This window comes from Hippopotamus amphibius, chromosome 7 (genome assembly GCF_030028045.1).
Source record: "Hippopotamus amphibius kiboko isolate mHipAmp2 chromosome 7, mHipAmp2.hap2, whole genome shotgun sequence".
Taxonomy (NCBI): Eukaryota; Metazoa; Chordata; class Mammalia; order Artiodactyla; family Hippopotamidae; genus Hippopotamus; species Hippopotamus amphibius.
The window spans coordinates 147,086,038-147,366,102 of NC_080192.1; the positions used below are offsets into that span (position 1 = coordinate 147,086,038).

Genomic DNA, 280,065 nt, shown 5'->3' on the forward strand with positions numbered 1-280,065 from the left:
ACACCCCGCCCCCACCCGCCGCTTTGCTTCCTTTAGTGACAGTGGGCCTTCCACTGACAGAGTTTCACCCCCACGCCGCATTTTTCCTATCTTCTTACCAAGACCACAAAGTAAGAAGAGGCCTTTCCCTATTTTTTCCCCCTAGCTTTATGTAAATCTGTCTGTTCTCTTATTTGGCATATAGATTTTCCAAAATTGTAAATAAAATAGAACAGCTGTGAAAGTTTGGGGCGCTGCTCTGCTTGTCCCCCGGGGAACGCGTTTCCCATCAAAATCCAGCTATGCACACCCAGCGGCTTCCAAACTTTACCTTTTAACTTCACAACTACCGCCTAACCTCAGCTAACAGCCCGGCGGGGGCAGGAGGGGCCGCCTGTGACTCTGCGTGTAATGCAGCTTTGGAGGCAGGGGGACCCCACCCTGTATAAGCGGACCCCACCCTGTATAAGGGGACCCTGGTTGCCCTTGGACGCTGCGCTCTCCAGCGCCGCCTGCCACCCCACACCTGGGCTCCCACCGCTGCGCGCACTGCGGCTGTTCTCACCGCGGCCCCACCTTCCCGCTGGCCGGGGTGGGATTCTGCCGCCCCTCATACACGCGCTGGGAATCAGGAAACATTGCTTCAACCCCTCTGAGTCTATTTAAACCCGGCAGGGTTTCCCTCAGTCTCCTAGTAACTGGTAGATCTAAGTTCTTCTCCTTGGTCGCCTCCAGAAGTTTCCACCGTGAGCTGCGTTATCAACCAAGCCTCGGAATTCTGGCGCCTGATCCCCACCTGCGCCTCGTGGGGAGCCTCGCCTTTCTGCCCCGCGCCTCCCGCGGGCTCCGCACCTGCGTCCCAAACACCTGTGTCCCAAACACCTGTGTCCCATCCACCCTCCCCCTTCCCCCCTCCCCCCAACTCCCGCCTACTCCCAAGGCCGCAGGGCCACAGAGCATCCCTACCTGAGGCGCGCGCAGGGTGAGGGGCGTCCTGACCACGGCCGCAGGGACTCTGCGTCCAGGGCCCCCTCGAGGCTGCTCCTTACAGGCCTGGCTGTCCGCCCCCCGGCAGACCAGGCTGCGCTGCGGTGTTATCTACAACCCGCTTCCTGCCTGGAATGCATCGGCCGGAGAAGGGAGTGTGGGAACCCGGAAACAGGGGAGATGTCGGGGTCGCAGGGCCCGTCCTGGAGGCGCCCCGAACTCTTCACCCCAGACCCCCCAGTCAGTCCCTCTTTAGCCATCTTTTCTGTTCCTCTCTTTCCGTTCTTTTTTTTTTTTTAAGCATGTGTATTGTGGAAATTTAGGAAAGTAGAAAGGAGAGCGACATTATCACCTGGTATCGCACAGACAGGAATCAACACAGCTGACATCTTGCGATTTTTCCATATGGGTTTCACTCAAAAGCATAGAGTACTCGTCTGCTGCTTGTTGAGACCTAACTCACGGTGAGACCCCCAACTCCCTCCACTCACTGGAGTTTCTTTTAAGGCAACTCATGCCAAATCCACGTCTTTGAAGGGGGCTGGGCAGATGCAGGTTCTGTGCGGCCTCTTATACAAGAACGGGGGAGGGGCTTTATGACCATAAAAAGTTAGGTTCAAAGGTGAACATTGATTAAGACTAACAAGAGAAGTCATAACAAATTACAAATGTAGGAACTGACAAATGCCACAGACATCACCAAATCCATGAAAAAGAATGGATTCTTTATTAAAACCACCTGATAGCATAAGTAAATTTGACAACTTTGATGAAAACGGACCACTTCCTGAAAACACAAACTACCACAGTGGACCCAATATGAAACAGAGAATTTAATAGCCCTATAGCAATTAAGGGGATTGCATTTGTAATTTTGAAACTCCCCAAAAGGAAATATCTAGGCCAGATGGTTTCACAGGAGAATTCTACCAAACGTTTAAGAAAAAATTATCACCAATTCTACACACTTCTTCCGGAAAATAGAAGATGAGGGAACACTTACCAATTCATTTTATGAAGTTAGTGTTACCCTGACACCAAAACCAGACAAAGACAGTACCAAAAAGAAAACTATAGACCAATAACCCAAAGGATATAGATGCAAAAATCTTTAACAAAATATTAGCAAACAGAAGTGAGCAGTATATGAAAAGATTTATAAACTACAACCAAGTGGGGTATTTCAGGGATGCAACGTTGGGTCAATACTCAAAAATCAACCAAAGTAATCCCCCACACTAACAAGCCAACAAAGGAAGCCCACACGAGCATATCAGTCGAGGCAGAAAAAGCACTTGACAAAATCTCTCGTGATAAAACCTCTCAGAAAAATAGGACTAGACGCAGAACTTCCTCACCTTGACAAAGAGCATCCTTTTTTTTTTGATGACAGATTTTTTTTTTGAAATATATTTGACGTACAACGTGCAAGTCCAGGGTACACAGCATGCTGATTGATACGTCTGTACCTGGTGATACGGGTGTGATGATAGCATGAGTTAGCACTCCATTACATTATACAGTTGTCATTGCTTTTCTGTGGTAGGAATAATAAAGATCTAGTCTCTCAAGAATTTTGATGATTTTAATAAAAGATTGTTGTCTAGGGACTTCCCTGGTGCTGCAGCGGTTAACAATCTGCCTGCAAATGCAGAGGACAGGGGTTCGAGCCCTGGTCCGGGAAGACCCCACAAGCCGCAGAGCAACTAAGCCCTCATGCCACAACTACTGAGCCTGTGTGCTGCAACTACTGAAGCCTACACACCTAAAGCCCACGCTCCCCAACAAGAGAAGCCACTGTACTGAGAAAACCATGCACTGCAACAAAGAGTAGCCCCTGCTCGCCACAACTAGAGAAAGCCCGCCTGCAATGCAGCCAAAAAAAAAAAAAAAAAAGGAATATATAAAGAACTCTCAAAACTCAACAGTAAAATAACAAAGAATCTAGTTAGAAAAATGGGCAAAAACACGAAGAGATATTTCAACCACGAGGACATGGGGGTGGCCAACAAGCACGTGAAGACACGTTCAACACCACGTGCCGTCAGGGAAACACCAGGTGAAACCCACGGTGAGACGCACGCACAGCGGCCTGTCAGAATGGCTGCGACGGAAAGCGGTGAGGAGCCCAGGTGCCGGCGAGGACGACAAGCTGGGGGCTCCATCGTGGTTGGTGCAGCTGCCCTGGGAACAGTCTGGTGCTTTCTTAAAACACTAAACGTGCAACTGCCCTACAACCCAGCGATGGCACTCCTGGGCATTTACCCCAGGAACCAAGACTTACGTTCACACAAGAACCTGAAGGTCCACGGAGGTTTACAGCAGCTGAATCCCTAACAGCCCCAGGCTGAGAACAATTCGGATGCCCTTCAACGGCCGCAGGTTAAAGAAACTCTGGTCAACACCAAGGAGCACCACGCGGCAGTAAACGAACCCACCATGGACACAGCACCAAGTGGGAGGGGCTCCAGAGAATTTTGAGTGAAAAGAGCCAATCCCACAAAGGTTCCCCACTGTCTGGTTCCGTTTATAGAACGGTACTGAAATGACGAAACTGCAGAATGAACGGACCAGTGGTGGCCAGGGCTGGGGAGGTGGGCATGGTGTCAGAGAGGGACAGAGGGACATCCTGACCTGCCTGTGATGTGGGCTTTGCTCCCGCAAGACCTGTTACCACAGTGGTACACGGGGTCCTGCAGTTTACTTCTTACAGCTGCATGTGAAAGTACAATTATCTCACAATAAAACATTTCACTTTAAAAAAGGTGTCTGGGGCTTCCTAGGTGGCACAGTGGTTGAGAATCCGCCTGCCAATGCAGGGGACACGGGTTCGATCCCTGCTCCAGGAAGATCCCACATGCCACGGAACAACTAAGCCCATGCGCCACAACTATTGAGCCTGCGCTGTAGAGCCCGTGAGCAACAACTGTTGAGCCCATGTGCTGCAACGACTGAAGCCCACGCACCTAGAGCCTGTGCTCCGCAACAAGAGAAGCCACAGCAATGAGGCGTCCACGAACCACAACGAAGAGTAGCCCCCGCTCACCACAACTAAAGAAAGCCCGCGCACAGCAACAAAGATCCAACACAGCCAATAAAATAAATAAATTTAAAAACAATAAAAATAAAATAAAATAAAATAAAAAAGCTGCCTGACAGTCCCTTTCGTTTCTTTTGTTCTGTGTTATTTGGCTGCATATTCTGTCCTTGCCTTCTCCCATGACAATGCTTTTCTATAGAAAGAACAGAAGAAGAGAACCCAGGGGACTTGCCTGGCAGTCCAGTGGTGAAGACTCTGCACTTTCACTGCCGAGAGCCCGGGGAACTCAGTATTTACCCTAACATGGTTACTTGAATTTTTTAAATTATTGGTAGCTTTTTTTAAAATTAATTAATTTATTTATTTATTGGCTGTGTTGGGTCTTCACTGCTGCATGCAGGCTTTCTCTAGTAGCAGCGAGCAGGGGCTACTCTTCGTTGCAGTGTGTGGGCTTCTCATTGCCGTGGCTTCTTGTTGCAGAGCACGGGCTCCAAGCACTCGAGCTTCAGTAGTTGTGGTATGCAGGCTCAATACTGTGGCTCGCAGGCTCAGGGCACAGGCTCAGTAGTTGTGGTGCACAGGCTTAGTTGTTCCGTGGCATGTGGGATCTTCCCGGACCAGGGATAGAACCCATGTCCCCTACACTGGCAGGCGGATTCTTATTACTGGTAGCTTTTTATTTACTTTTTTTACCTCTCTGTGCAGCTTGTGAGATCTCAGTTCCCTGACCAGGGACTGAACCCGGGCCACGGCAGTGAAAGCCTGGAACCCTAACCACTAGGCAACCAGGGAACTCTGCCGTTGGTAGGTTTGAAAACGTCAACTTCCTAAGCCATTATTGGTATGTCACGTACATCTTTGGTTGGTAGCCAAATTTGGAAGAACTTGTATCAGATCTCTTTCGTACGAGGTGTTGGATTTCAGGCATGAGTTTGTTCTGTGCAGAGGCTAACTTGACTTTTTGAATTGACTGCACCATTGTCCAGGCTGTAACTGACGAGCTCTTTGTACATGGAAATCACTGAGAACCACTTAAATTCAAAACAATGCCATCCCAGCTCAACTGCAGCCTTGCCCCCACCAGGGGACACCTGGCAGTGTCCTGGGGACATTCTTAGTGGTCACACTGGGGAGAAGACGAGGGGCTGGTTTCCGGGAGGCTGCTAAACATCCTACAACTCACTGGAAAATTTCTACCACGAGGAATGACTAAGCCCAAGTGCCAAGAGTGCTGAGGTGGGAACCCCGGGCCTGATCCCAAAGACGCCCATGGCCACTGGGACACCCGCGACAAGAGGGCTGGGATGGAGGTGACTGCACACCCACGTCACTGAGACACATTCGCTGGGCTGTACTTAACGCAAATGGGATGAAGGCTTAGCTCCCAGGCGCCTGGCAAGGACCACTGTGACCACTAATTTAGTCCTCACAACCAGCCCTCGAGCTATGAGCTACGGGGACAACAGAGAGCACACAGTCATCCCAAGGCCACCCTCCCTCCTCCCAGCCCCCTTTGTCTCACAGCTGATGGAGGGGGGATACTTAACTTTTGCTTCAGAGTCCTGAAATGTTGAGCACTTTTTATAAAAAGTGCCAATAACTTGAGAATTAGTTACAAAAATAAGTGATATTATATTAACTTGTCTATTTCAAGTACATTGCAAATTAGAACCATTCTTAGATTGTAAATCATGTACACCTGCCTTGCAAACAGGTACCAAAAAGCCACCAGAATCACTAGGTGCTTCTCAGTCTTCCACTCTTCCCTTCGTTCTCCCCCTCAGCTCTCCCCCACCAGTACTGACCTCCAAACAGCCAGGACACTTTCAGGGGATCGGGACAAGAATCTGGCCTGCCTCCCAGTTACTATTTACATTTCTCAGATCACAAGAGCCAGATCAAGCCTGTGGGCTGGCTGGGAATTTTCCCCAGGGGTTGCACTGCTGTGCAGCCCTATCTCTGGGATGCTTCGTCCACGAGGACATTAACCTCAGCTTGCTCCTGCCTGAAGGCTTCACATCTCCAGAACCCCGGAGGAACGCCAGCCCCCGCCCTCAACTGTGCGGACCCACCCAACCCTCCGCTCAGCCTGCTTGCTTATGGACACAGAACCCACGTGGTCCAGGGGCCCGGCCAGCATGGCCGAGGACTCAAATCTGGAGCACACAGACCCCACGGTGATGAGGTGAGTTCTGGCTTCACCCCTCAGATATCACAACACATGACAACACAGGATGTTTGAGATCACTGGGGAACCTAACACAGGAGAATGCTCAGAACTGGCTGCAGGACTTTGAAAGCCACGATGGCAGCCCGCCCCAGAGCTTAGGATTCAGGAGGCTGGGGCGGGCCCAGGTGTCTTCATTCTAACCCGCCCCCGAGCTGGCTGCCGCTGGCGCAGGGCCCCCACTCACCGGGCCCAGGAGTGAGGATGCTGACTGCAGCTGACCCGCGTCCTGCCCCCCTTGTTGCCCAGCCCCCGCTCCTGCCCCTGGACCGCACGTCCTGCTCCAGACTCCAACACTAACCTGACTGAAGGCAGAGACCTGCAGGGTGTGGCAAGGTCACGGGATCTGTCCACAGGCCCACGGCGAGGGGCCCGCGAGGATCCTCAGGCCGAGGGAAGAAAGGATGCGGAGGAACAGCAAGGGCAGCCGTGAAGGCGGTAAATCGGACGGGCTCCCAGGACAGGGCGGTCCTCGCCCTTCATGGTCCCCAAGACTAGCTGCGCAATTTAAAAATTGGCTCTAATATATAAATTGATAACCAACAGGGACCTACTGTACAGCACAGAACTATACTCAATATTTTATAATAACCTAAAGGAAATGAGTCTGAAAAAAGGACATATTGTATATATATGCATATAACTGAACCACTGTGCTGTAACCTGAAACACTGTCGCAAACAACAGGCGCCTCTGTTCAGGGTCATCCAGCCTGTGTAGGAAGCCACTCGATAACGCGGACAGTTGTGCATCCACGTCTCTGAACTACTGAAAAGCAGGCCCCAAACAGAATATTGTGAATAATATTTTATTTAGTCATTTTTGTTTACAACTGAAACTCTGGGAATTCAAAATTAACATCCTTGCCCGTAAGCTTCTTATAGACACCAGAAAATGTTTCAACCTACGAGAAAAGAACAAGAAAAGAAATAACTCACCACAAAGCTTTTCAATACACACTCGTCTTAAAGCCCAAGGACTGTGTGAAATTGCACCCCCTGTGGTTTCTCTTCTCAGCACCAGGCAGAGAAGATACGCACACGCCTCTGCACTGCCTAGGTCAGGACTCAGCCCTGCACCCGACGGCTGGCTCCTCTGGGCCACTCGGAGACCCTGGCGGAGCCAGGGGTCATGCTTCGCCAGGAATGAAGGAAGCAAAGTGACCGTTCTCCCCAGACTCTAACACGACCACCACCCCGCCCATAACTACAGCCTTACTAAAGGCACACCATGGGGTTGGCCAAAAAGTTTATTCGGGCTTTACTGTAGCATCTCATGAGAAAACCCAAAAGAGCTTTCTTTACTTCCATTTCTCCTAATAACTTAAAAGGTAGAGAATTCTAATTTTTAAAGCATCCCCCAATTTAAAGCCTGACATACAATCCAAGGGGACACGGGCCCTGAGTTCACAAAGACTGGTCCTGGTGCCGCCTGGGGACAGCTGAGGCTGCCTCCTGCCCCGCCTGGGTCTGTACCCTCCACAGGGAAGTCGGCCCCTCACCTTGTGTTCCACGTTGTTCTGCTGCGCTTTATCCAAGTGAACCTTTATGAGCCGGCTGCCGTCCAGCTTCACGCGGATCCTCTTGCCCACGATCTCACTTGGGAAAACCAAGTCCTCCAGGATGGCGTCGTGCACGGCCGTCAGTGTGCGGCTTGAAGGGGACAGCGAGGACAGACGTGAGAGCCCTGGCAAGGCCTGCCCGCCTGGGAGCCCCCAGGGCACCTCTTGAAGTCAAACACATAGATGGCAAACTCCAGGTTCCTAAAGCCAGATCAACACCAGCTTCCACGTAAACGACTTACCTTGATACATCACACCAGAGCCGCTGCCAAACCAGAAGAGGTGAACACACACCCCGTTTTTGTTGGCTGCATCACACGGCTTGTGGGATTTTAGTTCCCTGGGCCCTCGGCAGTGAGTGCAGAGTCCTAACCACTGGACAGCCAGGGAATCCCCGACACCCTATCATTTTATCCCAAAGCTTAGTGTATTTAAACATGATACCTTGTAAACTGCACAGACACAGCTATTATGAGCGATTTTCTCCAGGGAATGGAGATGAACGATGACTTTTATTTTTATCCAGTACCTTTAGGTTTATTGTCACTGGTATGATTTCTTGACTAAAATCACTGCAGTAACCGCTTTCCTCTCTCCAAAGCCATCCCCTCCACTGCCGTCAAAATCACTGCTGATGTCACCACACACTTTCTACCAAAGATCCTCTGAGGGCTCCCCTTGGCCTCCAAAACGCACCAAAGCCCCTCCGTGTTCTCTGCGATGGAGTGAGGTGACATCCCACCCCCCACCAGACACTGCTCTGTCACCAGCTCTAGGATCGTGGCCCCTCCTAGGAGGGTCCCCAGTTTTCAACCTATCCCATCACACACACTGCCAAGGGAACCTCGCTCCTCTCCAGAGTATCATTTCAAGTTCACAACCCAGCTGGCTGCCTGACAACGAGAAGATTCAATTAATTCCAAAGTGTCAGGGTCTCAGCTTTGTGCCACAGGACACATCCGGAATGAGCAAGGGAGGAGACTGTGCGCACTCTCAGGGTTCACGGAGCTACCCTGTACTGCAGACCGTGTCGAGGTCTTACTCACCCCTCAGTGACCAGACACTACGTCCTACTCATTTCCATTTCCTACTCACTTCTGGCAGCTCCCACGCACACAGGAGGGGCTCCTAAGCGACTACAGAGGCCTCGCCGCCCCAGAGTGGACCCACTTTCCAAAGCCTTCTCAAAAAGCAAAGGAGACTGATGGCCCAACCGGTCAACGGCTGCTAACCACTCTCTCACTCTCACAGGCGAGGAAGGCACACATTTGGAAATTTCTTAATTACTTCCTTCAAAACATAAATTAGAATGGAATCCAAAATACTCCCAGACTCAAATTCCAACCCTGTCTAAAGTCATTTTAAGGGGAGCCATGGCAATGCAACTTTAATAATCACAAAGCATAGAAACTAACCTGTGTCAGGAAAACAGTACCTGAAACCCTGCTACAGATCAGCAGCCAAAGAAAAGAGACATCTCGGCGTTTAATCTGTGCAGGAGAAAGGTAAGGACTGACAAGGAAAAGGAATCCGAAGGCAGGAAAGGTGACTGGGAAGGGGTGGGATCCCTCTGGCCTCCTAACGAGACCTTAGCGTAGGGGATCGAAGACTCTCCTGTTTAGACCAGGTCTCTAGGGACAGGGTGAAGTCACTGGCTGAGAAAATATGGAAACAGGCTTGGGATGAGGAAGAAGCAGCCTCGAGATCTGGGAGTCTGTGCCTTAAGCTGGGTGCAAAGCAAAGGATCTGTCTTTATACTCAAGTACTAACTCAACAGAACTGAGATAATAAAACCACTTTTTAAGTATCATGATTAACAAACTAAGTGTTCTTCACTACCCCCTATATTTGATCTCTTGCAAGTTATCTGGAATACCAAAAAAAAAAAAAACCCAAAACAAAGCAAAACAACAGAAACCTAAATTCTTATGCTACTCCAACTGCCCTTAAAACAAGCTCAAAGTCCTGACCAACAATCCAAGTTCCAGAAAACCTGTGCACCTGCCTTCCAGCCTCACGCTACCCCCCTCCCTCCTCCACACGTGGTACAGTAACATCCGCCCACAGCACTAGAGACCCATCACTCCTTATTTTCTAGGAATTTCAGCAACAAGACTGAGTTTAAATTCCAGCCTCACTAATACCAGCTGTAACGAGCAGAGACTGAGTGAGTCTCCGCATCCCTTACGCAGGGAAGCTGCTACTACAGGCTATATGCTTCACAGGGCTGCAACCCAGCCAGTAGTTAGAGGGATATTTTTTTCTCAAACTGGTCCAAGGGCAGGTTCTGCAGCGATCCAATAATCCACAAAATACCAGAGGCCCAGACCAAAGAGCCAACTTCCAATATCTAAGACTGTATCAGATGACCTGCGAGCCAATCAAGCGCATAAAGCATCGTCCATCGGCATCTACAACTGCAGCGACACCGGTGATGCAAGCAACAGAAACGTCTAATTTTTGAGCCTTAATCCACAGCAACAGTAAAAAGTGACGATACATCGCCGCCCACCTCCACCCCTGGTGTGCTTTACCCCACAGCACTCAACCAAGACTCCTCCTACCCTCTGCCCAAAGAACTGGAGGAAACAGTCTCACCTTTTGTGACAGCAGTAACCTATCCTGTCACCTACGTGAGTACATGTAATTCTTACTTCCAGAATTAATTTTAAAACACTTCACGTACAACGTGCTTGATAAACATCCTTGTGTGAATGGATTTCCTAAACTATCAATACTTAATTTTAAAAACCTACTGCAGCTCTTGCTATAAACAACCCACACCCATCAAGGACTGTTAACAAGAGCGGTACACACATTCTTCACACTGATAAAACTTACCTTCTGGGACGCTTCTGCTTATTTTTTGTACGGCTTTTTCGAGTTGGCTTAGGGAGAATTCTCCTCTGTAAAAATTATCATGCAACAAAATTGGGAGGAAAAAAAAGTTAAGCTGCAGAAAACTAAGCACTGTCAAACTGCTTTAAAAACCAGAGGACTTAGTGGGTTAGCAGCTGAATAAATTCAAAGCTCCAGAAAGGCAAACCACCTAGACCCAACCAGTTACTGGGAAATCCTCTGAAGTGCTTCCTGATTTCTCAGCAATCCTTTCAGAATTCACGGCTCGTGTTAAAACGGAACTGGGAAACACCGGCTGCTTCATAACGGGAGTGATGCCGCAGACGTCACACACCTTTCCTTCCACGCTGCCTCCGGCCCACTGCAGGTGCTGAGCCGGAATGCCATCCCTCCTCCCTCCTCCGCCTGGCACTGAAGCACTTAACTCCTACAGACTTCTGCTCGCGGGAAGGCCAGCTCTAACTCAGGACCTTTCTGGACCGCTGCCCCTTTCCCCACACGCCGTGTCTCTGCATCCCTTCGGCTCCCCAAGTCCACTTCTGACTCGCCAGAGCGGCGAGCCTGGCTCACAGCACGCACCCGGCTCTGAGCCCCGCACACGCCGCGGCCTCCCTCCCGGCGCCGCAGACCCAGGCCGCCCCCTCCCAGGCTCGCTACCTGCGCGATGAAGACGACGTGCTTCCCGCTGAACTTCTTCTCCAGCTCGCGCACCAGCCGCACCTGGATCTTCTGGAAGGACTTCAGCTGGGGGACGGGCACGAAGATGATGATGGCTTTCCGGCCGCCGCCGACCTCGATCTCCTGGGGACGGAAGGGAGGGCGGCGCGCCGCGTCTGAGGCCCGCGCCCCCGGAGCCCGCGCCCCACGCCCCCGGGGCCCCGCCTCACCTTGGCGGCCGTGATGTTCAGCTCGCGCAGCTGCGCCTTGAGGTCCGAGTTCATCTCCAGCTCCAGGAGGGCCTGCAGGGAGGCGGGAGACGGCCTGAGCGCGCGCCCCGGCCCCGGCCCCGGCCCCGCAGACCCCCGCCCGCCGCGGCCCCGCCGCCCCTCACCTGGGAGATGCCCGACTCGAACTCGTCCGGCTTCTCGCCATTGGGCTTCACGATCTTCGCGCTGGAGCTGAACATGCCTGGGCCTGCGGGCACAGCGCGCTCAGGCCCGCGACCCGGCCCCGGCTCCGGCCCGCCCCGCTCAAGCCATCGGGGCCCGCGGGCCCCACAATCCGCCGCATCCCCACCCGGGGGACCCCCGCGTGCGCCCCTCGAGGCCAGCGAGCCGCCGCGGCCGCAGCCCACCACATACCTTGCCGATGCGGGCAGCGCTCGCTGCCGCCGCCGCGCCTCGCAGGCTTAGGAAGAGGCCCAGCCCTCGCGAGAACACGTTAAATCCCGGCGGCCGAGGGGAAGAGGCGGGAATAGCGAGGGCAGAGACACCGGAAGAACCACCGAGACACGGTGCGGGCCTAGAGAGTCCCAGGAAGAGGCTCCGGGGGGGCCGGGGCGCTGGTAACGCTTTCCGGCCGTGGGAGCGTCTCGCTCCGGGGGCTTCGCGGGCGTGGCCGTGCCGCCCTCCGGGGCTCCAGGCGGGGGCGGGGAGACCGGCCCGGGGAAAGCACCCTGGGCCACAGCGCGAGGCTAGGCGGTGTGGAAAAGGCTGCCCGCACGCGGGGAAGCGCCCGCCCCCGCCGAAGCGCCGGGATGGGGCGGGGGAACCAGGGGGAGGACGGCGGGGAACGCGCTGTGGGACCAAGCGCTTCACGACTGAGCGCGACGTCCAAGCCGCGCGCCGCGCTGGCGCCCACGGCGTGGTGCGGCCCACGGCGCCCAGGCCTCGCGCGCGGCGGCGACCGGGGGCCGGCGGGGCGCCTGGGGCGGGGCCGGGCCCGAGCTGGGAGCCGGGCGCGGTCGCGGGGCGCCCGGGGGCTCAGGGCGGCGGCCTGCTTCCGCGTGGGCCGGGCGCCGCACCCAAGCGGAGGTTCGCCGGGAAAGCGCCCGCCGTCCTGCTGCGCGGAACTCCCGCGTGGGGCCCGCCCGCGGGGGATGATGACACCCCGCCGCGGCCGGGCGGCTCGAGGTGCGGGGGCGCGGGGAGGGGGCGGGGAGGGCCGCGCCGCCGGATCGGCTGCGGGGGGGCCGCGGCCTGCCTGCGCTGCCGCCGCCTCGCCCGTCGGGCTCGACGGCGACGGTCCACGCGCCCGGCGGGGCGGCGCGAGGTGCCGTCGAGAGCGCCCGCAGCCTTCGCTAAGCCAGGGCCAGGTCCGCCTCGGCCTGTCGCGCTGGCGGCGCTTCTCTAGTGCCGTGAAAAGGAGAAGGCAGCGGACGGCCTCGCGGGGAGACGAGGAGTCCGCCAGGAGCTTGTCCACGAGAGAAGGCGCGGCTGCGCCCGGCATCCCGCCTGGCGGCCGCCGGGCGCCCCTCCCCCTTCCCCTCCCCCCCCCCCCCCCCAATCCCCGCGCCGCTCCGGGAGCGCCTTCCATAGCGTCCTTTCGGGATCCCGGGGAGAGGGCGAGGCATTCCGCCTTCCCTCAGGGAGCGCGTGACGTCGGCGCTGGGCTTTCGCCGGTGGTCCTTGCTCACGGAGGCGGTCCGCTCCCGCCGCTGTTCTCTAGGGTTTTCCTTATCGCAGACGGGATTCTGTCCAGGCATCTCATGCCTCGATTAGCGTAAGCACGTGAGGTTCTTAGCCTGCTGACACTGTAGATGACATCGGCTGAGATTCAAATGTTGAACCCACCTCGGATGTCTGCAGTAAACCCCAGTTGGTAATGGAATATAATTCTTTTTACTGGGTCCCATTAACTGGTATTTTTATGAGGATTTTCTATGTCTGTGTTCACAAGGGAAGTTGATCTGCGGTTTTCTTTTTTGTACTGTTTTTGTCAGGTTTTGGTATTAGGCTGATACCAGCATCGTAAAATAAGTTCGGAGGTGCCCCCTTGTCTTTTGTTTTCTGAAAAAAGTTGTGTAGAATTGGTGTTAATTCTTCAAGCATTTGGCTGAATCTTACCTTGAATTCATCAGGGCCTGGAGATTTTTTTTTCCAGGGCTTTTTAGCATTATGAATTCAATTTCTTTTAACAGTTACAAGGTTATTCGACATAATCTCTTTCGTATTGGATGAGATTTGGCAGTTTGTGCTTTTAGAGGAATTGGTCCATTTCATTTAAATTGTTGAATTTATGCGAGTAGAATTGTTCATGATGTTCGCGTATTTTCCTTCTTATGTTCATAACATTAAAAGATATATTTTTAAGTAGATTTCCACCTTCAAGTCAATACATTATTTTCAGTTCCTGTAAGAATGAAAGTACCACCTGGAAAGAGAGCATGTATCCCCAGGGTTAGTTTAGCAAAACAGCAGGGTCCTGATAAATGAGGTATGGGAACATCTGGGCAGTGATCAGGAGAGCGGAGCTTGTTAGGGAGGAAGCCAGGCATCCCTTCTTTAGGAAGATTCGACCTTGCAGAGGTCAGAGGAAGGTCACTCAGTACCTGGAAAGCAGAGGTTTTTCAACAGAAGAAAATAAGTATAATAGAAAGGATGGATTGCAGACACTAGAGTCAGATTTGCTTAGGCCTCTGCCTGACTGAAATACACTTCTTTTTTCTTTGTTCGGGAGAGGTATCACTGTGAACACAGAGTCCTTGCCGGACTGGAATACAGCAACTCCTTCATTAGCTAATTGAGCAAAAATAACCCACCATCACCTTACAGTTGGTTATTAAATTGGCATCACTGTCAGTGTATCAACTTCTAACAACTACCTCAGTCTGATGTCTTGTAAGCCCTTTACAAAAGTAACCAAAGGGTGACCCAGGGAGATGTGGTCATCTCCGCTTGCTACATTGATGTTAGATGTCATGGTACTAGGTTGTTCATCCAGGCATGAAGTTAACTCCATGCCCACCCTGAAGAGCACAGTATGTGCACGGGCTTAATCACGGCTGTGTTCCTGCACACGTAGGGCCCTGCTCGATTTCACGGATGCAACATAAAGATGCCGTTCTTCCCTCCTAGCCTCGGGCTGTGTCAGCTCTCGTGCAGGGGAAGCCTCGGCTGAGGGGCGAATAGGCACGTTACGACTGACTAAAACATGCCTGCTGACCGGGAAGTTCAGGAAAGCCTTTAAGTGGCGCAAGTAGGTGAAGCACGCAGTGAAAAATGGCTGTGTTAGGAAATCCATCTGCAAACCCAAGTGTTAAAAATGTATTTTGTCACCTCTCCCTATCGCCAAGAGTGCTACTGAGTGGGCATCTGGACAAGGGCATGAGGGAGAACTGAGGGGCCCCAGGACACCGACCTCTTTTTCCAGTTAGTAATAAGCGGGGACACCGAGGGGTCTGTCACCAGGATGGCCTTTGCTTGCCCCTGCTCGGTTCAGTTCCCCCTTTTCTCTGGCTCTCCTCCTCCTGAGGGGAGCTGGATGTGGGACAAGAAAGAGAATAAAGTTTTGAATAAAGAGGCTAATCATAAACTCAACAGAGGAACTCAGTTTTGGGGGGACTTAGTTTCACAATTGCTTAATAAAACTCAAAAATTTTCTAGTAGGATTTGCAGTTTGCTTTGTTCCAAATTATGTCTCACCCTGGTGCGTACCGAGATTTCTCTGATGGTTTGGGTCAATCGTTTATGTTTTCACTTTGAGGATCTTTTTTAAAAATTATTTGTTTGTTTGTTTTGGCTGTGCAGGGTCTTCGTTGTGGCATGCAGGATCTTCATTGCAGCATGTGGGATCTTTAGTTGCAGCATGCATCTGGGATTGAGTTCCCTGACCAGGAATCGAGCCTGGGCCCCCTGCATTGGGAGCGTGGAGTCTTACCCACTGGACCACCGGGGAAGTCCCAACTTTGGGGATCTTGACATCCTAACAGCTAATAGTTCTAAGGTCGTTGAACAAGGTAGTTTTCAGCTAGACAGGAGAGACAAGGGTCTGTTTTACCTTGAGGTAATGGAAAGCACTTCAACAACTCAGTCTCCAAAATTCTTTAAATGGGTTCTTTTAGCTATCAGCTATCGTTCTGTCAGTGTACCAATGGCTAAATACATGTACAGTGGTGAGGGGTGGGAATTTTTTTTTTTTTTTTTTGGCTGCATCACACAGCATGCAGGATCTTAGTTCCCTGACCAGGGATGGAACCTGTGCCCCTGCAGCAGAAGTGCAGAGCCTTAGCCACTGCACCACCAGGGAAGTCCCAGCAATGGGAACTGTAGAGTCTCTGCTAGGACTGGGTTATTACTTACTCCCAACCAGAACTTTACTTTTTTATCAAACCAATAATTGTTGAATTTCCTATCTTGTTTTTCCTTTCCTGAGGCCAATTGTTGGGCCTCTCTAGCCAGTTTTTCTAACTTATCATTTGGGGAAATATCGCTTTGGACTATGAGAGAAGTTTGGCTGCTGTTGGTCCCTTTAAGGGCAGCATTCCTTGCAGAAATACCAGCAAGGTGATTTTCCCTAGTTTCCAGAGAGTTGGGTTTATATATACCACATATTCTTTAATCATTCATTTACCAATGGATGATTAAGTTGCTGCTTTTACTGAAGTGAACTTGGGTCTTGAGGCTGTCTTTTCTACATTGTATATTCTCGCCTCATTTGCCGTACAGTCAGTGACTATATAAGTGTGGGTTTATTTCTGGGCTCTTTGTTCTGTTCCGTTGATCTACGTGTCTGAATTTGTGCCAGTAGCAGCCTATTTTGATTACTGTATCTTTGTAGTATAGTTTGAAATCAGGGAGCGTGATACCTTGAGTTTTGTTCTTTCTTAAGATTGTTTTGGCTATTCAAGGTCTTTGTATTTCCGTACAAATTTTAGAATTGTTTCTTCTAGTTCTGTGAGAAACACCATTGGTATTTTGATAGGGATTGCAATGGGTAGTGTGGACACTTTAACAATATTAATTCTTTCAAGCTATGAGCACAGTGTATCTTTCTGTTTGTTTGTGTCATCTTCAGTTTCCTTCATCAATGTCTTATAGTTTTCCAAGTACAGATATTTTACTTTCTTAGTTAGATTTACTCCTAGGTATTGTATACTTTTTGATGAGATTGTAAAATAAGATTGTTTTCTTAATTTTACTTAGTAGTTTGTTATTGTATAGAAACACAACAAATTTCTGTGTATTAACATTGTATCCTGCAACTTTACTGAATTCACTGATGAGTTCTAATGGTTTTTCGGCGGTGTCCTTAGGGTTTTCTACATATAATATCATGTCCTCTGCAAACAGTGACAGTTACTTCTTCCTTTCCAATTTAAATCCCCTTTATTTATTTTTCTTCTCTGATGGCTATGGCTAGGACTTCTGATACTATGTTGAATAAAAGTGGTGGGGGCATCCTTGTCTTATTCCTGATCTTAGAGGAAATGCTTTCAGCTTTTCACTCTTGAGTACGATGTTAGCTGTGAGCTTATCATATGTGGCCTCTATTATGTTAAGGTATGTTCCCTCTCTACCTACTTTGTTGAGAATTTTTATCATAAATGAATGTGAATTTTGTCAAAAGCTTTTCATGCATCTATTGAGATAACCATATGATTTTTATTTGATTTGTTAATGTAGCATATCACATTGATTAATTTGCAGATATCGAACCATCCTTGCATCCCTGGGATAAATCCTACTTAATTATGCTATATGATCATTTTAATGAGGCTTCTATTTATTGAATTTGGTTTGCTAATATTTTGTGAGGGCTTTTTTAAAATCAATGTTCATCAGTGATACTGACCTATAATTTTCTCTTTTTTTGTGGTGTCTTGCTGTGGTTTTGTTATCAGACTGAGACTGGCCTCATAGAATGAGTTTGGAAGCCTTCCCTCTTCAATTTTTTTGAATAGTTTTAAGAAGACAGGTGTTAACTCTTCTTTAACTGTTTGGTATAATTCATCTATGAAGCCCTCTTGTCCTGGTCTTATGTTTGTTGGGAGCTTTTGTAATTACTGATTCAACTTCATTACTAGTCATTGTTCTGTTCATATTTTCTGTTTCTTCTGATTCAGTCTTTGGAGATTATATGTTTCTAGGATTTTGTCAGCTTCTTCTAGGTTGGCGTGTAATTGTTCACAGTAACCTCATGATCCTTTGTATTTCTGTGGTGTTGGCTGTAACCTCTTCTCTCTCATTTCTGATTTTATTTCAGGGGCCTCTCTTTATTTCTTGATGAGTCTGTGCAAAGATTTATCAATTTTGTTTATATCTCCAAGGAACCACCTCTTAGCTTCATTAACCTCTTCTGTTCTTTTTTTAGTCTCTATTTCATTTATTTCTGCTCTGACCTTTATTATTTCTTCCCTTCTGCTAACTTTGGGTTTTGCTTATTCTTCCTTTTCCATTTCCTTTACCTGTAAGGTTTGGTTGTTTATTTGAGATTTTTCTAGTTTCCTGAGGTAGGCTTGTATGATCATAAACTTCCCTCTTAGAACTGCTTTTGCTGCTTCCCATAGATTTTGGGTTGTTGGGTTCGCCTTTTCATTTATATACTCAGTTTTTTTTTTTTAATTTCCACATTTATTTCTTCAGTGACAGTTGGTTCTTAATAGCATATTGTGTAGGCTCTATGTGTTTGTGTGTTTTTCCATGTTTTCCTTGTGGTTAATTTCTAGTTTCATACCATTTTGGTCAGAAAAGACACTTGATGTGATTTCAGTCCTCTTAACTTTACCAAGACTTGTTTTGTGGCCTAACACATGCTCTATCCTGGAGAATGTTCCATGTGCACTTGAAAAGAATGTGTCATGCTCTTTCAGATGAAATTCTACATGTTTATGTTCACCTGGTCTGATGTGTTGCTTCTAGCCAGTGTTTCCCTATTGATTTTCTGTCTGGATAACTTGTTCATTTACGTAAGTGGCATTAAAGTACCCTACTACAATTGTGTTACTGTAACTTCCCCGTTTACGTTTGTTACTATCTCCCTTATGTGTGTGGATGCCTCTGTGTTGGGTGCGTAGATCTTTACATTGGTTATATTCCCATGTTGGATTCATCCTTTTGCTATTAGGTAATGTCCTTCTTTGACTCTTATTACAGTCTTTGTTTTAACGTGTGTTTTTTCTGGTGTAAGTGTTGCTTCTCCTGATTTCTTTTTGTTTCCAGTTGCATGGAGTACCTTTTTCCATCCCTTCACTTTTTAGTCTGTATGTGTCTTTAAATATGAAGTGAGTCTCTTGCAGGCAGCGTATAAATGAGTCTTGTCTTTTAATCCATTCAGCCACTCTGTCTTTTTTGATTGGAGCATATAATCCATTTACATGTAAAGCAGTTATTAATAGGTATGTACTTATTGCCATTTTGTTTATTGTTTTTTTGCTTTGTAGTTATTTTTTGTTTCCTCTTCTTTTGCTCCCTTTGTGATTTAATAACTATCCTTAGTGTTATGTTTGGATTCTTTTCTCTTTTTTTTGCACGTGTATCTATTGTAGATCTTTGGTTTCTTGTTCCCAGTAGGTTTATATATAGTCGTATATATTGAAGTCCCTTTAACATTTCTTGTGAAGCCAATCTGGTGTTAAGCTAAACTCTTGTAGCTTTTTCTTGTCTGTAAGACTCTTCTCTTCAAATCTGAATGGTAGCATTGCCTGGTATTCTTGTTTTTTTCTTTTTATTGCTTTAAGTATATCCTACCACTGCCTTCTTGCCTGCAAAGTTTTTTCTGAAGAGTCAGCTGATGGTCTTGTGAGAGTTTCCTTGTACATAACTAGTTGCTTTTCCCTTTCTGCATTTAAGATTCTCTCTTTATCTTTACTTTTTGCCATTTTAATCACAGTGTATCTTGATGTGGTCCTCTTTGGGTTGATCCTGTTTGGAACTTTGCGCTTCCTGGACCTGGATGTCTATTTCTTTTCCCAGGTTAGGGAAGTTTTCAAATAAGCTCTCTGCCCCCTTTTCTGGGACACCTGTAATGGGAATGCTACGTGCTTGATGTTGTCCCAGAGGTCTCTTAAACTGTCCTCATTTTCTAAAATTCTTTTTTTTTCTCTTCAGTTGGTTTGTTTCCACTACTCTGTCTTCCAGTTTGCTGAGCTGTTTTTCTGTATCATCTCATCTACTGTTGATTCCTTCTAGTGTACTTTTTAAAATTTATTTATTGGCTGTGTTGGGTCTTCATTGCTATGTGTGGGCTTTCTCTAGTTGCGGTGAGTGGGGGCTACTCTTCGTTGCAGTGTGCAGGCTTCTCATTGCAGTGGCTTCTCTTGTTGTGGAGCATGGGCTCTAGGCACACAGGCTTCAGTATTTGTGGCATGAAGGCTCCGTAGTTGTGGCTCACGGGCTTAGTTGCTCAGTGGCATGTGGGATCTTCCTGGACCAGGTATCAAACCCATGACCCCTACACTGGCAGGCGGATTCTTAACCACTGCACCACCAGGGAAACCCCTTCTAGTGTATTTTTTATTTTAGATATTGCATTCTTCAGCGCTGTTTCATTCTGCTTTTTAACTCTTTGTTAAACTTCTCACCACGTTCATCCATTCTTCTCCTGAGTTCTTTGAGGATCTTTATGGCCATTACCTTGAACGCTTTATCAGGTAGGTTGGTTATCTCCACTTCATTTAGTTTTTCTTCTGGGGTTTGATCCTGCTCCTTTGTTTGGGTCATATTCTTCTGTCACCTCATTTTGCCTCATTCTGTATTTTTATTTCTGTGTAGTAGGTAGGTCCATTATATTCCCCAGTCTTGGAGAAGTGGCCTTGTGTAGGAGACGTCCTATAGGGACCCTTCCTATGGGACACTCCCCTCTGTTGACTAGAGCTGTATGCTCTAGGGGTGCCTCCTCTGTGGGCTGTGTGGGCCCCTGTGTTGTAGCAGGGCTACCACTGTTGGCACACTGGGAGGTAAGGCTACCCCTGCCCCATAGCCTGCCTCATGCAGAAGCTGCGGGTCTGCTGGTGGGCGGGGCCTGGTCCTGGCACAGCTGACTTTGGGGATCGGGGGTCCTCAGGCTGATGCCTTCCCACTGGTGGGTGGGGCCAGCTCCTGGGGTGCCGGCTTGGAGGGCTCGGAGGGTCCCAGCACTGGGGCCGGCCTGCTGGTGGGTGGGCAAGCCTCTGTGCTAATAGGCTAGAGGAAGGACTCCAAAGTGGTGCTCGTCAGCACTAGTGTCTTCCTGCTGCAACGAGCTCCCCAAAATGGCTGCTGCCAGCATCTTTGTCCCCAAGGGGAGTCTCGGTTGCCTCCTGCCTCTCTGGGAGGCTCTCCAAGATCAGCAGCAAGTGGCTTTGACCCAGACTCCTCTGAAACTACCGCCTCTGTTCTGGGACTCGAAGTGTGTGAGATTTTGTGTGCACCCTTTAAGACTGGAGTCTCTGTGTCGTATAGCCTTACGGGTTTCCCATTCACAAGCCCCGCTAGCCTTCAAAACCAGCTGTTCTGGGTCCTGGTGCAGGGCCCCAGGCTGGGCAGGCTGACACCAGGCTCTGTGGCCCCCTTGCTCCGTGGAGAGAACCTCTGTGACTGTGGTCACCCTCCTTGTTGTGGGCTGCCCACCCAGGGGCATGGGTCTTGACTGTACCACACCTCGGCCCCCCCACCACTTCACACTGGTTCCTTCTTTAGGTCTTTGATCGTGGGAAATCTTTTGTGCTCGTTCTTCAGGTCATTCTCATTGGTAGCTGCTCTGTGAAGAGTTGTGATTTTGGCGTTCCTGGGGGAGAAGGTGAGCTCAGGGCCTTCCTGCCCAGGCATCTTGGCCGCACAGCTAGGTCCTCCCCGTCCTTTTCATGTACAGAAAGGAAAGGGGGGAATCTGATAACTGGGATGTCCAAGGGCAGGTGGGTTCAGCAGACTTTCCTTCACAGTCTTGAAGACCATGTTGTCTGTTTCTTCCCATCAAGTTGGGTCAGGGTTGTTACTCAGTAAAACATATAGAGGTCTGGCCATAAGAGAGAAATTTGGAATCCAGTTTCAGCTGTAACCACTGGCCCAAGAACACCTCGCAGCTGGTTAACTTATGACACCATGAAGCCTGTCTGAATCTAGGTGTAGCCCTTGTTCTGATATGAGACGCCCTAAGCGTCGAGCCTGAGTTTGGGAAAGCTGCGCTTTTTCTTTGTCAGCCTCATGTCCCTTTATGGCTAGAAGCCTTAGCAAGTAGATGCTTCTTCCCATGAGGAGGCTTGAGGAGAGCAAAGAAGCAAATCTTCTACATATTGCAACAAAGTAGAACCTCTAGGGAACTTTATCTTATATCATCCAGACCAGCCTTCAGGATTTGTGATAAATAAAGACTATCAGTAAAACTCTGAGGCATTACTGTCCTGGTGAATTGTTTTTCTTCCAACTCAAGGGGAAAAGGTATTGGCCTGCCTCATTGACTGGAATACTAGGGAATGCACTTGAGAAATAAAATATTGCTTGGCGTGTCAGTAAACAAAGGATGTCACAGTCATCAGTGGTTGCAGCCACCTCTGATGGTGATACAGTGAGCCCTGGGGGAACTCAGGAAGGAAAAGAACACCTGCCGTCTAGCAGCCATCAGACTGCAGCCAGTCCCCACGGTGAGCCCTGAGGACACTCAGGATGTGAAAACACTGGATACAGGCTCCAGGTAGCCTAGGTGCAGATCAAAGGAATGAGCTCAGGGAGCCCAGACTCTTGCATCTTCCCATACATAGAAAAGCACTAAATTCCTGAAACTGAGATTTCTGGTTTTCTTTTATTAAGAGTAATCTTTTGTTCCTACTACCTGCCCTTTGTTTCAAAACGCCTATATACCCTAGCTCCCCCCTTGCCTCCTGGGAGCAGTTCTCTCCGGGTTACTTGAGATGCTGCCTCCTGGGCTTGAAGTCCTCAATATATCGCCAAATAAAATGTAACTCTCAACTTTTAGGTTGTGCGGTGTTTTAGTGGATACACTGCGTAAATGAATTACAGTAGAGAATTTACGTCTGGTAGGAATGGGTGTGTGAGGGCCAGGAGCTAGTGGACGTGGAGGGATAACAGTGCTGTTTACTGCCCGGAGGTCCTGCACAGACCTCCACCCTGAGGCCTTAGGGCATGTTCCAGGGACCAGTACAAAGGGTACTGAGGTCTGGAGCCTCGTAACCTACTTTGGGCTTTATGCCTTGAAGGGCTTCTTTACTTAGAATATTGGTGAATTCTGTGAAGAGTTTTTTGAGGGATCTTGTTTGATGACAGATTTGCTCTGAGTTCTGCCAGCATCAGTGGGAGATTTTGCCCATAGGAGTCAGTAGCTGATTCAATAGACAAATGGCCGGTGTTTCCAGAATCAGCTCTAGTATCGTCTGAGAGGAACAAGATGTCAAAGGGTTAATTAATTCTCCTGATTGGTTACTTTAATGACTACTGTCAAATTCTAGAATTATTTCCACCTTTTGGGAGAAAGAAGTTCTGGCATGATGCTTCTCTAAGAGGTCTCCACCTAATAGATGGAGGGGGCGGAGGAACTAAGGTTGAAAGGGTGTGTGTTTCTCAAAGGGTCCAGACAAAAGGGAATAGATTCAGACACAGGAACTCTTGAGGTTCCTTCGAGATCCCACTACTTGAAGTGTTGTAGCACTCCGAGGCAGGGGCTGTTTAAATAGGTTCAGCACTGAGCGTGTGGGTCCCGTGTCAGTTAGGACTGGAAGTAATTCATCCCAAATATGCAGAATTGTTTCTCCATGCCAGTCAAGAGGGAGAGCCTCTGCAATTCCTTGGAGCCCCACCATGAGCACTGGGAGGATGTCAGAAAGACTGGAGGCACATAAAATGCTTAAATTTGTAATAGTCTTCTTTCTGATGTCCTGGATCTTTGCAATAATAGCAGAAACTAGGAGTATTTGGTTTTGTTTAGGAGCCTTCACTTACTGAAGTTGAAGATTAAGAATATTGACAGTCTTGGACTTCCTAGGTGGCACAGTGGTAAAGAATCCACCTGCCAATGCAGGGGACACCAGTTCGAGCCCTGCCTTGGGAGGATTCCACATGCCGCGGAGCAACTAAGCCCGTGCACCGCAGCTATTGAGCCTGCGCTCTAGAGCCTGTGAGCCACAACTACTGAGCCCATGTGCTGCAACTACTGAAGCCCACGCGCCTGGGGCCCGTGCTCCACAACAAGAGAGGCCACTACAATGAGGAGCCCGCACAGCACAATGAAGAGTAGCCCCCGCTCGCAGCAACTAGAGAAAGCCCGTGTGCAGCAACGAGGACCCAACACAGCCAATAAATAAATTAAATAAATAAACAAATAAAAAAAAAATATTGGCAGTCTTGCTTGGATGTGACTCATCTAGAGTGTGAGAGAGCTGGTTTGCCAGATTAACTAAAACCCAAGTGGACGTAGTTCCCCATCCCATCTCGGTCCTTTTTACTACAAGGGAAAGACCCCAGTTCAGCCCATTATTCAACATACAGTTAAAAGCTACCCAGGTGGAATCACAATCTGAAGGAAAACCAGAATTTCTGGGGGTGGGGGGGATAGGTAAGAAGTGGATTCATTTAGAAACACTGTCCACAGACACAGTGTGGGCCACCTCAGAAGGTGAGAAAGGCTAAACCAGAATTTTTTTTTAAAAAGCTGAAGTTGATTGTAATATTCATGAATAGATTTATCACGTTTGTGTGCAAGCCTGAATTTTGTTCCAAGTAATAGGCTTTGGAAAAGCCCTAGGAATTGCTCAATGATGTCGCCTAGCAATTGCTCAAGCCTGATGATAGAAGTTAGTGGCTGGTCTCTCGGTTGTAATTCTGAGACCTGTCAGGATTTTCCCAACTCGCGGTTTTCCTGCAGTGCGGGGCTGGCCTTCAGCAGCACGCTTGTGAAGTGGCTGATGTGAGTCAGGGAGACAGGTGGTAAGTGTGAACGACTATATTAAATTCCTCAGCAAATCAGTGAGGATCTTCATTTACTTGGAAACTTTGTGGCTTGCAGTTCAGCCTTAGTCCAGGGAATATAAGAAATTAAGGGTTTAGCTTCTGGCTCCTCAGAAGGCTCCATTTCAAAGGGACATGTTCTGACAAGTTCCGGAGGAAAGGGGTGGGGAGAGTTTCAAAGCAAAAGAAAAGTTCCATGAGAGAATTAGTGCTGGGGTGGGGGGACAGGGACTGGGGGTGGGGAGCAGGGGTGGGTGGCACAGGAGGGAGGGAGGTGGCCCCAGAGGGCAGCCAGAGGCTTCCTGGACATTGTCTCTTCCTTCATCACTTGTCTCAATCCATCATAAACTCTTTATTTTACAGAGAGAGAGTTTTAGACTCATGAAAATGTTGGGAAGCCTCAAAATACCAATTAAAATAAGCATTCCACTCAGTTTTGGAAAACGTTGAGCTATTTTAGTCCAACTTGGCTGTAAGGAAATTAGGTTTGGGATTTCAAAAGTTTCCCATAGTGGCCATCGACGTTCTAGATTGCCTTTGATCAGGTCAGTCCATTTAGTTAGAAATGCACGTGAGGAAAGAGTGCGGGTTTTAAACTTAAAACCGGTTGGGGTCTCTGTACAGGGGTGCCTCAAAATACTTAAGAGGACTGGAATTCCATTTCCTAGAAGTTTTCTCTGGAGTAAAGAAAAATTCTCAAATGGCTTAATGGTTCACAGCACAAACGGCCCAATTCAAACAGTTTGCAGTCCAGTCCCAGCCAGTCGTAAGGAGACAGTGCCGTCCTGGAGGAGCCAGGCTGAAGGCTGTTTTTCAGCCCGTCTCCAGGGCAGCCCTTCTGAAGGAACAGGCCAAAGGCTGAAAAACCCAGCACTGCTTCACTGAAGCAGCCCCTTCCCAAAGGAATTGGGCCAATGGCATTTTCTGCCAAGTTGGCTGAAACAGTCTGATCTCATTGAGATTAGACTGAAGTGCCAAATGAAAACTCACAGAGCAGGGCCTTAACTGGAAAGATGGAACCCTTAAATAGATCCTGAATAAAGTCTGGAGAGCTTCAAACACAAAGGAGGCATGAGCTGGGATCCAGAGAAAGATGTACCTTCACACTCCAGGGTCAGCAAGAAAAGCAGCGAGCCCAGTGGGGCAATGTGGGTACCATCCCTGTTTGTTCAGCTGGAGGTGTTGGGAGTCTTCTCTGTAAAGGCAAGAAAACGGATGGCCTGAAACAAATAGACTGCCTGGTATTTCTCCAGTGAAGATGGGCTTATTCAGGATCAGCAGAGCAGTGCAGTTCAGGGTCTGCCACCAGGGAGAGCCATGTGGAAGCCCTGCGCGGTGAGGGAAAGAGCACTTTAAAGGAGAATAAGAGGGCGGCAGGAGGGCTGTGGCTTTTCATTGGCTGAGTCCTTGCCAGAAAAAGAAGGGGAGTCCTTCTTCCTGTCGGGCTCTGCCATTGTCGCAGGGCACGAGAGCTCCCCATTCTGGTCTCCCAACTCTACTTAATTAAGGTTTCTGCTAATTAATTTTCTACACTGGGTCGTTCTGGTCCAGGGTACAATACTGCCAGGTCAGGGGGCGCAGTTAAACAAGCAAGAGCTGTTCTCCTTTAAAAGTTACCTCTTTATTTTATAAAAGTCCCCATGAAAAAGGATGCTGTGCTGGGAATGCTTTATCTCAGCTCTGTGAGGCAGGAAGCCTAGAGGTGGGTGCGTGACAGAGCCTGGACTTCAAAGTCGTTCTTTCCCTCCAGACCACAGCTCCCAACGTTAAGGATAAAGTGACAGAAGAAGAGTCACCGACAGGCCCTTGGATGTAAAATGAATTTATGGACCTGCCTGTCTGATCAAGAATTAATGGATTGAATTTAACAGAAGCTTTTTCTCTCCCCTCCACTTATAGCCGGCAGGGTTTTTACTATTATTATCTATCAGTGAGTGTAAGAAGCATGTGAGTGAAACAGATGTGCAAGCCCGAGATGAATATCGAGATCTTATGCATTTAACTGCAGCAAGGCAAGAACGGGCACGAACGGGCACGTCTCAGGTCACTCTTCCTCTATAAAAATACACGACCTGTAGACATCGGTGACTACCAGTAATTGCTCAGATATTAATATTTAAATTATAGACATGTTTACACTTGATTTTTTCATAAACAGATGATTTGCCTATCTTTAATATATTTCATCAAAAGCAACACCATCTTCCCATTAATCTTCATGAAACACGCACAGGATGAAAAGAATTGGTGTGCCAGTGAGGATGTGGGTGTAGAGACCGCATCAGGAGAGCACAGTCAGTCAGTGGGTATTCACAGCCACGTGCACAGTGGCATCATCTCCATTTCTCAAAGCACAGAACAGACTTTAAGCAGCTCACCAAATTTATACAGCTGGAGGTTGTGGAACTGGGATTTTAAGTCAATATATGTGAACTTCGTAGCTCAGGGACAGGAGAGCAGCAGAATTGGGGGACCGAGTCACGCCTAAACTTCATTACTTCTGCCACTCAGCGCCCCACCCCACCCCCAGTGCATTGACATCAGGCGCTGGCCACACAAGACCCCCATGGTTCCACACTCAGGCACTCTGACCCCGACTTGCCCAGAGGCTCAGGTCTAGAAAGCTGCTTGGTGAAGCCTTGCTGAAACACTCCTCCGGTGTCACGTTTTGCCAGGTCTCCAGGACCCAGTTAGGTGGACGCTGGTGACCACCTTTAGGGGCATCATGTCAGTGGTCTCCATGAATAACAAAAGCCCATCGTCTCAGGAAGATTGCAGCTAAGAAGCCATCAGCTCAGTACTTGATCTAGTTTTCTGGGCAACAGAGGTGGGGGGGTGCATTTTGTACTGCTATTCAGGCTGAGGGGACAGACTGGGAAGACCACCCACCACTATTAGAAACCTGGGAGTGAGGTGGGCGGGGCCCTCCCAAGTGCATTTGATGCCCAGAGTGGATGATTATTTTAACACCCTTCTCTAGTCAATGAAAGAATTTTCAATTATAATCATGTGATAATCAGTAGTAATCATTAGTTTCTTAATTCACTCTTTTAAAACTAATGGCTAACACTTAAAAAGAATAAATTTCAATTTTAATGACATTTATCAAATTTAGTAAAGTATTTAATGTACAAACAAAAAAATATTTCACCTTGTAGTTCTCAATGCCCTCTTTCATTGTTTTAAATTTGAAACACAAGTGATGACGTAGAATGACAAGTGAAGTAATGGAAGTTCAAGCCCTGCTTCTTTATGTTTGCAATCATGGTTTATAATCATTTTAGTTCCAATGTACTGTTTTAATGCAGGAGGACACTGTGCCCCGGGGGTTGGAGCACACTAAGCTTGAAGCAGGCGCTACGCTTCGAACCAAGGGAACTGGTTACAGCTGAGTGCACTTGTGTTGGAACCGTGTAACTGGGAGGTCTTGGAATTAACTTCCATGAAATTATAATGTTTGTTAAAAGTGTTGACCTAAAACAATAAGCAGCCAGTTATTTTACCAGCAAAATGGGTTTATTGGGAACAGTAAAGAATTGCAATTCAAAATATGCAACTATGGGGAACCAGAGGCAAGTCCAAGGAAGAAAGGGGGACGTCCTTTTATAGAGGAGCAGGGGGAACTGGGAGGTGCTCTTGTAAACTAACAGCCCATTGGAGGAAACTGGGAGTTTAAAGTGTGGTGGCTTTTCATTGGCTGGGCTGTTTCCAGGCAAGGAGGCATTCTTCCTTCCTTCTGCTGGGTAGTAAAGTCACAACCTTCTTCCTGCTGGAGCTGCAAGGCAATACTCTTCCTGTTGGGGCTGCAGTTGCTTTAAATGAGGTTCCTGTTTATTAATTTTTATAAAAAATTAGTAGTGAAAATGAGAAACTATACCATTTTTAGACCAACAAGAGAGGTTTTCTTCTGGGAGGAGTATCTGTCATTGACAGTGTTTGGATACTTTTGGTTGGGGTTGTTTTTGTTTTGTTTTTTTAACTTTTATTTTATTTATTTATTGGCTGCGTTGAGGTCTTCACTGCTGCACGTGGGCTTTCTTTAGTTGTGGTGTGCGGGCTTCTCACTGTGGTGGCTTCCCTTGCCCTGGAGCACAGGCTCTAGCCTCGCAGGCTTCAGTAGTTATAGCACGCAGGCTCAATAGTTGTGGCTCACAGGCCCTAGAGCACAGGCTCAGTAGTTGTGGCACATGGGCTTAGTTGCTCTACAGCATGTGGGGTCTTCCCGAACGAGGGCTTGAACCCGTGTCCCCTGCATTGGCACTGTGCCACCAGGGAAGTCCTTGGTTGGGTTTTATTATCATTTTAAAACCCTCTGCAGAACAGGGGACTAGGTGCTGCCTACAGCAGGACAACGCTCCCACCCCCCAGGTGTTGGTGTCATGGTTGGCTGTGGGATAACCGGGGGAATGTGACAGTTGAAATCAGAAAGTGATACGTGTGGCAAACCACATCTGCATCCAGATTTTGTATGTGTTTAACTCCTGTGGGTGACGACCGTAACCCAAGGTCTCAGGGTGTGAGCAGTAAGCTCCTGAATGCATTGGAGATGCTGCACGTGGTGAACGGCTTCTAGGAGACGAGATGGAGCCCCGGGGGCTGCCCTCACAGTGAGCGTTTGGCTATGACGGGCCAGACCCCTGGAGGGGAACCTGTGCTCTGTTCTCTCCCCCTTGACTAAAAACAGAAAAGTGAGGTCTCTGGCTACTGCTCTGATCTTACGGTCTCCAGATTCCCCGTCCGTGCTACTCATGGCTTCAGATTAAGAGCCAGAAGATTTGGGATCGACTTCCAAAATTACGGAGATGACTTTGGGCAAGTTGTTAAAACTCCTTGAGCCTCCGTTTCTTCATCTAATAAACCTAAGATCTGCCTGTTGACCTCGCAGGGTGAGCGAGAAGCTAACAGAGTCGTGGAAATGGAGAGTCGTGGCCGGTGGGGAGGGGCGCATGCAGCAGTGGCCTCCAACCTGTGCGCGCAGCAGGCACCGGGCGCTTGTGAGACGGAGTGCTGGGCTCCACCCCCCAGGTCTCATGCTGCACACGTGGTGCAGGTGCATCCATCCCGACACGCTCCCAGGTGACGCTGTTGCCGGTGGTCCCAGGACCATGCTCAGGGTTCCCAGGATGGGTGATGGACTGGGACCTGAGCCCTGGCTGCACCTCTCTGTCTGCATGGCTGTGGCCAAGGTACTTAATCGCTTGAAATCTCAGCTTCCGTATCTATAAACGGGTTAATGTTCGTGTTGGGACTGGCCACGGCTGTGTGTCCAGTACTTGTACAGGCTTCCTGAATGTCAGTTCCGATGACGTGAACGTGATTCTGTGGCATCTGTACACGGCTGGGTGCCGATAAACAAATACGACATTTCTGAGGCAAGAAATGGCTTCAGATCATTATCTATCCAAAAATCAAGCATTTGGGGAAATCCTAACATGTGTTACAGAAACATGATATAGACTGGTAGAAAATTTTATTCAAAAAATATAATTTGCAGGAAAATGTAGATTGGCGTTACAAGCACACGGTTTGAATATGCTATTTTACGTGTGCTCCCGTGTTGATCTATAACTTTTGCCGGGTCAGCAGTTCTTAAGCGTCTGGCCTCGGGACTCTGCACTTTTAAAAATGACTGAAGACCTTGAGGGCTTCCTAGGGGGCGCCGTGGTTAAGAATCCGCCTGCCAATGCAGCAGACACGGGTTTGATCCCTGCTCCAGGAAGATCCCACATGCCACGAAACAACGAAGCCCGTGTGCCACAACCATGCAGCCTGCGCTTTAGAGCCTGTGAGCCACAACGATTGAGCCCGTGTGCTGCAATCACTGAAGCCCACGCGCCTAGAGCCCGTGCTCCGCAACAAGAGAAGCCACGGCCATGAGGAGCCCGCGCACCACAATGAAGAGGAGCCCCCACTCACCACAACTAAAAGAAAGCCCGCGCACAGCAAAAAAGACCCAACACAGCCGATAAAATAAATAAATAAATAAATTTAAAAAACTGACTGAAGACCTTGAGGAATTTTTATTTATGTGGGTTATGTCTATTGATATGTACCATATAAAAAATAAAACACAGAACTTCCATGCCCTCTGTGGGCACACCACCGTCCCAAGCACCTCCGTGTGCTCACCAACCTGACAGCACTCAGAACTCCATCCTTTAGGTATTTTACGGAGGCTTCCTCAGGTGGGCGTTATTATGACCTCAATCTCCAGCCTCCTCCCCTCCCAGAGGACAGAGGAGAGAGGTGAAAGTTCCAACCCTCTGACCACAGCTTGGTCTCTCTGGTGATCAGCCCCTATCCAGAAGCCATCTAGGAACCCACCAAGAGTTGTCTCTTAGAACAAAAGAGTCTCCTGTCACCCAGAAAATTCCAAGGGATTTAGGAGCTCTGTGTCAGGAACCAGGGGAAGATACCAAATACATGTTTCTCATTATGTCCGAACCTGGGAGTAGGATGGTGCGATAATAAAGTATAAACATGTTTTAACTTTCAGAGGTAATGTCAGGGATGTAGAGGTCAAAAACAGAATTGTCAAACTTTTAGTCAAACATATACAGGGGGATCTTTTTTATGGGCAGTGGTTCTCAAGGAGTGGGCCCTGGCCAACAGCCGCAGCAGCAGCTGGCGGTTTATTGAGCAGGCACGTCACAAAAAGAACGCAGGTGAGGAAACGCTTTTGATGAGATGTCAGTTGTCACTGGTGGTCAGTGTGTGTGAAGACCACAATGAGACACCGTTGACACCCATCGTCATAAATGTAAAATCTGAGAAACTCAGCTGTGGGAAGAATAGGGTTCGTGGGCTCTCTGAGAACTTCCTGCTGAAAGTAAAAATTGTTGCAGCTGCTTTGCAAAAGTGTGTCATAACCTTTTAAAGTCCCTTCTGATTACATCAAGAATTGATACCTTTTAAGAGCTTAAGAGCTTGTTCCTGGTTGACTGCTTCAGGAAGAGGGCTCCGTACCATGTTATGACTGATGTCAGCAAAGCAAGATGACACCACCTCCTGCGATGACTGGTAGACAAAATCCCACTACTCACATCACACTTACTCTCCTCCACATCGTCTCTGACCCTCATACGCCTCTTTCCTATCACCCAGCTTATTTCTTTTTTATCCCTGACAACAGTGGTCAAGTACCTGTTTCCATCTTATGTGTCTAGTACTTCACTTCCCTCCCTAGAGCACAAGCTCCGTGTCATCTCACCTGTGTCTAGAACAGTGCCATTCAAGAATTTGAGTCACAAGAACAATTTAAACTTTTCTTGCTGTCACATTTAAAAAGTGCAAAAAAAGTAAAATGAAATAAAACATAATTTTAAATATATTTGTGTAACCCAAGATAGTCAAAATATTACCAGCTCAACCAGCAATCAATATGAAAAATTAATGAGGGCTTCCCTGGTGGCACAGTGGTTAAGAATCCACCTGCCAATGCAGGGGACATGAGTTTGATCCCTGGGCTGGGACGATCCCACATGCTGCAGAGCAACTAAGCCCATGTGCCACAACTACTGAGCCTGTGCTCTAGAGCCTGTGAGCCACAACTATTGAGCCCATGTGCCACAACTACTGAGCCTGTGCTCTAGAGCCTGTGAGCCACAACTATTGAGCCCATGTGCCACAGCTACTGAAGCCCACTTGCCTAGAGACCATGCTCCACAACAAGAGAAGCCACCACAATGAGAAGCCCGTGCACGGCAACAAAGAGTAGCCCCTGCTTGCCACAACTAGGAAAAGCCCGTGTGCAGTGATGAAGACCCAACACAGCCAAAATAAATAATAAAATCTTAAAAAAAAATTAATGAGCTTTTACCTTCTTTTTATTTTTCACACTCAGTCTTCAAAATCCAGTGGAATTTGGATTAGTCCTCTTTCACGTGCTCAGTAGCCACATGTGGCCAAGTCTAGAACAGGGCCTGGTATATTGCTGGCACTCAATAAATGCCTATGGAATTTTTCAGTGGACCCTGAAGAAGAGCAGACCGTTCTGTTACCCCACGTGTACAGATTACAGTGGACAATGACAACAGCTATTTCTATTTGAGTATGTTACACGCCAGGTAGTAAACTATCCACTTTGCATAATTTATTATTTCATTTAATATCTCAATTTAAAAAAAAAACACAACTTTTTGCAGTGGGAATTTTCATTCTCATTTTTCAGTTGATGGAATTAAGTCTCCAAAGGCTAAGAATTTGACTGAGGGCATATATCCCCTGGTGGGTATCTCCTGACTCTGGTCCAGTGCTCAGTACCTTATTGAGAATGGGCTGGTTTTTACCCAGGGTAAGTAAAGTCACACGCTTTGAGCCAGAGATTAAGATAAAAAATATTTTCAGATAATCAGTCAATGAAATGCCAGAAGAAGCAGTTTTGTAATTGCAGAAAGCCACATGGATGATTTTCTGAACATACTCATGTAATTCCAAGCTACAACTTTGTAGGGATGGTGATAAAAGACCCTGACCAGCTAATTTACATGACAAAGCAAGTCCTAAGTAGGTCTGACCCCAAGGTCAAGCCAGTGGGAGGGGGTAGCAGTCAGGCAGCACTTTTCCACGCGTCCAGCCTCTCTCCTCCCCCAGGGACCACTGCAGTCCACAGCTGTGTCTATACCCTGCACAGCTGTCTTCGTTTCATATCTGGCTGACATCCCAGTTCTTTCAGAGCTTTGGAGTGAAGACGTTTGCTTTTGGCCCACTTTCGGCTGACTGACTTCCACTTCAGCTCCCCGTAATGGGGAAAAGCCAAGTGTGACTACATGTTGGGTCTGTTTCATTTACTTTAAGCTTTGCTTCCCGTTGCTTTCGTTCCGTGAAAGGATACTGTCTGTACATAATGGCCTGCCTCGGGGAGCCCTGCCGCTCTGCCTGAATGTTAAACCAAAGTGCCTCTGTTCAGGGAAGCATCCTGCCCCTGGCCACCGGAGGATGGCTGCAAGAAGGACGAATGAACACATCCCCTCCCTGAAGCTGGCCATTCCAGCGGATGTTTGCAAATCTTACGCCTTTTTACTTTACTTCCTCACCTCCTCCCCCCTCTGTGTTATAAAAGAAACTGGCATGCAGAGCCCAATAAGATGGTTACTTAGAGACATTAGTCTGCCATCTTCTCAGTCTGCTGGCTTTCCAAATAAAGTTGTATTCCTTGCCTCAACACCTCATCTCCTGATTTATTGGCCTTCATGCGGCAAGCAGAGTGAGCTTGGACTTGGTAACATTCCTAATCAGAAATCCGTTCTTCCAGGTGCCCCGTGTCCATAACTTAACCTGTGTCACCAGGAGGAGATGAGCTAGTGATGCTTCTAAAGAAAGCAAGCCTAGAAATAAATTTTCCAACGCCTGGCCTGTGCTCATCAGGATGCTACAGGAGCTCCAGAGGCCCCAGGCAGAGGGGGGTTGATGACCTTAATGAAAGTGGCTGCGGTCCTCCTGAGAGCGGTCACTGGGGCATCCCTGGCTTTCATCATACATCTACAGGAGAGGCGATGCACCAGTCAATCGTTAATTGTTTTTTTAAATTTTACGTATGTATGTATGTGTGCGTTGGGTCTTCATTGCTGCACACAGGCTTTCTCTAGTTGCAGTGAGCAGGAGCTACTCTTCACTGAGGTGTGCGGGCTTCTCATTGTGGTAGCTTCTCTTGTTGCAGAGCACGGGCTCTAGGTACACAAGCTTCAGTAGTTGCGCCCTGTGGGCTCAACAGTTGTGGCGCATGGGCTTCATTGCTCCGCGGCATGTGGGATCTTCCTGGACCAGAGCTTGAACCTGTGTCGCCTGCATTGGGCAGGAGGATTCCTAAGCACTGCACCACCATGGAAGTCCCCATCATTGACTGAATTTTAAGGCCAACTTTTTTGAAAGACGCTACCTTGAAGTGCAATAAAGAGAGGGATGAGGACTGGACTAGGGCCAATCTAAGTGAAGTTAGGAAAGCTGGATGTTCGCTGAGTGCACAGGCAAGAGCACGCGGACCACCCCAGTGCTGCTCCTCCTTCCGGGAACAGCCTGCTTGCTTCTCTCCGCCCAACTCGCCTGGGGGAACTCTCCTTGCACCCCTGGAAGCCCCGCGCGGGCCCCGTGGTGCTCCGGCCCCCCGCCCGGCACACGGCCCGCGCGGCTGGCCTGGCGACGCCCTCGCCGTGCCCACAGGCCTGCCGCGGGGTCCCCGGGCTCGGGCAGCGCACAGCGGCTGTCGGGTACCGCGGGCTGCGCGGAAGACGTCAGGAACACGAAGGAGTTTAATGTGAAAAGCCAGGCCGGTCCACGCAGAGGACTCTGAGAAGGAGTCCATCTGCGCGCCCAACAGCACCTCAGCGGCCGGGCAGACGCCTGAGAAGCTGCCCTTCTGCCCAAACCTCCCCGTGGGTCCCAGCGCCTACGCGCCGGCCTTCCCGCGGGCGACGCCGCGCCCGGGCGGGGCGGGCAGAGGGCCGGCCCCGGAGCGGGGCGCCGAGGCGGCGGCGGCGGCACCCGGCCCTCCTTCCCCTTTGAGAACCCCGACGGCGCTCCGGCCACGGCGACGGCGGGCGGGCGAGCGCGCCCCGCCCCCGGGGCCCGCCCCCGCCCCGGGCCCCGCCCTCCCCTGGACTCCGCCTGGCCGCCCCATCCCCGCCTCTGCCCCTCTTTAGGCCCCGCCCCTGCGGCCTCCGCGCGGACCGCCGGGTAAAGGTCGAGTCAGCGCAGAGCGCGGCTCTAGGCCCCGCCCCCGAGTGTGTCATCTCCCTGCGCCGCCGCCGGAAGCTCGGCCTGGGTGATGGCGGCTCGCGGCGGGGAGGCGGCGTGCTCGCGGTCGAGCAGGAGCGAGCCATGACCGCGCTCCTGGGCGTAGCGCACAGAGTGGCTCTGGCCGCCGTGCGCGGCCGCGGCTGTCGCGGGCTCGCCATGTTCTATGCCGTGAAGAGGGGCCGCAAGGCCGGGGTCTTCCCGACCTGGTGAGGGAGCCGCGCCTCCGCGGGAGGATTCAGGGCGGCCGCGGGCAGCTGCGCGGGTCGAGGCGCCGTCGCCCCCGGGGCCCCGACGTGGGAGGCCGCCACTGCGCCCCGTCTCTGCCGGGAACGCCTCCTCCGGGCGGGCGCGGCCAGAGGCGTCTGCTGCTCCCGCTCCCCCTCCGTGCCAGGCAGAGTCTCCAGACGGCCGCACGTAGCGCGTCTCTCGGTGCTTCTAGAAAAAGAAAGCCTTGTGAACTAACGCTTGTGTCCCTATAGCGCGCCTTCGCGGTGGGCTTACTCCCATGTTCGGGTGTCGTGGCCGTGGTCAAGGAGTTCGTGGGGCCAGTAGGTGACAGGGGCAGGACCCCGGACTCCTCCCGCTGTGTGGTATCGGGGCTTAGCATCAGGCTGTGCGCGCGTGCGCAGTGTTTCCTTGCGCAGCTGTGCTGCGGGCTGACCTTTCTGTTGCAACGAGATGCTGAGTGACCCCACCGTTCTGGTATGCGTTGAGGAAAGCCTTACGGTGCACGTGTACTGGCTGGCTGGCGTACAGCGTGACCCAGGGTGAAGGGCTGGACACGCAAGATAAAACCGCAGACAGTAAGGCATGGCCTTTGCTCCCCGGGTTCTGACAGCCCCAGCCCTTTGCCCACTATTCCCAGCCTAAGCAAAGAATCCCTTTAAAAATAGTGTAAGTAACAGAGGGAGGAAGGAAGGAACACTGCACTTTGTTTCAGGGATGAATGCAGAGCACAGGTGGACCGGTTTCCTGCGGCCAGATATAAGAAGTTTGCCACAGAAGAGGAAGCCTGGGCCTTTGTCAGAAGCTCTGCAAGCCCCAGCGGTTCTGAAGGTAGTCAGGACTCACATCATTGTGACATTTTAACCTGTGCAGAACCTTTTATATCCCAAGTCTCACTTGATCTGTGTAGCTACCTTCTAAGCAGATAGAGGAGATACTGTGATCGTTTCCATTTTACAAATTAGGGAACAGGCTAAAAGCAGTTTAGCGTAGTGACTCCTGTTAGTAACAGTATTGGAGACAAGCCAGGACTCAGATCTCCTATTCCATTCAGTGTCCTCACTATATTGAATTCCATCTTTTAAAAACACTTATTCTTGGTATTGGATTGAATGGGCTGTAGTTGTAAAATGATGTGAGGTTCTTTTCACAGCATGCACCTGTATGCTGTTTCATTTCTACGTATGTTTCTCAGTCATTTCATGTTGTATTCATTGTTTCTGGCTTTTGAGTGGACTCTGTTTTTCAGGGCAGAAAAATAAACATGTACAGGAATCACAAGTGAAAGCAAACAAGCGACTTCGTGAGCCCGTGGATGAGGGTGAAGCTGAGAACACAGAGCCCTGCGCAAAGCACGTGAAACAGAACACAGAACCGCTGCCTTCAGTTAGCAAAAACACGTTTTCTTATATGGGTATGTCTTCCTTGGATTTTAAAATTTTTAATAGAGTAATCATATAAATGTATTTGTGTGTAAAAACTTTTCCCACTCTCTTAATGAGGGAAATTGGAACTGATGCATACCATTCTTATCTGAAAACGTTATTTAAAAATCTCTAAGGTCACTATTTCATAATCTGATGGAGCAGAATTATTAGAATTTTGGACATTCATAGGAAAATCATCATATAGGCTATACAGGAAAAACTCTTTGATCTTTGTAAATAGCAGTGTTCCCTGTGCACACAGTATTTCTGGTCACTGAGAAAATGCAAAGTCTTCAGCTCTTCAGATGAGAAAGGCCCTGCACGGAGCTCCTTTATGTAGTTGATGGGCACCAGCATCTTAGCCTTTTACATGTAATCTTTGCAAAACAATTTTTGCAGATATGTGAAAAACAAAACCAAACGTTCTTGATCTGGTTATTTACTGATAATAATTGAAGCAGATACTTTTGAGGTGACTGGGAGATGCACGGTTTCCAGTGTACCAACTGTTGACTGAAGCACGGGGGCACCTGGCGGGCAGTGGGAGTCACACGGAGTTGGGGACCGGGGAGGCAGTCGTGTTGCGCATCACGTTCCGTTGAGTGGAGGATCCCTGCCCGGCACCCGTGTTCTCAGACTCCCAGCCCCAGTCCGGTTAGGAACGTGCTCCTCATCCTCTAGCATCTCACCTCCTCCCTCCTGTGCCTCTGCCTGTTCAGTTTACCCTGCGTTTAACACGTACCTCACGGAGCACGGCCTCCGTTTGCTCCACACCCCTGCTCTCTGACACCTGGCAACCCGGCTTCTCCTCCACCCTGTTGAGTGCCCTGCTGCTCATCAGCGGCCTGAGACTGGCCTCGTGTCACTCCTTCTCTGCCTTGTTCTATATGGCACCAGTGTGTTGATCAAACTCTCAGTTGTGATGGAAAGAAGCAAAGACAGGACCACTGTTCACTAGTGGCAAAAGGACCAGGGAAAAAAAATTAGGCCAACATTTGTTAGAGGATTTGACCTTCTGGCAGGCAGGTTGTCATCAAGGCACTGTTGTCTGCAAGGGCAGCTCCTGGGGGTGGACTTGGCCTTCCCACCCCCTGCCACCCTGGTGAAGAGCGGGGCAGTGGCTTTGTTTGTGGGCCTCTGGAGCAGGGGATGTCAGCAGCAGCAGGGGCTGGGCTCACAGAGCGATTGCTTTCACCTTTAATTCCCCCCGGCAGGCAGAACCGAAATATGCGTGGATTCCAAGCAAAAAGTGCCCAGTGCCCCCATATAAGGCATTGGTAATGTTTTCCTGCACAGAATGCTTCCAGCGCATAAATGCTCTCTTAGTTTAAAATGCTGATTCACCCATAGTAAGTTTGCAGCTGAGTCTCAGTTCTTGTGATGCTCTTCCAGTGGCGCTCACTCAGCTTCCGCTTACAGGGGACTCTGTCGTCGTCTACACAGATGGCTGCTGCTCCAGTAACGGGCGCAGGAGGGCTCGAGCAGGAATCGGTGTTTACTGGGGGCCAGGCCATCCTTTGTAAGTAAACCAGAGAAGCTGGCTTTTAGTAAATAAGCTTCACCTTTAACCGAGTCATGTTCCCAAACTTGGGAAAGACTGAGGCAGGCGGGTCACCAGACTGGGAACCCTGCGAGCCCGCAGGACTCTTAAAGGTGAGTGAGCTTAAAGGTGACCCGTGTTTTCAAAAGGCACAAAGTCAAGGTGATATGAAGTGAGATCATTCAGATACACCTGGCCCCAAATATGCAAGAACTTGAGTAGTGACTGACAGCCCCCAAATTCAGTGTGAAAGAGGGGTTGGACCCCTGTGAAGTAGCCACTCACCGGTGTCCAGGTGCCCAAGCAGCCCTGGGTGTGAGTAAGGTCAGCTGTGCAACAGTGGCCTTCAGTCTTCACTTTGATGTTTCATTTAACCTTGAACCCTCTAAGGGTGGTGAGCTTCGGTGGCGAGAGTGTCCACGGGTTTAATGCCTGCCCAAGACAACACACCTAGTGTATTTCAAGTCCAGAAAGTAAACTTGGCTTTTACCTTCTGGCCCAGAGTTCTCCTACGAGACCACACCCTGGCACTTTTCATTAAATGTTAGAATTGTTGGTTTGGTTTTTGTATGATGCTTTCATATTTCAAAGAAAAATGTGTACAAGCCTGTCATCCATTAAGAGACTTAAGGAATCACTTTGAGAATTTGCTTATAATTTTATTTCCCTTTGTACTGTTTTGAAACCAGAAATGTAGGAATTAGACTTCCTGGGAGACAGACAAACCAAAGAGCAGAGATTCATGTAAGTTACCAGATGTGTTAAGTTTATCATTCTTTACCATTGACTAGAACGTATCGATGTACTTTCTCTCTCTATGTGTGTAAGATACTCAGAGTCTAGAAGAAACTTGGTTGGGGGCTAGTAACAGTTCTGCAGAACAGGAGTTTTCTAGAAAAATTATAAAACTTGTTTCAAATAGATTCTAAACAAGAGAATTGTATGTGTAGCATTATTTCACGTAGACAATATTATCATTTATGGTTAGTATAGGAAAAGGAATTTATTTTATTTTTTTAAAATTTAATTTTTTAATTCTTTTTTGGCTGCATTGGGTCTTTGTTGCTGCACGGGCTCTCTCTAGTTGTGGGAGCTATTCTTCCTTGTGGTGCGAGGGCGTCTCAGTGTGGTGGCTTCTGTTGCAGAGCACAGGCTCTGGGCATGCAGGCTTCAGTAGTTGTGGCACATGGGCTCAGTAGTTGTGGTGCACGGGCTTAGTTGCTCCGCGGCATGTGGGATCTTCCCGGACCAGGGATCGACCCCTCGTCCCCTGCATTGGCAGGCGGATTCTTAACCATCGTGCCACCAGGGAAGTCCCAGGAAAAAGGAATCTAAATTTTAAGTTTTTTGGTAATTTTGAACATCAGTGTTGAAAGTTGAACAGTTTCCACAGCATTTGTTGTGGTGATTTGTTTCTTCAAGGCAGCCTGCAAAGCCATCGAACAGGCGAAGACTCAGAACATCAATAAGTTGGTTCTCTACACAGACAGTATGTTTACTATTAATGGTAAGCATTTACATTTGACTGCTTCTAGTGTTTTTTGAGTAAATATGAAGGGAAATAGGTATTTCCTTGCCCCGGAGGAGGTGTTGCATCGGGGCAGGACCTAGGTGGTAAAGGGGAAGACATCGGGGTGTCTGATGTAAAGGAAGCTCGTGCTGCTCCAGTATTTGCCACAGAGGCACTGTTGTGCCAGGCACCAAGGCCGGGCAGTGATGTAGAAGGTGTGTGCGTCCTCTGGGGAGTACCGTGGGTAGGACTGAGTGGGCTGGGGGTGCGGACAGATGCTGTTGAGGCTGGAGGAAGCAGTGCCTTAGCCCGGGAGCCCCAGGTCGGGCACAGGTGCGGGTGAAGGGACAGGAAGAGCCAGAGCGTGGTCCCAGTAAGGAAAGGAAAAGTCTGGAAAGCTACTCGAAGACCAGAATGTTCGAGAATGAGGATCTGTGTGTGCGTTTCTTCTAGGCATCACTAACTGGGTGCGAGGCTGGAAGAAGAACGGGTGGAAGACGAGCACAGGGAAGGAGGTGATCAACAAAGAGGACTTCGTGGAGCTGGAGCGGCTCGTCCAGGGCATGGACATCAAGTGGGTGAGTGTCGTCTTAGGTGGCCACCGCTGGTGGCCGTTATGACCAAGTGGTGTCTGAGTGGATGACTTCACTTAAATAGCAGTGTTGTGGAATTGCTGTCACAGCGTGTGTTAGAGCTCATCGGAGTCTTCTGACCATCGCGGGCCCTGGCAGGCGGCTCCTGTGTGCAGCGCCCTGGGTCTCAGCGCCGAGACGGAGGCGCTCTGGGCTCTTCCTGTCGTCCTCGCCGCTGTGATCGCAGCCGTGATGTCAGTTCAAACCAGTTTATAATGTATCTTGTGGAAAATATGGTTGTGTGATTAGACCTTAGAAGCGTGATTTTTTTCCAAAAATGGGGGTATTTTTCTTATCCTAGGTCACTTTTATTAAAGGTACCTTTTTGAACGACACAGAGCAAGTGAAAGTGCAACCATTTTCTTTAACCCTACCCTGCTCTCCCAATGCAGGACCCCTCATGACCGTTTGGGGACCTTGCATTTGGACTTGCCTTTTAGGGAATTCCCCGGTGGTCCAGTGGTTAGGACGAGTTCGATCCCTGGTTGGGGAACTAAGATCCCACAAGCTGTGCGGCACAGCCAAAAACAAAACAAAACAAAAACCCTTGCCTTTCATCGTCGCAAGTGGAAGCGGTGATGAAATCGCACGAGGGCGCCCCTTCTTTGTAGCAGCACTGAGGGAGGATAAGGTGTGTGCGTTGCATACGCACCCATCCACGCGTCTGCTCCGCCTGGAGAGCTTGCCAGGTCCCACCGTTAGGTGGGGAAAGGCATACGACAGTCAAATCCAATTTGTGGAGAGCAAAATGGGCTTTCTGTCGGTGTGTCCAGTGTACGAGTGCATCGTGCTGTCAGGACTGAGCTGAGGGGGAGGCACTCACGCTTGCCGTCTCTGAACGGTTGACATATTTTACAGTCAGGATGTAGTCACGCATTGCTTGTGTAAAACAGTAAAAATAAAAGGAAACGTTTTATTTAACAGATGCACGTTCCTGGCCATTCGGGATTTATAGGCAATGAAGAAGCTGACAGATTAGCAAGAGAAGGCGCGAAGCAACCGGAAGACTGACCAGGTCCTTTAATTCCTGGAAAAACTTGAACCAGTGGCGGTTTGTCACCTTTACTTGTGTGAAAAATAAAACTCCAGGCCAGACCACTGCAGTTGATGGGCAGACACAGTTTTCAGCCTAAATCGGAACGGCGGAGGGGTGGTCCCTGCTGTGTGCCGTGAAGGTGGTGAGGTGTGCCGTGAATTGAACATCCTTTGAGATTGGAGAATTATTTGAGGTTTCATTAGCATTATGCTTTGTTGGGCTGGATACTGTTCTCATTAGTTTTATTGCAGTCTGGACAAAACGCCAGGGCTTTGAACTAGTAGGAGTGAGTAAGACACCGGGTAAGAAATGCAGGCCAGGAGCCGAGAAGCATCCTAAGAGAGTTCACTTTCCTTCCAGTGGGCAGGATTGAGTCACGATTTTCAGGCGGGCTTGTGTCTGTGTTCAGACTGGAGGGAGGCCGCACTCCCTTGCTGGGTGCAGCCCTGCCAGGGCCCACGCCTCGGCAGAGAGCACGTGGGCTGGTCATACCTGGCGGGGCGCTGTGATGGGGCCGCTGGCACATGGGCCACCCTGGCTGCCGGACCGTTAGATTGCAACAGTCACAACTTCTGAAGACCACGATTGTAAATAAGTGTTTTAAAATATGGGGGTATTATGTTTGTTGAAAGCGCTATGCAAGTTAAAAAAAAGTTTGACGCAACTATTTTTTTATTACTTTTTTTCATAAAAACATGCAGAAAATGATATAAAACAAATATATAGCTGATTGAATTATTATAAGGTGAATAGCCTTGTAACTACCACCGAGGTTAAGAACTGGATCTTTGCTAAACGCCCAGAAGGCTCTCCACATGCTCCTCCAGGCAGAGCCCCTCGCTCCCTCCTTCCCGCCAGAACCAATCCTGGCTTTTACAGAAATGACTTCCTTGTGTTTCTTTGTGGCAGTTTAGTCTACTTTTTTTAACTTGATATTTCTTAGGTCTCTTTAATTTACAGGTTCCGCCTGCATCCCCTAGTCTCCTTACAGTTTATTGAAGAACCTGAGGCGGTTGCCCCATCGTTTCCCACGTCCGTTGTGCTGCTCGCGACCCAGCGTTGTCTTCTGCCCTCTGTGTTTCCTGCAGGTTGGCGGCTGGATCCAGAGGCTGGGTCAGGATCAGCCTCCGCCCCTTGGGCACGTGTGTTGTGTGCTTTCGTCAGAAAGCAGAGCGGTCTTCATGCTTTTGATGTGGGCACCTGCCGGTGTTCGGGGCCTGGATCCATTACTTAGGTTGCAGATGCTGACGTCCTGTTGTTTTGCTTGCGTTTATTGGCTGGAACGGTGTTAGAAGACGCTTCCTTGGTTCCTGGTGGTAGAGTTCATGTACGGAAGGCAGGATAAATGCTAAGACTGGCTCCCGTCATCCTTAGAAGACAGCCAATTGGGGGTTTTATTATATATTTGTATAACATGTAAATGTGTACATATTTCACAAACTCACATTCTTAAGCCTGTTTGGTGGGTTTCAGTCCATTGCAGTTTTCTTCTTTCTTGAACCCAGGTGGCAGCTGCTTTGGCCTGCAGGAGGGAGACTCTTCAGGCTCGCTCTTGATATTTGATAGTCACATATGTGCACATACACGCACACACAGAGACTCACGCACCAACCGTGCACGGCCACAGGGTCATAGAGAGCTTTCTTGCAGCCTGTGTCAGGGTGTTCTAGACCCAGCTTGTACCCTTCCTGCTCTAGACCCAGAATTGGCTTTCTCTCTAAGAATCTGGTTTCTTTTAATGGCAAAAAAAGGTATTTCAGATCCTTGGTGCTCGTTGCTAAGGGTTGGTCGTTGTTTCTAGGCCTAAAAAATACGCGCATGTGCACACACACGTTTAAAGAGGAAGTGTTTTCTGAGCTCATGTTGATGGTCACAAAGCAAGCTCAGGATTCCAGGGCATTCAGCCTCTTCCATGTCACACGTGTGTCTCCTACGCTGAGATCCTGGTTCTCAGGACATGGGACAGCGGGACAGAATATTCCTAAATTACATGCTTGCTTGTTCCTCTTTAGCGTGTACTACATGGATACTAATCCTGATATACTGTTAGTTACAGTGAAACAGCCCTGGATTCGCACTGCCAGCTGTTAGGTAGTAAAATCCCCCAGCCCTCACTTAGTCGTGTTTCCACATCCTTAACGCTCCGAACCAGGGTTTAGGTCGGTGTCAGCTTGGGAGCCGTGCTCCCTGGGCTTCTGTATGTTGAGTGCAGCTTGTGTCCTTTATGCTTGAAGATCAGTATTGCAGAACATGAAATCCTTGGCTATGTTTTTTTTCCCTTGAGTGTCTAAAATATAGTTTCCTTTTTCTTAATAAATTTATTTATTTATTTATTGGTTGTGTTGGGTCTCTGTTGCTGCACACATTCTTTCCCCAGTTGTGGTGAGTGGGGGCTACTCTTCATTGCAGTGCACGGGCTTCTCATTGCAGTGGCTTCTCTTGTTGCAGAGCACGGGCTCTTAGGCGCGAGGACTTCAGTAGTTGTGGCACATGGGCTCAGTATTTGTGGCTTACGGGCTCTAGAGCATAGGCTCAATAGTTGTGGTGCACAGGGTCAGTTGCTCCGCGGCATGTGGGGATCTTCCTGGAGCAGGGATTGAACCCATGTCCCCTGCATTGGCAGGTGGATTCTTAACCACTGTATCCAGATATTCTGTTTTCTACCACCATAAAGTGATGCATGAAAAACCTGATGAATCTTACTTTCTTTCCAAGTCATGTCTTCTTCTTGCTTAGATTTCCGAAGGGTTTGTTCCTCTTTCTCAAGTCAACAGTTTTATTAGAGTGTGTCGTGTTGGTGGCCCTGGATCAGTGTGTGCAGGTATATGCTGTGCTTTTTCTGTATGTATTTTCAAATCTGCTGTTTCAAGAAGGTTTCCTTGAATTGTGGCCTAGTGCTCTGTTTTATTTTTTGCTTTGGTTTTTTTTTGAGGGGGACACCTGTTATCTGTATGTTGAAATCTGATTTACCCATCTTCAGTATTTGCTACTTTATCTTGAATCTTTCATCTGACTTGGGTTGCTTCCATATCTTGGCTACTATAAATAATGCTGCTGTGAATGCTGGGGTGCATGTATCTGTAGAGGTCTGTTTTCAAAGAGGGCAGGTCAGGGGAAGGGGTGTGCAGACCTACAGAACCCCCCACACCTCGGCAGAGTCCCTGGGTCCAGGAGGGTCCTTGCTCAGCTGAGGCTTTTGAACCCCACGCTCTGTGCTCTCAGCTCATGTCCTCTGTGGCCAGACACAGACCTTCTGCAAGACCATGGTGTCCTCCGTACCCGGGGCTCACATGACAAGCAGGAGGCCCCGTTCAGGTTTGCGATTTTAGACCCGGGTCAGCTGTTCCGGCCTGAACGTTCATGTCCCCAGCTTGCTGTGCTGAAGCCCTGACCCCCAGCGTGGCTGTATTTGGAGATGAGTGTGTTTGTCTCTTTATGTTATGAGTGCTTGTCTCATATTTTGTTCTTGTGTGTTCATTAAAGTCCTGTATTGAGATTATTGGGTAGCAACAGGGTGAAATGTAAAAAGAAGCTGGATTCACAAGACAGCATGGGAAGGTTGTCTGGTTCCTTTCCCCGTCATACCCCAGGGAAGCAGCACCCTTTATGGTTTTCTTAAAAGGCTCTGGAAATCTTGTATTGTTCAGTTACAGCCCCTTGGCCACCGTGTTACCGTGACAGTGTGACATGTCTTTTCACAAGGCCGTAAGCTTTGCCCAGCGAGAGGGCGGGTGCTCAGGGCTCGTCGTCAGCAGCAGTGAGTTCGCCGGGCCTCCCCCGGGACCTCCCCGAGGACCACGTGGTGAAGTAGCTCGAGGCTGGGAGCGCGGGGCTGTCCCTCTCCCTGCTAGCCCCCTCGCGTTCCCCCAGGCCCCACAGACACACGCAAGCCAAGGGCAGGGGCGGGAGAGCCTTCCTTCTGCAGCGTCCGCCAGCTACGCTGAGGCCCACCCTGAGGGTTGGCGAAGAGGCGGGGTGGGGCTGGACGTCTTTTCACAGACGTGTCAGCAATTTGCCTGGATGGTTTCCTATCTAAGGGTGATGTCCCACTGTTTATCCAAGCCTCCTTCCGGGTACTTCAGAAGAAGCGGATGCACGGCCTGGGGACTCCAGTTAGCAGTACCGTATGGCGGACTTGCATAAGTCAGTAAATCTCTCGTACACACACACACACACACACACACACACACACACAGGGAACTGAGGTGATCGCTACGTGAGTTACCTTGATTGTGGTGATCGTTTTACAGTGTAGACATATGTCAAATCCTCACGTTGGCCCCAAAACAGAACCCTGTAAATACAGTCATGCGATCTTTGACAAAGGAGCAGAGGAAATAGAGTGGGAGCGCCGATGGTGTCTTCACCTGGTGCTGGAACCACTGGACGTCCACACGCAGAAAGGTGAATCTGCGCTTTTCACAAAGATTAACTCAATATTTCACACACCTGAGTGTAAAACTCAAAACTATAAAACTAGAAGATAATGCAGGAGAAAATCTAGATGACCTTAGGTGGGTGATGACTTTTTAGATGAAAAATCAAGGCGCGATGCATGAAAGAGATCATTGGTAAACAGGCCTCACAAAGATGTGCAAGTGCTGCTCTGCAAAGACAAGGTCACGGCAATGAGAAGACAGCCACAGACTGGGAGAGCACACGTGCAGAATACACATCTGATAAAGGACTGTGACCCAAAATGGGGGAAGAACTCAAAGTTCCACAGTAAGAAAACCGTACAGCCCGATTGAGAAATGGGCCAAAGACCTTCACAGACACCTCACTAAAGGAGACACGCAGATGGCATGTAAGCACATGAAAAGCTGCTCCACATCGTGTGTCACCAGGGAAGCTAAAGTGACAGTGAGGGGCCAGCGCACACCTGTCAGGATGGCCGGAGTCCCGACACCACCAAGTGCTGGGAGGATGTGGAGCACCAGGGACGCTGGTTCACTTAATGGGGGTGCAGAGTGCGACAGCCGCTCTGGAAGACGAGCCCCTACAGAGTGAACACACGCTTCCCTTACAATCCAGTAGTTGTGCTCCTTCGTATTTACCCTAAGGAGTTGGAAACTTTGTCCACACAGAATGTGCGCATGGATGTTTATAGCAGCTTTATGCCAAAACTTGGAAGCAACCAAGATGTCCTTCAGTAGGTGAATGAATAAACCACAGCATGGGCCATCCAGGCAGTGGGATATTATTCAGAGCTAAAAAGAAATGACCTATTAAGCCATGAAAAGACGGAGGAACCTTAAGTGTTTATGACTGAGAGAAACCAATCTGAGAAGGCAACATACTGTGTGGTTCCAGCTCTGTGACGTCCTGGGAAAGGCACAGCTGTGGAGACAGTGAAAAGATCAGCGGCTCCAGGGGCGGGCTTGGAGGGTCGTGCAGTAGGCAGAGCTCAGAGGCTCTGGGGCCATGAAAACCCTCTGTGTGAAACCATAGTGATGTGACATATCGGTATCCCTTTGTCCAGGCCCACAGACCGCACGACACCACAGTGAGCCCTGAGGTGAGCTGTGGACTCGGTGGTTCCCCGGGCGAGCGCAGGTCCTGCTCCGGGGCGGGGGGCGATGGGAACTCTGTACTTTCTCTTTGCTGTGAACCTGAAACTGCTCTGAAACAGGCTTGTACACCTGAACTATATACAGCATAGTTGTCAACTCTACCTGTGGAGGGGAGCTGCAAAAAAGTGCAGACGGTGGTGAATGAAGGGAAAGGAAGAAGCAGGACTCCCACAGCAGCTTCACAACAGCTGTGACGTTTACTCCGGGTTCATCTGCTTTTCCATCCAGTCATCAAGACTGATGATCATTTCTGTATAAAAAAGCCACTGTCTTTTGTAACATCAGTAACTCCAGCTCACTGGGCTCTTCCCGGCGTCACTCCCTGCAGGCTCGTGTCTGATTGCCTCGCCCGGCTCTTCCTGTTTCCCGTTCCAGTGAGAAGCGGCGGGGAGGAGGGCGTCAGAGCAACACATGTTCCGTTACGTGTGCTTCTCAACCTGCTGGCGTGTGTGGTGTGTCTCGTGCTCGTCTTGGGTGCATCCCACCATCCAAAAGCACACCGTCGCGTTCATTTCCTGTAGTTGATGTGTACAAGGACGGTCCCTGGACTCCGTGGCCCTCGCCTCTGTCCCCTTCCCCTCCCCCGCCTCTGCCTCTCACGTGCCCTTGGTCCCATGAGGGCCAGCCTGCCCCCTGCTCCTTGCCTTTTCAAATGCTGCTGTGGCCCCTGCTTCTGCAGCCCTTTCTCACTCTTACTCATCCGGGAGGATCCCTCCCCCGAGCCCCCCAGAGGCGTGCACCGCGGCGGCCCTGGCTGAGCGGCTGTGCTTCCCAGTCTGCGCGAGGCACCCCCAGTGTGCTGCAGGAGCTCACCGGGGCGCTTCAGGTTTCGGGGAAACACGGCCAGACTCCAGCCTCGGGAAAGTCACGCTCAGTGTCAGGCCACGCCTTCTGGTGACATGCGCCCCCCCCCCACCCCGCCTTGGGAAGCGGGTGTTGGGGTGGCTGCTGTGATGAGAAGACGGTCCTTGCCAGGACCACCCTGGGAAGGGTGCACCGGGCCACGTCCAGCCGTCCACAGTCTGTTTACTAAAGAGTGAAATAAAAATTTATTGTGATGTATGTGGATCCTCTTTTCTAATGGCTAAGTTGCTGGGCCAGTATTAAGTTGTTTAGAGCTAACTACTCATCTGGGAACTGTCAGGTATTTGTGTTGGCCGGAGGGGGCTGTGAAGACGTACTGAGACATGAAGGATGCAGTGATGGAGAGTTCCAGAAGCTCTGGGCTCTCCTGCTAGTTTTCTTCCTGTTCCATTTGTGTCTTCTGTTGGAAAGTGAGTTTCCTGTTGAGGGAGATTTTACATTTTTGTGCCTGTAACAAGGGCCTCAGTGGCACCTCTGTTCCCTCTGGGGTTTAGACGTGTCCTGTCACATGCCAGTGCCGTGCGGGTCCTGCCAGCGTGGCCTGGTTGAGGGTCGTGGAGGTCGAGAGCCCCCTGGGAGGGCAGCCCCAGCGCTGCGGTTCAGCAGCTTAGAGATGCTCGCTGTTTTAGGTTTCAGCATCTCTGAATTCAGGGTGTCTTGCAGTCAGGGATGTGTCGCTCTTTAGCCATCTTTTACTCCTGAAGGCCTGTGGAAGAACTGCGTTATCATGGTTGGGGCTCTTAACAGCTGTTGGAATAGGCGACTCGATCCACAGACAGTGTCTCAGGTTTGGGGCATTGAGGTCCTGCCGCACCCCACCTGCCCTGAGGGTGGAGGAGCTTCTAGCAGAAAACAGACCTGGCTGCTGCACACCTCCTGGAGGGAAGACCTGCCCCTGCCTGGGGAGAAGGCAAGACGGGGTGCAGCGGCTCAGCCGGGGGCAGACAGCACTTCTTAGAGGAGGCCGTGGAGCGGCACGTGTGCCCGGATGCTGCCAGGGGCTGAATCGTGCCCCCAAGTCGTATGCTGGCGGCCTGGTCCCGCACAGGATGCGGCTGTGTGTGGAGACAGCCTTTATTGAGGTGGCTGTGTTACAGTGAAGCTGCGTGGGTGGCCTCATCTGCACCGGACCCGAGGGGCTCCTGCGGGGGAGGACCACGTGCGGACAGGCCAAGGCGAGGCCTCCGAGAAACCAGCTCTGCCCACACCTTGGTCTTGGGGCCCCGGCCTCCGGGACTAAGAGGAAGGAAGCCTCTTTGTCTAGGCCCCGAGGCCATGGTGTTTTGCTGTGGCCGCCTGAGCCGACGGGCACAGATTCGTACATGAAAGTTGGGAAGAATGCATTCCAAACTAGAAATGGAATGATCCCCATGGGTGGTAGGGTGGTGGTGACCTCCAGTTACTCTTTCAGGATTGTGACCCAGTTACTGTGTCTCATTTTCCTCACTAACTTGTATTACATGTTCAGTATTATGTGTTTGATACAAACACGTACACATTGAACATACACACTGCCGAGGAATCACCTCACCCCTGTCAGAATGGCTCTCATCAAAAAGAACACATAGGTGGGACTTCCCTGGTGGCGCAGTGGTTAAGACTCCACGCTCCCAATGCAGGCGGCCTGGGTTCGATCCCTGGTCAGGGAACTAGATCCCACATGCATGCCAGTTCACATGCCACAGCTAAGGAGCACACCTGCTGCAGCTAAGACCCAGAGCAGCCAAATAAATAAACTAAATTAAAAAGAAGAAGAAGAACACATCGGGCCGTCCCTGGTGGTCTAGTAGTTAGGTGCGCAGCTTTCATCCCTGGTCAGGGGAGCTAAGATCAAGCACACAAACCCCACAAATAACACATGTTGGCGAGGATGTGGAGAAAAGGGACCCCCCGTCCACGGGTGGTGGGAATGGACGTGGTGCAGCCCCTGGAACACAGGATGGAGCTTCCTCAAAAAACGGCGACTAGCGCCCCGCCTGCAGAGCCGGCATCCGGCTCGCACGGCAGCTGGGGGCTCGCGCTGTGCCTGGGGGGGCTTCGGGGTGAGCCGAGCGGGGCCCGCAGGGAGCCAGGCCCCAGGGAGCCGGCGGCCCCCGGGGGCTGCAGCGTCCGTGAGGCCCGACCGGCGCGCCCCCCAGGCGCCGGCCGGGCCCTTCCCTTCCCTGAGCGCCGGCCCTCGGGCGCGGGGCAGGCCTGCGCGGGGGGCGGGTGCGCAGCGGGCCCATCCCCCCCGGTCCCCCGCAGGCCGCGCTCAGCCCGCAGCGCGCGGCGCCGCCCCTCCGCCGGCCCCCCGCCCCCGGTGCCCGACCCTCCCCCGGGCCCTGCTCTCTCCGCGGCCTCGCCGCGCGCACGTCCCCTCCATGTGACGTCCAGCGGGCCCCCCCCCACGCCTGCTCAGAGGGTCCTCTAGCCCCCGGCTTCCCGGCCACGCCTCGGTCAAGGGCAGCTCTGCTCCCCTGTCCCCCTCTCCGTCACTGTCTCTCTCTCACTCACACACACACACACGCACACGCGGTGGGCGCGGGGCTGGCCCTCTCCTCCGTTCCACCTGCACCCTGCTCCCGCCTGGCGCTTGCCGCCGTCCGGCCCTCGGGCTGCTGCTTGTCTGTCTGTCTCCTCCATTCCAACGGAAACTCTGAGAAGACGGGCATTTTCCCCGCCTGCTCACTGTGGCCTCTCAGGGCCGAGGACGCTGTCTGGCACGGAGCGGGTGGCAGAGCGGACCCCAGGGGCAGGCTCCCGGCCAGGGGCAGGGGGTGCGGAGGGTGGGCGGAGGGGTGGGAGGGGATGCCGGGGGAGGGGGGAGGGGGGAGGGGGTGGGAGGGGATGCCGGGGGTGGGGGGAGGGGGTGGGAGGGGATGCCGGGGGTGGGGGGAGGGGATACCGGGGGGGATGCCGGGGGTGGGAGGGGATGCCGGGGGTGGGGGGGCTCTGAGAGGAGACCAGCTCCCCGCTGCCGCCGCCGCCGCCGCCGCCGCCTCCGCCTCCTCCTCCTCCTCCTCCTCCTCCTCCTCCTCCTCCTCCCCCTCCCCCTCCCCTCCCCCTCCCCCTCCCCCTCCGGCGGGTGGCCTTGGACGCAGGGACCCCCTGTGGAGGCATCAGCTGTTCAAGGGCCCGGATGTGCTGAGTCACTGCACGCTTGACCTGTGGGAATCTCTCACTTTGGCAAAAGTTTACTTTGCGTCAGAGTGAGATTTGTTTCTGAAAGACTATCCTTATCGTTCAGATTTCAGTATCTATTATTTATACATTCTTGTGGTTTTTATTACTAAGAAGATTTCCTCCAGACACTCACCTTGCTCAGTTGGCCTTCTAGTGTTTCTGCTTCCTGCCCCCAGCATGGGTGGGGTTAAAATAAACAACAAACAGACCAGCCTTGAAATTCCCCTGAGCAGACAGCACCCCTTCGGTTACACAAACAGAGCTTCATTTACCTTATTTTGCAAGACCCGCTTGACCTGGGTCATTTCGTGAAGAGGCCTCTGCAAATCACGGGCAAAGCTCAAACAGTTTCCCCCAGATTGGTTTTGAGGAAACTACTGACCCTGTCTTTTAAGAAAATTCTCGTATTATAGCCAATCACTTTGACGAGTCAGCAGTCACGGCCTCTGCACCACACCTGCTGCTTTGTAACAATACACCCCAGCCTCCTTCTGTGTGTCTACCTGTTTTTAAATTTTTATTGGAGTCGAGTTGATTTACAATGTTGTGTTAGTTTCAGGTGCACAGCAAAGTGAATCTGTTATACATATACAAATATCCACTCTTCTTTTTCTTTTTCTTAAGATTTATTATTTTATTTATTTTTTGGCTGCGTTGGGCCTTTGTTGCTGCACAGGCTTTCTCTAGTTGCGGCGAGCAGGGGCTACTCTTCCTTGCGGTGCTCGGGCTTCTCAGTGCAGGGGCTTCTCTGGTTGCAGAGCACAGGCTCTAGGTGTGTGGGCTTCAGTAGCTGTGGCTCATGGGCTCAGTAGTTGTGGTGCATGGGCTTAGTTGCTCCTCCTCAGCATGTGGGATCTTCCTAGACCAGGGCTCAAATCCGTGTCCCCTGCATTGGCAGGTGGATTCTTAACCACTGCGCCACCAGGGAAGCCCCTCCTTTTTAGATTCTATTCCCGTATAGTCATTATAGAGTAGTGAGTAGAGTTCCGTGTGCTGTACGGTAGGTCCTTGTTGGTTATCTGTTTTATGTTTAGTAGTGTGTGTGTATGTCAATCCCAATTTTCCAATTTATCCCTCCCCCCCCCCTTCTGTGTTTTGGTTGGAATCCTCCTGGTTTGGTGTGTACACAATAAATTTTTACTAATTACCACTCGAGCTGCATCGGTTTTACTTGCGTTATTTCTGAACTTTTGAGAGTGTTTACCAAAGCATGTTCTGTGGAACACATTTAGAATGAGTGGATGCCACTCCAGAATGGGAAAAAGTTTTGTCACCATTAGGCAATTTCTCCATGACAAACTCCACAACTTTTCAGAAGGGAGATAACATCAGCAGAGTTTCCTCAAAGCATTTGACCTCAAAACCCTTTTCTCGAATCATTTTCCTCAATGTATGTGACTTGGAACACATTTGGGGAAAAGCTTTATTGGAACAAGTGTTTTGGGGACAGTAGGATCCCAGAGATGACAAGTGAAGACTGGAGAGGTGACCTCACACAGGAATAAACCTTCGGTTTTATTTTCATCCTGGAGGCGCGAAGGTTCGGGGTAATTCACTGACCTGCTGTAAACACGCCTGCATTGCCCCCCCAGGAGAAGGAGCCTACAGTTGTGTGGATGTCTTCAGCCTCATTTCAGAGATGTATGAAGACCAAGAGAAACGTTTTCCTTTTAATTACTTTGAACAAAATTTTGCTGACTGGGGCCCCCAGGCAGCTGGTTCTGAATATTGCTTCTTTGTTAGGAAATCCAGATTCATGCTCTCTCTCTCGGTTAAAAAAATGTACGTGCACAGATGGCTTATTTCTCAATTCAAAATCCCATAACTTTTTGTCAAAATTAGTATCAGAATTTTTCAAATACCCACACGAAGAGAACAGTTGCGTGAGCGTCCGATTCTCAGTCCCCCAGCCCCGTCCTGGTACAGGTCTCATCCTTTTATGTGCTGAGTTAGGGCACCTGCCAGGTCTTCCTGACTTGCGGGATCTGGGGCGGGCCCACTGGTTTCGTTCCGTAGGTCTTACTGTAAGCTTGACATTTATTGATGGATGGACCCTGTGTTTCACAGCAAGCTTTTATTTCGAGCGTTGTCTTTGGAAATGCTCCTGCGGCAGTGCTTTCCGCCCCGGTGCTCTTTCGTAGCTTCTAGCTATTGTCATGTCCTCCCTTATTTATTACGCCCACTCTCCCCGAGCATTTTCTGTATTTTCCAGAAAGCCCTCGGGTGTCTTCCATTTAAAAGAAATTCACTCAAGTTTGGCCAAAGCAGGAGAGGCGTTTAGACACAGGCTGCCCGTGGGACTGGGTTTGCCGTGGCATCACCTGGCCTGGGCTCAGCCTGAGGGCCTGGGAGGCAGAGGTGCCGCGCTGAAGACACCGGAGGCTGAGGTGTCCAGAGCTCTTCCGCTCATGTCTTTGATTCTCTTTACTAGAAACTCTCCGAGACTAGCCGAGTGTGGCCGTTTCGTGTTTGGCGTGAGCGTCCGCTGTGCTGTCTGCCCAGCGTTCCTCTCTCCTGGGCCGCGCTGTCTCTCTGCCCACCCCGAGGCTGTGATGGAGCTGCCAGGCTCAGGGCCTCCCCGACGGCCGCGCAGGTGCCCACGACTGGGCCTCGGGCTCCCACAGAGACCCACGGCGTGGGCATGCGGCTCTCTCCGGGCCACCCGGCGGCTTCCATGAGACTGGGTGTCCAGACACTACATCGAGAGCTCCTTTTCTCTGAATTACAAGCAAACGTAGTTCCACGGCCACTGGTGGCTGCTACCTGACCTGTACACAAAGCTCGTCCCAGTGGATGAGAATTAAGCCAAAGCACAGAGAAAGGCACGTTGGGGTGTGGCGAGAGAGACAGACAAAGACAGAGCTGTTAAGCTCATCCGAGCCCCAAATCCAGTCGTCCTCGAGGCGGGGGATGCTCTAACCTTCTCAGTACCATGAGCCAGGACCTCTGTTTTGTTTTGTGTGCTTGAGCAGCTAGTTGGGTTTCTGTCACCTGCACCCTAAACAACAGAGCTGAGGGCTGCGTTTTTTTAATTATTGCAGTATAGTTGATTTACAGTGTTGTGTTAGTTTCAGGTGTGCAGCACAGTGACTCTATTTTTGCAGATTACACTCCATTGTAAGTTATTACACGACCATGTGTATAGTTCCTGTGCTGTACAGAGCACCCTTGTTGCTCCTCTATTTTACGCAGAGTCATTTGTGTCTGTTGCAGACAGCTGTGTTCCGAAAGGGCAGGTGTGCCGAGGGGAGCGGTTTGGTATGGATGCCAGGCCAGTACCTGCTTCCTCCCGGGCTGCGCGCTGCCCGAACGTGTGAAGCCAGGTGGGTTGCGCTGTTTGTGCTTGAGTGTGGGTTGGGCCACGGCAGTGACCGTGTTCTTCACAACACAAAGCAAAACAAAGCCCGGTTTCTCTTAAGAATGTCCTGATGAAGCAGTAAAAACTATTAGTTTCATTAATCTTGACTCCTGCGTAGACATCTTTTTAATAGCCTCTGGGGCAAAGCAGGAAGTATACAGAAAGCATCTCTACCGTTCGCTGAAGTGCACAGGCTGTTTGGAGGGAAAAGCTGTTGCATGGTTGAGCTGCAGGCCGAGCTGGCCACCAAATAACCCTGGTTACTCCAGCCCCGGCGCTTAGCAGACATTTTCCACAAAGTGAACTAAGTGAGCCTGTCTTTTAAGGAAACAACTGACAGGACTTCCCTGGCGGTCCAGTGGTTAAGACTCTGAGCTTCCAATGCAGGGAGCGCAGGTTTGATTCCTGGTCATGGAGCTAAGACTCCACAAGCCTCGCCGTGAGGCCAAAAAAAAATTTTTTTTAATCAATAAATTTTTTAAAAGGATATTTACGCTGAACACGGAAGTACATGGAGAAAAGAACTCAGAGAAAGGAAGACCAAGGAGGGAAGGTGGGACAAGTGCATGTCAAAGGCGCAGGTCCAGGCGGCCAGGAGCAGTGGGTATGCAGGCGGAGGCCCCGGCATGGGGAGGGCGGAGGACGAGGAGAGGTGGTCAGGAGCCAGCGACGCAGGCGGGCGGGTGGGCCGTGGAGCCAGGACAGAGTTAGGAAGGAGGGTTAAAGCCCACAGGTGACATGATCTGGGTTGTGTTTTTAAATACAGGCTCTGCATAGGACAGACTGCAGGGGAGCATAGTGGTCAATTTCAGTTGTCAATTCCATCCGTGAAGAAGATACTCTGGCAGATGGAGCTGGGATGGAGAGAAGGGAGTGGATTTGTGATGTGTTTGGAAGGTCACGTCCACACGGTTTGCTCGTAGGTTGGATGGATGTTGAGGGCGAGGGAGAGGAAACAGGAGAACCCCTAGGCTTGTGGATCAAGGCCCTGGATGGCTGGTGCTGCTGTTTACAGGGTCGGTATTAGATGCGGGGGGCCTTGAGAGTTCTGTTTGGCCACGTTAGTTTTGCGGCACCTGTTATCTCTGGGACACTCCACAGTGTTGTGGTCATCCTGAGAGGAGTCAGATCTGGGGGTGGGGTGGGGTACGGGTGGGTAAGGAACAAGCGGAGGGAACAGGGAGTGGGCGGCTGTGATGAACTTCCTGATAATAACAGAGGCTCCTGGGCTTCCCTGGTGGAACAGGGGTTAAGAATCCGCCTGCTGAGGCAGGGAACACGGGTTCGATCCCCAGCCCAGGCAGATTCCCACATGCCGAGGAGCAACTAAGCCCATGCGCCACAACGACTGAGCCTGTGCTCTAGAGCCCGCAAGCCACAGCTATTGAGCCCGAGTGCCACAAGGACTGAAGCCCAGGCACCTAGAGCCCGAGCTCTGCAACAAGAGAAGCCACCACAATGAGAAGCCCGTGCTCCACAACAAAGAGTAGCCCCTGCTCACCATAACTAGAGAAAGCCTGCACGCAACAACGAAGACCCAACTCAGCCAATAAATAAATAAATAAATTTATTAAGAAAAAAAAAAAGAACAGAGGCTCATGATTGGATCTGGGAGCCCGAGGGTGTGTGAGAAGGGTGGGGAAGGAGAGAGCCTGAGGGGCAGAAGAAAAGTGGGCAGTGATGTTTGGTGGGGGGGGGCGGGGAAGCCTGGAGGATGAGCAGTAATTGTCAGATAACAAGCTGGAGAGGCAGGCTCTCTAAGGAGGATGTGGGCACAGCACTTGCAGTCAGGGTGCAAGAGAACAGAAGTAAAAGCGTGCTCTTCACACAGTATTTCTGGAGGTTCTAGAGCCAGCTGTATGCTTTGGGGACGTGCAGTCTTAGAGCAGGCCAGCCTAGATCCCACAGGTGTTCTAGTTACTTGATTCCCTGATAAAGACACTGGGGTGAATGGCTGAGATAAGCTCATCTCTTTGATCGATTGCTTTGAAGAGATAAACCCAGGCTGATTGAGCAGCTGGATGTTTTTCCCCTTAGCTACACTGATTAGAAATTTGAGGACTGGGAAGGGGAAGCTTGTTTTTATTCTAAGACATAAGGTTATATAGGGAAAGGAGATGGGATGAAAAAGGGAAAAAGGAAACAATCTGAGATTATAGGGTAGTGTTGCAGACTGCTGACATTGTAAATATGGGGGGGAGGGGGGATGAGAGGAGAACAATATCCCACCCTGCGTGATGCTGGGGGTCCTCTGGGGTCACTTGCTCTGTCTTCAAGCCCCATCTGTGCCCCACCTCAGCTGCTCACGAGGAGCAGTTGTCACTATGAAAGAATTTAGTGCTTTTCTAGATATGAGGGGATGCAAGCATTGGGCTCATAAAATCAGCTCCTGAAAATATCTAACTACCTAAAGACCTGTTCTGCCCATTTTTCCAAAGCACAAAGTGCCTCACTCCAGATCTCCGCCCCAGAGTCCCTTCAGGGGCTGCTGAAGGTCAGCAGCTGCCGCAGCACGTGTGCGTTAACCCATGTAGACGCGGACGGGAGTGCCCACGGCAAGTGCCCGTTTACAGTTGACACGCTTAACAAAATCACTTTTTTTTTGGCATTTGCTTTCTTTGCTGTAAACTATAAACTGTTTAGGCTGGTGTAAATTGTTTCACGGGACTGTGTCTGGATGGTCAAGGAGAGCGGAGCACCCGCCCCTCCAGGTGTCCGTGGGGGGCTAAGGCGGTGACTTTTACCCGATTCCTGCCCCAGCCCCGCCGCAACCTGGAACCCAGGGCCCGGCGAGCAGCCCCCGCCGGGGTGACTGAGGTCCCGGCCAGGCCCAGCCTCCAAGTCCCCCTCCTGCACGCGCAGCTGACTGACGGGCACGGGCGGGCGCTTGGCCCCCCTCAGGTTCGCCTCCGCGTGGGCACAGCGCCCGAGCCGGCGGGCAGGCCCCGGGGACACCTGCCAGCGCGTGCCCGCCGCGTTCCTTTCCCGCGCCCGCCGTGTCCCGGGGCCGGGGAGGAGGGGCGGGGCCGGGGACAGGGCCGGGTAGGAGGGGCGGGGGCCGGGGCGTGGCCAGGGGCGTGGCGGGGCGTGGCGGGGCGGGCCCGCGGACAGGCCCCGCGCGCACACCCGCCCGAGCGGCTGAGGCGCAGCTCGGCGGTCAGGCGGCGGCGTCCCCGGCCTGGCCATGGTGCAGGCCTGGTACATGGACGAGTCGGCCGACGACCCGCGGCGGCCCCACCGCGCGGAGCCCGCGCGCCCGGTCGGCCTGGAGCAGCTGCGCGGGCTCGGGGTCCTCTACTGGAAGGTCCGCGGGGCCGGGGGCCGGGGGCCGGGGCGGGCGGGGAGGCCTTCCTTCAGGGCCCCGAGCGCCCGCGCGCCCCGCGGCCGGGACGGGGGCCAGAGCGCACTGCGCATGCCCGCGCGGGACCGGGGCGGGGGGCGGTGTCCGGGCCGCGGGGCGCACCGCGCATGCCCAGTAGCCGGGGGCGGGGGTCGGCGCCGGGGCGAGGCGGGGGAGGGGGTCAGGCGCCCGGACGCTCGAGAGGGGCGCGCCTGCGGGAGCCGCGGGTCCGCGGCCGCTGCCTCGCTGCCTGCTGCCCTGAGGTGTGCTGCAGGCTGCTGCTCGGCAGGTGTGGCAGCGCGTGCGTCTTATTTATTTATTTATATAAGTTACTTATTTGTTTCCTTACTTCCTTACTGGCCGTGGTGGGCCTGCGGCTGCAGAGCGCAGGCTCAGTGGTGGAGGCTGGCGGGCTTCGCAGCCCCGCGGCAGGTGGGACGCTCCCGGACCGGGGCTGGGACCCGTGTCCCCTGCGCTGGCGGGCGGAGCCTTCACCGCGGCCCCGCCCGGGAAGGCCCGGCGTGCGCCCTTCGCGGCAGCCCGAGGCGGGGCACGGGGACGTCTTTGCCCGCAGCTTGAAGGAGGCGCGCATCGCCATGCCGGCGGGGCGCCAGCGGTGTGGTTCATGGAGGAGAGGGGCCCGCAAAGCCCTGACGGGACTGTGATAGGTGGAGACAGTGGACGTCCTGCCTGGGGAGCTCTCCCCAGCAGGGGCGCGGGGCTGGGCCGCCTCAGGTGTTTTGGAAGAGGGGCACATAGTCGCATTTGGTTCAGAACGTAGATGTCTCAAAACGGGGGACGGGGACAGAGGCGTGGACGAGGCCGTTGGGGCCAGGTGCTCCAAGGCCTCTTGTCTCCGCCCAAGGAGCCTGGGTTTCCTCCGCAGGCCCTGAGGGCTCGAGATGACTCGGCCCAGGGCAGCGGAGTACGCGAAGAGATGCCGTGGAGAGAGCAGTTAGACGCGCGGAGCGGACCGGGGGCAGAGGAGCAGGACGCGTGTGGGTGTGTGCGAGGGGTGCCCTTGGACAGGCTTGAGGCCATGAGAGCGTCCCCTGGGCTCCTGGCCGAGGGCCCGGAGTCCCCGGGGAAGGATTGTTGGAGAGAAGGGCGGCGGGACACGGTTGTTCTTGGCTGTTATGGAGACGTGGAAAGCCGTTACGAGAAATAGAGAAAGGAGGGGAAGGAAGGTTGGTTTAGGATGGACGAAGGACCAGGTGGTAAACCTGGAGTGTAATCACATTGGAGGTGGAGATGGAGAGTGTTTCTCTGTTTCTGTGTATTCATGTGACCTCCTTTTGCCGTCGTTTAAACTCTTAGCTGGATCCTGACAAGTATGAGAAGGACCCGGAGTTAGAGAAGATCCGGAAAGAGAGACACTACTCCTGGATGGACGTCATCACCATATGCAAAGACAAGCTTCCAAATTACGAAGAAAAGGTGAGGGAGCCCTAAATTATTTGAAACGGGGAATCCTTGTATTTGCTACTAATAAACACAAGGTTTTCTTTCCTTTCTAGTGTCTTCATCTTGGTTTTAAGTCAGAGCAATGCTGGCCTCATAGAATAAGCTGAGAAATATTCCCTCCTTTTCAGTTTTTGGAAGAGTATGTGTATATAAATGGTTTTATTTTTTCCTCAGATGTTTGGCAGATGAACCTGTGAAGCTGTGTGGGCCTGGAGCTTTCTTTGTAGGAAGGTTTTTAGCTACGATTTCCATTTCTTTACTAGATGTAGGGCTACCCAGAATGTCTTTGTCTTCTTGAATGATCTTAGGTCCTCTGTGTCCTTCAAGGCGTTTGTCAGTTCCATCTGCGGTGTGAGGTTTCCAGTGTAAAGGTGTTCGCACTGTTCCTTACTCTCCTCAGAGTATCTGTAGACTCTGTAGTGCTGCCTCCTTCATTCCTGATGTTGGCAATTTGTGTCCCTTCTCTCTTCCCGAGTCTGGCTAGAGGTTTGTCAACTTTATTGATCTTATCAAAGAGCTTTTGGTTTCATTGACTTTTTCTGTTGTTTTTCTGTTCTCTGTTTCCTCAAATTCCACCCTTTGTTTTCCTTCTTCTACTCACTTTGGGTTTAATTTACTCTTTTTTTCCCCCCTAATTTCTTCAGGTGGATGCTGAGGTCATTGACACGAAGCCTTCCTTCCTTTTTAATATCGGTGTTTAGTTCTGTCAGTGTTCCCCTACGTGCTGCTTTAGTGGCATCACACAAATTTTGTTTGGAATTTTCATTTTCATTCAGTTTAGAATACCTTCAAATTCACTTCCTTTTTGATTTCTTCTTTGAACTATATAGGTTTCTTGATATGTTGGTTTCCAGTTATTTGAGGACTTTTCCAGAGATCTGTCTTTTATTGGTTTCTGACTTAATTCCGCTGTAGTGAGAAAACGTATCTTGTATGGTTCGAGTCCTTGTGAGTATGTTGAGACTTGCTTTACGGGCCAGGACGTGGCGCACGGTGGTGAACGCTCTGTGGGAGCCTGAGAGGGCCGTGCGCTGCCGCTGCTGCCGGGTGAAGTAGCCTGTGGGTGTCAGTTATGTCTGGTTGGCCGATGCTGCTTTCAGTTCAGCAGCAGCCTTCTGTTGTTAGATGCAGACGTGTTCAAGCCTGTTACGTCCTCTCGGAGATGTGGCCCTTTCGTCACTGCACAGTGTCCGCCTTCATCCCTTGTGAGTTTCCTGTACTGCAGTCAGCTAATGAAACTGATGTAGCTCCTCGAGCTTCCTTTTGATTAATGTTAACATGCTGTTCCTTCCTCCAGATCTTCACTTTTAACCTATTTGTGTATTAATATTTAAAGTGGTTTTCCTGTAGACAGCATGTAGTTAGAGGGTTTTTTTTTGTTTTTTGTTTTGTATGCTTTATTGATGGATTTAGACCATTCACATTAAATTGATTATTGATGTGGTTGGATTGATATCTACCATGTTTGTAACTTTTAATGTTATACTTTATTGTTTTTTTCTTTTAATGAAATTTTTATTGAGATAATTGTAGATTCACATAGAGTTAGAAGAAATGATACAGAGCAATCCCTTGTAAACTTTGTCCAGTTTTCCCCAGTGTTAACATGTAAAATTATAGTATGATGTCACAAACAGGATAATGATATTGATATGATCCACTGATTTTTAAAAAATATTTTAAAATAAGAATTCTATTAGTATCCTTCATTGCTTAAAAAATGTACCACTGTTTTTCTGCCTTGTCTGGTTCTTACTGAGCATTTTGTATGATTCTGTTTTCTCTTCTGTTAGTTTATCATTGAAAAAAAAAGTTTTAGTGGTTGCCTTAGAGTTTTATATTCTGGATATAAAACCCACAGAACTGTGAGGCTCCCCTTGATACTGGGTGAGTCCACGCTCAGCTTCCTGCAGTTTGTCAGAATGACCCGGTGAGTGTTCCTACCAGCGTAGGCTCCAGAGGCTTCTGCTCTAGGTGAACTGATTCAGCTGTGACGCTAGGTGCACCTCTGTCTGAGAGTTCAGGGTGACAGTTTGTCCTGTGACCTCAGTCCCCTCATGGATCTGGGAACAGTCATTGATTTCAGTTTGTTCAGCTGTTTTCCTGTTGTGAGGGTGGGAGTGACGACTTCCAAGCTCTTTACCTGTTGGGCCAGAAACCAGAAGTCCCCTCCTTTACTTTCCACCTGCCTTCAAGAATCGCTGTCGCTTCATGTGTTGGGAGAACCTTAAAGCCCTATGATTCCATTTCTCCCCTCCCAATCCTTGTGCTATTATTGTCAGACATTTTACTTTTATAGACCCCACACTCCATTGTTTTTATTTTTAAATGGTAAATTATATTGTGAAGAGGTTTAAATCATATTTAAAATATTTTTAAATGACCACATAGTTAGCATTTCTAGTGCTCCTCATTTTGTTTGTTTGCTGGAAACTCAAGTCTGCATTGGTCTTGGTTGACTGATTTATCTTCTGGTTAAAGGTCATGTTTTCTTGCTTCTTTGCATGTCTAGTAATTTTTTTTTTTTTTTTGGCACACGGGCTTAGTTGCTCCGCGGCATGTGGGATCTTCCTAGAGCAGGGATCGAACCTGTGACCTCTGCATTGGCAGGCGGATTCTTAACCACTGCGCCACCTAGGAAGCCCCTGTCTAGTAATTTTTTTTTTTTTTTTTTTTTTAGTAATTTTTGATTGGATGCCAGACAGTGTGATTTTGTTCTCTTGGGTGCTGGATATTTTTGTATTGGTAAAAATATTCTTGAGTTTTCTCTGGAATGCATGTAAGCTTATTGGAAACAATATGATCCTTTTGGGTCTTTGTTTTAAGATATATGAGGTAGACCAACCTATAGCTAAGCTAATTATTCCCCAGGAATGAAGCACAGTTCCTCTGCGCACGCTGCACAAAGCCCTGTGAATGGCAGGGTTTTTCCAGTCTGACTGGTGGGACAGGCACTATTCCTGGATGGGTGTCAGTGCCGGGAACTTTCAGTCCTGAAGAATCCGAATGGTCCTTCCCAGCTGTGGCTGGTTTTCCTCACACGTGCCTGTACTGAGGAGCCCTCAGATGACAACTGGGCGGGGGTCCTCTGCGGGTCTGTCGGGTTTTCTCTGTGAAGTTCTCTCCTCGGGTACCCCGCTTGCACACTAGCTCCCTTGGTATCCCCAGGTTCTCAGCTCTGCTCCTCGACTCAGGGTTCTCTGCCTGGGTCCCCCTTCCCTGCACCACAGCCTGAGAGCTCTCTGAAGGTGTAAACTACAGCAGGTGTAGGGTTCCCCTCACCTGCTTTCTGTCTCACAGGTCACTGTCTTCCCTTTCCCGGTGTGTGGGGTTTTGCAAACCATTAGTTCGTATGTTGTGTGTGTTTGGATTGTTGGAGGTGGGAGGGGAAATCCAGTTTCTGTTACCCCATCTTATGTGGAAGTGGAAGTCACATAAGATGTTTTAAGTTCTTAGTTTTATGGTAATTCCTGAGTGCCTGTTAATAAAGAAACTCAGTGATCCTTGGCAAAATGAGAAAAAAGATGTGCCGAATTTTCCATGAGGCCGAATGTGTTCAAGTTGAAGGACTGCTTTGTTGTTGAAATTATCTTTGTTTTCTTAGGAATAAGGTGACTCCTTTGTGAAATGGTACCGACAATAGTAGCTGTTCTAGAATTTTTCTTTCTTGACAAAATTTGGCAGCTGTGTTGGTCCCAAGACTTTTCCTATCGTGCCGAGCTCTGAACTGTGAAGCTGCAGCCTTGAATCACTCAGGTTAGCCTCTTCATCTTATCATTGGACACCTGGAGGGGGTGAGGACCGCTTCCCCTGGTCCTGTTGATAAAGCCAGGCCCAGCACCCAGGTCCTCCTGGTCCCAGGCTCTTCCTACTGAACCTGCCAGGAAGGCTCTCTTCCATCAGCTTGGACGTCTTCTGTGCGTATTCCTGAAAAGGAGAATAGAAGCAGGTGAACCAACACTAGCACGCTGAGCTAAGAATGGAAGTGGTGCAGCCACACCACAGCTGTTTACACAGAGGTGTGTCATGTGGTTTTTATCTCCTTTGTTCTATACCAAATTATTCTTGCTGGTCAGAGTACAAACATTGTAACACCTTACCAAATGACATAATTTTTCACTGAGTGCCCTCCCGAGTCACAAGATACTCTCAGATTTAAATGGTGTGTTCTTACCTGGAATTTTAGATTTCCTATCTTCTCAGCAGCGCTTTATCTTCCATGGAAGGGGCTCATATATTGTAAATGTAGTTAGATTATTTTATCATTACCATCTCCTAGAATAGCTTCTCTCCTGAAATAAAATCCCGTTCCTGATATAGACTTCTCTTTCTTCTAAAACAAATTTATTGTCTGATTATCTCGTGTTTGCCTTAGGTTTCCTCGTGGTTAGACTCAGGTTACGCGTTTTTGGCAGGAATCCTACAGACATGGTGTGTCTGCTCAGGGCACCCCCTCGGGAGGCACGTGCTGTCACCAGAGGTGCTTCAGCTGGAGCCCATCAGGTTTCTTTGTTGTGACCATTTTGTCCCATTGTAAGGAACAAGAAGTTTGTGGGGAGTTACTTGTCAGCTGTGAATATTGTGTGTTCTATCAAACGTTGATGGGTGTTTTTAGTAAACCTTGATGATCCCTGCCCAAATCAGCATCACTGTCAGCGTGAAACGGTGCCCTCCCAGCCGTCATGCGCCTGCACTGAGTGGGCCTCTGCGTTCTCCCCCATTGATTTACATCAGTACGGCTCACGGAGTCTTGTTTTCCTCATGGGCTGTAGTCCGTTCCTGCCATGAGCCATTCTGACATTCAGGTTGTAGCGGACTTGGCCAGCGGACGCCCCTCTCGGTGGCCCCTGCCCTCCTGTGCTTTTGGGTCCACGTGTTCCAGGCTCTTCCACTGACCCCGCCCTGGAATCCGCGGTTCTTCCAGGACCTTTCACCAGGACTTGGAAACCCAGGCAGGGTGCTCGGCGCCCTCACTGCTGCTCTAGGGCCGGTGCCCCAGGTCCTTCCTAGAGAGAGAGGGAGAGAGAGTGTGAGAGAGTGTGTGTGTGTGTGTGTGTGTGTGTGTGTGTGTACGTGCGCGCGTGTGAAGCCGCGGGTTCACACTGGTACCTCTGACTCCGGTCAGACTCCGCAGGACTTCTCAGTCTGTATGCACTCGGGTCTCTCTCCTCCCGCGGTGAGAACCCAGCTCCTTCCACACACGCGGTTCCGGGGTGGCGCCCGCAGCGGTAGGGAGGCCTGTCCCGTGCAGCTGTGTTCTCCCCCGTGGGTGGTGGTCCTGTCTCAGACCGACGACGTAGTCAGAGTTATATGTTTGGAAGTTGCTTAGATGAGTTTTCTCTTCCTTCTGGGGTTATGAGCGTATTGCTTGATTTCAGATTTAAGGTCTCCCCTGCCTCCAAGCTTGTTTTAATTTTATTTGTGACTCTGTAAGACATAACTAGGTTCTAAAATCAAAACTGTACAAAAGGCACATCTCCTGCCCCGCCTCCAGCTACAAATAATGCAGCAAAGAGTAACGTGTGCGTATTTACTTTTATGTTGTTGGAGGTATATCTTCAGGTGTGTCCCTACAAGGGGCGAGGAGTCAGTGCATGTTCAGGTGTGCTGCCCCCTCCGGGGGCTGTGGGCCCCTAGCAGTGTCCCCACGGCCTCACCAGCCCACGAGGTTGACAGTGAGGTGTCAGCGTGCTTGACTCTCATTGTAAGTGGTGATTTTCCAGACGTCTGTGGATTTTCCAGAACCGTGTAGACATGATATGAGTAAAGCTTTAAAACTCTCCTGCGTAGGGAGCGGAGAGATGGAGATGGTAACAAGGCGAGTTAATGGGCATTTAGTGTAAAATTCTTTCAACTTCTGTGCATATTTGAATATTTTTGTTATCCAAAGTTAGAGGGATAAAGGCCTAGAAGACACAGAAGTAGATTTGGACAAGTAGGAACTGATTATTGAGGTGGTGGGTGCCTTCCTCAGATGTACACATGACTTCTGATCTGCTGGTGTGATCAGCACAACTGCTGTGTGCACGTGATCTCGTGATGGTGTGTCTGTGTGAGCACGTGATGGTGTGTGGTCCGCGTGACTGCTGCGTGTGGTGCAGGAGGCAGGATGTCTGTGGGAGGCAGCTCTACACCCCCAAGCTGTGTGATGTGGGGCTGGTGACCTAGCCTCTCTGAGCCACATCTGTCACAGGTCAGATGGGGTGACAGAGCACCTGAGTTATTAATATAAACTCTTGAGAACGTTGCCTGGCACATGGTAAGTGCTGTGTGTTCGTTCTCTTTCTGCTGGTTCACTGATAGGTTTCATACGGTATCCTCGCTCCTGCCCCTGCGTACGTATGGTGATATTTCTTGTTTTGTGGGGAGTGTGTCTGTCACCTCAGCCCCGGTCTCCAGCTCACAGAGCCCCTCCTGCTCTAGATTAAGATGTTCTACGAGGAGCATCTGCACCTGGATGATGAGATCCGCTACATCCTGGACGGCAGCGGGTACTTTGACGTGCGGGACAGAGAGGACAGGTGGATTCGGATCTTCATGGAGAAGGGGGACATGATCACTCTCCCTGCCGGGATGTACCACCGCTTCACGCTGGACGAGAAGGTGGGCCCCGGTCTGCTCTGCACGGACGTCGGACGCTCAGCCCTGCGGTGCGCGGTCAGGATGCCGCCTCTGAGCGAGTGGCGGGGGATCCATGGGGCTGGGGCCCGGGGCAGGTGGAAATAGGCCAGTAGGAGGCCTTCGTCCAGGGCTCCGGCTTTGTGAGGGTCCAGGGTCACGGCTCCTTCCTCATTTTAAGAGCATTTCAGCTGGGCCTGAATGGTCTTGCACTAGAGGCATCGAGACCAGTGACAGGAACAGGGGTGGGGTGCTCTTAGGTTCTCTGCGTGTGATTTGGACTAACCTGAGATTTAAGTATGATTTTTGAATAGGAAATGAATGCACTTGCTTTAAAACTCAGGACTGTGAGAGGGTGTGCAAGGAAGTCACCCTGTCACCCCTGTTCCCGGCCCCCAGTGTCTGTGCCTAAAAGTAACCAGTATTAGTTCTTAAAAATCTCCCTAGAGAGAGCCCCCCCCCCCCTCGCTCCTTCGAGCGAGCACAGGCCAGTGGGAGCCAGTGCTCGTGCCCTGGGCACAGGAGGGAGCCGGCGTCCGCAGGTGGGGCTGTCTTCTCCTTTGTTCTGCTTGCTCTGCTTTGGGGCGTTTAATTTCAGGATGTAAAGGGCCTCGTTCCTGTTTACAGCTGCCTGTGTCCACTGTGGGACGTGCCCTACTTTATTCCATTGAGGGGCCCTGAAGAGTGTCCGGCTTTCACGCTGCTGTAAACGTGCTCTGGTGATAACCTCGCCCGCTCGCCACTTGTGCTCGTGCGGGCGCGCCTGTAGCACAAGTTCCTGAACGTGAGCCCTGGGGGACAGGTGTGCACGTTCCTGATTGTGATGCGGGCTGCTCTCCCTGCTCATTGGTGGGAAACCCGTACCAGAGGACGCAGGAGGGGAGGTGGGACCCCCGGGCGGGGGCAGCGCTCTCAGGCCTCCGGGCCGGTGTGTCTGTGGAGGGTGTGGGTCCGCGCCGAGCTGGAGCTGCAGGCGCCTTGGCTGCCCGAGCGCGAGGCCTTCCCGCCGTGGCGCCGACACCACCCTTCAGAGGATCAGGTGTGAGAGAGCGCTAGGACGCAGGGAGCAGACAGCCGGGGCGCTGCTGCCACCGCTGGCCTAACCAGGGCTGCTGTGCTCGTGTGTCTCCTAGAACTACGTGAAGGCCATGCGGCTGTTTGTGGGGGACCCGGTGTGGACGGCGTACAACCGGCCAGCTGACCACTTCGAGGCCCGGGGGCAGTACCTGGAGTTCCTGGCGCAGAGGGCCTAGCGGTGCCCCCTTGTGAAGGTCCCGGACCCGATGGCAGCAGCAGATCTGTCGTTTTCACCTTGCTTTGGTGTTGTAGACGTGCGGCTGGGTGAGCTTTCCTCTGCAAGCTTGTTTGATCAGAAGACGATTTCATGGAAGTAGCTGTAGAACTGTTTGCTCATGGAAGCACCTGTGCAAATCTGGGGTGGTTCATTTTCTCTGATTCAGGATCCGTGGTCAGTGGCCCTCGTCACTTGTGCCTTCAGCTCTGACCCAGTGAGTTTCAGCTCCCCAAATGTAGCCACTTAGCTGCCCCATCTGGACCCGACTCTTGGACTTTAAGCGGATACCAGGCGAGGCCAGGCCTGCCCTGTGCAGAGGGGTGACAGTGGATGACAGGACTGGCCAGAGAGAAGACTCTTTTCTCCCAAACACAGGGGAAGCCGGGTGGGGGGGTGTCCTGGGGAGGAGCTGGCATGTGAGGGGGACACTCACTTGATTATGCCACCTTCTTGTGCAAAATAAAGCAGCCGCCTTCGTATTACGCTTGTGGCTTGGAGTCACCTTATGTTCTGGTGCATGTGGTTCCTTAAAATCACCCCATTTCGATCCGTTGTGTGATCGCGTGTGTGTACAGTGAATTTTTATTTTATCTGGGTTAGTACTTGTTCCATGTGAGATTTCCAGGTTAAACTCTCTACAGTAGATCTCTTTTACAATCAAGCCTTTGAATTCTAACAGGAAAACTTGTACATTGTTTTTTTCGTTAATAGTTTTGAGATACAATTATAACTAATTTGTTATAATCATAGAAAAACCCTAAATTAACCTCATAGTTGAAGGGCCATTTGCTTTAAGTATTTTTTTTAAGCTGGATTAAAAATCTTCATGTTAAAAGTGATCTGTCGAGACTTCCCTGGTGGTCCGTGGTTAAGACTCCACGCTTCCACTGCAAGGGACCCGGGTTCCATCCCTGGTTGGGGAACTAAGATCCCGCGTGTTGCACGGCCAAATTAAAAAAAAAAAAGTGGTCTGCTCTCACTTCCACGTTGGTCTTGGGGGCATGTGTCCACGGCACAGAGGAAACCCGGGTTTGAGGGTTAACGGGTGTGCTGCAGCACGGAGATAACGCCACCGCCCCCAGGGCTCCGTGTGCTCCTCCTCCTCCTCTTCCCCCCCTTGACAGGGCTCCGGATGATAGGAAAGCTCGGAGTGAGGGCGGCCCCTTCTGCAGGCGTCTTCTGCAGGCATCGCTCAGCGAGCAGGGCAGCTCCCCGGCCTCCGCGAAGCGGCTGCTGTGGGAGGCGTCCTCCCGGCCACACGCTCCAGAGAGTGTTGCGGATTGAGAACGGGTGGAGCTCTGCGTGCTGCCCTTTCAGTAAGAGTTCTCAGCCACCAGCCTCTCGTTCTGAGCTCGCAGTGTCAGGGCTCCTAAGTCGGCCTCTTGCAGAGTGAAGGGGTGTGGTGGTCTCATCAGGGGGAAGCAGGAAGGGCGGGGGGTGGGGGGCCAGGGGCGTGACCACCGCACATCTCCGTTTGTTTGCTGGTCTCCGTTTCTCAGGCCTTGTCCCCAGCCACACATCAGCAGGCCACGTGTCCTCCTTTTTGGTTAAGAAAACATGGCTGCTAGATTGAATTCTTGCATCCAAGTAGCGCTTTAAAACATGAACGTTTCGGATACTGATGTCACCAGCATGCGTCAGCTTTATGTACGAAGCCCAGGTGCAGCCTGCTGTCTGTCTCGTGTGGCTTCCCTGCCACTCAGCAGATGCCCCTCACCGGCCACCTCCCACCCGCCACTCTCCCACCTCCCTCCTCCCACCCTCCGGTTCCCCCCAGGCTCAGGAAAAGCATCCGGTTCCCCCCAGGCTCAGGAAAAGCAGAGGTTGACACCCAGCAGCTGGTGGTGGTCCTTAGGGAATTGGGAGGAGACATTCGTTCTGACCAAATTGTTGACAAGTCCCAGACAGCTCCTCGGTTCCTCAGGAGGACTTGTCCTGAGTGCAGGTGGACTTAACCTTCATTTAAGGAGGTGTTGAAAATAGTACTGCAGTGAACATTGGGGTGCATGTGTCTTTTTGGATTACGGTTTTCTCAGGGTATATGCCTAGGAGTGGGATTGCTGGGTCATATGGTAGTTCTGTCTTCAGTTTTTTAAGGAATCTCCATACTGTTCTGCGTAGTGGCTGCACCAACTTACAGTCCGTCAGTGCAGGAGGGTCCCCTTTGCCCATCAACAGATGAAGGGATAAAGATGGGGCACATGTATACAATGGAATATCACTCAGCCATAAAAAGGAGAGAAATTGAGTTATTTGGAGTGAGGTGGATGGACCCAGAATCTGTCATACAGAGTGAAGTAAGCCAGAAAGAGAAGAACAAATACCGTATGGAAACGCATATACATAGAATCTAAAAAAATGGTACTGATGAACCCAGTGACAGGGCAGGAATGGAGATGCAGATGTAGAGAACGGACTTGAGGACATAGGGGTGGTGTGCGGTGGAGGGGAAGCTGGGAGGAAATGAGAGAGTAGCACTGACATATATACACTACCAAACGTAAAATAGATAGCTAGTGGGAAGCTGCTGCATAACACAGGGAGGTCAACTCGATGATGGGTGATGACGTGGGTGGGATAGGGAGGGTGGGGGGAGTCGCGGGAGGGAGGGGATATGGGGATATGTGTATACATATAGCTTTGTTGTACAGCAGAAACTGGCACAACAGTGTAAAGCAGTTATATTCCAATAAAGAGCTTAAAAAAAAGGCAATAAGCAAGTAAAAGAAGGATATGGATAAATGAACAACAGACGTGCAAACAAGGGCAGTAGGGAGGCCGCCCCAGGCGTGCACCCGCTCCGGGAAGTGCAGGGAGAGGCGCGGAGGCGCGCTGGCCTCAGGCGAGCGAGGAGGGGCGTCCCCCCGGGGCCAGCATCCCTGTCCCTCCTGGCGCATGTCTCCTTGGGGGCGTGGGGGGGAGAGGGCACGCGGAGGCTGGCGGGGAGGGGGCGGGGGGGGGCTGACGCCGGCTTCTGACCAGGCTCAGCCCACGTGGTCGGCCTCGGCCGCCCCTGGACCCGGACCCCGCGCGTGTCCCAGGGGCTGAGGACGCGCAGCGCCGGCGGGAGCGCCTGTGGGCGACGGGGCGCCCCAGCCTCATGCTGCGGGGGGGCGTCATCTTCTCGTCCTTGTCGCGGTGCCGAGCCTCACCCGGACACCCCAGTACTGGGGGGGGTGACTGCCCGGCTTCCCGCCGGGGAGGGGTGCGGCCGGGTGTCCTCCGCGCGGTGGACGCCCCGCAGCGGTTCCTGGCCGGGGGGATTGGGTGGGGTGCTGGTGGCGAGCAGCCCCGCGCCTCTCCGCCACGCGATGCTGCGGGAGCGCCTCCCCGGGCCTCAGACACCTGCTCGCCGCCCGGGTCCGGCCTCGGGGCGCCGGGGAGGGGGCGGCCCCGGAGCCGGGTCGGAGCAGCGCGCCCCGCGTCCTCGCGGGTGGCCGCTCCTGCCGGGCCCGGGGGGCCGCGCGGCTCTGCGGCGGGCGCGCTTCCCGCGCGAGAAGCGGCGGCTCCGGGCCGGGGGCCACCCCGACGCGGGGCCCGGCCTCGGCCGCCCCGGCCCCAGCGCAGGACGCAGCGGACCCCCATCTCTCGCAGCTCGGGGCCGGACCCCTCGCGGGCCCCACCTCCCGATGCCGCCCCCCCCCCCCCCGGGACCCGGCCGCAGCACGTGCGCCAGCGGCGGGGGGAGGGGGCACTCGGTCCGCGGCCCCCCCGCAGCAGAAGCTGAAGAGCTGCCCCGGGAAGAGCAGTCCGGGGTCTTTCTGCGGGTCCAGGGCCCCAGCCTTGCGCGCAGCGCCTCGCTGAGCCGGGGGCGGGGCGGGGCCTCAGCTCCCGGTGAGCGGCCGGCGGGCAGCAGGTCCGCGGCGCTTAATCACACAGCCCTGCTCGTGCGGACGAGGACGTGGGGGGAATCTGACGTGAACAGCGTTTTGAGTGTGTGTGAGTGTGAGTGTATGTGCCCGTGCACACCCCAGCCCTGCACGAGGGGCCGCCGGCGCCCCGCGTCCTTCCCACCGTCTGCCTGGGGGCCCCGAGGCGGGAGGGGGCCTGCTGGGGGCAGGGGAGGAGCCTGGGGGGCTGGGGCCGCTTGTCGGTGCAGCCGGGCCCTGCTGGGGTGGGAGGACCTTCGGCGGCGTCCCGGGGAGCGGGTGCTGCTTCTCTCAATTTCCAGGTGTTCTCAGGTCTCTGCCCGAGGAAGTCGTTATTTCTCAAAGCGTCCTCGTAAAGGCGGTGGTGGCCAGGTCCCACTGGGAGGAGGACCCCCAGGTGGGTGGGTCTGGGCTGGCGTGTCCTGCGGCTCAGCGCCCGGGGCCTGTTCTGGAACGAGGTCTGCTTTTCTAAGGAAGGAAGCCCTCCACTCAGACCCCCTCCTTTGTCTTCCTTTGTTATTGTACTTTCTTGTCTTGTATTTTCCAGGTTGAAAATGCTTGTGTTTGTTTTTTGCACAAACTCCTCCAAGAAATCCCTGGTTCTAAAGCCCAAATAGAATCTCATTGGAGTGATACTGGAGCCCGGGAAGGACACATCATTGAAACCAATGCGATTTGCTTTCGCACCTGTGTTTCTGGGCCGGCTCCATCGTTAATTCATCCTGATGTCCGTGTGGTGAAGCCGGACGTGGGGGCCCCGACATTATTGCTCGCCCCCGCAGGACACAGAGAGGGGCACACAGGACACACCGGCAGAGCCAGGGCGGGGGCACACTCCCTGGGGGTCTGCAGAGGGTGTAGGGCAGAGGGGGCGTCCAGGAGGACCCAGAGCACGGCAGGTTGTGCCCGGTATTTGACAAGCCTGCTTTCACGCTCTAGCGCTGCCAGCAGGTGCTGTGGGTTGAATAATAACCACCAAAAATTCACATCAGCTGGAACCAAGGAATGTGACCTTATTTGGAAAGAGGGTTTTTGCAGACGTGATTGGCTAAGGCTCTCAGTGAGGTCCTCCTGGATGAGGGCGGGCCCTGAAGCGAGGCCTGGGGTCCTTATAAGAGGAGGAGCCACAGAGGCAGCTGCCACGTGAGGACCCTTGAGGACTGAGGCGGGCGCTGCAGCAGCGGGAGGTGCACGCGGCTGGCCTGAACGTGAGACGGGGGCTGGGGTGGCGTCCAGCTGCCCCATCTGCACTGATTTGCTGCAGTAGCTTCAGGAGGGTAACCCAGTCTTGTCCCCATCTTTCAGATGAGACCCCGGGGTCGGGAGGGGTGAGCTTCCCATCCGCGGTGCCAGTGGGGCGGGAGGCTGACCCTGGGTGGTGGGGCTGCGGGGCACCCACCACACCTGTGGGGGCAGGAGTGGGCCCTGGACGCTATCCCTGCCTCTCCCAGGGGCCCTGGGTTGTCGCCCTGCTGGACGGCACCGTCTCTGAAACCAAAATCCTTTGCCCGTCGCCGCCAACCCTGCAGGTTCTGCCCCAGGAACGTGTCTGTTGTGCCTGCGGGTCCCTGGATGCCCGACGCCCCCGCGCAGGTGCACGCGGCTCACGTCCTTCCTAAAGGACCCTTGGTTGAAGGCTCCCGACCAGTGGCCGAGTCCACCCTGCTCTCTGTCCACACGTGGCTGCCCCGGGTGCATGTGTCGTGTGCTGGCCCAGATCTGTGCCGTCTCCGAGGGGGCGTCCTCTGGGGGCTGTCCTGTTGTCTTCCCAGCCAAGCGGGTCTTCTCCCGCCTCGCCCATCCCCATGCTGTCTGGAGTCACTGGGGTTGGTGGTGAGGACCAGGTGAGCTGACCCAAGGCCGTGCCTGGGAGCCGCCGTGAATCACAGTGCCAGTGGCCTGTCTGACCTCACTGAGCGGACGCCCCTCTCCTCCAGGTGGGGGCCGGCGTCTCGGGTGCCAGCCCAGCTCCGTGCTGGCCGAGCCTGGTCCTCACGCACATCTTGGGAGCGTGTCCTGCGTGGGTCCAGGACGCGTAGCCGCTGCGGCCCTGGGCCAGCCTCACGGGGACAGAGGGGCTGCCCCAGGCTCCAGCGTCTGTTTGAGGGACAGGTCCTGCACAGCCTGTCTGTGTGTGCGTGTGTGGGCGCATGCGTGTGAGCTCACAGCACGTGAATGCACGCGTCTCTGACCCTAAGCAGTTCCGAGGCAGCGTGTGAAGGAGATGCTGTCGCCCCCTTTACCCCTGAGGGGCCCCAGCCACGCCCCAGAAGCACTTTACAACCTCGTGTGCGGCCCCCAGAACGTCTAGATCCAAGATTCTGGTTTCGGTAACACTACGTCTTGTTAACGTGTGTGTAGAAGGAAGACTAACTTTGTCAGCGGCTGTTGAGTCCATGGTATGGGTTTCAGCATTTCCGTCTTCCCAATGGGTCTTACTTCCCAGTCACACAGGGTGCCGCGGCCCCTCGCGGGTGCTGGATCTTGGGCGCCTGTGGGCCAGCAGCATGGGCGCTGCCGCCGAGCCCGGTGGTCAAGACGGCCCTCCTCCTCACTCGGCCCCCCTCACTCCCGAGTGCTCCCTCCTCCCCGGCCCCTGCGGGCGGGCAAACTGCCCAGGAGGCCCCGGGGAGCCTGGAAAGCCCCGCGCCGCCCGCGCTGCCCGTCTGCGCTGCCGCTGCCAGACCCAAGTTCTCCGCGGGCCGGCGAGGCCCCAGGAGCACGGGGCTGTCCGACCACTCCTGTGAGGTGACGTCTGACCCAGAGGGACCAGCTGGTCTTCCGCTGCAGCGGTGGGAGCCATCCTAAACCAGGCGACGATTACTTTGTTCTTCCGGAAGTTGAGAGAAAGCATACAGAATAAAATAAAGCACTGTTCTAAAAAGAGCACTAGCCGTCTGCAGACACGGTGAGTCTCCCAGGTCCACCCCCGCTCCCCGGGACAGTCACTGAGCCACGTGGTTCCTGCCGCTGTATGGTATTTCACTGTATATAACATCCTGGTCTTGACTACTGGAGCAGGTAGGTTTTGGGTACGTCCATGTTAACGTACATCCAGGTCATTCCTTTTAATTGCTGTATATATTCAATCATAGAACACGTCACACTTTCACTATCATTTTTACATCACTTTTTATCTTTTAAAGGCAAAACATTTACCAATTTTGATTTTTTTTCCTCTGGTTATAAAAACAAAACACATATTATGTGGAAAAATATGAAGGTGGGAGGCATAGACAGGAAAATAAAAATGCCTTCACGCCCATCCTTCCTGTGACTGTAGTTTAACATCTAGTATTAGTTCTCGAGTCCTATCACCATGTGCATGTATCCTGTAGGTGTACATTTGAGTACTTGTCCACATCATTAACTTTTTTTTGGTATTTATTTTTACAATAAACTTCATATATGTAGAGTGTACAGTTTGGTATCCCAATCTCCCTATTCATTCCCCCCCAACCCTTCCCGCTTTCCCCACTTGGTGTCCACATGTTTGTTCTCTACATCTGTGTCTCTATTTCTGCCTTGCAAACGGGTTGATTTGTACCATTTTTCTATGGTCCACATATGTCATTAACTTTTTAAACAGTGTGTTCTCGCATAAACGTGTCTTAGGAGTATGTGGCAATTATTAATGAAGACACTCCCCTGTCATAAAGATTTTTGACTCAGTTGCCAATTTATTTTCCAGAAGTGCCCCATCTCTTGCTGCTCCTAGGAGCCAGGTCTCAGCGTGTGCTCCGGGCAGGTTCATCGACTGTCGGCTTCCCCGACGGCACAGCCCCGCCTCCCGCCTGGTGAGCGTGGCTGGTGGGGGGCGGGGGTGCTGTGCGCGGGCTCATTCACTTGGGGCCTCAGCAGGTGCAGATGCTGTCCCAGGCCTCGGGACACCACAGTGGACAGGCTGCCTCGTGCCCTCCAGCACACGGGTCAAGGAAGGGCAGAGGTGAGTGGTGGTGGGGGCCCTGCTCCCCCAAAGGGCGCCCACAGGGAGGGGAGTGGGGAGCACGTCCCCAGATGTCTGGGTGTCAGCTCAGCTGCTGTGACAAACACCACAGACGGCAGCTCTGGGGGCTGGAGGTCTGAGGCCCAGGTGCCACAGGGCTGGTCCCTCCCAGGCCTCGTCCTTGGCTGTGTCCTTACATGGCCTTTCCTCTCCATACGTGTCCCTGGGCGCCCACCCTCATGACTACATCTCACCCGCGTCCCCTCCTTAAAGGTCCGTCTCCACCGATGGCCGTGCTGGGGTGAGGGCTTCAACCTGGGAGCTTTGGGGAGACCGGGGGAAGAGCTTTCTGGGTGCCTCCAGGAGTCCGTGTGATGGGCCGAGGCAGCCTGGATCTGGGACCCTGGGTGCGGGTGCAGGCCCAGCCTCCTCCCCTGGGAGCAGGGCTGGAGCCACCTCACATAGCACTACTTGCGCATTTAAATTTTTAAAAGATTTACGATAAAGGAAAACGGAGTGTAAACTAGACAAATTACAGACACTCAGGGCGGTGTTTCCCGCTCTGCCTTGGAGGATGTGTAAATGTACCCCAGCCGGACGGAGCCCCGACGGCAGTGGTTCCGTGTCTCCCCTGCCTGACGCCCCTGGAGGGGATGGGGGGTGGGGGAGGGTGTGTCTGGGGTGCGCGTTACTGGGGAACGTGGAGTCCAGTTCCTGACTGGTTTGGCTCCCGTCTCCCAGGAGCCTGTGCAGCGTGACCTGCTCTGTGCACAGCTGGCCCGGGAAGGAGATTCCGAGACCTTCCACGGGGATCTGCACAGACGCCTCCCGCCCCACACGTTCAAGGTGGAGATGGAAACTACTGAAGCCCATGCTCTTCAACAAGAGAGGCCACCGCAAAGAGAAGCCCGAGCACTGCAATGAAGGGTCGTCTCTGCTCACCCAACTAGAGAGAGCCCGCGCGCAGCAATGAAGACCCAGTGCAGCCAATCGATCAATCAAAAAAAACAAAAAAAGGTGGAGGTGGAGCCTTGCTTATCATCAACCCCCCCCAGATGTGAAGGAAGACCGTTAAGGTGAAGAAATGAAAATGGCATATTTTGGGGCTTTTGAAACATAAGACATTCTCATTTTTTTTTTTTTTTTGAAAAGAAACGATTTTATAACCTTGGTATCCCACAGTCCTTTCGGTGGTCTCATCTTTTTCTCCTACTTCAATGTGTAATTAACCTGTATTTCAACAACTGTGTTGATACTATCTGCCCAGTACATGCTGCATTTGTGTTTTTATATTACAACGATGACCAGAAATATAGCTTCACTTTGCTTTATGCAATAAATGTTTATGTCAGAATCTTTTAAGTGAATTCCATTTTAAAATGTATTAGAAGAGCTAGGTCTTTTTTTTTTTTTTTTTTGGCACACGGGCTTAGTTGCTCTGCAGCATGTGGGATCTTCCTGGAGCTGGGATCGAACCCGTGACCTCTGCATTGGCAGGCAGATTCTTAACCACTGCACCACCTAGGAAGCCCAAGAGCTAGGTCTTTAAAGGGCCTCTGCCAGAGGTCTTTAGTGAACTGAAAAAATGTCCAGGTACTTGAGACACCTGAGGAGCAGGAGTGAGCACGTAGACAGGACTGCAGCTGCCCTGACCCTCGCCTCTAAGGGAACACGTGGCCTCCCTGGCGTGTCCCCACGGTAAGCGCTCACCCTCTGTTCTGTGCACTAGGAGGCCCCGTGTTCTCTGGACTGCCCCGCCCCCGCAGCCCCGCCCCTGCTCCCCGTGATGTAAAAACACAGAAGGATGGATTCGTTCACCCTTCACCCGGCTCATCTGAGGTGATCCGCACGGGCTGGAAAAGGATCAGGTGAGCAGCTCTGGGACATGGGGGGGGGTGAGTGGCCTCTCTTCCCCTCGCCTACGAATCCTCTAGAACCTCCGGGGGGGGGGGGGGGGAACGGATTCTGTTACGTGGCTCAGTGTAACACAGGAAGCAGGTCAGCTTCCGGGAATGCATGGGAGGGGCTGAGGTGTCCTGGACGCCCCCCCCCCGTGCTGTATTCACCCCCCGTGTGTGCAAACAGCTGGACTGGCCTGGCCGGAGGGAGGAGGCCGGCTCACAGACAGCAGACTGGGCCGTCAGGCGGGCCTAGGCCAGCTTGAGGCACTGCGTGTTGAAGCAGTCCCCCTCCTTGCTGGCCACGGCCTCGAGCAGGGCCTGCTTCTTCTGCAGACTCCGCGACGACTCCAGCTCGTACATGGTGGTCAGGTTGAAGAGCACGCTCTCGTGCAGGTAGTGCCGGGGGTCCTGCTGGACCATGGCCTCCAGCTGCTGCAGCGAGTCCTTCAGCCGGCCCAGGTAGAGCAGGCACACGGCCGCATTGTTGTTGGCCTTGGGGGGACACACGGGACTGGATGGGGCTGTGCAGGGGCCGAGATCCTCCCCAACTCCCGTGAGAGTGTCTGACGCCCGTGGACGTGGGGGCAGGGTGGCACGGGTGTGGGCTACTCTGCTGGGGTGTCTTACCACTGCGTTTGCTGGGTCGATCCTTAGGACCTCTGTGAAGAACCTATGGGCTTCAGCAAAGTTATTCTGACCGAGGTGAAGGAAAGCTCTGGGAATAAGCGAAACATAATGGATTATCCAGGGAAGTCAGGATGCGGGGCTCTCCTGGAACCACCGCAGGGGTGGGGGGAGGTGGTGTTTTCTGGAGGCGGCAGGGGACTGTGGGAGCAAACTGCAGTGGGTCTGATGTCTGTTAATCTAGCACATCATAACCTCACCTGAAATCACTTCCTGCTGTAAAACCCAGTCCCTGCTTCACCTTCACTTTCTGATCTTGTGTGAGTTTCACTCTGGGTGGAAGCTTCACGTTAATGAATGGAAACCCACACAGAGCCTCACTTCATTATGGTCTGTTTTACTCAAAAGCAATCACAGACACCAAAACATAGCAATTAAAATGGTTGGTGCACTAAAGATAGTAAAATTCATACAAATTTATGTTGAAAATGGGGGCAATATAAAGCAGTACTTCAAAAAATTAGGGGAAAAGTATCTTAAAATTAGCTTTCACGACTAAAAGAACCCAACTGCAACTCTAGAAAACACACTTCTTGGGCCCCTGCTGTGCTGAGTCTCAGGAGACCCAGGACAGGATGCAGAGGGGAGAGCACACTCCCTGCACAGGGTTTACACTTAATTGAATGTTTTCTCAGATTTCCCTTAAAAATACATACCTGTTCATTAAAAACATTGTTTCACCCTGTAGTCCATCCAATTTCCAAAAGAAAATTAATATATAGAAATCTGTTGCCTTTCTGTACACTAACAATGGACTATCAAAAGAGAAATTAAGAAAACAGTCCCTTTTACCATCATATCAAAAAGAATAAAATACCTAGGACTAAACCTACCTAAGGAGGCAAAAGACCTGCACTCAGAAAACTATAAGACACAGACCAAAGAAACTGAAGATGACACAAACAGCTGGAAAGATATACCATGTTCATGGATTGAAAGAAGTAATATTGTTGAAATGACTATACCACCTAAGGCAATCTACAGGTTCAATGCAATCCCTATAAAAATACCAATGTCATTTTTCACAGACTGGAACAAAAAATTTTTAATTTGTATGGAAACACAACAGAGCCTGAATAGCCAAAACTATCTTGAGAAGGAAAAATGGAGGTGGAGGAATCAGGCTTCCTGACTTCAGACTATATTACAAAGCTACAGTAATCAAAACAGTATGGTACTGACACAAAAACAGATATACAGATCAATGGAACAGGATAGAAAGCCTAGAAATAAACCCACGTACTTATGGTTAATTAATCTACAACAAAGGAGTCAAGAATATACAATGGAGAAAAGACAGTCTCTTCAAGTGGTGTTGGAAAAACTGGACAGCCTCATGTAAAAGAATGAAATTAGAACACTACCTCAAACCATACACAAAAATTAATTCAAAATGGATTAAAGACCTAAATATAAGACCAGAAATCATAAAACTCCTAGAGGAAAATATAGTACACTCTTTGATATACATCATAGCAATTTTTTTGGATCTGTTTCTAAAGCAATGGAAATAAACACAAAAACAAATGGAATCTAATTAAACTTAAAAGCTTTGCACAGCAAAAGTAACCTTGACAAAACGAAAAAAGAACCTACTGAATGTGAGAAAATATTTGCAAGCGATGTGACTAATAAAGGGTTAACATCCAACATATACAAACAGCTCATACAACTCAACGTCAAAAAAAAATTAAAAAATAGGCAGAAGACCTGAATAAACCCACACATATATGTCAATTAATCTATGACAAAGGAGGCAAGAATATACAATGAGGAAAAGACAAACTCTTCAATAAATGATGTTCAGAAAACAGGACAGCTACATTCAAGGGAATCAAACTAGATTGCAATCTCACACCATGCAAAAAAATAAATTCAAAATGAACTTAAAATTTAAACATAAGACCTAAAACCATACAGCTCCTAGAGGAAAACATAGGCAGTATTCTTTGACGTCAGTCTTAGTAATATTTTTTTTGGATCTGTCTCTTCAGGCAAGGGAAACAAAAGCAAAAATAAACAACCACGACTACATCAAACCAAGAAGCTTTTGCACAGCAAAGGAAATTGTCAACAAAATGAAAAGGCAGCCTACTGAATAGAAGATATTTGCAAATGAAATATCTGATAAGGGGTTAATGTCCAAAATATACAAAGAACTCATACAACTTAACATCAAAACAAAAACCTGATTTAAGATGGGCAGAAAACCTGAATGGACATTTTCCCAAGGAAGACATACAGATGGCGAGATGCATGAAAAGATGCTCAACATCACTAATTATCAGGGAAACGCAAATCAAAACCACAATGAGATACCACGTCAAATCAGTCAGAATGGCCATCAGCAAAACAAACACAAATAACAAGTGGCGAGGGTGTGGAAAGAAGGGAGCCTCCTGCACTGCTGGTGAGAATGTAAACTGCTGCAGCCGCTGTGGAAAACAGTATGGAGGGTCCTTAAAAAACTAAAAGTAGAGCTACCATATGATCCATCAATCCCACTCCTGGGTATTTATCCAAAGAAAACAAAAACACTAATTAGAAAAGATACATGCACCCTATATTCATAGCAGCACTATTTACAATAGCCAAGATAGGGAAGTAACCTAAGTGTCCATCAACGGATGGATAAAGATTGTGTGTGTGGAATATTACTTGGCCATAAGGAAGAATGGAATCTTACCATCCGCAACAACATGGATGGACCTGGAGGGCATAAACGCTGTATGACTTCACTTATATGTGGAACCAAAGTGTACAGTGTGGGGAACACAGTCGATACTCTTGTGGTATCTTCGTGTGGGGACAGCTCACGACTAGCCTGATCCTGGTGATCAGCTCCAAAGCTGCAGAAATATCAAGTCACTGCTGTGTAACAGGAGCTAACGCAGTGTTGCAAGTCAATTATACTTAAAATTATATTTCAGGAGAAGATGAGATGCATGGTTACCGTGGGGGGCTGGGGGGAGGGGGCGGGATGAAGATGGTCCAGAGGTATGAACTTGCAACCAACCCTACCCCTGCATAAGAAACCAAGAAGTGGGCCCTTCGCAGGAAACTCTTAACAACATGGTGTAGGAAATCAGAAAACCAATGTCCAGCCCCTTGAACAACTAGGCTCAGACATATATATGGAATCTAGAAAAATGGTACCGATGAAAACTAGTGGCAGGGCAGGAACAGAGACACAGATGTAGAGAACAGACTTGAGGACACAGTGCGGGAAGGAGAAGCTGGGATAAAGTGAGAGAGTAGCGCTGACAGATACACACTACCAAATGTAAAATAGATAGCCAGTGGGAAGCTGCTGCAGAGCACAGGGAGAGATGCTCGATGCTTGGTGATGACTTAGAGGGGTGGGAGGGAGGTGATATGTGGATACATGTATAAATACAGCTGATTCACTTTGTTGTACAGCAGAAACTAACACAATATTGTAAAGCAATTATACTCTAATAAAGATGGAAAAAAAAAGTGGGGGTGGGGAGCCATCATTAAAAAAAAGACAGCAGATTCTGCATCTTTCATTTTGTGCCTGTGTGAGATGAAGGATGGTCTTCATTTTGTGTGCATCACTTTATGACGTATGTAAATCACATCATCATGTGGCACACCTTAAACATGTTCCGTGCTGTCAACTATATCTCAATAAAACTGGCAGGAAGGGCTTCCTAGGTGGCGCAGTGGTTGAGAATCCGCCTGCCAATGCAGGGGACACAGGTTCGATCCCTGCTCCAGGAAGATCCCACATGCTGTGGAGCAGCTAAGCCCGTGAGCCACAACTACTGAGCCTGCGCTTTAGAGCCTGTAAGTCACAACTATTGAGCCTATGTGCTGCAACGACCGAAGCCCACGTGCCTAGAGCCCATACTCCGCAACAAGAGAAGCCATGGCAATGAGGAGCCCACGCACCACAACGAAGAGTAGCCCCCACTCACCGCGACTAAAAAGAAAGCCAGCGCACAGCAAAAAAGACCCAACACAGCCAATAAAATAAATAATTAAAACAAAACAAAACAAAAAGACAAAAAAAAACTGGAAGGAAAAATAAGGAAAAAAATACATACCTGTTCATTAAAACCATTATTTTACCCTGTAGTCCATCCAATTTCTGTGTTACTTTCTCTACCTCTTGAAAGTACTTTTCGGCTGTCTTTATATCTCCAATCTGCTTTGACAAAATTATGTAGTCAGTTCAGGTGACAAATGTTAAATCCATGTCCACATATATAGTTCCCTGATGTCATGTTAGGATACTGAGGACATAATTACGTATCAGGCAGGGTAAAACTTTGGTAACCGTTTACTAATTATTACTTTTTGTTAAAAAAAAAAAAAAGAGCCATTTAGGCTAGAGCAGCATGTAAGCATCTATCTGTATGTCAGAAAGTGCACGGTTAATACCCTGGTCATGTTAACAAGTCTTACAGCTTTTCATCTGTGCCCTTTGAAAGGAATCCTGGAATAGCATTATATAAGATAAAAATAAAATGAATGATTAAATAAACACAACATTTACACTTTGGTATAATATTTCAGTCCCCAGATCAATTTCTGGGGTGTTATTTGTGACCAGTGAAATGATAGAGACCATCAAATGTACAAACTTCAGTCATATTTGGACCCTAAATACAGAATTCTATTGTACACACGACCCCGCTCTTATCAAACAAATAAGGAAACCTCCTCAGCTCCCTTCGCAAGATGAAGCCAGAGCCACCGGGGGTCCTGATGGCTAAGCCCCCTCCCCTGCACTGCCATCCCTGTGAACCACAGCCTGGGGCACAGGGAACTACAGGGGAATCAGGTCTCCTGCCCTCAAAGCAGGAAGAAAATCAGTGATCTAAGTGCAGAATGAGAAATACAGGAAAAATAAAAACCCTGTGAAAACAAAAACCTTACAACAAGGGTACGGGAAGAACAAAGTCATCTACGACAGACTTAGGTTTTGAAAAGTTTGTGTGAGATGGGTACCGAAACAACTCACGGAAGATCATGAACAAAGGTGTTTGGATATCTGCAAACAAAATGTGGGCCAATACTCTAAGGAAGGTGAACGTTTCTTAAAGAGAATCATTACCGGTGACGAGACGTGGATGCATCCCTACGAGCCTGAGAGTAAAGGGCAGAGTGTGGAAGGGAAACAGCCTCCGTCGCTGACCAAGAGAAAGTTCCAAAGTCAACCCTCAGCTGGAAAACTGATGCTTAGTTCTCTGGGATCCTCAAGGCCCAGTACTGGAACATTATCAGGAAAAAGGTTCAACCATCAACAGTGCTCATTACAGCGAGATGCTTATTGAAGAGCTGGAGACTAAACCTTGGATTAAACGCAGAGGACTGCTATCCAAGGGCGTTGTGATCTTGCATGACAATGCACGTCTGCACACTTCTGCCCACACAGTCCACACTCTGCAAAAACTTCGTTTTGAGGTGTTAAAGCATCCTCCCTATAGTCCTGATCTTGCTCCACTGGACCTTCACCTGCTTGGTGCCCTGAAAGCAGCCCTACAAGGACAAAGATTCACTTCTGATGAAGACGTGAAGACAGTGGTGCATTCATGGCTCACAGCTCAGCCTAAAACATTTTTTAATGAGGGAATACGGAAGCTTGTTGACAGATGGACAAAGTGTATTGAAAAGCAAGGAGATTATGTCGAAAAGTGATGTATTTGTCTTTTCTAAAAGTGAATTAAAATAAATTCTACAGCAAGAGTGCAGATAATTTGTGACTCACCCTTGTAAAATTCTTGATGGTTTTGTCAACACACTTCTAACTACGACAGGACAAGGAATCCATCTCAGATGCTTCCCAGATGAAAATCTACGGAAATTCACCTCTAGCGACTGACTTCCTAATCACCTCAGAGCCCAGAGGACTCGATACTCAGCACAGTCAGACCAGGACCAAAAAAGACCAAACCTTCTCATCGTCACAGAAGTCTGCTTTGATCTATTTCCTGTGTTCCTTCTTATGTCTACAGCACGCAGGCCCCCCCACGGGCCCCCGCGCGGGCCCCCCCACGGCTCACACCTGGAGGAAGATCCGGCCGATGCAGCTCAGGAGCTGGGGCTCCTGCTCCGGGTGGTACTGGATGGCCGAGCGGTACGCGCCCACGGCCAGCACGTAGTCCTGCGGGGCAGGGGAGACGACATCCCAGAGTTAGGAGGGTGCGTGCAGGGGCCTGCGGCTCGCAGGGGAAGCGGGAACGTGGACACGTGAGCAGCTGGGACGCGGCACCGCCGTGAGGGGGCAGACGCCCGGCAGACCAGGGCTGAGTTCTGTGCGTCACTACAGCCCGGAAAGCCTGGCTCGCCCCGAGGGGCTCTGGTTGTGCCCTTGGGCCTGACGGTCTCTCCTCCTCCACCTTCTGAGCAGCCGCCAGTGTTTCACCTGGACTGCGTCTTTCCTGACAAAGTCAGTAAGTGAACCGGGAAATTCTGTCCAGTCTCCATCTGCCAGATACATGAGCCAAATTTATTAACTGTGTCTCATAAACATTTTGTTTGCTAGAACTTGAGGGAGCGTTCTTAAATGTAAACAAACGCAAGCCCTGTAAAGCAGCTGGGCTGGGAGAGCTGGCTGGCTCTGGCGGCGGGGGCACCCCTGCACCAGGGACCCGAGTCAGGAGCCACAGGACGGCCCTGCCAGCCACTGCGCTCCAGTCTGCACTCCTGCCTGGGGGCCTGCACCTCTCCCGCCCCTGGGTCTCCTGCACCCCCATCGGGTGACCGGCCAAGGCCCGCCCTCTGCCTCGGTCCACAAGTAGACAGAACCTGTGCAACAGGTGTGAGAAGCGGCTCTGCCAGAGTCACAGGCACACAGCCCCTACCGGCCCCGAGCCTAGACGGCAGGGTCAGCGTCCCACCTGCTGGGGGGACGCCGTCCTGGGCCCGCGCTCACGGCTTCCCGTGGCTCTGGATGCACGTGGCCAGCAGCCAACAGGCCCGCGGTGGCAGTTTTTTCTCCCGAGTTGTCATAAAACCCCAGAAGGTAATTTTCTCTCTTTATCCATCCACATTTTCAATCTCACACAAACTGGGACTGGAGTTACCAGCTTGCTAACTGGGATGTTACAAGACAGATGACAAGGGACATTCCAGTTTAGCAGGAAAAAAATGCAGGGACTCTGCAGGCTGGCAGCTTCGAGCGAAGCTCATCAAAATGCACTGGCTCGCGGGTGCTCGCGGGGAGCCGGCAAGCCCCTGCCTCGCCCCCTCGGCTCCCGGCACCGCTGCCCGTGCCCTGCCCAGTGGGTGTGCGTGTGCACATGTGTGCGCGGGTGTGCCGAGAGCCCTCTCGTGTGCCTGAGGCCCGGGTGGGGTCTGGCTCCGCTGAGCGCTAGACTTCCGGTGGGGGATGGGGCACCTCGGAGCATCTGAGAACCGCCCCTACGCTTGACACCCACCCCTTACGCTGGTTTAGGGTGAAGCAAAGGCCACCGCGCCGAGCGTGCCAGTCAGCGCCCACGTGTCACTGGGCAGCAGGGCACGCACCCACGGCCTGGCCTGCATCTCCCTCGCCCCGGCCGGGACTCAGTTTATTTAATGAAATTGTTTATTTACTGGAGATGAGGAAATGCAGCGCCTTTAAGGGGAAGTGGCTGGTAAATTAATATTTATTTCACCGTCATCGAAATGTTATTCAAAATAACTGAGCAATAACTAGCCAGCGGATTAAACCACACCAGAATTCACGCGATGCCCGCGTGGGACCCGTGCTGCCGGGCTCGCTGCCTGGGTGGTGACAGGATGCGTGTGTGCCCGAGGCCTGGATCGCCAAATGCTTCACTCCTTTTTTTAACGCATGGAAGTGAAAACATAATCTGAATTTCACATTAAATTGCACTTGTCATAAGAGTATTTCTGAGGAGCAGTAACCTGTCGTGTACTGAGTCCCCACGACGCAGGCAGAAGACTCACTGCGTCTGGCCTGCTGGTGTCATGACCCCTGCGCTAAACAAAGACGCGCGCTCGTATCCCAGTTTTCTGTTGGTGTGCCTTAAACACAGAAGCCACCAGCGGGACAGGAGACCCTCCTGAGGCGCTCTAGCCCGTGACCGATGAATTTACGAGGGGTCCTGTTTCTCCATGTGAGCCTGCGAGCTCCCCACCAGCACGAGGGACGGTCAGCGTGTCGGGGTCAGGGGTGGGAGGGAGTGAGGAGCCCGAGGGGACCACGGCGCCTTAACCCCACACTGTCGGGGGGCGGGCAGCAAAGGCCCCACTTCAGGGGAGGCACCGGGGCCCGGGGGTGGCAGGGGCGTGTGTGGCGTCTGCCCCCAGGGTCACGGGGACAGAGCCGACCACAGCCCGCGCGGCCTTCCCGACGGGACCCACGGCTGCCCCGGGACGCGGGCCTCTCGCGGGGCTGCCGCTCAGGGCTGGACACCCGCTCCCGGAGCCCCCCGCTCCCCTGGGCCACCTGCTGCCCTGCTCTGCTGAAACCGAGCTCAGCAGTGACCCTGGCTGGCTCGGGGGCGGGTCAGCACCTGGTGTCCCAGGGGCCCAGAAGGTGCTACCGGAGCCTCTCTGGGTGTCTGCGGCTCACTGAGGCAGGCAGCCCCTGAGGCTGGGCCCGGCCGGGCGGCTCCCACCCTTGTGGGCAGGGAGGGCCCCTGGATGGGAGAACAAGGAGCCACGCCCTCAGTCCAGCGGCCTCGTCCTCAGCCGCCTCCTTGGAGGCTGGCAGCCGGGGGTGGGGTGGAGGACAACCCTAGGTGCAGGTCTCGGGGGGAAGCCTCATCCCCAGACGCCGCGACCCCCGAGCGCACGCCAGGTCAGCACACGGGAACCACCTCTTCTAACACGGGGAGCAGAGGCCAGGTCTCTGGGACGGAATCCAGAGAAAAGCAGCAGAGAGAACTGAGAGTGTGATGGGCACTTCAGTTCCATCATCTGGACCCGTGTCCGAACAGTTAAACTTGACCGTGTGACCTCCAGCGTCCACGGACGTTTCTTTCAGGAGAAATTAAAGTGTGTCTATCCCGAGCGCGTCTGCTCTCTGCTCAGTAACCCCTCACGTCCCCCCCCCCCCCCCCCCGAGGTCCCAGGGCACCCCTGCCCTCCCAAGAACGTGGTACCTTCATGAGCAGCAGACAGTTGGCCATGGAGCACGTCACTCGGCCCAGGCGGGACCGCCACAGCTGCACGGAGGCTGCAAGAGAGGCGCGCGCTGAGTGCGGGGACCACGCGTGCTGGCCCGCGCTCCCTGAGAGCCGGGCGCAGAGCGGGAGGCTACCCAGCCCCTGGCGACCATGTAAGGCCACAGGCCACGTGCAGAGGGCCGGCCTCTCAGGGAGCTGCCACGTGAGTTGGGTTTTGAAGCATGACTAGAAGTTCTTCTCTCTAATGTTCTCAAGAAATCTCAGCCAGGATGAGCTTCTCAAAATGCAGTGAGGCCCCTGCCCGCAAACTACAGGCAGACGCCGTCTTCCTTTCCTCGCCAGCCCCTCCCAGGCCCTGGGCTCTCTTGCCGCCCACGGGCTGTGGCCCCGGCTCCCCGCAGGCGCAGGCAGGCCAGGCGCCCACCTTGCTGTGGACGCTTCCCTGCATCTTCGGGGCCACCTGCTGCAGGCGGGGGCTCCCCGAGGGGCTTCCTGCCTAACGCTGCTGGGCCTGGCCCCGGGAAGGACCCAGGAGACGCATGCGTGAGGGCAGGGGCGCGTTACTGCACAAGAAGGAAAAGAGTGAGAAGGGGGACCCCGGGCCGAGTCCTCCGAGGACCTGGGTGATGGGTTCAGGCAGGCGGGCCCGGCACCCACCTTGTCTGTTCTCCTGCGCGAGGCCGCTCCTGCTCCCGTCCTCGGCGAGGCCCTGCTCCAGGTTTGTCAGGATCTGTGGGAATCGCAAGAGCAACAGCAGAGGTGAGCCTGCTTCCAGACTCCGTCACCACGTGGTCCGGGGGAAGCAGGCTTCTCTGCGCGGAAACCAGCCTCCCACGGAGTGTTCTGCAGACACACGCTTTACGCCGCGCGGCTCACAGGGCACGGCGCTGACGGCAAGCAGGGCTGCTCTCTGGCTGCTGGGTTTGGGTTCAGGACGCCCGTAGAGCACCAGAGACCCTGGCGTGGGGCGGGTGTTCTCTCCGTCAGGGAGGCGTCAGGCGTGTTGCCCGAGAGGGTGACGTCAGCGTCTGGGAAGACAAGGCTCGCTCCTCCAGGCACCCGAGGAGTGTGGCCCTCTTCAGCATCGAATAAATTCTGAACACCTGTCACTTTACACAGTTTTTACTGTTTGGTTAATAACCTTGAATTGCTTCCTGATCTGGTTTCCCTGAAAGAGGAGAGCTGGCTGCCACGGTGACCGGGGCAGAGGCTGTAGTCTTCAGGGGGCGGGATGAGGAGAAAACATGCCAACAGTAAACACTGCGCGGGGGAGAAGACAGACGTGTTCACTGACGGGGGATCCCGTGGTGCTGGGACGCCCGGCACCGGGCCACGTGCACTGGGGACACCCCCTCGCGTGGCGGGCCGCCCTGCCAGCAGCACCGCCCCACAGCCCACCCTCAAGAGGCGGAGCTCACGGCCCACGCGGCAGCTGCTCTGGGCGCTCAGCAGCCTCTCCCATCCGCATGGTGACGGGCCACCCGGGCCTCCTCGGCTGCAGTGCTTCGCGTGAGGTGGACGACAGTGTGCTGTGAACACGAAGGCCTGTCCTACAGGGACCGCTCAGGGTTCACAATTGTAACCATGGAGACGAGCTAGTTCAGCTCATCTGTCTTCTGATCATCAGAAACGCAGAAACCGACCAGGAGAGAAGGTCCTGATGGTGCCAGGGCAGAAGGACAGGCACAGAGAGGGGCCGAGAGGTTCCGAAGAAGAGAGGCGGAGGCCGGGCTCTTCCAGCCCGGGGGCCATGCCCAGTGCAGAGCGCCCGCGGCCCGGCCTTGACTCACTGGTCCACAGAGGGGCCACGGGGGAGGCGCAGCTCTGACAGAAGGACCAACCCCAACAAGAGGGCCCGAGACAATCAGCAGCACAGAGGCGACTGTGGACTCAGGAGGGCGGGGTCGGCGTGGCCCTGGGCCTCCTGCAGGGCGTCTCCGCGCACCTGAGCAGCCCACCTCCGGGGCCACAGTCACCTCCGGCCTGAGCTGAGCCACAGGGGGACGGAAGAGGAGGGGCAGCAGGAGAAGAGAGTGTCTGGAGGAGAGAGAGGGAGGGAGAGAGGGAGAGACAGACCGAGAGAGAGATCCCCCCCTTATTTAGTCAAGACGCAGACGTCACAAAGTCAGAGTGACAGCGCGTCAATCTACGGGAGGTTGTCTCTGTAAAGGAAGGTGTAGAAGTGCTCCCACCCCAAGCCTGAGCTGCTCAGACGGCACAGGTGACGTGGCTGCGTCTGCCTCCATCCTTCCTGTCCAGGTGCCGGTCGCATGCCTGTGAGTGGTCCTGGGTCTGCTTCGCAGAACGAGCGAGGCGGGCCGCCCCCGCGGCTCCCATCCTGGAAGGTGCTCCGGAAACGCGAGCCCGGGGTGACCGTCAGCAACACCTGGGCCCAGGTGAGCGGACGCAGCTCTGAAAGCAGCTACGACACTGAAATAACGTGGCTTTCAACCCGCGAAGATGCTGCTTGGCGGTGCCTGGGAGGAGCCAGGAGGACACGTGGGCCTGGGGGACGGTTCTGGACCTGCTGTCCCGTCCGCGGCAGGCGTGACCAGGGCTGAGAGGCTGCGTCAACCCCTCCACCCCACCCGCGGGTCCCGGGCTCCTCCCGGACCGGTTCTGGGAGAGGCGGTGTGGTCTGTCGCCCCAGCAGGGCAGACGCCGTCAGCGCCCTGGACAGCAGGGCGGGCTCAGAAGGCCGGTGCTTGGCGGCTCCGTCCAAGGAGGAAACTACAGGCCTTGCACACATGTCCCAGCTGCCTGACGCCGTGTACACCCAAGGCCACTTGATCCCAAACAGTACTTGGAAAGGCAATGTGTGACCTACTCATGTTTAAAGAGACCACATCCACGCTCCGAATTCTCTGCAGTTATGCTGGTAGGAGGCAGGGCTGGTGTTGTACAGGCTGGATAAGGATACCTTTGGAAGAGCTCTTACACATATTTTTGGGTTCCCGCTGGTGCACATCCTGCCTGCACGGCAGCCCAGAGGCCGCTGGGACACGCCTCCTCCCCCAGGTGAGGTGCTCCAGGCTTCCACAGGCCGTCAGCCCTGTTTCCAGGGCTGCACCTGGAAACACCCATCTCCCCGATTCCAAAGCCCCTCCAGCCATGGCCTGTCCCACCTGAACCAACGTTCCCTCTTTTCCACTCAGGTCAGAGAGTGAGACTCTCCCGTGCCAAGGAAAACGCGGCCAGGACGGAGATTCCAGAGCCCTCTGTTCCACCGAGGGCTGCCTGTTGCTGGGCTACCCTGTAGGTGTCGGGCGGGACTGCTTGCTACCTCGGGTGGCCTTGGGGGTCACCTCCGGCGCATCAGATTTCACGTGGGGCTGGGGCCGCGCAGGGTGTGGTCGACAGTCCCAAGTCCTTGTTCTGGAATTTGCAACGATGCCACCTGGCGCTTCCAAAGGTGTGAATTTCTACCATGAGCCAAGTCAGGATACAAATTCTGCAAACCCTGACATCAGGACGCTCCACCACCTCGTCTCGCTGGCCCTCTGAGCACGCCAGGGCCCCGGTGCATGAGCGTCAACGGCCAAAGGCAGAGACGTGGCCTCGGCCGGGAGCAGGAGCCATCCTCCATCTTTCCATCACCCCCTCCACCTGTCAATCCCTCCCCGCTTACCGGCTGAAGCCACCGTCAATGTGTTCTCTGTGGAGCAGCAGGACGGCAGGGCACGGGGGCTGTGGGCGTCAGGGGAGGCCAGGCAGTGGCGGACGTGGTCAGCACGCCGATGGCCAGCACGGCTGGGCGGCTGGCGGGGACGGCGGGCAATGTCTGTTCTCTCTTCCGTTTTTAACTTCATTTACAAGTGAAAGAGCATCACCGAGCCTGTCCATCTGTTGAAAATCCTTTCTGGTAGATACGAACCCTTCCTAGAAACGCCGCTCTCATCACTGCCTCAGTAGAGTCTCCAGCTGAGAACAGAGCCAACGGACGTTCCTTGCCGAGGGGGCTCGGCCGGCAGCGAGGCTCTCTAAGCGGCAGCTCCTCACGGGCACCCCCGGCCGGGCTCGGGAGGGGCGCGCGGAGGCTGCGGAAACCGAATCGCGGGGCGGGGCGGTCCTGGACTTCAGCCTCGGCGCACGCCCCTGTCAGCGGCGCCCAACCCTGAAGCTGATCTGGCATCGTTACGCATGTGCCGACGGGACCCAGCGGCGAGCGGCCCGCAGGGAAGCTGAGCAGCGGCGGCGGCGGCCCTCAGCCAGGGGGCACGTCTGTTCTCAGTCCTGGTACGTCTCACTCTTCATCCATCCACCACAGCTGAGCCAAGCAGCCACCGCGTCACCACGTGGTTCTTTCTCGTCACCTTCTACTTCAAGGACAGCAGAGAACCCTGGGCCACGTCGTAAAGGTCAGGAGTGATGTCCTGCTAAAACTGGGTCACACGTGAAGGTTTGAGACAGCGCTCTCACCAGGCTGAACACACAGACTCCACCTGGTCTCTGAGGAGTCTTCTGTGCAAGGGAAAGCTCGGCTGCTCCGAGCAAACAATGGCTTTACGGACGCTGGGGGCCCCAGAGCTAGCGCGATTTCTCTCTCTGCTCTGGTTGCCTGTGTGTGTGGCATGAACCTTGTACGTTACCGACGGTCTGAATTTTATCATCCCCTTGCCCCATAGTCCTCATTTAGCTTTTTTCAATAGAAAAAGATTCTAATCATAAAACAAACACATGCATCGTGTAAGAGCTGGAAAGAGTATAAAAATGACCCTAATCCCACGACCCACTCCACCACCACGCTGGAGTGCTCTGCTCTTCCTTCAGGGCACATTGCTTCCTTCAAGGAGGTCACTGTGAGCTGTAATTCTGTCGGCTGGCTTTGACAAAGGAGACTACGTCCGAAACATTCTCACGTTACGGCTGTGGAGACGGACATGGGTTTGGAAAGCGTGTCACGTCTCCGCACGCCAGCCTGGCGCCTGCGATGCCCCGGCTCGGTGCCCTGCTTCCCTGGTTAGGGCAGCACAGACTGGCAGCAGCAGGAGACCGCGACCCCACCAAGTCCCTCTGCAGAGAGGACGCCGGCCAACGGGGCGGAGGGCCACCGGGCGGCAGGTGCCTGCCCCTCACCCACCCCCGCTGCCACCCCAGGTCGTTTCTTTGCACCCGGGAAACCCACGCTGGGGCTGAACCTGCGGGGATCTGAACCTGCGGGGATCTGACGTGTGAATGCACAGGTGTGCACCCGCGGCAGCATGCGTGTTTCCCAGGTGCCGAGAGGTGCCTCAGGGGACCTTCTCCCCACGAGGGTGAAACCCCTTCCCAGGCGCTGCTGCGACACCCACCGCTGACCTCCAGCTTGTAAGAACCTCCTGAGGCGAGGAAGAGAGGTGCTACACACCCAACGGAACCAACGGGACAGAGCACTCTGGGGGTGTGGAGCACACCGCTGCTTTCCTTCTGGAAACAACAGCCCTGGTCTCGCGGCCGGCCCTGAGCCAAGCCTCCCAGACACGACGGCCTGCTGGGGTCCAGCTGCGGGGCCGGTCGAGGGGGGCCCACCTCGGCCACCCCCTCGAGCAGGCTGGGGAAGGGAACCCGAGGAGAGACCGGGGGCGAACGTCACCCTGGGAGGTGCCCTTTTACACGCTGACTCATCTCCTTCCTCGCTGGCCTCCCCGCCCGCAGTGAGGAGCCCACCGCTCCCTGAATGGAGACCAGTTCTCGGTGGAAGCGAGTGTGGCAGGCACTCCCCGGCACGGGCACACGCTGCACGTGGGGGAGGACGGGCTGCAGCCGGACCCACAGAGGGTGCAGGGGGTGGGCAGGGGACCTGCTCTCGTCCAGGCCCCGCGTGGCCGGACCTCAGCGACACTTAACCCTCGGAGGCTCCGTCTCCTTGTTTGTAACCTGGGGATGACACCACCTTGCAGAGCTGCTGCGAGGGTTAACGGAGGTAACGAACCTAAAGCACGGTGCACAGCAGCTGTCACGTGTGAGCACGGACCTCACACCCGCGGCCAGCGTCACCGCCACCCCCGTGCCCGGCCTCCCAGCCCACGGTGTCAAGGCCAGCACCAAGTCTGCAGGTGGCGGCAGGCGTGGTGGGCGGGCACCGAGCGACACAGGGGACCCCGCAGGGGAGGCCTCGGGGGGCAGCCTTAGGCTTAAAGCCTTACAGCTCACACGCGCGCCCCACCGCGTGACAGGGAGGTGAGGGAAGAGCAATAAAAAACTGTCTGTGTGCAGTTTAGAACATCGCTGGCCTAGTATTTCTCAGCAAGTTTTGTTTTCCTATTTCTGAAAATATCTTAACCATGTTTTAAGATTGAAGGAAAAAAGTGTTAGAATCTAAAAAAAATTGATAACGCACGTAATTTCCCCCACCAACTGATCAAATTATAAGAGAGCAAAGTTTTTCTTTTTATCTTTTAAGTTCTAAAAACCAGAAGCCGATGCACAGCTCGCGGGTGTGAGGTGACCTGCTGGGAGGTCCCCGCTGCACAGGGCGGAAGCTCCCCCATTTCCCTGCCGGGAGCACGGAGGACCACCTGGCAGCTCCAGGAACGTCCACCCGGAGCAGCTGGGGACTGAAGGAGGAATTCGACGAGTAACCCTGGTGAAAACCCGTCACACACAGCCACTCCTAGCGCTTGCGGTGCAGCTCTGAAAGCCCTGCCACAGCAGACTCTGCACCTAAGCCACACGGCAGGGCTGCCGGGCGGGCAGGAGGCACTTCCTGCCTGCAGACGAGACGAGGCGGCGCGGGGCGGGGGCGCACGGCTGCCCGGCGCCGGGAGACCCTGAGCGCACCTCTCTTCCTCGCATCAAGCAGTGCAGTGACCTCACCTCTGTGGATACAACTCGAGGCCTTGACGACTGAGAATCACTCAGGAAGCGCTCCTGAACCTCGCCTGCCTTCGCAGTCAGGGCTACGACGACAGTTGCTGTGATGCAGTATGATGTGCTTTGATCCTGGACCACTTTAGACCATGACCTCTTTGACTGCTGCTCCAGTGCCTCTGTTTGAGGCGGGGCAGGTGCTTGTAGGCTTGCAGGACACAGGCGTGGTTGGGAAGCCTGGCACATGCTCACGTGCGTGATTTCCACGCAAGAGAAAACCTGTGTTTTTTTTACTAGTAATACCAGGAAGGAGGCTTTCAGGCCTCAAGCTTTGCCAAAAACCACCCACTGCTGCCCAAAATAATTACAGCAAGAACAGAGAGTAGCATGGTCACCAGGAACCGGGTCAGCCTGCCTTCCTGGAGGAGGAAGCAGAGATGGAGGGAAGGGCACCGGTGGCGGGCTGCACTTCTTGCGAGGGCGGGAAGGTCAGGGGGAGCCCCCCCCCAGGCGGGGAGGGGCCGGTGGTTACCTTGCTGCAGACGGCCTTCACCCTGTGCAGCCGGTCCAGCGCCTCCTGGGGGCTCCCCAGGTACTGCTGCAGCTCCGCGTGCAGGATCCGCATGGAGAAGGGGACCATGGAGCCTGGAATGAGAGCCACAGCAGGGTGAGTGTGTCTGCCACAACTGACCGAGCACAGCGGGAACCCCGCCCTGCAGCAGGAAGCGCGCGGCGCTCTGGCGGAAGGCGTGCAGAGCCCCTCGCTTCTTGGTAGAGCTGCAGGGACGCCAATTGCAGCGTGTCTCGGTTTTCTCTGTAAAGCTGTGTGTGCCGGCAATGACCAGAGGAGGAGGCTGGCTGTCACCGCCTTCCCACAGCTGTGCCTCAAGCGTGTAGAAACTACCCCCAAATGACTAGAGCGGCAGAGACCACCACCTGCCGCAGGGACAGGACAGAGCACTCGTGGATTCTCTGTACCTCTCCACGACGGTGACCTCCCGTAGGAGGTTGCGCAGGTCGGGTTCCTCAGAGGGAGACCCTGGAAGGAGGACCTGTGGGCACGGAGGGCGCGGGCTAGGCAGGACCAGGGAGGGAGATGAGAGAGGGCGCGTCTCGGGCCCAGGTCCTGAGGCTGGAGTGTCAGCCTGACTCTGCCATGTGTGTGCATGTGTGTGTGGGCTCTGGGGCGAGACCTCTACCTCAGAGCTGTCCCAGCGGAAGGAAGGCAGGGCAGCTGGCCTTGAAGCCTCCGCTGCCCAGGGCGGCCCCGGACGGAATGGGTCCTGGGCTCTGTCAGCTCCATCCGTGTTGCGGGGCCGTGAGGGCAGCACTCTGGAAAGGGCTGCTCTTCAAACGAACTCCCACATGGTGTGTGATGTGGCTGTGTTCTCGCGGGATGAGGGAATCTCCTGGTTGATGGCATGTCCCTTCTAACATGACTTGTATCTGTATCTACAGTAATGCAATAAGTACAGAAGTATGCAAATGCCATCAAATAATCCAACAGCCTGCACTGATTATAAGGGACTTAAACGATGTGAAAATGACAGCACAGGGCAACTGCGCAGGTTCAGAAAGGGACTTCTCAATCCCTGGCTCTGGACTGCACTTTATGACAGTGAGAAGCAAGCTGTGTGACAGCTGCAAGCCACTCAGCCTCTCTGGGCCTCCGTCTGCCCATCTGTGCCACCCCCCGCCACCATCAGTGAGCGTCCACCACGTGCCACACCGAGATGGCTTCATTGCTTATCCTGAGAAAGTGTACGATGCTCCCCGGTCTTTAGTGCAAGGACGGGGAAGAAAAGTCCAAGAGGACAAACCAAACTAGGGCATACTATGGAAAATGGTGAGCCTGGAGAAAAGAACGATGACAATAACCAAATTTAAAATGTTGAACTTTTTTGCTTTTGATGACACTAAATGACTGCCACGTCTGAAGAGGGCAGATGACTGAGCTGACAGCACGGTGTCAGTCATCCCAGCTTCCTAGACAGAGACTCTTCTTGACCACCAGCATCACTAACACGGGACTGTGCTCGCAGTGAGTCACATGGAAGCCGTGCCTGCATCCCTACACGTCAAACAGAGAACAGGCAGCAGTGGTTCCCACGTGGTTCAAAATGTGCTGGAGGGAGAGAGTATCTCCGGAACACCTGAAGCTCTGTAAGTACAGACACAAAACAGCTGCGGAAGTTCCCAAGCCCAATTTATAAATGAGCTGAATATACGACAAGGTGGCCAGGAGTTACTTGCTCTTTGCCCTGGAAACTGCCTATGGACCTGGGGAAGCTTCTGCATTTAAAAGAACATATGAAAATATTTCAGACTACATGAAAATGAAAATACTACTTATCAAAATTTGTGGGATGCAGCAAAAAGCAGCGTAAGAGGGAATTTTACAGCGTTAAATGCATATACTTTAAAGATCTAAACTTAATTATCTAAGCTTCTACCACAGGATGCTAGAGAAAAACAAGCAATATAAAAGCAGAAGAAAAAGAAAAGTTAGAGCAGAAAGCAATGACACTGACAGACACAGAAAGACACATTTCCTATGATATCACTTATATGTGGAGTCTAAAAAAAAAGGGTACAAATGAACTTATGTATAAAACTTAGAGTCACAGATGTAGAAAACAAACTTATGGTTACCAGGGGATAGGAGAAGGGAGGGATAAATTTGGAGATTGTGACTGACATATACGCACTACTATATATAAAATAGATAACTAATAAGGACCTACCGCACAGCACAGGGAACTCTACTCACTACTCTGTAATGACCTATATGGGAAAAGAATCTAAAAAAGAGTGGACACACGTGTACGTATAACTGATTCACTTTGCTGTACACCGGAAACTAACACAACATTGTAAATCAACTAGACTCCAATAAAAATTAAACAAACAAAAAAAAAGCAATGACGTGGAAAATAGGAAATCGATAGAGAAAATCATCAAAACCCAAACTTAGTTGACAAAAATCAATACAATTTATAAAACTCCAGCCAGGCTGACCAGGAGGAAAGAGAGAAGACACGAATGACTGGGGCCGTCACTACTGGTCACATGGATGTTAAAAGGAAAATGAAGGGATATTACGAACAAACGATGTCAACAGATTTTATACCCCAGATGAAATGGACCAGCTCCTTGAAAGACACAACCTACTTAAACTCACACAAGGAGAAACAGATAATCCAAATAGGCCAGTATCTATTTAAGAAATTAAATCAATAAATAATAACCTTCCAAAAATAGAAGGCACCAGGCCCAGCTGGTTTCACTGGTGAATTCTACAAAACATTTAAGGAAGACGTGGTACCAATTCTCTACAATCTCTGCCAGAAAACAGAAGCGGAGTGGATGCTTCCTAATTTATTCGACGAGGCCAGCATTATCCTTGTATCAAAACCAGACAGTATTACAAGGGAGGAAAACTACAGATGAACATGGCTAAAGAACATAGATACAAAAACCCTCAACCAAATTAGCAAGTCAAATCCAACTTAATCAAATCCAACAAAAAAATTAGCAAATCAAATCTAACGGCATATAAAAGAAATTATCCACCTCAACCCAGTGGGATTTATTCCAGGTATGCAAGGCTGGTTCAGCTTTCAAAAATCAATTCATGCAACCCATCACAACAAACAAGCTACACAAGAAAAATCACACAATAAGTTAAGAGAAGTAGAAAAAGCATTTCACAAAAGATAACATCCATTCATGATTAAAACCCTCAGCAAACTAAGAATAGAGGAAAACGTCTTCAACTTGATAGAGAACATCCACAAAACCTACAGCTAGCAACACAGTTAATGGTGAGAAACTAGATGCTTTCCTCCTGAGATCTTGAATAACGCAAGGATGTCCCCCTTTACCACTCCTACTGAGCATGGTACTGGAAGACCTAACGAATGCAGACAGAACACGGAAGCCCAAAAGAACATGCCTGCAGTTCTGTCTGCTCGGGGCCCTCACGCCATCTTCTCTCCATGCATCGTCTTCTGTGGAGTAACAGACATCCCTGTCCCAAGTCATTGAGCCTTCTCCCTGAGCCTGTCCATGCTGGACCGGACTCCCACAGCCCCAGGAGGTGGACACAGGCAGATGCTGGTGGCGGGACCCTCGCAGTGCCTCCCTGTGACTTGCACCTGGAGTTGGGACGCTACCCAGACGGCCAAGAGCAGAAAGGGGGGGTGAGGACGAGCCAGCACGCGTCTTCCTTAACCACGTCACCCTTACCCGTGGCTCTCCTGCAGGTGTCTGGGAGAAAGCCAGGGCTAGAGAGGGAAAGAGCCTCCCCCCTTCTCTCTTGGTACCACTGAGAAGGTCTCGTACAGCTTAGAAATCAAGAGGGAAGCACGCACACAGCCTCATGACACATCAGAAAGAACACCGCCCCTCCCCAGAAAAATATACTGTCTGTAGAGTCAAAACAAGAAAAGCAGCTGGAGAAACACTGTCTATTCATTCCAGCTTGAACAGGTTAACAGCCACGTATGGGTTTTAGGGCCAAATGCATGCACAGGCCCCGAACATACACACGAAGGGGAAGTGACCACGTCTCCAAGCAGGTCCCTCAATCTCGTCAATAAAACACAGCAGAAACCGCTTCGACGTAACTCAGGCCTTTCCTACTTTTGTTTGTTTTAAAGAAATGCAAATCAAAGTACCTTTAAACTGATTCTCTTGGTCTGGCAAACCCAGCCTCGCTGTGTGTGAGGAGTCACCAGGAATCAGTGAAGGCCCTGAGGCCAGCAGAACCCAGCGACATGAAACAGCAGGGCTCCAGCCGCCGCAGGCCCGTGTCCCCTGCAGGGAGAGCGCGCCCTGAAAAGAGGGTGCGTCAGAACCTGGAAGGAAACGTATTTCCCAGAGGATCTGGTTTCTGGAAGGTTCCCACGGGTAGTCATGACCTGCCAAAATCTAGGTTGGCATCAATACTGCAGAAGCGCTCTCATTAATCATTCAGAAAACACTCCTACACGATTCACGTTTTCAGCCCCTGCTGTACTGAGACCCCCTCGGCCACCAGAGCGGGGCGCACCGGGACTCAGGCGGCCCCGAGCTGCGCAGTGACCCTGAGAGGCAGCAAGGGGAGGAAGGTCACCTCGCCCCAGAGAGCCTCCTCCTTCCCAGGCGAGGACGCTCCGGGGCGGACAGTCTGGGCCTCCCGTCACCCACCTGCCCTGTGCGCCACCCCGGCGTCCGCTCTCAATCTTCCTGGCCGCCCGCCCAGCAGGACAGGGGACCGGGACTTGGCCAGGCTGCTGTGAGGCCTGAGTGGCTGATGCGACGGCGCATGGTGCCTGGCGGACGCCCAGCAGACCCTCTGCCCGCGGGCAGCAGGCTCAGCCCTCCCCCCGAGGCCCGGGCAGCTCCCCTCGCGGTCACGCAGGCGGGACCGGGGCCTGGCTGCTGCCCCGCCCTCGCTTCCCTGGACCCTCCCCGGTCTTCCCTGCCCCCAGCCTCCGGGCAGCACCAGCACCGGGAGGGGCCGCGTCCCTGCTTCCTGGGACACGGGTCGGGGGATGTGTGTGCCTGGCGGAGAGCACAGTTCTCTCACCCGCTGCAAAACAACCCTCCACAAAACCACCTCCGACCTCAAGGCTGAGCAGGCCCTGGATGACAGATCCCTAGGAGGCAACTCAGTGCTGCCCGGAGCCCTGCGGCAGGAAGGGGCGTTCAGGATGGCCACGCCGCCTCCGCTGTGTCTGATGCGGCAGTGCTGGGAGTGCAGGGGTTGGAGGGGCCTCACTCGGGCGTCCTGATGACAGAGGCGGAGCCTTCTGTTCTAGGGAAACACTGGAAATGCCAGACTTCCTCAAGAGGGTGGGCGACATGGAAAGCTGTAGGATTTACTAACCAGCCTTCTCAGATTGAGGAAAATAGGCCTGAAATGATAAATCTGAAGAGCTCTGGCATGGAGGAAAGTAAACTTGAAATCTACCCTAAGCAGAAGGTGTTAACTCTGAGAGGTGAGTTAATTTTCTCATGGAAAACAAAGGAAGACATTTGAAACGTGCCGAACAATTAGTTATGGGCCACCGTGTACGGTTACGTGTGGATAAAAAGTTTCTGAATTTAGTCTGAGAACTAGAAATGTGAGATTCGCAATTCTGGGGGGAGCACAGAAAAGGACTGAAGACCCAGGGACAGCTCACCTTTGCTGGCACAGGCGGAGAGGGAGCTGCCGGGAGCCTCAACGCCCATCAGAGTGTCTGTCTCATCAGCTTGAGGCTGACTCGGTAATTCATAAGGATTAAATTCTGAAATAAGACCTCCTAGGAAGTCATTACAGGTCTAATAACTTAAACACAGCTCTTAATTTAGTATCAGAAGAGGCACTGATATCTGTGCGTTTCTCAAACACCTGACAGAGAGATCTTGTGGCTTCACGGCTTTCCTCCACGGGCACAGAGAGCTGGAGTGAACTGTCCTACGCAGAGGTGCACTCTGACAGCCCAAAGCTCACTTCCATCATTATTCTTTCTTTCGAACAGGAGACAGAATTCCAAATAACAGACCAAAAAGATAGTGCTGGGATGGGAAAGTTTAGTGTCCTACAAGAGGCTGAAAAGAACTCCATCAGGAATGCCTATGTGAACCACGTCCGGGATGGACATCACATCTATTGTGAAGATAAAACTTCAGTGAGTTCGTGTAACTTAAAGAGTGAAGCCAAATGTAAAGCGTGAACATTTGTTAGTAAGAAGGTGTCGACACTGGTATCCACGGTAACGAACACGCCAGCCCAAAGCAAGGTGCTCAGAAACCAAAGTGAGCGGCCTCGTCACGCTGCCCGTGGATGTGACGCTCTCCATGCTTCTTAAGACCAGACCCAGCAGCAGGGGAGGCAGTCTGTTCTAGAGTAACATCAAAAATCATTTGATTAAAAGCAAATTAAAAATAGGCATTTCTCCAAAGAAGACATACGGATGGCCAAGAGGCACATGAAAAGCTGCTCAACATCACTAATTATTAGAGAAATGCAAATCAAAACGACAATGAGGTATCACCTCACACCGGTTAGAATGGGCATCATCAGAAAATCGACAAACAGTAAATGCTGGAGAGGGTGTGGAGAAAAGGGAACGCTCTTGCACTGTTGGTGGGAATGTACATTGATACAGCCACTATGGAGAACAGTATGGAGGTTCCCTGTAAAACTAAAAATAGAACTACCATATGACCCAGCAATCCCACTGCTGGGCATATACCCAGAGAACACCATAATTCAAAAAGACACATGCACTCTGATGTTCACTGCAGCACTATTTACAATAGCCAGGACATGAAAGCAACCTACATGTCCATCAACAGATGAATGGATTAAAAAGATGTGGTACATATATGCAATGGAATATTACTCAGCTGTAAAAAGCAATGAAAATGGGACATTTGTAGAGACATGGATGGACCTAGAGACTGTCATACAGTGTGAAGTGAGTCAGAAAGAGAAAAACAAATATCGTATATTAACACAAATCAACCAGTTTGCAAGGCAGAAATAGAGACACAGATCTAGAGAACAAGCATATGGACACCAAGTGGGGAAAGCGGGGAGGGTTGGGGGGGGATGAATTGGGAGATTGGGATACCAAATTGTACATTCTAAATATATGCAGTTTATTGTAAAAAATAAAAAATTAAAAAAATGCAAATTATTGAACCTGATGTACCCCCCCAAAAAAATAAAAAAAAAATAAAAACAAACAAAAAAAAAAACAAACAAAAAAAATGCAAATTAAAGAGAGAAGGCTATTATAAGCATGTGAAGAATGGCTCTCAAAGAGAAACAACATGGAGGGTTTGAAAGGGTATTTTGAAGCCTTAATCAGAACAGTCATTCTGAAGTTGTCAACGTTAAAGACAAAACGCAAACCCTGAATTTTGGGAAAAGGCACCCGTGACCCTCTTGCTTTCTCCCTGGGAGGTGAGGTGGGAGCAGGTTTGCAGAGAGGCCTGGAAGCTACTCGGGCTGTGTTGGGGGTTCGGGGGGTGTCTGCCTTCAGGGCCAAAGATGAGAGGCTTGCTCAGCCGGCTGTGCGCCCTCTGGCTCCCGTCACAGGAGGGAAGGCAACCGGTGGGCCTGGAGCTCGGGTGCACACAGGGAAACGCCTGTGTCAGCACCGCGGACGGGAGGCTGGGTGGGATGGCGCGAGAGCTCGGCCCGCTCCCTCAGGGCCCTGAAGCTCAGGGGCGGCAGCTGCTTCTGAGCACACGCCCCATGAGGCTGCTTCCACGCCGGAGAGGCGCTCCGCTGCGGGGCCTCAGCTCAGGTGGCACGTGTGTCAGAAAGCCGCACGGCAGGCGTCTGCACCGGCTCCCACCTGCACGGCACACGCCAGGGGCAGCTTCTGAGATCACAGGACGTAGAGCCCAGAAGACAACACTCCTGAAATGTGATCGGCGACAAACGAAAGGTCACGGTGGAATTTTTTAGGGTTAGAAATAATATTTCCCAGGATGGGAGAAGGTATTTACCAGATTCGTGACAAATAAAGGATGAAATACCTAAAGTATGTAAAGAACTACAACACATCAGTAAGAAAAGATAACCCAATGGAAACATGGGCGACGATTATGAAGGAGAGGGCCCCCCAGAGCAACACCAACAGCCAGTAACACACAAAAGCCACGTCACCCGGGAAGATGCAACAAGAGGCAGAATTTCAGACCCACCAGATGGAAGTCTCACTGACAAGACTTACTGACTCACAAGTGGGGAAACAGAAGCTTTAATACACGGTGTTGGGGGTGTAAATTAGTATAAGTACGTTGAAAGTAATTTGATCATTTCTTGTAAGATGGAAAATACAAACACCACACCACCTGGGGCTGACACTTTTAATTTACACCCTAGAGAAGTGCAGGAACAGGTGGGCAAAGATAAACGTACCACAGCATCGCTGTTTGTTAGGGTCTGGAATCGGAAGGATCCTCCTTGCTCACCTTATGGGTGTGTATTTATACAAATACTGTTACGTGGGGAAAAGAGGTGAAATGAAGAAAGATACACTCCTCACGCACGTCTCAAAAGCCTGCGGTTCCCTCTGCAGTGTGTGTGTGCGCGCAGTGTGTGTGTGTGTGTGCGCGCGCGGTGTGTGTGTGTGTGCAGTGGAAATGTCCAAGCATGATCTGGAAACACAAATTCACACTAAGCTGCTTTGGGAGGGGATGGAAATGGGGAGCTTTAAAGGCTGAATCGGTACTACTTGAGTTTATTATGCAAAAAAGTCTGAAGTAAATATGAAAAAAATGTTAATATTTGTTAACAGAGTGCTTAATAAAACCCCTTTTTGGCATTTAAAAAAATTTCTGTTGAGTAACGAGTGGATTCAAGCAGGAGGCATCCCAACACAGGGCTCCTGGAAAGGGACAGAAGTGGACGAGAGTGAGCACACAAGACGCGAGTGGCAGGAAAATCTAGTGCCTCCCGCCAGCACCACTCCAGCAGCATCTGGCTCCACGAAGCAGTGTGTGTGTGTGTGCGTGCGCGCGCGTGTGTGCATGTGCATGTGTGTGCGGGCAGGCTGGAAGCACAGTGAGAATTCCAGACGCGGCTGCCACTCCTAAAGCCGCGGGACGCCTGGCCTGGCAGAGGAGACAGGCTACGGGGGCCGCTGTTCCCACACCGCCGACCAGCACGACCGCTGCTCTGGATTCCCGAGCTGTGTGACGGCTGCAGGTGGGGGAGCTCGGTGGCCGAGGGTCACCCTAGGGGGTCGTCCCTGGGTGAGTCCCGCCGGCGCGTGGGGGGCTGCACGTCAAGGAGGAGACACGCGCTGTCTGCCACAGCCCCCAGGGCTCCCACACACACCTGAGCCAAGCACGAGCGCTGCTCACCGCGCTGTGGGCAGCTTCTGACCCAACCTCTCGGCCGGGATTACGGGGTGCACACACGGCAAAGAGGGGGAGCAGGAGGAGAGGGAGGACACAGGCGAGGGCGAGCAAGGAGAGAGTTCGGGGGGGCTCCTCCGGCGGCTGCGTGGACCCCCACCCCGGGCCCCTGGGCGCTGGGCGCAGGGGCTTGGGCCTGGCCTGCCCCGCGACCGCGGCCAGCACTCCTTCCTGCGAGCAAGGCCGAGAATGCCAACCAGCCGACTGAAAGCCAGTCTGAGTGTGTGGACACACGCTCCCTGAGAGCACCCCCACGAAACTGCCAGAAACGTCAGAGGCACACACAACCACAACACTCTTCCTTTCCTGCATGAAAGTTAAAAAAGAGAATGTCAGGATTTTTACTCATGATTCATGACGACTTGTAATGAATATTCTGAGTGGGTAAAAACTATGCCCGATGTTTAAATAAAACATATTCAAGCTCATTCATAAACGTCATTTATTTGTGTTGTTATTGCTTCCTTCTTAAAGCGCGTTCTGACGGCCTGCTTGCTTACACACCGCAAGCTAAAACACGATGGATGAATCGGAACCTCAGCTATGCGTGTTACACCACCCGCAAAATGAGCAGAAAAACCAGTAAACACCCAGTATATCGTGGATGAGTGGTAACACACCGCAGCTAAAATACGCGTGTGATCTATGTCCATTTCGTAACTTAAATTAGCTGCTGAGTGGTGCAGGACTACGAGCTCCTCCCCGCCCCCCATCCCAACGCAACTCAGCTCCAGGCGGAGGCTGAAGCCTGCGTCCAGTGGGCACGTCCTTAGGACGAGACGTCCTGGGAGCTGAGGGGAAGGATGACGGAGCTCTACACCCGGACCCGGGGACCCAAGAACCCGACTCCTCATTTCACAGGAAGCTGCATGTTACCCCCACGAACCTCTGTCTGTGAGGAGCAGAGCCGCAGTGTCCAGAGGACAGGGTACCTGTAGTTTAGAGCCACCAGGCGATGGCCTGCGTGCTCAAGATTCTGAGGTTTTTGTCAGCAGCAGACACATCACCTGTCAGCACCAGCTGCCAACCTGCGGGCCCAGCAGAGGGTCCCCCTCTGCCCGCGAGCACGGCCAGGTGCGCGGAGCTGCTCAGGCCCAGCGGGAGGCAGCATCGTCCCTATGCCGAAGGGAAGCATAGCTGTTCCTCTTCAGAAGCTCGAGAGCAGCCACCTCTCGATTATCAGAGCAGCCGGGTAGGATTTACTAAAGAGAAAGATCCCCACACTCCCCCATTTAACAGGCCTTTAACCCGTCCATCTGACACCTTTCCACTGGGAAGAGGTGGCAACAGACCCTCACCCTCACTGGGGGTAGAAGTCTGGACGGCAAATGGCTACAAAGTGTCCACGGGGAAAACAGCACTAACTCCCAAGCCGGGGGAGGAGTCGGGACAGCAGGGATGCCGGCCTCCGGATGCGGACGCCCACGGAGGAGCCTCAAGGAGCGCGAGGGCGGGTACAGCCTTGCTCCCCAGGCCTGGGGGCTTCCTGGCACAAGTGAGGGAGGGGACCGTCCGAGAGAGGAGGCAGGCAGACACCGCCAGGCCCCGGAGCAGGATGCATGGGCGGGCGAGCAAAGCTGGGGGGCCTCCCACCCGCTTCTGAACCCTGGGTGCGTGGCTGCTCACCGGGGCCCCTGGCCTCGGTCTCTCCTCCCCTGGTCCTCTGCAGACCGGCTGGACTGCAGGCCGCTGGGCGGCGAGAAGTTCTCTAGCCTCAGGGCGGGGCCCTGCTGCCCGCTTCCTGACCCTGAGCCACCCAGCACGGCCGCTTCACTCCCACCCAGCTGAGCCAGCCTCGTCAAGACCGCCGCGCTGACTTCTGCCCCGTTTTAGGTTTTAATACCTACCCCCCCACCCCAAACACACACAAGGGGTAATAAGCTCCCTTCGCCAGAAGGAAGAAACAATTTTCATACCAGTGCAGCTGAAGGCCTAGACGTCCCCACACTGAAAACCCTCCTTCAAGTCTGGGCACCTCGGGGCCACGCACGGCAGCCCCCGCGGCGGGAGAGGGAAAGTGAGATGACCGAGGAAGCCCCCAGCCTTCCCTGTGCCCCCAGAGAAACAGGGTCTGAGCTCTAAGGAAAAACAACGCGAAAAGAAGTCGAGACACGTGTCTTCACGTCTAGTCTTCTTAGTTCACCGTCTACCTGCCACACGAAGGAGGGTGTTGCCTTGACTTTTTGCAGCCTCTACAGAAATGCCCGCCCTCAGCCTCAGTCTCTCGTCCTGCTGCTGTATTTTCTGCCCCAGCCGGGCTCCGCGTCTCCCGGCAGCCAGGGCCCTTCCCCGTCCCGCCACCGCCGCACCCAACGGCCGCGGAGCAGCCGCTCTCACAGACGCCGGCAGGGGTCTACGGAGCGTCACCCGCGAGTGGAGGTCAGGGTGAGAGAGCGAGCCAGGGCAGGGCCGGCCACGTCTGAGCAGCTCGCACGCACGGCCTCTTCGCCCTTCAGGACGCTCCAGGGAGAAGCACGGCTGCCACCCTGCGCGGCGGCGGGGCCGCGGGGCCGAGCTGCCGAGTCGCGGGCCCAGGCTCACGCCCCAGCACGGGGAGGAGCCCGGCCCGACCCGCAGTCTGGCTCCAGCGCCCGCGCTCACGCTGCCTCCCAGAGCCGCTTCACATTTAACAGAGACGGGAGACGGGTGTCAGACAGGGTCACCGGGTTCTCCACCAAGAGCTGCCGGTGCTCCCTCAGGCCGCCCTGTCCCTTCCCCTTCCGACAACTACCCCGCGCTGCAGCCCGGTGTTTCCAAGTGATGGCTGCGACCCACGGGTGGGCTGTGACCCACGGGTGGGCTGCGACCAGACTTCTACATAAAGTAAATAAATCAGAATGGACATCAGTAGAAAATGGCTCAGAACAAGGAGGACTGTTTCTGTTTTGTTTCTGGGTGTCTGTTTGCAGTAGGTCATGACACCAGATTATTTTTGACTCTGCAGCACAGTGTGAATGGGACACCCAGTCCTCATCCCAGGTCTCACTGCCATGACACAGCAGGTGCCCCAGAAACGAGTCTGTCCAGGTCAGGGTGTTCAGCAGCCAGAGTGAGGTCACTCTGTGGGTCAAGCCTCACTGCAGGCGGCTTGTCTGATGCCCAGGACGGGACACGTACGTGCAGGCAAAGCAAAGCACATGCAAAGGTGCTGAGGTCAGCCCCGCCTTACCCCGACGCCCCGGGTACACGTGAGGGTAGTACTCGTAGTAGAGGTCCGGCTGGTCCAGGTTCCCGAAGGGCTCAAACTCCATCTCGGCATTCTGGAAGAGGCCGAGCTTCACCAGCAGGGCCAGCCTCACAAACCAGAGCTGGAAACACAACACGGCACTGAGACAAGAGGCTACCTGCACGCAGCAAGTGCACACTCCTACTCCCTACTGATCTGATACCAGAACTTGATTTCAAATACATTAACACAAGGGCTAAACTAACTTTCTTTCTTAGCACATCTGCGTAATTACAAGTTTATAAACATGGATATAAAAAGAGAGGCTCCCCGAAGGAGAGCAGAATCCCGCAGGGGCTGGGGTGATGGAGGAGGAGGAGGGACTGAGGGGGGAGGGAGCGGGTGGCGGAGCTGTGTCTGGGGAGGCAGTGAAGGGCATGGCATCTCCCCTGGGAAGGGGGACTGGGGGGGGCGCTGGGCACAGCGAGGGGGGCATGGTGGGGACACAGTTGGCTCTGGTGGCCAGAATGCAGGGCACCTGCAGGAAAACGGTGGAGGTCAAGTGAGAGAGGACAGGACCAGGGCCTCGGAAGTGACCCAAGTCGCCCTCGTTCCACCGAGAGACACGAGGTTCAGAACGCAGCGACAACGCTGGGCACGGAGCCGAGTGAGGCCGCCCTGCTCCGCCCCGAGGCTCAGGGCCTTCGGCGGGGCTGCCTGTGACCCGGGGGCAGCGGGAGGGCCTCCAGCTGCGCAGCAGGAAGGGGGAGAGAGAGCCGGGGTCGGCTCACACGGGCGGCGGCGCCGTGTCCACTGAGGGCCGCCCTGGCCGTGGGGACCGGGTTCAGAGACGTGGAAGGAAAACCTCTGCTTGAGCCAGAGGCCGTGGCGGGGTGGGGGTGGGGGGGGGGGGGGAGGAAGGAGGGACACAGCACGTTTAACGGGGCCCTTGCTCCCCGACACCCCCAGCTCCTGCTGGGCAGACAGAGGAAACAGGAGCACGGCCCAGACCCCCCGCCCGGAGGTCTCCAGGGACCCTCCGCTCACCAGCTCTTCGCAGACTTGGAGAACCTGGGGGTTGGTTTGATTGGGGGTCCCCATAGGATTTAGAGTAACAGGCACCTCCCCGTGGAAAGGCGGGACGTTAGGGGCTTCTGCACCTGCGCCTTCTCCTCAGAGGAGCTTCCTGTCATTCAGAACTCGACTTTCCACACTCCTGATTTTCTGAAAACTTAAGGCCCCCCCCACGCCCCCGGAGGTGGCTGCAGCGGAGCAGGGTCGGGCCGTACCTGCAGGGAGTCTGCCGTGTGGCTGGTCGGCAGCCCGCTCTTGCCGTAGCCTTGGCCGTGGGCCGTGAGGAGCCGCCCGCACAGGTCCACGGCTGCCCTCCAGTTCTTGCAGCTCTGAAAGACACGGGACACGTCACCAAGGGCTCGGCCGCTCAGACGCGCAGGACACGTGCTTCAAGACAGGCAGGGATTAAAGCCTCGAAATCCACCCGCTGACACAACCCGGAGCAGGACTCTTCTTGCAAAGCCCCCCGGCCTGCTTTCCTTTTAGCACGATGACTCTACCTCGTGATTTTTTATCAAATTACTAAACTGTTAGTACATGCTAACATCATATGATACTGCTCCTATGTGGAATCTAAAAAAAAAAGATACACATGAACGTATGTACAAAACAGAAAGAGACTCACAGACACAGAAAACAAACTTCCGGTCACCGGCGGGGAAGGAGGGGGTGTGAGTAAGAGTGTGGGATCAACAGACACACAGGACCGCATATAAAACAGACAAACAGCAAGGACCTGCTGTGCAGCACTCGGAATTGTATTTAATATCCTGTAACAACTTATAATGGAAAAGAATCTGGAAAAGAATATATATATACATATACGTGTGTGCATATATAACAATCGCTGTGCTGTACCCCTCAAACTGACACACTGTAAATCAAATACACTTCCACAAAAAAAACCGTCACTGCATACTAACTAAAATGTTAACCAGCAGTGGTTATGTCATCAGTTTCTCTTCCCCTCTCCTGAAGTGAGGACAGGCTGTTTGTAAGATGAGGACAGAGAGGTTTGGGACTCAAGGACAGGCCGCACACCTGGCGGAAGAGCAGCCGCGCAGACGCGGCCTGGACGTCCCGGCCGAGGAACGGAGGGCGGCCCGTCCACCTCTGCCCCACACGGCGGGGCCCCGACTCTTACCTGACATGCAGGAACCAAACTAATGCCTGTGGAAATGACACATCATTTTGTCTACCAAGTACAGATGTGCACCAGCTACTAGGTGCAGCTGCTAAAGCATGAGGGGAGAGGGCTTGTTCCTGGGGAGGGGGTGCCGGACTGCGGCTCCAGGAGCCAAGGGGCCGCGGGCAGCGTCCCAGAGAGGACGTGTGTGGAGCAGAGATGTATTCATGAGACGATCTGATCACAGCTGCTTATGGATTTTCGAAACATAAGAAATATTTATGACATAGTGAAGATTCCTACTTATTTTATACCCACTATACATAGGTACCCACCACGAATAAAACTTTTAAATGTGTAATAAAATTATTTGCAGTACTTTGCAAATATGAAGTGCTCCATAAATGATTAAAAATAGTAAAATGTATCATATAAAAAGCCTTCAGCTCTTGCTATGATTTTTATACTAAGATGTATTTTCTATATTTCAAACCAGATCACTATTAAAAATAAAGCCAAAACCTACCATCTTAATTATTCATTTTTTAGTAAATGTAAGTCTTTTTACAAGCGGCTTCTTTCCTAACTGAAAATAGAAAGCAGACATGTTTATGCTCCTGTTAGTTTCCTCCCACTGATGACTGAATACAGTCCCTCCTCCCCCCCGCACATGCACAGGTTCTGCATTCAAGGACGCAACCAACCTTGGATTGAAAATATTCAGAAAAAAATTCCTGAAAGTTCCAAGCAGCAAAACTTGGACTTGCCGCCTACCAGCGAAGCTTCACGTGGCATTCCGACTGTGCTGGGTGTTGTCAGCAACCCAGAGGTGACTTAATGGACAGGGGAGGATGTGGGAAGGTTACACACAGATACAGGGACTGAGCATCGTGGGTCTCGTGTCCCGGGGGTCCTGGAGCCAACCCCCACGACACGGCAGGACGCTGTCTCAAAAGACTCTCAGGTGCCACTCTTGACTGCACGTGCCTTTCTCAGGCTGAGCCCTTTCCTGGCTAATATGACTGGTCTGCAGCGGCATGCAGCCATTTCTAAGCGCACTAGCGCTAACCTGGCAGCCAAGCTTCCGGGAGTCAGAGCAACCTGCTTCCTCGGGACAATGAATAACGAACAGCAGGTGGCAGGGGGCCTGGGCGCCTCCTGCCCACCCCCACTCACGCCTGTCTGAGGACTCACCCTGCTCCCCTCTGGCCACTGCAGCTCACGATGAGAGGTGACCAGACGGTTCCTCTAATCTCTAATTTAAGTCTGATTATCTTTTGGTTTGAGAGTGAAACACGCTTATAGAGGAAACAGACAAGGATGAATTTCTTTGTATCAATTTAAAAAGAGAAAAAGGTAAAAAAAAATAAAAAAATAAAAAAAAAAAGAGAAAAAGGAAAGAAAAAAAGGGAAAGAACACAGAGAAGTTGTTAGAAAAGCCGACCGTTTACGATTTATGATTCCCCAGACAATTTCTTTCCTGACAAGATATTTACTTGCTAAAACACAAGTTTACTTTGTACTTCAAAGACACTTCCAGGCACAGGGGTATTTCTGTTCGCACCAAGCGGGATCGACGCAGACAGTCTTGTCCACCAGGGACCTGGCAGCGGTCAGGGGCTACCGACTGTTCCGGGGGGTCCAGGAGAGCCGGGTGAGGGGCTGCCTGCGGAGGCGTGGGCCAGGCCCAGAGCACGGCTAAGGGGCCGTGACACCGCCAAGGCCCGGTGACAGGGGCAAGCCCAGGCCAGAGGCGACGGCACAGGAGGGCGCTCTCCTCGACACTCCTCCCCCCCATCGGGGAAGCAGGAGAGCAGGGCAGGGCAGGAGGGGACCACGGGGCGAACGCGGAGGACGTCCAGGGCTGGCACCAAACGAGCCTGGTCGAGGCAGATTGTGCGGCCAAAACTAGCTGCAGGTCCGCAGGGCTGTGCTGCAGCTCAGAGCTGGGGCTGAGGGGTCAGCTGCCTGCTCGCACGCACGCGTGCGCGCTCGGGCGCTGCAGGCAGCCCTCGCCCCTCGTCTGCCTCGCTCAGCACCGCGCTGCAGATTCACCCACACGGAACGTGGCTCTCGTGCACGCATTTCAACGGCTCTGGATATCAAGGTTTCTAATAAAGCTTTTGGCCAATGCAAATAAGACCGCGCCAGCATTCCTGAACATACCTTTGTGGGCACGTCCAGGAGTTTCCGTGAGCTACGTGATTAAAAGAGGCACAAGCATTTACCTTACCAGCTCCCGTCACACGGCTCCGCACGGCAGCCCTCCCCACGCAGGCGCCCTGCACACACTCCCCCGGCGGCACGTGGTGCTGCCAACCTGCTGGGGCGGAAACGCAGCGCTCTCCTGCTCGCCGAGGCGTCTGGGGTCCCGATGAGGCTGAGCACTTCCCCCCGTTTCCTGGCTGTCTGGTTTCCAGGAGCGGCCTCTTCACATCTCTCGCCCCCTCTCCTGTCGGGCTGTGTCCGTTTCTAATGAATCAGACACCGGTCTTGATGCATATTTCAAACACCCTCTCCCACTGTTTAACGCTGTTTATGGTGCTCTTGTTACACACAGTTATTTTATTTTTTTAATAAATTTATTTATTTATTTTATTGGCTGTATTGAGTCTTTTTTTTTTGCTGTGCGCGGGCTTTTTTAGTTGTGGTGAGTGGGGGCTACTCTTCATTGCGGTGTGTGGGCTCCTCATTGCTGTGGCTTCTCTTGTTGCGGAGCACGGGCTCTAGGCACATGGGCTCAACAGCTGTGGCTCACGGGCTCTAAAGCGCAGGCTCAATAGCTGTGGCACACGGGCTTAGTTGCTCCGCGGCATGTGGGATCTTCCTGGAGCAGGGATCGAACCCGTGTCCCCTGCATTGGCAGGCGGATTCTTAACCACTGCGCCACCTAGGAAGCCCCTACACACAGTTTTAAATCTCAAAGTAGCCAAGGTTATCAATATTTCCTGAAAGTTTAGTTTTTTGTATCTTGTTTAAGAAATGCTTTTCTGCCTGAGTCACTGACTCTCTTCTATTTTCTGAAATTAATTCACTTGGAATTTACTTCTGTGTGTGCTCAGAGGCAGCGGTCACTTCATTTTCCTACGTGAACAACCAGTTAATCCCAGGCCCTTTATCCATCATTTCATTCCGTTCTTCCCCGACACTCTGCCACGTGGCTCTTCCCGCACCCGTGTATTTCCAGGCTGCCCTCATCCCCTGTGCCAGTCCCGCACGGCCCCGTGGTGTGGGGACCGCCCCGGCCTCGTCCTGCTGCTGTGGCGGGGGAGTGGCTCCTGCTTCACTGTCACTCTTCCAGCTGCTGTCCTTGCATGTTTCCAATGAGAAGGCACAGAGGACGCCACCTCCATCACGCACATCAAGCATGCGTGTGTGTGCACATACACGTGCATGGGAGGCAGGAGGCAGGGGCTTATCACTTCTCCAGCCTCAGGAGAGCACTGCCTTTAGCTTTCTGATGGTCTTTTGCTCTTTGGACTTGCCCAAGAGGTGGGGCAGAGCCGGCAGGGCCACGGCCCCTCTCTGTTCCTGAAAAAACGCCGGTGACCAGGGCTGGCCTGTGCGCCCTCCTCCCCGTCTCCCTGCACAGCTCCGGGTGGCCTGACAGGCCAGCCAGATAGCAGGTGTGCGGGAGGGGATGAAGCTGACCCCAGGGCAGGCTGGGGCGACCACCCCCTCGGCCCCAACACCCGGCACTCCCTTCCGCAAGGACAGCCCGCGAAGGCGGGGCCTGGGAGCACACACCGCCTGACGCCTGACGGTAATTACGCTAAGTACAGATTTCTCCAGGGCGCTCTGTGCTGCTTCACAAACCTCACCGTTTTCCGCCTCTAGTTCCCCTTCCTGGTGCTCCTCTTCCATTTTCAGTATTAAATGCCAGAAATGTCTGGTGAAAAAGTTGTTCTTAAAATTAGAACTTAGATATACCACGCTAATCTTTGAGTGCTGGGGAGAAAATCTTACGAAAATCTCACAATTATACGACATGTAGAACTCTGATAGGAGAAAAAGATCTGAACCTGAATATGACTTTTTTCAAACTAGGAAATAAGATATAGACTCTAGTTGAGAAACTGAACACAGGCATTCCACAGCTTCCCAAAGATGAGAAAAACAATCCAGTAAAAACCACTCAAGGAACTGACAGCATGTACATACCTTTCCCACCTACAGAGCAAAGGAAATCGTTAATGCTACATCTGACACCACTGAAGGGGTGAAAACTCCTCCTCCGCAGGCTGTGACATTCCTTTCCCTGTAAGTTACAAGCGCAGAACACTCCGACTTACCCAGGAAAACACGCTGAGAAACTCCTCCCTAGTCTGAAAGACGACAGTGACTATCTTAGGACGTAATTAAAATACCAGGGCAAGGTAGTGGTCTTTTTACGAATACATTTCCCACCTTAAATAGGTCTCCTTGTTGGGACTGTTAATAAAACTGCTACTGGCCTCAAGTATTTTCAGTGTATGAAAAAAATGAAACGACCACATCGATCTATTAACACCAGGAATAATCAAAGAAGGTAAAAAGGCAGCCTGAGAATGACTGACACTGACTGTGTGTGGCTCCCTGTGTCCCTTCTAAGCTCACTGCAAGTCACACTCCAAGTACAGCTGACGGCTCATGACGCTGCACCGCAGCGGTTTCCAAGGCCAAGTGAAGGGAACAGCAGCAGCCCACTGCACCACGGAGGCACGCTCCTCCCGCCGACTCAGGTGCCCGTGGACATGGTCACCGCCTAGACCCGTAACTTCCTCAACAAACGGTGCCACACACAGATACTTAAGGGTCAGCCGTCCTCTCTCCTTTTAAAGACAGAGTATCTCCACATCTTTCCTTCCCAAAGCTTTTCATTCATGCGAATAATTCTAGGGTCACTTCAGTAAAAGAGACCCGACGAGACCTTTCATTTACACACACTAAAAACTAAACGTTAATTGGTTTCAATGTGAAAAAGTCAGCAAATCACCTAAGCAGGTGTTTTTCTTCAAGTCTATGTCCCTCGCTCTCCTCTTTAAGCAAGTGTTTCTTATCGACCTTTTCAAAGACACCTGCTTTTGTAACACCACAAAAGATGCTGTGGGGCAGAGAGTTTCCACAGCCCCCCAGAAGCATCTGGCCACCCAGCCTAACGTGCCAGCGGGCAGAGTCTCCTGCTATTCCAGGACAGGGTCTCCGTCTCGTGTGTGCACTGGCTCCTGTTAACAAATAAAGGCTTCTGTGTGCATTTCTGGGGAATCCACTCATTTAACAATAAACCTTCTATACCAAGTGGAGAAAACAGGATTTTGAGAAAAATCAACATAAAGTTATTTCACTCTAGTTATTTTTGATGAAGCACATGTAATCAAAGTATATACCGCTTCAAGTAATTTGATCCTTTGAAATAATGCTTTTTGAAAAACTGGACTTAAAAAATAGAAAGTACGTTAACATGATGCTCTTTGCTGCACAGGACTGGTTATCTAGCCCAACAAAATTTTATGTACCTGCAAGGGCTTAGGATAAAGTACTCAAAATAATTAACTCCAGGGAAAATATTACGATGGGAGGAAGGACTTAACAAAATAACAGGGAAAATCAAATACATTGTTACTTACAATGAGCTGTTTCAATCCAACAAAAGACTGTTCCACTGAGTTGGCATTTAAGACCTGTCTCTTTGCTGCAGCTTTTTCACCCAGGAAGCGAAGCATTAAGTCTTTAACTGCATCTCCCTTGAAAGAATACAAGAAAAATATGTCAGGACAATAAAATGTTAATTAAACTCAGCTAACCAGAACCCACAGCTAACCAACATTTCTTTTTTCTCCCTTGGTGTATGGAAGTTAAAATGTGGTTATGGTAACAGTCAGACTTCAATTAAGCAGATGCTGAAGTATCACAATCTTTAATAAAATGTGTAGTTTAGAACAGCTCTTTCTTCTGGAAAGGAAGCAGTAAATCACCAGTGTCTCTACCAGGCTTACGTGAGGGGCACATGAAGCCAGGAGTGGGGCCGGGGGCGCGGCGGTGTGTGTGTGTGTGTGTGTGTGTGTGTGTGTGTGTGTGTGTGTGTGTGTGTGTGTGTGTGTGTGTGTGTGTGTGTGTGTGTGTGTGTGTGTGTGTGTGTGTGTGTGTGTGTGTGTGTGTGTGTGTGTGTGTGTGACACCACCCCTGGGAGAAGCACCGAGCATGGCGGGCCCAGGCTGGGAAAGGCCGCACCACCAGCCTCTGCACAGGGGCTCTCTCAGCCGGAGCCCAGGGTTAGACCCGCCTGCACCTGGGCGGGGTGGCTGTGAGGTAGGATGGATGGGCGAGGCCAGGGGAAGAGGGACCATCCATGGCCAAGTGACCAGGACACGGGAAGCAGCCAGGACAGAGGCCCTGGTGTTCAGAGACCAAGCCGTGCCTCTTACTGCCATTGGTGGGGGGGGGGGGAAAGACCTAGATGCAGCAGTTGTACGATTTTTGCTTTCAGAGAATATGGTAAAATAATTCAGATGCCAGAGCCACACGAGCGGCTCACGGATCTAGGAGGGATAATTAAAGGAAAGAATGAAAAGAGCTCAGACATACGGCCCCACAGAGCTTTGCACAAATGCAACTCCTACCAGACAGAGAGCTTTATTGGAGCCAGAGGAACTGCTGCGATCCAGGAAAAGGGCAAATCACATCTTAGCACCGCGAGGGAGGGAGGGCCAGTCTCACGCCTCCGTCCTTGCAGTATCCTCAGTTAATGAGACCACTCTGCGAGGATCTCCTGCCCCTTAGGATGCCCTGTTAGTTGACATCTGAGTCAGCACAGGAGGCTCCTGAGACAGACATCTCACCCCTGAAAGCCCAAGGACGTGACAGACCCTCCATGCTCACTGGAGTGAGGGGAGCAAGCTTCCTCCCCAGAAGGCTGTGTGAGCTGCATGGGGTGGGACCCACTGAGACGCCCAGGGACTCCTGCAATCAGCAAGCCTTCAGGCAGGGCCTCCTGATCCTGGGCGGGCATGGAACGCGGGGAGATTGAGCGCCACTGAGTCAGGTGCTGGGTCTCAGCTCACGGGGGGCGGGGCGGCTCCCCTCCCGCCGGGTGGGAGTGGCTTCAGCGGTGTCTCCTGGGTTTTAATGCACAAAGTCAAAGCAGGACCCGGAAGAGCTGACTCACAGAGCACAGGCTTTGGTGGGGAAGCCCGACTGCACACGTGGTCACGGGCAGCGGTGCTGAAAGGACAGCGGCCCAGCGCCCGCCTGGGCGCCGGGCTGCTCCTCCCGGGAGTGGGCGCGCTCTGTCCTCGCAGCCCAGGGGGAGTGAAACCACCCGAACAGACAACATCCCAACAAACAAAAACACAAAACAAACTCCAAACTCGAGGTCCCGGAGACGCTGGTGGGACGTAAAACGGCCATCCTGGAAGACAGCTGGGCTGCTTCTCAAAGCGCTCCCCGTAGATTCACCACGTGAGCCAGCAGTCAGCGGGCCCGTGCAGTTCAGACCTGCGCTGTTCAAGGTCAACTGTTTGACAGTAGGAAGGAACGACGCACTGACACGCCACATACAACACGGATAACTCGAACACGTTATGATAAATGAAACACACCAGTCATGACAGACCCCGTGTTGTGCGACTCATTTGTACGACGTGTCCAGACAGAAGAACCCACAGAGATGGAAAGCAGATTAGTGTCGCCTGGAGCAGAGGTGGGGGTGAGGGGGTGGGAACTGAAGACAAAAAGGTTTGGGGCTTCCTTGTGGGGTGAGGAGCATGTTCTACAAACTGACTGTGCTCATGGCAGCACAACTCTGTCAAAAACGCGAAAAACCACTGCACTGCAAATTAAATGTGAGAATCATGTGGTAGGTGAACTGTATCTTAATTAAGCTGTAAGAGCAAAACCAAATCTAGATGGCTTTTTTTAAGAGGCCCTAAACAAAATCAGTATTTAAGAGGAGGTGTTCACAGGTAAGTCAGCTCCAGGACGGTTACAAAACGGCTTGCACGGGCCGCCCCAGACCGTCCCCGTCCACGCACATGTTCAACCTGGGTCAGCATCCTTCACACCTGGAACCTCAGAAACGGGAGCCGGGCCCACCTGTGAGTGCGGTGAACCGCGGCAGTAACTTCTGCGCCTGCGCATCGCAGCGTGACGGAACCTGGGCTTCTCGTCCTCACGGGAACAACGGGAATGCGGAACACACGGACGCAACAGGTGTTTTCAGACACAGAAAAGGATGTGATCTGAGACAAGGGAGACGATGAGTGGAGCTCTTGGACCCAAAGGCATTTTTTGGACCCGGAGCGGGGGCAGGGCACGCAGAGCACCGTGAACTCGCCAGTGGGGACTGGCCGGGAGCGGGGAGGGCAGGTGGCTGGACTTGACAGTCAGAGAACTGGACAGGACAGAGCTGCACAAAGAGGGGGGCTGGAAATCCGCATGGGGCCTCGCATAAATAAATCTTAAAAATTATTACAGACTTCACATGGCAATGATACAAACTGGAAGACTGTGGAAGGGCACCACCTTGTAAACACACTGCATTTCCAGCAGAAGAAGACAACAGTGAAGATGAAATATTTTCAGACGTAAAGGGGAGAGAATTCGTAGCTAGCAGACCTGCAGGAAGAGGTATGTCTTCCTCCATCCACAGGTTTTCACAGCCTGCGGGCTTCCCCGATGGGATTCCTGTCAAATCCAAATTGCAGGAAGGGCGAGGAGGAGGAGTGACCGAGGGGACAGAATCACGCAGGGCGGTGGGGAGGCTCAGCCTCACGCCTGGACGTCGGGTTTCCAGACCCACCAGCAGGGCCAGAGCGTGCGGAGGCCCCAGGCCTGCCACCTTCCCTGCACCTCGTTCGACCTCTACCACTGACATTCTCCGGCCTCTAGTTTATTTACCCCTTCGCGCTCTCTCTTCCTCCCTCACTCCCTCTCTCTCTTCTTACTGAACAAGCTTCATACAAATATTCTCCAACTTCCATTCTTTACGGGTTCTGAAAATTTCTGAATGATCATTTCCCCACAAACTTTACATTCACTTCTTGAAGAACACAGGCCATCTAAGACTCTAATTAGTTAAAAACGCGAACGTTCCTCTTTTGATGCTACGGTGATTGGATGAAGTGCTACATGCTCACCTTTACTGCCTTTAGCGAAACTCAGACAGCTGTAGAAGCCACTTCACAAAGAAACAATTTAACACTTTTTCCCTTCTCCAAATTTTATCCTACAGGAAGGAATTTTTAACTAGGTACCAACAGGTGAGCAATTTGGAGAACCTTCCATGTGTTTTAGAAAGCTGACTTAGAACAACGCTGCAACAGTAGTAGGGGCACAGGGAGAAACTCTGAACAGGTGAATGCGACAAACGCTTGGTTGGCATCTTAAAAGCTTGGTGTGCACAGCGAGTTAACAGATGTGTTTACCCCGATCTTACGCCCTCTGGCAAATAAACACAACACTTCCAAGGTAAACCACACAATTCTTCTCTTCTATCCTGGGAATGAAAAGTTCTTTGAAGGATAACATAAAACTGAAGAGACAGGTGAAGAAACACGCAGCACCTTTGTTCTACGGGAAAGTCAAAGGCATTTTAGGAACTATTCTGAATTCATATTTCAATTTACTGTGGGGTTTCCAAAACAGTCACTATAAACGGCACGAGACCCGGAAGGCACTGCTTTAGGGTTTAAGGGAAGCAGAGGGGAGACACACCGTCTCCTGCTGGCTGCTAGCGGGGGTTCTGCCCCGACCCCGCTGACGGGCCTGATGCCCTGCTTACTCCACAGCTAGCCTGGAAGCGCCAGCGCTGCAGAGGAGCTACCACGGAACCCGTGCTTCTCTCTGCTAGAAAGGGCCTCCGTGTCTGACGCACTCTGGGTTAAACGTGCCCCAAGCCTCAGCACTGTGTTTCCCAGCTCAAGAATGACCGACAGGCTGCCCTGCGGGACACCAGCAGCCCCCGCAGGGCATCTGGTATCCCTGGCCCCGTCCACGGAAGCACACGGGCTCAGTCCAGCCCTCCAGGCGGCCACAGTGGGACACCTCTACACGGTTCCAAATGCAGCCCAGGGGCCTGGGCCCCAGCACCCTGCTGGGAACTGCCAGGTTAAGTCATCAAATCCTGAACAGCATGCACCCCTGCAATCAGAGTCCGTAAGTGGGATTCCCTGAAAGGAGCCTGTGACGGTAAATTGACATTCAGTGTGTTCTGCCTGAGAGGTGGCAGGGGCCGAGGATGGTGCCGGTTGGGCAGAAAGCCACCAGGAAGACGCGCTTCAGGAGCGAACGCGCAGCTGAGACAGACGTGCAGAGTATCGGGGATCTGCAGCCTTCACTCTGGTTACCGAGAAGAACAGCCCACTGGCCTCACCTCTCCAGCAGCCACTCTGCTTCTCACAGGATTCAGCCTCAGGGCTCAGGGCGCCACGGCCTGCACTGGGCTTTCTGACCCAGGGAAGGGTGACTCCTTCCCCGGGAGGGGCTGCTGAGGACGGCAGGGCCCGCCTTCCGTTCCCGGAGGAAAGACCCACGCAGGATCTCGGGTGGCACAGACACTGCTGAGCCCAGCTGCAACCTGCATGCCATCAGCTACACCTGCCGTGCAACTGAGCTAACCTCACGCGGATGTACACACACACCTACAAAGATGTCATCACGTGAGGCGGGCTACACGCCATCGTATAAAATACGAACCTCATCACGTGTTTGCTATAACATCATTTTTTTTCCACAATAAAAATATTTATTTCAATATAACATCATTTTTAATACCTACATATATATTCCACTGAAAAAAACAAGCGGTATCAAATGCATCCCACCAGCCTGCTGATAACGGCCTTTCAGACGCTTTCAGAGGCCCGCAGTTACAGACCTCACGCTGACGGGCGTCCCAGAAGCTGGGATTTGTACATTCATGACATTATCTCCCTATAACTGATTCCTAAGGGTGTGATTTCTGGGTCAAAGGACACGCCCATTTGGATGTGCATTTTACAACTTTACTTAAGAAAGTTTGTACCAAATTATCAGTCCCATTAGGGCTGCCTCATCAGGCTGCTTTCTCACATTATAACAAACAGGGAATAATGATAAATAACTTAGACAACAGAAAATGAAAATACCTTTATCACCTTTGATTACTGGTACGACTGAACATCTTGATACTGCTATTAACTACATGTAATGTTTATATATTTTTATGATTTATTATTTCAAGAGACCATTCGTATCTTTTTTACCAAACCTATAAGAACTCTTTCTATACCAAGCACATTGTATGTAATGCAAACATATTTTTCCGTATCTAAAAAAAAAAACCAACAGGGATTTATCACATACTAGAGCTCAAATGTCACAAATAAACTGATCATACAAAGTTTAGAACTACTTCAGAGAATCGTGATGCAAATACCTTGCTGGTATTAATTTCTAAGACTCTCATTAGTACCTTAAACACATTTTATCAGAGAAATCAACAGGGTTCCAAATTACCTAGTGACATCATAACAAACACTCTCGCCATCAGAACCATAGGAACTGCTGAAAAATGAGGGTTTTTCAATCCTCGAAAGGTCTTTTACATATGTACACACATAAAGCAGAGACAGGTGAAGAGGAATGACCTGTCACATGGGATCACCGGTCTCACTGAGAAGCATCCCAGCCCACGTCTGCCCTAGAGCCCCTCCGCCCTCACCTGGATGTTGTCGAACTTGAGGCCCGGCATGGTGAGGCCCTCCCTGTCCACGAACACCGCGCTGCACTGCTGGGCGGCAACTGCAGCCAGCACGCTCCTGGTCGCCTCCCCGGGGATCCAGGCGTCGTTTCTCCGGTCCATCTCGCTCATGCTCAGGGCAGTGGCAAAGGGGTCCTCGCTCCCGGCAAACACAGCCTGGATCTGCGAGAAGGGTTTTGGAGACTGAGGCATTTCCAGAGAAGCTGAGGAAATGCCGGACTCGGACCTTTCCGTCCCTGGGGAGTAGGAAGGGTCGGCAGAGCCCGGGGAGTTTCCCCCCACCGGGCTCGCGGTGAGCGGAGACAGGCCTTCCGCAACCGCGGGGCCGGCGTTGGGATTGCTGACGGAGATGAAGGTGGCGGTTGTGAAGGAATCGAAGAAGTCTGAGGCCAAGGAGCTCGTGCCGCTCGTGTCGCCAAAAAACTTGCTCAGGCTGGGGCTCGGCTGGACCACCTGGGGAGGGGTCCTGGTGGCCGCCTCGCTGGTGCCGCTGAAACTGGGCGACTTCACCATCTGGGACTCGAAGCCATCGCGCAGGGTCAGGGGCTGGGAGCCGGCGGGCGGCGGCCGGCTGAAGATGGTGCACACGGGCACCGGCTCGTCCTTGGGGGACGGCTGCCGGGGGGACACTCCGGACGCCAGCCCAGCCGCGGGCGCCCTCGCATCCCCTGGGCCTGAGTCCTCTGCACCCTCGTGCTCAAAGGCGGACAGGTCTTTCACTTCTTCTTGCTCCGGGTCTTCCTTCGACGACGCTCCGCTGTCGGGGGTCATGTCTGAAACGTCTCTGGGCGTGTCCTCTCCACCACTTTCACCGCCATCACTCAGAGCACCCAGCGCTCCTTCATCCACGACGCTTTCCAGTCTGTCACCTGCACTGTCTTCTGCAGGCTCCACGGCATCCTGCAAACAGCCCAGGTCCCCTGCATCGTCCTCGCTGTTGTTCGGAGAGTCAGAGATGAGGACGCTCTCCATCATGGGCTCATCAAGCTTGTCCACGAAATTACTCGAATCTTCTGACCCAAACTCGTCTCCACCGAGATCGATGGTTTCCTCGTGATAGAGGAGCTGCCCCTGATCTTCCTGGGGCCCCTGCGGGGCGATACTCTGGGCTGGTCCCCTGGCTGGACCGCTCTGCTCACGCGCTCCCTGGCTGGCACCTGTAGTGTCCTCCATGGTCGCCTAGAGCAAAGACAATATATGCAACCTCATCAGCTTATGTCTCAGTTACTTTACAACGATTTTATCTTATTGGAATTGTTTTTTAATTTATAAAAATGGTGAATTCATGTCCTTATAATGGTGGATACAGGTCACCATACACGTTTGTTCAAATATATAAAACGTACAGCACAAGAGCGGACCCTGAAGGAAGCTAAAGACGTTGGGTGACTATGATGTGTCAGCGCAGGTCCATCAGCTGTGACAAACGTGCTATCGACTACAAAACGCTTATCAGCTGTATATTCACATGGTTTAAAACTCAATAGTCTCCATTTCTCCAGACATTTACTTATTTATTTTTGCGGTAAAACAAAAATACCATCGTAATCATTTTTAAGGGTACAGTTCAGTGGCACTAAGAACTTTCAGTTTGTTGTGCAACCATCACCACCACCCATCTCCAGAACTCTTCTCATCCTGCAAAACTGAAATAAATAATACAATAAACACTAACTCCCCATTCCCTCCCCCCTGCCCCTGACAACCGCCATTCTACCGTCTGCCTCTGTCACTCTGACTGCACAGGGAGGGACCCTAGACGTGGTTTTTATGGAATGACATGGTATCTGTCCTTTTGTGTTTGGCTCATTTCACTTAGCCCGATGCCTCAAGGTTCACCCATGTTATTACATATGTCAGAATTTTCTTAATTTTAAGGCTGAGCAATATTCCATTGTGTGTACCTACCATGTTTCTCCATTCCTCTGTTGATGGACACAGATGACTCCCATCTTCTGACTACTGGGAATACTGCTGCTGTGAACACAGGTGTACAAGTATCTCTCTGAAACCCTGCTTTCAACTCTTTTGGGTAAAAACACACAAGTGGGACCGCTGGATCATTCACGTGGCAGTTCTATTTTTAATCTTGTGAAGAACCACCCAAACTATTTTCCATTGGTTGCACCATTTTACATCCCCACCAAGAGGGTAGAAGGTTCCAATTTCTCCACATCCTCACCAGCACTCACCAATTTTCTGTCTTTTTGATAGCAGCCATCCTAACGGGTATGAGGTCTCAACCTTTTAAAAGCTACTCATTCTTTAAGATGCAGCTGAAGTCCTGCCTCTGCCCTGAAGCCTTCCCCAGACACACAATGACCTCCTCGTCTTCCCCCGAGCTTGTAATGCTGCACTTAATTCTGGGGATGAGACCGCAAGACAGCAGGAGCAAAAGAAAAAGTAAGAAAAAGTCATGCTCCCTGGGGCTGAAGCCAGGGGCAGAGAAACCAGGTGGCATTTATTGGCACCTACTGTGTACCTGACGTTCTAAGTGTTTTTCTTACTTCATCCTCTGAATCACCCTAGGAAACGTCTGCTATCATTTTCTTCATCGTACAGGTGAGGACACTCAGGCTGAGAGAGGCAGGCAGCTTGCCCAAACCACATTGCTAGTAAGTTGAGAAACCAGGACCAGGTAAAGCTGAAATGTTGGGTTGACGCTGGCTGGAGGCCACAGAAACAAAGACTTGGAACTCTTCTAAAAAAAGTATTTGCTCCTTTTAAGAACTTTTGGGAGCAAAAGTTACTGTATAAAGTTCTACTCTCATAGTGAACAAATTCAAGTTAAGGAAATGAAGACTATGATGAAAAGATGTCTGCTTTTTCCAGAAAAAACACTGCATTTTTGACCTCTAAAAACTATAGTTAGACTATACTACAAAATGACAGTAATCAAAACCATATGGGGGGCTTCCTAGGTGGCGCAGTGGTTAAGAATCCGCCTGCCAATGCAGAGGTCACGGGTTCAATCCCAGCTCCAGGAAGATCCCACATGCCGCGGAGCAACTAAGCCCGTGTGCCACAAAAAAAAAAAAAATATGGTACTAGCACAAAAACAGACACACGGATCAATGGCGCAGGATAGAAAGGCCAGAAATAAACCCATACACTTACAGTCAATCAACCTGTGACAGAGGCAAGAATACACAAGGGAGAAAAGACAGTCCCTTCAACAAGTGGTGCTTGAAAAACTGGACAGCTACAGGTAAAAGAATGAAATCAGAACATTCTCTAACACCATACACAAAAATAAAATCAAAATAGATTAAACACCTAAAGGTAAGACCGGATATTATAAAACTCTTAGAGAAAAACACAGGCAGAACACTTGTTGACATAAATCGCAGCGATGTTTTTTTGGATCTGTCTCCTAAAGCAAAGGGAAAAAAAAGCAAAAATAAACAAATGGGACCCAATTAAACTTAAAAGCTTTTGCAAAGCAAAGGAAACCTTGACAAAACGAAAAGAAAACCTACTGAAGAAAATATCTGCAAATGATATGACTGATAAGGGATTAATCGCCAACATATATAAACAGCTCATACAACTCAACATCAAAAAATCAAACAACCCAACTAAAAAATGGGCAGAACTGAATAGACATTTTTCCAAAGAGGAAACGCAGAAGGCCAGTGAGCACATGCAAAGATGCTCAACATCACTAATTATCAGGAAAACGCAAATCAGAACCACAATGAGATACCACCTCACACCTGTCAGAATAGCCACCATCAAAAAGAACACAGATAACAAATGTTGGTGAGGACATGGAGAAAAGAGAAAACTTGTACGCTGTTGGTGGGAATGCAAATTGGTGCAGCCACTGTGGAAAACAGTATGGAGGTTTCTCAAAAAAACTAAAAATACAACTATCATATGACCTTGCAATTCCACTCCTGGGTATATATTCGAAAAATCAAGAACACTAATTTGAAAAGACATACATGCACTCCAATGCTCACAGCAGCGTTATTCACAACTGCCACAATATGCAAGCAGCCTAACTGTCCATCAGCATAGGAATGGATAAAGAAGAAGTGGTACGTATATACAATGGAATACTACTCAGCCATGAAAAAGAATGAATTTTTTCCATCCGCAGCAACATGGATGGACTTGGAGGACACTATGTTAAGCGAAATAAGACAGAGAAAGACAAGTACTGTATGATATCACTTATCTGTGGAATCTAAAAAATACAACAAACTAGTGAATATAACAAAGAAAGAAGCAGACTCACAGACACAGAGAGTGAACTAGGGCTCACCAGTGGGGAGAGTGAAGAGGCAATACGGAGGTGGGGGAGGGGAGGCACAAACCACTGGCTGTGAGAGGGCCTCAAGGATGTACTGCACAAAGGAGGAATACAGCCAATATTTTGTAACAACTGCAAATGGAGTGTAACCTTTAAAAATTGTATAAAAAAGAGAAAAAACCCCACCACACTCAGCTGCTCTCTAGATTAGATTACTCTTTCTCACTGTCAACACTTCCATCACAGTATTCCAAATTAGCTGTCCTCCCCTCTCACAGCCTGCACCACCCTGAGACCCAAAAGCAAGATGACCTTAAAGTAGGCTCAAAGCTAAACATTTTGGAGAAGTCTCTTGACCAGCATGGTCGGTTACTAATTCCCCATTTATTACACATTCACTAATAATTATTAGCCCTAAATAAGTCAAAAGTACAGTGAAGAGGAACGAAAGCCCCCTTACTTGTAACATTTCACTGTGAGCTCCGACGGGAGGCTGCCTCGGGAACATCAGAGTGGATGCACCCCCTTCTGTAAGGCTTTTCCCTGGTCCTCCCATGCAGGACACGGAGGCGGAGTGTGACCAGGGAATGGCGACGACTTCCTTTAACCTCTACGGCAGCCGGACGAGACAGGCACCAGCTGTCGTAGAAGTTAAACGGAGACACGACGGGATGAGGACACAGAGACGGAGACACAACGGGACTTGGCTGACATCACTGTTAGAAGGTGGCACAACCAGGTATGGACGTGGGCCCCCAGACTAAGCCCGTGAAGGCTGAAGTAGCCCCGCTTCCAGCACAGCGCCTGGGACCCCGCAGACGTCAGGAACTACTGCTGGTTAACTGGGCCGTTCTCCGAATAAAAACAGCTCAGATGCTAGCGCCGGATCCCCCACGACTACGTTAATGGACACTTATGGAATAACGTGGGATATAAGGAAAGGTCCAATACATACGACAGGAAAAGGTGAAGTATATCCAAGCCGGCAAAATCACAGAACACTTTATATGCAGGGAAAAGTGCAGAAAATTATACTCTTAAAGTAAGTAGAAATCACTGCCAGTTGAGGTTAATTTGTGTGTATTACAAGACACAGAGGAAGACAGACTAAAATGAGGGGACCCAGGAAAGACTGTGCACAGATGACCTTGAACTACTTCCCACAAGGCAGTGCAGTAAGAGAAGACTCATCACCAACCAGATCCATTCATTAGGTGGACGGGATCGTTACAGCAAGAAACAACTACTCTGGCAATGACAAAAGAGGCCCAGATGAAAACTATGATTTTTAAAAATTTGACCTGTGAAACAGGCAAAGATTTTTAGAAGTGACAGTTCTGGGGAATTTAAGGGAAACTTACTTATAGATAAGGGGAAGGCAACCTTTCTGAAGAACAGCTCGGCAAGGACTAGAACTCTCTGAGGAGCAATTCTGTGTTTACCAACTCACCTGAGATATGTTTTTAAAGAAATCATCTTCTTAAAGGAAGAAAGCTAAGAGGAACACTCTTTCAAGTCAATGATTACATCTGTAACTATGTTTTGACTCTCTTCAATAACCTTGTTTCTAATCCAATCTAATTTATTTACTTATTTTTGTTTTTTTAAGGACTTTTACGAAGATATAACTGACATACAATAAACTGTATATATTTAAAGTGTACGATTTGATATTTTTTCTTATTTGTAATGTATATATGGCAATAATCCAATCTAATTTAGAAAATCAACACCCACCTGTTTCCTAGTGACACTTTACACAGGTGTTGGCCAACCCAGAGTAAAAACTAAATTGTTTACCTTAATTTCTGAACAGAAACAACACATTTATTAAAAACCACTGCCAAAGGGCTGGGCTGAAATGTCCTGCAAAGCCGGAATTGGTACTCACCGAGTGCCAGTGTCTCAGTCACCAGCCTGAGGCAACATTACCCTGCTCTCAAGGAGGTGACAGAAAGGCAACTAAGTAACTGTACCCACCCCCGCCGCCCCGCCCCGGGAAAGAGGGATGTACATGGAAAGGGACAGCGGTAAAAGCCCCATCTCAGTTTTCTAACTGCCTTCACTAGAGTACCTTAGAAGGTTCCAGCTACTTTCCCTGACTGTTCTGAAGGCCCATTGTGTATAAACAGTGTTTATTAACCAGAGTGGATACAATGTTTATAACCTGTGGTTAAGACAATACATTCTAATACCTACTTTCCTCCCTTTTCAGAACTAATATTCTGAGATGTCATGTTCTTGTTTTTCTTTAATTTTCCACGTTTATTTTCTCAAACACTGTGTTACTTAGATTTGTTTTTTTTAAATGAGGATGATGCCAGTAGTTTATTTATTTATTTATTATAAATTTCTTTATTTATTTCATTGGCTGTGTTGGGTCTTCCTTGCTGCACACGGGCTTTCTCTAGTTGTGGCGAATGGAAGCTACTCTTTACTGTGGTACGCGGGCTTCTCATTGCAGTGGCCTCTTGTGTTGCAGAGCACAGGCTCTAGGCACATGAGCTTCAGTAGTTGCGGCACATGGGCTCAATAGTTGTGGCTCATGGGCTCTAGAGCACAGGCTCAATAGTTGTGGCGCACGGGCTTAGTTGCTCCGCGGCATGTGGGGTCTTCCTGGGGCAAGGATCAAACCCGTGTCCCCTGCATTGGCAGGCGAATTCTTACCCAAGCGCTACCTAGGAAGTCCCAATTTCTTGGTTTTTTACTTAATTTCCCCTCCCCACTTTGAACCTTGAGACTCAGCCCTGCACGTGGCTGAAGCTGTGAGTCAGTCACCCTTGCTGATGACGCTCCACTGCGCGCCGGTTCCACAGCCTGATATCTAGTCTTCTGTGGATGCGGACCTGCGGTGTGAGGTTTGTGAAGCTACAGACAGTGCCGCTGTGAACATTCCCGTACATGTCTCCTGCTGTATGTGTCAACTCTCCTTTACGATATTAGAAGTTAAGCGCGTGTGGTGGGTCATTCATAGAGAACACACCTCTTTATCAGATGACACCAAGCCGCTTTACTAGGTGGTTGTACCAATTTACACACTTAGTAGTGGTAAGTATTCTTCTTGTTCAACACATTCACCTACACTTGATATTGTTAGATTTTATAATATCAAGATGATATTAAAATTCCTACAAATCAACAGGACTACAAATGATCCAAGAGAAAAATATTTTGAACAAAGATTTGGACAAGATGAGAGGGATACACATTTCACAAGCTTCCACAGCCACACAGCATGATTTTTCTAGGATGATTCCACTGTATACCCATGGTCGCAGTAAAATTAAGCACCTCTTTTCACTCTCCAGAGTCCTGGTTGAGGCAAAAATGGTCCCACTACCTACATATCAGAGGAACTCCTGCATATGGGCACCCCACGCTATGACCATGAACGTTATAAACAGAAAATCCAAACAAAATACTGTTCCCTTTCCAAAGTCTCCAAAATAAAAAGTCTGGAAGCAACCACTGCCCACAGACACCATAATAAAGAAACAGCAGTATATTCAAAAACGGGCTACCAAACGGCAGCGAAACGAAGGAGCCACCCTGCAGCCAAGGCACGAACGTCTGAATCTCGCAAATCTAAGTCTGTACACAGAATGGGTAGAAAAATACACAGTATGATTTTCTGTGTAAAGTTCAAAACAGGAAAATTAAACAATATGCTATCTTAGGAATACAAACACAAAAGCAAGGTGACCATAATACCCAGTTCGGTGGGGGAGGGGGTTGTAAGTGATAGCAAGGGAAGGTTTGATGGTGGAGGGACACGCGGGTCTAAGTCGTTGGCAATGCTGGCGACAGAAAACGGGTTGGGTCTGCACTTGATCTTTGTGTTTTCCATGTATGTTTCATGCAGTCCTTACATTTCATAGTTAAAAATGGAAAAGCACATGTATCTGTTCTTGATTTGCATGTGATATAAATCTTTGCTTCACTTACTACTGGCTTATGAAACCACAGACATGGTTTTAAGCTTATGTCAGCATCAAAGTGCTGGCAAAGAAACTGGACTTTGTCCAGTTGAGTTCTTTGCACAATGAGCTTAATTAATGCTTTAAAATATTTTTAAAGTACTAACTCTAAGTCATTTAAATTCACTAAGAACAATGAAAAGAGCAGCCTGCTGTTCAGGCTCCCTTTCTGGACAAAAGACTCCGCAATTACAAATCTTTTACCAGACTGCAATAACGTAGAAAGAACTATGCCACGAGATAGGAATCTAACTGGCACATCTTTATAAAAGCCCCATGTACAAGCACACCCACCACAGATCAAGCATTCTACAAGTATTATCGCATTTAATCCTTAGGAGCAACTTACAAAGCAGAAGCTCCATCACACAGCAGAGGAAGTCAAGTGATCTGCCCAAAGCCACAGAACCAGCACTAGATGCTGACAGGACTCCAAACAGGGTTTTCTGCCCCTGCTCTCCTCCTAAGGCTGCTCGGACAGGTCAGGACTGAGAGTGGCAGGGTGGGGCAGACAGAGCTCTGGGTAGGAGCTGGGAATAACTGCTTAAGTCTTAGCTTCACTGCTTAGTAAAGTGACCTTTGAACATGACTTAATGCTTTAGTCTCAGCTTCCCCATCTGTAAACCGGAATTACGAAGATCACATAGCAACGGATGCCCAGGAACTAATAACTATAATCGTAATGACGAAGCAGAGGTGAAGCTCCTGTTAGAAACCCCAGGATGCGAGGACGGGTGAACACTGCTGTGGCTGTATCATCCTACCCGCGATCCCCTCTCCCTTCCCGCAGCCCAGCACACGGCGGGCCTGAGTGCCGCCCAGTACAACCTTCTGAATTTACGAAAAGAAATAAGAAGTATTTAAATATAGTGTCTTCCAGTAGCCATAAAAAGGTATGACCTGCAAGTCCAAGAAAATGTTTCACGGCGTTAACCTCTCCTGGGGAGGAGGTGAGAAGACTAGACGTATTTTAGAGCACATCCTCGAGCCTTACGCTCCTTTTAAATAGAGATGCTTTCAAATCTTCCCAGAATATAACCCCTATCGGTCACCTCTGTCCTGGATGTTCGGGAAGGAAGCGGCCGACACTTACACGCAGACTTACACGCTTCTACACAAACCATCGCGTTTTGCGCTCACGGTGCTGAGCCTGGTCCGGCGGGTTACTGTGAACGTGTATCTACAGAACAGCCAAACCGAGGCTGAGACGTCACCGCGGGCCGCAGCTGGGGGCCGCGCAGCCAACGCCCCCGCCCCGGGAAGGGAAGGCCCGCACCGCGGACCCGCAGGACCCTCCCGGGACTGGCGGGAGGAGGCACAGAGACTCCCCCCCGGAGGAGACCCCGGGGAGGAGAGGCCCTGGGAGGAGAGACCCGGGGGAGAGGAGACCCCTGGGAGAACCCCCCGCAGGGAGGAGACCCCCCCCGGGGAGAGGAGACCCCGGGGAGAACCCCCCGCAGGGAGGAGACCCCCCCCGGGGGGGAAAGGCCCTGGGAGGAGAGACCCCGTGGAGGGGAAGAACCCCCCGCAGGGAAGAGAACTCCCCCCGGGGAGGAGAGGCCCTGGGAGGGGAGAAGAACCCCCCGCAGGGAGGAGACCCCCCCCCCGGGGGGGAAAGGCCCTGGGAGGAGAGACCCCGGGAGGAGCCCCCCAGGGGCTGGGTCTGAGGGCTGGCGGGGCTGCGGCTAGGGGCGACCCCCTCCGCACAGCGCGGGCCCGGGCCCGGTCCTCACCTGCCTCCGGCCCCCAGGGACTGGGGGGAGGGTCCCCTGCGGCCGTGACCAGGGTCCAGGGAGAGGGTAGAGGAAGCCGGGAAGGAGGGACCAGCGTCACCACCTCCTGCGGCCCCTGCGCCTGCGCGCGCCTGCTCCCGCGCATGCCCAGTGGGCAAGCTGAGCCCGGCGCGCTTCCGGTTCGTGCTGTGGTGGGCGGGGCCTGAGCGCAGGCGGGACGCGGGGCGGGACGCGGGGCGGGGCGGGGCGGGACGCGGCGGGGCGGGGCGGGGCGGGGCGGGGCGGGGCCGAGCCCCTCCCTGGAATCCGCAGGGAAGCCGTGGCCACGCGCGGAGGCCCCACACTGACCTGCGCGGGGGGCGGCCCAGGGGAGGCGGCCGAGCTCCTTTTCTTCCTGGCCGAAGACGCTGGAAAGGCATATCTTCAGGGGTCTGCCTTCGTGCCTCCCTGTGTTTTCAGCTCTTCCCGCCGTGCATCTGCAGCGCTGGGCGGTCCGCCTCCCGGGGCTCCTGCCCGGCCTCGGGCCAGGCCCGGCGCCGGGCCAGACCCAGCGTGTCTTTCTTCTTAGTTTTTTAATGATTTGTATTGATTTAACAAGTAATTTTATTTACTGCTGACAAATAAAAATCGTGTGTATAAAGGGTGCGGCGTGGTGTGTTGATGTATCCATACATGGTGAGGTGCTGGCCGCATGGGGCTAACGAAATTACCTCGCGTACTTCCCATGTTTTGTGTCTGCGGTGAGAATATTTGACATCTACTCTTTTTTTTTTTTATTTATTTTTATTTTTTATTTTTTTTGGGGGTACACCAGGTTCAATCAACTGTTTTTATACACATATCCCCATATTCCCTCCCTTCCTTGACGCCCCCCCCTCGAGTCCCCCCCACCCTCCCTGCCCCGGTCCTCTAAGGCATCTTCCATCCTCAAGACATCTACTCTTGGTAAATGTCAAGTATAGAATATATTAGTATTAACTACGTTTCCAGAACTTATTCATCTTATAATTGAAAGCTTGTACTAGTTGATAAATATCTACCCTTCCCCCCACCCTTCAGCCTCTGGTAACCACCTTCCCACTCTGTTATAATGATTTCAACCTTCTTCTTGAGATTCCACATGAGAATGAAATAATGCTGTATTTGTCTTTCTGTGTCTGGCTTATTTCACGTAGCACAGTGTCTTCCAGGTTCATTCATGTTGTCACAAATGACAGGACTTCCTCCTTTTAAAAAAATAAGTTTATTTGTTTATATTTTTGGCTGCGTTGTGTCTTCGTTGCTGTGTGCAGGCTTTCTCTAGCTATGGCGAGCGGGGGCTACTCTTGTTGCAGTGCACTGGCTTCTCATTGCGGGGGCTTCTCTTGTTGTGGATCATCGGCTCAAGGCGCATGGGCTTCAGCAGTTGTGGCTTGTGGGCTCTAGAGTGCAGGATCAGTAGTTGTGGTGCACCGGCTTAGTTGCTCTGCAGCATGTGGAATCTTCCTGGACCAGGGATTGAGCTGGTGTCCCCTGCATTGGCAGACAGATTCTTAACCATTGTGCCACCTGGGAAGTCCACTTCCTCCTTTTTTTAAGGCTGAATAATATTCCATTGCATATGAGGAACAGGTATATGAAAAAGCACATAAAAAATTGACCAGCTTAAACTGGTTTTCCTCCTTAAATAGATTAATTGATTAATCAAACCTCGAGTTATTTTACAGACAGCACTGCACGTGTGCAAGACAGGAATCCATATCTCCAGGATGACCCCCAAACAAAGAATCTTCAGTCTACAGAACTCAAATAGAAATGCTGCTGGAGACCTTTAAGAGGCAAGAAATCTTTCCGTAAGGAAAATCTGGCTTCCAGCAGCAGGAGTTTATGTGAATTGATTTAAGACTAGCCAATCAGCTTCCAAGTTTGAAATTCTCCTAACCCCTTAAATTTCTCCCAGAACCCTGGATCGAGGAGACAGATTTGAGACCCATGTCGTGTTTCATTGCTGGTCAATCTCACAATAAAGCTCATTCTTTTCTCAAAAGCCAGTGCCATAGTATTGGCTTTTATGGGCATCGGGCAGTTAGCCCTTGCTTGGTAATATATATATATATGTATATGTGTATATATATATCATACACATAAATCTACATGTATGTTATATATGTTACATATATGTTACATACATATGTAAATTTTCTCTTCAACTGTGGATGGACACAGGTTGTTTCCATGTCTTGGCTACTACAAATAATTCTGTAGTGAACATGGAGTGGATATCTCTTCAAGGTAGTGATTTCATTTCCGCTGGATCACAGAGTGGGGGTGCAGAATCATGCAGGAGTTCTGTTTTAAATGTTTTGAGGGCCCGCCATGCTATTTCCGTGGTTGATGTATCGACTTACATTCTCGCCAGCAGTGCGCCAAGGTTCCCTTTTCTCCAGTCCTGCCGATACTTCCTTTCAACTTTTTGATGATGGCCATTCTGACAGGTGTGAGGTGATAGGTCATTGTGGTTGATTGCACTTCCCAGGTGATTAGTGATATCCAGCATCTTCATATACTTATTCCGGATCTCATTAACTGAAACAAAGAATAAGGGAAGAGAGAAAATTTAAATGGTCGCACGGGTGGAACAGAGGTGCATGGTGGAAACCTGTGGAACCCAGGTTAGTGAAGGAGGTTCAGCTCTGGCATCCTGGGGTTCCGTGCAATGTCATTTCTGTCTGCCAAGGGCACTGCCAAATGTCAACACGGGCACTTTGGGAATGCTGCCTGAGAGGGGCATCCTCTCCAGCATGACCGTCCTTGGAGACCCAGGGACCCCCGAGTCTTCCCACCAGGCTCCCTTCAGAGGCAAATGCTGCCCCAAAGTGCCAGCGGTTGGGTGCCAGCACCAGTCGTCACCCCAGCAGTGGCAGCGCGATCCCTTGGCCACTGCACACACAGCGCCTGCGGACATGCACTAGCCCGGCCCTTGACTTTAGGGATCCGGGGCCCAGCCACCTGAGTCTGACAGACCAGGCACATACCTGGCCCCCCAACTGTCACTTAAATTTGCAGCAGCTCATCTGTAAAACGTAAGTATGTTGCCTTAGTCCTAAGGCTGGAGCGAAGACCTTAACGACGGTGCCTACAAAGCGCGCGTCCCGGCGCTCGACCGTCCATCGACAGCATCACAGCCCCAGGGGAGCCATTCCCCCTGCAGCGACAGAGCGAGGGAGGGCCCTGAGCTGCAGACCGCCGGGCGGCCTGGACCGCGAGTCAGCCCCGCCCGGCCCCGCCCGGCCCCGCCCCGGCCCCGCCCCGCTGGAGCGCCTAGGCCCGTCCTCCCCTCCCCGCCCTACTCTCCGCGCCAGGGAGCCCGGAGCCCGGATGGGCGCTAAGAGCCCAAGTGGGCATGCGCACCAGCCCGGCGCGGCCGCCCCTGGCCGCCGGGGAGGAGCGCCTGAATGACGCAACAGGAAAACACAGGAAGTGAGCGCTACGGGAGCCGGCGAGGGTCAGAAGGAGTTCCGGTTCGGCGCCGCCGGGGCTGAAGGGGCGCCGGCCTGGGGCGAGGGAGCGGCGGCGGTATGGAGGACGACGCGCCGGTGATCTACGGCCTGGAGTTCCAGGTGGGTCCCAGGAGGGCGCCGGGGGCCCGGGGGGCGGCCGTCCAGGACGGGCGCGCGGACCCCGCCGCCTCCCCCCAGCCCCGGGCGTCGCTCGCGGCCGGACTCTCGGCGCTGCCTTCGCCGTGTGCGCTTGGGTGCGTGTGCTCCCGCGCTGGCGGCGCTGCAGGCCGGCCCTGTGTCCTTCCTTTCTGTGTGTTCCGCCTTATTTTGACGCGGCGCGAAGCCTGCGCTGAGAGTGGCGCAGGCAGGCGGAGAGTTCCCGCGTGCCCCCCGCCCGGCGCCCCCGGGGCGGGTTCCCTCCGCGTCCGGGGCCCGGGGAGCGGCGGCGGCCGCCTGCTGTCCACGCCGCCGGGCCCGCCCCGTCCCCCCAGCGCCGTGCCGAGTCCTGCGGCGCCTGCGCGCCGTGCCGCGCGAGGGCCGGCGCGGAGGGGACTCCTGGCGTGGCGCGGGACCCCCTCGGGGAGGCACGGGCCGGGCGAGAAGGGCAGCGGGGGAGCCTGTGCGGACGGAGTGGAGGAGAGGGGGGTAAGGCGTGAGCTAGGAGGGCGCGCGGGTCTCCCTGAGCCGGCTCTCTCACAGCCCTGTGTTGGTTTGTCTGTTCAGGTGGCGTTTGGGGACCTTTTATGCTCGAGGCACGGAGGGACGGTTACAGAGAAGTAAAAACACCGTTCGTTGCTGTAAGAAGTACCTGCTACTTAATTGGGTGCAGGAAATATGTATTAAAAATATGCATGATTTCTGCTTTCAAGAAACATGCAGGAAGAGAGGCAGCAGTGTTAGTTACTAACGGCCTAGGCACCGCTGGAACTCCTGAGGTTTAAATCCTGCCTCCAGCACTTGCTGTGTGACCTCGGGCCTCAGTTTCCATGTCAATAAAATGGGAAAATGAGCGCTCCCCCTTGTGGCTGTTATGAGATTAAGCACTTTGAACAGTGCCTGGCACATAAAAAGCATTCAGTAAATGTTGTTCTGATTATTAGGATGCAACTTCTTGCAGGTAAATTCCACCCAGGGTAGCATCTTAGTGTCCTGCGAGTCACGCGCTGTTACAGGGCTGGGTAGCTGGCTCTGTCACACAGGACTGATGCCTCAACACCCAGTTATCGAGAACTTAACTGTGTGTCGGGCTCTCTGCTTAACACTGTACATATATTTTGTTTACTTCTCATGGCAGTCCTGTTGGTAGGTGTTATTTTTCACGTGGTCTAAGGCCGCCTAGCTTGGGATTCTAGCCTAGGTAGACTTTAAACCCAAACCGACTTCAAAGCCCGTTAACCACAAAGTTAAGCTGCTTTTTCCTTAACAAGATACACATGGGGGAGAGAGAAGGTTCCCTGACCTTGTGCTACCTAAAGAGTGCATTTTCCTCCAATGCTACTTAATAACTTTCCGATCTCCTTAAGTAATCTATGTAACCTGGCAGTTTGAATTTTCACTGTCGGATCTTTGAGGTAAAGAAAATGTTGTTTCCTGGGATTTTGGAAAATCAGCGGAGTGGATCGTTTCCTTGGGTATCAGGTATTTTATCTGAATTTCTTTTTTATCCTAAGTAGCTGATGTTTGCACTTCTCTACTTTACACAACTCTGTGGGCCATGACTTTCTTGAAGAACCATTACTGCAGTAAACATAAAACAGCAGAAAGTTATGGTGGAGGTTTGCTTGTCAGTGACGTTTAAATCACTGTGGAGAACAGTTTACCTGGGAGATGGGGATTTGATTATTGACCATTGACTGAAGGTGATGAGACTTGGAGGGTAAGAAGAGGCACCATGGTGCAAATAAGAGGCAGAAGACCGGCATTGAGGGGCCTTTAAGATGAGAAAATGCTGAGCACACTGTGTTTCTGCAGCGTTTTCTCTTGTGTTCATGATCTTAGCTCTTTTTCTTCTTATGTATTTAAAAATTTTTAAACTAGTAATTCTTACAAGTTGTTTAAGTCAGTTGCTGAAAATCTGGTTAAAATCAGCAAGTCCTGAACACTCCCTTTCCATCTTATCTGATTCCCTGAGAACAACCACTTTCAACATTTTAAAGTGTTCCTTCTAGTCTTTACCTTCTTGCTTTTATCTCTTGAGCTAACCTGGTGCCTGGATGCCAGGGCACGTGAGGTTATGGGCTTTTTCTATGGTCCCCTGTCTTCCCTCACACTCCCAATAGAGGTAATTACAACCTTCTGCCAAATCTATACTCAGGGTTCTTGTTTTTCTAATTACATAATATTGTTGACTGCTGATTCAGGGAGGGTTCTATGACTTGTTTAGCCAACTTTTCAGGATTTTTGCTCAGTAACAGTTTGAGTTTACGTTCAGTACCTTTTACCTTGTTTTTGTGTGCATGTCTGGGATTCCCTGGTTTGCTCCGTGCTTACTAGCCGTGTGCCTGACACCAGGATTCTCTTCCTGGAGTTCCCACTTCCTTGTCCTGCATCCTTTGAGCTGGGTGCCTAAGTTCTTGTGTTTCTATTACCACAGCCTAAGTGGTCCAGGGTATGCTGTTCCTGTCACACTTGCTCTGCAAGATGCTGACTGGAAACCTGTTTACACTGGGAAGACAGGTAATACTGTCAAATCTCGGGCGAGTTCCAGGACCCTTTTTCTCAGAGGGAGGGGGATTATTTTATAGGACTCACAGTAGCTGTGATCAGAGTCTGCTTCCAGCTATGATGTGCTGCTTCCAGCCCAATGCACGAAGACACTGCGTTTTAACAGTGACAGATTTACACACAAAGCCATCTTGCAGTTCCACCTTATAGATTTGTTGCCTCTTCAGGTATTGTGTACGTTATGCATTGGGGTTTCTGTCTTTGAGTCCTTCCGGCGACGGGTCTGGTTTTCGGCTCCTTGAGCTGTATCGGCTCAGACTCCGCTGTCTCGAGTTGTCTGGCCTTCCCCCTCTAGTCTTTTGTGTGCTTCTCCCTCTTTTGAAGAGGTGGTTGCTCCGTTGAGTTTTGTAGCTGAGTGTCGCTGTGTGTAATCCCGGGTCCTTGCCCTTCCGTGGCAGCATCCGCCTAACGTGTGCATCTTCTGACGCCGTTTCCCGTTGTCCCCCTCCCACCCCACCCACCGGCGGGCTCCCGTGCTGGCGCCTGCATCACCTCTCGGGCTGAGCCCTCCCATGCAGCTCGCTCTAGGCTCTGTAGGTGGAGGTGGGCCAGGCCCTCACCCAGGCCGTCAGGAGTTCATGCAGCTCAGGGTTCGCTTGAGTAAATTCTTCAGCTGTCATTGACCCCCAGGCCAAGGAGTCTGGCAGAGCCCAGCTGCCCGCGCGGTGCGGCCGCCCGCTCTGCTCCAGCAGCCCCAGGCCGCTTCTGCAGGAGGTGCCAGTCTGTCCCCCGCCCTGCTCTTGCTCTTGTCCAGTGTGTGCGGGCACACCCGTTCCCGCTGCCCCCTCTGGGCGGTTCCTGGCGTTGTCCCCCGGCATCTTCTCCAGCATCTTCTTGGCAGGACCTCTGCCACCTGGAGGCTTTGTTCTCGGGCGCTTTTGGATTACAGACGTTTCCGTGTTTCATTGAAGACAGACTTTGTGTTTTTGCTGTTCATTCTCCTTCCTGCTTTTGTATGATGTCCTAGAGTCTGAGAAGAGAGGAATGAAGCCTTTCGCCACTGTTCGAAAGCGAGCTGCAGATTTGGCTGGGCGAGGTGGTGGTGGAGGCGGATGTGCTGTGGCTTGCGGCAGGTGGTAGGCAGGCGCAGGGCGCCAGCGTGCTCAGACCCCCGGAAATCCACCCACTGAAGGGCTGAGATGACTTGGAGCTGCAGTCTGTGCGGGTTCTTCTACCGCTAGTTCACCCTCACGCCTGGCCTGTAACCCGGGGGTGGGCGGTCCCTGAGCCCACGCCTCAGTGCCCTGCGGGCCCCTCCTCCTGCGAGGAGGCTGCGCTGCGTGCCCCCAGCCCTGGGAGGCTCTCAGAGGCTCTCCCCAGCAGCCCCGCGTAGCCACCTGTTCCACATTGAGGCGGGCCTCCGGGTGAGGGATGGCAGGAGGGCAGCCCACCTCTAACGTCCCTCCTTCCCAGGATCTTGCGTTTCATGACTGTGGCAGCTTTCTGAACCCTGAAACAAACTCAGGGTTTTTTGGTTTAGTTTTTCCAGCAGGCTCTGCAGGCGACTTGGCTTAAACCACCCTCTCTTCCGTCACGGGGAGCTGTCTCCTGCTGTTATTGAGAAATAATTGGTTCAGCCGATCAGTTACTGTTGAAAATAAATAGTGGTTTTGTTAAAAACACAGTTTACATCTTTATTGCTTAATTTTTGTGCCCGCTTGCAATTGTTTCCAGATACTTTTGACGTGGAGCTGTTGTGGCCCAACGTGCATAAGAGCTGAGGGCTTCTCTGCATGTTTCTAACTTGCCCTGCAGACGCTTTGTGTCTGTCGCTCCCCCGTCCACAGTAGAGGAGGCAACTGCTCTTTTAATCTGTCTGTTGAATCCCACTTCATCTTCGTGTGTGCATTTCCTTCCCTCCCGCAGGCACGTGCCCTCACACCGCAAACTGCAGAGACAGATGCCATTCGGTTTTTGGTCGGGACGCAGTCGCTCAAGTATGATAATCAGGTAACTATTTTTGACAAATGCGTACATGTGAATTACGGAGGCTGTTCTTAGTTTTATAACCATTTTGTTCTTGATTTTTCAAGCAACATTTGAGAAAATCAGCGCCGCACAAACAAAATGAAACCTTCTTTGGGATTCACATAGCCAACTGTATGTAAAGATGCAATTAGATAATTCAAGCTTATCCTGTGCGGCACTACTGCCGTAGTTTTGTGTTTGGGTTTTGTGTGTGTATAGGAGTCGCCGAGTAAGTGGTTGGGAAACAGCCCCGGGTGTGTGGTCAGCATCACCCCTGGGACCCCGCCAGTGGACGACCGCTTCGATGCCCGCAGCATTCTCTCTCGCTGAGACCGTCCGAGGTCATAATCCCATCTCAGCCTAGTGTTCCAGGCTGTCACTGCTGGCTGATCCAGGGAGACATACAGGATGTCACCTGAGTGCTGCCCTGGCCTCTGCAGTGGGGAGGATCTTGGATTCTCATGAGATTGGGGTTCAGTCCACGGCTTGACACAGAGCGTGACCTTGAGTGGGTGGGTTAACCTTGCTGGCCTTCACCTTCCTCATCCTCAGGTGGAGGCGGGGCTGTCCACAGGTGCGTGGGTGTCGTGGCCGTGTGTACGGCCTTAGATCCTGGGGAGGCGCGCCTCAGGCCGTGTGGCGCGGTGCCACCCCCATCCAGTTACCACTGTCACTTGGGGGGATGTCCAAGATTATTGGGTGCCGGTGGGGGGTGGTGAAGTCCTCGCTTTCCCGGGTTGATGAGGGGTTATGTTGGCATAGTCATCGTGGAGGCTCAGTTGTGTATCTAGAGCGTCATAAATAAATGCTCATATTATTTAACCTATAATTCTTATACACAGGAAAAGCTTCCTATGCAAGGAATATTATTGTAGGTGGTCACATTGTGCAAGGGTTAGGTTGGATCCTATGACGTTCCGTCTGTGATGGGAGGGTCACGCGATTAACCCGTTTACTCTCGGAGTAGCGTTCACTCCCTGTGTGGGAAGAGCTGAGGCTCCTCGGAAGCATCGCGGCCTGGAAATCCTTAGATGATTCGGTGAAACGTTAGATTGTACGTACTATGCGATCACAGTGTAAGAAAGAAAAAGTAGATTGTTTTGCAGTATATGCAGATGGCAACCATTCCATTGTACACCTGAAACAAATGTCATGTCATGTCAATTATACCTCCATAAAAAAAGTAAACTACAAAACTGAATCTCTGCATTAGAATAAAGACTAGAAATAGGTCGAAAGGGCCCAGAATTTGAGCCATGGTTATTTTGAGGGGATGTGAATGTGAAGTAAGCTGTTTCTGTATTTTCTGAATGTGTGTGTATGTTACTTTTCTCCTGGAAGATGTCAGATGGGAATGATTTATTTATGACAGTAGTTAGTAGTGGCCGTCTCACGGGAAAGAGGAAACCCTGTGGAGGCACCGTGTGGCCTGGCATGCTGCCTGTCAGGGACAGTGAGGGGGAGGCTCGCCAGGTGACAGCGCGGCCAGCTGGGGATGGGTGGGCGGAGCTTGTGGACGGTGGGTGTTAGCGGCCTGGGGGCGGAGCCAGGTGGACAACTAACTGCCTTTTTCTTATCTACTTGCTTTTCAGTTTCACCCAGTTCTGGGCCTGTACCATTGACCCTTCTGGTAGAACGTCAGTTTTTATTTTAAAATGTGTTGGCTGTGCCATGTGGCTTGCAGGATGTTAGTTCCCCAACCAGGGATTGAACCTGCGCCCTCCACAGTGAAAGCGTGGCGTGCTAACCACTTGACGGCCGGGAATTCCTAAACATCAGTTTTTAAACTTCCTGAGAGTAAGAAATTAGAATTATTTAATGAGGGATGTTTATAAGATTTTCCTAGAAATTATTAAAAGCTATCAGAAGCACAAGAATTAAAAACAAAATGAGGCAGTGTAAGGCATTAATAAGTTACATTGTACCTGGTTTTATCAGCCAAAATTATATACCATTTGGTTCTGATACTAAGAAAGGATCAGCCCCAAATGACGTAAAGTGCTTTAAAGTTCCTGGAACCCTTTTTGGAGCAAGATAATCTCGGGGGCGCGAGCATTTGTGTTTCTGTCCGGTGCCAGGGACCCCCTCTTTGTGGCCCTGTCCTGGTGGAGTGTGTGTAACTGTCTAAGCCAGGGGTGACGTTAGCCTCCTGACAGACGTAGCTTACAGCTCTGCGTGCCGCATTTATCAAATGCCGTCTCTACGTTGACAGTCCGGGCTTTTCTAGATTACGGGCCGTCGGTCCATGGGCCTCGTGAAAGAAACATTTTCATGTGAAGTGAGAGACTCTGGTCCCTCCTAAAAATCAGTCTTGGAAATCCAGCCTTCCAAAGGTAAAGTGCAGAAAAGTTCAGTCTTTAATGGTAGCAAGTGCGTGACTCTTGGAAGCCTCTTCCGCATCCTCCGGTGTGTGATGGCTCCTTGAGTGCTTGGTGCGGGACCACGGTGTCCTCTGCCGGCTCGTTCCTTTCAGACGTCCTCGTTAAGCTGCTGATTCAGCCTTGTGGCCTCTGGCTTCAGTTATTTTTTTCTGGCCACGGCTGAATTAAAGGGTGGAGGATGCGGTTTATAACTTCCTCTTTCCACGCTTCACCTGTGCTGGTCTTTTGGCTGTGAATCCACATGGTGGGGATGAAAGAGTGCTTTGACCTGCCGGTGTTTCCTTTGTGCTGTTTCTGGGGACGGTGCCTGGCCTCCTGGAGACGGTCATTCGTTCATCCATCTGCTGAGCAGTGCCTGTTCAGTGTGCTGTCAGAACTCTTCTCACTATTCAGCGGTCCCCAACTTTTCTGGCACCAGGGACTGGTTTCGTGGAAAGCAGTTTTTCCACTGGGGGTGGGGGATGGTTCAGGGGTCGGGGGGGCGATGGGGGGCGATGGGGAGGGCAGAGGAAGCGCCACGCGCCGCCTGCCCTCGCCTCCTGCTGTGCGGCCTGGTCGCGGACTGGTACTGGCCCCGGCCCAGGGGTGGGGGACCCCTGTGCTGTGTTACGTGCTAGACACACACAAGGAACAGATGTGTTTGTGACCCCAGTTGAGCTTCCAATGATGCAGCGACATAGATGTGAGATAACGCATCGTGGGGTGACACTGCAGTGACGCTGAGCAGAGAGGGCCACGCAGAATGGCGCGTGGCTGGAGGGGCACCTGTTTCTCCCTGAGACGCAGCGGCAGCGTCTCAGAGATGGGGGCGTCCCAGCTGAGGCCTTCAGACTCTGACAGGTGTGTCACTTGCGGGGGGGTTGGTGCTGTGTTTTCCTAGTACGTTGGCTCATTTCTGGGGAGCGAGCCTGGGGAGAGGGGAGAGGGAGCAGGGGGCCAGGCCACGAGTGTGAAAACAGTCCTTGCACTCAACATGCATGTTTTACCTGAGTGGCATGCGTGTTCTGCTCATGTGACGTGTGTTCCTCTAACATGTGACGGCGCTTCCTCTCACATATACTATGTTTCCTCCCACACATGACATGTATGTTTCTCTCCTACATGACACACATGGTCTTCTCACATGTGATGTACATGGATGGTTCCCTGCACGCGTGACATATGCTTCCCCCCACGTGTGACACACGTGTTCCCGGAGGCACCTGCCCCTGGGAGAGGAGCCCGGGGAGGGGGGGCACAGCATTCCTGTTTCCTTCTGCCTCGGGGAGGAGTCCTGTTGTCCCTGTTCTCCACCAGTGTTACTGACATAGCACGGTTGCCAGGTGCGTCTTAAAGTGATGCTGACCTTCTCGCTGACTCACCCCGTCTGTTTCCCGTCCCCGGCTTGCTTCCCTGCAGGGAGGTCGCCCAGGCTTCCCCCCTGTGCCCTCTCCAGTTGGCCGTGTCGCCTGTGTCCCCGTCCGGCAGGGCTGTGTGCTGTGTGCTACGTGTTGTGTGCTGTGGGCTGTGTGTGTGGTTCCCCTCCTCGGGGCGCGCTCCCAGCCGCCTCTAGCCGTGAGCTGGTGAGAGACAGAGGGCCAGGCAGGGGCCCGGGAGTGTGCAGGCGGGTGCGGTCCCCCGCGCCCTCCGTGGGCGGTACGGGTGGCCCCATTTCCAATGGAGGGATCAGCCCTAAGCAGCCACGCGGTTTCTCCCAGGGGCCCCTGCTGACGTGGGACAGGATGCCCACTGAGCCCCCGCTCCCTCTCCCTGCCTCCCCCTCACTTGCATGTGCTGGGAACTGTAAAGCTCAGGCGGGCAAGGGCGCACCCTGGACATTTGCTGTGGGGGGGCCACCAAGGCTGATGCCCCTGTGGGAGGAGGTGCCCCCTCTGCCCCGCAGCACTGGCAGCGCCAGCTGTGGCAATGACAGGAGCACCTCCTGACCTCCAGCCTGGTGCTGAAGCCCCGCCCTCGGGAGCTCGGCCCTGCCTGGGGCAGGAGGGATGGCTGGTGGGGCTTCTCGCCCCCCTCCCCTGCCCCCTGCAGCTTTGCCACAGGCTGTTGGCTCCTCCTGGCAGCTGTTAATTCCCTGGAAAGCGCCCCTCACCGGAATCGATGCTGCTTAATTCAGCTCGGCTATTTTTCTGAAAATTTTAGGAGCTGTCGTAGTTGCTGGCATTTCTTTGTCTGATGAGCCGCTTCATTTCCTGTGCCTTTAATTTTGCCCATGGCCCTCCCTGCGTTTGGAGGAGGACAGGCACTGCTGAAGTCTTCCTCTCTCCTGAGCTCTCCTTCGTGAGAAGGTGGGTGCTCCCGGGAGGACGTGCTCCTCTGGTCCAGCGGGAAGCTCGGGCAGAGCCCAGGGCCAGGGCTTTCACGTTGAGGGGGTTTACTTGCTTCCGTGCCAGCCGTGCTTTCCCCGCAGAGTCTCTGCATGTTGCCATCCTCATTTCTCACGTAGACCGGGTGAGCACCAAGGTGGCGGGGAGGACCATGGTGGCGGGGAGGACCACTGCGGCTGGGCGCTCTCTCAGCCGTCACCGAGAAGGCTGACGTCCCCGAAGGGCATGGCAACACAGCTGGCTTCTTTCCCCGATGGCACTTTTTGCTTGTGAGTTTTTTTCTGATGTGTGAGGTCGATTGTTCTGTATCAGAGGGCAGCTTTGTTCACATGCCCCTCTGCCTGCCCATCCTGTCCTCGGCCGCCCTCACCATCGCCGGGGTGTTTGTTAGAAGTTCAGGTTCCTGGGCCCGCTCCAGACTGAGCCTCCGTCTTTCACCCTTCCCTGTCCTCTCCCCCTCCCTCCCGCCCTCTCTTCCCCGCTCCTGTCCCCCCCACCGGCCCCCCCTCATCCTTCCCTCTCCGTTAATGACGACAGAAACTTACTGCCCCGGAGGAACTGGGTTTCTGCTGAGGCCAGATCTAGGGCAATTTCTAGAAGCGAGAAGGGAGGATCCTTAACTTTCCCTCAGAGGCAAGAGCTTTTGCCTTTTCATTTCCAATTTTGCTTTTGAATATTCAAGAGTTTGCTTTGAGTTCAGTAGGAAGTGAAATGGACAGAGTGCGGTGGCCTGGGGTCACGTGCTCAAGTCAGGTGATGGGCACTGCGGGCAGGGACAGCTTTCTCTGGTCCCTGATTCTGCCAGAAGATGAGGGGGCTTGATCAAGGTCATCTTTACAGGCTTTGTAATAAGTTTTATAACTCCGGCCCCTAAATTTTTATAGAGTGTCATCTGTGCCCTTAGCCCTGCACTGGTAAGTCCAACTTTAAAATTTTAATAATGGTAATTCAAAATATATGAGTGTGAGCTTCATTATAAGCTGTTAAAAGCATTTTAAAAGCTCAGAATGGCATGAAGAATTTAAAGTAACATTTAAACACCACCCAGACGACCACACGTCTTCCCCACCCTCAGCGCCAACACTGACTATTCTTTTGTGCCTGCGTAAGCTTTTGCACTCACCCTAATCACAGTGTTTTCTCCGTTATATCACTTGTGTCTGTAACTGGCCGGTAACTGCCTGTGTTTACGCAGCAGAGCATTTCTGTGTGCTCTCTGTGGGCCGGGCAGGGGTGGTGCCCTGTGCACAGGCGGCTAGCTTGCAGGTCTCTCTTCTGACTCAGGAGTGGCCTGGTGCTGCAGGGCAGAGCCCAGCGTGGCGGAGCGCGGGGCATCCCCATGCTCCCTGGTGGTGTGGGGCTCTTAGCACATGCTCTGGCATGCTGTTTCTAACTACGGAGCCACGCTGCTTCAACTCTGTAAGCCTCGGTTTCTTCCCCTGTCATTGTGGCTGATAGTGATATGTTATCGTATTATCGTAGGGCTCTTTTTAGAATTAAGGAGCCAGGGTGTGTACAATCAGTTGCTCGGTGCCTGTCGCATTTTGCGTAGGAGCCGTTATTCCTTCGACCCCTACTTGTTTGTGGTGGTGACGTCCTGCCATTGTCTCCACGCGTACCCGATTACAGCATCTCCTGAAGACGTGTCCTTTGGACCTGGCCGTGAGCCTACTGCAGGTGAGGATGTGGAAGAATCCTATGATTCCCACGCTTAGTGGTGAAGGTTAAGAGCCATAGTATCAGAATATCAGGTTAGGAGAGGTGGACCTTCCTGGGGATCTTGGACACCTCCCCAGCCCCCGCCGTCTAGGGCGGAGGCTGACTTCTGTGTGCCTGAGTGGTAAGAAGGGAGCGCAGAGGAAGACGAGCTGGGATCACGTGCTCGAGTCTGGTTGGACTCCACGTGCTGCGTGTCTTCACCTTCTGGTGAGGTGGTGAGAGGACCCTTCCCCTGATGGGAGCCGGGACTCCGGGACTCTGGGGGAGTGGAAAGTGCGACCCAGAGCTCAGAGGTCAGGCTGGAGGGACAGCTCCCGGCTGATGTGCAGGGGAGGATGTGCGCTCACCTGCGCCTGGGCCCGTAGAGCCTGCGGGGAGGAACCGGAGCCCGCGTGCTCCCCCGTGTGGTGGCCCTGGCGCTTCGGGGCCCTGTAGAGGGAGAGCTTCAGGGAGAGGAAGTGCATCCTTCTTTAAGAGTTCATGGATTTTCTGATAAGGAGAAAAATTGTGTCAAATACTTAAGAAGAAAATTTCCTGTTCACCCTAACAACACAAAAATTATTCCTGATTTTGTGTTTTACCTTTTTGCCTCTGTTCACGTGTGCCTTTTATAATTTAGAAGCCATCCACCAGGAATATTTCCAAACCCGCTGCGAAAAGTGTATTGGACTGTGAGTGCTGGGGGAAACTGAAAACAGTTTGAAAGATAAAAACAATAGTAATGGCTTTTAGCCTCCCACTGCCCCCGGGGCGGGGCGGGCGCTCGTGTGCGTGGGGCCCCCACCGCCTGCGGCCAGCCCTGCATGACCCACCGCTTGGTCCCAGCAGCCCGGGAGCTTCGGCCCTTCACCTGCATTGCACTCTCGGGGACACTGAGGCTCAGGGTCACACAGCCTGTGAGCGGCAGTGGTGCGACTTGAGTTCTAGTTTGAGTCCAGAGCGACCCCTTAAGGGACCGGGGGTTGTTTTCACGAGAGGACGCTGCACGGAGGAAGCAGCCGAGAGCAGAGCGAGAGGCCCCGAGCAAGTGAGGAGGGGAGACGCTTCTGGTGTCATGGAAACGTTTTTTTAAATAGCATTTAATGTTTGTTCTGATTGCAAAGTAGTGCATATTAATCATGAAAAATGTTAAAAATAAAAACAAACCACAAAGAAGTAAAGGAAAAGCTGCTGTAATCCCACCACCCAAAGGCAACCCGTCACTTTTTGGCTCTCATTCGGATGTGCTTGCTTTTTAGCAAAAAGTGTGTGAAGCGTTTGTGCAGTTCTTTTACTGGCTCTCTCCGCCTTGCATATATATTACGGACCCTTTTCTCTGGCACTAAATAGTTTTATAGTAGAGTGAATGGCTTCATAGTATTATATTACAGTCAAACACTACTGTTTATTTGAACATTTCCCTGTTGCCAGATGTTTAGCTGGCTTCTGATTTTTCAGTTATGACAGCCAGTGCCACAGCGAACATTCTTGGATATATCTTTATGCAGATCCATGAATATAAGTATAAATTTATTTTTAAAATGTTTAATTTTATTTTTCCCAGTGACTTGGCTATTGATAAGCGAGTGAATGTGAACATCATTTTCATTCCTCTAAAAATTATCCAGAAAAGCATGGCGATAGCACGTTTAACTTTTCATTTAGGGAGTAAAATGTCATGCTGTTATAATGAATGTTATACGATGAGACGTGTGGACAGCTGTTGGCCTTGTTTTTAAGAAGAGGTTTAAGAGGTGCTGACATGCAGCACCTTCTCACCCCTTCCCTCCTCAGGCACTTCTGACGTGTGTTGAGTTATGTCGTCTGCGGGGTGGGCAGAGCGGGGCTGAGCCTGGGCCTCATCAGGCAGCAGTGCCCTGGCTTGCTCTCCTGCCACAGCAGCTCTGGGATGGTCTTGGTTGGGTGACACGATCCTGGGTGCCTCTGGCCCCGATACCAGCCATGGCCTAACCAAGCCAGGCGGGAGCGCAGCTTTTGGTGTCTTGTCTCTTTAGGACTGGGTGTGGCCAGGGGCAGGGTTCTGTGCTTGCAGTCTTAACAATGCTTTGTGGGGATTTCACACCTCTTGAGAGGAACACCGTCAGATGAGCTTATAGGAGTGTATACTGTCAGTGTAGTGAGAGTAGCTGTTAATTAAAGATGTGAAAGACGCGTTTGATTGTTTGTAGTCCCGTGTTCCCCGAGGGCGTGTGAAGGTGTGTGAGGCCCTGACGTGCTCTCTCCTTGTGTTTGTAGATCCACATCATAGACTTTGACGACGAGAACAACATCATAAATAAAAATGTGCTCCTGCATCAAGCGGGCGAGATCTGGCATATCAGCGCCAGCCCTGCGGACAAGGGCGTGCTGGCCACCTGCTACAGCAAGAGTGAGTATCCCCGCGGGCCTGTGCGCCTGCTGATGGTTCAGCCCATAATTTGGAACATGCGATGGTCAGGGACGTGCTGCATGCACAGAGAGGCTGTGATCCTGTGGGTGGATGTAGATTATACAAAGTGGTGATTATAGTCCAAAGCCTAAGAGGCGAGGCTGGACGCACAGCTGTTTCAGGAGCATTGACCCCAGGGCAGGGGAGTGAGGTGCCTGAGGGTCTCCACGGGTGGACGTCGCTGCCCTCATCCTTAATTAACTGCATCCCTGGGAGGGCAGCTGGCCCTGCATCTTTCTCATCGCCTGTCAGGACATGTGATGGCAGCTGGAGGGTGACGAGAGTCAGGACCAGTGAATGGCGGCCGCGCCGTGCGCACGCGTGCTGCGTGGCCTTGATCCGTCACAGGCTTCTGCCCAGCCTACCGTCCGCTCTCCCGTCGCTGGGACCTTTTAGCGTTTGTGTGGGTCCAGAGTCTGTGGCACTCACTGGACACACGGCTTCCTTAATTCTCGTGACTCTGTCATCCGTAACGAGTGTTCAAGTCCTGGCTTTGGGAAGAAAGGAGAAAGGACGCACAGAGGTGTGGGCTTCTGCACAGAGTGTCCAGAAGACGTCTGCTCTTGAGAAATCTTAGAATTGATTTTTGTTGTAAATAACAATGTTGAAATTATATCCGTTTATTGCAACATGCAACCCCCCACCCCTGCAAATCAGTAGGAGTCTGCACTGTGATAGACACACACGCACACACCGTGTGGGATCAGTGTCACAGTGACCTTGTGAAGAACTGCGCAGAATCGAGTTAACGCACAACAACAACTTATGTTTATAAACGCAGATGAGAAGACCTCTCTCCACAGCTTTTTTTCTCCTGCCGAGGAAGGAGGATCAATAAAGCAGCGTTGAATCCCCTGCACAGCCTACGTCGCTGCTACTTGCAGGCAAAAAACTTCTTGCAGAGCTATGTTCTCTGTCTTGGAAAATGATAGCAAATTTGCTGTAGGTTAAAGTAAACTAGACATTCAAACTCTTTCTGAGCAAGCCACCAGCCCACCCACCCTAGCTGATATCTCTGTGGCTGGAGGAGCAAGTGACAGATGCAGCGTGTCCCAGATTATCGATGGGGATCTGTAACTGCCGTCCGTCTGGTTTTAGCCGTCACCTGTGACTTTTGGGAAAATACGTTCTCAGGGTCTGGGTGCTGGCGGGGAAGCTGTGTTCGTAGTAAACTCTTTCGGAGCTTATTCTACATGGTTGGAGGTTAAAACAAACACCATGGCTTTCCCGTCTGACAGTTTTACACGAGAAATGCCTCGCTGGGGGAGCAGAACGAGGGCGCGTGGGCAGGCGAGGCTGGCTCCGCAGGGCTGCAGCCGGGTGGGTGTGCATGGACACCGAACAGACGGCTGGGCGGCGGTGGGATGTGGCCCCTTTGGGAGCTCAGTTATATAGCTGTGTAATCGCCCCTCAGAAAATAGTTCCAGATTGAATTGCCTAATTTAAACTGAATCCAAAGACTGGTCTCTGGGATTTCAAAAGATGTGACTTTCTTTGGAGCGCGCGTGCTGAGAGGTCGGGGCAGGTGAGCAGGGACCCAGGCCCAGAGGCTGCGGAGGCTGAATTCATCTCCGTGTTTGTTCCCTAAGCAGGGAGAGCACTGGAGGCCAGGAGGTGGATGCAACCCCAAACCTCCTGCATCCTCCATGAGAACCACGCGTAGTGAGTGAGGCCCAGTGTCACAGGATTCAACAACCGTAAAGGGAGCTACGTGCACACGGTCCAGTGATTTCCGCCAAATCGCCCCTCGTTATTTTCCACCATCTCTCAGCTGCGGTGGAGCCGGGGTGGCGGCAAGGAGGGGCAGCCCCACCAGGGATGCACAGTGGGTCCTTCTTCCAGGCTGCTTCCCCGCCCTCCCTCCTGGCCACCCGGGTGGCCTCTGGCGATTTCACCTATAAAACGGGTGCAATTTGACCCACCCGACTATTTGGAAGCAAGGAGTGAGGAAGCCTCAGGCTGTGCATGTGAGGGTTTGGCGGGGCCCCTGCGCCCAGGTCCTCATGGGCACTGGGGAGGCCGTGTGTCCCTTGCACGCACTCTGGTCCCGCTGAGTCACGCCGGGAGCGGTGGCGGCCCGGGCATGGCACAGCCCACAGGCCCCTCAGGAGCACCTCAGCCCCGCGGTCCCCTCCAGCCGTTCCGTTGCCCTGGGAGCTCATGAAGTCAGGGCACAGAACCTTTGGGGTACGTGCGGGGTGCTTGGGGCCACATGATCAGCATGCTGTCCCTCTCTAGTGTCAGCCTGATTGCTTTTCAGTAAGGAAAGCGTCACTTATAGCTTCTGGTGGGCGTCGTGCTTCTGCAGGGGCGTGCAGACGTGCCTGCATCCCTGACCACCCGGGACTCGCGGGGGCCCTTCAGACAGCCACCCGCTCCCATTCAGCAGATGCAGGCAGGTCTGCAGGTTCCCGTGGCCCAGGGAAGACGAGGTGGAGGCTGTATTCTGAGGGGACAGAGCCTTCTCGAGTGGCAGGAAGGACTTGGCGAGGACACGGCCCTTCCCCGCACCACTCCCGTGGGCGGCCCCCGGGTCCTGGCCCCATTTCCTGCCCGCACCTCCCTGGCCAAGTCCAAAGGCCCAGAGGGACCGGGTGGCGTTCCTCTCCTGAGACAGCCGCCTCTCCCCTCAGCCTCGCCGACCGGTTGGGGGGTCCTCACCTCTGTCCTCGCCCAACCCAGGGCCCCAGTGGGGTCCTGTGAGGGGTCCGGGTGGGGCATCAGGGGACCCCGAGTGGTCCCGGTGCCCTGGCTGGTGCAGTGAGCCGCTTCTGAGGCCTAAAACCTTTCATGTCAGGCTCCGTGACGTGCCCATGTGGATTGCTTGCGATTATGGGAGGAAATTGTGTCCTTTTATCGTTCTGAGATGCCCTTTGTGGTCTTCAGTGGCTGGGGGTCTTCCTCCTCCTTTGAAACACCGAAAGGAGCCCGTCTGCTGGCTTCTGCATCCCCAGAGGAGCCAGAGGCTGTGTGGGCTTCAGTGGTCTTGGTGTTTTGTTTTTGCTTTTGTTTTTTTAATTTTTTAATTGAAGTGTAGTTGATTTACAGTGTTGTGTTAGTTTTTGCTGTGCAGCACAGTGATGCAGTTACACGTGTATGTACCCTTTTGCATATTCTTTTCCATTGTGGTCTGTTACAGGATCCCTGTGCTGGACAGTAGGTCCTTGTTGTGTGTCTGTTTTTGCGTAGAGTAGTTTGTGTCTGCTAATCCCCAAATCCTAATTTCTCCCTCCCCTACACCTTTTCTGCTTTGGTAGCCGTAAGTTTTTTTCTGTGTCTGTGACTCTATTTCTGTTTTGTAAATAAGTTCATTCGTATCATATTTTAGACTCCACCTAAAAGTGATATCATGCGGTGTTTGTCTTTCTCTTTCTGACTTCACGTAGTATCATCATCTATCCATGTTGGGGCAAACGGCATATTTCATTCTTTTTTTAAGACTGAATAATACACTGTTGTGTGTATGTACTGCATCTTCTTTATCCATTCCTCTGTTGATGGGCGTTTAGGTTGCTTCCATGTCCTGGCTGTTGCAAGTAGTGCTGCTGTGCACATTGGGGGGCAGGTCTCCTTTCGAATTAGAGTTTTCTCCAGATGTATGCCCAGGAGTGGGGCTGCTGGCTCATATGGTAGCTCTGTTTTTAATTTTTTAAGGAACCCCGATACTCTTCTCCTTCGTGGCTGCACCAGTTTCCATTCCCACCAACAGTGCAGGAGGGTTCCCTTTTCTCCACACCCTCTCCAGCATTTATTATTTGTAGGTTTTTTAATGATGGCCGCTCTGACCTGTTGAGGTGATACCTCATTCTAGTTTTGACTTGCATTTCTCTGATAATTAGTGACGTTGAGCATCTTTTCATGTGCCTGTTGGCCATCTGAATGTCTTCTTTGGAGAAATGTCTATTTGGAACCTCTGCCCATTTTTTGATTGGGTTATTTTTTTGATATTGAGCTGCATGAGCTGTTTGTATATTTGGGAGATTAAACCCTTGTCAGTCTCATTGTTTGCAAATATCTTCTCCCATGCTGAGGGTCGTCTTTTTGTTTTGTTTATGGTTTCCTTTGCTGTGCATAAGCTTATAAGTTTGATTAGGGCCCGTTTGTTTATTTTTGCTTTTATTTCTGTTGCCTCAGGAGACTGTAACAGTCTTGGTTTTAATGGAGTTCGCCCCTTCTGGTTAACAGACTTGGTTTGGTGAGTGACGACTTGCGTTTGAGCTCAGTCGTTACGGCGGAGCCGCCCCTGCTCCATCAGCGGCGCCGAGAGTGGCCATGAGCTCCGCGCGTTGCTGGCGCTGCATGTCGGACGCCGTGGAAACGTTTGGAGGAGTGCCTGCTCCTCATGTTCCCACTTCGCTGGTGAAGAGACTGAGGAAGGCTAAGCGACTTTCCCAAGGTCGTGTCTGGTGGGGGCAGAGTTGGGATTTGAGCGCTGGATTCTGGTCCCAGACAGCAGCTGTCCAGTCGGAGTCCCGCACGGGAGGGACGTTCAGAGCTTGCGGAGCCCTCTGGGGCCACGCCACTGCAGTACGAGTCTCCGGCTTTAGCCGTTCACGCTCATGTTTTAAAAACGTTATTTTTTTGGAGCGTCTGCTGTGCGTAAGACGTAGCACTAAGAGCAGGGGCTGGAGGGTTTGCGACCGAGTCCCAGGCCGTCCGGGAGCCACATGCCGCGGGGGCGGGTGCGAGGCGACACGCGTGGTAGCTGGTGCGTCCGGCTAGTGCAGCCTGAACGCCGCGTCCGGATCCTTTCCTCGGACGCACAGGTGACAGTCTGTGCCGGTCCTGCGGCCAGGGCAGCGCGGAGGGCGGAGGGAGGGCAACCGTGGTGGGCTCAGAGCCCGCCCTGGGCCTGGTCCCGCCCTGTGGCCGGGTCTTCGGCCGTCTCCCGCGAGGGAGGTGGGATCCACTGCCAGCTCCGCTGTTGGTAATTGCTTGTGAGAACACTTAACTTTTAAGAGGAATCCGTATCCTTTGGGCTTGCGCGGCGACTCCCTGAAACATGGCCCAGGATGGCGAGGAGCACGTTAATGGGCGTGGCTCCTGTCCACCCCGTCCCTCCAGTGACGTCGGGAGCCCTCCTGGCTCGCGTGTCACCGCTGCCATCCCCCTAGACGTCCTGTGCCGCCCGAGGGGCCGGGAGTCCCTGCAGCGGCCCGTCCAGCGGTCTCTGGCAGCGGCGGAGCGGAACGTGCTTGTTTCAGTGTACAGCTGCAGCTTCCCGTTGGTCTCGGCAGCAACATTAGAAGAAAATCGCATTTTTTGAGTTTTAGTGGTTACTTTGTGAAAATAAGCGAAGGGAGAAGGTAGGTTTTCCCTGGAGGAGAGTGATTTAAGGCCCTACCTGTGAAACCACACTTCGGGGACACAGTGGTTGAGGTTCCTTAGAAGGATGGCGGGCGTGAGGAGCCGGGAGAGAAACTGGAACCCGTGAAGCCGTCCTGCTCTGCTGAGTGGCTTCGGCCAGGGAAGGCCCCCCCACCCCCCGCCTCCCCCAGCATGCACGCTGCCCGCCTCCGCTTGAAACGGACTTTGTGTTTTCGGTGCAGATGTGGAAAGAGTGAACGCCTTCCTTTTTTCAGGGTGTAGGTGCTCAGCTGGGCAAGGGGAGAGGCAAGTGTTCTTATGATCCCGGTGCCCAGCAGGAGCACATTGGAGAGAAAGAGGTCAGGAAACTCTCTGGGGAGAGCGGTGTCTTTGGGGAGCCCCTAGGAGCCCTGTGCCGGGTCCCCGCCCCCCCGCCCCCGGCCCTGCGGATGTGGGAGGTCCCGGCAGTGCCAGCCCGTCTTTTCTCCTCACACCAGGCCGCGTAAAACGGGGTTGAGAGTGGAAACGGTTTGTACTCCGTTTTAACAGGTACAGATTTCGTGGGCTCTGGTGTTTCGTGGCCGACAGGGTAGAGCTGACGGGCCTCTTCGCTGGGACAGCTGCGCACCGACCAGTGTCCGATGAAGATGATTTCCTGTGTGGCGTTTGTGAGGTGGGTGTGCCCTGCGTGGCGGGTGCGTGTGCTGCGTGTAGGTGAGGGTGTGTGTTTCAGCAGGCCCTCTGTGGCGGGGTTCACGTGGACGTGCTTCACCGGGTGGCTTCGCCTGGAGAGAGATGGGAAAGCCGCCACGTGGAGTACCTGCCGTAGAGGCCGCTGGTTGTGATTCTGGGGATCAAGTTGCTGGCTCGTTCCAACGCTGTTGGCTCCAGGGTGTGGGTGTGATTCACGCTTTTTTGCCAAAACCTTTGCATTTCGCTGCCGCCTGTTCCCACGCGCGGGTCATCTGTTAGTGGTGAGGGTGAGGTGGCGGGGAGGGGCGCCCTCTGCCCCCGTGCGGCGCGTCTGCCACCTGCCTCCCTGCCTCCCTGCGAAGAGGAAGCAGGGCTTCCGGGCAGCCTGGACAAGGGTGCGGGGCTGAGGTGTGACCCACGGGGGCCTGGCTGGGGGCCGGCTCCGGGCGGGTGAGGAGGGTGCCTGCCCAGGAGACTGGGGTCGAGGGCCCCGCTCCGCGGCGCGGTGGGAGCTGGGGAAGCCTCACCTCGATGTGGGCTGTCGCCGTCGCCCTCCTGCGTTCCCCGCGAGGCCCCGCGAGGCTGGCGTCGACCACGGCACCTGCCGGTTAACACTGAGGTGCCCGGCGCTGGCCTCGGTGCCTTTCGTGAGTTATCCAGTTCTGTGTTTATTAGAGTTGTTTCCAGTCTCAGGTATAATTGACATAGAATATTATGTTAGTTTCAGGTGTACAACATAATCATTTGAGACATATACTATTAAATTCTCTCAGCGACTTTCACATGTAGAAAACAGTAGTTGACTATAATCTATGCTGTACGTATATCACCAGGACCCGTTTATCTTATAACTGGAGGTTTGTACCTTTCGACCCCTTTACCCACTTCTCCCACCGCCACCCCCCACCTCTGGCAACCACCTGTCTGTTCTCTGTATTTGTGCTTTTTTTTTCCCCCAGATCCCACATAGACGTGAGATGGTACAGTGCTTGTTTTTCTCCACCTGACATAGTTCACTTTGCGTAATGCCCTCCAGGTCCATCCACGTTGTCTCTGGGGAAGATTTCCCTCTGCTTACTGCACACACCACAGCTCCTCTGTCCACTCACGTGTCCGCTCACCTGTCGGTGGGCCCCTGGGTTGTGCCTGCGTCTTGGCTGTTGTGGTGACAGTGCAGTGAGCGAGGGGTGCACCGCTTATCTAGTTTAATCCTGCTCTGTGTGCAGTTTCCCAGCGAGGACTTGCTTGCAGTGATTACAGGCTGGCGGAGCAGGGGAGCCGGGGTTGGGATCTGTGCAGCCCGCTTCCAGAGCACCGGACCCCCAGGCCTTCAGCTTCAAGGGTGTTGTTTCTGGGCAGGGGTTTCATAAACATTCCTGGTTATAAAGATGTTTTCCTCTTGTTGGTTTTTGTCGTGAAGAATTGAAATATAAATGGTCCCCACTTTTGAGTGATGTTTGCAATGATGTTCAGATATTGGGGTTTAGAGGCCAGAGAGACACGGAGGCCGACACAGGCCCCGCTGTCTCTGCGGAAGCAGGTGGTGCTTCATGGACCTGGTGCTCAGTTGCTCGTCCCAGATGCCCCGCACCCGCCAGCGTCACTCCTCTGGGCACCGAGTGGGGTGACGGGCAGCATGTTCCCAGAGCCGCTCCTGGCTTCTGAGTTTTGAGTAGCAGGGGAGGCACGTTCTGACCACGGGGGTTCGCCTGAGCCGTGCCGCATCCGTCAGGTTCCCGATGGTGGGCATTGAGGGCTGGGACAGTGAGGGTTCGGACAGCCAGGGCCGCCTGCTGTGCTCTCCCACGGTCATCTGACGGACATTAGGTGAGGCTCCAGAACACAGCGCACAGGTCTAACCCGCTGCTGTTGTGGAGACGCATCCCGCTTGTTCCTTACGCCTGACCCACCCCTCGGGGTCCCCTCTGCACCGTTTCTGTGTCCTCATTGACTTTCTGTAGCACCTCCGAGTTTAGTATCATCTGGAAATTTAATTCATGTGCTGTTTACTGCTCCTTCCAGATCACTAATGAAGATGTTAAATAAGACGTGGTCCCCAGGGCTCCCCACTGGACACCTCCTCACAGCTTAATACCCTGTCATCTATCAGTGCACTTTGTTTATGGTTCTTTCTCCAGGTTTCAGGCCACGAGGGGGTACTTAGACAAAGCCCAATTTGAATTAATTTTTCCAGTAAGACTGTAAAAAACACTGTGCCAGATTCCTCTCTCAACCCCAGATGTGTCGTTGGCTGCGCTCTTCCACGGCCTGGTGATCTGCTCTGTGCCCTTGGCCCCTGCTCTGTGCCCGGCCCGGCACCCCCCGGAGGTGTGGCGAGCCGGCCGCCAGCTGCCCTGGCTTTCTGATGCTGGGACCCTGTCTCGAGGTGGTTCCTTCCGCGGTGCTGTGCCCTGGCCACCGCCTCTGTCTGCTCTGGTCTCCAGGACGGACCCCACGGGCGGAGGCGTGAACAGTAGAAGTGTATCTGTCGCAGCTCTGGGCTGCAGTCGGAGCTCCCGGGGTCGGGGGCTGCTTCCTCCCGTGCCCCTCCCCTCGGCTTCTCCCTGGTCCTGCGGTGGTCGGTGGTCGTCCCTCTGGGCCTGGCTGTGTCCCAAGCCCCTTTTCTTACGTGGACAGGTAGCTTCTGTCCTGTCGGATCAGGGCCCCACCCTCATGACCTCATCTAACCTTAATCACCTCTTTAAGGCCGTGTCTGCCAGTGTGGTCACATTCAGAGGTGCCGGGTTAGGGCTTCAGCGTGTGAGTTTTGGAGGACACAGTTCAGCCCCTAAGCGCCCTGGAGTCTTTGATTTGTTTATTTAAATTTATATGAGAGGTTTGGGGAGGAGGTTCTATCCCGACTAGGTTCTCAGAAGGAGTGGCAGGTAACCAGCGTGCGTGACGCAGCACATTCCTGGTGTCCCAGGAGCGGCTCCACCTGTGAGGCCGCACGGTAGGCCTCCCCGCACATGCTTTGCCGTTGTGTTTTCGACTAGAGGTGAGACTCTGAAGGCCTGCCATCTATTTTAATGAGGCATTTTCTCGAGTGGCTCACCTTGAGGCTGTTTGGGGTGTGGCTGGGAGGGGGCGTGGCCAGGGCGCAGCCTGAAGGTCCACGATGGGGGCGTGGCCGGGAGGGCGTGGCCTGCCCCGCCCCCTGGCCTGCTGTGCCGGAGGAGCCGGAGGAGCTGGAGGAGCGGGGCAGGGGTGGGGGCTCCGGGAGACACACAGGTCGCTGGCGGGGAGGGCGGAGGCGCCGTGCCCACCTCTGTGGGCAGCTGGGCCGGGGCGGTGACCACGCGGTGTGCTTGGTCCCCAGGAGGCGCAGGACTTCCTGGGCGGAGGGCTGTTCAGGCCGAGGCTGGGGTGGGGGGCAGCCACAGAAGGGCAGGTTGGAATGACGCACCGAGCCCCCCAGCCAGGTGGGTCTCGGGGTCCGATCTGCATTTTCAGAGACCCCTGGGGGACGGGAGGGAACGGGGGAGGGGGCCGTGACAGCGAGGGTGCAGGAGGCCCAGCTCCTGCTCCTCCGTCATTGTCATTCACGCCACTGTGTGGTCCTGTGACTTGCTAGACATAAAACCCTGCGAAAATAGTCTCTACAAAAGAAGGTGCAAGTACCCTGAAAATGAGAAAAATCTTCTCAATATGGTGGTGAAATTTCAGGAAGACCAACAGAGGCTCTTTAAAAAAAAAAATAAGGTGACCCCGAGATAGAGAGCAAAGGTGGAACGACGTGCGGGGTGATGAGTTAGGGCTCTTAGGAGCCTCCCGTGGAGCTGGCGGCCTGGCTCACTCAGCCCGCGCCCCCGTGGAGGAAGGGCTGGGTGAGGGGCGGCTGTATTACCGGCAGCGTCTCGCGCCCCCGCGCTCAGCAGAGAGCAGCCCACGTCAGGTCGGGATGGATTTCTCAGCAGAGGAAGGTGGAGTGCCAGGAAGACTGTAGGTCGGGCCAGCGCAGGGTCCTTGGGAAACGCGCGCAGGGCAGGGCTGACAGGGCGGCGGCGCTGCTCTCCAGTCCCTGAGCTGAGGAGGGCACCGGGCGGACGGGCGGCGGCCGCCCTCCTGGGCCCAGCGTCTCAGGCCCGTCACCAGGCCCGCCGTTTGGGGACAAGCCAAGCTGTTGCTGTGACTGCGTATGTGGGGGGTGGGATGGGGGGCGGCCTGAGGGGCCCTGTGGCACTTGCTGACGAAGACCCCAGGGTGAGGGTGAAGGTCAGACCCTTGTGATGACCTCATCCTGGCCTCGCATCCCCCCCGTCCCCCAGGAGCCTGTGGTCTCCTCTCTCTCCTGCCCAGAGCCCAGCTTGGGCCTGCAGTTCTCACCTTGACCACAGTAGTTTGACTCCTGTAGCTCAAGTTTGCAAAGCACAGCTGCAGGCTCTCGGCTCGGCTTCTCAGAAGCTGGCAGAGCTGCCCACGAGCGGCGCGGCCAGCCGAGAGCATTGCCTTTCCGTCGGGGCCCTGGGACCCCGTCCTGTGTATCCCCCTTGACCTGGAGCCCTTAGGGGCCCTCTCTGGGCCTCTGTCTGCGTCCGTGAAGCGGGGCTGTCATTACGGGATGGCGGTGCTGTGTGAGGGCCGTCCCCCCGTCCCATGTCTTCCGTGAGCTGGCCCTAAACTGCCCTCTGCCCGCCTGTCCCGCTGCATGGCCCAGCCCTGGGGCTCCCTCGCACCCTGCCCCCGCCTGCACGATTCCAGTTTTCTGGCTGATGTACATGCTAATCTCTCCACCTTGAGCATCTTCCGCCAAGCCTCTGCCTGTCACAGTCCATCTCCTGCGAAGCCAGCCTGCCCCCCCCCCCCCCATGGTGCTCTGGGCTGGGTGTCGGGAGAGGGCCGCAGCGAGCTCCCCGTGGTGCTGCCTCCTGGGTGGGGGGACACGCAGGAGAGCTCCGGAGTGAGCACAGAACCACACGTGGGGGTGTGCACGTGATCTTAAAGTCACATGCTTTATTGCTCCCGGAAATGAATCTGTAAGTGCGTGACCATCCTTGGTTCTAGAGAGAAACCTCCCTCTTTCCCTGGGAGGCTTTAAGGAGAGAGCATGCTGCTGGGTGTGTGTGTAGCAGAAACAGAGCCCACAGAAATCCTTATCTTTCCGGTGGCCCCTGGGCTCTGGTGAGACGGGGCGGGCAGGTGAGGCTGGAGGTGCCAGGGAGACCCCACGGGCCCCGGGGCTTTTCCACCCTCCGTCCTGAGAGCTCAGCCTGTCACCATTAGCAAGCCTCTCCCTGGAGTCTGGAGACAGGCATCCTGACACAGTCACCCGGGAACAGATCTGTGTCCCTGGTCCCGCCTGCCCAGAGCTGTGGTCCGTGGGCGCCCTGGTGGGGTTGGCTGTCTATTCATCCCCAGGTAGTCCTTCCGGGAGGGTGGGCAGAGAGGGGAGGGAAGAGGAAAGAGGGGCTGCCGGGAAGGTGGGGAGCCGTCCGTGTGCCCCCAGTCGCCGCTGTCGCTCAGCTGGTCCTGTCCAGCCCTCTGTCTGCCCAAGTCCTTTTTGTCCCTCTTTTCCTTCGACACAGGTTTTTTAGGGCCCCTGGTTTTAGGCACAGCTCTGGCCATTAAGGAGCTGAAGATGGATGGGGCGTGGATCTAGCCTTCAAGGGGATTAGTCAGTAGGCAGTTCCCTGGTCGTTCAGCGGGTAAGACTGCGCTTCCACTGCAGGGGGCATGGGTTCGATCCCTGGTTGGGGAACTAAGATCCCTCATGCCGCGCAGCACAGCCAAAAAATGGGGGGCGGGGATTAGTCAGTAAAGGAGAGAGAACTCGGACCCAACGGCCAGGATAAGAGGAGGAGGTGGTGGACGAGGGCCTGACGGGCGTCACAGGGTGGTGGGGCCTTCCCCTGGAGGCGCCCTGCCTGCCCTCCTGCCCCTGTGTCCGCCCGAGGGAGAATCGGGGTCCTGGAGGCTGCTTCCCGTGGGGCCCTGCATGGTGGGCTGAGCAGAGTGAGGGATGCGGCAGATGTGGCACCTGCCTCGCCATCCGTTGACTTGTGTGTCTGCTGCGTGGCAGGGCTTGTGACTCGCGGGCCCTTGGTGCTCTGAGGGGCGTGCTTTCTGCCCCTGGGACGTGAGGCTGCTTCGTGGGGTGCAGCCGGCGGCGGTCATCACCCGGTTCCTGGCCTCGTGTTGGGACGTGATTGTCACGGTCCTTCTCCCCGAGGTCCTGTGGTTCCCCCACCCGGGCCTCACCTGCAAGCTGCGGATAAAACTTCAAGTTTAGGGGTGTGTTACCGACACGCCCTGAAAAGGATGAACACACCCTGAATGGCAGAAGTGGGCCCTTGGGAGGAGCATGGGAACCTGGGGTCGGAATCTCCCAGAGTATGTCTGGAGGGGTCCCTGAAAAGGCTCGTAACTGGGTCCAGACAGTGAACTGCGCACTGGAAAGAAGCCTCCCCCCTCAGCGAGGATGTGGCCTAACCGGGGGATATCTTCTGTGAACTCAGCTCTACGCCACGGCCGCCTGAACGGCAGCGCCAGCGTAGCCTCTGTCCCCGATACGTGGTGGCCGGGAGGGCCTGTGCAGGCCCCTGCAGAGGCCCCAGCTCTTTTCAGGGAGGCAGAACCCGGGGGGCCTGGGGGCTCGTCTTCGGGTTCAGAGGAGGGAACGACTGTGTCTCGTGGCCCGAGCAGGGCGCTTGTGATCGGCCAGTCTGTGGGAGCTGCAGGGCGAGGGGTCACAGTGGCTGTCAGAGCAGAGACCACGTGGACCACCCCTGAAGAAGGCAGATGTCTGTCCCTGCAGGTATCCAGCGGACACTGATGCCCATGCCCACCTGCGCTGCAGGGCGTCCCGGGTCTGTCGGGTGACCCGGCCTTGTGATCCTTCAGTTGCGGTCCAGCCCTGCGATTCTGCAAGTTCCGTGTCGTGCCCACCCCTGGACTTGATGGAGGGTGATGGTTTGGGAGGCGTGTCTGCCCTGTCCTGAGTCTCAGTGTTCTTTGAATTAAATGGAAGGAAGAAAGAGGTGAAACTTAGAGAATATCAGGCTGTTTCCAGATTTAAAATACTCAGCCTCCTCCTGTGTTTGAAGTGTGAACAAAACCAAGTCCTTGACCTCCTGGGATTATTTTGTAGTTGACACCCACAAAACAAAATGAAACAAAACAAAACATTGTCTATCATTAATTTCTGAAAATCTTTTAAAAAATGTTAAAACAAGTCATTTCCAGATCCCAATTTGTTTTTTTAAATTAATTAATTAAATAATTATCTTCAGATCTTTATTGGCGTATAACTGCTTTACACTGTTGTGCCAGTTTCTGCTGTACAACAAAGTGAGTCAGCTGTATGTATACACATATCTCCATATCCCCTCCCTCCCACCCTCTCTACCCCAGCCCTCTAGGTCATCACCCATCATTGAGTTGCAGATCCCAAAATTGTTGAAAGCCCGTTGAGTTGGCCAGATTCAGTAATTCATGCCTTTGGTTACTGACCTACGTCAGAATCGCCACTTTGCTTTCATATGAAATTTATGACACTGTGAAGAATTTAGGGTCTTTGCATGAGTTTTCCATTTGCTTTTGGAAGGAGAATCAGTACAGAATCTTACTTTACTTTCTTATTTATAACAGACCCCTTGACTGTTTTATGGGACCTGATCCTGGGTGGAATGGCACCAGGATAAGATCTGCATGGATTTCCTAAATCTATGTACGTTTTCTGCAAAACTCTATGTAAATTTCAGATCCTAGATTATACATCCAAAGAATTAGTAAACTGTGTGTAGGGAAGTTACTAAGAGATGCAGAATTAGTAATTAGTGCATTTTTGAAAATCATAGATTGCTTTTGAAAATCAGACTAATCTGAGAGTGTATAAGATAAGACCAAGGAGAAGAAAATCCTTTGTTTCTCCCGGTCTGTCAGCTGTTACAGCTCAGAAGGCAGAGAGCCTCTCCCTGTGCCCGGACGGTGACCTGACGCTTGCGCAGTGCTGTGCAGCTTCCAAAGCACTTCTCACGCTATTTCAGCTGCTATGTCTGGTGGTTTTCTGAGTGTAGACATCATCATAAACCGGGTGTTATAGGTGAGAAAGTTGTTCAGGGTCTTGTAGATGACATATCACAATCAAGTTTCCAAGATAAATCTGCTTTTCCCTCAGTGATTATTTCGATTAATAGGTAGAAAACTAGGCTGGTTTGTTTGAAAAATAAGTCTGATGCTTGCGGGGAAAAGAATCATGAGACAGTGTACCAAAGTTTAATACATGAAAATGAATTTAAAATGTTTATATACTTATGAGAGGCGTCGTACCCAAGTGCAAGTGGACCCTACAGATTGTTTATGTGTTCTGTGTCATATAGTACAAACGTACTCTGAAGTTCAGATTAATTTATTATTTTATAATTATCAAGACTTTAAAAAACCTTTGAGGACTTACTGGTATTTTTCCTCTTTCTAACGAAAACATGAAGAAAGAAAGATTTCTACAATACCCTGAATATCCTATTCTTTGGGAACTGTTGGTGTTCTTCAGGTTCTAGGGAAGAAAACACCACAAATACCTATTTCTGTCGTCTGTCTGCAGTGGCCCCTGAACCCCTGACCTAATTCTGAACGAACAGTGTGCTTCTGGTCTCGCCCTCCCGCAGAATGTGCTGCTTGACACCTACGCTCGGTGATGCCATCACCTGGGTGTGTAGGCTGATGGCTGGGTGCCCCCCTCCTCCCGTCCCCAGGGGGCTGTGCTAGAGACAGAATGTTCTAGAGCTTCCCTGGCCCAGCAGTGCAGTCCAGTTCAAGGAAGCAGACTTTTCTAAGGAAGTGTCTGTATCGATGCTTTGATCCTCTCCCGGTTCACTGCCACCATCTCCGTCACGACTCCCCTCCTGTTAAAAAGCAGGATGGGTGTTATTAGATGAGGAGAGGGTGTGAGCTGATGAATTTCATCCTCGCGCCAGTGGGAGGTGTCTGCCCTGGTCCTGGGCAGCACCGGCTGTGGGGAAGCCCCACCCTGCCTCTCTTACACAGGACACCCTGTGTTTTTGCAGGTGAGTTGTTTTGTAGACGTTGTATAGCTGGTGTGTGTGTGTGTGTGTGTGTGTGTGTGTGTGTGTGTGTGTGTGTGTGTGTTTTCTTCATTCTGCAGGTCTCTGCCTTTTAGTTGATGTGTTTAGACCGTTTACATTTGTTACTGGTGTGTTAGGGCTGCAGGAGGCCATTTATTATCTGCTTTCTGTTTCTCTGCTTCTTGTCACTCTGTTTCCCTCTCTTGTCTTCCTCTGGGTTACTTGAACATTTTTTTAAATCCATTTTAATTTATTTATGATGTTTTTGAATATACTGCTTTGTATTGTTTTCTTGGTGTTTGCTCTAGGTACTACACTTTACATACAAAACTTCTCAAGTCTACTTCCAGAGAAGCACAGAAACCTTCTATGCTGAAAGAAGAAAACTTCTTTGCACTCACTTAAAAAATATAATTATTTTAAGGTTTTCTCTATATACATTGACATCAGATGTGTTATTTTCTATATATGTATATATTTTTATTTTTATTTGTTTCTGTCTTTCCTACTTTTAGTTAAAAAATAGAAATTTATTTTGTTGCATTGACCTCCCTCTGTACCACTTTACGTTTAGTGCCACCTGCCCTCATGCCCTGGGGCTGCTTCAGCCATTCAGGTCGGTGTCCCTACCTCTGCGCTTGGGGACAGTTCCTTATGTCAGAGTTACAGAGTTAGAAAAACGGGAAAAGCATGGCAACTCAGAAAGTCTTCATTTTAAACCTTGAAACTGTTTCTGCAAATCAGTTTTGAATGATGGGGTTTTATGATAATTATTCTCCGTTATTCAATCCAGTGTAATTATATAAAATTAAAAAATCTTCCACTTAAAAACAAGCGGTAAGTGTTTACTTGGGTCTCACACTTGCTTTGTGTTTCTGTCTCCGCTGAATCACACCGTTCTGAACTAGGAGAGAGCAGTTCAGGTGAGGAGACAGGACAGTGGGCTCGGCCAGCAGAGGGCAGAGCTCCTCCGGGATCCCAGGCCCTGGTTTCCATCACTTGTCTTACGTGGCTTCCCTTGTGCCCGGGGCAGAACCCTCAAAAATCATGTCAGGGACGTTGGACTCACTTCGGGCTGCTCATCACCTTCTGAATGGTCTTCCTATAGTTGGCGGAGGTTCCTAGGTTATTAGTCCCGTTTCCCCTTATGGAAATAAATCCAGTTTCCGGTTTCCCTTGTGGCAGGGACCCAGCATGTGACCCAGGCTCCTCGGGTCCGAGGTGGCCACATGGGGGGATAGCGGGGCCTCCCACCGTCACTGGTGTTCGGGCTGCAGAGCCGTCAGCTTTGGGGGTGGGGTCGGACGACAGCAGTGCTGTGGCCTCCGGGTGGGAGCGGGTCCCGGCACTGCTGTGGGCCGGCCTCTGTGATGCTCTGGGGACCAGGGAGGCTCCCGCCAGGCCAGTCCCTGGTGTGGTTTCCAGCTCCGCCCAGACGAGGGCGTCATGATGGATGTGCCCTCTCGTTCATCTCTTCTTTGTGGATGCAGCTGACGTCCCCCGCACCCGCTGTGTTGGGTTGAGGGAGGCCCCACCCCGGCGGTTGTGACATCACTTGGTTGTGACGGTGACCACTTTGCACAGCCATGCTGGGTCACCTCCAGTTACCACCCTAGGTCTGCGGGGGGACACGGAGGCCCAGCCCATTCCCCTCCTTGTCGGGCCCCTCAGGGTCCCACGTGCCGGCCACCCCTCGCTGTGTCCGGAGGAGACCCCAGCCTGCACAGAGCTCATGGTTGGGCGGGGAGGACCGGCCCTACACGGTGTCCCTGCAGCGGCGTGGCCGTGGACACGAATGCGGGGGAGCCAGAGATGAGCGGGGCCCTGGGGCCAGCACCAGCTCTCCTGGACGTCCCCTCATTGTCCCCGTTCCTGCATCCAGCCGTCGTTTCCCAGGCTTTGCCGGACCAGCTTCCTGCAGCCTGTGAGGCCTGCATCCCGTCAGTGTGCTGAGAAGAGGCCACGCAGAAATAACTAAGGAAAAAGGAAAACCTCGGGGCTGGGAGGAGGATGGGGCGGCCTGGCCAAGCCGAGGGTCTGGGTTTGGAGGAGGGAGGCCTTCTAATTCCTGGGGAACCTTGTAGGTGACAGTTCACCATTTGCTGCACGTGTCGACAGGGTTCATTTTACTGAGTGACTTGAGAGGAGACTGATCCTTCTAGGAAGAACCAAGTCATCCAAAGTGTTGATGTTTATTCTTTTTCTCTACTTTAAAACCAGTTTTCCCCGTGATCCGGGAGGGCGGCACCATCCTGCTTCCCCAGCAGGGGCAGGGCGTCAGGCAGGGCTCCTGCCCCCCCTCGGATCCCACGATGCTCCCGCCAGATGCTGGCCGGCACCTGCGTTGGACTCCGGGCGGAGTTCAGGGAAATTAATTTCTTCTGCTGTGTGCCACGAGGATTCCAAACGCCTGGATCCAGAATCCCCCTCGAGTCACTGTGGGGTTCTTCGGCGCAGGGTTTCCGTTTCCTTCCCGCTCTGGAGATGCTGTGCAGCCCGTCCTCCTGGGTTCTACTCTGTCGGCCCAGCAGTCTCCCCGCCCCCGGGCTCCGTGCTGGTCCTCTTATCTCCTCGGCGGCTGCCTCTCCGCCTCCTGTCCAGCCTGTCTCAGAGTGAGGGCTTCAGACTGAGTCTCTGCCTTTGTCTTTATTCCCTCGTGTTCCTCATGGAAACACCTGCCGCATGCAGCGCCCAAGATGCTTTACGTGGTGAAGTTGAGTATCCACAGATTTCAGATTATTCATCATTCCTTGCCACTTGTAACTTCATTTAAAAAAAGTTTTTTTTCCTTTAAGAACGTTTATTGAGACACAATTGACATACAATAAACTGCATGTATTTAAAGTGCACAATTTGACATTTTTTTTCTTATTCGTAATGTATGTATGGCAATCCCAATCTCCCAGTTCATTTTCTCCCAGCCCCCCGTGCTTTCCTTGCTTGGTGTCCATATGTTTGTTCTCTACATCTGTGTCTCTTTCTGCCTTGCACACCGGTTTGTAACTTCATTTTTGTCTTACCATCTTATTTTATCACTCTGAGCTTACACTTGGCCAATCTTTGAGTTGAAAGTAAGAGGTATGAATTGTCAAACCAATATAATGTGGCCAGAAATACTTTCCCAAGAGTTCTTTGGTTTTTAAGCTAACACGGCTCAGGTGTGTTCACTCGCGGGCCTGCAGAGCGTTGTGAGCCCGGGGTGGTCATGAATCACTCGGAAATGAGCTGGCCCAGCTGGAAGGAGTGAGTGCGTCCTTGGGCCCAGCGACCCAGTCAGGAGAGGCCCCACGTTTGAGTGGCCGTCCTTAGCCATCTGGGGGCGGAGGTCCTAGAGCTGAGTGACCAGCTCTGCTTGCTGAGGAAGGGGGCCTGTCTCCATCACATCGACTGTTTCTTGCTAAGAACCATGTTGCTGATCCCAGATGGGGTGCTTAAAAATGAGGTAATTTATCATCTTAAACAGAGTAGAAGCCTCACATCCTGAAATGTGTGACCGCCACACCCCGAACAATGTTGGAACCCAACTGAGAACAGCATGAAGATGAAGTCAGCTGGGACGTCCCTGGTAAAGAATCCGTCCTTGCAATGCAGGGGACGCGGGTTGGATCCCTGGTCGGGAAAGTGAGATCCCACATGCCACAGAGCAACTAAGCCTGCATGCCACAACTACTGAGCCCTTGTGCCTCAACTAGAGAGCTCGATTGCTGCAACTAGGGAAGAGAAAACCCGCATGCCACAACTAGAGAGAAGTCTGCACACCGCTATGAAAGATCCCACATGCCACGCTGAAGATTCTGCATGCTGCGTCTAAGACCTGATGCATCCAAAAATGAAAATGAATAAATAAATGAAAAAAAAAAGATGAGGTCAGCTTCCCCACCTTCCAGGACTGTGTCTCTCTGCACTTATGCAGTAGTCCAGGCTCCTCGTGGTTTTGTCCTGCCGGGTTGCCCATCTCATTCATCAGGATGGACTCGGAGATTTTCCACGTTTTGGGAACTCACGTGGGCCACTGAAGAACAGGATCTCGTGATGAAGGGTGATCAGAGGGATGATCTGGGGTGACCGCAGGAGCTGCTACCAATTACGGGTTTATAGGCTTTGTTTGCCCGCTCAGCGCTGTGACCTGTGGCACAGGTGTTTCCACAGAAGGTGTGCCTGGTGACACCAGGCTTACACACACATCGTCCGAGTACCAGGTGCTTGTGTGACAGGGACTTTTCTACCTTAGTCCTGAAATAAGTGGGTGACATGCAGCTTCTTGTTTTCTGGGTGATTCTTTCTTCGACGCAGCTTGGTGTTGGCAGGCGGGGGCTGTGACGGGGTGTTGGGTAAGTACCCACAGTCCGCTTGACCTTGACCTGTAGGAACACATGCACGTTGGAGTGTGAGGGGAGGACACAGCCCTTGACCGTCGGTGACGCCTGAGCAGGCTTTTGAGGGACTGATTATGAACACGCTTGTGAGAGTGGAGCAGGTGTGTGGATGTCCTGCCACGGACACGCGTCGGCGTCAGGGAGAGGCGGGGGCGCCTGGGGAGCAGAGGACGCTCCGGCAGAGTTACTGGAAGTCAGTCGTTCACGCGTGTCAGCCGCCGTCTGGGTACAAACAGGAGATGCACATGTCGTGGGCGAAACTGTCTTTTGAACTGACCGAACAGTATTGGAATTTTGACATTTTTAAACTACCTTAGCATAACCAGGGACATTCGTCTTGCAGATGTGAACACTGAGAGGCCAGGAGTTTTGCTTGAGATCCCTTGGGTTTTAGGTGGAACTCTGCGGAACTGAACTCTGTTGATGGATAAGAATGGCAGTGCGCCGTGGCTGCAGCTGTCCCTGTGTGATCCGGCCGTGGTTGGCCCTGCACGGAGGTTTGCCCTTTGCCTGCTGCGCCCCATCCTGGGGTTGGGGAATTGAAGGGTTCAGTCGCGAGGCGCCGTGGAGACCAGCTGTCTGACCTTTCCACTGTGTGTGTGTGTGTGGGACTCGAGCCCCGAGCGCCTGAGGGGCCCCGGGATCGCCCACAGCCGGAGCCGGGCTGAGCTGGCGCCCATGTGCCTTTGGTCCCTGCTCGCTGAGTGACATCTCAGGGACACGTGAGATTTCCTGTAAGCTCTTAGGACGTCTGTGTTTCACGATTTGGCAGGACCAGAGAAGAGCTGGGCTGCAGGCTCTGCGTGTGTGTGTTCTGCATGAGAGAGAGAGAGAGGGAGACAGGGAAACGGGGAGAGGGAGAGAATATTGCTGTTTCTGAGGCTGAAAGCGTGTGCACAGACGGTGATTGTAGGGGCTGTGAGGTAGACGTCAGCCGTATGCTTTGCCCGTCGGGAAGAAAACCCCGAATATGCCTTAGGGCTCTATTCCGGGAAAAGGAGCTGCACACGCGAGGAGACGCTCCATGGGTTCCCTGTGCCTGTGGCACTTGGTCTCGGAGCTGTTGGAAGAGACCGTGGACCCGGAGCCGTGCAGCAGGGCCACCGGCAGCGTGCCACGGGGAAAGCGGAGGCTCGCGGAGCTGCTCGGAGAGAGGATTTGGGGCCACGGCAGAGCTCCGTGGCCACGTGCCTGGGGATGATATCGACAAGGACGCGTGTGGCCGGCGGGGCTTCCCTTTGTGACTCCAGACAGGTCTGGATGCAGCAAGGGAGGGAGTGGCCGGCACCGGTTTTGCTGCCATCCTGCGCGAGGAGGTGGTGACCCTGTGGGGGGGGGGGCCCGGGCATCCCTCCCACCGTGGTCGGGGGCGTGTGTGTGTGTGTGTGGGGGGGGGGTCCTCTCTCCCCTGCCAGCGGGGGCAGGACCCCCTGGGGCTTCAGCCCTGTCTCCATTGCTAGTGATGGGGTGGCGCAGCCTGACCCCCTGAGGGTGCCCATAGAGCAGATCGAGGGGCACACAGCTACTCGGAGGACATGGAGTGTGCCTTGTGGCCCTGAAACTGCAGTGGGAGGGCCCTTAGCCCAGAGCCAATTTGCAGACACAGCCAAGATCGTAAGACCTGAGGTCGTATCGGGATGGCTTTGGAAGCTGTCCGTTCCTTGGGATGAATTTTACCTCCTGGGATGCAGGGAAAGCCTGGCAGGTGGATCCAGGGGAGCAGCAGGTGCCCCCTGACATCCGCAAGGCTGGGCTCCGGCCCGCACGCCAGCCGCCAGTAAAATGGCCATAGCTAGCCCTGACCTGTGAGTTCCATACCTGTCTTTTTTAAGGCCACAGCATCCATTTTCCACATATTTACGTGTGTATATGTATCAACACAACGTCTGTGTGGCCAAGACCACAGCCACTGGCCTGGTTGACGGGGTGGCCTCTCTCTGTTTGGAGTCTGTGATGTTCAAATAGCCACTGTTGCATTTGATTAAATTCAAAGAAGAAACACCTTCCCGAGCGGTCTGTGGTTTCTGTTAACTCCCCCCACAGTGCAGGAGCTCTCGAGGCATCGGAGTGGTGGGGTCTGGAGAGGCAGAGTTGCCTGCGATAAAGTTGCGGGTGACCTGACCACTGCCTTAAAGTAACAACTCATTTCTCATCGCGTGGGTAGCTCTTACCTGGAGCGATAGGAAAGTTTACCCACTGCCTGGAGACACCTGTTCTCACACCTGTGAGAGCCACGCTTCCCTGTAAACCCAGGAGGATGGGGCATTGAGTGTCCACAGAGGTTGTAGAGCTGCGGTGCACGTGGTGACCAGCCCCGGGGGTGCGCGTCGACCCGGCTTTCTGCTGCTTTTCTTGGAGCCCACGTGGGTGTTGGGATGGCAGGACCCGAGGGAGGCGGTGCTGGCTCACTGTGGAGCCTGCAGCCTTGCCGTGAGGGAAAAGCCGGAGGCATTTCCCTTCTAGCCGGGGCCCTCCTTGGTGCTGCACAGGCTGCAGGACAATTTCATCCTCATTACCAAGCACTCGGAAGGCCTTCCCAGGGCTCTCACTGTGGAGGAAGCCTCTGACTGGGGCACGATGCCCTTGACCGAGCGTCTGCCGAATGGCCCTGGGCATTCTCGTTGGGGTGACCTGGCAGGTGGCGCTGGGGGCGGTGGCAAGGCTCTGTGTATCAGAATGTCCTGAGCTAAGTCATTCATCAAATCATGTCATCAGTCTGTAGATTCATGATGCGATAATTTCTCAAAGATTGTTCTGTGATGGAATGAAAGGAGACGAAGCGCTGAGGAAGGATGGCAGGGGTCAGGAAACTCACACAGTGGAGGAAGAACACATTGCTTATTCTCCTGGAAGCCTACATTTGAACTGACGGTTTTTAATATAATTGGTTTAGAATGGCTAGTCTTATTTAATGTGACGAAACGACTCTTTTTTTTTGTTGTTTTTTTCCCTAATGATGGCTGTTTTTTCCCTAAATTTAGCAACTAAGGTTTATGTGTAGTTTTAATTTTTTTGCAAAACATTCCCCCTCCTATCTCTGTCTCAGATTGTATTATATTGATATTTGGTGAGAGTTGAATCCTGTCTTAACCCATCGAGGCTGCTGTATAAATACCGCAGGCTGGGTGGCTTCTAAACAACACACACTTATTTCTCACAGTCCTGGAGGCTGGCGGCCCAAGGTCAAGGCGCTGACCCGCTTCCTCACCCAGAGACAGTGTCCTCAGATGGTGAAGGGGCGCGCGGTCTCTTTTACAAGGACACTAACCCTATCACGAGGCTCTGCTTATGACCTGACCACCTCCCAAAGCCCCCACCTCCTGACACCATCGCATTGGGGGTTAGGATTTCAACACTGAATTTGGAGGGGCAGACAAACTTTGTCCACAGTAATCCGTTATAAAGAAATAAAGAAGTAAATACTTTCATCTCTCCCTGCTGTTGTCATCATCTTGGCAGAAGTTGCCATGACGCAGCTGAGGACTGTTTTGGAGGTTGTTATCTGTTCATCACAGGAGCCTGGGTGGTGTTGGTAGAGTCAGATGAACCTGGGTTTGAATTCCAGCCCTCCACGAAGCTGTGTGACTTTGGGGAAGTTCTTTGGGTTCTCTGAGGCTTGGAATCACTATTTGTAAAGGAGGAGTAACAGCACCTACTTGTCAAGGTCGTTGTGGCGAGGAGAGAGGTGCTCGTGGTGGGTCACACAGTAGCCAGCTGTAAAGGAAAGCCCTTCACCACCTTCGTGGTGGCGCAAGGAGCAGCTCGATCGTATCAGGCCTGCGATCTTCCTCAGCCTGGCCACACATCAGGGTCCCCGAGTTCCCCGTGCAGGTCTCATCCCCGGCCTTCCCTGCAACCAGAGTATTCCACAGTTGGCCCAGGCGGCAGGCATTTTGAGCCATCCCCAAGCGCATCAACGGGTAGCTAAGACCTCGTTCAGAGAGCAGGACGCAGTGGGCCCGAGGCCACCGCCTTGTCCAGCAGTGGGTGCCTGGGCAGTGCCCCTGGGGTGGCTGCAAGACACAGCACAGACGGCTTTGGAGTCGGGCAGGGGGCCTCCTGGATGCGGACCGTGCCCCTTCCTCGGCTGTGCACGCGGGCCGGCCCCAACCACCCCGCACGCTAATACCCAATTACATTCTCTCCAAGGACGTCCAGGAAATGGCTGATATTTAAGAATTGTGGTTTTGCTGTTTCCAAAATGATAGTAATGCCACGATATAAAAAGATAATAACTGGCGGGTCTGGTGTGCGGATAAGAGGAGAGACTGTGGAGAGGGTCTGGCCCAGATGCTCACCCACATTCCCGCGTGGTGTCACCCCACGTGCATTTTAAACACTCTGCCCGTGAACATGCATTCACGCTGGTTATTTTTAAATCTGTTGTCTTAACGGGAGATAAGCATTGTATTTAGATAAGACTATTTTTAAGATAAATCTTTTTTATGATATTATTTTGATCTATATCATTATGCATTTAGCAAGTAGCCATCTTTCCTAGATCCCTTTTGAAAGCAGGTAGGTTAAAAATGATAAATAATCAGTGCCTAGCAGCATCTGATACAGAGAGGGCACTCAGGTATGTCATGAGCTGTGCGCTCTTCACCTAAGACGGCATCCCATTTTGCCTCGATGTGAATCCTAATGACAAAAAAATTGAATTCTTGACCTCCAGGTGTCTGTGTAGGGATGCTGGGTGTGACTGTGACTCTTCTGAGCTGTGTCCCCCGCGCCTGCCGTCCCCACCGCTGCGGGCGCCGGCACCCAGGCCCGGCGGGGGCTCGTTCCTCATTGCGGACGCTGGGTTTCAGGGCCACCGGTCGTCTTCATGGAAGCCGGAGCTGGGGAACCTCAGGAGCTCGAGCAGAAGCCAATGTGAAGCCTGTTTTCCCTCCTGATCGGAAAGCCAAGGGTCGTCTCCCCGCGTGCGGAGAGGTTCACCAGCCCTGGCCACTTGCCCTGCTTCCCGGCCTGGCCTGTAGCGCTAAGAGGAGAGGCGGCCTTTCTCCCTGTCCCTCTCGCTTAGTCAAGGCAGAAAGACACGCGTGGTCCAGGGGCCATTAGCCTGGTCGGTCCCAGGAGGACCAGCGACGTGGGCTCTGCGTCCCAGGCCTCCTGCCCCCGCGTCTCGTCCTCTTTCCCTCGCCGCCTTCCCTGGGTCCTGTTTCGCCCCGCCCCCATCACCTTCCCTTGGCGGACCCTGAGGCACCTTAAATTCAGTACGAGTGGCCAGGTGGCGCAGCTGTTACAAAGCCCTGGTCGCAGTTAATAACCTTCAGGAAACATTCCTAAAGAGGTTCAGCCGGGGTGGATCGCTGCGGCCACGTCTCAGGGGAAGGGATTTTCTCCCGACTGTGTTTTAGGTCCCCGGGAACGTTTGACTTTCCACATCACAGTGCTCCGTACCTGATCCCCCACCACACGTTAGTGGCAAAATAGCATCTTTAATATAAGGGGTCATCGTTTTGTATCCTTTTGCATTTAAAGAAGGGTTCTGCGTCCCTTACCGTCTTCCGAGGGCTTTACGTGACATGATAATGACCCCTCAGCTCTGTCCTGGGCGCTTCCACCTGCCGGCCCTGGTCGAGAGCGGGGAGGCGGCGCTGGACCGGACACGCGAGGAGGGCGAGCCGCATGTGCAAGCAGGTGCAGGTCCTAGTGGAGGAGAGCGTCAGGAGGGAGGGTTGCAGAGAGAGAAGGCCGGGGTCTGCGAGGCGGGGCGCGGTGTGCTTGGGGCAGGCTGCTCGAGGCCGTGAAGCGTGAGCGCCTGCAGCTGAGGGGAGGGTGTCAGCGCGTGCGTGTGCCGCGTGTGCACAGGGCGCAGATCTGGGGGCATCTCTCCAGGAGCTGCCGGGGCCTAGCACGGCGGTGTCTGCGTGGCCAGGTGCAGACAGCGTGGAGGCCAGGCCGGCCGTGCCGGGAGCGGGAAGCAGCCGGGCTGCCTGCTGAGGCGGGAGGCTGGAGGGCTGGGTCCTGGAGGGCCCTGCAGGCCCGGCTCTAAGGACGGGGGGACGCGTGACCAAGAGCAGGGGAGGGGTGGCTCGCCCACCATCCTTTCCGAGGCTATTTGTCCAGCTGCTGCTTGCGTGGTGTGTGCGGGACTTGAGGGAGCACAGGTCCTCGCGGCCTGCCCCCCCGCGGACGGGCATGTGCCTTCAGGGACCAGTGCTGGGGGCCGGGGAGGGGGCAGAGCAGGGGGCACGCATGGCGGCCGTGGGAGGACTTGGGGGCCGTCCAGCCAGAGCTGTTGGCAGGTTCTGGAGGTGCATGATACCTGATGCTAGGAGGGCAGTGGCCTTGGCGCTGTTGGTGGAGATGGGACCCCGGGGAGCCGGGGTGATGAGAGGTGCGGGTTCAGTGCTGGACGGGGACGTGTGCCGTGCATCCCGTCCGTGGTGCTGTGGGGGGACGGGCGGCTGCCCGTGAAAACTGGGCTGCAGTCAGCATCGCTGCGGGTTCAAGGATGAGGCCTTGGGTTGGGGACCTGGGCCTGGGCCTGCAGCGCTGCCGGCAGGGGCGGGAAAGCTGAGGTGGAGCGAAGCCGGGGCGCCGGTGGGGAGCAGGAGGGCGGGTTCCCACGCTCCCCCTGTCCCGGGCCAAGGTCCTTCTGCTCGCGGCACGACAGGCCAGCAAGCGAGAGAGCAGGAGTTGGGGCAGGAATAGCGACTTTATGTGCAAAGCCAGCAGACCGAGAAGATGGTGGGCTTGTGCCCCAGAGACGCATCTTGCCTGAGTTAGAATTCAGACTCCTCTACCTGAGGGCCGGGAGGAAAGCCAAGTCCTTCCCGATTCCCGTGAGCCTCTGGAGGGACGTGTTCATTTCTTCCGCCTGCAGTCACTCACAGGTGGGCCCGGTCAGGAGGTTTCTTGGGCGCTAAACAAAGGTATTTTAGCTTCATGCTTATTACCTGGAGGCAGGCTTCCCAGAGATGGGCCATTATATGTAATTTAAGTTTTTTGGCAACATCCTTTTGGTGATGAACTTGTAATAGCATCTTCCCTGTTACACCAGGTGCCCAGGCCAGGCAGGTGAGGACCCAGGGCTGCTCCTGGGCCTCGCCCGCCTCCCAAGCTGTCCACCTCCTGCCCCAGTTCCCACCTTTGGTTGCGGAGGCATCATCTCTCGGTCGTGTCACCCCACCCGCACAGAGGGAAAGGACATTCTGAGGCTGGCGTCCTTTGGTTTAAAATCCAAGTCTGGGATGTAACCTGGATAAAAGGCTCAGTGGCAGAGGGGTGGCTGAGAGGGAGGCAAAGCAGTGGGCGCCCAGAGGCCAGGAAGGAGGGCAGCAGAGGGGCCGTCCTCCCGTGTCCCCCGCCCAGCCAGGGGGACAGCCATAGTGCAGTTCTGTTCTGGGAAGAGAGCACAGTGGGCAGTTAAAGCTGCAGGAAGCTGAGCTGTGTGAGAGGCTCGTGGGTTTGAAGGGTGCCTTTAATTGGGGGAGGTGGTGGCTGTGGACGGCCTGGGGGATGCCCCGTGGCCACAGCAGGGTGGCTGCCCGCCCATCCGTCCCTGTACGGGGACGTGGTGGCCTGGGGGGGATGCTAGGCTGCGCGGAGGGTGGGGCCACGTTCACACTGTGCTCTGTGAGTTTTGGAGAGTCCCTCTGTGCCCCCCGCCCCTCTCGTCCTGTGAGAGGATGGCCGACGGAAGGTCCTGGACCCTCCTTTGAGAAGCCCTGTTCCCCACAGACTTTCCGTAAGTGCAGGGTCCTGCATTGCACGTTTTGAGTAAGATGCATCTGTTTTTAGAGGTCGGGCTCCCGAGGTGGGAGGTGTGTCTCCACCATCCTGCAGCGTCTGACCCTGTTTTCAGTGGAAGCTTTTCTCTGAGACAGTGAAGGGTCGATCCTGTCCACTGGGATCTGCACGTTTGGACTCGAGTCTAGTGTCTGCCACCCAGACACTGGCTGATGGGTCCAGGAGCGACACCTGAGGAGCCCGAGGGAGGGAGGGAGGGGGGCCCTGTTGCCTAGCGACAACCAGTCAGCATCTGTTCTTCAAAGGACAACAGCCATGGCCTGGCTTTGTGATTGGAATCACTTTTTGCTTTTTATAGTAGTATCCCTGCATCATTAATGAGGTAATTTGCTTGATACTGCCAGTCAGAGAAGTAAGAGAACTTTCCAAACACCAAACAGACCAATGATGGAGGACCCTTTTTCAGCTGTAACATGGTCATCTGTCTGTCTATCCCATGGTAACTTTTGGAGGAGCAGGATAAGTGTGCTGAAAATTTCTGAAATTACTAAAGGGTCCCCAAATCTGCTTCAAATTCCGTGTTCGAATTCCTTTTCTGTTTTGGGATGAGATTATTTTAGAGGACCTCTGTGTTCCTTGTTGGAAGTAGAAGACTAGTTGGAAAAGCACATCCCTGGTTTTCCATTGAGGAAACTGGGTCACGTGTGGCCCACTTCTCCTGTGGGCTCCTTTCCGCCAGCACAGGCTCCTCGCTGGCCAGACTCATCTCCCAAGATCCTCTCTCTGACCCACATCGAAGGTGATGGGGGACGGCCCCTGCACGTTAGGGAGCCTGGGTGGGATGCCGGCTGGTCTTCTAGGAGCCAGTGCAGTCGTGTCCTTAAACCTCACAGACCGTGTGTGCAGGATGTCACAGCAACGGCTCCTGGGGGAAAGGAGACTGATGGTCTCAGGAGAGGCCGTCAGGATGCAGATGGTATCATGTTGCATCAAGGCCGGGGCAGGTGAAAACAGCCGGCTGAGCAGAGTCTCGGGAGGAGATGGTCTGGAGCTGGTCCTGCGGGAAGGGGCTCCTGGTCTTCTTTTCCTCTTAGGAGACTAGAGAGCCTGGCGGATGTCTGGCGCCCGGTCAATGAGTGAGCACCAGAGCACGTGTCCATCCGTGCATCCCTCGGTCTGTCCACCCAGCAAATACTGTCGAGCAGGTGCTGTGTGCCAGGCACGTCTCTCGTGCTGGGAAGACAGGCGTTACCTAGACCCCCGCCTGTGTTTCTTCAGCAGGCCCAGTGCCTGGTGTCGGGAGCTTGGTGTCGGAGTCAGGCCTGCGGCCTGTCTGCTCCTCCCTGCTGCCGTGTCCTCGGCCGTGTCCTGGGTGGGCCGCCCTCTCTGAGCGTTGGCTTCCTGTCCGCGCGTGAGGTGGATGACCTGCCGTGGGGCTGCTGGGCCGCTGGCCGCAGTGCCCGTGCCCTGCGAGGGGCCCTGTGGGGTGCAGGGTGATGCAGGGCACCCGCGCCCCCGAGCACAGCACCGTTCCCTGCACCGACCACCACACTTCCCACCCACTGAGGTCAGAGTCCAGGACCTCTCAGAGGACACTCCTGGCCGCTTGGCAGCCATGACAGCTCCAGACCCGAGCTCTGGACGCCCCCTCACCCAGGCTTCGCACGTGCCCGGGACACCCCCAGCCTCCTGGAGGCCCGGCCTCCTGGACCATCCTCCTTGCGTACACCTGTCCTGGGGCTTTCTGAGATCCAGCTCTGTGATGGAGATGAGTGGAAACCTTGACAGATGAGGTGTTTTCAGGGTCAGTGGTGCACGTGGACATCACACACGGGTGTACCTGTTGACAGCAGTTACGACGTGCCCTTGGGGCTCACCTGGAGCTTCTCAAGGGATGGACCGGGGTCCTCGTGAGGCCCGTCTGCCTCCATGTGCAGTGGTTGACACTGGCCCTTGGCTGGGAACACTGAGCAGCAGCCGCAGCACCTGCGTGGCCTCTTGACGTGGCTGCTGGGCTTCCTGGTGCCAGGGCGCTGGGTGCCAGGGCGCTGGGTTCCAGGGCGAGCGAGCTGAGAGTGGGTGCACCTCCAGTTGTTTTCATTTGTGGTTTGAAGCGTCTTGTGTGTGTAACCAGTTCTCCCTTGGTGCGCATTTATTCTCAGTATTTTGCTCTAATAAACAAAGCTGTACTGAAGATCTGTACGTCCTCATCTTTGTCTCGTGTGAGCTTTTCTTCTGGAAGAGGTGCTGGGTCTCCGGGTGTTTTCCCGCGGCCTTGGTGCCTCTGGGGGTGAATTGCAGCGGCTCCTGCCCTCCAGTCCCCCTGCCCCCCCCCCGCCCCCTTTGCTGCCCTTCTGCCGCCTGTGCTCCGGTGCACGTCCTCTGCAGCTGGCTGGGCCCTGCTCCTGTCTCCTCATCCCGCTGCCCAGGCTGAGGGAAGCCACCACCTGAGTGTCACCTGTGGTATAGCGGACAGAGCTCCTGTCCAGAGGTGCCGGGCGTCACTTTTACTTGCCACTTGAGGTGGCTCCCCGAGCCGTGAAGGGTGCTCCAGGGAAGGAACCAGGTGACCCTGAGCAGCACTGATTGAAGATGCCACAAGCTGAGGCGGGGAGGAAGAGAAGCTGGGACGCTGCGGAGGAGGAGGAGGGGATGGGGGAGGGGGCAGGAGGAGGGGCAGGGGGCAGGCAGGGCAGGGCTCAGCAGGGCGCAGGGCAGGAAGGAGCTGGCATTGATGACTGACCTCTGGGTGGGCAAGGCAGAGGGAGAGTGGGAGCGCGAGGGCTGATGCGGGAGTGCAGGCCCACCGCCCGTGACCACGTCCTCCAGCCGTTCCGCCTCGTGTGTGCCGGTCCGGTGCCAGGAGGGCACGTTATCTGGGGTCCACTGCGCACACACCCGCCTCTGCCCGCCTCCCAGCCCGCCCTCCCTGTCAGGAGCTTTACAGCAAATGAAAATTGCACAGTTTGACCAACCTCAGCCGCCTTCAGGGTTCGTAAAGATGTGAGCACTTGGAGATTGTCCAGTGGAAAGTGCTGTGAATATGTAATGTGTTGTCAGGCCTCCCGAGCAACTTGTGTGTGTGTGTGTCTTTCATGGAAAGATATGGAATTTCCAAACAGTGGTCCTGTCCATTTAAACAAGATTGATGATCAACACACATGTTTGAATTCATCTTACTTCTGTATTTCAGAACTCCCCGCTTCACTCCCTGCATTTTGAGCCACTTTAAGTAGAATAAAGAGAGGAAATAGGAGCATTTACAGTAAGAAAAAGGAAAAAGGAGAGATCGTTCCCAGGGCTGCGCTCTCGCTTTTGGTTGGCAGGGATCCTTTCATGAGGTTGTTTCCATACTTTACTGGGTGGCTGAGGGATGCTGTGTTCATCAGGCCGCGAGATGAGCCCGCCTGTCAGTGGGGAGAATCAGGCTTCTGGAACAGGCTCCGGCCTGCCACCCCGCGAGCAGTAATGGGCACCAGCTGGGCTCCTGCGCCCGCGGTGGGGGGCACACACTTCAGTGGCCGTTCCCCGGGCAGCGGCACCACGCAGCCAGCTGGTCCCGTCCCCAGCGCGTCCGAGCGCACGCCCACAGGAGCCGGCGCCGTGGCCGTGACCGTCTGGAGGCTCTGATGGTGGTGCACTCACAGTCGGTGTCAAGGTCAAACCCAAGGACCCCTGGGCCGGGCGCGCTGCCACAGCCTTGGGGCGTGGTCCCTGGATGGAGTCTGCACAGGTCGGGTTTCAGAGACGGGCAGACTCCCTGATGGCCTGCGGTGGGGCAGGGAGAGGCCTCTGGGGGAGCAGCGCGGCCGAGCCACAGGGTCGGGTCAGGGCGGGTGGGCCCGGCTGGCCCTGCCCTGCTCCCTGCTGGGTGCCGGTGTGTGGTCTGTGGGGAGGAGCTGTGGGCGGGAGGCAGGCACCCTGGGCGCGTTCCTGAGGTCACTCGGTAGAGGCTGGCGGCGGTGACCCCAGCGCTGCCCGCAGGGTCTGCAGGGAAGACCAGGGGAGTCGGGACAGCGCGGGGGCCACAGGTGCGAACGTCCCTGGGGGGTCCCGGCAGAGCGGGCTGGAGCTCTGGAGCGAGTGCCGTGAGGGTGGACCTGCGCCTTGGTGCTCACCTGGCCCCGTCCTGGCTGGTGCAGGGGCCACAGGGGCCTGAGGAAGGCACCAGAAGGCTGGCCTGGGTGTGAGGCCTTCCAGAGCTGGCTGGGCTGTGGGCTCTGGGCTGGGAGGCCACGGAAGGGTCGTTGCCAGGCGGAGGCAGCAGGGCCCCGGGGCGAGGGTTCTGGCCCACTCGGGGTTGAGCTCCCTGGACACCCTGGCACCGCACCACTCACGGGACCCCTGGCAGAAGCCCTCCTCCTGCAGTGCCCCCAGACGCCTCGAGCCGGAAGGCAGACAGGAGGCTGCCCGAGCCCTGCGTGGTTGTCGGAGCAGGCTGTGGCGGCGCCTTCAGAGCTGAGGCAGGAGGGCGCGGTAGTAACCCTTCCAGCTCCCTTCCAGCTCCGTGGGCCGTGCCGACCCTTCTGTGGCTCTTCCTGTCTCCTTTTGTTTCTCTTTTAAAATGCAAACCCATCCTTACCTCGTGGGCCATGCAGAAGCAGGCAGCGGGCCTGACTGGGACTGGGCCGGCGGGCACGGCGGGCGCACCCTGGACGAGGTTCTGGTGGGTTTGGGAGCAGAGAGCGTGTGTGGCCTTGCTGGGGCTGGGAGCCGTTGTCCCTGCTGGGGACGGGGCCTGGCTGCCGGGGACCCTTCCAAGCTGCTCTTGTGAACGCAAACCCTCCGTCGATCCCTGAGTCTGAAGCCGGGGCTGCGTTGTCTGTGACAGCGGCACATGGGAGTCGCGGCTGCAGTTGGCGTCCCCTGCCTGATGAGCTCTGTGACAATCCACTGCCACCCTCCCGGAACCTTGTCCTGCCTCGCAGGTGCCCTGTGGGTGTGGCACAGACGTGAGGAAGCTCCGTGCGCCGGCTCTTTGCCGACTTTGGGGCCACCTGAGCTCTCCGGCCCCCCGGGTGGCGGTGCTGCCTCTGGCTCCTGTGTGGGTGGGGGTGGGGGCGTCCCCCCGCTGGCTCTGCTGTCCCTGGGGTGGTGCTGGGCTGGGTTCCGCCCCTTCGCGTCACACCCTCTGGACCTGGCCCCGCTGGCCCTCTGCGAGGTGGCCTTGGTGGCTGCACTGTGGGTCTGCCGGTTAGTCGGGGGCGTGCTGAGCCCCGGGGACTCCGTCAGCTCTCGCGGAGCCCTCCTCGTGGCACAGCCGTCCTGGGAGGCGCCCGGCTGCTTCGGGGGAAGGCTTTCAGGAAGACTTGGAGTATGTTCTCGTGGCAGTGGTATCAGGTCTCTCCCCAGGGGACCCGGGCTTCCCTGACAGCAGGGGCCCTGATCTGTGAACTGTCTCAGAAGCCGAGTGAGAGGCTGGGACTCCTCCCTGTGGGGACTCGGGGCAGGTTCCACCCAGACCCGACCTGCTGGTCACACGGAGCAGCGGGCGCTTGAGGACCCGCCCAGGTCTCTTCTCTCTTTTCTCCGCCAGAGCCCCGGGCTAGCATCCTTCCTCCCTATGTCCTCCTCGTCTGTGGAGCTCACGACCAGCCCCCCACGCCATCCCACTCCTGCAATGGCGCCGCCCCCGCCCCCACCCCCGGGCGTCTGGGGCTGCAGGGCTCCCGCACGCGTGCTGGGTGTGATGCCTCTCTCTCCTTTGTTCCTTACTGCAGGCTCCTTCCTGCTCCGGGTGGTGTGATTCGTGCAGGACACTCTCCCCAGCACCTAAGAGGCCAAGGCTGGTGCGGGAGGGCATTTGGGGTACGTTTCCGGGCTCCCTGGCAGGCAGGCTGAGTGACACTTGGTCCGGTGGCTGCTTCGTGGAGCTGAATTCCGCCTCCTTCATCCGCTCAGCCGGAGTCAGACTCAGAGCCCAGAGCCGGCGCCGCGGATCCCCAGTAGCAGTGCGCCCCCCCCCGCCCCGCGGCGGCCGGGGGCCAGGTGACGTCCCCTGCCCGGCACTGCTTAGCCCTTTAGCCAAGTGGCCGGAGCAGCTGTTCAGGCTTACGAAGGCTCTCATCTCCTCTGAGTCCCCTAAGCCTTGGATCGTAATCCCTGCAGCCGTCCGCACACTGCGTGGGTGCCCTTGGCAGCCTTAAGTACGCCTTTTCCATTCATTCACCCGATGATCTTTTTATCTCATGAAGTGCCTTCAGCGCGTGTGCTGCATGTGAAAGGTAGACTGGCATCAGGGTGGCCTTCAGGGCACAGCTCGTAGTTTCCCTTTCAGAGTGGAGGGCTGTTCCGGACCCCGGTGGCTGCATCTGACTTCCTGCATCTGACTTCTTGCATCTGACTTCCGACCCTGGTGCTAATGAGCCGTGTGCGGGGGAGGGCAGTTAGGTCCCTGGACCTCGGCTTCCTCATCTGCAGGGTGCAGGGGCGTGGTGTGGAGTTCCCTTCACTCGGATGCCCTGTGGTCTGAGTCTGTTGTGCGGAGGCTGGGCTTGTATGGGGGCCGGCCCTGCCCTCTGGGGGCTCCCGGTCACTGGAGCAATAATTCTGGCAGTTACTTTGCAGGACCTGACTTCAGGATAGCTTTGAAAACAGATAAAAGAAGAATGCCTCAGTGGTTATTACAGCATTTTCCTTCTAAAGATCGGGTTTTCCTTCTTAAAAGCACCTTAGTTTCTTTGATAGCTGGTGGATGTGTGTTGAATGCTCTGTTGAGATTCATACAGATATGGAAATCCTCGGGGTTTCGGAGCCAATTTGCATGTCTCAATGGGTGTACCTCCAGCGTTTCTCATTTAGTACTGTTTACCTTCCGTTTCATCTGCTTCTGAGCATTTGGAGAGTTTCTGATAATGCCTACCGTATTCCTTGGACCTAAGGCACACTCTTTGATGCGGTGTGTTTTGCAGCTCTGCCTACTGCTAGGGTGGGTGATGTTGGCGGGCACCTCCCACGTGCACCGGACTCCGTAACCTTCTGGTCTTCCTCAGGACAACTTCCAGTGTGTACGTTTCTCCGTAAGGGGCTTCGGACGCACCCGCGCCCTGCGCTGACGGATCTCCCTTCCTGCCAGGAGCTTGTGTCCCGGTTCAGACTTGCCAGCCTCCACCCGCTCTCTGGAGCAGACCCTCCACACTCCTCATCTGTCCCCAGGGCCCTTCCTGGTCTGGTCGTGGAGGGCTTCAAACCTCATTTCTCTCGGCTTCACTTCCCCTTTACCGTATCCCAGGTGGAACCGTTGGCCGTTCTCCATCTCCATCCATTCTCCAGGGCCCTTAATCCTGCCTCGAACGCCCCTGCGTCCATTCCCACATGCCCACACTTTCCTTGGGGCTGAGGCCAAGTAGCTCCTGTTCCCAACACCCTTTTCTTTGATCCCCCCCACCCAGGGAAGCGTCTCCTTCTGTTAGCACCTCACTGGGTCTCTCTAGGCACTTGCCGATCTTGACCTTGTGTTATCTGACCCTTTGATGGTGTTTTGCCTCCTGTGGGCAGCGTCTGGGTCTGACTCGGCTCCGTGTCTCAGAGTCGTCCAGTCTTTCTCCTTCTGGGCTTCTGACCGGTTGGCCAGATGGCTGGCCTCTGGCCTTGGGTGTGCATGGAGCGGACAGGTAGAGGGGTCCTCGCAGCCCTGCGCATGGGCGCCCGCCCCATCGTCTTCCCAGCCGCCCCGAGTGCGGCTGCTCTGTAGCCACTGCCCATAGTGACGGCGCCCGCCCGAGCCCACCCTTTCGTGAACCTGCTCAGGCGCTTTCTCCCCTTGTGGCTGACCGGCCATCGGTGTGGGCCCAGGCGGGCGCTGGTGGGGTTGCGTGTTCTGTGGTCTCTGCCCCCTGGGCCTGCCCGGCTCTGGGCCCTGGTGGGTACGAGTGGGCTCTCGCCGGAGTGGCGCTCGGTCGCTTGGTGCCCTGCAGTCCATCCATCAGGCCCGCAAACACGGTCAGAGCAGTTTCCTCAAAGTCACGTGTCTCACTGGAGCCGTGGGGCCCCTGCGTGAAGCCGATGCCGTCCGTTTCTAGCGCCATCTTCCACGGCAGCAGGCCCACCAGATGTGGGCCCCAGCCTGACCTTGCCGAGAGCCCTCTGGCCCTCAGCGCACTCGGCAGCCGGGCGGCCGCCACGTCATCCGCGGCTGGGCGGGCCCAGGGTTCCCGGTGTGGGGGTGCAGCGAGCGGCGCCCGCCCAGCCCTGGCGAAACCGCACCCAGCTGCCTCCTCACAGAAGCGCAGGCGGTTCCCAGGCCTCCGTGTTCCCTGGGGCAGGGCAGAACGCTCGGGCACGGCGTCCACAGGGCCCGTCCCCGCGGCCGAGGGAGGCCGTGAGCAGGGCTCCCCGTGGCTGAGCTGCCGGCCGCCTGTGCCCCTCCGCCAGGGCCCACGGGTGTTCTGCGGGGGCCGCGAGCCACGTCCCTCCACGCCCTCGCTCCTTAAAGCGGGCGCCCGTCTCCGCCGCCCTTGACGGGGAGGGGGCGGGAGGGCACGTGCTGAGGCGTCCGCCCGCTGACCCCACAGGCCAGGTGTCCGTGCTCTGGAGGTGGCGTACGTCTGGGTGGGCCTGCAGGTCCAGTGGGTCTGCCGTGACCTGGCTTTGTCCATTTAGAGCCTGGCCTCCAGATGTCCCCACTCTAACGGGGACACGGGATGCTTTGGGTTCAGTGGACCTTGAGCTGCTGGGTGTGGCCCTCTGCCCGGCACGTGATCACCAAGTGAGCAGCGGGAGGGCCTGGGCGCAGACGGGGGCGTTGCCTCATTACGCACCTGCCCTCGCATTGCGGGGTCCAGGCCGTATTTCCGTCAGTGGGCGCCAGGTCTGAAACGGGCTCAGAGCAGGCCTGGGTAAAGGATCATAACTTTTAGTGGGGTTACTCCCCTCAGCCTCCTGCTTGTCCACTCTTGTCTGCCTCTGCATTTGTGTGGATGCGCGCCTGCGTGTCCTGCCAGGTGCTGCTGGGTCGGAGGGCCATGTGTTTCGCTCCTCACGGCACCGTCTCCTGTTGTCTGTCGGCCCGGTGGCCTTCCTTGGCTGGTACCCTGGCCTGGCTTCTGGCAGTTACATACCACCGCCGGGCCACTCTTGCTTTGGGGCCAGGTTTAACTGCTGCAGTAGAGAGTGGTCACAAAGCCTGCTAGCAACAAGCCACGTGTTGTACAGCCCCTCCTGAGAGTGGAATTGCGGGCGCTCCTGGTACGTGGGTGTCCAGCTGCCAAAGTGTTTGGGCCACTTTACGCTCTTCCCAGCCGTCCTCGAGGGATCCCGTCGCTCCGCATCTTTGCCAGTACTTGGTGGTGGTGCTCTTTTCTACATTTAATTTTAGCCATTCTAGCAGGTATGTAGTGTATCTTGTTTTGGTTTTAGTTTGCATTTCTCCAATTAATGTTTATGTTGAGCATCTTTTCTGGTGCTTGTTGACCATTCATATGTTTTCTTTTGTGAAACGTATGATTCAGTCTTTTGCCCACTGTTAAAAATTGGGTTATTTCTCTTATCATTAAGTTGTAGGAGTTCTTTATGTATTCTGGATACACGGCCTTTATCTGGATACAGGCATGTATTCTGAATATTTTCTCCAAGTTTTGCTTCATTTTTTTTTTTATTAAGCTCTTTATTGGAATATAATTGCTTTACACTCCTGTACCAGTTTTTGAGGTACACCAAAGTGAATCAGCTGTATTTATACATATATCCCCATATCCCCCCCCCCACGACTCCCTCCCACCCTCCCTGCCCTGGCCCTCTAAGGCATCACCCATCATCAAGTTGATCTCCCTTTGTTATACAGCAACTTCCCAGTAGCTGTCTATTTTACAGTTGGTAGTGTATATATGTCTATGCTATTCTCTTACTTCGTCCCAGCTTCCCTTCCCCCTCTCCACCCCCCACGCCAGCCCCGTGTCCTCAAGTCCATTCTCTACTTCTGTATCTCCACTCCTGCCTGTCACTGGGTTCATCAGTACCATTTCTTCAGATTCCATATATATGAGTTAGCATATGGTATTTGTTTTTCTCTTTCTTGCTTACTTCTCTCTGTATGAAAGACTCTAGGTCTATCCACCTCATTACATATAGTTCAGTTTTGTTCCTTTTTATGGCTAATATTCCATTGTATATATGTGCCACATCTTCTTTATCCATTCATCTGTTGATGGGCATTTAGGTTGCTTCCATGTCCTGGCTGTTGTAAATATTGTGCTGCAGCGAACATTACGGTACATGTTTCTTTTTGGATTATGGTTTTCTCTGGGTACGTGCCTAGTCGTGGGATTACTGGGTCATATGGTAGTTCCATTTTTAGTTTTTTAAGGAACCTCCAAACTGTTTTCCATAGTGGCTGTACCAACTTAACATTCCCACCAACAGTGCAGGAGAGTTCCCTTTTCTCCACACCCTCTCCAACATTTATTGTTTCTAGATTTTTTGATGATGGCTGTTCTGACCAGAAAAGAAGTGTCTTTTCAAGAGCAGCATTTTTTAATTTTGATGAAGTCCAATGTCTTTTGGTGAATAGAAATTCTTAATTATAGTCTGTTGTCTGTCTTTTCCTTTGTGATTAGTGGTCTTTCTGCCCTGATTAAGAAATCTTTGCTTGTTCCAGAGTTAGGAGGGTATTCTACTATGTAGTCTAGAAAATATTTCTGTGATTTTATCTTTCTCATTTTGATCTTCAGTCTATCTGGAGTTAGTTTTGTGTGTTTTGTGAGGTAGAATGCAGCTCATTTTTTTCATGCAGATATACAGTTGATCCAGCATCTTTTGAAAAGACCATCCTTTGTCCACTCCAGTAAGTGGCATTTGGTTGTAAATCAGGCGACCATGTCTGTAAGGTCTCTTTCTGGATTCTGTTTTCTTTCTCTGGGCTGTTCATCTATCTGTGCATCAGCAGTATGTTAATATCAGGTTGTAAACCATCCATTTTTGTTCTTCTGCTTGAGTGTCTCGGCCATCTGGGTGGTTCACATTTCCATGTAAGTTATAGGACTTCAGAATCAGGTTGTTGATTCCTACCAAAAAAAAAAAAAAAAAAAAAAAAAAAAAGCCAGCTAGAACTTTGGGGCTCAAGGGCTCTTTACAGTAGTGAAGCTTCCCATCCATGAACATGGTATGCCCCTCCATTTACTGAGGCCTTTGCTTTTTCTCAGCAGTATTCTTCATTTTGCACCTTTATAATTTGAGATATTATTGGATATTTCATTTTTAAATTCTGTTGTTAACAGTTTTTCAAATTTCATTTTTGAAGTTTTTGTTGTTAATCTATAGATACCAATTGAATTTTATATATCACCTTTGTCTAGCAGTTTTGCTAAATTTCCTGTTTTATTTCTAATGTCTATACATGTAATGTGTAGATTTTCTTAAGTTTTCTACACATGTAATCATTAGCAAGTAGTAGTATTTTTATTCTTTTCTTGTTCTAGTATCTTCACTTTGTTTCTTGCTTACTGAAGTATCCATAGTTAGGACCTCTGGTGTAGCGTTACCTAGAGGTGGTAGCACAGAGCATCCTCGTCTCACTCTTCTCAAGGGGAAAGCATTTAACAGTTCACCCCCAGCAATTATGTTTGCTGGGTGAGCAGGCAGCTATGGGAGGAGTTACTTAACTGACACCTGAGCAGAATTCTCGAAAGGAGGAGTTGTTCAGCCGGGAATCCGCTAGTGGTTTCTCCCACACAGTAGCTGTTTTTGCTGTGTGTTACCTCCTGTCACGTTGTCGGCACAGCCACAGTGTAGTTCTCATGTTATCAGTCCCATCGCTTTTCAGGTTAGAAATCTCTTTTTCTGTCATCTAGGAAGATTAATATCATCTGTGCCTCTGCTGGTGAACATTTCGAGCATTTGCTGCTTCTTTCCAACTCAAGTTGCCAACTCTGTCTTCAGTTAGTTGTTCTCCTGTTTCAGGACTTCCATTGCCAATCCCATGGGCTCCACAACAAGACTGTGGATCTGAAAATCTCAGCAAAAAAATCAGTTTCTCTCGTGGACAGAGACTGTCGTGCACTACTTTCTCATGGTTAAAAGTGGATGTGTTAACGTTAAATTTGTATGTAATATACATGATTCTTTTTTCTTTAAGCCGCAATTCCATACTCTCTCAGACCCAATGAGGTATGTGGACGGAGCACTGAGATTGGGATCAGAAAGACTTGGTTGAGATCCTGACCTTTCTCCTGGCAATTTGATCATGGGTGATAATGGCATTATGATAATAGCACCTGGGGAGCCAGGCACTTTGCCCATCGTGTTCACTGCTGTCTTTCTTGGTTGATTGGTTGGTATTTATTGGAGGACCAGTTGGTATTTATTGGAGGACCAATAAATACCAATAGATTGGAGGACCATTGTATCTAATAAGAAGTGGCCAGTTTTGAATGTACTCTAAGGTCCTTTTTTTTTTTCCCTCCCTTATTTCATAGGGTATTCTTTCTTTTTCTGCAATTCTTCCCCATTCTTCACTTGATGCCAGTTGATGATTTAATGCTGAAGCCTGTTCATTGTTTTATTATTTATTAAAGACCATTTTTAAAGGGGGAGGTGTTTAGCACATATGCTGTTTTAGAACTAAATGGAACGCACATTTCAAAGGGTTTATATCTAGGAATTTATGATTCAGTCTTTAATCGCATAATGTTAAATCTGTTTCTTTTTGTTTTGTCTTTTCATCTTATTTTGTGTCTTACTGAAAAATTGTTAAGAAAAATTGTTAAAAAAAAATTGTTTGGAGGGTGGAGACGTAGAGCTGGGCACGTTCCCTGAAGAGAGGTGACCCGTCTCTCTGTCCACAGGGCGGCTCTGCCAGGTGCTGGGCTGCTCTCGGCCAGAGCTTCGCCTGTGGCACCCGGCCTGCACTCGTCCCCGCAGCGGACGGGGACCTTCACACCACTGATACCATTTAGTACGTATGCATGGAAGCAGCACTTGCAGGGCGCTTACCCCTGGGCAAGGTGCTCTCACAGAGCTTTCAGGGAAAGTGCACTTAATGCCGTCTTAGACCCCAGCTGCAGCGTGGTGATTATATCTTTAGCTGCACCCTCCACCCTCATTTCACTCCCTATTTTGAAGAACTATTGAAGAAGAACAGGAGGAAATCGATTTTGATGAAATTAAATTTCCTTCTGAAACAGGATGCTGTTGTGGAACAGGGGCTCAGGGGCTGGAGCCGCCTGCCTGGTCCGTGTTTTGAGGGGCGGAGCGCGGGCCTGGGGCTGTGTGCGGGGGCGCCGTCTGCGGGGCGGGGGCGCCCGTGCTCTGCTCACGTCTCCCTTGTCCCTCAGCTGCAGACAGCAGAGTCGTGACGTGCGCTGCGGTGTGGAGGATGCCCGCGGAGCTGGAGCCGGGCGGCCACGAGTCCCCCGAGGACGCAGCGAGCCCCGCGCACGCCCTGGAGCTGCTCTGTCACCTGGACCCTGTGGCCCGCGGCAGCACTGCCTGGTAGGTCCTGCCCTGTGCCCCTGGAGGCAGGGCCACACAGCAGCGGCCTCCCTGCTCTTGCCCTCACTCTTCCGTGCCGGTCGTCTCCAGGTGAGACACGTCTCTGGAGACCCTGCTGCACACATACCGTGGAAGCTGCGCCCAGGCCCTTTTCTTCTAAAGTCTTGCCTGGTACCTGCCCGGGGGTGGCGGTCAGGCCGTATAGCACTGAGGTGGACATTGCTTTTTACCTCACAAAGACACCTCCCTCAGCAGTCCTGGGCACACATTAACTCCTTCGTTACCTTGGGTGGAAGGCCTGTGGGGTCTTCTTCTGAGGACCGAGTGTGGGTGCCCGTGTGCAGGTCGTGCCGCGCCCCCAGCCCTCCGAGGCTTTGTCCCGCATTCATGTCCCCGGATGCCCTGTGCAGTCTCGGGATGGAGAGACGCCACCGCCGTCCCTTACGGCTCCCTGGCCCGTGGCTGCCCGCGTGCCGTGATGCCCAGATTGCCGTGTCCCCTGTGGTAGTGCGTGGACCCTCCTCACAACGCTCAGGCGTGCGTCTCGGGTCCACAAAGCCTTGGCAAACTCAAGAAACCATGCTTTCTAGAAGGGACCCTGGGAATGTACCCTCGCTAGGGGTGTTTCCGGTTACAAGAGTAATTGTGTTACTGAATATAGTAACGCTCCCGCGTGTGTACGCGTGAGAGGGGGCCGTGTCCTCCCTGTAGTCGCTCCTCAGTCCTCTCTCCCAGGTAAACACGTCTCATCCAGCAAGTGTTTATGAAGCACCTGAGGCACACGCCCGCCAGCCGCCGGGGGTGCGGGGTGATGGCTTAGGGGACCCGGCCTCAAGCAGTCACAATCTCCCAGGGAGGCCGTGGTGTAAACATCTAACCAAGACCCAGGGCAGGTGGGGAGCACAGTGGGGTCGCTTTGAACGGTGTGCCGTGGGCCCCCCCCCAGGAAAGAGTCACTGATTTTTACTAGAGGAATTGGTGAGGGCGTCTCTGAGGAGGTGACATTCAGGGCCGGGACTGGACCTGTTCCCCACTGTCAGGTGTGTCTGGCCGGGGGCGTGGGGGGGGCGCAGAGCGGGGGGCCTGCAGGGTGGGGGGGCCTGGGGGGCCTCAGTGCGTCAGCCTGCAGGGGGCGCGGGGGGGCGAGCGCCAGGCTGCGTGTGTCTCTTTTCCCCAGGAGTCAGGCTGTCTGCACACAAGGGGAGCAGGGTGTTGTCCTGCCCCGCCTCCCGCCCCAGGAGCTCCCCCCGAGTGCAGAGCGGCCCCACAGGCCCCACGGAGCTGTGCAGAGCCCGTGTCTCCCGCAGCAGCCCTGTTGGCACCCCTGTTCCCCCGGCAGACATTTGCACGTGCACGTGTGTGTGTGCACGCGTGTGAGTGCAAGAGCGCGGGCACGTGTGGGCCTGTGGGGGGTGCTGCAGACCCCCCGAACGCTCTAGGGCCTCCTGGCTCCACACCCCCGTCTCCTGTTTGCACCAGCGGCTCTCGGAGCCCTCACGAGGGGAAGCTGTTCGGGACGTGGCAGGACAGGGTGGGAAAGAGGTGGGGTCGGGCCGCGTCACCGGCGCGGTTGGCCCGAGGGCTGGCCAGCCACCGGGGGCGGTGTCGTGCCTCTGCGTCTCCGGGTGGAGAAGCGGCTCTCCCATGCGCAGGAGGCGCCGCCTTGCTGTGGGCGATGCTCCTGCTGGCGGGTGCCCGCAGGGTCAGGGGGATGGAAACAAGCCGCCGTTTCCCGGGCGGGCGGGCCTCGGGAGCAGCCACCGCGCACAGCGCGTCTCGGACAGCGGCAGCTCCTTCAAGGGGAAGCCACTGGAGTCTGAAGCAGCAGCTTTGGGGAACAGGAGTGAAATCAGTGACAGCTGCAGCTCCCTCCCCGCGCTCCCTGCTCGCCCGCCACCCCGGAGTGTGGAGGGGCCGTGGTGGGCGGGCTTGGCCTCGCTGCGGGGGACGCGCGGGTCTCTGTCTAATGCCCTTCCTGAGGCCCGGGGCCCTTGCACAGTGACGACGGGCCACTGCTCTCTGCGGTGCAGCTGGAGAGAGACACTAGGCTGGGATGCCAGGCTGCCTGAGGGTAGGGAGTCCCTGGGAGGTGGACGCATACGCCACCGTTCCCATGAGAAGAAGGAAGGAGGGCCGTGACCTTGGTGCTGAGCTTAGAGAGGAAACAGAAGAAAAGAAGCCTGTGAGGGTCTCCAGATACTTGAGGTGGTTCGGCCAGAAGAAAGGATTTGGCCTCATCTCTGATTTCTCATTTCTTTTTCAGCTCACTGTGCTGGAACAGGGTACGCTGACTCGGGTCAATGTCACAAAGAGTAAATTCAAAGTTATCCTTGATATCTTGCCAAAAGTTGTCACTGAGGATAAGTAAGAAAAGATGTTTGAGATTTTCAGAGATCCTGTGGCGTGACTCTGCTGTCAGTGCCGGTGGACAGGTCTCTTCTCTTATGACAGTGTCATCACAGGACCTATATCAGACTGTAAGGTCTCTGCGCTTTCTGGTTTCATCCAACCTGGGTGTACGTAGGTGCAGGGTCTTTAAACGGAGCCCTGAAGTTGCTTCCCTGGTTACTGGTTCGCTCCTAAAGCGGTCCGCTGGCTTTAAGAGAAGCCTGAAATGATGCCAGCATCCCTTATTTGTGTAGGAGGAGAACAGTCTGTGGTTGTACAGGGCAATATAAAGATATTTTCCTCTTTCACTTTGGCAGAAGCCTCCTTTGTCAAACGGGGCTGCTTGTCAGAGACGCCCTGGCCCCTTATGAGGATTACTGAAGCTAAGCATTAGGAAGGAGGTGATGGGGGAAACACAGTAAAATGCGCTGTGCAGATGCGGCTCACCTAGGAGAGTCAGCCTACGGAAATCTGGACGTGCAGTGCAGGGTACAAATAGTTATTTTATATTATAGGATAAACTCATATTCTTTCTGAGATTGTAGTTCAGGTTTCCACTACATACTCGGGTTCAGAGTGTGCTTCAGTTGGTCCTCTCACGAACCCAAAGGGTCTTTTCGAAACATGCTGGGCAGACACATACTGTTGTATCCAGTGGGATAGTTTAGGGGAATGTATTTTTTGAAGTTCTGTTTGTGATTATTTACACTTGAGTTTTAAATAATTTAAATAATTAAGAAGTTTAAACCTTAAGGATCACTGACTCTGCCCATGAGAATTTTAAACTGTAGTCAGTTTTTCTTTGGTTGTTTGAACAATAGGGTGTGGGAGGAGGAGGAGAGGGAGGAGGGAATTCGGGTGGCGTTTCACGGCCACGTGCGCTGTGGTTCGGAGCCGACGCTGAACTTGCTGGTGAGACCAGCAGCAGGAGCCTTGTGCTTCCTGGACACACTGCTAGGCCGCGTGGCCCCTGCTCTGCCCTGCACTTGCCCTCTTCTCCCCGCCGGGGGTGGAGTCTGCACTGAGCGGCTGCCGTGGGCCCGAGCGCTTGGACTTCAGAGCTGGTGAGAGTCAGCCGTTCGGGGATGCTGAGGGCCCTTCTCTGCCCCCGGCCCTCTCTGGGGCAGAAGGACCGGACGGGAGCCTCGCCCCCGGAGGGCCGGTGCAGCCGTGTCCTTCGGCCCCACGTCTGTCCTGCGTTGTGACAGATGCTGGGCCCCGACATGTCCCGCCCGGCAGCCTTCTGAGGAAGGCAGGTGTTCCTGCCCACATGCCGTCCATGGCTGGATTCTTGGTGTGAGGGGGTGTTTCTGTCGGGCTGTTCACATGGGTGACGGAGCTGTAAGTCTGTGCAGGGGAGAGGTGCCAGAATAAACACAGACTTTAGTAACTAGGTCACCGGTGCCCAAAGTTCCGTGTTCGTCTGCTGTCAGAAAGGGGTCCTGGCAGTGCCTAAGCCAGGTTCTGTCACTACAAGTATTCCTGTGTCACGGCCACCAGGAAACCTTGCATCCACAGATTTGATCAAAACATGCTTCCTCACTTAATAGTATAACTCTTAAAGTGACCTTTTTAAAATCCTTGTAGCATTTATGGAAAGCTGTCTTGTGTTCTGCTGTGGATTTTTGAGCAGAAAGAAATTAACGAGATTGCCAAATCTGTGTGTCTTAAGAGAGAGATGTATAAACTGGGGAAAAATGTATTACATTCCTTTTTTAAAGGGTTTTCAAACTTTGACTGGTAACCACTGATATAATCACCAGTGACTTTATAGGTGTGTTTCTTTTGTGGGTTTCCCCTTTTCAGTAATGGAATGAACGGGACAGGTTTCCGAAGGCCGTGGGAACAAGCGGTCTCCACCCAGCCTCGTGTGCTGAGTCTCTGGCTTCCGCAGCGTGTGCTGGTGCCTCTCCGTGCCATATTGGGGTAGTTTCCGTCCTCTGGGCACTTCTGCTGCCCTCACGCCCCCACTTCCCACCCGAAGAGGCTACAGGGAATCGGTAGGATGTGTAAATGATGTGAATGAAAATTACTTTCCTACTGAGGTGGTTTCAAGAGTTTCTCGGTGTCCTTTGAGCATTCTCACCCCAGGTGCCAAAATCCAGAGTGTGAGTCACTCATTTTGGAATCACTTCTCTGAAGGAAGTGTGTGTTTTGTTTGGTCAGCATGAAACCTGCCCAATTAGAACCATCATTCCTGCTATCGTGGTCCTTGTTAACTGCCTCAGAGAAGTTTAGATTTTTTTTATTTGGGTTTCTTTGCAGAAATGGCCCTTTTCTTGTGTTTTTCTCTCCGTGATTATGAAGGGATGCCGCCTATGTATATTAGGGGTAAGCTCTGTTCCCCACTTGTTCATACAGTTTTACGTCCGCTCACATTTGTGGGTAGAGTGTGATAAAGCCCAGACGTGGATGATTTTTATCAACAAAGAAACAAAGTTCTCAGTTTGGAGCAGCAAGTCTGGCAGAGGTTCTGGTTATGTTCTCGTGTTTACAGCGCTGGTTTCATGGTGATGATCCGTGACGCAGCGGGCTTTCCTGGTTCACCGCCCCGCACACTCTGCCTACCCCAGACGCTCGCGACCGCTGGCGCTGCTCCCTGCACGCTCACCTGCTGCCTTTCGGACGTGTGTCCCCGGGTAGGCAGCAAGCAGGAGCTTGGCTCAGCACTTAGGCCCCAGGCGATACATGGCGTCTCATATGGGGACAGTGCTGTGTGCATCTTGGGGACACTTCTTCAGCAGGGAGCCCGATCCCGTGGCCGTGTTGACTGTCCCAGGTGGATCCTGCCCGGAGAAGAACATGCAGACTTGGTGTGTGGCAGCTTCCTGGGAGCCGAAGTCACAGGACGGCAGGCAGACGTGGGACAGCAACGTGGGGAGAGACGCCGCGAGCCAGGAGCGGGGGTAAGGCCGGCAGGTGGGCGCGGGTCCGGGGCGCAGCTCACCGGAGGCAGTCGTGCGGGCTGTCCACAGCTCAGGGCCCGCGGTCGCCCCGCTCGGTGGCCTGGGAAGTGCACTCCGTGTCACCGGTTGGTCCTCTGTCCCGGTTTCCCCTGCTGCAGCTTTCGGTCACTTCCGTCTCTGTGTGCACGTGGGGCTTCTGTTTGTTTTTTCTTTTCGTTATTAACAGGGAGCTGCCCGAGCTCCCCCGTGACGTTGGGTTTGAATCAGAGCCGCCACCAGGCGTGCTGGGTGCTGGGCCCCTTCTCGTGTGTCTAGAGCAGCTTCCCAGGCTCCGTGCTGGGAGCTGGGGGTCCGGCAGCAGTGAGACTCTGGAGTGTGTCCCGTACCTGCAAACGGTGTGTTTACGTCTCCTTCCGTGCTCTCCCCACCTGGCCTAGACGCATCCCAGGAGGGACGGCCGCGGGCTTTCTCAGCCTCCCGGGACGGTTGGTGGCTTTCTCCTTAACCCAGTCTTCTTCAAGGGAGGCTAACAAACTGTTAGTGACATAATTCGTGTACATTTTCTGAAATACCGGTTTTTGCTCTCCGTGTCTACTTTGGGCCTCTCTGGTCGTCCAGGTAAATGCGGCAAGGTTAACGCCTGCAGCAGGGAAAAGACAGACGTGCGCCTCTCCCTTTAACTGCACGTGAGTCAGCGATCACACGCTTCAGCCCCCTCAGAAGTAAGTGGCAGATGTGCAGAGGCTTGCCTTGAGTCCTGAAGGTTCTTCTGTGTGGATACACCTTCCTCAGGACCCGTAGAGACTGAGCAGGAAGGCCCAGCTCACGCGCAGCTGTTGCATTAGTTCCAGAAAAGTCGTTAACCACAGCTTGCCCAAGGTGACGTGTGCGTGCATGTGCATGCGTGTGCGTGTGTGTCCTTGTGTGCGCGTGTGTGTCTGTGACTCAGGACGAGTGAGACCAGCGTTAGAACAGACTTGGGTGCCCTCCTCACCCATCCTCGTTACCTTTCCCCACTTACTGTGCGGCTTGGCGCGAGTCCCGGCTCTGGGGCTTGCCTGGCCTCTGCCTGCCTGCGGCCAGGGCTCCCTGGGGAGCAGCAGGGGTGCCTGGAGCACAGCTGCCGGGGCTGCAGGGGGGCCGACACTTCCCTGGCGGTGCAGGGCCCTACGCCGTCCTTGCGGGGAGCCGAACATGGGGCTAAGATGCTGAGAGACGGAGAGGAGGAGAGTGGGGCAGGCTTCCCATTCAGGTGTGAACCTGAAAGCAGTGCCGAGCAGAAGCCCTGGTGCAGGGCCTGGGCCCTGGGCTCTCGAGCTGAGTCACCGGTTCCTGGGTCCATCGCTCCGGACCCTGGAAAGTTACCCGACCCCAAGGGGGGATCGTGATGCCGGGCTCGCGTTTGGACAGAGACCTCCAGAGGAAAGCCCTGCAGAGAGCGGGCTGGTGACTGGGGACCCAGCTGCTGGGAGTGACGTGGGGACAGTGAGACACCGCTGAGTTTGGGCGCCTTTCAGAGCCGGTGAAGGTCTGAGTTTCTGACCACTCTCGCTTGAGGAGTTTTTTTCTGTAAGTACGTCTCTGTGGAATAATTTTTGGTGCCTGTAAGGGTGATGATTTTAACGTTCCGGACAAACTTCAAGGTGGGCTGTACGCTTTTCAAAGGGAAGCCGCCGCATTCGGGATGCATGGTCTCTGCTGCGGAAGGCCGCTGGTGCATCAGGGGACCTCCAGCAGCCCTGGCCCTCCCGGTTGTCGGGAAAACCCAGAAGCGCCCCCCCTCCCCGCCCCCCCGGAGGGCAGTGCCGTCCTCAAGTGAAGAGGCGCAGCTCTGACTGCACCTGACAATATCCAGGACTTACTCAGCACCTCCGTGCGCAGGCACTGGTCTAAGTATCACTGTGATCTTCACGGACCAGTGATGCTGGCTGCTTTTGCACTCCTGTTACCCCCACTGGACGATGGAGAATCAAAGCACTGAGAGATGAGGCACCCAGAGCTGGGGCTCAAACTCCAGCAGGCAGGCCTCCGACACCCAGCTGACCCTCTGGACCGTCTGCCTTAGATGCAGTCTGTGTTTTTAGTTGTGTGTATGTTTTGTCTGTGTGTTTAGTCTTTAAAAATCCTTAATTCTAAAATAAATGCTTACAAAAAAAAATCATCATTCTGGAAAGATGTTTCTTTGGGTTAACGAGCCATCACCTCACCTTTCGGGAAAGGTCTCCCTGTGGGTGTGCTTGGGGATCGCTGCGTGAGCAACTTCTCGGGTGCGTCTGCGTGTGTCTCTGTAAAGGACAGTCACGGGGACCGGGGCACCGTCAGGAGGTAGCGATCACCTGCTTCGTCCCCCACGCGTGGCGGCGCAGCGGGTCCGTGCGGTTAGCCGCGTGAACGCGGGGTGTCCGCCAGCGTCCCTGCGTCGCCCTGCCTCGCGGTGATGCCGAAGCTGCGACGCTTCTTAAACGTGGTGGCCTGGGCGTGGCCGGCAGCTGTGGCGTCGGCCCTGGGCTGGAGGCTCCGCCCTGCCACGCACAGCCGCTGCATTTGGGGCCGGTCGCTCAGCTTCCCCGTGTGACACGGGGAGGCAGTCGGGTTCCCCTTGTGGGCTACGGTGCCGTGGACGGAGGGGACGCGCCGGCACCCTGCGCCAGGAGCTGCCCGCCGTGCTGCGGGGACCCCAGCGCCGGGAACGTGGGGCGCTGTGGCCTGTCCCTGGGGCTCACTAGGCACAGGGCATCCTTTCTCCCCAAGTCCTCACCGAAAGTTCTCGTTGGCAGAGAGCCTGCAGTGAGACTCCAGCGTTCCGGCGGGGCTGGGATGCCGCGGGTCAGACCAGAACTGTGCAGAGGCAGTTCTGTCTCATCGAGGGCCTTCTTCGTGTCCGGACCAAGTGCTGATGGGGGCCGTATCTGCTAGGAGTCGTGATTAATAACTCGGAGTCATTGCTCAAGGAAAAGGCCTTTGACTTCCCTCTGGTAATTGTGTTCATTTGTATGACAGGCCTTTACAATGGGGGTATATTATTATAAATGCAACAAATCCTTACTTACAATTTCTCATCATTTGGAGTTGAAACAAGTCTATTTTAAACCTTACTGAGCAAGCTTTAGTTCCAGCAGCACCTGAGATTTTCTGTTATTATCAGGTGCTTTGACAAAGTAGGCGGGTCTGTGGCGGGGACCTGTAGAACCTTCTTGTTCATGCCAGGCGCCTCCAGAAGCCACGGGGAGGTTTTGTTGCTCGGGGTGTGTGTGTGTTCAAAGCATACTTCTGATGAAACATCCTCTGTAACTGACAATGAACTTCTGATTTGTGGATGAGGGTGGCTCCTGGCCCACGTGGGGAGGCTGGCCCGGCCACACCGTGGCACCCTGTCGGAGCCGCCGTTAGTGGCCTCGTGCTGCTCAGTCTGCTCGCAGGTCTTGGGAGAGAGATGTGAGTAACAGGTGGATGGTCCTGAAGATTTTCCCTTTTTCCTTTTTTGATTTACGTCTCCCAAAGAGAAGCTTTGACGTGCACGTCAGCCTTAAGATGTTTTAAGTTGCTAGTGGAAAATGTACACGTACTTAAACTGGCCAAGGATTGCTTTGCTGAAATTCTTAATTCTCGTTTTATGAAAGAAAAAGCTATTTTTATGACGATTCCCGTTCCTCAGGCCCGGTACCTGCTGGTCAGCTAGACTCTGAGGTTTTAGACTTTTATGGAGCACGTGGCCTTGGGGCCATGGGAGTGCCCCCGCCCCCTCCCCGGCGTGTGTGGGGGGCTTTCTCCTGAGTCAGACGTCTCCATGGCCGGGCAGAGCTTTGGCAAGAGATGCGGAAGCTGGGCCTTCTCAGCTGTCACCTGCCCTTCTACCAGGACAGGGCCGTGGGCGCCCTTCTGCCAGGACAGGGCTGTGGGGGGCCCCTTTCTGCCCTCTCTCCCTGTCTTGCGTTTCCCTGGGGGTTCATTGCCAGTTGTCTGAACTCCACATAAGTGTCCCTGTGAAAGCAGGCTACGAAGGGAAGTTCAGTCAGCTTGCTCCAAAAACCTGTCTTCAAAATTAGCACTGCCGGTATTAGCAAAAGAGGAGCCTCAGATCTCAGCACCAGATTTCCAGGCATCCCTTCCAGCTCTGGTGCTTTCCTTTTGTTTTCTTAGAGAGCGTGCAGTTTTCATTGTTATTATTAGAAGAGATACAGTAAGCTCTTCATCTAGGCAGGAGTGGTGCACTTGCGGTCATAGAGATGTGAACTTTGCGTGTGTTTCTTAAACTGTAAAGGAGAAAGAAAGTGTGGTTTTGAGTACACTAATGTGTGACGGAAGTGACAGGAGCTTGAATATCTGTTAGTTAGGATGGTTCTGGTGGCAGGTGGCAGGACACGGCTGACACAGGCTGAAACAGAAGGCCGTTACCTGACATCTCAGGCCTGGTGGGCCCTTCAGGGCTGAGACCCCCACCCTGCCACGCTGCTCCCAGCTCTGCCCTCCAAGGAGGTGGCAGCGAAAGACATGGGCACCCTTTCCAAAATCGCACCGTCCACTTGTGCCTCTTGAGACCCCGTGCCCAGCAGGCCCCCTCGTGTCTCTCAGGCCAGTGCCTGGGGCACTGGGAGAACCTGTCAGCGGCGTCTACACCACAGCTGGGGGCTCACCCGAAAGAAATGCTGATTTCTCACAGTCCTCGGGGCCGGAAGTCTGAGACCGCTGTGCAGGTCAGGGCTCAGTTCCTGACTTGCAGACGGCTGCCTTCCCACGGTGTGTTCACGTGGCAGCAGGAGAGAGATGAGCGGGGAGACAGACAGACACACACACACACACACACACAGACAGGCAGCTCAGAAACTCTGGCGTCAGTCTGTACAGGGGCATTGATCCCACCGCGGGGCCCCAGCCTCCTGACCTCATCGAACCCTAATCACCCCCAGTACCGGGTGACTCTGGGAAAGGACACAGACACTCAGGCCACAGCAGAGTGGGAGCCTGTGCTGCACCGTGTCATTGCGGAGCTGCTGGTGACAAAGGACGGGGCAGAGGCCTTGCCGAGGGCCGTGCCTAAGACCTCTTAGCCTCGGGGTGGGACTCACACGTGGTGTAACGCTTGACCCCTCCTTCCTCAGCGTTGCGTGGGAGCCTGCGGGAGACGGGAAGAGTGTCATCTCTCTGGCCGACAACCACATCCTGCTGTGGGACTTGCAGGAAAGCTCCAGCCAGGCCGTGGTGAGTAACAAGAATTACACAGTTCTGGTTTTTTGTATTTTCTTAAGCGGACCTTTCCACCAAATTCAGAATACACTTCTTGATTCGTATATGTTTAGAATTTTGACATTGATTGTGAAATAATTAATGAACAGACTTAGTCATCAATCAAAGAATCGAGTGGTTGTCTCCTTCAGGCAAAAGCTGTTTGGGCTTCAGGCCTCAGGGCCGTGTACGAATGTGACACAGAACCGTGGGTATTGACAAAACTCCCCTCTTTCGCCATAATTTGTCCAAAAGAGTTAGCAGGATGTCCAAATTATAGTCTTCTGTTTCAAGCATAAGTCTTTTTATCTAAAATTTATTTATTTTTTTAGTTTATTGGCTATATTGGATCTCCGTTGCTGCACACAGCCTTTCTCTAGTTGTAGTGAGCAGGGGCTGCTCTTTATTGCAATGCATGGGCTTCTTATTGGGGTGGCTTCTCTTGTTGCAGAGCACAGGCTCTAGGAGTGCAGGATTCAGTAGTTGCGGCTCATGGGCTCAGTAGTTGTGGTTCATGGGCTCCAGGGCGCAGGCTCTGTAGTTGTGGCGCACGGGCTTAGTTGCTCCGCGGCATGTGGGATCTTCCTGGCCCAGGGATCGAACTCGTATCCCCTGCATTAGCAGGTGGATTCTTAACCACTGTGCCACGAGGGAAGCCCAAGTGTAAGTCTTTTTTTTTTTTTTAAATCTCCTTTTAAAAAAAAGTTAATTTATTAATTTATTGGCTGCATTGGGTCTTCGTTGCTGCACATGGGCTTTCTCTAGCTGTGGCTAGTGGGGGCTACTCTTTATTGCAGTGCAGGGGCTCCTCATTGTGGTGGCTTCTCTTGTTGCAGGGCATGGGCTGTAGGTGCATGGGCTTCAGTAGTTGTGGCTCACGGGCTCTAGAGTGCAGGCTCAGTAGTTGTGGTGCACGGGCTTAGTTGCTCTGTGGCATGTGGGATCTTCCTGGGGGCAGGGATCGAACCTGTGTCCCCTGCATTGGCGGGCGGATTCCTAACCACTGCGCCACCAGGGAAGTCCCAAGTCTTTTTAATGAATGCATTTTCAATGTATATTTGGTTGAAATCACCTTTCAGGTAGGAGCAGTCATGAAATGCAAATTCCCTAGCTGTGAAAATAATGGTTGACCATGACCCGGTGACCCTTCAGCCTCCTCTCCTTTCACTCACGTTGTGTGCACGGTCCTGAGGGTGTAGCCGTCAGGCTTGTCAGCCGTTCTATCCCCAGGGCCACTGGAGTGCTGACCTGCACACCGGCCATCTTCCTGTCTTGTCCTGACCCGTCCCGGCCCATCCCATCCAGCACCCACACGTCCCCTTAGTTTCTGGCACCAAGGACGTGAATAGCTCTGTCGCAGGTTCCTGACCAGAAGGTGACGTCTCTCGACAGGCCTTTCATTCCCAGACCTGTTTAATATTTAGCACCAGCCTCCTCAGGCACCAGCGTGGCTTTCAAATATTCATCGCCTCGAACACTTTGTCTTTCATAGAGTCGGCGTTCTACCGGTCAGTATATATTTTTCATATATGATTCCTTAAATTTTTCTCTTACGACATGTGTTGTCTTACATGCACCCATACTTTCATTGCACTTGGATGTCAAAGTGACAACTTTAGAGAGAAAACCAAGAAATCTGAAATGATAAAGCTTCTGAAGGCACCCACACCAGGGTCCAGCTGCTGCGCCTGGTGGCTCGGGGCTTGGGAGTGGCATCTCCTTGGGGACCTTGCATCTCACCTCACATGGCGCGTGGCCAGCGCTTCTTCCCTGTGGTCCCTGCATCTTCATCCTCTGGCACAGAAGTCAGACCCTTCACAATGCGGAGTGTCCGGACCAAGCCTTAAAGCTGCAGCAGCCTAAGGCTGTCTCCCCAGCTTCACTGTGAAGGGAATTGTGTAGCGCTTAAGGAGAGAAATCACTATTTTTATTAAAAATTAAAAAAATAAGACACACCTGTGTATCATGGAGTAGAATGCAAATTTTACCCCAACTTTTAGGCTCAAGTGGGGAGCTGCCTCAGATTGGCCCCACGGCCCCTGCAGGTGGGGGTGGACACTTGCACAGGCCCCCAGCCTTCCAGAGGGACTGCTGGGGCGTCTGGGCCTCCAGCCTGCCTCTCGGTGGCTGTTCCTCGGGACTGCCCTTGAGGACAGGAAGGGACAGTGGTTTCCTCTGAAACTGCCAGGCCTCGCGGAGGGTCCGGAGGGCGCCGGGAGCCGGCAGAGCGGCTGCCCCCGCCCAGCAGGAGATGCTGAGGGGAGCCGGTGGCGTTAGGATTCCACAGCTCCCGGGCCCCGGCTTTGCAGCCCTGTCCTGTCATCAAGGCGTGAACGCCTCTCAGGCCCTCAGTCATCTCAAAATGATTTTATGGTGGGGTGATTAATCTGTAACTTATTTTCTGCAGAGACCAATTTCGTTTTCTCTCCCCCTTTTTTATCTGCTGTCAGCAGTTCTGTGGATACCACTTTGCGACCCTCGGCCGGAGTATTTAATGCCGAGACCTTCCTATCGATTTCGGCCATCTTCACACCCGGCGCCTCAGTTTTTTTTCTTACTGTTGGAGGATATTGCCTTCCGCGGTGACTCATCTTACGCGCCCTGCATCATTACCTTTCGCAATTAAATCGGAGGCTCTGTGCCGTCTGTAGTCATTAGCGGAGCCCAGGGGAGGCCCGGAGGCGGAGGTTCCGTGGGGTCGCGGACCCCGATGAGGGCCTCGGCGGTGCTCGCCGGCTGGGCTCTGTGCGCGCGCAGCTCTGGGCTCTGGCGGCTTCCTCTGGCTGCGGAAGGGACTGGCTTCTCTGGCGGTGCAGGCCCGAGGGCGTGTGCCCCCAGGAGCACTTGTTTGAAGGGAGAGAACGGCTTCACGGACACAGTGTGATTTCAGAAATTTCTAGTCCCGGGTTTAAGACGTACCACAGGAGGCCGAGCACACGTGGGTGGGGGCAGGTGGTGACAGGGGGATCCCCGCTGCGCCCGGTGCCGGGGACGTGCTTGCTGTCTGGAGACAGAGTGCCGGGCGGGGCCGAGCCCCGGGACCAGGACAGAGGCAGCTTGGGCCTGTGGGTGTGACCCGGGCTCCCCGCCGCCTTGCCTGCGACCACAGCTTCTCTGGGCTTCCTGCACTCCGAGTGTGGCCACAGGGAGGGGCGGGGCTTGCTCAGTGGGCCCCCAGGTTCAGACCCTGAGGCGCAGTCCCTGGTGGTCTGGGTCCCCGCGGCCTGGGGGCTCGTCTCCCGTGTTGTCCTGATCGCTGCGGGACACGCGTCCTCTGGACACCCCGGGCCAGGGCCTCGCTCCCGCCCCCAGGCAGCAGGGGTCTGGACAGCGGCCCTAGATGAGCGTGCGTTTCTGTGCCTCAAGCTTCTGGTCCCTCTGGGGAAGCAAGCCCTGGTGTTGCCTCCCTTCTTACTCTTGGAGCCGAGGGTTTTCTCTTTTCAACAGACTTTATCTTCTAGGGCCGTTTTAGACTCACAGCAAATGTGAGGGGAAGGTGCAGGGCTTTCCCATCGCCCCACAGCCTCCCCACCGTCAGCACCCCCAGCACACAGGGCGTTTGCTACCGTGATTAGCCCACGCGGACACGTGGCCGTCACCCAAGTCCCGGGTTCACATCAGGCTGCAGGCCTTTGCCGTGCGTCTGCGGATTTGGACGGATGTGATGACACGTATCCACCACTGCAGGTTCATGCACTGTCTTCACTGCCCTAAAAACCCCCCGCTCCGCTAACCCTCCCTCCCTCTGAGTCTGTGACCACCACGGGACTTCTTACTGTGGCCGTGGTTGTGCCTTTCCCAGGGTGTCCTGGAGCTGGAGTCATGCAGAGTGTAGCTTTAATGGACTGGCTTCTCTCACTGGTCACTGCATTTAAGGTTTCTCTGTGGGTTTTCATGGCCTGAGAGCGCGTGTTTTTAGAGCTGAGAAACATTCCATTTTCTGCAAGTTTCTTCATTTCGGTAAAGTTCAGTGTATCAGTTTTACAGATTGTGCCTCGCGTGTCAGGTCTGAGGACTCTGAGTCGCCTTGGGCCTTGATGATTTTCTCCTGTTTTCCTAAGGGTTTTACGGTTTGCATTTTACATTTCAGCCCATGGTCCATCGTGAATCGGTGTTTGTAGACGAGGCCTGTGCCCTCTCTGGGGGGCTCGGACGAGGACGAACGTCTCAGGGCCTTCGCTGTCTTGGCGGGGCTCTTTGTCTGCAGTGGAGCAGTTGTTGAGACGTTTTCTGTCTCTCAGGCTGCCCTTCCTGGTCCCCGGGCTGCAGGGAGAGTGTTCCTGGGGCTTCGGGGGTCTGTCCCTGGGGGGTTTCTGGGTTGCCGGCTTCTTCAGCCCCAGGTCTGGCGCCCGCTCGGGAGAGAAGACGCAGACCCTGCACCCTGTGTATTCCTTGTGCCCCAGGGCCCTCGCTGGCCAGCCTGCTCCCCACCGGTGTTTGTTCTGTGTTTATAAAGTCCAGGGTTTTCGCTGAACTTGGCAGGAGCCGTAAAGAAAAGTGCATCTGCCCCACTTCCTGGCCACCGACATTCCTCAAGGGAATTTGAGGGTCACGGCCCTCCTCTGGGGTCCTCAATTCCCTTCCCTGATGTCTGAGACCTCGAAGGGTGCGGCAGCGCTAATGAGAGAGAGAAGTCCTGAGGCCCCAGGGGCCTGGGGGGCGTCACTGGGTGGGGGTTGGCGAGGGGCCGCAGGGCGCTGGGCTCCCTGGACGCGCTGTGCAGCTGTGATAAGGACTCAGTGCACGCATTTTAAAGTTGCTCCCTTAAAGAGAGACACAGACCTCATGTAATGTGACCCCTCACTTGACAGGTGAGAAGAGTGAGCCCCTGGAAGCCGGGGACTTTCTGAAGGTGGCCCGGGTGACAGATCCAGTTCAGGCCTGGCTCCATCCTGTTGTCCTGCAAAGGCATGTGCTGAGGCCACCCCTGTGCACGCACCCTGCTGGCCTCCTGCAGAGGTTGTGCTCGGCCTCTGAGTGTCTTGAGTGGGCAGCAACATTCTGTTCTGCGAGCGTGGGTTAGGTGTTGGGAAACAGTCAGAAGTTATTTGGAGGAAAATCTAGTAAATAAGATAGTTAAGCAAGCTTTATAATGTAAAGCTAGTTAGCGGAAACTACGTTCAAACTCTCTGAAAATTGGTTTTCTTTCTTTTTTTTAAAAATTTTTATTGGAGTATAGTTGCTTTACAATGTTGTGTTAGTTTCCGCTTTACAATGAAATGAATCAGCTATATGTATACATATATCCCCTCCCTCTTGGACCTCCCTCCCACCCACCATCCCACCCATCTAGGTCATCAGAGAGCACCGAGCTGAGCTCTCTGTGCTTTACAGCAGGTTCCCGCCGGCTATCTGTTTTACACTCGGCAGTGCACATACATCAGTCCCAATCTCCCACTTCATCCCCTCCTTCCCACTGCGTCCACACTCCCGTTCCCTACGTCTGCATCTCTGTTCCTGCCCTGCAAATAGGTTCATCTGTACCATTTTTCTAGATTCCGCATACATACATAAATATACGATATTTGTTTTTCTCTTTCTGGCTTACTTCACTCTGTATGACAGCCTCTAGGTCCATCCATGTCTCTACAAATGTCACAATTTCATTCCTGTTTACGGCTGAGTAATACTCCATTGTATATATGTACTACATCTTTTATCCGTTCATCTGTTGGTGGACATTTAGGTTGCTTCCATGTCCTGGCTATTGTAAATAGTGCTGCAGTGAACATTGGGGTGCATGTATCTTTTTGGATTATGGTGTTCTCTGGGTATATGCCCAGTAGTGGGATTGCTGGGTCATATGGTAGTTCTATTTTTAGTTTTTTAGGAACCTCCATACTGTTCTCCGTAGTGGCTGTATCATTTTACATTCCCACCAACAGTGCAAGAGCGTTCCCTTTTCTCCACACTCTCTCTAGCATTTATTGTTTTCTAGAGTTTTTTGATGATGGCCATTTTGATGGTACCTCATTGTGGTTTTGATTTGCATTTCTCTAATAATTAGTGATGTTGAGCATCTTTTCATATGCTTCTTGGCCATCTGTATGTCTTCTTTGGGGAAATGTCTATATAGGTCCTCTGCCCATTTTTTTTTTTAACTTTTTTTAAAAAATATTTTATTTTTTTAAATACATTTATTTATTTATTTTATTGGCTGTGTCGGGTCTTTGTTGCTGCACGTGGGCTTTCTCTAGTTGTGGCGAGTGGGGGCTACTCTTCATTGTGGTGCGCGGGCTTCTCACTGTGGTGGCCTCTCTTGTTGCCGAGCATGGGCTCTAGGCACATGGGCTTCAGTAGTTGTGGCACGTGGGCTCAATAGTTGTGGCTCACGGGCTCTAGAGCGCAGGCTCAGTAGTTGTGGCGCATGGGCTTAGTTGCTCCACGGCATGTGGTATCTTCCTGGGGCAGGGATTGAACCCGTGTCCCCTGCATTGGCAGGCAGATTCTTACCCACTGCGCCACCTAGGAAGTCCCATTCCACCCATTTTTTGATTGGGTTGTTGGGTTTTTTTTTTTTGATATTGTGCTTCATGAGCTGTTTATAAATTTTGGAGATAATCCCTTGTCAGTTTCTTTGTTTGCAAATATTTTCTCCGGTTCTGAGGGTTGTCTTCTCATCTCTTTTATGGTTTTCTTTGCTGTGCAAAAGCTTTTAGGTTTCATTAGCTCCCATTTGTTTATTTTTCATTTTATTTTCATTACTCTGGGAGGTGGGTCAAAAAGGATCTTGCTGTCATTTATGTTACAGAGTGTTCTGCCTATGTTTTCCTCTAAGAGTTTTATAGTATCTGGCCTTACGTTTAACTCCTTAATCCATTTTGTGTTTATTTTTGTGTACAGTGTTAGGAAGTATTCTAATTTCATTCTTTTACGTGCAGCTGTCCAGTTTTCCCAGCACCACTTATTGAAGAGGCTGCCTTTACTTCATTGTATAGTCTTGCCTCCTTTGTCATAGATTAGGTGACCATAGGTGTGTGGGTTTATCTCTGGGCTTTCTCTCCTGTTCTGTTGATTTACGTTTCTGTTTTTGTGCCAGTATCATAATGTCTTGATGACTGTAGCTTTGTAGTATAGTCTGAAGTCAGGGAGCTTGATTCCTCCAGCTCCTTTTCTCTTTCTCAAGATTGCTTTGTCTATTCGGGGTCTTTTGTGTTTCCATACAAATTTTAGGTATAGCAGTGTGTACATGTCAACCCCAGTCTCCCATTTTATCCCTCCCCTCGTCATCCCCTGCTAACCACAAGTTGTTTTCTACATCCATGACTCTACTTCTGTTTTGTAAATAAGTTCATTTGTACCCTTTTTTTTTTAGATTCTACATATAAGTGATATCATATGATATTTGTCTTTCTCTAACTTAATTCTCAGTATGACAATCTCTAGGTCCATCCATGTTGCCGCAAATGGCATCATTTTGTTCCCTTTTTATGGCTGAGGACTGTTCCATCGTGTGTGTATATAGACCACATCTTCTTTATCCGTTCCTCTGTTCACAGACAGAAAGCTGGTTTTCTTGTGAGACTCGTAAACAGGCGTCCCAGAGCATTCTGAGCAGTGTCTGCTGCGCTACCACAATTATACTGCTAGCGCCACAGCCCTCAGACGGCAGTCATTGGAATTTATGTTTCAGGTATTCGTTTAAAAAAAAAGAAGCCATGGTCTCTAAGAAAACGTGGATTCAGTAACATACCTTAGTATCATAGCTTAATAGCTCCATATGCCTTTTGGTTTTGTAAAGAGTGGAGACGAGTAGTTTTCAATCTTCCGGGTGGGTCTTGGAAGAAATCGTTAGATGCAGAATGGGCTGAACGGAGGTGTTTAGCTGGTGAGTGTTTCCTCAGCTCTCACAAGACTTCATTCTGCAAGAAAGAGTAAATGAAACTAAGCGTGTGTGAGAAGAAGCGGCTGCTGAGCAGGGAGGACGGACGTGCTTGTTACTGACATTGGGGTTGAACGCCTGCCGCAGCCACGTGGTCTGAAGTGTGACGAACACAGAGATGGAGTCTCTGCTTTTTCGTACTTTGCTGCCAGGTACAGGGGCTGTAGTGCAGATGGGCCTTTAACTGAAGTGTCCAGGAATTGGCTGGGGCAGGCGTGGGCCAGGGCTAAGGGGAGGTGGGGGGCCGGGGACGTGGGTGCACGGGAGAAACACGGGTGGTTGAGTCAAGGCCCACTCTGTGTGACCTTGGGCGCGTTGCTTGGCCGTCCAAGCCCCAGTGTCCACATCTGTGAAGTAGGGCAGTTGAACAGTAACACGCTGTGAGAACAGCACCCCCTCCATGGTGCCTGGTGCATCGTGAGGGGTGGATACAGGCCTGGTGGAGGGGTGCGTGGGCGGGGGGAGGGGTGCATGGATGCATGGACGGATCCAGCGGCTGGAACACAGGGTCTCCATGGCTGGACTAGACGGAGGGTGGGTCACCCGGTAGGGTCCTCATATAAAGGCAAGAGGTACAGGGTGCGCAAAGAGAAATTGAGGTGCGCAAAGCAGCCTGTGTTCACTGATAACGAGGTCCCGTTCCCCGCGGGCAGCACAGGCAGGAGGGAGCGGTGGGCTGTGGCTGTCGCAGAGCTGGTGGTGTGCTCAGCGCCTGCCTCCTCCCCCCCTTCTCTCTCTGGAGAAGCACCACCGTGAGCTCTGTCTCCCCAGCATGTCATTGGCGTCCCATTGGTGTGACGGAAATACATGCTACGTTCTCATCCATCTTGGCCAGAAACTTTAAATCTGCCCTTACAGCCTTTCCTGTTCTGGTCAAGCCCACATGTGTGGGTGTCAGACACACGTGTTTCTCCACCAGGAGAGGTTGGGTTTTGGTGCAGCAAAGGGGAAAAACCCTGTTAGTTCTGTTCTTCCTACAAATAAAGGGCTGTTGGAAATGAACTAAAAATAAGCGGAAGCGACCTCAAGCTCTTCGCGCATGCCGACACCTGCTGCCTGTGTGCCTTTGCTAACCGCGGGAGGACGCTGGTCTCCCAGACGCCGCCCTCAGAGCCCTCCTGCGGCAGCGTCTCCGGGGGGATGGGGTCCTTGACAGGGTGTGGGAGCCGCCAGCCCTGCTGGGTCTGGGCCTGGTGTGGGCCACACGCAGGGGAGGGGCCCGCCCACCCTGTGACCCTGGCAGCAGGGGGCGGGGCGGCAGGACTCTTTCTTCCACGTCCAGAAGGCAGCCGTGGGCCTGGGGGTGTCCTGCCGAGTCCTCTTCCCGCCACGACTCCTGTCAGTCCTGACGGACCCACCCTGTGCCTCGGGAGACAGGGCATCCTGTCCCTTCCGCCCTGTCCCTGAAGGCGGAGCAGAGCTCCAGGCAACGTCCGGGCTTTCTAGGGGTGTCATCTCATTGAACCCTCATAGCCTTGGGGGCAGATTCTTTAATATCACTCTTAGGAGTGATTCACAGAAGAGAAAGCCAGGCCTCAGAGAGACGGGGTAACTCGGTGGTCACTCAGGAGGAAGCACAGCGGAGACCTGGCTCAGGGGTCCTGCTCGCAGCTGTGGCTGCCATTCCCACACCTGGAGGCACCCCCGATGGCGTTGTCTCAGACGGGCATCACGGGGGTGTCGGTTAGAATGCGTTTGGCTACAGGACCTAAGAAGTCACTTAGATAAAGAGGAGGTTTTATCATCTGCTGTAACAAGAGACGTGGAAATAAAATCCCTCTGGGGTTGGTTAATTCAGTATCCTGACAGCATCAGGGACCCAGCTACTCTGCATGTTTCTGCTCTGCAACGTGCACGTCGCTGCTATCTTCCGTCATGACCGCAAAGTGACTGCAGCGGTTCCAGCCATCACATCCAGACTCCCACCACGTCCACAAGGAGAAAGCAGGTTTCCTCTCTGCATCTCCCTTGGTTTGTAAGGAAAGCCATTCCTGGAAGTCCCTCCATCCCCTTTTCAGGCACGACCATGTGTCCAGGCCTAAACCATCCATGGTGAGGGGAACAATCCCGTCAGGCCTGGCTCAGGGCCGTCTCAGTCCCCGGGGGCCGTGAGGGGTCTGATGGGAAGGGGGGCTGCTGGCGGTGGTGGCGGCTGCTGTGTGACAAGCTGCTGTGTCCCGGCAGCTCGGGCTGGGCACATGGTGGACTTGCCGTGTGGACTTGCTGTGTGCACGCTTTGTGTCTCTTACGCTTGAAAAGCTGCAGCCCTGTGCCGTTGCTTCACCGCAGCTCTCCTTCCAGAGCGGGGAGGGTGGCGCTCGCTGTCCTCTCTGGTCCTGTGTCACGCTCGGTGCTGATGAGCACGTGCTCGGTCCCGTGTCCTCTAGACCTGCCCCCTCCCCAGGTCTGGTCCCGTCGGCGCCGTGGGGCTCCGTGGCGGGGTGCAGCTTCGGTCTGTGGAAACCTCACGCCAAGACGCCCTTGAACGGCTCCCAAAGGTTCCAGTCACAGCATTTTGTTCACAGAAGGTGCCTTCTCCTGCTCTTGTCCTGCACTAGTTCCTCCTTCAGAGAGGGTTTGGAGGAGCCTTGAATCAGTCCTCCTGGACCGGGAAGCACTGACTGTTTCCCTTTACCGCCAGGAAATGGATGACCACGCGCACGGAACCCTCTGCAGGTCCCGTGGAGCTCTGTCTCCACGCCACCAGGAAATGTGGTTGAATAGCCTTACGACGTGACCACGCCGGCTGCCCTGAGCAGCCCCTTAAAAATGGACGGTGAGCGCTCTCTCAAGTTTTCATTAAAGCCTGCCCCGCGGACTCCTCGCACCCGTGGGCGTGGCGTGCCGTGGCCCCGGCGGTGCCCGCGTTAGCGTGAGCCGTGGAGCTGGCCCGGGAGCTGGTGCTGTCCCGCTCGGCAGCTGTGTGGCCCGGCCGAGGCCCCTCCCCTCTCTGCGGAGCAGGGGGCTGGCCGGGGCTGCTGGGTTCACGTGGGGTCTCCCTGCCGTCGCCGTTACCTGTGCTCCCTCGTGGCTGACCACCCGGTGCGTGCTTCCCACTGCCCCCCGTGGCCACTGCGTGGTCTCTGAGGGACAGTCAGGAGTCTGGGACCTCAAGTCTCTCGCGAGGCTGTGGGCCAGGTGTCCGCGGGGCTGGGGTCTCACCCGAGGGCTCGACAGGGAGGACCTGCTCCCGAGCTCATGGACCGCTTGTGGCAGGATGCGGCGGGACCCAGGGCCTGGGCTCCTTGCGGGCTGTTGGCCGGAGGCCACCTCCGTGTGGGCTTGGAAGCCGACAGTGCTTGTTAGTGATGCTGACGTAGCTTCTCCTGGACTGCCGTGAACCAGAGTAGAGCACGTGCGGAGCGCCTTGCAGCAGCCTCGCGCCTTCGGGATTCCGCCTGGCTGCCTCGCGCACCGGCGCGCACCTCCCCCGTTTGGGACGCTTTACGCTGCTTCTCGTACCACGTAGCAGCCGCTTCGAGAGCTCGCGCTGTTGAATTTGTCGTGCCCGTCTCCTAACGGCAGGACCTGGTTGCTTCTCCCTTTCTGAAGAGTTTGATGAGGAATCTGGTCGTTCGACAGAAAATTAATTGGAACCTGAGTGTTGATGAGTTAGGAAACATACTGGACCTGTCTTTTGACGTGTGGTAGGTGTACAGTTTTCAAAGGTTATGCTCCGTTTATGGCTGTTAGGAAGTGTTGGCTCTGTGCCCTGTGCTGTGCAGTACGTCCTCGTAGCTTGATTCTATGCATGGTGGTTTGTGCCTCTGCATCCCCACCCGTGTGTGTCCCCCCGGCCCTCCCACGGGTCACCACCGGTGTGTTCTCTATACCCGTGAGTCTGCTTCTTGTCTGTCATATTCACCAGTTTGTTGTGGTTTTAGATTCCACGTATAAGTGATATCATGTGGTATTTGTCTTTCTCTGTCTGCATAATACCCTCCACGTCCATCCATGTTGCTGCAGAAGGCAGAAGTTTACTCTTTTATGGCTGATTGTAGACGCAACCCTTTATGTGCCTTTTATGTACCTTTTATATACCTGCTTGTACTTAACTAGTCTTCAGGAAACTGAAATAGCACCTGTACACATTTCGTTTGGCTAGTTTTTTTTTTTCCTAAAGGAGATGCTATAAAACTGTTTCTTAGTTGATGTTGCCGACGTGGAGGTTGAAGGTCCATCCACAAGCTGGAAAAGCCAGAGCCCGGTGTGTGCTCACCCGGCATATCTGCTGCTCGTGTTTCAGGCCCGTTTCAGGGTGTGGGGTTCTGCGCTACCGTCCCTGCTGCGGGCAGGCTGGGGTGACCTCCGCCCACACCGGCTCTCCCTGACCATCGTGTGGCCTAGAGTCCAGGTCCTGTATCTTGAGGCTCCCGCCACCATCCCTTTCTCCTCTGTGGCTTTGCCGTGGCCCCTCCGCATGGTCCCCTCTGCGTCCTGTGTGGGGGCAGGCCTTCTCCCTGTGCTCTGTCCACGTCCGTGTTCCCCACACTCCGTGTTCCCCACGTGCCTCTGAAGGCGACGGCACCCCTGCTCCCAGGCTGACTTTCCTCTGCTGCTCAGATGACGAGAGAAAGAGAAGCTGTGGCCCTTGATGCAGGGGAGGAGCGGGCAGGACCTTTGTGCATAAGGTTGCGGGCGGCAAAGGGAGGGCCGGTGGAGCAGTGGGACTGGGGACTCCCCTCCTGGGCTCGCACCAGGGCCCGGCCTTGGCTGTGCGAGCAGCCTGGAGGTCTCCACCGTTACCTGTTGGGGTTTAATTAACCCCCGAGTAGTGGTTCTCGAGACCCTCGGGGCAGGGAGGGGGCGCAGGTCGGAGCGCACGTCTGGGTGGGTGGTGGCCGTTTGTCCTTCTCCATCTGGGGCTGGCCGTGCGGACGGGCTGGCCTTGCCATTGTCTTCTGCGGAAGCCAGGCGTTCGAGCCGTTTTGTGCTGCTGCCTCAGAATCGGGCAGATTCTCTCTAATCACACGCTGGCAAGTCCTGTCTAATAGAAGCTCTATTAATATGCATTCTATTCTTTGCTGCGTTCAGTTTTATATATTTTTTTTCCAGATACGTTTCAAACATTCTTGCCTTTTAAGGAAAGGAAACAAAGACAGAGCTTCTTAATTATTTTCAATAATTATCTTCAGTGATATCCTGTACAAGATACCCTCTTAAATGTTGTGAATAGAGTTCCAATTACGTTTCTTTCCTTTTTTCCTTTGAAAACATCACCACACGCACAGCTGGCCAGTTCGGCGTCCCTGGAGGGGAAGGGACAGCTGAAGTTCACGACGGGGCGATGGAGCCCACATCACAACTGCACCCAGGTGGCCACGGCGAACGACACGGCCGTCCGAGGGTGGGACACGCGGACCATGAGGTCAGTGAGGGCCGAGCCCGGGGCACGCCCCGATGCCCCTGCCCCCCCCCCCCCCACCCGGCTGCGAGTCTGAGTCGGGCGTGCTAAGGGCACGCGGCTCGTCTGTGTTGGTTCCGGTTCCGTGGGAAGCCGGGCCACCGTTTTCCCTCCTCCCGTCTTGAGTGCATCCTCAGCTGCGGGTCCCCCTTCCCCGCCCCCCGTGGTCATGTTCCTGCGGGTGCCCTTTGGCCGCGGCGGCAGTCTCCGGTGGAGGTCAAGGTCAGGTTTTTGGAGCAGCTCAGGCCTGAGACGGTGACGGGCCTCTCGGTCCCCGTGATTGGTGACCACGCGGTGAGGGCCGCCGCCCCGGTTAAGTGTGTTGGAGCTTGACCGTCTCCGCGCCTTGAAGGTGCGCCCCCACGGGGTGGTCGCAGTCTGTCACCTGAGTCGTTGCACACACGGCCACCACGGCGACTGGCATGCAGAAGAGCAGCTTTTCTGCACCAGGTATGGCGCTGACGGGCAGAGGAGTGACGGTGTGCACACTGTTGTCATGGCAACAGGAGCCCTGCAATCTTTTTTAAGATACAGTTTATCCCCTCAGCACACCCATAATTTATCACTAAGCTGCAAAGACGGATGTCGGGAAGTAACTCGCGTTGCCTTTGAGGGCGGGGGCACAGCTTTAAATCTGGGTCTGCGGCCCCTCTGGAAGCGCAGGGTAATCAATAATCTGCGTGTGTGTGTGTGTGTGTGTGTGTGTCTGTCTGTCTGTCTGTGCCGGGCGTCTGTCGGGTTTCCTATCAGAAGCTGAGCGCCACGGGCTTGGAGCATGAAGAACGGTGGGACTGGAATCCCTCCCTCCAGGGCCCGTGGCCATCTTTGCCTGTTTTCATTGTTCTTTGAAGGATGTGAAGGTGTGGGTATCTAGACAGGAAGCTCAAAGACTGACATCACAGCCCGCAGGCGCAGGGGGCAGGCGGGGCTCTGGGAGGCGACGCGCCGCTGCGCCCTGCCCACTGTCCCCGGGCTGCTGGGCAGCAGTTGAGCCAGGGCTCTCCTCCTGGGCGTTGTTTCTCGTCTGCAAGCAGCCGCGGTGCTTACTCGGCCGATGCTTTCAGTGCTGCTCCTGGAACGGGTTGTGCTTGTGTTCAGATCACTGCCCCCGAGCCTGCAAGGGCCCCGAGTCAGTACTCCGTGCGCATGTGACTCCCCCAGCCTCCTAGGCCCTCGCCAGGCTAAATTTCATTCATTTCCCTGTTTCACTTGGAAGATCTTAAGGTTTGGGTGTCTTATTTTAGGAAAAAGTATTAGGATTTTGGGAAAGTGCAGGATGTAAAAAACTGTTCAAAGTTTAAAAGTGGTTTTGGGCCAGAAAACTGAATATGAGAGAAAAGATGAAAAGGACTGAGGTCATCGGCTATGAGAGTGGGACCGCAGAGGCCTCGGTGCCGGGTGACGGGGCTGGTCACGGGAGCCGTCCCCATGGGAGCCGTGCCGAGCATGAGGTCCAGGGATCGCGGGAGAGGTGTAGTCACAGCCAAGGGAAGAAGTGGAGAGGGCAGACCGGATGGGCGTCTCACGGGGCCCGACCGCAGGCCTGCAGGGGCCCTCGTCCATCCTGCTGGGACGCAGGCCTTCTGTCCAAAGCCACTGTCCTGCCTCAGCACGCCCTTCACCTCTGGCTTGGGTTTGTGATGTCAGAGGGAGTCTCCACACGAGATGGAATATTCTGATTCCACACTCTGCGAGGGGCAGCCTGGAGGCGGGCGGCGGGGCTTCAGTTAGGTCTCTGCCCGTGTGTACATGAGTGCGTGTGTGTGCATGCATGCACGCACACACGTATGTGCACAGTGTACCCGAAACAGCCGTGTGGCTGGTTCAGCCCCCCCACCCCCAGCGTCGGCCCTGGGCCGTGTGCCTGGATGCGGGACAGGCCTGGCTGTGACGAGCACCGCCTCCCTCAGTGCTTCTGCAGCTTTCCAACTTCCTCTTTCTTTGCTCTCTCTCTGTCTCCCGACACCAGCAACACTGTGTCCTCTTCCTGCAACCCGCTTTCCTTCCCCGTCTCAGCATGTCCTTCCACACGTCGCTCAGGTGTCCTGCCCGGAGTCTGTCTCTGCTTCTCCGTGACACTTGCCTCCCTCTGGCCCGTCCTCATCCTCACGATTCCAGGCCACTCCTTTGAGAGCCACCGACCAGTCTCCCTTCCGCGGGGTCCCAGGCACGGCCCACCCCTACTTGTCCGAGGGAGCTGCCTGGCGCTGCTCACAGACTCTCCCGGGCGGGGCCGCCCGCCCCAGCATCGCCACGTGCCGCCCAGTGTGACCTGACCCGCCCTGTGGGAGGCCCCCTCCCATCTGGTCCCTGTGGTGTACGTGATGTTCTTTGCTCTGTTTACAGCCGGGTTTGAAGCAGGGGTCTTTCTCAGGAATCCTGCCCAAGGCCCTTCTGTTCAGACATTCCTGTGCTCGAGAACCCTAACCCTAACCCCGCCTGGATTCCGTGCTGGACGGGGTCTGGGGGAAGGTGCGGGGGCAGTGGGTGGCTTCCCGTGTCCCGCCTCTTAGCTGTTGCCCCCCCACCCCAGCCAGATCTACTGCATCGAGAGCGCGCATGGCCAGCTGGTGCGGGACCTGGACTTCAACCCCAACAAGCAGTACTACCTGGCCAGCTGCGGGGACGACTGCAGGGTGAAGTTCTGGGACACCCGCAACGTCACGGAGCCCGTCAAGACCCTGGAGGAGCACTCGCACTGGTGCGTGGGGCCGCGGGGGCTCAGGCGGTGTGCTGTGGGAAGGCGCAGGCCCGCTTCGTGTGTGCTGCCGTGAATCATTCAGTCAACCCAGTTTTACTTTTCCTAAAGAAACGCGAATTCCAAATCTGAATGGTTGTGATTTGTACACGTAGGGAAAGAAGAAAAACCTTAGACTCTGTTTTCTCTTGAGATAGTGCTGGTTCAAATATGCAAAAATGAACACGCACAGATGTTCACGTGGCTTTGTGCGCCGTGCAGGGAGGCTGGAAACCCCGGTGCCCGGCAGAAGGGGTTGGTCCGTCAGCCAGTGGCATCGTCGCGGCGGGGGTGGTGCTGCCATCACGGGGGGTGAGGAGGGGCTGCGTGTAGAGCGTGCAGAGTGCCCCAGGGCAGCCCTTCTCCTAGAGCGTTGTTCTTCTGTTTGTACCACGTGCTGCGTGCTTTTTGGTAAGTAAGTGAAAGAGAGACGTCGTAGGAAGTCGTGCAGAGCATGAGCCAGTTTTTGTTCAGATAAAGCACGTTGTATGTGCACGGGTGTGTGTGCTGGTGCATGTATGTACGCGTCTTTGTGTGTGCATGCGTGTGTGTATTTACCACCTGAATGCTGCGCAGTTTGGAGAGGTTCAGTGCGTGGCTGTGCTTCCTGCAGTCCGGGGGAGAAGCTCTGTCCCCTGGCCCTGAGCGGGCTGTCCGGCCCCCCTCTGCCCCCCAGACCTGCAGCACCTGCCCGGCAGGCGGCCCAGCTCGGCGAGCCTGGGCCTGCGGGTCAGAAGGGAGCTGGGCCCAGGGACCCGACCAGGGAGCAGCCCTGGGCCCAGGCAGCTGTAATGGGGAGGCTGCCGTGGGCTTTGGCTCACGTCACAGGTTCTCCCTGGTCCGTGGTTTGCTCCTCGGGCAGTTTTTGCCTTTAGAACTCTGGAAAGCCTGTGTGGACACGGAGCAGTAAGCCGCCTGCCCCGGGTCCGTGCTGCGTGTGGTCTTGTCTCTGTCGTCGGGACGCAGGAGGTGTCAGCACCTGCCCCGGCTGGCAGCACCCGGGGGTCCGTGGTGCCAGGGCCGTCTCCTCCCCGCAGGGTGTGGAACGTCCGCTACAACCACTCGCACGACCAGCTCGTCCTCACGGGCAGCAGCGACAGCAGGGTCATCCTTTCCAACATGGTGTCCATCTCCTCCGAGCCCTTCGGCCACTTGGTGGACGAGGACGACCTGAGTGACCAGGAGGAGCGCCGTCCGGAGGAGAAGTAAGCGCTTCGTGCTGCTGGCGGCCCCCGGTGGCGGGCGCGGCCACGCGGCAGGTGCGGGGCGCGGGTGATGGAGTCGGCTGGGTCAGCAGTGCTGTCCGGCGTGGCCTCTAAGATGCGAGTCTGTCCACGTGCTTACCGAGCATCACACGTCAGGTTGTGAGGCCCGGGGCTGGTCTGCAGCCCTCGGTGGTGAGCGGCGACCTCCGTCGGCCCTTGCGGCACCCTGTGGGGGAGGCCGTGGTGGGCGTCCCTGCGTGCGGTGCTGTCCTGGACCAGGTCGTGGAGCAGCTGCCCCGCTGGCGGGGGGCGGGGTGGGGGCCTCGGGCCCAGAGACGGCCTGTCCCCTGTACTGCTTCCCCCGCGCCACTGGACGCAGTGCGGGGAACCTCGATGCCTGTTCTCACCTCTGCACCTTCTTGGTTGTGTATTTTCCAAACTCTTTCCGATCCTAGGTGCTCTGCTCAGAGCTCTCTCTTCACATTGGGGTCATGCCCCCGAGACTCAGGGGGGTCCTGGGGTTTGGGGCTCACGCAGGGTGCCCTGAGGCAGGGCAGCAGCAGCGGCAGGGAGAGCCCGTGTCCTCTGTCAGCAGCGTGTGTGTTAAAGGAGACACGTCCTATCGCGTGAGTGGATGCGTCTTCACACGTGGCGGCTGCTTCCTGTGCTGAGTGGGATCCAGACGCCGCCAGGGGTCACGTCTCCTGCCTCCGGGGAGCAGGTTCTGGAGGAAAACCCCGTGGAGTTGAGTGATCTGAGCCCTGAAATACGAGAGGGGTGTGTTGTTCTGTTCAGAGACTCTTCACGCTGTTCTGTCGTCCGATTTCTTCCTCTGCCCCCCTCAGCTGAGCCTAGAATTCCTGTGTGAGAGGCTGGCATGGTGGCGATCTAGCTAAGGTCTCTCTTGACACAATCATTTTTCTATTCAAACACTTGGAAACACAGTGTTGAGACACAGTTGCAGTGGCTTCAGTCCAGCGACCTGCCACGTGCAGGGCTTGGGTGTTTTCCACCATCCTCTGCTGATGGCCAAGCAGGAGTCCACGCCCCGTCCGTAGCGGGGACAGAGCCGGCAGCCCCTCGGCTGGCCCCGTGTCATCCAGGCATCCTGCCTGCAACGCGGGCGGCTTCAGAGAAGCTCGCTAGGAAGGGAAGCACGTGCAGCTGGCAGGCGTGCCGGGCGATGGTCCTGGCTCGAGGTGCCTCACGGTCTCCTGCAGGCCTGCTCCTGTCTGTCCACACAGCTTGTAAATTCAGGAGAATGGGATTCTCCTGAGGATACATAGGAGGTGTCTGTACCAGGGCAGCTGCTGGCCACCGCAGGCTGGCTTCCTGGGAAGTCTGGGTCGTGGAATGGGGGAGGGTCTGAGCACAAAGCCTAACGCCAGGGTGGGCGCCCAGGGTGGGGTGTCTCCTGCGAAGAGCCGCAGAGCGCTGAGAGCTCCTTGGGTAGAGAGCGTCTGTGAGATGGGCAGAAGAGCGCTGAGGAGGCCCTGCCGGGTGGAGGAGCGGCCTGGCACACAGCAGGCCTGCCATCTCGGCAGCGCAGGTGGGCGGCCTGGCTCCACGCGCTCCCACTCGGGTCCGCGCATGTGAGCACCACCCCGCCAGGCGTCCCAGGGAAGGGGCGCCGTGACTCCTGTTTGAAGGGGGTGACGGGGAACGTCAGAGCCCAGGCCGGGACCTGCCGGCCCTTCCCGCCGGCCCTTCCAGCTCTGCGCCCGGTCCCGAGGGGGCTCCGCGTGCCTGCCCTGGGGGGCTGTGCTGGCCGGTCCCCAGGTCCCTCTGGCGGACGTCGCAGGAGCTCCGGCCGATGTCCACGCAGCCGTGTGGACGTTCCCCAGCCGCCGTGCCCCGAGCCTGTCCCGCTCCCTGGCCGCGGGGTGAGGTGTCCGGCGGCAGGCGGCCCCACCCGCGCCCCGAGGGCCCGTGGCTGGAGACGGGCCGGGCCTGGGCTCCTGCAGGGGCGCCCCCGTCGGCCCCCTCGGCTCCCGGGGTCCGCCCCGCTGCGCAGGTGAGAAGCCCCGGCCTGCTAGTGCCGCCGCCGCCAGGCAGGGCGCCCGCCGCGCTCACGCGTGTGTCTGGTGCCTTGCAGGAGCCAGGAGCCCCCGCACGACAGCGTCGTCGCCACCTACGAGGAGCACGAGGACAGCGTGTACGCCGTGGACTGGTCCTCGGCCGACCCCTGGCTGTTCGCCTCTCTGAGCTACGACGGGAGGCTGGTCATCAACAGGGTGCCGCGGGCGCTCAAGTACCACATCCTGCTCTGACCCGCAGGCCGGCCCGGCGCCTCCCGGCTGGGCGGCCGGAGCCCCGGCGGGGAGCAGCTGCGCCACCCTCCTCCGTGCGCGCGCCTCTGGGCCCTGACGCGCGCCTGCCCGCCGCCCGCTGGCCCTGCCGTCCCCGCCCGGGGCAGTGGGGACCCCGTCCGCAGGCCGAGCCGCGCTCCGCGGGCGGGGGCTGCCTGGTCACTGCCCGCTCTCTCTTCTCCCTTTTCAGGGTGGGGGGAGTCTCCCTGCAGTTTGTTTCCATAACGTTCACTTGTCTTTGTCTTGAGATTGAAAATGAAATAAAAGGAGCAGGGCCACGCCGCTCGGCCTCTGTTCTTTTTCTCTGTCCCGGCCCAGAAAATGGGCCTCCCGTGCTGCGGCCTGGGATTGACCCGCCCACTCCGGGGTCTCCTGCCAGCCTGGGGCCCTGCCCCTGGGCTCCGGGCCCCACTGGGTCCCGCTCCTTTACGCCGATGGCACTGCTACCACCTGGACGTCACACGCGTGCTCCCGGGTCACCCGGCGTGCTTACCTGGTGAAATCCCAGGTTGTCGGTGAACCCCGCTCCCAGGGGATCCTCAAACTGAGCACAGGACCCTTGCCCGTTCCCCCTCCTGTGTGTCCGGCGTCTGTTCGGGGAGTGGCCTCACCTGCCCAGGTGTGCCGTCTGTACCGAGGTGACTGTCAGGTGTGGTCTTTTTTTTTTTTTTTTTGGCATGGTCCCTTTTCTTCATGACGGGCTTCAGTTTGAGGATGGACCATTCTAAACGCTGAAGCCGTCTGTCTTCCCCGAGTGTCTGTGGTGGTTTCTAGCTGTGCTGTGAGCCCAGAGGATACGTCTGGGTTTTGTTTCTTCTCTTCAGGTTAAGAGTTCGTGGGCAGAGTGGGGACTGTGGGGGGTTGTGGGGGAGGGGTTGTGTGTCTCAGGCCCTTCAGCATCCCTGCTTCCAGGTAAGACCCGAGTGGGTGAGGAGCGCGGTCCCCGCTTCTGTGTGCTATGCCGCGTGTCTGTAGGTGGGGGGTGGGGGGCTGCTGGATGGCCCCGCGTGCCGGATGCCCCAGCCCCCGTGACCCGGCGAGGCTCTGGGCTGCTGTGGGGCGTGCAGTCCTGCTGGAAGCCCTGTGGGCTGCTGTACGTCTCTGTGGGGGGATGTTCGTGTAAACAGAAGTTTTCATTTTCCAGTGCAGGTGTTGGCAAACTACAGCCCGGGGTCCTGGGGGCCGCATCGCTGCCACCACCTGTTTGTGACAATAAAGTTTTATTGGCACACAGCACCGCCCTCCCCCAGAAATCTTTACCGTCTACCCTTTACAAAGGCGTTTGCAGCCCCCGCCGCAGAGTCAGGGCCAAGGAGTGCGAGCACCGGCTGCGGTGGGAGGAAGCTGCCGAACTGCTTCCTGCGGCTGTGGGGTTTTTCTTCCCATGGGCAGGCGGGCGCTCCGGTTTCTCAGCCGCTGCCAGCGGCGTGGTGTTGTGAACTTGCCCTTCTGCAATGATGTGGAACGGCTTGCTGTGAACTTACTCGCCATTAACCCATGTGTCCTCTTTGGTGGAGCCTGTTTTTAAAGTTACATCGATTGTAAATTATTGTGTTTAAGCTTGATAGATTTAGAGCATTCTTTACATATTCTGGATAAAAGTCTTGGTCAGCTGTGTAACTTACACATGTTTTCTTCCAGTTTTTATCTTCTCATCTTTTTAACAGTGTCTCTGCAGAGCAAAAGTTTTGGATTCTGTTGACGTCCCACTTACCCAACTTTTTTTTTTTTTAATAGCTTGGGATATTGGAATCAAATCCAGTTAGGAAGATTTTTTTTTTTTTTAAACAGGCAATAAACAACATATATTTAGAGTACAATTTGGTATCCCAGTCTCCCAATTCATCCCCCCCAACCCTCCCTGCTTTCCCCACTTGGTGTCCATGTGTTTGTTCTCTACACCTGTGTCTCTATTTCTGGCTTCCATTTCCTCTTTCACAGTTATTAGCATTTGCCTTATGTATTGAGGTGCTCCTATGTTGGGTGCATATATATTTATAATTGTTATCTCCTCTTCTTGGATGGATCCCTTGATCTTTATGTAATGTCCTTTCTTGTCTATTGTAACATTTTTTATTGTAAAGTCTATTTTATCTGATATGAGTATTGCTGCTCCAGCTTTCTTTTGATTTTCATTTGCATGGAATATCTTTTTCCATCCCCTCACTTTCCATCTGTATGTGTGCCTAGGTCTGAAGTGGGTCTCTTGTAGACAGCATATATATGGGTCTTGTTTTTGTATCCATTCAGCCAGTCTGTGTCTTTTGGTTGGGGCATTTAGTCCATTTACATTCAAGGTAATTATTGATATGTATGTTCCTATTACCATTTTCTTAATCGTTTCGTTTTTGTTTTTGTAGGCCCTTTTCTTCTCTTATGTTTCCCACTTAGAGAAGTTCCTTTAGCATTTGTTGTAGGGCTGCTTTGGTGGTGCTGAACTCTCTTAGCTGTTGCTTGTCTGTAAAGCTTTTGATTTCTCGGTTGAATCTGAATGAGATCCTTGCTGGGTAGAGTATTCTTGGTTGTAGGTTCTTCCCTTTCATCACTTTAAATATATTGTGCCACTGCCTTCTGGCTTGCAGAGTTTCTGCTGAGAAATCAGCTGTGAACCTGATGGGGGTTCCCTTGTATGTTATGTGTCGTTTTTCCCTTGTTGCTTTTAATAACTTTTCTCTGTCTTTAATTTTTGTCAATTTGACTACTATATGTCTTGGCGTGTTTCTCCTTGGGTTTATCCTTCCTGGGACTCTCTGTGCTTCCTGGACTTGGGTAGCTATTTCCTTTCCCATGTTAGGGAAGTTTTCAACTGGAACCTCTTCCAATATTTTCTCGGGTCCTTTCTCTCTTTCTTCTCCTTCTGGGACCCCTATAATGAGAATGTTGGAGCATTTAACATTGTCCCAGAGGTCTCTTAGGCTGTCTTCACTTCTTTTCATTCTTTTTTCCTTATTCTTTTCTGCATCAGTGATTATCACCATTCTGTCTTCCAGCTCACTTATTTGCCCTTCTGCCTCAGTTAATCTGCTGTTAGTTCCTTCTAGTGTATTTTTCATTTCAGTTATTGTGTTGCATATCTCTGTTTGTTTGCTCTTTAATTCTTCTAGGTCTTGGGTAAACATTTCAATCTTTGCATCCAGTCTTTTTTCAAAGTCCCGGATCATCTTCACCATCATTATTCTGAATTCTTTTTCTGTAAGGGTGCCTATCTCCTCTTCATTTAGTTGTTTTTCTGGGTTTTTATCCTGTCCCTTCATCTGGTACAAAGTCCTCTGCTTTTTCATTTTCTCTGTCTTTCTCTGGCTGGTGTTTTCAGTTCCACAAGACGAAATACTGCTGATACTGCTTGATCCTGCTGTCTGCCCTCTTATAGGAAGATTTTCTCTAGTGTTTTCTTCTAAAAGTTATAGTTCCCCAGTTTACATTCGGAGCTACGATCTGTTTTGAGTTAATTTGTAAAAGAGGGCGTGAGGTTTTGGTTGCGGATTTTTTCCACATAGATCTCTGAGTGTCCAGCACCATTTGTTAAAGACTGTAGTTCCTGCGTTGAATTGCTTTTGCTCCTTTGTCAGAGTCAGTTTGCCTTACGTGTGCAGGGCCGTGTCTGGACCGTTCTGCTCCTCTGCGCTGTGTGTCCGTCCCGGGGAGCTCCTGAGCACCGTCACGGGCTGCTTTCACGAGCTGCTCCCCCTCTGAGGTCTTCCCGGCGCTCTCCTGTGTACACACCAGACTGCGGCTGTGTTCCCTGAGCTGCGGCACCGTCTCCACGCAGTGGGCAGGAGGGCAGGGCTGGGGGGCAGCCGTGTCCATTCTCTGTTAGGTTCAAGCCTCCTCGCAGGTGAACTGGGCTTGTGATGTGGACCTTGTGCCTGGGCTGGTGGTGGGGGCAGGGGTGCCGGGAGGCGGCGCCTGGCCTCCCTGCCCAGCTGTGCGGCACCCCTGCCTTGCCTGTAGGGTCGGCGCTGCGTGCAGTGGACGCCACCCTGAGGGCTGAGGGCTCGCGATCGCCGCCACCTGTCCGGCTGCATGAAGCAGGGGCATCACTAGTGCTCCGTTTCCTCCAGGCAGTCACTGAGCCAGGCCCTGGCTTCACGGAGACCCCAGGGCTGTGCGGGGGGTCAGAACAGCGTGCTGGGGGCCTGACCTTTCTCACCAGCCCTTTGTGGCGTGTGCTGCCCGGGAGTTAGCTGCTCGGAGGGCACGGGGCCTGGACCGGGGCGGGGGCAGGGGTTTCCGTGAACGACGAAGAGGGTCCATTCTCCTGACTGGCTGGGGAGCTGCCGCAGCCCAGCCAGGGCGCCCGGCGCGCGCCGAGGGCAGACCTGTGTGCCAGGCAGCAGCATCTGTCTGAAGCCTGTGCAACACATGGAGAGAACCGTGTTGTCTCAGAAGAGCTTGGGGTGAGGGAGCAAGGGGACCGTCCGTAAAATGCTTGGTGGGCTTTTGGGGGGCTGCCTCTGAGTGGCTGGAGAGCCCCTAAGGGGGACTCTAGCAGAGCAGGCATTCCTCTGACAGAAGAAGCAACTTCCAAGCAAAGGTTGGGGCAGGGCGGGGCTTCCCAGGCCAGGACACCTCTGTCCCTCCCCCACCTGCCACCCGCCCTGGGCCCCCTCCTTGCCTCTGTGGCCGGAGGGGCAGACACACAGCGTAGAAAATGATGTGGAGATTCCAGAAAAGGGGAAGAGAAAAGGACCCAAAAAAGGGAGAAAACAAGGAAAACAAAAGAATGAGAAGAAAGTGGGCAGAGACCAGATCAAGGCACATGGACCAGGATGGACAAAAGGGCAGCAGGCTCAGGCGGGCTGACCTGTGTCTGCCAGGGGGCTGAGGGGACACGAGGACTGCTGGGTGCTGGACCCCGGGGTGGGGCTGGGGAGAGCGGGGCTGGGGAGAGCAGGGCCAGGGTGAGCCTCCAGCACGAGGCCCCTGCAGGGCTGCCCACACCCTGTCCTGTCGAGAGGCCTCTTCTCCTGGGTGCTCTCCAGCCACACCCCAAGTTCATCCTCTGGAGCCTGGGTGGCTGTGCAGAGGTCGTGGCTGACCTGGCCCCCAGCCCCCCCTAAAGCACCATCCATCAGGCTGTGAGCTGCTCAGCAGCCCAGCTGGGCTCCCCCAGGGGCGGGAGGAGACAGCACAGCTCCTCCTGGGCCGCATCTGGAATGGCCTCAAGGCTCGAAGTCCCTCTGTGTGGACGGCCGCCTGCCCCCACCCCCTGGCTGCACTGACTCCCTGAGAGGCCCAGCCCAAGCTCCCCAGCTGGGCAGCATCTTGTGTGCTCAGCACGGACTCCGTGGGTCTCTCCGGGGTCTGCTGGGCCCCGCACAGCTGGCCCTGCCTCCTACAGCCCAGCCCGGCCTCCGTGCCGCGGCTGCCTCCGCCGGCCTGTCTGTGGTCCAGGCCCAGCACGTGCCTCCCCCCCCCACCCCCAACCTGCACCCCTCACTCTGCACCTTTGGGCCCCTTGCCTCCTGGGAGGCTCCCCCTCAGAGAGGCCGGCCCCCCAGTCTCTGTCACAGCAGCTGTCCATCCCACGCTCACGACTGGACCATGAAAGGACCAAGAACGTCACCTGGCACGCACGGGGAACCAACTGAATACGTACAGACCCTGCACAGATGCACACATTCAGCACCGACTGAATACATGCAGACTGCACAGACTTGTACTAGGATGCCTGCCCAGGCCGGCCTTCTGGCCTAGAGCAGTCGTCCCCTCAGGTACGCAGGTCAGGCAGGACCCTGGAGGTCAAGGCAAAGTGAAGGCTGGCTACAGACCCTTAGTCCTCAAAACTCAAAAAATGAAACTCGTTCACTGGCGGATCTGGCCTGAGATGGGCTGGTCCCTCCGCCAGGTGGGGTGGCCCGGCTCCCCCTGCAGCACCGTCCACGTGGCCGCTGCAGAGCGGCACGCGGCCCACTCCACAGGAGGTGCCTCCAGGGACCGCGTGGCCCTCCGGGGTCCAGCAGCCCTCAGCTGTGCAGCGCGTGACCCAGGATTTCCAGCCTCGGCTTCCAGAGTCCCTGAGAACACACCCTGGTCGTGGCCCGTGGCTGCCCCTCTCCTGACACGTTCTGCCCGCGTCCGCTCCCCGACTCTGCTGTTGCCACGCCGTCCCCAGCCGGCACGCCTCGGATGTCTTCCCCTGGTCTCCGCCGGCCCGTCCTCTCGCGCGTTCAGCTCTCACCTCTTCCCCGAGGCCGTTTCCCGTTACTCAGCCGTGTGGACCTGCCCCCTCGAGTTCAGCTGCGCTTAGTCAGCCTTGAGCCTTCCCGTGCTGAGTCACAGCCTGTCAGCCCCGAGTGGGGCAGTCGGCTCAGCCAGCGCCCGCTGAGCCTGCTGCGGTCCAGCAGGGTGGGACGAGGAGTGCCCCTTCCCAAGGCCCACAGCCTTCTCTGGCCGTGTGGCTGAGCGGTTACAGCGAAGGCTCCCTGGACAGGTGTCCGGGGCCCAGGCCTGGCTGAGTGCTGGCCGTGGCGTGTCCCCAGGGACCCTCAGTGACGTCCCGTGTCATCGGACGCCCTTCCCAGGGCTCTTAGCCCAGTTAGGGCAGTGAGTGCTGTGGGAACGTGAGTGGTCATCTTCACAGGAACACAACACACACGTCGGTGGATTTCAGAATATTCTAAACTCTCAAAATGAGAGCAGAAATGATTTAGCATGTTGGGGAAGGAAAGATTTTCTCTCTACCTTTTCTAGATTCCTCTGGCTGGTCTAAGAATTAAATTGATGTGAGACAGACAACAGGAGAAAATCAAAGTCAATCATGTAGGTCCAGAGGCCCCATGAGAAAACCGAGACGCCGGGACAGGCCGGGCCGTGGAGGCTCTGAGCCGTCCGAGGGGAGGAGAGGGGAGGAGAGATTCACGCTGAAGAGAAGCACATGTTTGCTGGCCACAGGGAGGCGGTGGGAGGCAGGTGGGACTTTGGTCCCTGGGCCCTGCAGTCCTCCCCACCCCACCCCAGCCGTGTTCTTTGTAGGCGTCGCTGGTGCTACTGCACTTCCTGCACCAGGCCCTTTATCTAAGCTCCTTTAGGCAGGAACGGGGAATAAGAAGCAAGACTTCCCGAGTCTCTGTTCCTTCAAAGTAGTCAGCCTAAAATAACCCTTATACCCAAAGGACACATTACTGGGTAGCAAAGGTTGCTTCCCTGCGAGGAAAGTAGGGGAATTTTACAAGAGCCAGCAGCATGTCTGGGTTGGTAGTCCCTCTCGGACTCTCTGGCAGCAGGAGCAGAGAGGACAGAAAATGAACAGGCAGAGGTAAGTGGCTCAGCACCGCTCCGTGGGTCTCCGTGTCAGGAGGACACGGGGGGCGGGAGTGGGCAGACCGGGGCGGGGACGCCTCTCAGGAGGCCACGCAGGCCAGGCTCTCCTCTCGGAGGGACGCAGGCTGGGAGAGCCCACAGGCGTCATTTGTGGTGAGCTCCGAGGCTGTCGGGGCCGCAGGGGGCGTGGCGCCGTGGCTGGGGCTGTGTCGTGGGAGGACGGTTCTGTCTGGTTTCCCAGCGAAGCCTCTTTGAAGACGGGGTGAGCTCTTCTGTGGTCGGGGCACGCACAGGTGCCCTTTTGGTTTTGCCCGGTTAGCTGTGCTCTGCCTTCAAGGCTCAGAATAAATCCCCAGAGAGGTTCCCTGACCAGTGGCTCTGAAGTAATTCTTGCTGTTCTCTCACATGACTGACTTCCTTTTCCATAGCGCTCAGCCGCGTGGGAAGTAAACATTAGTGGCGCAGCGACCTGGGTCATGGGGGCCCGAAACCTGTTCTCTGTTCACTGCTGTGCCTCAGCACACAGTTCAGGGCCTGGCACATGGGGGCTCAAAGGGTGTATGGATGGAGGGATGGGTGGGGGGACGGGGGATGGGTGGAGGGGGGGGATGGAAGGATGGGGGATGGGTGGGGGGATGGAGGGGGGCGGGGGAGGGGTGGAGGGGTGGGGGATGGGTGGAGGGGTGGGTCGAGATGTGGGTGGGGGAGGGGTGGAGGCGTAGAGGGATGGGTGGAGGGGTGGGGGATGGGTGGAGACGTGGGAGGAGGGAGGGGTGGATAGGTCTCCCTGGCTCCCAGGATGAGAATGACTGGAGACAGGAGAGAGGACGTTACACATAGCACATATGTGATCAGATTTCCTTGGAGGCCAGGTGCCCTGGAGGCTCTGAGCAGAAGTGGGGAGGAGGCAGGAAGCGTCCCTGGTTCCCTGGAAACTCCAAGCCCTGAAGGATGAGGATGGGCTGGGGTGGGCACTGCAGGAGTGAGGCCCCACAGGGAATTTTATCACAGACTGACTTGGGCTGAGCTGGGCCACAGACATGGAGAAGAGCGGGAGCCCGGCTCACTGTTGCAGCCGCCTGTGTCCCAAGTGGAGGGGGCTGTGACAGAGCCCCCCCCCACAGCAGACACGTCTCACAGCTCTGGGGCTGGATGTCCGCGGTCAGGCTGTGGGGAGGACCAGCTTCCTGGCTTGTGGACGGTGCCTTCTTGCTGTGTCCTCACAGGGAGAGAGAGGAAGCTGGCTTCCTGGGTTCCACCACGATGACCTCACCACCTCCCGAAGGCCTCCTCCTTGGGGGCAGGGCTTTAACACAGGGATTTGGGGGAGACAGTTCATCCACAGCGCCCAGGATGGGAGACACTTGGAAAAGAGGACAGAGAAATGATGGCTGAAGAATATCAACTCCCTGGCCCCGCTTTCTCAGGAAGGGCTCCCTGGACCAGAATTACCGGGAAGGTCAGAACCCAGACGTTGCGACACGGCAGCTCGCTGATGGGGCCGGACGGACCCTGCTTAAACAGCCCAGGTGTTTCTTAGGAGACTCCTGCCTCCTCGTCTGGACCCCCCAGCCCCCAGCTCAAAGGGAGGGATTAGAGGAGGTGGCAGCTCCTGGAGGTGGTGCGGGGGGTGCTGGCCCCCAGCCTGCTCAGGGCAGGGGGCTCTGTCCCGCAAACCCCCGGCTCCTAGGTCCCCGGCAGGGTGGGGCCCAAGCAGCTGGCTCTCCAAGGCCACGCGGCAGGCCGGCCCAGCTCAGCCGCCCCTGAGGACCACTTGGGGTTCACAGCTTCTTCCCGGGGGACAGAGGCCTGAAGTCACACGTGGGGTGGATGGGGACGTGTCTGCGTGTCTCTGGATCCAGGCAGCACGGGGCTTCTGGGTTCAGAAAGAGAGGGAGGGGCTTCCTAGGGGGCGCAGTGGTTAAGAATCCGCCTGCCAATGCAGAGGTCACGGGTTCGATCCCAGCTCCAGGAAGATCCCACATGCCGCGGAGCAACGAAGCCCATGCGCCCAAAAAAAAAAAAAAAAAAAAAAAAGGGAGGGGCAGGCAGGGCGCCTCGCTCCCAAGGGCTGAGGGGGCCGCGGGCGGCCGTGCACCACGCGTGGGTGTGGGATTGAGGCCCAGGCACGGCCAGCGGCTCCTTCACTCTGCGCAGGACCGTGGGCTCCCCAGGGCCAACGTGGGCCTGGCTTCTGTGGCCGCTCGAGCAGCGTGTTCTGGGCCGTCCTCAGTTCTGTCCCTCCTGACACAGTGCGGTCGTTTTGTAAATGTCAGCGGCGGTGTCCCTACCACCACTAGTCACGGGAGGAGGCGCTTGCCCTGGGCCGGGCCTGGCTTCAGCGCTTCATTCGGAAGATGCCCAGGACACGTCCGAGGCCTGTCGTAAACAGTGTGCTGAGAAGCATCAGAGCCGGTCAGCTGGAGAGGGGAGCAGCCTCGAGGACCTGGGCAGACGCGCCCCATGTCCCACCCTCGTTCCTCCGGCATCGCTGCTCTCTGCCCAGCTGACGAACCCCTGGCTGGGCCCGAGAGCAGCCCCCCGCCAGGACGGCCACGGTACCGAGCCCCTCCGCTGCCTTCCCAGGAAGAGCCTAGGGGAGAGGGCCACGGGGCTGTGGACCCTGCACTGGCTCTTCTCGGGGTCGGCAGGCACCCCGTGAGGTCCCTGCAGCCGCCACTGCCGTCCCTTGGTCACTGACCGCCTCAGTGAGGGGAGGGAAGGTACCGGGTCCACGTGGGCACCGAAGAGGTGGGAACGGGACTGTTCCCCGGGCCCCGCCCGCACGGCTGGGAGGCCCCTGATTGCCCAGCCCCACGTGCACAGGGAGGCGTCCTTGTCCGTGGCCCTGGCCGTGGACGTGTCTCGTGTGGGAGGGGCTTGCATTGGGGGCGGGGGCTGAGCAGCCGTTGGGAGGGGCCGAGGCGGCGGGGGCGGGGTCACCTTGCATGTCGTCATCACCGGCCACGAGCCGCTCAGGCTACATGAGGGGAACCGGGAGAGGTTTATGCGGCAGGAGGCCACTCGGCTGCCTGGTCCGGAGGGGCCAGCACGGGCGTGGATGCGTCCCGGTGCCGCGGCCGAGGAGCGGGGTCCGGGGGAGCGGGTGACTGCCCGAGGCCCCCGGGGCAGCTGGAGGGCGGTCAGCGGGGCGGGTGCACGATTTCGCTGCCCTCCAGGCGCTGAGGCCACCTCGGCCGCTGGCCCTGCTAGACGTCGGCGCCGGCGGGAGGCCGGGGCGCTTTGGTGGGCGGGAGGCAGCCCGCGTGGGCCTCGCCCCTCGTGCCGGCGTGGGGCCGGGCCTTCTCGGGGCCGCCACGGCAGCTCCCGGCTCTCGCCTCTGCTCGCAGCGCAGGAGGAAACGGGGAGCTCATCTTCAGCTGCCGCCGCAGCGCCCGGACCCGCAGTGACGGCCTCGGCGGCGCCGCGCCCGCCCAGCTCGCGGGTTTCCGGGGCTGCTGGTCCAGCCGCTGTCTGAGGCAGCCCTGATGGGTTCCGGGGGTTTAGACGTGACTCTGTATAGCGTGAAACAGAAAAATGCAACCGGATGTACGATGATGATGAGTCCTCCGACGTTCGTGTCTGACATTGCTTCGAGGCAGGAGTTATTGCATAGTAATTCATGCCCTGTTGTGCCTTACTGCTTAATAAGCATGTGGAAAACGGTCATGTCGGGATTGCCTTTCTCTTGTCATTTGGTGCCTTTTAAATGGTGCGTGCCTGGTGGCTGCGGGGTGGGGGCCGGGCGCCCCCACAGGAGCCGGTCAGGGGCCCCGGCACCCGAGGCCGGAGGAAAAGCCGCATCTCCCGGCACCGGGGGGGTTTCTGTGCTGACGTGTAGCCTCTGCCTCCCCGTCCTCGGTCTCAGCGTCTGTCGGCCTTGGGCAAAGCTGACACCACGTGTTGGGTGCAGACAGCCCGTCCTGCTGGCCCCCGACCTGCCCCGTGCTGCGCGGTGCCGCCGTCTTGGGTCCGGCTCGAGGGCACAGGAGCACCGCTGCCCGTGATCCCCGCGGTCCTCTTTTCTGGACTGGTCCCCTCCGTCCTTCGCCGCGGTCAAAAGCATCAGGAGGCGGGCCTCGCCCGGTCCTTCCGTCCTGGTGGGGCCCTGGGGGCCTGCACGGTGCCTGGCTCGCGTGGCGCCACGTGGTGCCTGAACAAGGCAGCCCGTGGGCCCGCCAAGGCGTGGGGCTCGTGTTCCCAACGTCTCCGGGAAGGACCCAGGCCCAGAGGGGCAGAGGGGCTCGTGGCCGGGAGGCCGCAGCATGGCCACTGTGCGGTCACAAAATAGCGCGTGGCCCTCCGTCCGATGCCACTTTCTGGCCAGGAGACGTGGGTAGAGTCCCCTCTTCCCTCCAGGCTCGATGTGCAGCTTGGGGAAGCTGACCTGCGACCTCAAGGCTTTTCCAGCTCGGATGCTGGCTCCTGGGCCCGGGGCCGGGGCTCCTGGCCAGACACTCCCCGTCCTGCCCGCTGAGGGCTCAGGGTTCGTCCTGGTGCTGCTCAGGGCGCGGCCAGCTGCCCCTCAGCCGCCCTCTCCAGGCCACAGGGCAGCCCTCAGCTCTGACCATGACCGAGGACATCGGGTTGTTCCTGGGCTGCACAGCCGTCCCGTAGGACTGTCCCGAAGCCGGGCCTCCTGGACAGACGCGCCTGTTTATGTACGGGAGCAGTTCTGCCGTCGGCCAGGTGGGACATTCGTTTCGTTTCGTTTTCATCAGGTGGGTGAAGACAACTGCTGGGCAGCACAGCACCTCCAGGGCAGAGGGTGGCCGTGCTCGCAGGTGGGTCCCTGACGCTGCTCCTGGACACGCCTGCCCGCCCGTGCAGCTCGCCTGGGTCGGGCCGGACTCTGGCGATGACCTTGGCACCTGACACGCACGTGAGGGGTCCCCCCGCCGCAGCATCGTTTGGAGCAGGAACGGGGGGTGTGGGATTCGCAGCCGGAGGGCCTGGGTCACAGCCCCTTTACTCACTGGGACACGTGGGGGAGCTCCTTGTTCTGGGCGGTAGTGCTCATCTGCGGCAAGGCGAGAGCGCCCTCATCCTAAAGGGGCAGGTGAAGTTGTTTGATGTACGCAAGGTCCTGGCATGAGCAGATATTCAGGAAACTTACCTCCCCCCCTGTTTCCAGATGAGCTGTGTGCCCGCTCTCTCCAGCTCCGCCTGTGAGCGGACGGCAGAGTCCGGCTTCTCCGTGGCGGGTGATCTGCTCTGGGCACTTCTGGACACTGGCCCGCCCGCCAGGCGATGACCGGCCTGCCAGGGTCTGCGTCGGCCTCCTCGGGGCCGATCCCTGTGGGGTTGGGACCGCCCTGTGGCAGGGATTAAGTGCTGGTGTCACTCAGAGCCGTGCCCACGGCCTCCTTGGTGAGCCACCATTTTACTGCCTCTGCAGTGTGTCCCCACATCAGGCAGGATGACAGAGTGACACTGGGTGGGTGAAGTGAGCATGTAGGTTGACCTACGTCTCCCCTGTCCCCCCTCCCCTGAGTCCCCGGTAACCACCATTCTACCCTCTCTTACTCTGAGTTTGACTATTTTCGATGCCACTTGTGAGATTACACAGCATTTGTCTTCCTCTGTCTGGCTTATTTCATTTAACACAGCGGTCCCCATTTGGCACAGGGGACGGGTTTTGTGGAAGACAGTTTTTTCACGGACTGGGTGAGTAGGGAGATGGTTCAGGCGGTAATGCGAGCGACTGGGGGCACTGGGGAGCGATGGGAGGGATGGGGAGGATGGGGGGCAACGGGGGGTGATGGGGAGGATGGGGGGGATGGGGAGGATGGGGGTGATGGGGAGGATGGGGGGATGGGGGGTGATGGGGGGTGATGGGGAGGATGGGGGGGATGGGGAGGATGGGGGCGATGGGAGGGATGGGGGCGATAGGGGGTGATGGGGAGGATGGGGGGTGACGGGGGGTGATGGGGAGGATGGGGGGTGATGGGGAGGATGGGGGGATGGGGAGGATGGGGGGTGATGGGGAGGATGGGGAGGATGGGGGGTGACGGGGGTGATGGGGAGGATGGGGGGGATGGGGAGGATGGGGGGTGATGGGGAGGATGGGGGGATGGGGGCGATGGGGGGTGATGGGGAGGATGGGGAGGATGGGGGGCGACGGGGGGTGATGGGGAGGATGGGGGGGATGGGGAGGATGGGGGGTGATGGGGAGGATGGGGGGATGGGGGCGATGGGGGGTGATGGGGAGGATGGGGAGGATGGGGAGGATGGGGAGGATGGGGGGTGATGGGGAGGATGGGGAGGATGGGGGGCGGTGGGGAGCGGCAGATGAAGCTTCGCTTGCCTGCCTGCCCGCCAGCTGCTCACCTCCTGCCGTGCAGCCTGGTTCCTAACAGGCCGTGGACTGGTAGCAGTCCACAGCCCGGGGGTTGGGAACCCCTGATTTAACATACTGTCCTTCGGGTCTGTCCACGTTGTCACAGATGACAAGACTGGCTTCTATTTTAAGGCTGCATAAGAGTCCATCGTGTGTATGCAGCACGTCTTCTTTCTCCATTCATCCATCTGTGGGCAGGCAGGGCGTTTCCCTGTCTGGCTGTTGTGGACCGTGCTGCTGTGAACATGGGGGTGCAGGTGTCTCTTCACGACCCTGATTTCAATTCCTCTGGATAAATACACAGAGGTAATGATTGCTGGATTGTATGGTAGTTCTATTTTTAATTTTTTGAGGAACCTCCATGCTGTTTTTAATAATGGCTGTACCATTTTACATTCATACCAACAGGGCGCAAGGGTTCCTTTTTCTCCACGTCCTCACCAACACTTATCTTTTGTCTTTCTGATGAAGGCCATTCTAGCAGGTATGAAGTGGTGTCTCATTGTGGTTTTAAGTTGCATTTCCCTGATGATTAGTGATATTTAGCACCTTTTCATATAGCTCTTGGCCATCTCTGTGTCTTCTTTTGAGCAATCTCTATTCAGGTACTTGGCCAATTTTTTATTCAGGTTATCTGGGTGGTTTCCGTTTGTTTGTTTGTCTGTCTTGCTTTGTGTTTTGCTGTTGAGTTCTATGAGTTCCTTGTATATTTTGAATATTAACTTCTTACCAGATATATGATTTCCACATATATCTTCCCATTCCGTAAGCTACCTTTTCATTTTGTTGATTGTTTCTTTGCTGTGCGGAAGCTGTATAATGTGATGTAATCCCACTTGCTTATTTTTACTTTCGTTGCCTGTGCTTTTGGGGTCATATCCAAAAAAATCTTTGCCAAGATCAATGTCAAGGAGCTTTTCTCCTGTGTTTCCTTCTAGGTGTTTTACAGTTTCAGGTCTTATGTTTAAGCTCTAATCCATTTCAGGTTAATTTTGGTCACTGGTGTTGAGTCCAGTTTCACTGGGTAAATACCCAGTTTTCCCAGCACCATTTGTTGAAGAGACCATGGTTTCTCCACTGTGTATTCTAGGAGCCTGTGTCAAAGGTTCATTGAGCGTATACACGTGAGTTTATTTCTGTCTCATCAGTCTGTTTGTCTTTTTTATGGTTTTGATTGCTGTACCGCTTCAATATAACCTGAAATCAGAAAGTGTGATGCCTCCAGCTTTGCCCTTCTTGCTCAGTGTTGCTTTGGATGTTCAGGGGCGTTTGAGTTTCCATATGAATCTTAGAATTTTTTTTCTTTTTTTGTGGAAAATGCCACTGCAATTTTCACAGGAATTCCATTGAATTTCTAGACCATTTTGGGTAGTATAGACATTTTAACTATTAATTCTTTCAATTCATGAACACAGGATATATTTCCATTTACTTGTGTCTTCAGTTTTTTTCATCAATGTTTTATAGTCTTCAGTGTACTGAGCTTTATCTCCTTGGTTAAATTTATTCCTGAGTATTTTATTCTTTTTGATACTATTATGCAGGGGATTATTTCCTTAATTTCTTTTTAAGATAGTTTGTTTTTAGAGTAAAGAAACACAGCTAATTTTGTATGTTGATTTTATATCTGACAATTTCACTGAATTTGGCTTTTAGTTCTAACAGTTTTTTGGTGGAATCTTTAGAGTGTTTTATATATAAGATCACATCATCTGCAAACAGAGACAGTTTTACTTCTGTTAAATTTGGATGCCTTACATTTCTTTTTCTTGCCTAACTGCTCTGGCTGGGACTTCCAGTCCTATGCTGAGCAGGAGCAGTGAGCGTGAGCGTTCTTGTCTTTCTCCCTGATTGTAGAAGGAAAGCTTTCAGTCTTTCACTGCTGAGTATGACGTTATCTGTGGGCTTGTCATAAATGGCCTTTATTGTGTTGAATTACGTTCTTTCTGCACCTAATTTGCTGAGGTTTATCGTGAAAAGATGTTGAATTTTGTCAAATGCTTTTTCTGCATGTATTGAGCTGCTCGTATCTTTTTATCTTTTATTCTGTTACGTGGTGTATCACATTTATTGATTTGTGTATGTTGAACCCTCCTTGCATCTCAGGGGTAAATCCCACCTGATTACGGGGCACGATCCTGTCATCGTGTTGCAGAATTTGATGCGCCGATGTTTTGTTGAGAATTTTTGTATCTGTATTCATCAGGGATACTGGCCTATAGTTTTCTTGTAGCACCCTTCCCTGGCTTTGCTGTCAGGGTCATGCTGGCATGGTAAAATGACTTTGGAAGTGCTCCTCTTCTTCAACTTTTTGCAAGAGTTGAGAAGGATTGGTGTTAATTATTCTTCAAATGGTTGGTGGGATTCACCAGGGAAGCCATCTGGTCCTGGGCTTTTCTTTGTTGAGAGGTTTTTGATGATTGATTCAAAACTTTCCTTACTCATTATTGGTCTGTTCAGATTTTCTGTTTCTTCTTGGTAGGTTGTTCGTTTCTGGGAATGTATCCATTCCTTGTAGGTTACCCACTTTGTTGGTGTTTAGTTGTTGGTAGTAATCTCTTATGATCGTTTGTATTTTTGTGCTGTCCGTTGTAACATCTCTTTCATTTCTGATTTTATTTGAGCCCTCTTTTTCCTTGGGGAGTCTGGCGAAAGGTTTGTCAATTGTGTTTAACTTTTCAAAGAAGCAGCTTCGTTGTGTTGATCTTTCCTGTTGTTTTTCTGGTTTCCGTTTCATTTATTTCTGCTCTTACTGTTATCATTTCCTTCCTTCTGTTAACTCCGAGCTTAGTTTGTTCTTTTCCTAGTTCCTTGAGGTGGAAAGTTAGGTTGCTTATGTGAGGTCTTTCTTTTTCCTTTTTTTTAAAATTAATTAATTAATTTTATTTATTTATTGGCTGCGTTGGGTCTTCGTTGCTGCACACGGGCTTTCTCTAGTTGCTGCGAGCGGGGCTACTCTTCATTGTGGTGCGCAGGCTCCTCATTGCTGCGGCTTCTCTTGTTGGGGAGCACGGGCTCTAGGCGCATGGGCTTCAGTTGTTGCGGCACGTGGACTCAGTAGTTGTGGCTCACGGGCTCTAAAGCACAGGCTCAATAGTTGTGGCACACGGGCTTAGTTGCCCTGTGGCATGTGGGATCTTCCCAGGGCAGGTCTCGAACCCATGTCCCCTGCATTGGCAGGCGGATTCTTTACCACTGCCACCTAGGAAGTCCAAGCTCTTTCTTTTTTCTTAATGCAAATGTTTTATGTTTATCTTTGAATTATCTGTACCTAGCACAGCGCTGGGGCCAGAGACCTCTAATGAAAGTTGTTACTAAGTGAATAGGTAGGCTTAATTCCAAAAATGACCTGCACCTTATACAAAACTATAAAACACTTTAAGAGAATACTGTTAAACAATGGAATGACAACAGTTGGGCTTATTCTTTTTTTTTTTTTTTTTTTTTTTGGTGGGATCTTCCTGGAGCAGGGATCGAACCTGTGTCCCCTGCATTGGCAGGCAGATTCTCAACCACTGCACCACCTAGGAAGCCCCTGGGCTTATTCTTAAAGCTTGATCTGTCGCAGGTGTTCAGGGCAGAGTGCTGCAGGATCTGTCAGACAGGGTTGTGGCAGAGTGCGAGGGTGAGTCAGAAGTTCTCTGCGCTCTGGGTATATTAAAACTTCTATAAAGTCTACAGCCAGAATGCAGGTAATTTTTGACTCACCCTCGTGGTATTTGAGGTCCTCCCTTTAGCAAACATCTATTGGGCTTTGGGCACTAGGGGTAAAAAGTACTAGGGGTATAAAGCAAAGCAAACATTGTCCTGCCTTGGGAGAGCTCACAGTTTTGTCTGTTCGTTCAAGACAAGAGAGGAGGAATGTCAGTCAGGCGCGCTCACATCCAGGGCGCCGAGTCTGGGTCCAGGGACCCTGGATCCCGGCAGCGATGGTCCCACGGGGGCCCTGTGGGAGGAAGCAGGGGTGGAGCCCTGGGCCCTGCTCCTCCTCCAGCTGCCTTGGGCCGCCTGCAGCCCAGGGGGTCACCTGCAGCCTCAGGAAGGTTCCAGGGCTGAGGCTCGGAGCGCCCGTGCCCTGGATGATGAGGATACGATTCACTGCTTTGCAGAACCCTGATAGGAATGGAGATCTGGTGGGCGTTTACGGCCCCTGAAGTCCGCGCAGACCACATATCAAGGCACTCGTGCAGACTCCCAGGGGACGGAGTCTCTCGGGCGCCCGCACCTCGGGGCACTCTGTCTTCACGACAGCCAGGCCGCGTCCGTCATCCTGCTGAGGGGATAAATCTGTGTGACCTTCACGCATCCTTGTCTGAAGACTGTTAATGTGTGCTCCTTTTGAAATATTCAGGATGTGGGGTGTGATTAAACTGAAGACAGGCTGAGGTGAGTTACTGCTTTATTTAAACGTTAGCTTGTTGGGGTCGCCTTATTAAGGGAAGGGACTGCAAGTGCTTAAAAATCCAGTAGGGCAGCGCGTGTGCGGGGCTTCAGGAGATGATGAATTGCAGTGTTGGGGGGAATCCATCACGGGGGCCGTAAAGCAGTCGTCCTGGCGCGATCTGGACGGAAGCCCGGCGCACAGCGTTCCCTCCCGAGGACAGTGACGCAGCCCGCGTGCTCCTGGAGGCGCGCGTGCGAGGTGTGGCTGGTGCTGCGGCACCAGGGTGCTGTCCAGGCGGTCCTGAGCCACCGCTTCCTTCACGCTCTCCGGAACCTTTCCCCCTTCAGACTGTGTCCCCAGGCGGCGGCCAAAGTGCCCGACAGACCAGCCTCTAAAGAGCAGACGGGCCATCCACAGGCATCCAAGTTTTGTGAAACCCTTGCCTTCAACATTCCTCCTCCCGCATCAGGAGCAGCCCAGCGCGGACAGGCTAGGCTTCCGGGGTGTTCCCTCCCTGCGGTGTCCTCCCTCCTGGGGCGTCCCCTCCCCGGGGTGTCCTCCCTCCTGGGACGCCCCCTCCCCGGGGTGTCCTCCCTCCCGGGGCATCCCCTCCCTGCGGTGTCCTCCCTCCTCGGGCGTCCCCTCCCCGGGGTGTCCTCCCTCCCGGGGCATCCCCTCCCTGCGGTGTCCTCCCTCCTGGGGCGTCCCCTCCCCAGGACATCCTCCCTCCCAGGTCATTTGCTCTGAGTGTGAGTCCCCCGGGGACCCACTGCAGAGGAGAAAGAGCTGATGAGGATGGAGGTGGCGTTGTTGGTGTCCGCGCTGTGGGGCTCCCCGAGAACGCGTCCTCACCCCCCGGGAGGGTAGAGTTTGCTCTGCCCAGCAGCGGGGTCGCCGTGCGGGTCGGGACAGGCCCTGCTTGTGCAGAGGGCCTTGCCGAGCTGGGGGCCTGAACTCAGACCTGCTGCTTCCCGTGGCGTATGAGTCACCTCCCGTGTGCCTCAGTTTCCCCATCTGTGAAGAGGGGACAGTGGTACCTACGTACGCAGCAGTGTCCTCAGGGTTCGTGTTATCATGTGTGAAGAGAGACGCGTGCCTGGCCCGACGCAGAACCTCAGAAAGTGGCAGCTTCTTACTGCTCGCCCCCAAGACGGCCTTGTCCCAGGGGCCTCGCTGCCTGTGCGCGGACGCAGATCCCTGGGGAGGGTGCGCCCGTCCCGAGGGGCCTGTGTTCCGGGACTGGCCGCCGCGCTCTCTCGCCTGCAACGCCCACAGGACAGCTACCCGGAGCTCGTTATCCTGAGCGCCATCAAGGCTCCCGCAATGGAGTCCCCTGCGGGAGTGTCTGTGACGGTCCCGCTGTCACTGAGCAGAGTTCGTTTCCAGATGGAGACGACCAGGCCCTCTCCCCCGACTGCTCCTGCAACAGGTTAGCTTGGATGTGTATTTCGTAGTCACACACACACTGGCATGTAGATGTGCGTGTGAGCAGTGCCTGGGGCCCGTGCTGCAGGCCCTGTTAGACGGGGCCGCTCTAGGGAAACAGCCTGGCATCCGCCGGCCCATCCAGCCTCCCGGCTGCGCTCAGCCTCAGCCCCTGACCAGGCTGTCGCGGGGTCCGTGCGCCGTCCATTCCCTCAGCCAGCACTTGCTACGCGCCCGCCCCCCAGCAGCCCCGGCACCACAGCCACCAGCCGGGACCCGGGCACCTGGGGCGGGGAGGGGGGGGGCCTGGGGCTCCTGCTCGATCGGGGGGACCCCCCCCACCCGTCAGCCCCTGCCCTCAGCTCTGCTCAGCGCCCTGCCGCTGCTCGGCCCCGGCCTCACAGACACGCAGTGGCCGGGCAGGCGGGTACCTGTGCCGGGCGCAGGGTTAGGCGTGGGGGGCGCGGGAGAAGGTGGCAGAGCCCCTGTCCTCGGGGGCTCACAGTCCAGCAACCAAGGCTGTCTCCTAGACCCAGCGCTGTGCAGCCCCCCTGCACGTTTCAACGAGGCCTTGACGTCTGGGCGTCCGTACCCATCTCTGCGTGGTCCAGTTAGAGCGAGAATCCTGCTAAGTTGATTTAGCCGGAACTCCTCCATCTGCATATCTAACGGGTTCCACCTCCCCCAGGTGACAGTCCCCGTCTGCCTTCAGCAGGAGCGCTGCTGGGTCTCTTTACCCAAACCCCTCCCCCCCATCCGCTGTCCCATCCCTGAGGTTTCCTCGGAGGAATTTTCCATCCGCTGACCCCACCTGCTCCTTGGCTGTGAATTCCCACGTGCTTTCTCTGTACTGGGAGTTGAGCCTGGTTCTACACTGATGCCTTTTCCTCGTATTTCACTCCTGAATAAAATCTGTTTTTATCGCTGTAACTGCTGTCCAGCTCTGCTTTGTCTTCGACAGCAGAGGCGAGCGACAGACGGGTGAATGTGTGATTTAATCCTAAGCAGAATTAAAATAAAAGCAAAATATCAAGGTTTCAGCATAGGCGAAAGATAGGCAAAGAGGCCGACGATGACCTTGAAGAGGCCGGGGTGGGGAGACAGGGAGCTGGAGAGACGGAGGCTGTGCTGGGCGCCCGGTGGCCTCGGGGGATGCGGGAGGAACGGAGGTGCCGCGGGGCGCGGCCACCGGGCGGGCGGGCGGCCACCGGGGACGGAGAGGGCGGGCGTGTGTGCACACCAGGCTCAGGACGGGGTCACAGGGACGGCCCCTCCGCAGCTGTTCAGGGTCGCCTGGAAAAAGCGAGACCCGCCGGGGGGCTGTGTCCTGGTGAGGGGTAAGAGGAGTCCATTCAGGTGGGTTGCAGGACTGGAGGGGAGACGTGTGTGCCTCCTGGGGCGGGGCAGGAGGTGCCGTGAGGGGCCTCGTCTCCCGGGAGGACCCCCGCCCCGGCTGCTCTTGTGACTACGAAAGTGCAACGCAGCTCAGTCTTCAGTTCCGCGCTGCCCCGCCCCGCCAGTCCCTGTAACTTGCTCACGGATGTTGGTGCGGGTGGCCAGCGCTCGGAAGACGCACATAAATTAGTTTCTCTGAAATGTCAGTGTTTTGCGTGTTCATCCGCTAAATGGACGGAAATCAGGAACTCGCGCGTGAACGCGGAGTTAACTCGCTTCCGATGAGCCGGCCAGCCGAGCGGCTGCCCCCCGCCGCCCGCCGCCAGCGTGCACCGGCGCCTTTTAACATGCCAGCCGCGGAACCAGCGCCTGCCTGGTGTAAAGTGTTCTTGTGTGCAAATCAATACCGTTCTCCTGCTCGCCCCTTCCATAAGGAAGACAGAGAATTCGAATTTATTTCTCTTTCCTTCTGTGTATAAGCTATTTTTTTTCATTATAAAAGAGAGTTCTGATTTGCTGCCTTGGAATGAGCCGAAGAAGAGAACCGACAAACTCGGAGCAGACTCTGGAGGGGACGTAGCGGGGTGCCGCCAGCCTCGTGCAGCCAGGCCGCTGAAAGTGCCGACGGGGACCCGAGCTCTTGTGCGGAAGGACGTTTGGATGCGGTTGGGCGGGACGGAGGGTCTGTTAGTTGGAAACGCTCCGTCCATCACACCTGCTGCCCATCCTGTGCAGGGATGCCGTCCACGGTGGTGACCGCCACCTTTCTCCGGCCGCTGGACGGCGCGGGGGGTTAGGGTGATGAAGGGAAGGGAGCTGCCTCTTAAGGACGAACGTTAAAACTTCCCAGAGTAAGACGCTCTGCCCAGGGCCCTCCTCACCGTCTGTGGGGCGTGATGTCAGTATTGGCTCCGTCTCAAAATCCCGCTCTACGTCCTTGGGTGTGTCCCCTGCTTGCTCCGCTGGAGGGAAGTCAGGCGCGCGTGTCAGCTCACACACGGAAAAGTGCTTCTTCTGAACCCGCGGCCCTTGGGAATTCCCGGGTACTCCCCGCACCCCAGTCCTTTGGCCGGAAAGTTCTGGTTCCTCTGAGTCTCCCCCCGCCGCATGCACTGTATTGCAGTTTCACAGAACTGGGGTGGGTTTCAGGGCAAAATGCAAGATAAAAAAAGAGAAAATAAGTAGGATTCCCCCCAAACCTTTGGGACACAGGAGCACATTTTCCCAGTTCCCCAGAGAGAGGTGGGTTTTTTCTTGGCGTTCTGGGAGCTTCCAGCATGGCTGTGGCCGTAACGTCATGCTTGGGGCCACCTTGGAGCCGGGCCAGGAGAGAGAAGAGGAAAAGACCCCCGGGCTCCCCCAGCCCTCTGCCTCTCAGAGCTCCGTCCCACGTCTTCTGGACAGGAGTCACTGTCCTGCTCACCGAGCGTCCCCAGACTCAGGCTACGTTTAGGACACAGCTGAGATGAAGAACAGAGAAGGCCAAGCAGCTGGCCCCGTGCTGGCCGTTCCTCCAGCTGGGCTTCCTCCCCAGGCTGCCTGCTCTCGGCTACTTTTCAGGGCCCCCAGACACACTGTGTCCTGGCCGAGCTTCCAGCTGAGGTCCGTGCAGGGACGGCTTGGGGTGGACCTGCTCTATCTCAGCCAGCAGCAGAAGCGACGTGTCTTTGTCAAGAAGGAGAAAGGGGAGGAAGAAAGTGAGTCTCGAGGGTAAGTAGATTTTCTGTAGAAACAAGTAGACCGTGTTTTCCTTCCTCGAGAGACTTTCACGTGCCGTGTGGGTTGGCACGAGTTGTTTCCACGTCGTCTTCTCCTTGGGCGTTCTTCCTGCAGAAGGGGATGGCGTGGGCAGCAGGAGTGTGGGGACGACACGGCGGACGTGCCGTTCTAGGTCCAGAGACTCACCTGTGTTCGTGCACACCTGCACCTCTGAGCCGCTTGCAGTTGCTGTGGCCGCGTGACTGGCGCCACAGTCAAGGGTGCAGCCCTGCCTTGCGCTTCTCCCAGTCCTCGCCCCAGCCGCCGGTGCCGGCCGGCCTTCCTGTGGTCGGGCTGTGCTCCCCGCCGGCTGAGTGGGGCGGGTCCGCAAGGCCTCCACGGCCGCTCTGACCGAGCAACACGTTGGAGGAACCCTGGGTCCCTGGTCCCTGGGTCTCGTCAGCCTGTGACGTGAGCGGCGAGTAGGTGTCACTGGGTTAAGATGCTGAGGTGTCTGTCGTGCAGCCGGACTTTATATCCTGACAGATACAGTTTTTTTTTGTTTTGTTTTTTTGTTTTTTTGTCTTGGCTGCGTTGGGTCTTTGTTGCTGCGCGCGGGCTTTCTCTAGTTGTGGTGAGCAGGGGCTACTCTTTGTTGCAGTACGTGGGCTTCTCATTGTGGTGGCTTCTCTTGTTTTGGAGCATGGGCTCTAGAGTGCAGCCTCAGTAGTTGTGGCTCACGGGCTCTAGGCACGTGGGCTCAGTAGCTGCGGTACTCGGGTTCAGTAGTTGTGGCTCACGGGCTCTAGGCGCATGGGCTCAGTAGTTGCGGTACTCAGGTTCAGTAGTTGTGGCTCACGGGCTCTAGGCACATGGGCTCAGTAGTTGTGGTACTCAGGTTCAGTACTTGTGGCTCACGGGCTCTAGGCACGTGGGCTCAGTAGTTGTGGTACTCGGGCTCAGTAGCTGTGGTGCATGGGCTCTAGAGTACAGGCTCAGTAGTTGCGGTGCTCGGGTTCAGTAGTTGTGACTCGCGGGCTTTGTTGCTCTGTGGCATGTGGGGTCTCCCTGGACCAGGGATCAAACCCGTGGATTTGGCAGGCGGATTCTCAACCCCTGTGCCACCAGGGACGCCCCCGACAGGCACAGTCTTGCCAGGCAGTGGGAGCCTCCCTGGACTGACCACTGAGGAAATGTTGAAATTTGGATGCGTCACTTTCCATCTCTTATCTTAGTTTAACCCCAAACAAATGGGGTCTGTTAACCTGACCCAATAGTCTTCCTGCCTGTGTCCGCACAGCAGTGTTGAAGGATAGGTTGCAGCAGTCTTTGGAAGATGCTCAACTCTTCGGAGGAAGACTCTGTGAGGCGAGGTATTATTATTACCACTCCGTCAAGTACACAGAGAAGAATAATCAATCATCCCTTAACTTGAACAGAACGTAAATACCGTTTTTGTCATTGAGATCTGCAGATAATTAAAAAGCACGGTGCTCTGCGTACCAACGACCACCCACCCGCTGGGTCACTGCGATGCCCTTGAATCTCCTCATTCATGGGCGTCGTGCCCGCGACAGGCATCGGGACCCAGCCCGGGAGCCCGAGGTGTGGATCTGTCTGGGGAGAGCCCAATGTGTGTGGCCCGCCCCTGCCCCTGGGGGGATGCGGGTTAATTAAGCAAGGAGGGCACCGTGGGGAAGACCTCGCCACCCGCAATTTGATTAGTGAGATGGTTAAAATGTTTGGAAGCCCCTTAAAGAAACCAGGTGGTAAAAGTGAAGGGAGCTGCTCGCCTGCATGGTCACATTAGAAGCACACACACACACACACACCTGCAGGCTGGATACACACACACACACACACCTGAAGGCTGAATACACACACACACACACACACACACACACACACACACACACACCTGCAGGCTGGATTCAAGGTGTCTTGGGAAACGGCTGCCTCTGCCCTCCCGTGATGGGAGGCTCGGGGGCGCGGCTGCAGGACGTCACGGCTCTGCGGGTGGCCCTCCGTCCTGGTGACCTCAGGTCCCTGGGAGGTTCGTTCTGTGTCCATCTCCAGGCCCAGCCAGACCTATTGGGTCAGAGTCTCTGGGGGTAAGGAAAGAAATCTGGGTCCCCCGCTTTATTATTAACTTTTTATCTTGGTGTAGTTGTAGATTCACATCAATTGTAAGAAATAACACGGAAACTCCCGCCCCGCCCCCGCAGCATTCTCTTCACCCAGGTGCCCTCAGGAACAGCATCCTGCAGCTGCAGTCAGTCTCTCACCAGGCGTGGGCGAGGACACGGCCCCGCAGCCTCGCTCTGATGCCCTGGTTTTCTCGCGCTCCCCCGTGCTGGTGTGTATGCAGTTCTATGCGGTTTTATCCCAGTGCCTTCGACCCCGCTGCCTGGATGAGGGACATCTCCATCTCCCTCTTCAGCACCCAGAACATGCTGGCACCACGGGAAGGGCCCCAGAGGTCTTTGCCGAATGAACTGTTCGGGCCCGTTGGCAGGGACTGTAGGCTTCCCTGGCGAATCAGAACGATAAGAAAGCACTTGTCAAAATACATGAAACCCCAAAAGAATCAAATCAGGCCCAACAGTGTGAAACAGTGTGTGGGGAGCAGCGTCTGACGGTGGGGGTCGTCCTCTCTTGGAGTGTGTCTGCGTGTGCAACGTGACACAGACGTCGGTGGGTCTACATTAAATCATTAAATTTTAGAAAGATCCAGAGTGTCTCAAGGTGCCCACTCCCAGGGCTGACACTGGGCTGCCTTTGCTGAGTTACACTGACCTGGGGGACAGTGAGTGGACGTGTCCCCCTGATCCTTGGGAGAGGTTCTGGGGATGCTAGGGTTTGGTCTCTGGTTACCACTCACCAGGGGAGGGAACTCCGGGGACACGTGTGAGAGGCTGGTGCAGTCACCCCGGCCTCATGCGGGTTTGGACCAGAACAGCTCGAACTCAGGTCCTATAGGGACAGGGCCTGGAGTGCAGACCTCCGTGTCCTAAATGTGTTCAGCAGCGTTCTCCCAGCGACGGACTCCTGGTCTTCTGCAAGTGAGTGGGCAGCTGATCGTAACATGGTGGCAGCTAGCTTGGTGGCAGCATGGTGGCAGCGTGGTATTTGGTAACAGCTCTGATGTGCTTGGAAGAGCCCTGCCTTTAGAGCCAAGCAGACACAGGTTCAAATCCTGGCCATGCCACGTGTCCCAATAGTCAGAACTCTGTGTGTCAGTTTCCTTTTTTGCATGTTTAGTAATGCTGCTCCTTCTTTCCGGAGGAGTAAGAAATGAGAGAACTTATGAAAATGACAGCACGGTGCTTGGTGTATAGTTGGATGACTTCAATGAGTTTTTGACCCTCAACTGATGGAAACCAGAAGCTACGGCCTGAACGTGGAGCGGCTGGTCCACAGCAGAGCGAGAGCCGGTGTGAGTCAGCGCAGGTGCTGCCTGGAGGAGTGGGCACTGGTGCCGTCCGAAATGCGTAAGAGCTTCCGACGTAGTCAGGGTGATGGTGAAGATGGTTAATAGTTCCTCTCTCTCAACGAGGAAAAGGAGCCCAAAATTCTAAGGAGAAAATCTCTGTAATAAGCGCCCACCCCGGGTATGGTTCGGTAAGAACGAGGGTTGGTTTTGAACACTTGGCTGTGTGTGAGAGGGGGAAATTCGCTTGGGTTTGACACTAGGAATCCTCTCCTCTGAGTGGAAGACATCCGACCCGGAGGCAGCACTGGTGCCCCGGTGATGAGGCTCACGTGTCCGTGGATGCTGGCCTGTGGGCAGAGCAGGTGCAGGTGGCTGCCCCCAGGCGACTCCCACCCACTCTGGGTCTGTGCGGGCGGGTCCCTGAGAGCAGGGCTGTGCAGTGGGAGTGACATGGTGCCGCCTGACCCCGGCCGGGCCAGGCCGCAGGAACACCCGCGTGGCTGGAGCCCAGCTCCCAGCGTGGCCGTGTCAGGAGGCGGGGCTCTGGGAGGCGGTGAGGTCATGAGGGTGGAGCCTCACGTGGGGACCAGCACCTTTAAAATAAGAAGGGACCCCAAAGCGCCCTGCCCCTCCTCCAGGTGAGGACACGGCGAGAAGACGCTGCCTGGGAACCGGGAAGCGGGTCCTCACCCAACGCTGACTGCCGAGGCCGTGGCCTTCAGCTTCCAGCCTCAGAGCTGAGGTTCCAGCCCCAGCGTGTGGCATCTGGTCACAGCTGCCTGAGCAGGAGGGAGGGTGGGAGAGGCTTTTATAATCTATCAAGGCACCTTATTTCTAGTTTCTAAAAAATTATATTATCTTGGGAACGAGGTATAAAGTTCCTTTTACAATTAATTTCTTATTCAGGAAGCATTGCTATATAGTTGATCTATGGATCAAGGCGGGTATTTCCTGGGGGAGGCACAACGGCACATGACCTCCCTCCCTGCTGCCCGGGAAGAGCCCAGGCTCGGGCGGGCACTCCCGCCTGCAGCTCCGCCCGCTGCCCTCCCTCCCACTGGCCATCGCGTGTGTGTCCTCTGCAGGATGGCGTCCCACTGGGACCACAGGCTCCCGCGAGACGGGCATTTCTCTGCACACGTCGCAGTGCACACGTCACCTCTGGGGCTGGTGCTCACGTATGTAGGGACCGTGGCCCTGCCCTGCGCCCCCCCCCCCATCCCTCCTCCTGGGCTGTGGGGTCCGTTCCTGCTCCTTGGCCTGGTCTTGCAGGTCCTTCCAAGCAGCTGAAGCTCCCTGTGGGGTGACCTGGGTGATGGGTGATCACGTCAAAGACCGCTGCTTATTTAACAAGGGCTGGAGGGGCGCGGCCGGCCTGGCAGCCTGCCGGACCAGGCCAAGGCTGCGTCAGTGTGCCGAGGCCCTGACCCCAGGCGGGCCCGAGGGCTGGCGGTCACTGTCACACGGGACGGGGGCGGGGGGGTGGCCTTGGGGGCAGCGAGGAGGGAGCCGTGGTCCTTCCTGGGGCTCCAGGACCGAGCACAGCGGAGACGTCTTCAGAGAGGAGGCAGCACCCACGGCTGGCTCCTGAGGACGGGCTGGTGTCCCCAGGGGAGCAGACCCGTGGCTGGAGGAGCGGGCAGGCTGCGTGGAGGGCCCAGAGGCCCGGGTGTGCGCACGGCACCCCGCCCCCAAGACGTGGCCCTCGCCTCCGGGCCGGGCCTGACACACACGCTGGGGAGAGACGGCAGGGACCCTGGGCGCTGAGTCAGACGAGGTTGAAGGGGGAGAAAGAGTTTTCAGGGAAGCCTCTTTCTATCGGCTGAAAATGTAGCTGTGTCCTTGCGATTTTAATTGAGCAAACGTGGGCTGGGGCCGCCCGGGGCACCTGCAGGGAAGGCCGGCTGTGTGCCGCCGTGGCGTGGAAGATGGTTGCCGGCTGCAGATGCATATTTCATAAAGCCTTTCTCTTCCCCTTTCCGCTGTCAGCCCCGGCCTCCCTTGAGCTCAGCAAAGTGCACAGAGGGGGCATTTGAAGGTCACTTGGCTGTTGTTCTAATGGAACAGAAGAACGTGTACTCAGTCGTTGAAAACGTAAGAGGCGGGAAGGCGCTCGGGGACAGCCCGTGCCGGTCGGGTGAGGGGCGGGAGGTGCGGCCGACGTGGGGCCGGAGGCGGCGGGAGGCCGGCCGGGGCGCCTGCCGTGGGGGCCGGGCCGCCAGGCCCCCGCACTCGTGGGAGGACGAGGCCTGCCCGCCCCACGCCCTGCGGCTGCCCGGCCGTCGTGGGCCGGGCCGTCGGCGCTGGCTGTCGCGGGCCTGCCTGGGCGCAGGGGACCCGCCCGGGGGAGGCGGCGGTGGGAGGAGACGCAGCAGGGCCGTGGCCCCGGGACCCATCTCCCTGCAAGGGCCCTGCGGCCTCCCTGTTCCAGGGACGTCGGCTCCTCACAGTAAATCCGGGCCAGGCTCCGAGAGACGCGGCCCCGGGGGCAGCCCCGCACGGAGTCAGTCGCCGGAGCTGGCGACATCTTCCAGATGGAAACCGAGAGGAAGGGCCAACCTGGGAGGGGACCTGGGGTCCAGCCCCGCGAGGCTTGTGAGCCGCGGGGACGTGCTGACGCATGGGTCCTCTCCGAGGACAGAGGTCGGGGGCCAGGGGCTGGGAGCCAGGGTCGGAGGGCGCCGGGCGGCGATGGGTGAGGGTCCCTGCGCGCGAGGCTTGCTTGCTGTCTTCCCTGACTCATGCTGCTTCCTTCCGCTCACCCAGGGGTCCCCGCTGAGGGGGGCGGCGGGCGCCCCGTGCTGTGAGCGGGCGGGAGGCCCAGGCCTGGGGCGGCGGAGGGGGAGGTCGCCGCAGGGGGAGCGCCGTCGTCCTCGCTGCGGTGGGGACGCAGATGCGCCCACGCGCCTGTCGCGTGCGGACCTCGGGCTGCGATGCGCGTGGACCGTCTCATCCGCGTTGCGCTGGTCCCCGGGCGGGCGCTGCTCCTGCCCTCGCGGAGGCACGGGGAGGTCTGCCCTGTGGCTGCTCGCTCGGCCACACGCCGGCCTGACTCTGTCTGCTCCCCTCCCCCGAGTAAGCTCCCGGGGGCAGGAGGGGCTGCCCGGTCCCCCGTCCCCCCAGCCCCCATCCTCCCATCCCGCTGGGAGACTCACAGAAGAAGAGCCCACGAACTCAGAAGGACCACTGAGTCCCGGTCCCCAGGCGCCAGGCGGTGAGTCTGGAGGGATGCCGTCGTGTCTGCCGGGCATTGCGGCTGATGGGTCGCTTCCACCCCGAGGGGCCTGCCGTCCAGTGACGTTCCCGACAGCCCTGCGAGGTTGTGCAGGCAAACTCCGTTTACGCTCCCATCACCGAGGCGCGTAGCTCACTCGTTCCAGGTCACGTGACTGCCGGTTCAGAGCACGCCCGGCTGTGGAGCTTGTCCTCACGGACGCCCTCCCGGGGCTGAGTCCTCGAGAAGGAGCCCGTCCTGGTGGCGGGCGAGTGTCCACAGCAGATGAGGACCGTGGGACACGCGGTGGCCACGTGGAGGGTGGCTGCACAGGTGGCAGTGGGGCCCTTTTCCGAAGGCCAGGGCATTCTCCCATCCCAGGTGGGGCCTCTGTCCTCTCCCGCGAATCTCGGCCGGCCTCGGGACGCCTGCACAGCCAGATGTGCTGCGGTGACAGCAGGCCAGGCTGGGCCTCGTCACGAGCGGCCTGGCAGCCCTGCTCTGCTCTGGGATCCTGGCTCCACTCTGTCTGCTGGAGAACAACGCCACGTGGACACAGGGAAATGCCATCCGGAGGAGAACAGACCTGCTCCAGGGACAACCCCGTCCAGACCCCACAGACGAGAGGAAGCCACTGGGACCCTGCAGCCCAGCTGAGCCACCAGGCGGACACCGCGGGAAGGGAGGACGCGCCCCGTCCATTGAGCCCAGCTGGAATCCCTGACCCTCGCGTTGTGAGCGGTCATCCGCTGTGGTAGGAAGCCGCTAGGCTGTAGAGTGGTTCGTAAGAGGTGACTTAAACCGCCACGCGTTACGTAGCGGGAGGACGGCAGGCCGATGAGAGAGTCGGGCAGGGGCGGAGGCCAGACGTCCAGGGCACGGACGGTTGAACCTGCGTGCGCCTGGCCTGCCGTGGGCTCGGGGTGGGCGCGGGTCCTGGGAGGTGAGGAGCTCGGAGCAGCACACCGGGCCTCGAGGGGAAGGGTGGGCTCAGGCTCCCCAGGGCTGTTCACAGGAAAGGACAGAAGCAGGCTCTGGGGCAGAGTCCGCGTCAGCCAGGAGCCCTGGGAGGGCTGTCCGCACCCAGCCGCCTGTGCCGCCGGGCCAGCAGGCGGAGGTGGCACCCGGGGTCAGAGACGACGGGCAGGGGGCGGAGAGCAGGCGGGGGCGGGGGGGGTGGCATCCGGACCGCCCAGCCCTGCCCAGGCACCGCGGCGAGGAGGCTGCGTTCCCTGGGACCCGTGGGGAGCAGGGGAGACGCCGGCCCCCTCGTTACACGGGGGGGCTTTCTCGGCAGGAGGGCCGTGCGTACGTGAGCCGGGGCGCTCCTCGCGTGGTTCGGATTCTTGTTGGCTGCCGGTGCCGGTGCCCCGCGAGGGGAGCCGTCACGGCAGGCGTGATGCCCCCGAGGAAGCCGGCCGCGCGCACAGCCGCCGGCGGAGGTGTTTGGGGAGGCTGTGTGCGGGCGGGGCCGCGGGCGAGGTGGGCTTGGAAGCTGATGGAGCCCGGGAGCCACGGAGGATGCGCTCGAGCGTGTGGGGTTGGAGCTGCGGCGTTCTGCCTGCAGATGCGGGGTGGGGGGGACCGGGGCTCGGGTGTTGCTGACGAGGAGAGTTTTGCAGGTGAACGTGGATGTGAAGCTCAGCGTTTGCGAACCAGTAACAAGCTGGGTAAGAAGTTCCAGATCAGGATTTCCTGGAGGTTCAGTTCTGTCTCCTTTTGAGAAGCTGGTTCGTCATCACGTTGAGTGGTCCTCCGTCTGCCTGATGGGGCCTGGGCCGCGTGTGGTGCCCGCCGCACGGCGCCGTTCCTGACCTCTCTCCTAGGAATCCCCCCCGGCGCCCGTCGGGAGGCATAAACTCCTCGACAGCACCTCAGCAGCCCCTCCTGGGCACCGGGAGGCCAGGCCCCGAGCATCACACCTGACCTTGGATTGAAGCTTCACCACCTGGAGCGCATAGTTCACCTCCTGTTTCCTTGTCTGTAAAGCGGGGTCCTGATGACGCCTACATAGGCTGTCTTGAGGTTTAAATGAAGTCAAGTCATCAGGGAGCCTGCAGTGCTATCCCTGACACGTAACAAACCCTCCTCACAGGCCCCGTCTTCCTAGCTGCTCTTACGAACCTATCGTCCTGCTGCCTCCTGCACGGCACACCCCAGAGAGGCCCTGCCTCTGAGTCCCACAGCGCTGACCTCGTCGGGGGAAACGCATGTGAGAGGAGGTGAGGGGGGACGAAGCCATCTGCGGGCCCCGCCTCCCCAGGCCCCCCCTTGGGCGGACCCGCCAGCTCCCTCGTGGCAGCCAGTGGTGTGATCTGGGCCATAACTTCTGTCTCTCCTCTCGTAAAAGATGCATTTCACCTGACAGCCAAGAAAGAAAGGAAGGAAATGATCAGTGAGAAGAGACATTGGAACCCGAGGGTCCTGCAGGGCTCAGCATTTTCTTACGAGCCCTCGATGCTCCTAGGGAGTGAGTGGATTCACGGCTTCCGTTTCCCTCCTCCGCTGCCGTGCTGCAGGTTCCCGGCCGACCCAGGGCACGGCAGCCGGGGGAGGGCGCAGGGCCGCTGTTACGGACAGCTTTGTGGAGATGTAATTTGCGTGCTGGAAAACTCAATCTAACTTCAGGACTTTGCCATCTCCCTGCGAAGCAGCAGGAGGCCGTGTGTGCTCACTCCCCTGCGGCTTCAGCCCAAGCAGTTATTAATCTACTCTTTTCTCCGTGTATTTGCCTTTTGTTTTTTGACATTTAGTGTAAGTGAAATCCCATAATATGTCTTCCTGTTTGTCTGACTTCCTTTACGTCGCATAACGTTTTCGAGGTTCATCCATGCTGTAGACGTGGCGGTATCTTCTTGCTTTTCAGGGCCCGTCGTGTCCTTTTATATGAACACAGCATCTCAGAGATACTGTAGGTTAGGTTCCGGACCATCCCAATGTCGTGAGTGTTGTAATGGAGTGAGTCACACCGTTTTCTTTTGATTTCCAGTGCGTGCAAAAGTTATGGTTACACCGTACTGCAGTCTGTTAAGTGTGTAATAGCATCGTGTCTAAAAGGACAATACACAGACCTTAATTTAAAAATACTTTATTGCTTAAAAATGCCAACAATTATCTGAGTCTTCCATGAGTCCTAATCCTTGTGCAATAGTAACATCAAGCACGTTGATAAGATACCATAAGAAACGTAGTAATAATGGAAAGTTTGAGATACTGTGAGAATTACCAACATGTGACAGAGGGACATAAAATGAGCGAACGCTTGAAAAATGGCACCGATAGACGTGCTTGGTGCAGGGTTGCCACAAACCCCAGTTCCTAAGAAATTCAGTGTCTGTGAAGCACGGTAAAATGGGGTCTGCCTGTACGTTGTCTCTGAGCTCACCACTCGATGGACGTCTGGGTCGTTTCCACTGTGGACGTCGTGGATAGAGCTGCTGTCAACACAGCGCACGGGTTGTGTGGACGTGTGCTCTCCTTTCTCCTGGTGGGTACTTAGAGTGGAATTGCTGGTCATACAGTAACCATGTGCTTAATATTTTAAGAAACCGACAGTGTTTTCCGAAGCGGCTGCACCGTTTGCGTTCCCACCATCAGTGTACGTACCAGACTCCAGTTTCCCCACATCCTCACCGACACTTGTCATTTTCCGAGCTTTCGGATAATAGCGTCCCGGTGGGCTCGCAGGGGTTTCTCATCGTGGTTTTGATTCGCTGTCCTCTGATGGCCAGTGATGGAGAGCATCTCTTCACGTGCTTCTTGGCCATTTATATGTCATCCTTGGCCCAGGACGTGGCGTCGGGACCACGGTGCCTGTGTGTGTGAAAGGGAGGCAGGGTTAAAAGACCCGTGTCTGCTGAGAAACGCATCTGCCCGTAACCATTTCCCAGCCTCAGCTTAGTAAGCAAGACGTGGGCCAGAGGGCCTCCCACCCTGACGCCACACTCGGACGCTGGCCTAGGCCCCGCCGGGACACCACCACCTGCCTGCCGGTCACAGCCGGGGATCTGGGGATCGCAGATTTTGTTTTTCTCTCCAGATGAGGTGGGTGTTGTGAGGCCGGGTGGCCGACCCCTCTGAGGAACCTGGAGTCATTCCAGCGCTCAGCTTGGCACACGTGCGTGTGTGCATGTTTGTGTGTATGTGTGTGTGTGTGTATGCGTGTGTATACGTGTGTGTGTATGCGTGTGTATACGTGTGTGTGTGTGTGTGTGTGTGTGCAGTTTGCACTGACTGTGTTGGACAGGACAGAACTCAAAGAGGCGAGTTTGTGTTTTCATCTGACTGTTTTCTGTTTTCCATTTTACTGTTTCAACAAATCCCTGTGATACTCGGCTCCAGGCCGGCCCGCTGGTGGGATCCTGATGGTGAGAGCGGCACCCGCCTTGTTGGTCTGGAGACTCTGCGAGGTGGACACCGCCCCCAGTGCCCCTTCCCACGGGCCCCACGCTGCCCAGGGCTGGACGCCCCGCCCTGTCCCCAGGGATGCGTTGATTTTCTGAGGTGGAATTTCCTACCTTGTGGAAACAAGAAAAATTTAAAAAGGAAAGGCAGAGAGGAGGCGGGGGGGTTGCCTTTTCTTTGAGGTTTCCAGGCTCGCAAGCTTCCTGCCGCCTTCAGGTCGGCAGAGGGCTGTGAGAATCATTGCTGAGCCGGTCCTCGGGGGCCGACACTCCCAGCAGCCCCCGAGCTGACCTTGCGCAGAGATGCTTCTTTATCCCAATTATCGATTCTTTAATGGCATCTAATGGTGATGTGAGGAAGCTGCTGGCTTGGAGTTTCAGAGCCACTGATGGCTTGTTGAAGGGTCACGTGGGACCCGTCAGCCCACATCCCGGGGCCTGAGCATCCCCCCTCCGGGCCCAGCCCCGCCCCCCAGGCCCTGTCCTTGCAGCTCTGCCCCTCACCCCCAACTCCTCGACTGTGTCTCTGGCCTAGGTGTCCTGCCTCCGGGCCTGTGTCCCTGCTGTCTGTGTACCTGAAGCCCGTTCCTCACCCTCTTCATCTGCCTGTCTCAATCCTACCTGTGCTCTCGAGACACATCTCAAATATCATTTCAAATGTCAAATCACAGAGTGATCTTTAAAAAATATAAATCAGATCATGTCACTCTCGTGCTTAAAACCTTTCATGGCTCTGGTTGCACTTTCAGCCCAACCCGAGGGTGCCCTGCGTCCGGGCCCCCGCCCTCCCGCGTCTGCCCGCTGTGTCCCTACAGGGGCCTCTGTCCAGCCCCCAGGCCCGGCGCCCCTCGGCCTGCTTTGGGGGCCCTTGCTGTCCCTTCGCGCGGGTTGGGGGAGTGCCTCCCCGAGTTCTCCGTGTGGTCAACTCCGTCTCCAACAGCCAAGCCTGAGTTTAAATATCACAGAATCTCGGGGATCCCCTTCCTGACCGCCTGCTGGGAGGTGCCCCGTGGACGGCAGAACAAGGGCCCCAAAGATGCTCAGCGCCCAGTGCCTGGGCTGCGAAGAGCTGAGTGCCACAGGGCTCTGCGGCGGGGCTGGGCGTGCAGGAGGTGTGCAGGGAGAACCGCCTGGGTTACCCGATGCAGCGGGACCACCGGTGGTCTCGGACATGGGGGGGGGCAGGCGGGTGAGTCAGGGGTGCCCTGCGAGCCGCTCAGCCCGCGTCACTGCTTTGAAGCTGGCGGAAGGGGCCGCGAGCCCCGGGATGCGGGCGGCCTCTGGGTCCGGGGGCGGCCTCCAGGGAATGGCTCCTCCCCAAGCCTCCCAAGAGGAGCACCGCCGGTCTGCACGGGGGTTCAGCCCGGGTCCCACACAACCGTGAGATGAGGACTGTGTGGTTTTCGTGGCTACATCTGCGGTCATTTGTTGCGGCGGCCACAGAAAAGCAAGGGGTCTGCATCGCGCTGTGACCCCATGCCTCACCCGGCTGTTTCCTTCACGGCTCTTCTGAAATGAAGTGGTTGTTTCTGTTCACGGGCCTGTCTCCCAGCCCCCACCCCAGCCCCCAGCTAAAGGTAGACCCGGGAGGGTGGAGCGAGGGGACCAGGACCACAGGGCAGCCACGGACCGAACGAGCACAGGAGTGAGTGGCTTTCGTCTGATTCCATCATGTTTTATATTTTTGTCGTAAAGCTGTTTCATTACCGTAGAAATACACGTAATTTGTTAAATCTCTTTACGCTGTCCCGAGTAAATTTGCAAATGAAAATAGTCTTTTTTTTTTTTTTGGTCAAAACCTTCATCTCAATTTTTGGCTCAGAAATGCAGTCACCAGGTCCAGGGGCCGCTCTGTGAGCTGCCTCGTGGCGGGAGGAGGGCGGGGGGTCCAGACTCTGCAGGGTCGCGTCCCCTCCCTGTCCCCACACGCCCGCTGGTCAGCTCTCGGCCTCTGGTGGCCAGACGCCTCCCTGTGCTCCAGCGCCTCGTCTCAGGCTCCTCTGCCTGGTCCCGCCTCCAGCTGGCTTCCTTTGGACGCTGCTGGCGGGGCCGGTGGAGGCTCCCATCCTGGGGCTGGGGCTCGGCCTGGTGCCCTCGGCTCCCCGGTGGCGCGGCCCGTCCCCCCGGAAGCACCCTGCGTCCCCGCCTGACAGCAGCTCCGTCCTTGGGCGCCTCCTGGCTCCGCGTGCGGTTGCCCGGGGAATCATTTCAGGGACAGAGTGCTGTGTGGTAGCTGGATGGCCTCCGCGGGATTTAAGGGAGCAGATGGCTCGGAACCCAGGAGAGGGCGCAGGGCTGCCGCGCACAGCGTGCCGTTTCTTCCTGGGAGATGCTTCCTGTCCGGCGCACAGCAGCAAATCAAAAACCCGTCTGCGGAGGGAGGGTTTGCCTTCCGAAAGATGAAATTGCGCAAGCGGAGAAGCATCCCAAATACGATTGCGCTGCAAAATGGTATGTCGTGGGAGTGCTCTGCTCCCGTGGGGGCGCACGCACGACGCGGTCACGATGGGCGCCCGGAGGACGTCAGACGCCTGCATCTGTTAGAAGCTGCACAGGGAACAGCAACTGCCACGGTGCCCTGTCTGGGCGCTGGCACGGCCGGCGTCTCCCCGGCGCATCCTGGGTCCCGCGGGAGGCACTGGACTACGTCCTTCTGACTTTACGGCTGGAGGCTGTCGGCCCAGGTCAGGGGAGGAAGGATGCTGCGCCTGCCGGGCTGTCTGGTTCCTGCGGTGGCGGGGCCGGCCGAGTGGAGGCCACGTGCCCTCAGCTGTGCCCGCGTCACCAGCGGCTCTGCCGACCGCTGCCTGAGCTCAGACCAGCGCGGCTCCAGGGCCACCATCCGGCGTCTGTATCGTCGAGGAGTCAGCCTTTGTTTCCAATAAATCACATCCACGACAGCATCCCAGGGATGTGAGCCCTTATTTCCTCTCCGAGGCTGATAACAGTAGACCATTGATTTCCTGTCCGAAGCTGAGTACTCCAGCAAAATTAAAAGAGTCATATCTCTACAGAAAATAATAATGTAATCTCGTTCACCCCATCGCCAGCAGGAATCAAGCGTTTTGTGTTTCCGGTCCTCATGAAGCCTGAAGCTGCCTTTCATTTCCTCTCTGCCTGTTCATATGCCACTGTTCCTGGGACTCAGGTCATGACCCGCACAACCCCTGTGTGTGACCCGCACAACCTCCTCCCCGACCCACACAACCTCCCCCCTCTGACCCGCACAACCTCCCCCCTCTGACCCGCACAACCTCCCCCTCTGACCCACACAACCTCCCCCCACGACCTACACAGCCTCCTCCCTCTGACCCACACAACCTCCGCCTCTGACCCACACAACCTCCCCCTCTGACCTGCACAACCTCCCCCCTCTGACCCGCACAACCTCCCCCCTCTGACCCGCACAACCTCAACCTCCACCTCTGACCCACACAACCTCCCCCTCTGACCCGCACAACCTCCGCCTCTGACCCGCACAACCTCCCCCTCTGACCCACACAGCCTCCCCCTCTGACCCTCACAGCCTCCTTATTGAGAAAAGAGAGCATAGCCGTGTGGGTGGGCATCGGCCCATTTTACAGATGAAGGGTCTATAGATTCACATCGTTTGGCTGGGCCAGGACCTTTATATACTGGGTGGAAGGGGCAGGAGGGAACCTCAGTCCTCTTGTCCAAATCCTGTGACAGTGGGACACACACCGTCTCCCTCCCCCTTCCTGCCATCTGCACAGCTGGGACCTTGCCTCTCCCCTACCCTGGGGGCAGTGCTCCAACCAGCCCCGCCCAGGCCCTCTGTGGTCCTGGTCCAGGGAGTGGCATGAATGACTGAATCCGCCATCCATCCTCGCTGCCTCAGCCTGACGGTCACTGACCTCTCGACAGATGATACGTAGGGTCCTGACCAGGCGGGCGCGGGTGGGGCGCAGGCGGGAGAGGCTGTGGGCAGTGGTCCCTTCCCGCCATCACCTGGAACCCGGGGCTCTGACCGCCTCCCTGGAGTCCTCCACCCCTGGCCCTCGAGCAGAGAGAGCTGGGCCACCTCAGCAAGGTACTCTCCTGCAGAGCTTCCGTTTCCTCTTCTGAAAGATGGGGCGATGGCTTCTCTCCGGGATGGCTGTGAGTAGATGACGTGCCTGAGCATCTACCGTGGTGTGACCCTTGCCCTCCCGTCACATCTTCAGTCAGAAACAGGCCATTCTGGGGACCAGACAAGCTGCTGCCCAGGCAGGGGTGCGGGTGGGGAGAAGCGGAGGAGGGAGGTGGGGGGGGGGCGGCACCAGAAAGAAACGCACCCCCTTCTTCCAGTCCTCACCAAAGGCACGGCTCCCTCTGCAGCCCGGCTGAGCTGACGGCTGACAGTGCCCGCAGGGCGCCCGCACAGCGCTCTCCAGGGTTTGGGGGGTCAGCCTCTCAGGGGATGAGTCCCAGCGGCCCAGGCCGACTCCTCTGAGAGGCTGGACTCACGTTGTGCCACTTCTGCTTCCTGTGGCCGTTCGTCCTCAGGAACGTGGTGGCAGGATTTTAGTGCCTCCTATTTCCTGCAAATGAGGGCCGTGCAATGCGCTTTGCTGGGGTCCAGCTCTGGCGCCTGTGAAGCCGCAGCCGGATGGGCGGGGATGGGGAGGCCTTCCCACTGTCGCAGGCGCCGCGCAGGGCCTGGGTGCAGGCAGGCGCCGCCCAGGGACACAGCGCTCGTTCTGTGGGATTCACCCGGATTCTGCAGCCCGCGTGAGCAGATGCTCTTCCTTAGAGAATATTTTTTAATGTAAAAAAAAAGGATGACATTTATTGGAGATATCTTTGTTTTTCTGTTTTTGTTTTCTGCCGCTTCCTGTAGATTAAAGGCTGAGGATAGAGGAATTCCTAACCTTAGGCCAGAAGTCATTTCTGCCCCGATCTGTTTATCGTCGCTTTGGGTGTTGGAGGTGCTGTCGCCGCTGTGTTGACACCACATGGAAGCTGACCCCTCTCGGCTTTTTGAGGGCTTCAGACTAAAAACTGCCGCCTCTCCCAGTTTCCCAGTTTTGCGTTTCACCATCCCCCTCCCTGCCTCCATCCCCTCCCTCCACGTCCCCCACCCTCAGATTAGAAACACTTCACTCCCCCAAGATCGTGGGTCCGTCTACACTTTTGTCAGTTCCTAGAGGTTGTATTTTGGGCTTCACGCTGAGTCCCGCCTGCCCCTGCAGTGGGTGTGCGGCGTGACCGTGTGCGGGACTCATTCCCGCCATCAGCGCATCCCCTCGCACCGTGTGTCTGTGTTACGTCACTGTCACGCGTGCTTCTATAGACCTTACCCTTCGCCAGGTCCTCTGCTGGTTCTCTAAGTGTGTAACCTCTGTGATCCGCACAGCGGACCACACAGTAGATGCTGTCACCCTGGCTTTAGTGAAGGGGGATTGGAGAAGAGGTGTCACACAGGCTGCTCAGGGCCCCCACGGCGAAGGTGGCGCCGGGTCCACCCAGGCAGCCGGCAGCAGGCGGGGCTCCCTCACATCGGGAGCCAAGCTGCCGCGCGTGGTGCTCTGAGTGTGCTGACCTGTCTGGGCGCGTTTCCGGGCCTCTGTGCCCGGGCGCCTCAACGCGGAGGATGCTGTGTGCCTCCAAGTTACTAACCTTCGTTTCCTTACTTTTCCTTCTTTAGGGGCTTTTATGATCAGCTCTACAGAAACAATTCCATTGCAGTTTTCATTGAGTTGCACCAAATTCCTAAGTTAATTTGGTGAGCGCACGCATCTTAACATTGGTCTTCTGGGGCAGCATATACTGTATTTATCTGTTGGTCCAAATCTTTTCCTATGTTGCTCTGCCCGACTTGTGGCTTTAATCCCTTGAGCTTGACATACATTTTGTGAGGTTAATTTTACTGCTGTAAATAGGATTCTCTTTCCATTTTTGTCCTGACTGTTAAGGCTGGCATGTAGGCAAACCATTGCTTTCTTATGTTCATATTAATGGAGTTAAAAAATTAGTGTATTTTTAGGCTTTTTTCAGATAGACAATCACATCCTGTTTGGGTAACGTCAGTTTTGCCTCTTCTTTACCAATTAAAAAAGGGCAAAATTTTATATATATATATATATCTTTTCCATCTTGTAAAGTCTGTTTCCCCCTTTCTCATCCTGTTGTGTGGGCACAGAGCGTTGGCCACAGTCAGCTGCCTCGTCTTGCCTGGGTTTAATGCCAGGTATTGGCTACTGGCTTTGTGGTTTGAGGATGTATTTTTAATTATGTCTTCCCCTTCCTTAGCTTGTTAAAAAGTTTTAGCAAGTGTTTTTCACCATCTATTGACGTGATTGTGGGGCTCTTCTCCTTTCCTTTGTATTTGCGATGAGTGATGCCTCAGTGTGAAAGGACCTCCCCTCCGGATCAGTCCTTACTTCGTTTCATGTTTGTAGCAGATGTCCTGTTGTTAACACACCGCTGTCATATTTCACGTATAATTTTTGCGTCTGTCTTCTTGGAGGACATCTGCCTCTACGTTCCTTTCAACCTGCTCTTGCTCGCGTCTCTAGGATGTGCCGGCTTTGGGAAATGAACGGTGGGGAAGCATGCCATCTTGCTGTGCTCGCTGGAAACATTTATCCAGCATGGAAATGATCTGTTCCACGACAGGCGGAAAACCTAGACTGTGAAATGTCTGGGGCTGGTACCTGCGAGAAGTAATTCTTGAACAGGTTCAATGTCACCCACAGCATTTTGCTATTGCTTATTGATTCAGTTATGACGACTCATTTTCCTAGAAAAGAGAAAGGCATATACTGTCTAAATATCAGCACTAGGAATGACACCTCTGTATCGATCTTGCCTGCGTGAATGAGGGAATCGGAACGTTTATTTTTCGACCTCACCTGCTAGCTCCCTTGTGTCTCACCCTTCCACTGTCACCAGGCTGTTAGTGTTTTTACTTTAAATGTTTCCACCTTCAAGAAAAACACATGACAGGTGCATCCAGTTTATAACAAGGATCCAGGGTTGTTTGATAAGGTGACTTTAATGCCCTTTGCCAATATTTGAGGGACTTTCTTTGTCCTGAGGAAAGGCCCGTGGGGTTAGTTCTGAAAACTTAGCTGGGTATAGAATTTTGGGGTCACCAACCGTCTTTTTAACTCAAGTCCCTGCTTCACTCTTTTCTAGTACTTACTGTTGTGGAAGGGAAACGGAGGCCAGGCTGATACTTGTTTGTGAAAAGAAACCTGTTTTTTTAAATCGGACGGCCGAAGGAAGCTTTATGCACAAAATTCAAAACTTTCTCCATGTTTTGACGTGGATCTCAGAATCGATTGTAACTGGCATGTGGAATGTCTATTAAGTGTCCAGATCTGTTTGTTTCAAGGACATTTTCTTCTAATACAGCTGCCTCTGTGAAGAGGGCGTGTGAAAGGGGCCCCTCAGCCCCGGGGAACGCGGCGTCCTGGTGGGTCTGAGAGCACTGCCCTCCTGGACGTGACGCCTCCCTCCCACACCTGGCCTCTCGCCTTGCTGTGCGATGCTGCGGAGTAACCCGTCTCGGCTCTGTTCCTTGCAGGTGTTACACCCCTAGGAGAAGGCCCAGGTGTGATGGATGATTTCTTTAACCCCTGGTTTTATCCTGGCGTCAGGGACGGTGCAGGCGGGAAGGAGTGGTTTCGGGCTTGCATAGACACTCCTCCGGTGAACTGCCCAGATTAACAGCCCGTCGCCCCTGTGTTCACCGTGCCGGTGGCCCTGCCGCCCTGGCGGGATGAAGGCGTCTGCCTCTGATGCCCTTTCTCCCGGGGCGGGCGGTGGGGGAGCACCACGTCATCTGCTCCAGCTCGCCCGCCGGTGCAGGCCCACCTACTTTCTGTCTCCAGAAAGCCGTCCAGACCCCTGGTGCACATACGGCCCCCGATCCCGCGTCTTAGCTCGGGTGTGGATTCAGGTGCCCCAGGGAATTCTCATTTTCCTGCAGTGGGATCCTGGGAGGGAGCAGGGGGTTGCACGTGCCAGTGTGACCGTTTTGAAAAAAGAACTGGGTGGGGAAGGGTTCCTGGGCGAGATGGAGAACGAAGCCTTTGGAGAGCAGGGGATGGTGTGGACGGTGGTGTCGGCTGTGGGTGGCCGCCCAGCAGGGTGAGCTGTGCCCTCTGGGGGCAGGAGGTCAGAGGGCCCTGCGGGGAGGGGGAGGGGTCAAGGGCAGGTGCCGCAGCTGTCCCTGGGCTTCCCTGCTTCCTGTTTCTCTAATACCCCTCCCCCACTCCACATCTGGAAGATTGTGGCCTCTGCGTAGCTGGTGAAATGCACGACTGGATCCCAGCTACCAGGGGCCTCACATCTTCCTCTGAAAATATGGGAGGTAAATTAGTTAATTATTGTTTTTGAATTGACATGCTACTCAGGCTTCTGATTTATAACTTAATTGTGCCGCTGTAGGTAACTTCCAATTTTTCGCTGGATCCATTTGAATAAACTTTGTGTGCTATCTCAGTATTAGCCAAAGGAAGATTAAAAAGTAAGCCGGAGAGTTTAGTAGCTTTGTAACAATAGCATAAAATGTGGAATAATGAACTGTAAATGTGTCTAATTACATAAATAATGCATTTGTGTAATTGTCAAGTAAGGGGGTGTGCTAATGAATCAATTATTTTTAATTGTAGGATGCTTGATTGTTTCAGAAATATAATTGATTGTAATCAAGAATCAATTAAATGTTGATAGTAATTATGTTTATCAAGCTTAAATACATGACATCATTACACTATAACGGCTTCAGGAAGAAGAAACTAGAATGAGGTTATTATACGTGAAGGAGGAATAGCTCATATTTATGCCAGCAGCCGGTAATGAGGTGAAAAGAGACGCTCTTCAGGGCTTATCAGTCAAGGCGGATGGAGGCAAACTCCTCCAGCTGTGAGCTCACCACCCCCGGAGCCGGTTTCCGCCCGCGGGCGTGTCCGGAGGGAAGGCGGCCCTCGGAGGTGAGAACCACGGGCGCGCCGTGGGCGCGGCCCGCCGGGCCCGCACCCCTGCTGCTCCTGGCGAACGCGGATCGCAGGGTGACGCGGGCTCCTGGCAGTGGGTGGCGTCTGTCTCGGGGGTCCTGCTTGGCTCCTGACGCTCCGCGCGGGTGCGTTCCCGGCTGGTGGTGCAGACACCAGGGAAACCCACGCAGCCTGGGAGGAGGTGCTGGGGGTGGACTGGTGATGGTCAACGCAGCCCGCGGGCTCCTCTGCGTCTGGGGTTGCATCTCATGCGTGTGTGCGCCCCGAGCGCCTGCCGCCCGGTGGGTCCCTTGCCAATGCTGGACGAGGGGTAACAGCACTGTCCGTGCGTCCTTAGGCAGTCAGGGTGCTGCTGTTGGGTGGCTGCTTGTCCTCAGTCTGCCCCTGGACTCACCCACGCTCCTCCCCTCACTCATCCATTCACCCAGGGAGTACTTACCGCGCACCTGCCCTGTGCCAAGAACGGCCCCAGAGGCTTAGGATCTGTAGTTTAACAGGACAAGACAGTCCTACCCTCCCGCGTTCGTAGCACAGGGAGGGAAGCGGGTCGCTGAACGCGTCACCGCCGTAGGATGACAAGTGCTCCCGGGACGCGGGGAGCTGACTTGTCTGTCTGCACAGCTGGTCAGTGGTGCCGCGGGCAGGACGACTGCCGGGCCTGTCTCCTCAGCACCACGCCCGCCGCACCAGCCCAGCGTCGGGGACCCTTCACAGGGCTGCGCCTTCAGCGGGCGTCGTCGCTTCCTGGGCTGGGCTGAGTTAGTGCTGTCCCTGGAAACACAAATCCTTCCGTGCTTGGAAATTTTCTTGCGTTATTTCTTTGATAATTTCCTTCTCTCTGCTCTTCTCTCTCTTTCCTGCACAGCAACTTTTTTTGGATATTGTCTCTCCTGAACGGATTCTGTGATTTTCTTGTATTTCCATCCCCATTTTCCAGCTTTTTTGTTTTCTTCTACTTTATGCTCCAAACTTATGATTGTGTTTTCACTGTTTGTCCTTCTGCTTTTTCATTTCTGAGAGTTTTTTCTTTTTCTCTGAATTTTTTTTATAGCGTAGTGGTCTCATCTTACAAATTCATTTTCTGTTCTTTTCTTTCTGAGCACGTTCATGATAGCTTCTTCTTCTTATATTCCTGTTTCTAATATTTTCCCCAATTTTCCCCCCTTGGGGGGTGGGGTGAGTGAAGCTGCTCCCAAGCTAACTCACACCCGGCTCTTCACGTTTCTGCTGAGAAATGGTCCCTGCAGCCCTGAGCACCAAGCATGGTGTCCATACAGAGCCCGTTGTTGAGCGAGTGGACTGGAGGACACGCACGTGCGTGTACACACACACACACACACACACTCCCAGCTGGGTGTGCAGCAGTGAGGCCAAGGGACGTGCCTGGTGAGGAAAAGCTTCCAAACAGGGAGAGGCTTTACTGGCATGAATCCCGTGACCTTGAACAGATGCCCCCAGCACTGCCCGGCCCCAGGTGTGTGGAGAAGGTGGACCTCTGAATTCAGTGTGAAATTGTGGAAGCTGTTAAATCTCTTACTATAGTTTTGATGGTACAGTCTTCTACCGAGACTGCATTTCCCTAGCCGGGACCATAGCACTGCATCCCAGAGCTGTCTCCTTCCTGCAGACACACTGGGGTCCACCCTGGCCTTCGTGCTGGAGACCAGCTGTGCGTCCCGTCTTCCCTGAACCGACCGTGTGGGCCCGTGTCTCCTGTGTGTCCTGTGCCAGAGCTGCCCCTGTATCGAGCCTGCCGTCGGTGGGGGTTGTCTTAGGCCTCCAAGAGCTCATCAGCTCATCCGGGCCCCTTAGTACGTCCCGTCTCCCAGGCAGGTGCTGAGCCCAGGGGAGCAGAGGCTCCCGAGATGGCATATGTGCTGGGGTGGGGGGCTGGTCAGGGGGAAGGCGAGTTTTCAGGAACAAAAGCCGAGCCGTGGCCCCCAGCCCACAGGGAGCCCTCGACGACTCTTGTGAAGACAGTGATAGCATTCATTCTCGGTGACTATTGTTTCCAATTGAAATGAGAAGAATCCACGTTTTAACTAAATAAGATGAGTCGGGAGCAAATTATTGAAGATCACACTGACGTCTGGCAGAGCTAGACTGTCATTCCCCCCCCCCCCACCTCCCCACCGAACGTCCTGGATGTTTCTGGGAATCCATAAACCATGAATAATGCATGAAAGCCCGTTTTTAAGGGAGTAGGAGAAAAATAAAACGTCTCCTGTGAGGCTACCTGCAGAAGACAGATGTGTGTAAATAAAATGTATGTGAGTAATAAAGAGAAAGGCTCCCTGAAGCCACAGCCGTGAGTGTCGGGGTGGGGGGTGGGGTGGAGGCCGGGACCAAGGCAGGGGCAGCGGACCCCGGGGAGGGGCCGCGGGGGCCCTGAGCAGGGAGCGGGCTGCTTCGCGGGGTGCGGAGCGGGCGGCACCGTGGCGTCCGTCCTCGTGACTCCCCGGAGTCTGGCCAGGGAGCTGGTGCTGGGTTTCCCTGGACGGCCGTGGGAATCCCGTGCCGTGCAGGACGGTGCTGCCCTCCGGGTGGCCGGACCGGACCGTGCCGACCTTGGACCCGATCTGGCGGCCCCTGGACCGCCGCTGCCGGCCCTGCCCCCTCCTCCGCTTCCTCCTCCTATTGCTCTTCCTCCTCCTCTCCTCCCGGCTCTGTCTCTTCACCGCCTGCTCCCCTGCTCCCCTCGCCTCTCCCGCCTGGTCCTCCCCATCCCTGGCCATCCTCTATTTGTGGTCTGTTCTTTTCCTTTTCCCACTTTCTTGCCTTAAAATAAGATTCCAGTTGAAGCCAGTGGGGGACGCGCTCTGAGCCCCTCCCTCGAGCCCCCGTGTGCCGGTCGGCCTGCCTCTGTCTGCCCTCAGCATCTCTGTACCGCCGCCCTGCCCCTGGCTCTCCAGGTGTGCCGCGTGGGACACAGCCATGGCCAAGGAGAACTCAGGCATCACGCCGACTCACCAGAAGGGCTTTCGTTTTCCTTTCATGGCACCGCACACCTTTCCGGCTACTGCCGATGGTCGGATGAGATGACTTAGACGGGGCGTAGGCACCGACTGGAGGTGACAGCCGGGGTTTCCCATGCGGGGCTCATTATTCCTTGGGTGACCTCTGAGGAGACGTGGGATACCTCTTTGGTGGCCAGATCTTCGGAGTACGTTCTTTATCTTCCTCAGGGAGACGCTTGCCCTAATCCTCGGCTCACCTGCTGGTAAAGGCCTGGGGTTCCTGTTTCTGTGGGCGGCCCGGAGCCTGCACCCTGTCTCTTCCAGGGACTGTGGCCTTGTGTTCAGAGCGGCCGGAGCCAGTGTGGACCGAAGGTGGACAACACAGCCTTGGAGGGGGGTGGGGGGCACGGCCAGGCGTGCAGACGGCCCACGCGCCTGGGCCAGCGCCTCCTGATGTTTTGGGAAATGAGCCCCTTTATCTTCTCCAAACTTTCCGCACTCCTCCCCCGCAACGATTTCACTGGTTATCTTTAAACACTTGCTGATTGAGAAAACAGCATAAATAAAACTACCATGCATTCATTTGTAGTTCTGAAATGGAATCATATTTTAGAAAGTACAGCAGCATCTACGCACATTTGAGAACAGTGTGTTGTTTAGTCTGTGGCCATTTCCTGGAGTCACAACCGCACAGTGTCTCAGGGGTCCCTGAGGGTGTGATGTCTCTGAAATCTGCAGGTTGGAATCTGTTGCTCTAGGTGCTTTGAAAGCTCTCCTTAGACGAAGCCAGACTGACGAGGGCTTGCCTGGGGATTGCGTTTTATCTACACTCTGCTCCCTACAGAAAACTTCCTCCGCTGAGCTGTGCTCTGCGGTGATCTTATTGGCCTGAGGGACACCACGGGAGATGGTGCCACGGAACCTGTCTGCTGGAAGAAGATGTTGAGACTTATCATTACGTGGCTTGGACAGGGTTCAAGCGATGGTAGCTGAGCTGGGTGAAAGAGCTGATTGAAGGACATCGGGGGGCTTCTGCTTTGGACCGTGGCAGGTGACTGGTCCTGGACTAACCCCCTCCCCACGTTAAACAGCCAGAAAATCAGGCAGCATCTATGAGACACCTGTGTTCCGGTGTGGGCAACAGGCGGTGCGAGACTGTGACCCCCCAGTGGGGGAAACTGACGAGGCGTGCCCCGTGCTTCCCTGGTTCAAGCTTCCCATTTGGCACAGAAAACTCGAGTCCAAAGGGGCACGAAACCCCACTGGGCTAAGAAGGCAAAGGTCAGAATTTGGGGAGGCTGACGCACGTGGGGTCAGCAGGGCAGGGGGCCGGGAGGGGAGCTCAGGGGTCTGGGTTTGGGCTCTCGCTGAGATCCGGGGGCGTCGGGGCCGTGCACACCCATGCAGGGCCTCGTGGGGCCTGCCGGGGGTAGCTCCTGTGGGCGGCAACGCGACAGAGATGTCAGAGGTCCAGCAGTGCTTGGGGGCCTCTGGGCTCAGAGGAGACAGACGCTGTTAGCCCCTCACAAACAGTGGGCTCTCCCCAGGGGACCGCAGAGACCCTTGTTTTGTCCGCCCTTCCCCCCACCTGGGCCAGGTGGTCACGGAGAGTCAGTCCACGCAGGGGGTGTGTGGGGCTCACCACAGGGAGGGTCGGGGAGACGGGGGAGGACCCCCAAGCGGGGCTGAAGTGCAGAGGACCACGGCCTCCCCACCCCTGCCCGACGAGGGCACCTGGAGCCTGCAGGGGTGTCTCCCCAGCTGCCCAGCCCAGTTGTCTCCTGGCAACGTTCTCAATTTGTTATGGAATTGCTATAGGAATTAGATTCCTTATGGTGAAAAATGTTTATTCACCATGAAGGTGAAGAAAAACAGCCCTTGAAAGGGAATGAGCTTTTGTTGGAGGAATTTTTTTTAATGAACAGAATTATGTTTCTACAATGGTGCGTTTTGCACGCACGTTTTTCATAAAAGAATGAGGACTTCTCAGAATAAAATGAAATCCTTTAATTAGAAGGCATTTGAAAAAGCAGAACAGGAAATAATACCACGCTCCAGCTCTGCCTGTGTCTTCTTGGAGGCCTAATAACATGTGCACAGATTGCTGGGTTTTCTGCCGAAAATAACCTTGTCGTCCAGGAGCTGCAGGCCGCGCGGCTTGGAAAGAGCGAGGCTGTCAGAATGCTCTGGGTTGGGAGAGAGACTCCAGTGTCTTGTGTGCAAGCGGTATGAGCTCAGGGTTTCTACCAGGACTCTGTGGTCTGACGCAGTTGGTGCCCAGGCCACGCACGGGACAGAGACGCTGGGGGGGGCGATTCGGAGGCTTCGACAGCCTGGAGGAGAGGGTGACCGTCGAGGACTGGAGGAGTCTTGCCTGATGGAGTGGGCTGGGCCTGGGGACCACTCTAGACTAAGTGGACCCAGAGGGAAATGAAGACCCCATAGGTGCGGTCACTCGCCAGATCAGTGGTTCTCGGCCGAGGGCGGTTTTGGGGGCGGTTTTGCCCCTTTGGCGGTGTCTGCAGACGTTCTGATCATCGCGGCTGCAGGGAGGTGCCGTCAGTACCAGTGGGTAGAGGCCGAATTCGCTGCTAAACACCCTGCACAGCGTGGACGGCCCACGACAGCGGGTCATTGGGTCTAAAAAGTCACCTAGGCCACCGTCTAAAGCCCAGAAACCCTGACATGCTTTCCAGTGTCTTTGCTAGACGTTTCTGGTTGACTAAGAAAGCCTAGGACTTACCCGGGAAAACGTGAGGGGTGAGTAGCGTGCTTCCAGGTGCGGTGCTGGCCTTGCGGGCCACCTGAGACCTGTGTGCACCGAGAGAAGCAGACTCGGTTTCCAGGGTGACCACCTCCGGGCTGCTGGGCACACGCCCCGGCCCGCAGCAGGCACCGCCCATCTTGGGGCTCCTTCTTGTTCGGCTACGAGATGCTCCAACACCAGCCCACAGCCAGCACTGACCCAGCGGGGCAGCTGGATGCAAGGAGAGCGGGGGTCCCCACTCCTGCTGTCCCTGATGTGAACTGGGGTCCCTGGAGAGACAGCCTCGCCCCCCAGGCGCCCCTCGACACCTGTTAGTCACCTCTCAGACCTCGTTCTTGTGTTAAAGATGGTAGATGTGAAACTACCCCAGGAAAGGGTCAAATGGAAACGCCCATCACCCTTTATCGCTTCACGTGAACGAGCCTGTCGACCCCGGGCCATGTTGATCGTTGGCTGAAACCGAGACGGCTTCCGTATTGATCACTGGCGGAAAGGCCCCAAAGACAGGACAGAGAATTGCTGCCGCGCGTGGGGCAGGCTGGGCTGGGAGGGGAGGAGGGGCAGGGCCTTGCGGTCCTGGAGCTGTGAGGCCTGAACAGGACCGGGGGAGGCGGCCGACCGCAGCTCGTGCGGCACCCCGTGCTCGGGCTCGTCCTGGGGGCCGCAGCGCAGCGCTGGGGAAACGGCGCGGGCTCCCCGGAGGCGGGGCCGCCTGTAAGCGGAGCGCGTTCAGGGTCATCGCTGGGGGGCTGCCGGGCCCCGAGGCGGGAGCGCTCCGTCGCCGTGAATCACTGGCGGTGCTGGGGCAGCCGGTGTGGCCGGGGGCTGGACCGGGACCCTCCCGGGATCCGTTTTCCGCAGGAAGCCAGTCATTCTAGCAACGCAGAATCCCAGAAGGGAGTCGAAGATCAGTGACTCCAGAGACGGGTCCTGTCACAGTGCCTTCCGGGTGGTCTCCAGAGCTGACCTCTTCACAGCCTGCTCCTCCTCCCATCCAGGCCACCGCTGTCTCCTGCCGGGACACGGCCATGGCCTCCGATGGCCCAGGTGGCCCAGGGGGCCTCCGCTTGTACCCTTTCCCCGTCTGCTCTCCGGAGCAGGACGACCTCGCAGGTGGCATCTCTGATGATGTGGCGCTTTGTGCAGACCTCCCAGCGGCTCCATCACCCGCGCCCCGTGCCTGCTTCCTCCCGTGTGGCCCTTCTGGACGTGTGGCCCTTCTGCTTGTTGCTCGACGACGCGAGCCTGTTGGTCCTAGATCTTCGCTCTCGCTGTGGCTGCAGCTGGCAGGGTCCCTGCTGTCCGTGCACCGCGCACTTCTTCCGTTCACTGGGGCCTCTGCTGGGTGTCGTCTCTTTAGAGAGGTGTCTGTCTCAAATCGCGGTAGCTCTCTTGACTCTGACCCTTTTATTTTGTCAGCACTGAAACCACATTATTTATTTAACTGATGGCTTTCTGTTACCTGGTTCCCCACTAGATCATATGCCCCGTGTTGGCGGGAACTTTGTCTTTTTCATCCGTAGTCTCGGTCGCTAGGGCAGGGCCTGGCGCTTGGTAACACTAAACCAACGTTTGTTAAAAAAATGGCTGAATCACCAGCAGAAGGAAAAGGAAAAGAGATACTTAAATAATAAATTAACTTAAAGAATACAAGTTCATCAATACATTTAATAAAACAAAATAATAAAATGTCATCCGTAAGTTCAATAACATAAAATAAATGTCCAGATGCTGGGATGGGAGGGGAAGTCAGCTGCAGAATGGTGGGCCTGAAGGAAAGGGCTGGAAGGGCCAGCTGGGCGGTCTGGGCTTTGCCCACTTTATGGGAAACAGTGAGTAGAAGTGTGTGGCCTGGAGCGGTTGGTGCTGGGAGAATAAGGGGGTTATTCCCAGAGAACCTGGGAGTTTAAGTTGGGAGCCTTCAGTCACGGTTGGATGGTATAAACTAGAGCAATTTGGAGCTGGGTTTGGCAACATCCAGTAATTCATCTTCCAGGTTTACACCCCCAGGGAAACTCTTACACGTGTGCACGAGGAGACATGCATACAACCGTGTATTGCAGAATCGCTGACAATCACAAAAAATCAGAGCAATCGAAATAGCCATTGATAGGTGAATTAATGTTATGGTATATTGAGAGATTGGTTTTATAGTAATTAAAATGAATGAGCCTAAATTCTCTCTTCCTCTCTCCATATCCATGTGTTTGTGTGTATACACGTAGATAAATTTCAGTAATCCAACGGTGAACTAGAGAAAGCGAATTACAGAACCATTCCCGCAGCCTGACCTATACACATGCAGGGTTGGTATAAACGCATGTTCAGAGAGATAGAGACCTAATTCCGCACAGTGGTTAATTCTGGGGAGGGGAGGGTTAGGGACACTTAGCGGTGAAAATGAAGGTTCAATGTTGTCATTGATGTTTAAATATTTTTTCTTTTAATATAACTCATATGTGGCAAAATGTCGTCATGTAATGGAGCTGCGTGGGGGATACTTGGGTGTTTCTTATTTTATTCTCTGCATATTCCTGTGTGTGTTTAATTTTTCATAATGTGTGACTGATTTCTAAATGGGCTGAAATAAGTGGGTACACAAAGGAAATGGTATTATTTTTCTCCACAGAGTCTTTTAATAGTGGTTCTCTTTACTTGAGCTCCCAGGCTGATCTCACAGCTTCCGAGTTGCTTTTGATTTCACAGCTGAGTCCTGTCCTGATAGAAACCTCTCAGTTTCAAGCTTTTAAAACTCCAGTCCAGTCTCCATGAAAACCCCAGCCTCACATTCGATGCCAAGTTCTTTTCCCCCAGGTGGCTCTGTGGCCTGGGGTCCTCCAGCAGGAAGGGTCCTTTCTTTCACTCTGCCTTCTTTTCTCCCCCTTCTTCCTTTTGCGGGTGATGGGGGATCAGAGAGCAAAATGGAAGGAAATTGTTTCATGTGGCTGAGCCTGCCCTGTGGTCTTTGGTCGATAGCCTTGATCGTTGCTGGAGTCAGGGAGGTGTCAGGGAGGCTCCAGCCCCACTTGCATCTTCAGGATTCCCAGGACAGGAGCAGACCCTGGTCTTTGTGTACACAGCCAGCGTTGTCTAGATCCTCTCCTCTGGCATCCAGGCTGGGTTCAGCTGGCGCCCAGCAGGAAGCGGGGAGCCAACTGCCCCTCCTGCGGGTGCCCTGGCTCCTCCCGGAGTCCTCCTTGCTTGACTTCAGGAAGTGGGGGCACCCCTCTCCTGCTTCACAGAAAGAGGAGGGAAAAGCCCAGAGTTCTTCCATAAGGACCCAGGTGGACTCTTTCTCTGGCTGCCACCAGTGCTCCGATTCCTAAGGATTCCTTTTGAATTTCTGTTTTCTCTTTACATGGTCTGGTTGAGATAATGGAGTGAGAGCAGCAGGACATGTTCTACTTTTCAGTAAGTCCAACATTCAGGACACAAGCAAATTTCTGTTCAATATCCTGTGACAAGGAGGGAAAAGAGAGTTGATTAAAGCCTGACTGTGTACAATGGCTGAGAAGGTTAGGGCAGGATCCCTGGCAATGAAAATAACCAACAAAGCCCTCAGGTTTAAGAGAAGATGAATATCTGATCATGCGTGTTGCAATGAGTAATGGGAAGGCCCAGTTAACCCTGAGAAAATAATTGCATTTTTAACCCTTGGACGCAGAGTATTCTATGACTTAGATTGTTCAACTTTTCTTTCTAGCTATGTGATATTTCAAAATAAACATATTTAGATTTTTAAGGTGCATGAGTAAAGAGATTGTGTATTATAATTTTGTCATTTTTAGGTAAATAAGGTGGAAGTAGTTCTAAGATGCAATCTTAAAGACTCACAGCAATCCACGTGATGCTATTCAGTCAAGGGTAAATATGACTTATTTGGATAAATGCTTGTTTCTCTACATGGAGACACCCAACCCTTGGCTTAAGCTGGAAATGGTGGTTCCTGTTTGCTACCACAATTTAGTATTTTCCTACCTGCCATTGGTCCTCTCTCCAGGTCCTCTTCCCTCAGGGTAATTTCTTAGTTCTGGTGTATCCTAGATCCATCTGTCTTACTAGAAGATCATTTTTAGTCCTTAACCTCCTTTCCATTAAAAAGTTTTCCCTGGACTGAATAAAATTGGGAATAATGCGAGGATGTCCACTTTTTTTTTTTTTTTTTAAATATCATGTTTTTATTTATTTATTTATTTATTTTTTTGGCACACGGGCTTAGTTGCTCCACGGCATGTGGGATCTTCCTGGAGCAGGGATCGAACTCATGTCCTCCGCATTGGCAGGCAGACTCCCAACCACTGCGCCACCTAGGAAGCCCGAGGATGTCCACTTTTACCACTCTTCTTTGACACAGTTCTGGAGTTTCTAGCCAGAGCAATAAGACAAGAAAAAGAGATAAATGGCATACAGGTTGGAAAGGAAGAAATAATACCGATGACATGATTGTCTACACAGAAAATCTCAAGGAATCTTCCAACCCCCCACCCCACTCCTAGAGCTAATAAATGAGTTCTGGAAGGTATCAGGATACATGATCAGCAAGCAGAATTCAACCACATTTCTATATACCAATGATAAACATGTGGAAATCAAAGCTAAAAATACATTACTATAAACAATCTGAAAATGAAATAATTAGGTATATAGCTAACAAAACATGTATAGGATTGTATGCTGAACATTTCAAAATGCTAATTAAAGAAATAAAAGAAAACCTAAATAAATGGAGAAACATACTATATTAATGGATTGGAAGAGTCAATGTAATAAAGGTGTTGTTTCTACCTAAATCAATACGTAGGTTTAACAGAATTCTTATCAAATTCAGCAAGGTTTCTTTTGTTTGTTTGTTTTGGTAGATGTAGACAAGCTTATTTTAAAGTGTATGTGTAAAAGCAAAGATGCTGTAATAGCTAAAACAAGTTTGAGAAACAAGAATAAGTTGGAGGAATTACTCTACCTGACGTTAAGGCTTACTGTACAGCTGTGGTTAACAAGACAGTGTGGTATTGGCAGGAGGGGAGACACAGAGATCAGTGGAACATAATAGAGGCCAGAAATAGACCCACAAATATGCCCAACTACTTTTTTTTTTTTGTTATTGAGATGAAATTCACAAAACAAACATTTTAACATTTTAAAGTGGACAATTCAGTGGCATTTAATACATTGAAATTGTTGTACAACACCCACCTCTATCTGCTTCCAATATATTTTCATTGCCCCCCCCCCCCAAATGTATGCCTCCCTCCAAACCCCCAGCAGGCACCCATGTGTCTTCTGTCCCGTGGATTTACCTATGGTACATGTTTTATATAAATGGGATCGTACAGTGTGTGACCTTTTGTGTGTGGCTTCATGCACAGCACGCTTCTGAGGTTCACCCACATTATAGTGCATCAAGAACTTTGTTCCTTTTTATGGTTGAAGAACACTCCATCCTGTGGCTGCCCCACAATTCGTTCATCCCTTCATTGGCTGATGGACGCTCCTTTGCCTGTTGTGAATTGCGTTGCCATGAACATTCTTACATAATTTTTGGTTTGAACACCTGTTTTTTAAATTCCTTTGTGTATTTACCTTGGGGTTGAATTGCCTGGTCATATGATAAGTCTATGTTTTACTTTTCATGGAGCTGGTTTGCATCATTTTAAAGTATAATCAGCAATGTGTGAGAGTCCCAACTTATCCACATCCTTTCCAGTAATTGTTTCCCATGTTTTTGATTGCAGCTATCCTTGTGGGCATGATGTGGTATCGTGCTGTGATTCTGGTTTGCATTTCCCTAATGACAGAAGCTGCTGGGCATCTTTTCGTGTGCACCCACTATGTGGACGTTGGTGTGCTTGATGGTGTCCCAGAGGTTCGTTTTTCTTCATTCGTTTTTCTTTCTGCTCCTCAGACGGGGTCCTGTCAGTTTAGTTGTCTTCCAGTTTGCTGCTTCTGTCTTCTGCCTGAACATATGTGCACATCAATTATTTTACTTTTTACCTTCAGGATTTTTGAATCCTTTAAAAAATTTCTATCTCTTTGTGGATATCCTCTATTTGATAACACATCATTTTCCTGGTTTCCTTTAATTCTTTGCCCATGGTTTTCTTTAGCTCTTTTAGCTCATTTAAGACAGGGATTTAGAGTCTTTGTGCAGTAACTGCAATGTCTTGTAGGGACACATTTCTATTAATTTCTTATTTTCCTGTGAATGGCTACACTTTCTAGTTTCTTTGCAAAAGTTTCAAAATTTTTTTGTTGTTGAAAACCGGACATTTAGTATGTTATAGTGTGGCAACTTTGGAAATTACTCCCCCCACCCCCCAGCCAGGGTTTACTGTTGCTCTTGTTTGGGTTATTTGATTTAGTGACTCTCCCTAAGCATTTTTTGTGAAGACTGTATTCTTTGTCATGTGTGGTCACTGAAGTCTCTGTTCCATTATGTTTGGTCTGGGAGTGATTTGGCAGAGATTTTCTTAAATGCCTGCAGCCACAAACAAGCAAACAAAACCAGCCTCTCCTGGTTCCTGCAGACTGGCTCTTTGTTGGCGTCCGCCTTCAGTGCCTAGTGAGGCTGTTTACGACTCTTCATAACCTGCACTTCCTCTCCCCAGGGAGCCTAAACATCAGGCAGCGGTGGAAGCTTATGGTCTTCTCAGGTTTTCATGAGCGTGCGTCCAGCCCTGCACGTGTCTGTGGACCTCTAACTTCCCTGGGAAATGCAGGAGCCTTTCAGACCTCTGCTTCCCCCGAATGTCTCCTCCCCCAGCCTCTTCCTTTCAGGTTTTGTGGTGCGTCTGTTGACTTCCACGATGTGCATCCCTTGCTCCAGGTGGCAGCAGATACCACACGTGTCTTTAAATACTCTGGACAAATATCACCTGGCAGTTGGGTCACACTGGGAGAGGTCCAAGGCGGTGGGACAAAGGCAAGCCCTTGAGGCCGTGCTTCAGGGAGCCCCTCGGAAGGTGCCATACAGCCACACTTCCTTGAGAACGAGGTCCACGTTGCTCTCTGGGGGCTGCACCTTCACAGCCCTCACTGAGCTGGGGCGTGGGAGATGGAAGCAGGTCAGTTAAAATATCACAACGCTCTTTCACTGAAATTCAGCAACTTCTTTCTTTATTAAGAACTAAGTTTCCCCTGGGTGTTGTGAGTTTTTGATTAGATTCCAGAGTTCCCAAAAACTCAGCCTGACTGCTTTTGCCAGTTTAATCATTGCTCTAGTGGAGAGATGGGGTTTAGGATTTCCCTACTCTGCCGTTTTTGGTGGCAACTGATTTTTGACAAAGGTGCAAAAGCCATTCACGACGGAAAAGAAAGCCTTTTTAACAAATGGTGCTGGAGCAATGGTGAACATCTATATGTTTAAAAAAAAGAAATCTGATCAAAGCCTCATACAGTATAAAAATTACCTCAAAATGGACCACTGACTTATATGTAAAACGCACAAGTATAACATTTTTAGACAAACACAGAAAATCTCAGGACCTAAGACTAGGCCAAGAGTTTTTAAACTTGACACCAAAAAAATGAACCATAAAGAAAAAATGGATAAATTGGACTTTATCAAAATTTTAAATTTTCCTGTTAGGAGAACAAAAATGACAGACTGGGAGAAAATATTTGCAAGCCTCATATCTGAAAAAGGACTTGCCTCTAGAGTATATACACATCAGTCTAAAAACAACCACCACCGCCACCAACCCACCTAGAAAATGGGCAGAAGGCAGAACAGTCATTCCACTAAACAGCCTAAACAGATGGCAAGTAAGTTCACGAAAAGATGGCCAACATCATTAGCCGTCGACGCACGCAGATTAGACCCCAGTGCGGTGTCGCTGCACACCTGTCGCAGCGTGTGAAATAAAAAGCTGACAACACCCGCCCTGCAGGCAGGCAGAGAAACAGGACCCCTGTACTGCTGGGGATGTGAGTGGTGCAGCCGCTGTGGGTAAGAGTTTAGTTAAAAAGCTAAAGATGCAACTAACGACCATATGACCCAACAGATGCACTCCTGGGCATTTATCCCAGAGAAACAAAACCTCTATTCATGCCCAAGTCTGAACATGGATGTTCACAGCAGCCTCATGTATAGCAACTGCCGCGTGGACACCCTGCCTGTCCTCCCGCGGGTGAACAGTGATGCACGTGGTGCACGGCCACGGGGTGCTACTCAGCAGCAAACGGAGCACCTGTGCGTTCCTGCAACAGCCTGGACGGATCTCGAGGCACCTATGCTGCGTGACGTCCCCCCGCCCACCATGAGGGTATGCGGCACTGGTGACAGCGAACAGCTTCTGTGGAGCTACGGATGACCGTTTCCTGGTGGTGACGTTGCACTGGCGTTATGTAAGGTGTTACCTTTGGGGAAAACCCGGTGACATTTTCTGCCAACGTTCTGTACGTCTACAATTACTTCAGAATTAAAAAGTTAGGAAGAAGCGGCGCCTCTCCTCTGGCCTGGATCTTTTGTCGGGACGACATTATGGTCAGACACCTATTGTCCCTTGAATGTGCCTCGTGTCACCCCGTCCGCCGGTTCCTGGGTCACGGTCCCCCCCCAGGATGCCCCTCCTTTGGTCCATCTTTCCACTGCGTCCTCATTCTTCAACCCCCTCTCCATGAAGCCTTCACGCTCCGCTGCTGGAATGTGTTTCATTTTCAAACTTCTTCTTTTGATTAAGTTGATAATTGTAGATTTTCCTAAACTTTCTTTTATCGCTAAAAAGACATATTTATCTGTTTTCATTTCAAATGTTGATGATGTCAGAGAAGAGAAGAAATCTCTAAATATCCCCACTTAGACATCCCAGTTGATGTTTTCTTTAAAAATTAAAATATCTGATATATACAGATATCTGATAATACAGGAGCAATATTTTGAAATATCTTCGCTTATCAGCTCTCTCTTAGGTGAGCTGGTTTCTCTCACTTTCTCTGTCTTCCAATTCTGCTGCCCCAGGAGGCCCGCGCGTCCCTGGGATGGGACGGGGGGGTTTCACATCTTGTCGGAAGCTGGCACCTGACAGGAGGAGGAAACAGAAGAGCTTCCGAAATTTGGGAGAAAAGCGCGGGTGGAGGTTGTGTGGCACCAGGGTTCACGCCTCTCCGGCAGCTTCCAAACTCGGAACCGCAGAAGGTCAAGGTGCAGAGCCTTCCGGGTCCTGAGAAGTGGGCTTAGAGGTCCCTGGGGGGAAACTGGGGTCTGGACTGGAAGCCCGATGTTGACTCTGTGCTGCGTCCAACCGGGGACATTTGGGGGGACACCTGAGTCATAGACTCGTCAGTTTCCCCCCCAACACACAGGTGCGAAGGGAGAAAATTCTCGTAGTTCAGGATAACACGGAATAAAAAGTAAAGTCCCCTCCCCCAGTCTGTCTCACCACAGGCACCTACCGATTTCTGTGATTCTTTTTCCAAAGAAACTTTTACTTATTTCAAAAATATTTAAATGAAAAAAGAAAATCTACAGCACTCTCGGTACCTCACCTGCCTTTTTTCCTGTTTAAATTAAAATGTCCTGGGACTTTCCCGCACTGACCCTCCCACCTCATCTACTCCTGAGGGCCAGAGACGTCCGCCTCTCCTCTCTATGTACGGACACTTCGCTGCTTTTAGTGTTTTGCTATTTCAAAACATGTTGCCATGAGTGTCTGCCTTTTCTCATGTGTGTTTTGGCCACAGCATTCCTGAGTGTGTGCAAGGGCAGCAGCTAGCAATGAACAGCGGGATCAAAGGGCGCGCAAATTAAATTATTTTCATTTAAAATTTCCCTTTTTTTTAAAAAAAGAAAGGGTAAGTTATGCTCAAAACTAAAAAATCAATTTGATACTCAAAAAGTAAAAGGTAAACCCCCTTCCTGTACAGACCCTGGGCCCCTCCCCGCCCCGGAAGTCATCTTTCTCTTTCTGCACCTTAAGTTTCCTTAAAGCGTGATCACGTGCTTAACACACTGTACTTGGTAAATAATTCTCAGCTGGTCGGAGATGTAGCTTTTATGAATGTAAAAAAAAATGAGCAAGAAAAACACCCCTAAGGAGGGTTTTCATCCCCAGATCTGGACCATGCCGAAGTAGGAGGGGCAGGTGAGGAAAGCGAGGTGAAATAACCAGGCCTGCTTCTCGCACCTGAACTACTGCCTCCCAGCCCGGGGGTCCTCGGAGACCTGCGCCCAAACGAGGTACGGGTTGAGTTCCTCCTCTTCAATGTCGTGGGCCAGAGCGCCGGGCCGGCCCCATCGTACGTCTCTGTCTGAGAGTCCTGGCCGCCTGGCGGCGTGTGCAGGAGCCCCGGGAGGCACGGGGGCACTGGGAGTGTGACAGCCGCGGGGGCTCCCTGTCGCAAGAGAGGATTCGGACAGCCCGGCATCGAGGGGAAGTTTGGGAGGCTCTGCAAAGCAAACTGACTTGGGATCACTTTGCTTAGGACGGAAGCCCTGCCTGGTTCTCAGCTCCTCCGTCCCTGGGGGTGTGTGTGTGTGTGTGTGGGGGGGGGGCCGGTCTTTGGGGACTAGGCGGCCGGCAGGCAGAGAGAAAGAGATGGGGACCTGGAATTTGCTTAGCACGTGCGTGCCGGGGGCCTCACAGGCACACCTCACTTGGTTTTTAATCATGACCACCTCTCTGCGGGGCAGGCGTGACCTCTGCGTTCAGGAAGAGAGGAGCGAGGCGCCCGGGGACGGCACGCGGGCCAGCTTTAGCTCAGCACAGAGGTCGCCCGAGAGGCCTCACGCCACTCTGCTTCAGAAGGTGGGGGCGGGCAGCCAACGTGAAGAGTTCCCAGAAAAACGTCTGCTGAAGGTTTGGGTCCCGCGAGGGGGCATTTCCCGCGTCCCCACGCCGTTTCCTCTGCCCCGTCAGCTTCTCTGGGCGGGCCTGGCGTTCCCTGAACAGTCAAACTCTGGGCTACGCTGTGATGCCCTCCGAGAGAGGGGCTTCCTGTAATGTGGGGGACCCGCTGCGGGAGGTCTGGGGATGCTGAGAGCACACAGAGGTTGGGCGGTTCATCGAGGGCGCCCGGGAGGCCTGAGTCTGCCCCTCCCTGGACGTGGGGGTCCCGGGATGAGCGTGCCCCCCTGTCAGCCCCGGCTGAGGAGGGCAGCCTGTGCCCCGAGCTGCAACAGCTTCTTATCTGGAAATAAGCACGCGGTACTTTTAGAAAAACAGGACGGAAAGATATAAACCTCCAGGCTGGAGGGTTGTTGGCCCCAGGGGGCCCTGAGATCACACCTGGGGGTGGGGGAGGGGGGCAGGCACATTTCCGACGCTTTTCCTCCTCTCCCCCCACTGTCTGGCTCTGGGTGAAGCGGGGCTCCCTCGAGGGCTCCAGCCTGGGAAAGGGCCTGGCCTGCACCACGAGGAGGGACCCCCCGAGAGCGGGAGGCCGGGAGGGACCGGAGGCCGGGGGACGGCTCGAAGGTCACGGCAGATGGCGGGGCGGGCAGCCCGCCCTGCCCTGGTCAGCGTGCGCCTGGTCTTGTCTGCAAGCCTCTCTCATCTGAACAACAGCTGGTATTTCTTCCGCGGGCTCTGGGAAATAGCCTTTGTTCCTCCCGGCCCTGGAAAAGTGGCCTTAATCCAAAGTGATTACTCTGCCGCGTTCAGATTTATCCTTTGGTGATGGCCTGTCCTCGCGGCCTGGATCTTGGGCTCGCATTACCGGGCCTGTCACAGAGGCCATCTGTCTTTCCACTCCTGGGCAGACAATGACATTGAGGGCTCTTTGTCCTCTGCAGCTTTTGTGTGTGTGCGAGTGACACTGACCTCCGCGCTTCATTTCCAGTGCAGTTAACAGCAGCCATAAAGAACACAGGGGCTTTAAGAGCAGCCGGGCAGCAGGAAATCGCTCTCCCAGGGAGGGCCCGCGGGGTCCCCGCATCTGTCCTCCCCTCCTTGCCACGTGCAGCGCTTCTGGCCGCGGGAGTGGCCCACACACGTGGGTCCCACCCGCACGCCGTGCGGACCGGGACACGCCTGGCCGGCCTCCCGTGCTCTGCTCTGTCCTGGGGGGCTTACCGAGGACGTGCCAGGCCCTTCTCTGTTGCTCCGGGCACTGAAGTGGCTGGAGGGGGTCCCCCCTCCCGAGAGCCTCTTCCTGGTGGGGGGAAGGGTACAGGACTTGGGGGGCTCACCCTCTCCCCTCCGGTGTCTTCTTTGTCTGGAAGGGGCGGTCCAGCGGCTGTGAAGCTTGTCTGCGAGGCTTTAAGTCTTGCCTCCGCATCCAGCTTGTCGCCGCATGGCCTTCCCCTCACTTCCGACTGCCTCCCCCACATCATTTCCCCTCCATTGGTGGTTATTTCAGGCAGGAGACAGGAAACCAAGGGCCTCCATTTCACCGAGAGGAGGCATTGATCGGGAGGCCTGCACAGGCACCCCCAAGTGCTGGTCTGTTCGGAGCAATGAGGAGAATTTCTTTGGTCTTTGTGTCTCTGTTCGCCACGAGGCGTTTGCTGTCCTTCACTGTATGAAAAATAAAATTTCAAGTGAACTGCAGTTTAGCAGTGACTCCGTTTTAATTGCTTGGAATTAGCACTTGATTTGCATCGTACTTGATTTGCCAATTCTCTGTGACTTTGGGGTAATCTGTGCTAAAAGGAGGACCACTCCTGGTCATGTCAGTTATGGAGAGAAGCAGGACTGCCAGTGACCTCGTGATGGGAAAATCTCCAAACCACTGCGGTTGTGCCTTGCGGTGCGTTTCATCCTCCAGTTTAAGTGCACGCACGCTGCTCATTCTAGAAATCCGCTTCCCGGAAGGAGCCGGCATCGTGGAGACGTGGTCCAGGAGAGGCTGGGAGCTGCCTGAGCCCCCGTTGTGGCCGCCCCCACCCCAGGTCGGCCGCGAGCTTGCCCTGCCCTGCCCTGTGGCCTCGTTCTCACCTCCTCTGGGGCAGGAGGAGATCAGGTACTCACATCTCAGAGGTTGCAGGGTCAGGATGCCGGTCTTCTCACCCGTGTTCTTCCTCACTCTCCTTGTTTATAAAATGAGGGAAGGACTTGAGCTCCAGGCGCCAGGCGAGCCGAGACGCAAGGGCGTGCCTGCGTCGCCCACGTGCCACAAGGGCGTCGCGGGGCGGGGGCCGCGTCCACGTCCGTCCAGCTCCCAGTCAGGAATTCCTCACCGACAGGGACCTGCAGTGTCCCCAGGTAGGCCGACCGAAGGGCTGCTCCCGTCTGACTGCTTAGAAGCCACGGCTGCCAACCCCTTGGAGCAGGAGGGGACCCCCACAGCGCCAGCGTCCTGTGCTGTGTGTGGCGCGCAGAGGTGTTGATGAATTGATTTGTGTGGGTGGTTTCATGGCTGGTGGTGCTGGCAACCGGCTGCACCCAACAGGGGCGGTTGGACCACGCTGGTGGCCTGTGCACACGGACCCTGGTGCGGACGGTGCCCCGGGGCTGCTGGACCATGCTGGTGACCTGTGCACACGGACCCTGGTGCGGACGGTGCCCTGGGGTGGCTGGACCACGCTGGTGGCCTGTGCACACGGACCCTGGTGCGGACGGTGCCCTGGGGTGGCTGGACCACGCTGGTGGCCTGTGCACACGGACCCTGGTGCGGCCGGCGCCCCCCCGGGGTGGCTGGACCACGCTGGTGGCCTGTGCACACGGACCCTGGTGCGGCTGGTGCCCTGGGGTGGCTGGACCACGCTGGTGGCCTGTGCACACGGACCCTGGTGCGGCCGGTGCCCTGGGGTGGCTGGACCACACTGGTGGCCACAGCCCTGGG

At 54.1% G+C, this 280,065-nt stretch overlaps 5 protein-coding genes and 1 long non-coding RNA gene across 25 annotated transcripts; 3 read left to right on the top strand and 3 right to left on the bottom strand.

Annotated features, from left to right (window-relative positions):
• Positions 1–7,025: 7,025 nt before the first annotated feature.
• Positions 7,026–12,088, bottom strand: RPS7 (ribosomal protein S7). Its single transcript, XM_057742842.1, has 7 exons — positions 11,955–12,088; positions 11,705–11,787; positions 11,541–11,612; positions 11,311–11,454; positions 10,636–10,700; positions 7,735–7,885; positions 7,026–7,137 (listed from the first exon to the last, which is right to left on the bottom strand). Exons 2-7 carry the CDS (start codon positions 11,777–11,779, stop codon positions 7,060–7,062), a joined length of 585 nt encoding a protein of 194 aa, XP_057598825.1. The 5' UTR covers positions 11,780–11,787; positions 11,955–12,088; the 3' UTR covers positions 7,026–7,059.
• A 23,107-nt stretch (positions 12,089–35,195) lies between these two features.
• Positions 35,196–41,630, top strand: RNASEH1 (ribonuclease H1). 2 transcript variants are annotated; one of them, XM_057743207.1, is made up of 8 exons: positions 35,196–35,407; positions 36,142–36,257; positions 36,676–36,840; positions 38,273–38,372; positions 39,083–39,137; positions 39,816–39,900; positions 40,357–40,481; positions 41,460–41,630. In XM_057743207.1, the coding sequence occupies exons 1-8, from the start codon at positions 35,283–35,285 to the stop codon at positions 41,544–41,546; spliced, it is 858 nt and encodes a 285-aa protein (XP_057599190.1). In that variant the 5' UTR covers positions 35,196–35,282; the 3' UTR covers positions 41,547–41,630. The 2 variants fall into 2 exon arrangements, with proteins under 2 accessions (XP_057599190.1, XP_057599191.1); XM_057743208.1 differs by having other exon boundaries at positions 35,211–35,407; positions 38,297–38,372.
• Positions 41,631–57,637: 16,007 nt separating this feature from the next.
• Positions 57,638–67,723, top strand: ADI1 (acireductone dioxygenase 1). Its single transcript, XM_057743325.1, has 4 exons — positions 57,638–57,832; positions 59,186–59,305; positions 65,756–65,935; positions 67,084–67,723. Exons 1-4 carry the CDS (start codon positions 57,713–57,715, stop codon positions 67,201–67,203), a joined length of 540 nt encoding a protein of 179 aa, XP_057599308.1. The 5' UTR covers positions 57,638–57,712; the 3' UTR covers positions 67,204–67,723.
• An 8,232-nt stretch (positions 67,724–75,955) lies between these two features.
• On the bottom strand, positions 75,956–130,629 carry TRAPPC12 (trafficking protein particle complex subunit 12). Of its 7 annotated transcripts, none has more exons than XM_057741314.1 (14): positions 130,500–130,580; positions 129,872–129,946; positions 122,440–122,505; positions 120,493–121,710; positions 114,422–114,538; positions 107,905–108,018; positions 106,619–106,757; positions 94,073–94,185; positions 87,409–87,481; positions 86,728–86,801; positions 83,679–83,777; positions 81,715–81,815; positions 77,588–77,675; positions 75,956–77,452 (listed from the first exon to the last, which is right to left on the bottom strand). In XM_057741314.1, the coding sequence occupies exons 3-14, from the start codon at positions 122,440–122,442 to the stop codon at positions 77,210–77,212; spliced, it is 2,382 nt and encodes a 793-aa protein (XP_057597297.1). In that variant the 5' UTR covers positions 122,443–122,505; positions 129,872–129,946; positions 130,500–130,580; the 3' UTR covers positions 75,956–77,209. The 7 variants fall into 7 exon arrangements, 6 of the variants coding, with proteins under 6 accessions (XP_057597297.1, XP_057597295.1, XP_057597296.1 ...); XM_057741312.1 differs by having other exon boundaries at positions 122,440–122,508; XM_057741313.1 differs by having other exon boundaries at positions 129,860–129,946.
• A 775-nt stretch (positions 130,630–131,404) lies between these two features.
• LOC130856712 (uncharacterized) lies at positions 131,405–133,983 on the bottom strand. 2 transcript variants are annotated; one of them, XR_009054667.1, is made up of 4 exons: positions 133,890–133,983; positions 133,514–133,683; positions 132,887–133,064; positions 131,405–132,011 (listed from the first exon to the last, which is right to left on the bottom strand). It is a non-coding gene; the product is annotated as an uncharacterized LOC130856712 (long non-coding RNA). The 2 variants fall into 2 exon arrangements; XR_009054666.1 differs by lacking the exon at positions 133,890–133,983 and having other exon boundaries at positions 133,514–133,728.
• EIPR1 (EARP complex and GARP complex interacting protein 1) lies at positions 133,969–218,377 on the top strand. 12 transcript variants are annotated; one of them, XM_057741510.1, is made up of 11 exons: positions 133,975–134,098; positions 134,702–134,775; positions 138,569–138,652; positions 147,330–147,462; positions 187,891–188,047; positions 193,177–193,341; positions 198,441–198,540; positions 211,678–211,814; positions 214,384–214,551; positions 215,625–215,792; positions 217,888–218,377. In XM_057741510.1, exons 2-11 carry the CDS (start codon positions 134,722–134,724, stop codon positions 218,060–218,062), a joined length of 1,341 nt encoding a protein of 446 aa, XP_057597493.1. In that variant the 5' UTR covers positions 133,975–134,098; positions 134,702–134,721; the 3' UTR covers positions 218,063–218,377. The 12 variants fall into 12 exon arrangements, with proteins under 12 accessions (XP_057597494.1, XP_057597500.1, XP_057597493.1 ...); XM_057741511.1 differs by lacking the exon at positions 134,702–134,775 and having other exon boundaries at positions 133,969–134,098; XM_057741515.1 differs by lacking the exon at positions 193,177–193,341.
• The last annotated feature ends 61,688 nt before the right edge of the window (positions 218,378–280,065 follow it).

What these genes read in the sequence shown, in the direction of transcription:
- RPS7 (XM_057742842.1), bottom strand. Translation starts at nt 11,779, where the DNA reads ATGTTCAGCTCCAGCGCGAAGATCGTGAAGCCCAATGGCGAGAAGCCG. An exon ending in AAGCAGAAGCGTCCCAGAAG is followed by an intron (nt 7,886 to 10,635) that starts GTAAGTTTTATC and finishes GTCCCCTTCAAG; the next exon opens with CCGCACACTGACGGCCGTGC. An exon ending in AGAACAACGTGGAACACAAG is followed by an intron (nt 7,138 to 7,734) that starts GTGAGGGGCCGA and finishes CTTTTCTCGTAG; the next exon opens with GTTGAAACATTTTCTGGTGT.
- RNASEH1 (XM_057743207.1), top strand. Translation starts at nt 35,283, where the DNA reads ATGACCGCGCTCCTGGGCGTAGCGCACAGAGTGGCTCTGGCCGCCGTG. An exon ending in TGGGGGCCAGGCCATCCTTT is followed by an intron (nt 38,373 to 39,082) that starts GTAAGTAAACCA and finishes TTTTGAAACCAG; the next exon opens with AAATGTAGGAATTAGACTTC. An exon ending in CAGTATGTTTACTATTAATG is followed by an intron (nt 39,901 to 40,356) that starts GTAAGCATTTAC and finishes CGTTTCTTCTAG; the next exon opens with GCATCACTAACTGGGTGCGA.
- ADI1 (XM_057743325.1), top strand. Translation starts at nt 57,713, where the DNA reads ATGGTGCAGGCCTGGTACATGGACGAGTCGGCCGACGACCCGCGGCGG. An exon ending in TTCCAAATTACGAAGAAAAG is followed by an intron (nt 59,306 to 65,755) that starts GTGAGGGAGCCC and finishes CTCCTGCTCTAG; the next exon opens with ATTAAGATGTTCTACGAGGA. An exon ending in GCTTCACGCTGGACGAGAAG is followed by an intron (nt 65,936 to 67,083) that starts GTGGGCCCCGGT and finishes TGTGTCTCCTAG; the next exon opens with AACTACGTGAAGGCCATGCG.
- TRAPPC12 (XM_057741311.1), bottom strand. An exon ending in ACACGGCAGACTCCCTGCAG is followed by an intron (nt 106,758 to 107,904) that starts GTACGGCCCGAC and finishes TTGTGTTTCCAG; the next exon opens with CTCTGGTTTGTGAGGCTGGC. An exon ending in CGTGTACCCGGGGCGTCGGG is followed by an intron (nt 94,186 to 106,618) that starts GTAAGGCGGGGC and finishes CTCTCATTCCAG; the next exon opens with GCTCCATGGTCCCCTTCTCC.
- EIPR1 (XM_057741510.1), top strand. Translation starts at nt 134,722, where the DNA reads ATGCTCGAGGCACGGAGGGACGGTTACAGAGAAGTAAAAACACCGTTC. An exon ending in TAAAAACACCGTTCGTTGCT is followed by an intron (nt 134,776 to 138,568) that starts GTAAGAAGTACC and finishes TCCCTCCCGCAG; the next exon opens with GCACGTGCCCTCACACCGCA. An exon ending in CTGGAGGAGCACTCGCACTG is followed by an intron (nt 214,552 to 215,624) that starts GTGCGTGGGGCC and finishes TCCTCCCCGCAG; the next exon opens with GGTGTGGAACGTCCGCTACA.